A 285683-nucleotide genomic window follows, 5' to 3' on the forward strand; every position below is an offset into this window, starting at 1 on the left:
CAGCTCTGGAGCAGGTTTCAGAGAAGAGTGGCCCCCCACCATCACCATGCCCTCTGACGAAGGGTTTCTGGGTGATGGATAGCGATGCCTGGAAGCTGTCGGTGGCGGTTGGGTGGATGCCGCTCCTCCCACTGTCCCCACGTGGCTGCCTTCCACGCACGTCTATGTCTTAATCTTCCCTCTCCAAAGGACACCTGTCAGCTTGGATTAGGGTCACTCAGGGACTTCACTGAACCTTAATCGCCTCTTTAAAGGCTGTGTGTCCAAGTACAGCCTGTTCTGTGGAGCTGGGGAGCAGGGCCCCAACATGCGAATTTGGGGGGACATATTATTGAAAGGACTGATGCTGAAGCTGAAGCTCCAATACTTTGGAAACCTGATGGGAAGAGCCAACTCATTGGAAAAGACCCTGATTCTGGGGAAGATTGAGGGCAGATGGAGAAGGCAGTGACAGAATGAAATGCATGGCTAGATAGCATCGCCAACTCAATACACATGAATTTGAGGAAATTCTCAGTGAAGTTCAGTTCAGTCTCTCAGTTCAGTTCAGTCGCTCAGTCATGTCCAACTCTGCGACCCCACGAACCGCAGCACACCAGGCCTCCCTGTCCATCACAAACTCCCGGAGGCCATCCAAACCCATGTCCATCAAGCCAGTGATGCCATCCACCTGTCTTATCCTCTGTCGTCCCCTTCTCCTCTGGCCCTCAATCTTTCCCAGCATCAGGGTCTTTTCAAATGAGTCAGCTTTTCACATCAGGTGGACAAAGGATTGGAATTTCAGCTTCAACATCATCCTTTCAATGAACACCCAGGACTGATCTCCTTTAGGATGGACTGGTTGGATCTCCTTGCAGTCCAAGGGACTCTCAAGAGTCTTCTCCAACACAACAGTTCAAATACATCAATTCCTCGGGGCTCAGCTTTCTTTATAGTCCAACTCTCACATCTATACATGACCACTGGAAAAACCATAGCCTTGACTAGACAGACTTTTGTTGACAAAGTAATGTCTCTGGTTTTTAATACGCTGTCTAGGTTGGTCATAACTTTCCTTCCAATGAGTAAGCATCTTTTAATTTCATGGCTGCAGTCACCATCTGCAGTGATTTTGGAGCCCAGAAAAATAAAGTCAGCCACTTTTCCCACTGTTTCCCCATCTATTTCCCATGAAGTGATGGGACCGGATGCCATGATCTTCGTTTTCTGAATGTTGAGCTTTAAGCCAACGTTCTCACTCTCCTCTTTCACTTTCATCAAGAGGCTCGTTAGTTCTTCTTTCTGCCATAAGGGTGGTGTCATCTGCATATCTGAGGTTATTGATATTTCTCCCAGCAATCTTGATTCCAGCTTGTGTTTCTTCCAGCCCAGGGTTTCTCATGATGTACTCTGCATAAAAGTTAAATAAGCAGGGTGACAATATACAGCCTTGACGTACTCCTTTTCCTATTTGGAACAAGTCTGTTGTTCCATGTCCAGTTCTAACTGTTATTTCCTGACCTGCATACAGGTTTCTCAAGAGGCAGGTCAGGTGGTCTGGTATTCCCATCTCTTTCAGAATTTTCCACAGTTTATTGTGATCCACACAGTCAAAGGCTTTGCCATAGTCAATAAAGCAGAAATAGATGTTTTTCTGGAACTCTCTTGCTTTTTTGATGATCCGGTGGATGTTGGCAATTTGATCTCTGGTTTCTCTGCCTGTTCTAAATCCAGCTTGAATATCTGGAAGTTCTCGGCTCAAGTAATGTTGAAGCCTAGCTTGGAGAATTTTGAGCATTACTTTGCTAGCATGTGAGATGAGTGCAATCATGCAGTAGTTGAACATTCTTTGGCATTGCCTTTCTTTGGGATTGGAATGAAAACTGACCTTTTCCAGTCCTGTGGCCACTGCTGAGTTTTCCAAATTTGCTGGCATATTAAGTGCAGCACTTTCACAGCATCATCTTTTAGGATTTGAAATAGCTCAACTGGAATTCCATCACTTCCACTAGCTTTGTTTGTAGTGATGCTTCCTAAGGCTCACTTGACTTCACATTCCAGGATGTCGGCTCTAGGTGAGTGATCACTCCATCCTGATTATCTGGGTCCTGAAGATCTTTTTTGTACAGTTCTATGTATTCTTGCCACCTCTTCTTAATATCTTCTGCTTCTGTTAGGTCCATACCATTTCTGTCCTTTATTGTGCCCATCTTTGCATGAAATATTCCCATAGTGTTTCTAATTTTCTTGAAGAGATCTCTAGTCTTTCCCATTCTATTGTTTTCCTCTATTTCTTTGCCTTGATCACTGAGGAAGGCTTTCTTATCTCTCCTTGCTATTCTTTGGAACTCTGCATTCAGATGCTTATATCTTTCCTTTTCTCTCTTGCCTGTAGCTTCTCTTCTTTTCTCAGCTATTTGTAAGGCCTCCTCAGACAAACATTTTGCCTTTTTGCATTTATTTTTCTTGGTGATAGTCTTGATCACTGCCTCCTGTACAATATCCTGAACCTCTGTCTATAGTTCTTTGGTCACTCTATCAGATCTAATCACTTGAATCTGTTTTTCGCTTCCACTGTATAATCATAAGGGATTTGATTTAGGTCATACCTGAATGGTCTAGTGGTTTTCCCTACTTACTTAATTTAAGCCTGAATTTGGCAATAAGGAGTTCATGATCTGAGCCACAGTCAGCTCTACATCTTATTTTTGCTGACTTCTCTATAGAGCTTCTCCATCTTCAGCTGCAAAGAATATAATCAATCTGATTTCAGTATTGACCATCTGGTGATGCCCATGTATAGAGTCTTCTCTTGTGTTATTGAAAGAGGGTGTTTGCTGTGACCAGTGGATTCTCTTGGCAAAACTCTGTTAGCCTTTGCCCTGGTTCATTTTGTACTCCAAGGTCAAACTTGTCTGTTATTGCAGGTATCTCTTGACTTCCTACTTTTGCATTCCAGTCCCATATGATGAAAAGGACATCTTTTGTGTGTGTGTGTGTTAGTTCTAGGTCTTATAGTTCTTCATAGAACTGTTCAACTTCAGCTTCTTTGGTATTAATGGTTGGGGCATAGCCTTGGATTGCTGTGATGTTGAATGCTTTGCCTTGGAAATGAACAGAGATCATTCTGTTGCTTTTGAGATAGCACTCAAATACTGCATTTCAGATTCTTTGTTTGACTGTGAGGGCTACTCCTTTTCTTCTAAGGAATTCTTGCCCACAGTAGTAGATGTAGTGGTCATCTGAGTTAAATTCACCCATGCTGGTCCTGGAGAAGGAAATGGCAACTCACTCCAGTGTTCTTGCCTGGAGAATCCCAGGGATGGGGGAGCCTGGTGGGCTGCTGTCTATGGGGTCACACAGAGTCGGACACGACTGAAGTGACTTAGCAGCAGCATTCTGGTCCATTTTAGTTCACTGATTCCTAAAACGTCAATGTTCACTCTTGCCATCTCCTGTTTCAGTTTAGTTCAGTCCCTCAGTCATGTCCGACTCTTTGTGACCCCATAAACTGCAGCATGCCAGGCCTCCCTGTCTATCACCAACTCCCAGAGTTTACCCAAACTCATGTCCATTGAGTCGGTGATGCCATCCAACCATCTCATCCTCTGTCTTCCCCTTCTCCTCCTGATCTCAATCTTTCCCAGCATCAGGGTCTTTTCAAATGAGTCAGCTCTTCACATCAGGTGGCCAGAGGATTGGAGTTTCAGCTTCAACATCAGTCCTTCCAATGAACACCCAGGACTAATGTCCTTTAGGATGGACTGGTTGGATCTCCTTGCAGTCCAAGGGACTCTCAAGAGTCTTCTCCAACACCACAGTTCAAAAAAATCAATTCTTCTGCACTCAGCTTTCTTTATAGTCCAACTCTCACATCCATACATGACTACTGGAAAAGCCATAGCCTTGACTAGACGGACCTTTGTTGGTAAGGTAATGTCTCTGCTTTTTAATATGCTGTCTAGGTTGGTCATAACTTTCCTTCCAAGGAGCAAGCGTCTTTTAATTTCATGTCTTCAATCTCCTGTTTGACCACTTCCAATTTACCTTGATTCATGGACCTAACATTCCAGGTTCCTAAACAATATTGTTCTTTACAGCATTGGACTTTACTTCCATCACCAGTCACATCCACAACTGGCTGTTGCTTTCACTTTGGCTCCATCTCTTCATTCTTTCTGGAGCTATTTCTCCACGCTACTCCAGTAGCATACAGGGCAGGTACAGACCTGCGGAGCTCATCTTTCAGTGTCATATCTTTTTGCATTTTCATACTGTTCTTGAGGTTCTCAAGGCAAGAATACTGAAGTGGTTTGCCATACCCTTCTCCAGTGAACCACATTTTGTCAGAACTCTCCACCATGACCCATCCTTCTTGGGTGGCCTTACATGGCATGGATCATAGTTTTATTGAGTAAGACAAGGCTGTGATCCAAGTGATCAGTTTAGTTAGTTTTTTGTAATTGTGGTTTTCATTCTGTCTGTCCTCTGATGGATACGGATAAGAGGCTTGTGGAAGCTTTCTGATGGGAGGGACTGGCTGTGGGGGAATCTGGGTCTTATTCTCATAGGCAGGGCCATGCTCAGTAAATCTTTAATTGAATTTTCTGTTGATGGGTACGGCTGTGTTCCCATCCTGTAGTTTGGCCTGAGGCCAAACTATGTTAGGGTACTGGTGGTAACGGTGACCTCCTTCAAAAGGACTCAGGCCAGCACACCCAGGGGCTCCCAGGACTATTGTATTCAGTGCCCTTGACCTCACAGCAGGCCACTGTCAACCACACCTCCACGGAGACTCCTGGACACTCATAAGCAAGTCTGGCTCAGTCTCTTGTGACATCACTGCTCCTTTCTTCTGGGTCCTGGTGCGCACAAGGTTTTGTTTGTGCCCTGGAATACACAAGTAGAAAGTCAAGAGATACCTGGAGTAACAGGAAAATTTGGCCTTGGAGTACAAAACAAAACAGGTCAAAGGCTAACAGGGTTTTGCCAAGAGAATCCACTGGTCGTAGAAAATATCTCTTCCAATAACACAAGAGAAGACTCTACACATGGACATCACCAGATGGTCAATACCGAAATCAGATTGATTCTATTTTTTGCAGCTGAAGATGGAGAAGCTCTATGGAGAAGTCAGGAAAAACAAGACCGGGAGCTGACTGTGGCTCAGGTCATGAACTCCTTATTGCCAAATTCAGACTTAACTTAAGAAAGTAAGGAAAATCACTAGACCATTCAAGTACGACCTATATCAAATCCCTTAAAATTCTACAGTGGAAGTGACAGATAGATTAAAGGGATTAGATCGATAGAGTTCCTGAAGAACTATGGACAAGGTTCATAACATTGTACAGGATCATGTGATCAAAACCATCACCAAGAAAAATTAATTCAAAAAGGCAAATTGGTTGTCTGCGGAGGCCTTACAAATAGCTGAGAAAAGAAGAGAAGCTACAGGCAAGGGAGAAAAGGAAAGATATACCTATTTGAATGCAGAGTTCCAAAGAATAGCAAGGAGAGGTAAGAAAGCCTTCCTCAGTGGTCAATGCAAAGAAATAGAGGAAAACAATAGAATGGGAAAGACTAGAGATCTCTTCAAGAAAGTTAGAAATACTATGGGAATATTTCATGCAAAGATGGGCACAATAAAGGACGGAAATGGTATGGACCTAACAGAAGCAGAAGATACTAAGAAGAGATGGCAAGAATACACAGAAGAACTATGAAAAAAAAAGATCTCAATGAGCCAGATAACCATGATAGTGTGATCACTCACCTAGAGCCAGACATCTTGGAATGTGAAGTCAAGTGGGCCTTAGGAAGCATCACTATGAACAAAGCTAGTGGAGATGATGGAATTCCAGTTGAGCTATTTGAAATCCTAAAAGAAGATGCCATGAAAGTGCTGCACTCAATATACCAGCAGATTTGGAAAACTCAGCAGTGGCCACAGGACTGGAAAAGGTCAGTTATCATTCCAATCCCAAAGAAAGGCAATGCCAAAGAATGCTCAACTACTGCATGATTGCACTCATCTCACATGCTAGCAAACTAATACTCAAAATTCTCCAAACCAGGCTTCAGCAATATGTGAACCGTGAACTTCCAGATGTTCAAGCTGGATTTAGAAAGGGCAGAGGAACCAGAGATCAAATTGCCCATATCCATTGGATCATTGAAAAAGCAAGAGAGTTCCAGAAAAACATCTACTGCTGCGTCATTGACTATGCTAAAGCCTTTGACTGTGTGGGTCATAACAAACTGTGGAAAATTCTTAAAGAGATGGGAATACCAGACCAGCCGACCTGCCTCCTGAGAAATCTGTATGCAGGTCAGGAAGCAACCATTAGAACTGTTCTATGTTCTAGACATAGAACAACAGACTGTTTCCAAATCGGGAAAGGAGTATATCAAGGGTGCTGTACTGTCACCCTGCTTATTTAACTTCATGCAGAGTACATCATGAAAAATACTGGGCTGGATGAAGCACAAGCTGGAATCAAGATTGCCACAAGAAATATCAATAACCTCAGATATGCAGATGACACCATCTTTATGGCAGAAAGCAAGGAAGAACTAAAGAGCCTCTTGATGAAAGTGAAAGAGGAGAATGAAAAAGTTGGCATAGAGCTCAACATTAAGAAAACTAAGATCATGGCATCCAGTTTCATCACTTCATGACACATAGATGGGAAAACAATGGAAACAGTGAGAGACTTATTTTGGGGGGCTCCAAAATCACTGCAAATGGTGACTGCAGCCATGAAATTAAATGATGCTTGCTCCTTGGAAGAAAAGCTATGACCCACCTAGAAAGAAAGTATAAGTACAACCCCACTGTGCAACCCCATGGACTGTAGCCCGCCAGACTTGTCTCTCCACAGGATTCTCCAGGCCAGAATTCTGGAGTGGGTTGCCATTTCCTTCTCCAGGGGATCTTCCCAACCCAGGGATAGAACCTGGGTCTCCTGCATTGCAGGCAGATTCTTTACTGTCTGAGCCACCAGGGAAGCCCCATGACCAAGCTAGACAGCATATTAAAAAAAGTAATGTCCATCTAGTCAAAGCTATGATTTTTCCAGTAGTCATGTATGGATGTGAGAGTTGGACTATAAGGAAAGCTGAGTGCCAAAGAATGGATGCTTTTGAACTGTGATTTTGGAGAAGACTCTTGAGAGTCCCTTGGACTGCAAGGAGATCAAACCAGTCAATCCTAAAGGAAATCAGTCCTGAATATTCATTGGAAGGACTCATGCTGAAGCTGAAACTCCAATCGTTTGGCCACCTGATGCATAGAACTGAGTCATTGGAAAAGACTCTGATGCTGGGAGGATTGAAGGTGAGAGGAGAAGGGGACAACAGAGGATGAGATGGTTGGATGGCATCACTGACTCAATGGTCATGAGTTTGAGCAAGCTCCAGGAGTTGATGATGGACAGGGAAGCCTGATATGCTGCAGTCCACGGGGTCACTAAGAGTTGGACACAACTGAGCGACTGAACTGAACTACAAGGTTCTGTTTCCCCAGTCCTGTGGAAGTTCTGTAATCAAATCCCACTGGCCTTCACAGTCAGATTCCTCAGGGGTTCTCAGTCCCTTTGCTAGATCCCCAGGTCTGGGAATCTGTTGTGGGCCCTAGAACTTTTGCAACTGTGTGAGAACTTCTTTGATTTAATTGTTCTCCAGTTTGTAGATCGGCTGCTCAGAGCAAACTCTAGTAGATGATGAAGGACAGGAAAGCCTAGCGTGTTGTATCCATGGCATTGCAGAGAGTTGGGCACAACTCAGCGACTGAACACACTACACACATGTAGCCCACGACAGACAGGCAGGGAGGCTTCAACAGGGCAGTTGCAAAAATGGAGTCTTCCGTCGGCTTGAACGTATTGCGTCTTGTTTTAAGTGAAGGGAAAGACACGGCCTGGCTCCTCGGGGCCAAGGCTGCAGTGAATGTCAGAGAAATGTCAGGAGGCTCAATGCCCCCGTCCCTGGATCTAATCCATGTGGGGGGAGCACCCCCCGACCCCTAGCTGCAGGTCCATGCTCACAGCACTTGCAGAGGGGAGCATGGAGCCTGTGCCCCAGGCCCCTCAGGCCTCCACAGGGGACAACTGGTCTCTCTCTGAAAGGCCTGCTCTGGTTCCCGCGAAGCCGCGTCCCTCGGCACAAACGGTGCTGACACAGGCCCTGCCTGGCCGTTCACAGCCGGAGCAGAGCCAGTTCTCCAAATGAGAGACAAATATAGCTGCCACCTCTAACCACCCAGCAGCACCTGTTCGGATGCCCCTTCATCCCCTTCTACTCAGACCCTCCCTCTGAAAAGGAAAACTCCAGTCAGTGCCAGTTCCCAGGTCCCGAGAGTGTGGTGGGACCCAGCATGGCTCCCTGACCCCTGGAGTGTGGTGGGGACCCAGCGTGGCTCCCTGACCCCTGGAGTGTGGTGGGACCCAGCATGGCTCCTTGACCCCTGGAGTGTGGTGGGGACCCAGCGTGGCTCCCTGACCCCTGGAGTGTGGTGGGACCCAGCATGGCTCCCTGACCCCTAGAGTGTGGTGGGGACCCAGCGTGACTCTCTGATCCCCTGGAGTGTGGTGGGGATACAACGTGGTTCTTAGGTCCTGGAGGCAGCTCCTGTCAGCCATGGGGCTTCCTCTACCTGTGTTCCCTCCGCAGCCTCACTGTTGAGTGACAGGGAGGTGCCTGGGGGTGTCCATGCCCAGGCAAGCCCCTCTCAGTTCCCAGGCTCCATGTCAATTCCAAAAGATGTTCTTTCTGCTCTTGGAAAGTCTAAGGGATAAGTCGGTGGAAGACTGCGGGGGCTCGGGGCTGGGGTGGTCAGGCCTGGCAGGAGTCTGAGCAGGTACAGCGTGGCCCCCAGAGGCAGACCTGGGGATCCCAGCCTCCTCCAGATCTCAGCTTACTCCCCAAAGCTGGGTCTGTCTGCATAGTGGTGAGGAGGAGCATCAGCTCCCACGGAGAGGGTCTCGGGCAACACTGGGAGGACACACTTGCTGAGTATCCTAAAAGTTCTTTCCCAGCAGAGTGATGTGCAAACCCAGGGGTTTGCTGTAACTATGCCAGTTTCCCCATCAATCGCCTAGCAGTCAGGGGCTAACCTCAGTCAGGTCCCTCCGACTTGCTGGAAGAAATTCAGTTGACTCTTTCCTTCTGGGCTGCTTCCTACCACCAAGTCTGAAATACGACCAAGGCAAAGCCAGGCCTGGGTTTGGCACAGAACATCCTTTCAGCACGGCCCTTCTGTGCCAGGATGCACAAGCCCAGGGCTGCCAGGCCAGGAACTGGCCCTGGTCAGGACGCAAGGCTTGGGGAGCAGGGTGTGACCCAGGGAAGCTCAGGGGGCTTGGGGCAGTCCTGGCTCAAGGGCTGCCCCTCCTATGGCCTTGGGCTGCTCCTCTGCCTCTGTCCTAGCCAGCCCTGGTCTGGCCTCAATCCAGGCAGATGCCCACGAGCTCTGTCTCCCTGCTCCACGGGCCCCAGACAGCTGGTATTCACTGCTTACTCCCAGCTCTGGACCAAGCACTCCACCCAGTTTTCACCTCCTTCACTCCACAAACCTGAGGGCTCTCGGTGTGAATTCTACTGTACAGATGAGGAAACAGAGGCTCTGAGAGGCCTGGAAGTTGCCTGCAGCTGAGAAGGGGAGGTAAAGCCAGGATTCACACCCGGGGCAGAGTCTGACTGTGGCCCGCATCCCGCTGATGGCTTCCAGGTATCACCGTCCATTCTTCAGAAACCCTCAGTCAGAGGGCACGGTGATGACGGGGGGGGCATTCTTCTCTGAAACCCGCTCCAGAGCTGAAATGCTGTTGGCAGCACCAGAGACAGACTCAGACAAGAGCTGTTGGCTGTTGCTGCCGTCAAGGGTTCTGCCAGGCGGGCCCACTGGGCTCTGGTCTGGGCCCTCCAATGACTGGAAGTGTTGCCCTATATAGTCTCTCCCGCAGCCCAGCTTCCTCACCTGCTGTAAAGTCCCTGGGCCCCTTCCAGCCCTAGCCACTCCAGTCCTGAGCTCTCAGAAGTCCCGGCCCTGCAAGCAGGAGGCAGAGAGGGGCCTGGTGGAGGATATGGGGGGCTGACTGTCAGCCAGGAGGCCAGCAGAATCCATGGGACACAGCCTCAGCTTCTCCCCAGTGGGACCTGAGGCCCCCGAGGTGGGTTTCTCTGTGCCACTCGAGTCCAAGGCAGGTTGGCCAGGAGGCTGAGCCCTCCCATAGCCTCCTGATCAAAGAGGTACCAGGACCCTAAGGGGAGCAGGACCGAGTAGATGGGCCCTCGGTGCCCTCCCATAGCCTCCTGATCAAAGAGGTACCAAGAACCCTAAGGGGAGCAGGACCGAGTAGGTGGGCCCTCGGTGCCATGCAGGGCCCTGGGGACAGGGGTAAAGAACTCCCGAGACATGGAGGCTCAGGATCAGCACGTGGCTTGGAAATGTAACCTGCCCAACCCCCGCGCAAGTGGAGGACTGGCCCTCCCACGACTCCTGTCAAGAAACAAAACTCAACCTAGAGAACTTGAAGATCTAATTGGTTTTATTCAATGATGCTGGGTCCAAGGGCAGCATCCTGTCTGTCTAGTAAACAGAAGGGCTGTTCAAAGTGGAAGGTTTTATAGGCAGAAGGAGAGTGGGACCAGAAGGTATCAATAAAAAAAAAGAAAGGATAGTTTGGGGCAAGGCCCTAGTCTGCCCAAACTTCCCTGGTGGGCTTCCCTGGGGGCTCAGACAGTAAAGAATCTGCCTGCAATGCAGGAGACCCAGGTCCATTCCCTGGAGATCTTGTGGAGAAGGGAGTGGCAACCCACTCCAGCATTCTTGTCTGGAGAGTTCCATGGACAGAGGGGCCTGGCGGGCTACAGTCCATGGAGTCCTGAAGAGTTAGACACAACTGAGCGACTGACACTTTCACTTTCTTTTTCTAGTCTGCCCAAACCATACCAACCAGCCCTCCTCAGCCCGCTGGCCTTGCCTCGCCCGTGCTTTCCACAGGGAACCACAGAACTCCTGCCCACGTTCCCCACCTCTGTCCCCACCCCTGCCTCCTGCCCAGCCCTACTGCTTCCTCACTGGGCCCTCATGGTCTGCCGTCCCCCTGCTCGTGGGACCTATGAGACGAAAGTCTTTCTAATAGCAGTTGGCTCCTGGTGTGTCGGCCTCACTATTTCAGAGAATAATGAAACCAACCATCACATAAAAACATCCCCTGCACAGGCCTGGAGACTTCCTAGGCCAAGGGTGGCCTTCCCCCTTGACCCCAGTGGACAGAGGTGTGAGCTGAGTGACCCCAAAGGCCCTCTAACGGTGGGGATCTGGTGTCTTGCTGGCCCCCTGCCCCCAGGCCCTACTGTGCACCTCCCATCTCACTGGCAGGGAGGCTCAGCCACCCTGCAGCGGCTGAGCGAAGCCAGGGCTGTCAAGGGGCTGCTTGGGGATTCCAGAGAGGAGCTGGTCATGGAGAGAGCTGTTTTTTTTTGACACCCCTTGGGTCTGCACATATCCCTGGAGCCACTGCCTGAGCACCCCAGATACTGCAGAGGAAAGGGGAGCCCCAGTAATGGCCCCTGGACTGAGACCCCTGGACCAGCAAGACTTGGGCAACATCGCTTATGCCAGCCCCTCCTTCACACTCGCGGTCAGAACCTCAGTCTGGGTTGGGGCATTGGTGCCTCTTCATTTCCACCCTCCTCCCAGGGTTCACACTCCACCTCTGCTTCTATTCCAGCACATTCTGCCAGAGTGACTGCCGAAGCCACAGCCAACGCTTCCGTTGTCCAACGCTTCCGTAATCCCTCGGCGTTCCCTTCAGAATATGCCGCCCCTGGACCGTGCGGGCCTGCCAAGCCTGAGCATCCCCACCTGTCAGCCTCCTGCCCCCTCCACCCCCAGCAGCCGGTGACTCAGCACCACTAATCCCCCAGCTCTGTCCCCCAGGAGCCGCTTGGTGCTCTGCCGGTGCTGGAATCCAGCCGCTGTGTCTTCAGATTCCGCGTTGCTGTAACCGCCTCCACCTGCCAGCTGCTTCCCTCTGCCCTGACCTCCAGGGTCCTCGCTGCCTGGCCAGGGGCAGGGAACCCAGGCCTCTGCTTGCCTGAGTGAGGCTGCCCCTGGGGGAGGCGGTTTCAACCCTCAGCTCAGGGCTCCTCGGGGCTGGGCAAGGATGGGATGTCTCCTTTACAGAAAAGCAGACCTGGGATGTCCCTTTCTAAGTGTTTTCCAAAGTCCTCAGGAACAAGGATGGTCCTGCCGTGGAGTGGAGGGCTCAAGCAGGAGGTGGTCAAGATTCTTAGCAAGAGTCACGATGGGCCACGACAGCGTCTGCACTGAATGCCTGACCACAGCAGAGGAGAGGTGATCTGGCTCCAAACAAGACCTGGGTGATGCAAACGGACATCAGAGGGAGCCATGCTGGAAACGGGCTGACATGGACCACACTCTGCCCGGCTGATGCCTCCCCCGATGTCCTGGCAGGACTTGCCTCCCTGGGCTACTCAGGGAATGTCTGGTGGGTTAGGTTTCCATCAGTAGTTCTGACTTCAAAAGGGTGGCAGCTCCCTGTCTGGTCAGAGTCCCTAAGACCAGAAGCCCGGGCCCCGGCAGAGTCGGGAAGCAGATGATCCCAAGCGAGAGCCACACGCCAGCTTCCCGGACCTCTGCCAGGCACCTGTTCTGTGACCCAAGATAGCCAGGCAGGAGGGAGGGCTGCTAATGCCCTTCCTCGAGACTGGACCCCTACAGATATGGGGGGCTCTGGGCAGGGCCAGTCAGGTGGCTTGGCCAGCTCCAGGTTTGACTTTTGATGTGGGCCCTCTTGGGCAGCCAGCCCCTCCTGTCATTTACTGGGAGAGCGTGTCCTGTGCGCCTTCTCATCCTCATTCCCCAAACTTCGAACTTTTTGAGTCCCCTGCAATTCATTCCTTTTCAATCAATACAGACCGACCTGGAGATATTGAGAGCTTGTCTCCAGATAACCACAATAAAGGGCTTCCCTGGTGGCTCAGATGGTAAAGAATCTGCCTGAGATGCAGGAGACTCAGGTTCGATCCCTGGGTCAGAAAGATCCCCTGGAGAAGGAAATGGCAACCCACTCCAGTATTCTCGCCTGGAAAATCCCATGGGCAGAGAAGCCTGGTGAGTTACAGTCCATTAAGTCACAAAGAGTCGGACACGACTGAGCGACTGACACTTTCACTTTCAATCACAATAAAGCCAGTCACACGAATTTGTTTTGTGTTGTGTCTATGTTGTAGTTGATTAAGTGTGAAATAGCATTATGTCTTTTTATTATTTTTTTGCATTATGTCTTTTTAAAAAGTGCATACCTTAATTAAAAATGTCATCGCTAAAAAAAAAATGCTAAACATCATCTGAACCTTCCGCGAATTGTAATCTTTTTGTAATCACACCATCAAGGTTGCTCATCACAGCTCATCATAACAAATATACTAATAGTGAAAAAGTTTGAAATATTGTGAGAATTACCAAAATGTGACCCAGAGACGTAAATGCTGTTGGAAAAATGGTGCTAATAGACTTGCTCAACTCAGCGTTTCCACAAAACTTCCTTTGCAAAAAACAGTATCTATAAAGCACGAGAAGGCAGCAGAAGATTTGCTGTTATTGTGTTTCTAGGATGACGCGTGCTGCTGCACGTAACCATGGGCCATTCTTTTCCAGTGCTGTATACTATTCTATCCGTTCAGCCACTCAGTGGTGTCTGACTCTTTGCGACCCCATGGACTGCAGCACACCAGGCTTCCCTGTCCATCACCATCTCCTGGAGTTTGCTCAAACTCATGTCCATCGAGTCGGTTATGCCATCCAATCATCTCATACTATTTTATAGCAGAACCCCATATCACCTGTGATGAGCAGAGCACCTGTAACATTCTTATATGTGTGTTCCGGTACATGCGTGGCTATGTACCCAACTCAGGACCCTTCTCTCTCTTACTTCTATTATTCGGCCAACTGGGCACAGCTGGGGCCATGGACAAAGAATGGAGTGCAGGGCCTGGCAGAGCACCCCTGGTGACAGGAGGTGTCCAAATCAATGCATGTACGTTTCTCCAGGTTATTGATCAGTTTCTGAATCATCGCACCTGCATTCTCAAGACAAGGGGCCCTTCCAGGTACAACATATCAGCTTTTGCAAAAATCAGTCAAAAGGAATGCCTAGAAAATTGAAATAAAGAAGCCAAGGTATGCAAACCACAAGGCTAGTGTTCCTACTGCTGTGTTCAAAGCCCTGGAGGCACTCATGGGGTGGCTGTCAGCAGCTGAGAGCACCCTCGGTGTGGGTGTCCCACCCCTGGGCAGTGACGAGCGCTTCTCAAGCGGCCTCGGTGGCCACCTTTGCATAGCTGTGCAGCCCGGGTGCAGCTGGGCTTCCACTGCTCAGGGCCCAGCCTCATCTGTGACGAAGGGAGCAAACCGGCACCGGCTCTGGCTTCCAGAACTCCATGGGTTCCCACACCAGTGTGTATGCTGCGGCTCCTTGGAAGTGGAGAACTGGGGAGGGTGTGAGGAGAGGGGCCTGGTGCCCCACACCCAGATATCCCAGACATCAGAAACTGGCTTTGGGGGCTCTATCCAGACCACAGATGGCATGCTGTTTGGGGCATTGGTTTTGATAACTTGATTTTTTAAAACATTTATTTATTTCTGGCTGCACCGAGTTTTCATTTTTATGCATGGGCTTTCTCTAGTTACAGCGAGCAGGGGCTCCTCTGTAGTTGTGGTGCATGGGTTTCTCATTGCAGTGGCTTCTCTTGTTGCAGCACATGGGCTCTAGTGGGTAGGGCTCAGTGGTTGGGACACACGGGCTTAGTTGCTCAGCAGTATGTGGGATCTTCCGGGACCAGGAATCAAACCTGTGTCCCCTGTGTTGGCAGGCGGATTCTTAACCAGTGGACCACCGAGGAAGTATTTGAGTTTTTTAAATCACATACTGTAGTGAGTTGAACGCTGGGTGCCTCAAATTCATGTCGACTCAGAATCTCAGAATGTGGCCTTATGTGGAAATGACGTCTGTGCAAGTGCCGCCAAGCTGAGACAAGGTCACACTCGAGTAGGTGGCCCTTCTTCAGTGACTGTTCTCACAGGAAGAGCGGAATCTGGGCCCAGAGGAGAAGCCTCGTGACCATGCAGGTGGGACTGGAGGGCTGCAGCCAGGAGCAAACGAACCCAGGGAATCACCAGCAACGCTGGAAGCTGGCGGAGGCCGGACGGACCCTCTCTTTAGGGCTTTGGAGACGGCACAGCCCTGCCTACACCTAGATTTAGGATTCTGGCCCCCAGAACTGGGAGAGATTTAAGTGTCTCTTGTTTTAAGCGTCTGGTTTGTGACCTTTGTTCAGTGGCTTCTGGAGACTCGCACAGGAACCCTCAGCTGCGGGGAGGATCCCATCCGCAGCGGGTTCTGCATCTCCCAAGCTTGTCTGAGGCCCTCTTCACACAAGGCCACCTCTCACTGGAGCTGACAGCAGGCAGCTGCCACCTTACTGGGGACACCGCCTTGTCCTCAAAGTCCCCGCCTCAGCACCCAGCCACTCGGGAACTGCTGCTTGCAGGGCACTGGCCCAGGCCTGCCACCTCCTCACGCCTAAGGGTGATCCCTGGGGGGAAATGAGCGGGGCTGCACCAGGCTGGGCTCCTCACTGCTCTGGCCTTCTAGGAACGTCACCCCCAGGCCAGCCGCCAGCACCAAAGGGAGCGCTGGGAAACTCACCACCAAAGTCCTTTTATGACGAGGATGGGTGTTCTGTGATTGCCAAAGAAATGACATTTCTGTGTACCCGCCAGGCAGGCTGACATTTGAAAGGCTGATGATACCATGTGGTGTTACTGGGATTTCTTCAGCCTGCTGGGGTGGAGGTGAACAGACATCCAACTTGGAATTGTTGTTGTTCAGTCGCTAAGTTGTGTCTGACTCTTTGTGACCCCTGGACTGCAGCACACCAGGCTTCCCTGTCTATCACCAGCTCTCAGAGTTTGCTCAAACTCATGTCCGTTGATGATGCCATCCAACCATCTCATCCTCTGTCCTCCTCTTCTCCTCCTGTCTTCAATCTTTCCCAGTATCAGGGTCTTTTCCAGTGAGTCAGCTCTTTGCATCAGGTGGCCAAAGTATTGGAGCTTCAGCTTCAGCATCAGTCCTTCCAATGAATATTCAGGACTGATTTCCTTTAGGATTGACTGATTTGATCTCCTTGCTGTCCCAGGGACTCTCAAGCACCGCAGTTCAAAAGCATCAATTCTTTGACGCTCAGCCTTCTTTATGGTCCAACTCTCACATCTGTACATGACTACTGGAAAAACCGCAGTTTTAACTACACGGAACTTTGTTGGCAAAGTGATGTCTCTGCTTTTTAATATGCTGTTTAGGTTTGTCATAGCTTTCCTTCCAAGGAGCAAGTGTCTTTTAATTCCATGGCTGAGGTCACCATCCATGGTGATTTTGGAGCCCAAGAAAATAAAGCCTGTCATTGTTTCCACTTGTTCCCCTTCTGTTTGCCCTGAAGTGATGCCAGTTGGAATAGGCCCCTTGAGACCCAGTGATCCCACAGCAGATTATACACCCAGTAGAAACGAGAGTGATGTCACGGACAGTGTGATCAAGACCCTTCTGGGTAGTCTTGGTCCTCCAGGCTTATTCAAAACCTGGGACCACCTGAATGTCCCCCAACAACAGAGGGAGAGATGACTGGCAGTCTGGTCACCGGCAATACAGCCCTGTGGGGAAAGAGTTGACCACTGCTGCCTGGGGCCGCACAGAGGGCATGAGCGGTGGTGGTATGTGAAGGGCTGGATGGTGTAAAGGTCAACGTGAGGACAGGCTCTGATGGAGGTCAGAGGTCAGGAGAGTGGATATCCTTGGGAGTGGTGACTGGCAGGGGACTGGAGGGGTTACAAGGGGCCCTCGGTGGGTGCCACTGTCAATGTGACCCCTTTACACGATGGCGGTTACGTGGGTGTAGACATGAAAATGCACAGGCTGAATCCTCAGGATTTGTGTCTCTTATGGTAAGTTACATCTTGATTTCAAAATGCTTTTAAAAAGTTCTCCTTTAGCTAGTCACAACCTACACTGGAGTGGAGCTGGGGAGCAGAGTCTCCAGGGCCCCCCAGGAAACTCACTGGTCTTACCCTGGGGTTCTCTCTGTGGGGCTCAAGTGAGCAAGCTGGCAGGGGCGGGGGGATAGAGTCCTGGCAGCCTCATTTCTGAGCCCCCCACCTCGGCTCTACAGAAGCAGGGGCAGAGCAGGTCTGCCCATGTGACAAGGGTCAGCTGCGTGTGTGTGGTGTGCCAGGGGTGCTGACGGCTCAAGGCTCCAGGGACTGGACAGTAAGCTGTGCCTTAGGGTGCCCACAGCCCCCGATTGGCCAAGGAGGTGGACTCAGGACCGCGGGAGGATCCCAGAGCCCTGGTGACCCTGTGTCTGGGCTGGAGAATGAGGATGTTCTCAGGGTCAGGGGAGAGTTCCCAGGGCAGAGCAGTGGAGGCGTGTGGGGAGCGGGTTCTTCTGAGGGGGAAGCCCTCATGAGATGACCAGAGGCAAGAAAGTCCTGGATGCTCGAGGGACTGTGGGGGAGACGTACCAGGTGTGAAGTACCCCCTCCCACACACCCCTCCCCATGGGGCGCCCAACTCCACCAGAAGCTCTGCTATGCCCCCACCACCCAAGACCCCGCGCAGGTTCTCGAGTCTGAGACTCAGTATCATCAAAGGCAATACTGGAGAAACAGGGGGTGCCTCCTCCAAGTTGTGGTCAAAATTAAATGCTAGGAACATGCCAAGCATTTCCATGGTGCAGAAGGTCAGCAGTGACCTCCTTTTACCAACAGGTGGATGATGTTTGCTGAAGTTCACGATCAAGAGAACTAAATCGGAGGTGATGATGGCAAGGGGGTGTCATGAATGACACGAGACTCACCTGCCCCCTTCCTGGGCAGGCGAAGCTCATCCTCAGCAGGACCACCTCAGGTTCTCTCTGCATGAACAGCCCCAGCATCTATGTCCAGATCACAGACCACTCCCACCCCGGAGCTGGGGCTACATTGTGTGCTGAGTGCCTTCCTTGCAGGAAGACTGGCAGCCTGTTTTAGCTTATCTTACGTGGTGATTTAGTCACTAAGTCACGTCCAACTCTTATGACCCCATGGACTGTAACCTGCCAGGCTCCTCTGTCCATGGGATTCTCCAGGCAAGAATGCTAGAGTGGGTTGCCATTCCCTTCTCCAGGGGATCTTCCCAACCCAGGGATCAAGCAGATTCTTTACCGACTGAGCTAGGAGGGAAGCCCAGCCTCCAATATCTTATCCTACAATCTTACTTTAATATCATTTTCCCTGCAGGTTGGATGCCTTTCTAAATCAGGGCTTTGCAGGCAGCCTGGGGCTCATTGAATGGTCAGTGAGGCCTGGTTACACCAGCCTTGTGCTCAGCTCTGGATTAAGTCACCTGCCGCAGACCACGTTCCCTCTGGAGCCATCTGTGGTGGGGAAGGTCATCCCTACCCAACCCACAGGCACACACGTGAGTCAGCACACATGCCCAATCTGCATGTCCCAAGGAGCCAGGAGAAGCCGCCCCTCTGAGCACTTAGCGCTTGGCCAGCCAGGGCTGCACTTGGCTCCCAGACACACCTGAGCACTGGTGGATCGGACAGCCCTTGTCAGCTTCGGCGACTCATCCAATACCTCTATCCACTTAAAATTCACCTCCACTCCCTGGTCAACATAAGCATTTCTAAAATCAAAGGAGATTCTAGCTGGAAAAGGCAAGTGATGAATCTCAGTGTGCCAAGCAGAACAGACTCAAGTGTCACCAGCCTGAGGGGCAGGTCCTGAGAGTCCCCCACTGCAGCAGGGACTGCACGGCAGGGATGGGGCCATGTCTGCTGGGAGGGGTGAGGCCCAGGGAACTGCGGGCGCCCCTACTCTCAGGCGCCGGTGGTCCTGAGGTCCTCGGCCCCCTCCTCTCTCAGGAGTTCCAGTTTAGGTGATAAAACACAGAACCTGATTGAGGGTGCTGCCCTCTGTGAGCTGGGGGTAAGAAAGGCGGCAAGTAGGTCCTCCTGTGGGGAGGAGGTGATGCCAGGACAGCCTCCTGGCCAGGACTGGCCATCAGGGACCTCCACCCCAGCAGGGAGGTCCACATGTGGCCAGGACACCCTGGGTGTCCAGGGGCTGAAGGGAAATGGAGGCAACCTTCTCCTCCGTAAGCTCACCCATTGGCAGCTGTTTCTCCCAGGGCTTCCCAAGTGCGGGAGAATGCACAGCTCCTAGGGGTCATCCCTTGAGCCCAGGGTCCACTGACCACTAGCCCACATGGAAGCTCCGTCAGGTTCCATGGGAGAAGCACAGAGGCACGTCTGTGGGGCTGAGACTCTGGGGGGCAGATTCCCACCGAGAGTTCAGAACCTGAGTGTGGGGCCCTGGGGACACCCATCTGGCTGTCGGAACTGGGCAGGACCCCAGAAAAGGAGGCTGGGGACAGGCATGGCACGAGAGTCCTGGGGCCGCCACAGCAAAGCGCCTGGACCCAGCAGCTCACACAAGACACCCTCATTGTCTCTCAGTCTGGAGCCCAGAGTCTGAGGTCATGGCGGGCCAGGCTGGCTACATGGGGCTATGATGGAGAACCTGCCCTGGGTGTGCTCTCTCCAGCCTCCAGTGCTGGCTAACCACCTAGGTTCCTTGGTTTTGAGGGGTCTCAGCTAGGCCCTGAGAAGAGGGGATCTTGGGGGGGCTCAGGGGTTCCACAAGATGCTGCCTGGCCAGGGCAGGACCCCCACATGCCCTGAGACCCGCCTCAGTGACCATGGAGCCCCAGCTCTGCAGCCCACAAAATAGAGCTTGAGGATGAGATGTGGCCCCTCCAAGCCAGGAGAGGGGCAGGGGACTGTCGTGACCAGGGAGGACAGGGCCCAAGGAAAGTCACGGCCAGTCAGCCCTCAGGACCGCAGCCTGGAACTCCCGCCCTCATCCTCGTTAGTGGAGTCAGAATCACTCAGAAATCTAGTTGTCGTTCAGTTGCTAAGTCATGTCTGACTCTTTGTGACCCCATGGACTGCAGCACGCCAGGCTTCCCCGTCCTTCACCATCCCCCAGAGTTTGCTCAGACTCATGTCTGTTGAGTCAGTGATGCCATCCAACCATCTCATCCTCTATCGCCCCCTTCTCCTTTTGCCCTCAATCTTTCGCAACATCAGGGTCTTTTCCAGTGAGTCGGCTCTTCACATCAGGTGGCCAAAGGATTGGAGCTTCAGCTTCAGCATCAGTCTTTCCAATGAATGTGTGTTAGTTGCTCAGTTATGTCCAACTCTGTGACCCCATGGACTGTAGCCCACCAGACTCCTCTATCCATGGGCTTCTCCAGGCAAGTGTACTGGAGTGGGTTGCCATTTCCTTCTCCAGGGGATCTTCCCAACCCAGAGACTGAACATGGTCTCCCACATTGCAGGCAGACTCTTCATCATCTGAGCCATCAGAGAAGCCCCCTTCCAATGAATATTCAGGGTTGATTTCCTTTAGGATTGACTGATTTGAATTCCTGTGTCCAAGGGACTCTCAAGAGTCTTCCCAGGAATTCCCTGGTGGTCCAGTGGTTAGATATACTCAACAGAATGCAGAGTTCCAGATAGTAGCAAGGAGAAATAAGAAAGCCTTATTAAGTGAACAATGCAAAGAAGTAGGAAAACAATAGAGTGAGAAAGACTAGAGATCTCTTTAAGAAAATTGGAGATACCATGGGATTATTTCATGCAAAAATAGGCACAATAAAGGACAAAAATGGCAAGGACCTAACAGAAGCAGAAGAGATTTTTAAAAGGTGGCATGAATATACAGAAGAACTGTACAAAACAGCTCCTGATGACCCAGAAAACCACAATGGTGTGGTCAGTCACCTAGAGCCGACATCCTGGAATATGAAGTCAAATGGGCCTTAGGAAGCATTACTATGAACAAGGCTAGTGGTGGTGATAGAATTCCAGCTGAGCTGTTTCAAATCCTAAAAGTTGATGCTGTTAAAGTGCTGCACTCATTATGCCAGCAAATTTGGAAAACTCAGCAGTGGCCACAGGACTGGAAAAGGTCAGTTTTCATTCCAATCCCAAAGAAAGGCAATGTCAAAGAATGTTCAAATTACCTTACAACTGCACTCATTTCACATGTAAGCAAGATTATGCTCAAAATCCTTCAAGCTAGGCTTCAGCAGTATATAAACTGAGAACTTCCTGATGTACAACCTGGATTTAGAGGAACCAGAGATCAAATTGCCAACATATACTGGATCATAGAAAAAGCAAAGGAATTTTAAAAAATCTACTTCTGCTTCATTGACTATGTTAAAGCTTTTGACTGTAGATCATAACAAACTGGAATATTCTTAACGAGATGGTAATATCAGACCACATTACCTGCCTCCTGAGAAAGCTGTATTCAGGACAAGAAGGAACAGTTAGAACTGGACATGGAACAACAGACTGTTTCAAAATTGCGAAAGGAGTATGTCAAGGCTGTATATTGTCACCCTGCTTATTTAACGTATGTGCTACAGTCCCTGGGGTCGCAAAGAGTTGTACACAACCTAGTGACTGAGCAACACCAGTGGTTAGGACTCAGTGCTCTCACTGCCAAGGGTCAAGTTCAATCCCTGGTTGGGGACCTGAGATCCCATCAAAAGAAAGAAAAACAGTCTAGAGGGGGCTGTGAGGGACAAACAGAGGATGGGGACACTGTCTGGGCCACAGAAGATGAGTAGGTCACGTGAGCACAGGTTTCTGAGCTGTGTTTTTCTGCTGCTGCTTCTAGAAGATGCCAAATGGACAGAAGCAGAGTTGGGACTGGTTCGGTGACCACTGTCAGGGGAGCGTGGGGGAAACGGAGGCAGGGCTGTCCAGTCACTGCCTGGGCTCTCTGGGATGGAGGATCTTCTCCCTGGCCTTCTGTTCATCCTCCATGGACAAGGCAGCTGCCGGTAAGGCCTGACCCCCAGGAACTGATGGTGAGACCTCCAGGGAGGGCACTACCCACCCCAGGGAGCCCTAAGACATCTATTCAGGCGTCTTATTTTAGTTTGGATTTCTTTTTTTCCTTTTAAACCAAAGCACCTGCAAGATGTCTTGTCCATCTGCCTGGAGCTGGACCACAAAGGGGACTTGGGAAGCGCCTGTAAGATACAGTGAGTCCAGGAAGCATCGAGAACATCCTGTGCCGTGTCCCCCTAAAAGCCGAGGCCAGTCCCCCGCCTGCCATGGGCAGCCTTGGCCGAATCTCGGATCACCAGTGTCTGACCCCAGCACTTCCTCCCACTGGAATACCTCTGTCCCAGAGCAGGCCTTGTTTACTTAGAATCCACCCAGACCTTATAGTTCCAAGTTTAGACAGCCTGAGAGGCACGAAGCCACGGGAGAATATAACTGAGTGAATCTGAAAGAATCTGAACTCTAACTCTTAAATCTTCTGAGTGTGTCTTAAAAGGGAAAATCCCAAAAGTCCTTTATCAAAGTAAAAAAAAAAAATTAAGTACAAGCTTTTGAGGATTATTTTTACATTTACAAGGTTTTTTAATGGAAATAGCAAATGATTTTTCTGATTCTAAAAGGCACACTTTCCCATGAGCCCCCAAGCACTCAGGGCAGTGATGGGCCGACAAAGACCAGGATGTTCAGGACACAGGGGCCTGAGGGCTTCAGGGTCACGGTGGATGGGCAGTGGCAGGGGGCAGGGAAGGAGGGTCAGCACTCAGCCTCTGCCCTCCTTGTGCGTCTTCATACCTGACCACCAGCTCACAAGGCCTCTGCAATTTCCTTCAGTGGCCAGCTTACCTGTGCCCAGCCCCTCCTGGCCCCTCTCACACCCTCTGTCTGTTATGTGTTGGGTCATAGAAGGCATTCATGGACCCATTTCTCAGATGTGGACACTGAGGTACAGACCAGGCTCTTGTTGGATCCCAGGTCACTTGACAGTTAGGGGCAGAGTGTGGGGGGGTGCTCCTCTCTCATCTACCTCCCACCCCCTCCCCCTGCCCTCCTACACCCCTCCTACCTTCCCACACACCCCCTCCCACACACCCCCTCCCCTCCTACACCCCTCTACCTCCACCTCCCACACCCCTCCCCCTGTCACCCTCCACTGTGGCCCTGGCCCTGCCTCACCGCCCGCTCCATGGCCATCCTCACACCCTCGTGCTCTGCAATGACCTTCTAAGTGAAGGCCACTGTTTAAATATTAAATAATCTTTGGAACGCCTGGTTCCCATCAAGCCCCTGAATCAAAAGAGAAAAAGGAACATTTTAAAGATCACTGAAGTCTGAAAAGCTGAATTATCGATGTTTGTGTTCCAGGGCTGCACCCTCATCTCTATCTCCTTGGCTGTAGGGCGGCTCCGGGGGCCTGGGGTAAGGAGGGGCACTCGCGGGTCCCAGGCGATGGGCTAGCGGTCCTGGTGGACATGGAGAGGTGGACAAGGAGACCCCAGGAGTCCGTCACCACCATGCTGCCTTGGTGGACTGGGGGAGCCCAGGCCGCCTGAAGTGCTGCAGAAGCCATGGGGCCAGCTGTGCAAGCCTCGTGAACAGGGAGTGGGGAGGTTCCCGCTGGGCCTCCTGCCACCCCTCCTGCCACAAACCTCACGCTTTCAGGACAGATGCAACCCTCCTTCGTGGGATCATGGAGGGGAGGGTCCTGTGCCCCCACCCATCCGGGGGCTTTGTCAGCACCTTCTCTCTCCAATGCTGTCCTAGCAAGTCCCCCAGGGTGACAGCCCTGGGGGATGGGCAGGAGGCCTGCAGAGCCCACCCCTGTCCATCTGTGCAGGGGGTGTGAGCTGCCACAGGGCCATGTCTCTGCCACCTGCTGTGACACGTCAGGGCCAAGGACACGAGGCCCAGCCACTGGCTGGGGGGCTTGATGAGCCCAAGAACAGTGCATCCGCGGCCCGCTGGCCACACCGTAGTCATGGCCACCGCGGAGGCCGAGCCTGGAGGGCTCCCTGGATCCTGGGGCCCATCACTTCCAGGCTCACAGTACCCAGTGTCCTGGACACCCCGGGCACATTGCAGCTGGACAGTCTTGGACCCAGAGTGACAGCCCAGTGTCGGTGTTCTGAGACCTCTGCTTCTATCAGCTCGGAGTCCAGGGGCACTCGGCCCGCATCACCGCCTCTAACGTCTAGCCTCATCGCGTCTACTCCCCTTCCACATCTCACAGAGAGCTGCTTTCCCCAAACGTTCCCTCTGGGCTCCTGGTGCCTGCTTGCGGGGCGCCCCACTCCCCTTCCCAGGCACTGGGCTGTCTATCCCGGGGCCTCTGAGCCTTGAGAGGAGGCATCCAGCCAACCCATGGCCTTGGGCAGACACCATCTGTGTATGGGCACCAAGGACACCTCCTTTGGCCCTGACTCCACCATCCACCTCCCCTCCCCCAGCCCGGAGCTGCCCCACGTGAGTCTGGGCTCCTCTGGGTGACAGGGCCAAAGTTCCATGGCAGGGACACGTCCACAGTGACCTGGCCGAACTCCAGCCAGTCCATGTATCCTCTCGCTGATTGAGTACAAGAAGGATGCTCTGCACTCTTCCAGGTTCACACGACTGCCAAGATCCCTGTGTTCCCATGGGAAGGGGTGTGACTTTCCATGGCTTTTCTCTGTGAGGGGCAGCCCAGTGACCCCAGTCCCTGGGGCTAGGAGACTCCCTGCGTGAAGGGCGCTGGGGGCTCTGCAGAATTCCCACCTGGGTCCTAGCATTGCCCTTCATGATCATGGGTGAGCCGGGGGGCTGCAGAACCCCGTGACCTTTCAGCAATTACCCTGCACAATTCTGCCTCTCTGTGTTGTTGTTATTTACTCGCTAACTCGAGTCCTAGCTGTGTGGCCTACAAGTCACCTTGCTTCTGTGTTCTCATCGGCAAAACGGGCAGAGGAAAGCCATCCCAGTGGCTGGTTGGAGAAGCAGCTGTGAAAATGTGTAGCCAAGCAGCTGCCTGAGAAAGTAGCAGATGGACAGACAGATACAGCACAGCTGGACTCCTAGCAGGAGTTCGGGTCCTGCCAGAGGAAGAGTGCGAGGAGCACGGGGTGCCTGACCACAGCTGGGCACGCCGTCCATTCTGAGGGTGCCCGACTCTCTGTGGAACACAGCGCACCTCCCCAGTGCTGGGAGGGCGAGCGAGCTTGCCATCCACCTGCGTGGGGAGCCAGCCTTGCTCGGAGCATCACACGGCTGTCTCACTCCCAAGGGGGCCAGGCCACGCTCCCTCACGCTGACAGATGGGGAACCGAGACACAGAGCATCGCTGACTCCCCACTGGGGACACAACCCATGCAGCGACTGAGCAGCATTTGGACACGGCCGCCTGACCCCCACTAGCCCCGCCGTCCACCGCACCCGGACGTCCAGAGCTCGGGCCGATGATCAGTGACGTTTGCTGTGTATCTTTCCCCTCTCTCCGGGGGCTTCAGGACCTGACTGCGTCCTCAGGGCGCTGCAACCAAATCCCCTTGATTTTCTTGGCCCTCTGCTTCCAGGAGGGGATGCTGACCAGCAGTGCTGGGGGAGGGAGTCTGGCTCCTGCAGCCGGAGCCCTTCCCCAGCACCTGGCCGCTCCACAGGATGAGCCCATAGCCGGACACCCCGAGGCCCCTGGACTGGGGACAGCGAGTCCCTAAACGTCTTCTCAGCACTGCTACCACCACCGCACCTTCACCACCACCATCACCAACACCTCACCGCCATCTCCACCGTCAGCATTAATACCACCATCACAAGACCCTCAGCTCTGCAAGAGAAGCCTGGCACGTAGAAGTGCCCAGTGTTCATTTGTTTGCTCAATAGGGGTTCTCAATTCAACTTGAAAGGCTTCACAGCAAGGACTAGCTCCATTCATGGAGCTCTCAGTGGACCTGGCCCAGAGCCAAGCCCTAAGGGGCTTCAGCCCATGAAGATCTGAATGAAGAAGGAAGGGAGGAAGGGAGCAGAGAGGAAGGAGAGAGCTAGAGGCGAGGGTGGGCAGAGGAAGGAGGGAGGGAGGGAGGAAGTTCAAGGCTGCTTGGCCACCCATCCGTGACCCAGAGTGAGCCTGGGGTTGCTCAGAGCTCAACAGGAGGTCTCTGTAGTTCTGGCCTGTTAGTCCTCTTCGACTCTTTGCAACCGCATGGACTGAAGCCCACCAGATTCCTCTGTCCGTGGGATTCTCCAGGCAAGAATACTGCAGTGGGTTGCCTTGCCCTCCTCCAGGGGATCTTCCCAACCCATGAATTGAATCTGAGTCTCCTGCTTTGCGGGTGGATTCTTTACCATCTGAGCCACCAGGGAAGTCCTGAGGTAAAGAGTTCTGGCCTCTCCTTCCTTTAAAGCCAGGACCCCAGGGTCCCTTTGACCTCTGATCTATTTGAATGACAGAGAGAGACACCAGAGAAGAGAGGCCAGCTCTCCGCTCTCCCCACCTCAGCAGCAGCCTGTGTCCCCCACCACCTGTGCCCACATTGTCTCTGCAGCCCTGGCTGAAGCCACAGGGCCTTGGGCTCAGCGGAGTGGTGGAGGGGGCAGGAGCAGCCTGGGGCCTGCCTGAGGCAGGAACCCACCACTGGTCTCCAAAGAGTGCAGGAAGATGCCTCAGAACCTGGGAAGCGGGGGGCATGGGTACAGGGGTGGTCCTGCTCCACTGAGCTTCTCTGTGATTCCTGTGTCATTAGGGCTCTGCTCACCCTAAGGACCGGCCTGGGAGCCCGGGCAGGTGGGCGTCCGGAGCCTGCGGGTCAGGCTGGGGCAGCTGCCAGGCCTGGGCTGGGGTTCTAGTTTGCTCTGACAGATCACCATTTAGCTTTGTGGTGCCAATGTATGATTCACGAGAGAACAGGCAATGGAGGCTCCCAGAGTGGGGCCTGCAGGAGCACAGAATTCAGGGCATCCTTAGGGAACCGCCCTCAAGGTCATCAGTACCCGACAAGGACCGCTCAGCTGGCCCCCTGGAGCTGGGTGTCCGTGGCCAGCCTGGGGCAGGGCTGAGTCCAAGACCGTGCCCAACATAGCCAGCACCATCTGGCCCACAGCAGCCCTCAGGGCAAAACTCTGCTCTTGACAACAGGAACCCAGTAGGACTGCTTCTTATTTCTTGCCTGAGGCCCCTCTTTCTGGATAAATTCATTTTTCCAAGCACGCACTCCCACACTCCTGAATATTTCTCACCCAAGCATCCCTCTAGCCAGCTTTTTGCAGCTGGAATTCCAGGGAACAGAGGGCTTACAACATGTCCTCTGAGAGGTTGTGTTTTCCCTGCACCCTGGGCGATGGGGAGCCGGCACCTTTCATGATCGGGGGGACAGAGTGACTCAGGGTCTCAGGGTATCGTCTGGCTCCCTCCTGGATCCCCAGGAGAAGGACATCAACACTTCTTTACTACCAGGTCCGTGGTGTCCTTGGACACGCTGGAACAAGCCCAGCCTCCACACACAGGAAGCCTGAGGCCCAAGGAGGTGAAGAACATGACCGCGGTCCTGTTGGCAAGGGCAGCACCTGGCCAAGGGGGTCTGTGTCACCTGCCATCCTCAGAGGGACCTGGTGTCTGCAGCTTCCGGTAATGGAGGGGCCTAATCTCTCTGGTTTACAGGAGACTCGGGGATCAAGGAGCCAGGGCAATGTCACCGCAGGGGAGCAGCCAGGACATCCTGAGCTCAGGAGACTCTACTGGACAAATGAGCAGGCATCTTCAAGCAGTGAGTGATGATTCAGGGGAGGAAGGGGTGGGGGAAGGGAAGGAAACACAGCAGGAGGGGAAAGAAAAAATTCAGAGGGCTTTCCAGGTGGCTCAGTGGTGAAGAATCCACCTGCCAAGCAAGAGACAGAGGCTTGATCCCTGGGTTGGGAAGATCTCCTGGAGAAGGAAATGGCAACCCACTCCAGTATTCTTGTCTGGAGAATCCCACGGACAGAGGAGCCTGTGGGCTACAGTCCATGGGGTCTGTAGACACAACTGAGTGACTGAGACGTGCACACACGCCAGAATCCTGTCAAGCTGTGGACCAGCTCTAAAAGATAGGTATTCTGTAGAGATACCTACTAAAGTCATTCTCTGATGAAATGAGGTCCAGGGGTTGCTTTAAAAGGATCCAGGGAGAGAAAGGAGTGAGTGGATCAGGGGAGGGGATACAGGTCACATAAAATTGGCCGTAACTCTCTTCACTCTAATGCTGTTTGAAAAGATTCATCATAGTTTTAAAAGTACAAGAAGTTGACAACGGCAAAAAGCAATCCTATCCTTCCTGGAGGCTAAACCCTCTACGGCGCTGAGCTCTAAACCAGGGCCAAAACACCCCAGGGAGATGCATGCACCCCAGGCACGTACGAGGAGACTCTGGTGATACCGACATTCCACTGCTCTGCGTCTCATCTTCCTGCAGTGTTTAAGATGCCTATGTTTTATAATGCTCAGCCGCTCAGTCGTGTCCGACTCTTTGTGACCCCCATGATCTGTAGCCTACCAGGCTCCTCTGTCCATGGGATTCTCCAGGCAAGAGTAGTGGAGTGGGTTGCTATTTCCTTCTCTAGGGGATCTTCCTGACCCACAGATTGAACCCATATCTACTGCATTGGCAGGCAGGTCCTTTACAGAGCCACCCGGGAAGCCATAGTTTATAACACCTATACTTTAGTAGCTGGTCCACGTGATGTGTAAAAATAAATGCATCTGCATATATTGGGAGTGTTTGCCCAAATACTCCTTATTGTTAAAAAATGAGATACCAGTGTCTTAGCTCCGGCCGCTGTGATAAAAACGCTGCAGACCCGGGGGTTAAACAATACATTTATGTCTCTCGGCTCTGGAGGCTGAGGGTCCACCCCCAGGGCCCTGCCAGAGCTGGCATCCCTGAGGCCTACATCCTGGCTTGCGGAAGGCTGTCCTCTTGTGTCCTCACCTGGTGGAGAGAGAAGTAAGCTCTCTCTGGAGCCCCTTCCTACAAAGGCAACGATCCCCTTCACGGGGGCTCTACCCCACGACCTCATCCCCTCCCAAACGTCCTGCCTCCCAACACCATCACATTGGGAATTGGGGTTTCAACATAAGACCTGGGGGTCACAAACATTCAGTCCATAGAGATCACAAGAACTTAGAGGCCACCATGCTAAAGAACTCACAGCAGAGCAGAACCATGGACACTGTCTGCGCTGCCCCAAGGCCATCTGAGCCCCAGGTGAGTTCAATCCCTCCGCAGCCTGACACAGATGAGAGTCCTTGGTTCTCAGCCAGCTCTGACCCTCTGCCCACCGCCATCACTCTGGTGTTTCCCCCCAAGTCATAGTCTCTCCTGGAGCTGCTGGTGCCCCTGGGGTCCAGGTGCTGTGTCCCCAGCGAGACAGATGCCACGGTGGCATTTCCAGTTATGTTCCTTAGAAATCACCTGCCAGCAGAGAGCTGGGGACTAAAGCCCCCGACACGGCCCCCAGACAACCCCCCTAGGGAGACCTCGGGGAGATGGAGTGTCTCCAACAAAGTGATTCGGCCACACCCTACTGTCTCCACCCGCGGACAGAGCCCCAACTTGGACCGCATGCAATGTGGGCTTCTGTTAACACAGAGCCTCGGGGGAGGGGCCCGACTGTCACTTCTCCAGCACTGAACACTAAAGTATGTTAGGAATGCCAGGAATCAACCGCAAATTCCACTCCATGAGCACTTCCCTGTCATTTCTGGCCACAAATCATGAAGTCTGTGCCTGTTTAGTCTTTGGAAATGTGCAAACGCTCGAGGAACCCTGATGGGCCGGTTAACCCGAGTGTGGCCTCGGTTCCATAAACCGTCAGCTCTTTGGTGCGGTCGGCATCCGGCTCTGGGTGCAGCCAAGCTGAGGGATGAGGGATGCTGTGGTGTTTATTCACTGCAGGCCGCCTGGGTGTGCCCCCCACCCAGCATAGCAATGCCCGGCGTCCAACTTCCATCAAGTTCCAGGGTCAAGATTTTGTTTCATTCACTTCATTCTAGGCAAGAGCGCAGGGAAACCAGTTAGATAAACCCAGGGAAACCCGTGTTGCTAGGATCCTAGAACCACAGCAAACGCTCAGGACCTCACCTTACAGGGCCTGCGAGAGCTGTCAAGGGGACATCAGGCCAGCTGAGTGAAGGAACGCCACCCTTAGAGGAGGAACACAGCCCTTTTGTTTCAACCCCTGATGAAATCATCCTTAAATCTGCTCATTGTGCTCCCTGGCCTGGGGAGGAAATGGAAGGCCAAGTCAACTCTAGGGGGTCCAGGACATACCAGAGCTCTGGTTTCACTGCTCAGGGCCAGCAGCCATGCTGACCCTCAGGACGGCCCCTTAAAATGGCTACCATTTTTTCCCTAAATCTTTTGCATTAAAAAAAAAATTAAGAGTTCCTGTGCCTGCCCTCTTAGTTCTCAAAACACTTACTTTGGGGCTGAAATCCAGGCATTCAGGCCTGGGGAATCCCCTCGCCTGAACTTGGCAGCAGAGCGAGTAAGCTGACGTCTGTACCTCCATCAGCAGGAGGAGGAAAGGGCTGAACTCCGGGGTGCCCCCACCCCGGGATCGCTCACACATGGGACACATGTACCTCATGCATGCACACCACTGATGCACACACATCACACACAGCCACTCACGTGCACACACTCGCCCACTCACACCCTAGTCTCCCCCGGCTTTCCCAACACCTGCAGCCCCGTCTCCAGGAGCCTGAATCCCTGTGCCCACCACCAGCTCCCAGGGCACAACCCTCAGGTCATGTGGTCTGCACACAATCCACACCCACCTCCCACCCACCCCAACCGCTCACCTTCCCGGCTCCTTCTGAGACAGTTGGGTATCCCCAGCTGGCAGAGCCTCCCTTGGTTCTTGGGGTCCCTGTATCTCCTGCTATAACTGCCCTGGCTCCCCACCTCTGCCTCCTACCTTGGGGTCTCCCCTCTTTCCCTTTCACTGGGACCAGGGCTGGGGGCTTCTTGGCTCCTCATCACTGCACCAGACCACACTCCCTTCATCTTCACAAACCCAAGTGCTAACGCACATCTCTGCAGACCATACCACCTCCCTGGGACTCCCCACGGATCCCAGGGAGCCACTCACCCCTCCTCTGCACCTGCTTCTGTTGCTGTGGCCAACCAGAGCCATCTATAACCTGGGTCACCCCTCCCATGGATCTGACCATCTTTTCCGCCAGTCCCTCCTGGTATGTGTTCTCAACCCCTCCTTTCCCAACAGACATGCGTCAGAAACGCCTTGGAGGCAGACAGAATCCTGAAAGACACAGTGCAGGGGGCACGAGAAAGGGCTGGAGTGTGTGTGTGTGCATAGGTGTTTGTGTATGCACGCATGTCTGTGTATGTGTACGTGCCAGGCGTGTGTGCACACATGCCTTGTGCGGCGTGTGGTGCTCGGGGACACAGGAGCAAAGTGAGCAGTCTGGTCCCTCCTCCCTAATCCAGTGTCGCCTGGCCGTCCAGCCTCCCTGGATGACAGCCACCCTAGAAGAGCAAGATGTGGGTTACTGACCACACGTGGGTCTAGTTTATTAACAGCTGAAACTGGCAGGAGCACAGTGAAGCCAGGGCTCAGTCTGAAAGGACGCAGTGGTTTCCCAGGGCACTATCAGCCACATGAGGCGGGCTGCCCCCATTAGTGGGGGCAGACCACTCCCCAGGAGAGCAGGGCCGCCCCGCAGGCCTGGCAGCCCCAGGTGTGGAGAGGCGTAGGTGGGAGGCCTCCAGCAGCGATGAGACCATGGAGAAAGAGCTGGAGACAGGTGAGGGGGGTTGCTGCTGAGGCCCAAGCCACCCCGGGCCCTCTGCTTGGTCGCTGAGCGGTGACAGTCCTCTGCGGTGGGGTCATCCCACACTGCCCCAGGCACTCGCTCCTGAGTGTCAGCTCCTCTGACCCCTGCTGCCTGGTTCCCAGCTGGAGAGGGGGCTTGGAGGGGGAGCAGTACCCAGAAGATGCTGGGCAGGACAAGATGGGAGGGCCCACCTGGAGCATAGCCCATCAGCAAAGGAAACAGGAGAGAGGGACAGAGGGAGCACCACACCAGGGACAGGGGAACCGAGGGCGCAGGGACATGGGGAGGCCAGCAGGCAGAGCCTGGTCCCCACTCCCTCACAGCCCTTCCCCCACCCCACCGCTCCTCCCTCCACCCCCCAGCTTCCACTGCCTCTGTGAGCCCTTGCTTTTCTTCGTCTGTCTCCCCCAGACCCATGCTCTTCAGGGGCGCCCCTTCCCTTGATTCCATTAAAGCCAGTGTCTGGAGTTCAGGGGCCGCAGAGATAAGTGGAGTTAGAGTGAATCAGCCAATGAGGATGGACGAGAGAATCCAGGATGTGGGGTACGGAAGGCAGAAGGGCTGGCGGGGCGCCCCGGGTCAGGGTGGGATGGGTGTTGCAGGCTTATGGGTTGGGGTGTCCAGCAGACAGGCAGGGCCAGGCAGGGGTGCCCAGCAGACAGTCAGGGTCAGGCAGCGGTGCCCTGATGGTAGGACTCTTTCACTCACAGATGGGGAAACTCGGCTCCAAGGAGCCTAGACAAAAGAGAACTCATGGGCTTAGGTCCCCAGACTGTGAATAAGCATGGCCACCACTGCGGGGACAGCTGGACAGGCCTGTCCATTCAGGAAGGCCACAACAATTTCTCCCGCACCTCCACCCAGCCCTCCCGCCTGCCCAGAGCCCATGATACCCGAGCCCTCCACAGAGCCCAGCTCCGCCAGGACAGCAGGCCCTCCTGATGCTGCACGGAAACCCCGACGGGCCCAGGGGCCTTTAGAGGCGTGGTTTGCACTGGTCTGAATGGAAGGGGGGCTGAGGAGCGTCTACCAGGGGCGTCCACCACCATCACCTGAGCCGGTTCCCCTGAGACAGCCCCTCCGCTCTGGGACGGGGGGACGCGTCCCCTGTCTGAGGATTCCCATCCCAAGTGAGCCTCAGCTTATTGAAGCCAGCTTTATTTACCTGCAAGTGGACTCAGTTACTGCTCTGTGCTCCTCACCTGCAAGGCCGTGGCTGTCAGAGGCCTTGACACAACAGAAGGATCTTCGGACGGGCACCTAGGAGCTACCTGGGACTTGGTCTAACTTGTTCATCTATCACCAAGGTCAAATCACCCTGGGGGCTGTGAAGACTGAGGCCTCTGAATCAGAGGAGATTGTTAGGGAATCCGTCCTGGTCAAGCTCTCTGGGGACCCTGCTGGGTGGCCAGGCCGATCAGTGAGTGGACATTATTTGAAAACCCCTGGACTCCGAGGGAGAGGGCGACCAGGGTGGCCACTGGGCTTGTGCACTTGCTCTGGGCACACACCTGGCACACAGCAGCCTCGACCCCTCAGTGCTCATGCCTGGACCAGAGTGGACAGCGTGTGCCCAAGGCCACAGAATAGGTGTGCGCCCTGAGGACCATGCGGCACGGCGGGTTTTTCAGTTCTCACTTTGGTCTCATGTGGCCACGGTCATCGTCCACCCACGTGGCACAGCTTGTCGGGCATTTGCAAACACCAGCACAAAGTAGGAGAACTCGGTGGCTGCAAAAGCCAGGCAGGAAGGGACAGGAGAAGAGGTAGAGCAGGTGGGCGCAGCAGGGAACCGGAGCCAGGGTCCTGTCCATCCTGGAGCCTCGGTGGCCCCTTGCAGACTGGCTTCCAGGAAAGCTGGGTGTTTAGGTGACAGTCCCTCTTTTTAAACATAGGCAATTCATTTGTAGGGCTTCCCTGGTGGCTCAGATGCTAAAGAATCCACCTGCAATGCAGAAGACATGAGTTTGATCCCTGGGCTGGGAAGATCTCCTGGAAGAGGAAATGGCAACCCACTCCAGTATCCTTGCCTGGGAAATGCCATGTACAGAGGAGCTTGATGGGTTACACTCATTGCTAAGTGTTTAAAACCCTGGCGACCAGCATGTCAGGAGCCATAGCAGCGCCAGCTCTGCTCTCGTCCAGCCCCTTAGCCCTGCAGATGGGAACTGAGGCAGGGAGGCGGGTGCCGTGATCACAGTCACATGGGTGCTTTCCAGCAAAGCTGGGCTGAGACCTGGCTCGAGCCCGCCCAGTTCCACCCGCCCGATGACCCCGGGCACCTGTGGATTCCGGGAGTCAGAACCAAGCGCTCCCTTGCCACGTGTTTCTTCTGAACTTTAGTTTTTTTCCCCTAAGAAAGTAAAGGAAACAGGGTTTCCTCCCATTGTGCTGGCAGTCGGTGTTCCTCCGAGTCTGGCTCTGCCAAGAGGAAAGTTCGAGCTGCGCCCCAGATCAAGGCTCCACAGCCTCAGAGGTTTCTCATGGATACTACATCCTCGCCACCATCTGGAGAATGTGTCTGCTGGTCAGGGGAGGACCCGGGTGGTCCTGCCAGGACTGTGCCAACTTCTGGAGCAGCAACTTGGTCCTGTGGTGACATCCACTGGGCGATGGACACGCCTGGCCTCCCTCCTCCACAGACCCACCTGGCCTCTCCTCCAGAAGCTGAACTGCAGGACCCTCTTCTGCAGCCCCCCAGCCGCACCTGCTGTTAACTGCCCACCTCCCACCTCCCTGCACATGGTGTCAGGCGCTGGCTGGTCTGTCCCGGGGCTTCACAGTGTTTCTCTGTCCACCTCCCCCTCCCACTCAGAATGCTAGCTCTGAAGGTCTGTGTGTTTCCGAGTTACACCCCAGGGTCTGCCTCTTAGCCTATAGGAGCTCAGTCTCTGAAGCCCCATCACCTCCCCCAACATCTGTTTAGTCTCCACAGTGACAGCCACATCCTCAGAGTTCCTGAGAGAACAGCTGGCTGGAGCATGACTCTCAGGGGCCTGGGTCTCAGGGCCAGCCCCCTCTGGACCCCAACGTGCCAGACAGTACACTAAGCCACGTGGACGTGACTCATCTTCCTGAAGCTCCCTTCATATGGGAAGACTCAGGCAGGAATGGACTGTTGCTGTGTAATTTATCCACAAGGTGATTAAAAGTAACACATCCCTCTGCGGCAGTAGAGGAGGAGATGGTTAGATAGCATCACCGACTCAATGAATATGAATCTGAGCAAACCCCGGGAGATAGTAGAGGACAGAGGAGCCTGGCGTGCTGCAGCCCACGGGGTCGCAAAAAGTAGACATGACATAGAGACAGAACAATAACAACAACAACAAAACACACACAATCGAGGGCAGCTGGAACAGGCAGCCAGCTCACGGGATGGCCACCAGCCACGGCACTGCCGCCCACCCACCCACCCCAGTATGAAGCAAATGATGGGCTCGGCCAAACCCCACGACCTTCCAACAGCGCAGGACGGAGCCCACAGCGGGAGGTCGGCAGGAAGGATGGCTGCAGGCCCGGAGCTCCCAGACCACGAGGGGCGTGCAGGGCCAGGTGGACGCACGTGGTCATCTCTGGCCACCCCGCTGCTCTCCATCCCCTGTGGTGCTCTGGGAGGACCAGAGAGACCCCAGACTGTGGTCACCAGGGCAGCTTTGCAACTGAAGTCAAGCCCCTCGGAGCTGCCTCCAGAGCTGGTTGTGGGCACCCTGTCACAGCTGTCTGCAGGCAGCCCAGAAACTCACAAATCACCCACTGACCAATCTCTCTATTGCTGTTTACCAGCAGACAGGGGAAAGAAAACTCTAGATGTAATAATTCAAAGTACAAACGGCAGGAGACTTCCCTGGTGGTCCAGTGGCTAAGACTCCATGCTCTCAATGCAGGGGGCTGGAGTTCCATCCCCAAATGCCACAGCTAAGAGTTCTCACGCTGCAACCAAAGATTCCACGTGTTGCAGCAAAGACTCTGCACAGACAAATAAATACAGAGTGTTTTTAAAAAGAAAGACTAAACCGCTTTAGAAAAATAAAACAATAAAGCACAAAAGACATGGCTTCCTTTAATTTGATTAATGTATTTCTTGCCATCAGTAGGAATGGAGGTTTTCAAATATAGGTGAAACCAGTTCTCTGAAGGATACAGACACAAGTTTTGCACACCTGAATCCAGTGATCTGAAAATATTGCACTGCTTACACCAGTCAAAATGACTTTGTACCATCAAGTGCGGGCTCTGCTCCTGGTGAAGGGAAAGCCTGCTAATCACGACAGCAGAGGCAGCAGCAGCTGCAGCTCTGGGAAGAACGCCATCCTTCTGGACGGAAGAAGCAGAAATGGGGTCCCTGTGGGCTGAAGACTGCAGGAGAAAGTCTGGAGAGGAAAGAGCTGGAGAAGAGGCTTCCTAATTCTATGTACGAAGCTGGTCCCGTCCTGAGCTCCCTGCTGAGCCCCGCTTGGAGATGACCCATGGCCACATAGCAAAGACCTTGACAGCTGAACTGAAATGGAGACCTCAGCCCATAGGAGGTGACATGGAGCCTGTGGTCTTACCCAACTGGACTCACTGCTTGCATTAAAAAAAAAAAAATTTTTCCAGAGAATTTTAATAAGACCCAGAGTCTACACAATGCAATGCAGAAAATGTCCAGGAGGCAATCCAAAATAATGTGACATCGAGGAACCACAAAATTCTCAAGAGAAAGACAATCGTTAGATGCCCCCAAGATGACCCAGAGGCTGGAATTCTCTGACAAAGACTTCAAGCACCTGTTGTAACTCTGCTCCATGTGATAAAGGAAAATACACTTAAGATGAATGGAAAGACAGAAAATCTCATTAGAGAAATAGAAACAGCCAAAAAGAACTGAGTAGAAACTGTCGAGCTGAAAGGTTAACTATCTGAAACTTCGAAAAATCACTGGATGGACTTTGATAAAAGGAAATGTTCATATATGGAGATGCAGGGAGGTGGTTCTGGCTTATCTGTGAGTTAGCTTGAACTTGGTGCTGACTAGAGCAGCCTGCTTGTGGTCTATCAAACATACGCTGTACATCTGCCTTCATTAGTAAAGAAAAAGGCACACTGTGCAGAAGTAGATTGTCCATGGTAAAAATAAAGGACTAAATGCCCCCTTCCTGGAACACCGGTTCTGGTTCTTTGATGGTAAGCCTCCTTCCCACGTGCCAAGGCCAAGCTAACTCACTGTGCACATGCTGGTCTGGTTTTTGAAACTGTGAAGGAAAGTTTCCCTGACTTGTTAGTGTTCTTTGTTCAGAGAAGACACAAACCTGTGCTGAACACTCTGCCTCTGTGGAGCAGCTTCTCAGAATACTCTGGGAAGCGGGCTTTGGGTTAGATCCCCGTTTGGCTCAAATACAGTTATTGATTGTGTATTGATTGTTTTCATCCACAACTTAATAGCAGAATGGCAATGACAGGGAGGCCTGTGAATCTTAGACAGAAGAGTTCCAACCTAAACAACAGAGAGGAAAATAAGACTGAAGAGGAAAATGAACAGAGCCTCTGGGACCTGTGAGACAGTATCTAACATTTGTGTCATTTGAGTCCCAGAGGAGAGGAGGGAAAAATGGTACGGAAAAACATCTGAAGTAATAACAGCATGAAACGTCCCGAATTTGGGGAAAGACGTAAATGCAGTTTCCACCAGCTCAGCAAGTCCCAAAGAGGCCGAAGTCAAAGAACACCGCACCCAGACACATCACAAGCAAACTGATTTACAAAAAAGAAAAGGATAAAGAAAAAGTCTTCAGCTGAAGGAGAAATGATACATGATGTGTGGTGTGTGAAAGACTACACCATGTGTGACTCTAACACTTTGTTCTTATTTGGTTGCTCAACCATGTCCGACTCTTTCTGACCCCATGGACTATATGTCCATGGAATTCTCCAGGCCAGAATACTGCAGTGGGTAGCCTTTCCCTTCTCTAGAGAATCTTCCCAACCCAGGGATCAAACCTAGGTCTCCCACATTCCAGGCAGATTCTTTACCAGCTGAGCCACCAGGGAAGCCCAAGAATACTGGAGTGGATAGCCTATCCCTTCTCCAGGGGATCTTCCTGACCCAGGAATTGAACCAGGGTCTCCTGCATTGAGGGCAGATTCTTTACCAACTGAGCTACCAGGGAAGCCTTGATGTGCAGGCAAACAGCAATTCAAGTGATGGCTGATTTCTCATAGAAAAGCAGAGGCCACAGAAAGACATGGAGGAAGCCTGAATACATATTGCTAAGTGTAAGAAGACCTGAAAAGCCTACCCGACGTGTGATTCTAACACGTTGTTATCTAGTTGCTCAGTCGTATCTGACTCTGCGACCCTGTGAACTGCAGCACGCCAGGCTTCCGTGTCCTTCACTCTCTCCTGGAATTTGCTCAGACTCCTGACCATTGCCTCAGTGATGCCCTCCAACCATCTCATCCTCTGTTGCCCCTTTCTTCTCCTGCCCTCAATATTTGAAAAGCCAAAGGACAGATTTAAATGAACATGGAGAAACATTGAAGTAAGAAAGCAGGAGAAGGGAACAGAGGGACAGAGGCCAGGGGGACAAACAAAGCAAACAGTGGAATGGAGACAAAACCCGGTCGGACTGACGGTCACGGTCAAAGTCAACGGTCTGAACTCCCAACCCAAGGTTCAGGATCACAGCCAGCGATTACTAAACACCATTCCACGGTGAGTCGGCAACCATGTTACCCAGCAAGGCAAGGAGGGAGGAGCAGGGCTGAAGGCAGGCGAGTCCTAGATCAGGGACCAGCGCTGACCCTGGGCTTAACCAGGGACCACGCGTGATGACTGAGCCTCAGCCCGGGGCTAGGACCACCATGGGCTTCCAGGACCTTGAAGACTGGTGGAGCTTCTGTTCAGAGGCCAGCGGGTCTGCTGACCACACTGCCCCGGGGTGCCCCACACCCCCAGGCGGGTTCCCTCATTCCCTGTGGAGGCAACCTCGTGGGGCCCCATGTCCCTCCACTGTGGGGGAACAGGAGTGTGTTCTCACCCACACAGCTGGAAATCCCAGGTGGCCCAGTGAGCTGAGCAGCTCCAGAGCTCCCGTGAGTACCCCCACTCCCCATCCTGGGGTCTTCTGAGTACGTTCCTTGTCTGGCTACTTCCTGAGAAGAAAACATCCAGACTGCTTTCCAGCCTGAAAGGAAGAAGGGCTGCAGACTCCTGTCTGTGGCTGTGGATGGCATCCCTGCCCATCAGCTGGACTGTGTGCTCAAGACCAGGCCTGGGCTCCCCCCACCCCCAGGTGCTGCGCTGGGGCCGCAGGCAGAGCGGCAGCTGGGTGACCTCCCAGGGGCCCCTCCCTGCTCTAAAAAGGGACAGCGTGAGGCCAGCAGGGCAGGTGCTCCACGCCCACAGGGTCCCTAGGGAGGGCAGGAAGGGACACGGCCCCACAGGACAGGCGGCAGTTGAGAGTGGGTGAGGCCGACCAGCCGGGACAGCTGGGCCCGTGTGGACGAGCCACCCCTCTCTGTGTCGTCTGGGGCTTGTCCCGGGAAGCTGAAAGACGGGCTCGGCATCCCAAAAAAGAGGCCTGTGGCTTAGTAAGACGGAGCTATTTTTATGTATCTGCCCTCCAGGGACAGCCACAGAGGGGAGGGCCTGGGGGGCCCGGGAGCGCAGCTCAGGTCAAGGCAGGAAGGCAAAGGCCAGGGCGGCCTCCCTCCCAGCAGAGGAACCGAGAGCAAAACAGCCTCCTCACACCCCCGCCCCCCATCAGACACAGCCTCTCGGCCCCAGGGGGCCAGTGATGGAAGAGATGGGCAGGAAGGCTTTTGTGTCAGAGGCATGGGTGTGGTGGGCAGTGTGCTGCCTGAAAGGGGCCTGGTGGTGCTGGGGAGCTAATGCTGGGGATGGGGACACCCTGGAATAAGGCCTTAGGATTCTGGGGTCACCTTGGTCCCCTCTTCATCTCCTTCTCCCTCTTCTTGTCCTCTCCACTCCATCCTCAGTGCCTCTGAGCCTGAGAACAGGTCTGGGCACCCTGCCTTCCAATCCCGGCTTTGTCCAGAGCAGCTGGGGGACCAGTCAGGGGTCTGGGTGAAGCTCTGCATCCCAGGGAGGGAACCACCTGGGGCTCTCCTGAGATAAGTGGCCCAGGTGAGCTGAGTGAGGGGCAGGGGTGGGCAACCATGATCTAACTCAGCTCAGAGAGGGGTCATCAGTGTGTTTGGGGTTCAGAGGGCAACAAAGATGCTCACAGAGATGGGCCCTGGGCTGCTAGCTCTGTCCCGGACTGGGTTCCCAGGACCCCTCTCTGTGTTCCCAGCAGAGTCAGGAGTCAGGGGACCTTCCGATGTCAACTGGAGTGGGTGGAAGGGGGTCCCCCAAACACGTCTTTGTCCTGACACTTGGAACCGGAGCACATCACCTTACGTGGAAGTAGGGTCTGTGCAGGTGTGACTGAGCTAAGACCCCAGGGTAGGATTATCCTGGGTGACCAGAGTGGACTCTAAATCCAGGCAAGAAGGGAGGGGCTGCCACAGACAAGAGGGGGCCTCCCTGGGGGCCCTGTCATGAGGGCAGGTGCCAGGCCTGCGGCAAGACCCAGGACACATCCAGGCCTGTCATGGGTGAGAGTGACGTCACGGAGGCCAGGGGCTGGAGGCTCGGACTCCGGATGCCACCTGCTCGGCGTGGGCCGCCAGCCTGGGAGTGGGTAGCGGCCTCCGTGCCAGTCTGTCTGTCCACCACTTTCTCCGGCAGGGCTGCTGGCCCAGACTCCCCTTCCTGTGGGACGGGGGCTTTCCAGCCCTTACTCACCACTTCCCTGGCGTTTGTCTGTCGAGGCCCCACCCACTGGCAGTGGTTCTGACTTGCCCGGGGCTTTTCATGTCTCTTCATGCCTGTTATGTAAGGAGCACTTTATGTAACCATGGGGCTCTACCATCCCAGGTCTGCGGGCCACACCAGCTCTCAAGGATACTGGCTCGAGTCCCTAACATTTGGATGGGTCCATGCAGTGGGCACCCAGCCTGCTCGTACCCCAGTGCACCCCTACTTTTGCCTCCACCTTCCTCCTTCCTCTTGTAAGCAGGGAGCAAGCAGTGCTTGGCCAAAGGCAGGCCCACTCCACCCTCTGCCTGGGCAATGAGGCTTCAGGGACCCCAAAAGAGAGACGGGATGAGGCCAGATAGGGTGTTAAGGCAAAAGCAGGGGGTTGGCTAGGGCAGGTCCCCCAGAAGCAGATGTGCAGCCAGGGTTCCAGAACAGTTCACATGGGAGGTGATACCAAGAGGCCAGGAGACGAGCAGGGAAGGAAGGGAGCCACCCTGTTCCTGGGAGGGGGGCTGCCTTGACACGGGAGGGATAGGAAGAGAGGGTGCGACCAAGGGAGGCCGGGTCACACTGCACAGATTGCCAGAGCACCTTGCAGCTAGAGGCAGCGACAGAAAGACACCCCTATGTCCCCACCTCCACCTCGGGGCTCCCGGCAGAGTAACACCAGCCACACAGGATGGCAAGGCAGCGGAGCCCGGGACCCCCATCCTTGGGGGTCAGGTCTGCTCCAAGAGCCGAGCTCAGTGAGGAATCTGGGGGCGCTCAGGCCCAGCACCTCCCAGGACCCAAGAGGCTAGGATGGGAGCTGTCAGAAGGGAGACCGTGGTCAAGGCCGCAGCAGGGGAGCCCCCCATGGACCCTGCGGAGACGAGAGCACTTAAGCCCGTGTAAGATGGTGGGGTCCCGGTTTCTGATAGGTGTGGGTGTCTGCAGGTGGGAGGCCCTGGCCTTGGTATCCAACCTGGTGAAGCTGCGTTGGCCCATATGCCCTCTGCTGCCTTCTGAGGTGTGTCCGGTCTGCTCCTTGCTGGCCATTCCAGAAGCCAGGGCTCTCCACTGTCTGAACACTCAGAGGCCGAGCTCCTTTCTCTTCCCAGGTAGGAAGACTCTGCAACCCTCTGGTCAGTACGTGGGGAGCTGATTTCACTCTGCAGGGATCAACTGGCAAGAAGGTCATCACCCAAATGGACAACATTCAGTTCAGTCGCTCATTCATGTCCGACTCTTTGCGACCCCATGGACTGCTGCACACCAGGCTTTCCTGTCCATCACCAACTCCTGGAGCTTTCTCAAACTCATGTCCATCGAGTCAGTGATACCATCCAACCATCTCATCCTCTGTCATCCCCTTCTCCTCCTGCCTTCCATCTTTCCCAGCATCAGAGTCTTTTCCAATGACTCAGTTCTTCCCATCAGGTGGCCAAAGTATTGGAGTTTCAGCTTCAGCATCAGTCCTTCCAATGAATATTCAGGACTAATCCCTTTTAGGATTGACTGGTTAGATCTCCCTACAGTCCAAGGGACTCTCAAGAGTCTTCTCCAACACCACAGTTCAAAAGCATCAATTCTTCGGCACTCAGCTTTATTTATAGTCCAACTTTCACATCCATACATGACTACTGGAAAAAACCGTAGCTTTGACTAGATGGACTTTTGTTGGCAAAGTAATGTCTCTGCTTTTTAATAAGCTATCTAGCATGGTCATAGCTTTTCTTCCAAGGAGCAATCATCTTTTAATTTCATGTCTGCAGTCACATTCTGCAGGGATTTTGAGGACCCCAAAAATAAAGTCTGTCACTGTTTCCATTATTTCTGTATCTATTTGCCATGAAGTGATGTGATCAGATACCATGATCTCAGTTTTCTGAATGTTGAGTTTTAAGCTAGCTTTTTCACTCTCCTCTTTCACTTTCAAGAGGCTCTTTAGTTTTTCTTCACTTTCTGCCATAGGGATGGTGTCATCTGCATATCTGAGGTTATTGATATTTATCGTGGTAATCTTGATTCCAGCTTGTGCTTCATCCAGCCTAGCATATGCAGGATGTACTCTGCATAGAAGTTAAATAAGCAGGGTGACAATATACAGCCTTGATGCACTCCTTTTCCTATTTGGAACCATGGGAAAAACATATTGTTCCATGTCCAGTTCTAACTGTTGCTTTTTTTTTTTTTTAATTTTTTTATTATTATTATTATTTTTTACTTTACAATATTGTATTGGTTTTGCCATACATCAACATGCATCCGCCATGGGTGTACACATGTTCTCCATCCTGCCTCCCTCCCCTACCATCCCTCTGGGTCATCCCAGTGCACCAGCCCCAAGATTCCTGTATCCTGCATCGAACCTGGACTGGCGATTCGTTTCTTATATGATATTATACATGTTTTATAACTGTTGCTTCTTGACCTGCATACAGATTTCTCAAGAGGCAGGTCAGGTGGTCTGGTATCCCCATCGCTTTAAGGATTTTCCACAGTTTGTTGTGATCCACACAGTCAAAGGCTTTGGCATAGTCAATAAAGCAGAAATAGATGTTTTTCTGGAAATCTCTTGCTTTTTCAATGATCCAGCGGATGTTGACAATTTGATCTCTGGTTTCTCTGCCTTTTCTAAATTCAGCTTGAACATCTGGAAGTTCTCTGTTCACGTACTGTTGAAGCCTGACTTGGAGAATTTTGAATATTACATTGCTGGTGTGTTGGATGGGTGTAATTGTGCGGTAGATTGAACATTCTTTGGCATTACCTTTCTTTGGGATTGGAATGAAAACTGATCTTTTCCAGTCCTGTGGCCACTGCCGAGTTTTCCAAATCTGCTGGCATATTGAGTGCAACACTTTCACAGCATCATCTTTTAGGATTTCAAATAGCTCAACTGGAATTCCATCACCTCCACTAGCTTTGTTCCTAGTGATGCTTTCTAAGGCCCACTTGACTTCACATTCCAGGATGTCTGGCTCTAGATGAGTGATCACACCTTTGTGGTTATCTGGGTCATGAAGATCTTTTTTGTACAGTTCTCCTGTGTATTCTTGCCATCTCTTCTTAATATCTTCTGCCTCTGTTAGGTCCATACCATTTCTGTCCTTTATTGGGCCCATCTTTGCATGAAATGTTCCCTTGGTATCTCTGATTTTCTTGAAGAGATCTCTATCTTTGCCATTCTATTGTTTTCGTCTATTTCTTTGCATTGATCACTGAGGAAGGCTTTCTTATCTCTCCTTGCTATTCTTTGGAACGCTGCATCCAGCTGGGTATATCTTTCCTTTTCTCCTTTGCCTGTAGCTTCTCTTCTTTTCTCAGCTATTTGTAAGGCCTCCTCAGACAACTATTTTGCCTTTTTGTATTTCTTTTTCCTGGGGATGGTCTTGGTCATTGCCTCCTGTACAATGTCACAAACCTCTGTCCATAGTTCTTCGGGCACTCTGTCTATCAGATCTAATCCATTGAATCTACTCATCACTTCCACTGTATAATCATAAGGGATTTGATTTAGATCACACCATTACCAAATTCAGACTTAAATTGAAGAAAGTAGGGAAAACCACTACACCATTCAGGTATGACCTAAATCAAAGCTGTGAAAAGAAGAGAAGCAAAAAGCAAAGGAGAAAAGGAAAGATATAAACATCTGAATGCAGAGTTCCAAAGAATAGCAAGAAGAGATAAGAAAGCCTTCCTCAGTGATCAATGCAAAGAAATAGAGGAAAACAACAGAATGGAAAAGACTAGAGATCTCTTCAAGAAAATTAGAGATACCAAGGGAACATTTCATGCAAAGATGGGCTTGATAAAGGACAGAAATGGTATGGACCTAACAGAAGCAGAAGATATTAAGAAGAGATGGCAAGAATACACAGAAGAACTGTACAAAAAAGATCTTCACGACCCAGATAATCACGATGGTGTGATCACTGACCTAGAGCCAAGACATCCTGGAATGTGAAGTCAAGTGGGCCTTAGAAAGCATCACTATGAACAAAGCTAGGGGAGGTGATGGAATTCCAGTTGAGCTATTTGAAATCCTAAAAGATGATGCTGTGAAAGTGCTGCACTCACTATGCCAGCAAATTTGGAAAACTCAGCAGTGGCCACAGGACTGGAAAAGGTCAGTTATCATTCCAATCCCAAAGAAAGGCAATGCCAAAGAATGCTCAAATTACCGCACAATTGCACTCATCTCACACGCTAGTAAAGTAATGCTCAAAATTCTCCAAGCCAGGCTTCAGCAATATGTGAACCATGAACTTCCTGATGTTCAAGCTGGTTTTAGAAAAGGCAGAGGAACCAGAGATCAAATTGCCAACATCTGCTGGATCTTTGAAAAAGCAAGAGAGTTCCAGAAAAACATCTATTTCTGCTTTATTGACTATGCCAAAGCCTTTGACTGTGTGGGTCACAAGAAACTGTGGAAAATTCTGAAAGAGATGGGAATACCAGACCACCTGACCTGCCTCTTGAGAAATCTGTATGCAGGTCAGGAAGCAACAGTTAGAACTGGACATGGAACAACAGACTGGTTCCAAATAGGAAAAGGAGTATGCCAAGGCTGTATATTATCACCCTGCTTATTTAACTTATATGCAGAGTACATCATGAGAAACACTGGACTGGAAGAAACACAAGCTGGAATCAAGATTGCTGGGAGAAATATCAATAACCTCAGATATGCAGATGACACCACCCTTATGGCAGAAAGTGAAGAGGAACTAAAAAGCCTCTTGATGAAGGTGAAAGAGAAGAGTGAAAAAGCTTCACTTTTTTAAGTGAATGTTAAATGTTCATTGTTAAACTTTAAAATGTTAAAGCTCAACATTCAGAAAATGAAGATCATGGCATCCAGTCCCATCACTTCATGGGAAATAGATGGGGAAACAGTGGAAACAGTGTCAGACTTTATTTTGGGGGGCTCCAAAATCACTGCAGATGGTGACTGCAGCCATGAAATTAAAAGACGCTTACTCCTTGGAAGGAAAGTTATGACCAACCTAGATACCATATTCAAAAGCAGAGACATTACTTTGCCAACAAAGGTCTGTCTAGTCAAGGCCATGGTTTTTCCTGTGGTCATGTATGGATGTGAGAGTTGGACTGTGAAGAAGGCTGAGCGCCGAAGAATTGATGCTTTTGGACTGTGGTGTTGGAGAAGACTCTTGAGAGTCCCTTGGACTGCAAGGAGATCCAACCAGTCCATTCTGAAGGAGATCAGCCCTGGGATTTCTTTGGAAGGAATGATGCTAAAGCTGAAACTCCAGTACTTTGGCCACCTCATGCAAAGAATTGACTCATTGGAAAAGACCCTGATGCTGGGAGGGATTGGGGGCAGGAGGAGAAGGGGACGACAGAGGATGAGATGGCTGGATGGCATCACTGACTCGATGGACGTGAGTCTGAGTGAACTCTGGGAGTTGGTGATGGACAGGGAGGCCTGGAGTGCTGTGATTCATGGGGTTGTGAAGAGTCGGACACGACTGAGCGACTGAACTGAACTGAGAATGGTCTAGTGGTTTTCCCTACTTTCTTAATTTAAGTCTGAATTTGGCAATAAGGTGTTCATGATCTGAGCCACAGTCAGCTCCTGGTCTTGTTTTTGCTGACTCTAAAGAGCTTCTCCATCTTCAGCTACAAAGAATATAAGCAATCTGGTTTCAATATTGACCATCTGGTGGTATCCATGTGTAGACTCTTCTCTTGTGTTATTGGATGAGGGTGTTTGCTATGACCAGTGTGTTCTCTTGGCAAAATTCTTGAAGACCTACAAGACCTTCTAGAACTAACACCCAAAAAAGATGTCCTTTTCATTATAGGGGACTGGAATGCAAAAGTAGAAAGTCAAGAGATACCTGGTGTAACCAGCAAATTTGGCCTTGGAGTTCAAAATGAAGCAAGGCAAATGCTAACAGAATTTTGCCAAGAAATGGATGGTGAGCTGATAAGAAACCAGAGAAAGGCATCCAGCCTCTTCCTGGCAGCCAGAAGGGACAGAGCGTTGGGGTGACAAAAATGGGAGAGTACAAACTGGGCACCCCTTCCTGCAGGGGCCTGTCCTCCTGGCCCCTGAACAAAAACAGAAAAGGCCCCCTCCCCAGATATTCCTGCTTAAAAATACTACAGTTCAATCTAATGTTCCCATGATGGGGAAAGTGTTAGTTGCTCAGTCATATCTGACTCTTTGCGGCCCCGTGGACTGTATCCCTTCAGGCTCCTCTGTCCATGGAATTTCCTGGGGAAGACTATTGGAGTGGGTAGCCATTCCCTTGTCCAGGGTATCTTTCCAACCCAAGGATCGAACCTGGGTCTCCTGCATTCCAGGAAGATTCTTAACTGTCTGAGCCACCAGGAAAGCCCCATGAGAGGGAAAGTGTCCTAAAATGAGAAGTTTTCAGCACATGCATAGTTGCATTATCTTCATTCATCAAAACGTGGAATCCCTCCGTTTGCCCTAAGACATTAGATCTGATAACTTCTCAGTGCTGGGATGAGACTAAGAGAATACTAACATCCGTCTACATTCTGAGAGGCCCTGAAGGCAGCACCGTGACTCTGAGACCATGGCCACTGTCCCTCCCTCTGAATCACGAGTCCCTGTGCAGGAGTGGCCCTGAGTGTCCCCAAGGGTCTGATCGGGGAGGGAAGGGTCCCCACCCTCAGAGAGCCAGGCAGGCTTGTCCACACAGAACAGCATGGCCTGTTGCTCTTGTTACTATTTCTGCAGCCCGCCTCCCTGAGTTCCACTTTCTAACCTGGAGCCTGCTAACCCAGCGCTGTGGGTCCCGGCATCACCCACATCAGGCCCTTCCCTCCAGCACCCAAGGACCTCACTTGGCCCTCGGGACAGCAGCAGTGGACATAGGCACAGCTCTGGCACAGAGTCACGTGGTTGTATAGGAAACACACATGTGCTAGGGGGACACGGTCATCCAGTTGCTGGGCCAAACCCAGGCAGTGTCCGAGCTCGGGGACCGTTTCTCCTCCCCCCCCCACCCCGCCCCACCCTGTCTCCTCCCTCCTCTGTTTCTAAAAGGACCAACAGGAGCTGATGCCGTCTATGCCGCCCGGAAGCCTCTGGCCACAGACCCCCTCTCGGCTCCTGGGGTCTTCATAGAGGAGGGGCAGCTCAGAGACGGGGGTATAGGGGGTGGCAGGCATGAGCGATGGGCCTGGGGTGGGGCTGGCAGGGAGCATGGCGCCAGGGCCAGCGGCTCTGGAGTCCCTCTGGTGCCAGGCCGGCAGGATCTCAAGCATCGCCTGTCATTGCCCACAATGGTCTTGTGATGCAGGCAGGAAGCTGAACTCCGGAGATGCAGGTAATTGACCCCAACCCCGCCTTAGAAAGGACAAAACCAGAGCCCCCTCCCCCGCCCTGGCTCGACTGCCACCGCCTCTGCCAGGAATGCCCAGGGGAGCAGCAGGACAGCCTGGCTCAAGGAGTCCACAGCTTGTCCAGGGCCACACAGTGGTCAGTGGGGACCAGGCCTGAATGCCGCCCCTGACTCCCCTGAGACTCCGCTGTCGGGGGAGGACAGAGGAGAGGCAGCAGCTCCCTGAGTCCGGGCAGTGGGCACGGCCATGGGGGTGACAGAGCTTGGTCGGGGCCACCATCCCAGGTGGAGCTTCCACAGGTGAGCGAGTGAAGGTGGGGCAGGGGACGAGGCAGCTGGAGAGAGGACAAAGGCCTTGGGGCTTGGGGAGGGCACTGTGGCATCCAGGTGAGGGCTCAGAAAGGCTCCTGTCTGGGACGGGGCAGGGCTGAGCTCACCAGCCAGGCCAGGCCAGCGACCCTGTGTGGAGCAACAAGTGTGAGCTCACAGACACTTGTGTCACTGGAGCCTGCTTCCTTGCCTTTTTATTTCTGGGAGAAGCAAACCCCTCCAATCTGGGCATTGGGCAGCACGACTGTCCTGAAGGAGGAGGAGCCTCTAGTGTGTCTCGGGGATCTCAAGCAGCAGCACAGTCCTAGGCAAACTTCCTGCCTTGACCCAATGAATCCCCAGCAGACATCAGAGGCAGGACTCACAGGCCAGCATCCCAGGGGAAGAGACTCAGCATCTGACCAAAGGGAAGGGTTGTTGTATCTGCTTAAAAGCAGGAGCCAGGGAGGGCAGAGACATTACTTTGCCGACAAAGGTCTGTAGAGTCAAAGCTATGGTTTTCCCAGTAGTCATGTATGGGTGTGAGAGTTATGATGGCTTACAGTGAATGATGTCAGACTCATGATCTCCAAAGATTTAGCTTCAGGATCAGGGATCCAGGCTTGATCACTCAGGGCTCTTGTGTGGCATAAGTTTTATTACAGTGAAAAAAGACAGAGGAACCTTCTGAGATCGACATTGGAAGGGGGACAGAGAGTGCCCCCCCTCACTAGTCTTAGCAAGGCCTTATATACTTTACCAGACCCACTCCCACAACATGTGTCTTAAGATAACAAGATTAGTCAGAAGGTTCTTGTTCAGAAGGAGAAACATACCCTTGAGCAAGATACATTGTTGTTATATAATCATTAGTACAGAGCTTAAGGAAAAACATATCCTTGAGCAAGATGAGTTTTGTTGTCTATCGTTAGCTGTGGGCTTAAAGGAAATAATGTCTTATGTGACTAAGACAAAGCAGTGTAGAAAAAATGTTTGTTCTTTTCTCCTCCATGAGGGCCCTGGATTCCTTATTAACCTACCTAAGAATTAACTCTCTCAGTTAGACCATAAAGAAGGCTGAGTGCTAAAGAACTGATGCTTTCAAATTGTAGCACTGGAGAAGACTCTTGAGAGTCCCTTGGACAGCAAGGAGATCAAACCAGTCAATCCTAAAGGAAATCAACCCTGATGCTGAAGCTGGAGCTTCAATACTTTGGCCCGTGAGGTGAAGAGCTGACTCATTGGAGAAGACCCTGAGGCTGAGAAAGATTGAAGGCAGGAGGAGAAGGAGAGGATGAGATGGTTGGATGGCATCACTGGCTTGATGGACCTGAGTCTGAGCAAGCTCTGGGATATAGTGAAGGACAGGGAAGCCTGGCATGCTGCAGTCCATGGGGTGGCAAAGAGTCGGACACAACTTAACAATTGAACAATGACCAGGAGGTCAGAAGAGAGAAGCTGGGGGTGGGAGCACACTCTGCCAGCCTCAGGGGGCCTGGAAGAGAGCTTGGGAGCCCCAGGCTTGAGTGGTGAGTTGGCTGGGTCCGGCCACCCTCCAGACAAGCCTCTCCACCAGGTGATGGATATGCCCGTGACTCCGCATCCCTGGACCAGGGAACAGCTCTCCCTGAACATGGCTAGGAAGCCTATGGGGTCTCTGTGTATGCCCGTTGGGACCACTGATGGGATGTTCCACAGACATCACTTCTCTCTGGCCTCCCCACAAACCCACTAGGGCACCTCAGGGCATCCTGGGAAAGAGTCTGGATCAGGATATGGGAAATCGATTCTCTAAAAGTCAATTAACAAAATGACCTTAATTGACCAGTTTTCTGAAAGTCAATTCTTTAAATGAGCCATTTACCAAAATTTCAGACAGATATTTTAAAACCGGTCTGGGCAGCCGGCCACCGCTGCCCGCCAGCAGGGGTAGGAGTGGGGGCAGAAAATTCTGGCCAGATACCTTAGCCAGGGTCAAGGGCACGTTCAGAAGAAAAGACAGTTGGTCAAGCTGGACCAATGCATGCTGGAAAACATGGCCACTGGAAGGAGAAACTTTTGGCGATGCCCTGGGTTCTTCACAAATAGACCACAGGGTCCGTCTGGCACTGGGCAGGTGGGTTGCAGCGAATGGATCTGGTTCTGAAGACAAGCAGAGGGGAGAAGTCAGGAGTGCGGTAGAGCCCACTGCCACTACAACCTCAGGCTGGTCCCTTGCCCTCTCTGTGCCTTGTTTTCCCCACCTGGCTGGTAGTGTGACAGCAGGGAAAGGGGCAGGGCACAACTTTTGAAAGAATGACGTAGCCCAAGGCCACAACATAAACCAATTAGAATCAAATGGGACCAAGAGGCAGACGAGACTAGAGCTGGATCCTCAATCAGCAAGTGAAATGACACACCCGGAGGTGCCATGACAGTTCCAAGGCGCTGTCAAAAGACCGAGGAGTGCGCGGTGGCCGAAATCCTGGAAATCTCCACCCCTTCCCCAAAATAGTTGGAATGATCTTCCCACTTATTAGCATATGAAATTACCCAGCCTATAAAAACTAACCACACCACATTTCCTGGCCACAGTCGCCCTTTGCAATGGCCCACACTCTGTTAGTGGACTGCGCTTCTCTCTGAATCTGAATAAATCCACTTCTTACCTATCACTTTGTCTCTCACTGAATTCTTTCTGTGAGGAGACATCAAGAACCTGAGCTTCATTAGGCCCTGAAACCAGGAACTGTGGGTTGTGGCTGTGTTTGAGTCCCAGTTTTTCCAGTGGAGTTATGGTTTTTCCAGTGGTCATGTATGGACGTGAGAGTTGGACTATAAAGAATGCTGAGCGCCGAAGAATTGATGCTTTTGAACTGTGGTGTTGGAGAAGACTCTTGAGAGTCCCTTGGACTGCAAGGAGATCCAACCAGTCCATCCTAAAGGAGATCAGTCCTGGACGTTCATTGGAAGGACTGATTTCGAAGCTGAAACTCCAGTACTTTGGCCACCTGATGCGAAGAGCTGACTCATTGGAAAAGACCCTGATGCTGGGAAAGATTGAGGGCTGGAGGAGAAGGGGACGACAGAGGATACGATGGTTGGATGACATCACCAACTCAATGGAAATGGGTTTGGGTGGACTCCAGGAGTTGGTGATGGACAGAGAGGCCTGGGATGCTGTGGTTCATGGGGTCGCAATGAGTCGGACATGACTGAGCAACTGAACTGAACTGAACTGAGTCCCAGCCACGTGGGTTCGAGTCCCAGCCACGTGGTTTCAAGTCCCAAACTGGGTTTTGACTGGGTTCTAGTCCCAGCACATGGGTGCAAGGCACAATCTGTGGTAAAGTGTCAGCAGCAAGGATCCAAGGGACCCCAGAGCCCAGTAAGTGTCTGCAAGGTCACCGTGCACCAGGCTCCCCCTGCCTCTGCCATCAGACACTCAGGGCCACTTTTGGCTTCATTCGCAAGATGGCCCCTCAATGCATCGGGGCCTGCGTTCCAGGAGGAAACGACCTCTGCAGATACTCCCCTGCCTAGCCCTGGAAAAGGGGCAAGTAGAGGGGCTTCTGGATGCCCCCAGAGGTAGGTCTCTCCTTCCCGGCTTCTCCCCCTGCTGTGTGGAGACACAGGGGATATGCTAGCCACCTGTCACTAGCCAGCCACCGCTCCCTCCTGGCCCCCGTCCAGCAGGCCCTCTCTACCTCACATCTTCCTTCCCACCCTCCCTCCCTCCCACCTTCCCTCCCTCCCTCCTCTCTTTTAGCAGATTCTCTGCTGCAGCCTCTCTTTCTGTCATTTCCAGCCCCATCCATGTCACCAAACTGCCCAGTCCACCCTCAGCCACATCCACCCTCCCAAAGCCCATCCAAGCCCTCCTAGCATCTAGTCTGATAATCAGAGAGATGAACCCGAAGAGGGTGGGGCCCTTATTCCTGGGGCAACGTCTTCCCCTGGGGCCTCCTCTGGGCTGGGGTTCCCCTGACGGTGCACATTCCCACTGGAGACACGTGATGCTGGAGTCAAGGTCTCTCTCAGGGGTCCCCACTGTGCAAGCCAGTCATTGGCTGAACTCACAACCCACAGGGCACCCGCCTTTCCTGAGGCTTGATTAACCCCGCTGTGCACCCTTGAGCTGGTCACGAGTGTGGCGGAGCCACTGGAGCCCAGCCTTTCAACGGTGTCTCTGATTTTGACCTCGTCATTATTCCGCTGTTCACTGGCATCTCCATCAGCGCGTCCTGGAGTGTCGTCAGCCTGTTTGCCTCCGCAGGGCTGATGGTCTGTTCCAAAGTCTTCTCTGAGCTCCAGCATGAACCTCCCATCCCCTCTTGATTGGATCCCCAGAGCTGGCCCTCCTTGCTCTATCCGATCGTCCTCAGGCATCCCAGCCACTGCAGGGACGGGAAGGCATTTGGATCCTGGAAGAGGAGCTCAGTTCCAAAGTCCAGCTCAGACTTTGGGTCCCACAGGCCAGTTGGTGCAGTTCGTCAGAACTCAGTGACTCACAGCCAGTGGCAAATGTGCCACCAGTGGCCACCGAACAGCCCCAGCTTCCAGTTCCACCTTCTGTTTCTACACCTCCCCAACCTCGCACACACCTGTGGGTTCTCCCACTTCTGCTGACGGCCCTTCTGTCTCCAACCTTGGGGTGCCCAGCTCAGCTGCCCCTTCCCTGAAGCCAGTGTCACAAGAGGTAAAGCAAACCCACACCAGGTGCCCCCAGAGCTCAGCACCACCTTCCATCTCCTCTCTCCTAGCTCTGCTGGCCTGAAAGCCCCCCTTGCCTCGGAGTCAGCCCGGGCTATCACAACTACTACTCACTTCCTATAGCCCAAGAGGCGCTAAGAGAGTCACACAATGAGTGAACTGGGGCCTCAGAGGAGGCCCCAGGGCAGGAGGTGGGGCAAGAGAGGGGGCAGGTGGCTCATCTACACCCACTGGGAGAAGATGGGAGCCCCTAACGTGGGTGAGCCATGCCTGGCACGTGGACGGGGTCCCTGCATGGTCCTGTGGAAGTGGACACGAGGATTCAGCCCTGAGTCCTGGGGCCTCAGAGCCCAGCAGGGCTGCAGGGGGGCTAAGATTGGGAGATGAGAGCCTTCAGGAGGAAGCCCTGGCAAGCCCTGTGCTCAGACAGCACGACAGTGCTCGGCACTCAGGCTCCGGGAGCCCGAGGTGCCTGCTGGAACGGGGCGGGGGTTGTCTCTGCCTGGTCAGCCAGCACCTGCCCCTTCCTCGTGCCTCCCCGGGCAGGTGGGCCCTACACAGAGACCACCTTCCCATGGGCCCTTTTTCTGCTTCGAGGTCCCCAGGCTGCATTTCCCTTGGTTCTCACCTGTCTGGGAGGAAGCCGAACCGATGGACCCACGCTGCACAGTCCCCAAGCCTCTCTGTGTCCCTGTTTTGGAGCTTTAGACATGGAGAGAGGCCTGAGCTGCCTCTTCGCTGCTGGCAGAGGGGCTGGGGCATGTCTGCTCTGCAGTGGCTCTCAGATGCCTGGAAAGCCCCGGCACAAGGTGGCACTCGGGGTTCTGCCAAGCAGATGCTGGCCCAAGGCTGGTCCCTGCATCTCCCAACATCAGACACACGGCAGAGTTGACCAGCTGCGTTGCGAGTCCTCCAGGCATAGTGCTCAAACTTTACACAGCTGGCCAGTGTCCATCCACCAGTCCTCCTCCTTCACTCATCTTCCTTTGATGCACTTCAGGGTGAGTCTTGGCAACGCTCTTTAAGAGAGAAAACCAAAGTCTAAAAGTCTGTCTATGGGGGAGGGGTATCTGGATACGGAATGCTGTGCCATTTTTTTTTTTTTTTTTTTTGCTTTGCTAATCATATTTATTTATTTTCAAGAGCTCATCAGTTTAAAAAAATTAAACTCATTTATTTCAAATAAGTAATACTTCCATAAGGTTCAGAAAACCAAAACAATATACAAAGGTTTACATTAAAAAGTTTTTTTGCAAAGAGCTCAACTGTATTCTTTGTTCTTATCTTTTCTACCTTATTTTTCTTGTTTTACAGATGCAGTACATTCTCAAACTTCTCTGTGAATACTACTTGGACTTTTATTTAAAACCTCCTTTAGTTCCCTGCATTAGCTCTGCTTGTTCCATTCATCTTGTGATTTCTCCTTATAAATTAGTTCCAGCCTTTCCTCTTGTGTCTAATGCTCCCTTTGCTTCCTGTTCATCTTTCTTTTTTTTCTTCCTGTCCATAAAAGTAATGACGGCACATCTTTAATATTAAGGAAAAAGGCTATAAAAAGTTCAATCTCAGAATTTGTTTTAGTAAAACCTCATTCGTGCTCCTTTGTGGGTGCATCATGAAGTTCCATGGGCTTGTTCACCTGCCAGTATTTCTCACCGACCAATTCCAAAGAGAGAGGGCCATTTAACACATAGAACTGGCCCCTGGCTGTGGCTATGTAAATGGCATATTGCTTCTTACTGGCTATATCAAGGTTCGTCTGGCTTGATTCTCCTTTGCTTCAAAGTTCTTCTAAAGCTAACTTCACAGCCAGGTTGATAAGTGATCAACAGTGGCATTACCTGAGCTCTTCGTGAATCTTGTCTGTGTACGATCATCTTTTTCCAAAAACGTGGGGTGAAGCCTCAGTACTAATTCAGTTTCACTAGCAGGGTCCATTACGGGGTCAGATGTCACTTTTGCATTGCTGTTATCGAGTTCAAGCCCAGAATCATCAGATGTTTTGGTCTGTTACTAGGTGCTGCTTCCAATGGCTGTACGTGGATGTTTTCCTGCAGTGAGAGCTGTCTCCACTGACTTCGGCTCCACTATAATTTTCGATCTGTTTCCCACCTCACTGTCGTCTGCTCACGGCCTGTTATCTCGGTCCTTCCTTGATGCTCTGACCAAGTGCTTGCTGAGGGTTATGCTTGTTGATTCTAGCTAATGCTTTTTTCTCGATGAGCTTCATACTCACCAAGACTTGGTTAAATTTTGCTGATGAGTGCATCAAAGTTTAGGTCTGATCTTAGTGATCTTTTGGAATCTAGCTTTTCCCAACAGCTTGTTGTTGTTCAGTCGCTCAGTCGTGTCCGACTCTTGGTGACCGCATGGACTTGTGCACGCCAGGCTTCCCTATCCATCACCAACTCCCGGAGCTTGCCCAAACTCATGCCCACTGAATCAGTGATGCCATCCAACAATCTCATCCTGTCACCCCGTTCTCCTCCTGTCTTCAATCTTTCCCAACATAAGGGTCTTTTCCCACGAGTCAGTTCTTCTTAAATTTTAAATTCAAAATAATGAGTGTGTCTCGGAGGCGCATTTGGGGCCACCTCTGCTGGACCCCACAATGGGCAGAGAAAGGACCGTCAGTGACCGTCAGTGACCGTCTTGTATGGGGGAGGGTGATGTGGCCAGAAAGGGCTTAGGGTTGGGAGAGGGAGGGAGACCTCACGACCTGTCCTCTGCCCCTGTTCACACCCTTAGCAGCCAGTGGCAGTGGGGCCTCCCTGGATGACACCTGGGGTGAAATGGGTGATGTCATGAGATGTCACCAGAAGGCTCTGGGTCACCCTGACCTGCTTTACATTATCCAAAGGTGGGGTAGAGTTTACAGGTAAGCGAGGGGAGAAGCCGGAGTGACTGGTGGACTTTCAGTTCAGTTCAGTTCAGTCGCTCAGTCGTGTTCAACTCTTTGTGACCCCATGGACTGCAGCACGCCAGGCCTCCCTGTCCATCACCAACTCCCAGAGTTTGCTCAAACTCATGTCCATCAAGTCGGTGATGCCATCCAACCATCTCATCCTCTGTTGTCCCCTTCTCCCCTTGCCTTCAATCTTTCCCAGCATCAGGGTCTTTTCTAATGATTCGGTTCTTCACATCAGTTGGCCAAAGTATTGGAGCTTCAGCTTCAGCATCAGTCCTTCCAATGAATATTCAGGATTGATTCCCTCTAGGATTGACTGATTTGATCTCCTTGCCATCGAAGGGACTCTGAAAAGTCTTCTCCAATACCACAATTCAAAAGAATAAATTCTTCGGTGCTCAGCCTACTTTCTGACAGGTAGTGCATTCTTTATTGCCACCTCTGAGGGCTGTGATAATGCAAACTGCAAAACACACTGATATAAATAGTCTTTTGTGTGGTGTTCTTCAACATATCCAAACAAACTGGGCACATGAATTCACTGTGTAGACTTGAGGTGAAACCACAATTTCTAAGCCATCTGTTATTGCCTCCTGAGGTGTTCACTCTAATTCATATAAGCTGTATTCCTGTGTTTTGCTTAATGGCTGAGTTCCGTTTGTCTGCACAGCCCAAGACGTTGCGGCTCCTGCCCCAGCCCGGGGCTCCACTAGCTGCAGCTGGAGCAAGACTCGGGTACAAGCCTCAGAGGCTGCCGGTGCTGACGCACACTAAGACGAGTCTCAGCTTCTGCAACGAAACTCTCCCGTTCATCTTTTGAAATCAGGCAACAAAGCCTCACTGGGAGCTGCGTGTATGAGCAGACCTCGTCCACGAGCAGATGTTGCTTAAACGGGATGGGAGAGGAGCTGGTTATGAATCTGGTGGAGGGTAGGGGTGGGGGAGAAGGGGCTAAACACCAAACTGCCGAAGGCCTGACTCTGAGGCTGCTGCTGCTGCTAAGTCGCATCAGTCGTGTTCGACTCTGTGCGACCCCATAGACGGCAGCCCACCAGGCTCCCCTGTCCCTGGGATTCTCCAGGCAAGAACAATGGAGTGGGTTGCCATTTCCTTCTCCAGACTCTGAGGCAGTAACACCCAACTAGCTGTCCTCCTCCTGCCTAGATGCTTTGCTCAATTTCTGTAAAGAAGAAACCTTTTGTTTTTAGACTGGCAACTAAACATTTGGCTGCCAGATCATCTCCTTGAAGGAGTCTGGGGTCAACACTTCACCATACGGAGCTTCAGTGGTTAGGCCTGCAAAGGAGGGATGTTGCTAAGAGAGACAGCAATGAGTGAAGACCAGCTCGGAGCAGGGAGCAGACCCCTCCCCTGTCTACACCTGCAGGCGGCAGGGAGAGCAGCTGGCGCTCCCAGCGTCAGCCCTCAGCCAGGGGGTTGGAGTCCTCAGAGAAAAGCCCCAACCTCCCACCCTTCGTCCTTGGAGGGCCTGTGCTTGGAGTGCCGGGCAGGACTGAGCCCCGACACCCTGATGAGCTCCTGCACGTGGCCTTTCCTCACCTGCCCTCTCACACCCCCTGGGCCACCTCCCAGGGGTCCCATCAAGTGACCCACCTGCACCCACGTCTGCCTCCAGCTCTGCTTTCGGGGAACCCCCAGCTAAGACACATCTCATAAAATAGTTGACCAGCCTGGATGGGAAGGGAACTGGGGGGAGAAGGGATACATGTGTATGTTGGTCTGAGTCCCTTTGCTGTTCATCTGAAACTATCACAACATGGTTAATTGGCTATATGCCAATACAAAACAAAAAGTTAAAAAAAAAAAAATTGACAGGCTTGGAAGCTCCCATGCCTGCGGTGATGGTGACAGCCTCGGGAGTTCACAGGGTATCAACTTCACTGCCCACTTTTCCGTCTATTCCTTCTGTTCCTTGCGAACCCTGTGTCCTGGGCATATCTGACCGACTCCAAAAGCACACCTTTAATAACAGAGACTCCTTCGATGTCTACCCAAGAGAGATGAAAACGAAGGTCCACTGAAAGATATGTGTTCACGAATGTTCAGCAGCTTGACTACCAACAGCCAGGAGGCAGAAGTGACCCAAATGCCATCAGCAAGTGAGAGGGGCCAATATGTGTCCACTCACACGACGGAGAACCACTCCACCTTGAGAAGAAGTGAAGTGCTGCCTGCTGTCCTGGATGGTGCTGGAAATGTGTTGGGTGACTGACACACACGCTGGATGGTCTCTGTTACAGTAAATGTCCAGGTGACAAACCCACAGGCAGGAAGCTGCTTCGTGGTTGCTCAGAGCTGAGTGGGAACAGGAATTAGCTAAAAGGGGCAAAAGGGATATTTTGAGGTGATGGAAATATTCTAAAAGTGGGTTACCCAGATGGCTGTGAAAGTGTTAGTTGCTCAGTTGTATCCAACTCTTAGCAACCCCATGGAGGACTCCTCTGTCCATGGAATTCTCCAGTCAAGAATACTGAAGTGGGTAAACATTCCTTTCTCCAGGGGATCTTCCCGACCCAAGGATCAAACCCAGGTCTCCTATATTGCAGGTGGATTCTTTACTGAGCCACCAGGGAAGCCCACTGATGGCTATATAATTGGGTAAATTTACTAAAAATTACCAATTAAACACATTTCAAACAGGTGAAATTTTATGTTTCTTTTTTTATTGAGGCATTAGTGATCTACAATATTATATACTTACAAGTGTGCAATAGTGATTGACATTTTTTTATAATTTTATTTATTTTTGGCTGTGCTGGGTCTTCACTGCTGCACGGGCTCTTCTCTGGCTGTGGTGAGGGGCTGCTCTCTGGGCGTGGTGCGGGGGCTTCTCACTGCAGCGGCTCCTCTTGTTGCAGAGCACAGGCTCGAGGGCGCACAGGTTCCAATAGCTGCAGCACGTGGGCTCGGTAGTTGCGGCTCGTGGTCTCAGTTGCCCCGTGGCAGGTGGTATCTTCCCAGATCAGGAATTGAACCCATGCCTCCTGCATTGGCAGGTAGATTTTTTTTTTTTACCCTGAGCCACCAGGGAAGCCTGTGCTTCACAATTTGTAAAGGTTTTACTCCATATATAGTTACTATAAAATATTTGCTACACTCCTCGTGTTGTACAAGATAGCCTGGCAGCTTATGCATTCCTAATAGTTTGTGCCTCTTACTCCCCTGTCCTTCTGTTGCCCCTCCCCCTGCCCTGTCCCCATGGTAACCACTGGCTTGTTCTTTGTATCTGTGAGACTGCTTCTTTTCTGTTATAGTCACTCTGTTATACTTTGTGATATTTTTTAGAATCCACATACAAGTGTCATCGTAAAGCGTTTGTCTTTCTGACTTATTTTACTTAGCATAATGCCCTCCAAGTCCACCCATGGTCCTGTAAATGGCAGCATTTCATTACTTTTAATGGCTGAGTAGTATTCCATTGTGTATATGCATCACAGCTTCTTTATCTATTTGTTGTCAGTGGGCACTTAGGTTGCTTCCACATCTTGGCTATTGTGAAAAGCACTGCTATGAACATTGGGGTGCATGTGTCTTTTCTAGTTAGTTTTTTTTTTTTAACACAGATCAGATCAGTTGCTCAGTCATGTCTGACTCTTTGCGACCCCATGAATTGCAGTACGCCAGGCCTCCCTGTCCATCACCAACTCCCGGAGTTCACTCAGACTCACGTCCATCGAGTCAGTGATGCCATCCAGCCATCTCATCCTCTGTCGTCCCCTTCTCCTCCTGCCCCCAATCCCTCCCAGCATCAGGGTCTTTTCCAATGAGTCAATTCTTTGCATGAGGTGGCCAAAGTACTGGAGTTTCAGCTTTAGCATCATTCCTTCCAAAGAAATCCCAGGGCTGATCTCCTTCAGAATGGACTGGTTGGATCTCCCTGCAGTCCAAGGGACTCTCAAGAGTCTTCTCCAACACCACAGTCCAAAAGCATCAATTCTTCAGAGCTCAGCCTTCTTCACAGTCCAACTCTCACATCCATACATGACCACAGGAAAAACCATGGCCTTGACTAGACAAACCTTTGTTGGCAAAATAATGTCTCTGCTTTTGAATATGCTATCTAGGTTGGTCATAACTTTCCTTCCAAGGAGTAAGCGTCTTTTAATTTCATGGCTGCAGTCACCATCTGCAGTGATTTTGGAGCCCAGAAAAATAAAGTCTGACACTGTTTTCACTGTTTCCCCATCTATTTCCCATGAAGTGGTGGGACCAGATGCCATGATCTTCGTTTTCTGAATGTTGAGCTTTAAGCCAACTTTTTCACTCTCCACTTTCACTTTCATCAAGAGGCTTTCGAGTTCCTCTTCACTTTCTGCCATAAGGGTGGTGTCATCTGCATATCTGAGGTTATTGATATTTCTCCCAGCAATCTTGATTCCAGCTTGTGTTTCTTCCAGTCCAGGATTTCATATGAGGTACTCTGCATATAAGTTAAATAAACAGGGTGACAATATACAGCCTTGGCATACTCCTTTTCCTATTTGGAACCAGTCTGTTGTTCCATGTCCAGTTCTAACTGTTGCTTCCTGACCTGCATACAGATTTCTCAAGAGGCAGGTCAGGTGGTCTGGTATTCCCATCTCTTTCAGAATTTTCCACAGTTTCTTGTGATCCACACAGTCAAAGGCTTTGGCATAGTCAATAAAGCAGAAATAGATGTTTTTCTGGAACTCTCTTGCTTTTTCAAAGATCCAGCGGATGTTGGCAATTTGATCTCTGGTTCCTCTGCCTTTTCTAAAACCAGCTTGAACATCAGGAAGTTCACGGTTCACATATTGCTGAAGCCTGGCTTGGAGAATTTTGAGCATTACTTTACTAGCGTGTGAGATGAGTGCAATTGTGCGGTAATTTGAGCATTCTTTGGCATTGCCTTTCTTTGGGATTGGAATGATAACTGACCTTTTCCAGTCCTGTGGCCACTGCTGAGTTTTCCAAATTTGCTGGCATAGTGAGTGCAGCACTTTCACAGCATCATCTTTTAGGATTTCAAATAGCTCAACTGGAATTCCATCACCTCCCCTAGCTTTGTTCGTAGTGATGCTTTCTAAGGCCCACTTGACTTCACATTCCAGGATGTCTTGGCTCTAGGTCAGTGATCACACCATCGTGATTATCTGGGTCGTGAAGATCTTTTTTGTACAGTTCTTCTGTGTATTCTTGCCATCTCTTCTTAATATCTTCTGCTTCTGTTAGGTCCATACCATTTCTGTCCTTTATCGAGCTCATCTTTGCATGAAATGTTCCCTTGGTATCTCTGATTTTCTTGAAGAGATCTCTAGTCTTTCCCATTCTGCTGTTTGCCTCTATTTCTTTGCATTGATCACTGAAGAAGGCTTTCTTATCTCTTCTTGCTATTCTTTGGAACTCTGCATTCAGATGTTTATATCTTTCCTTTTCTCCTTTGCTTTTTGCTTCTCTTCTTTTCACAGCTATTTGTAAGGCCTCCCCAGACAGCCATTTTGCTTTTTTGCCTTTCTTTTCTATAGGAATGATCTTGATCCCTGTCTCCTGTACAATGTCACAAACCTCATTCCATAGTTCATCAGGCACTCTATCTATCAGATCTAGGCCCTTAAATCTATTTCTCACTTCCACTGTAAAATCATAAGGGATTTGATTTAGGTCATACCTGAATGGTGTAGTGGTTTTCCCTACTTTCTTCAATTTAAGTCTGAATTTGGCAATAAGGAGTTCATGGTCTGAGCCACAGTCAGCTCCTGGTCTTGTTTTTGCTGACTGTATAGAGCTTCTCCATCTTTGGCTGCAAAGAATATAATCAATCTGATTTCAGTGTTGACCATCTGGTGATGTCCATGTACAGAGTCTTCTCTTGTGTTTTGGAAGAGGGTGTTTGTTATGACCAGTGCATTTTCTTGGCAAAACTCTATTAGCCTTTGCCCTGCTTCATTCTGTATTCCAAGGCCAAATTTGCCTGTCACTCCAGGTGTTTCTTGACTTCCTACTTTTGCATTCCAGTCCCCTATAATGAAAAGGACATCTTTTTTGGGTGTTAGTTCTAAAAGGTCTTGTAGGTCTTCATAGAACCGTTCAACTTCAGCTTCTTCAGCGTTACTGGTTGGGGCATAGACTTGGATTACTATGATATTGAATGGTTTGCCTTGGAAACGAACAGAGATCATTCTGTCATTTTTGAGATTGCATCCAAGTACTGCATTTCGGACTCTTTTGTTGACCATGATGGCCCCTCCATTTCTTCTGAGGGATTCCTGCCTGCAGTAGTAGATATAATGGTGAGTTTTAATTCAGGTGGTGAAGCCACCCGTGGGCGCCCACCTGCTCCCTGGGATGGCAGACGGAGGGGGCAGTGGGGCCTAGTGGGGAGCCCTCGGGGCCACAGTTACGCCCCTGTGCTCGAAGGCAGCTGCTAGGTCGTTGGCTTCCCACTGCCACCTGGGATGTGGCCTCATGGCCATGCTTTCCTCGCTGTCATTTCTGTAACTCAAACAAGAAGAACTTAAACAAGAGAAGGCAGCCTAGAGGGAGCCCCATACAGTGTCCGAGGAAAATTCTGTCTGGAGCTCCTGTGGCTCTCTGTTTGTGCAGGGAGGTGGTGTGACAGCCACACTCACAGCTGGCATCTGTGCCCCACAGGCACCCTGGATGGGCTGTGACCCCAGGGGCATGTCTGCAGAGAGGGGAGAGCAGCCCGGCTGCATTCTGCAGCCTCCCTGTGCCACCTCCTCCAAGGCCTGCAAAGTTCTCCTGCCCACCCCCAAGCCCACCCAGTGTAGGAAGCACCGAGGAGGTAGCCCCCATCCCACCCCCTCCTCAAGGCTGGACCTCTGCCTGCCAGTCACTCCCCACCACCACCACCGCCCATCACCCAGCCCCCACCTGGAGCAACCACCCCAGGGGCCAACGCCCCAACACATGGGAGGGTGGAGACGGTGATGACTGGTCCCAAAAGCACAAGGAAGAAAGAATCGTGAAGCGGGAGCTTGAGCAGCATCCTTCTATCTTCATAATGTTATTTATCCAACTTTATATAAAAATAAAAGGAACTTTGAAAAGCAATTTTTTTTTTTAGCCATTTAAGGCTTGATTCTAAGTGTAAGGAAATTCTCTCAGACTGTTAAAACTGCAATTACTGATTTTGTGTGAATGATTCTTCTAACACTTTAAACTTCTTGCACAGCAAAGCAGACAAAACACACCCAAGTATAATTATCACCAAAATTATGGCTACAGTTGCACAAAAATAGCTTCTAATCCATCGTGTTCACTTTCATTTTTGTATTTATTTCCAGACTTGTTTTTAAACCCTAACTTAGACCCCTGCTTGTTGTAAAGTCTTCCTGGAACATGAGTAATGTTAGGTTGACACGTCCTGGGGTTGTGGAAGTCCTCCAAGACCCAAAGGGAAAGCATTACCTGCTCAATCAATATTGTGATCCTGGGATGAGCCATCCACCCATTGGTTGATTTTTTACTTTTCAAAAAATATTTATTTATGTATCTATTTCTTTGGCTGTGCAGGGTCTTAGTTGCTGCACTTGAGATCAATCTTCATTGAAGCCTGTGGGATCTTTTACTTGTGGCATGCGGGATCTAAGTTTCCTGACCAGGGATCAAACCCGGGCCCCCTTGCATTGGGATCTCGGAGTCTTAGCCATTGGATGACCAGGGAAGTCCCAATTTTTGACTTTTTGTTAGGAAATTGTAAAATATTTATCAACGTTGACAGAAGAGCATAATACACATCCCAACGCCCATCACATTCACGGCCATTGTCAACACTGATCAATGATCCATGCCTCTGTCTACACCTGCCTGTCATGTGCTAAGATCCTGAGGCAGGAGTGGACCTGTGTGCGCCAAGCTTGGCTGCTGTGGGGCTCGGATCCTTGAGGGCCAGGGTGAATGCAGTCAGGACATCCTTCGGGAGGTGCTTTGAGTGTGCTATAAGCCACCAGAAGGCTCTTGGTCACCCTGACCTGCTTTACATTATCCAAAGGTGAGGTAGAGTTTACAGGTAAGCGAGGGGAGAAGCCAGAGTGACTGGTGGACTTTCAGTTCAGTTCAGTCGCTCAGTCGTGTCCGACTCTTTGTGACCCCATGGACTACAGCACGCCGGGCTTCCCTGTCCATCACCAACTCCCAGAGCTTGCTCAGACTCACGTCCATGAAGTTGGTGATGCCATCCATCTCATCCTCTGTTGTCCCTTTCTCCTCCTGCCTTCAATCTTTCCCAGCATCAGGGTCTTTTCTAATGAGTCAGTTCTTCACATCAGGTGGCCAAAGTATTGGAGCTTCAGCTTCAGCATCAGTCCTACCAATGAATATTCAGGACTGATTTCCTGTAAGCAAGGGGGGAGGCCGCAGTGACCCGTAGAGCGTGGATTAGATCAGACACAGGGATGTAAACTCAGATGTGGCTCATGAAGATGCAGGCGGTTACACAGAGAAATGTTCACAGATACGTGTCTGCACACAGGTCAGTGTTTCCTTGCTCAGTCAGCTCAGAGGGCCTAGAAGCAATGACCCCCACCAGCAGTGAGTAGGCTTCTCAGATGAGTCTCCAGTGAAAGGAACCAGGGCTCCTCCTGGAGAAACGGCAGAAGATAAACAAGATGAGCCTGGAGCATTTGCGGTGCCAGAAAGAAGGAACATGCTGAAAACAAACAGCAAAATCCCACACTGATCAAGATATTGGTATTGGCTCATTACTCTCACAAATGGGCCACAGTGATGCATGACATTAACAATAAGTAAGAACAGGGAACTGGCTCAGGACTGAGAAAGGATTACAACAAGGCTCTTTATTGTCACCCTGTTTATTTAACTTACATGTAGAGCACATTGTGAGAAATGCCAGGCTGGATGAGTTCCAAGCTGGAATCAAGATTAGCGGGAAAAATATCAACAACCTCAGATATGCAGATGATACTATTCTAATGGCAGAAAGTGAAGAGGAACTAAAGAATCTTGATGAGGGTGAAAAAGGAGAGTGAAAAAGCCGGCTTAAAAACTAAGATCATGGCATCCGGTACCATCAATTCATGGCAAATAGAAGGGGAAATGGTGGAAGCAGTGACAGATTTCCTCTTCTCGGGCTCTAAAATCACTGCGGATGGTGACTGCAGTCATGAAATTAGAAAACAATTGCTCCTTGGCAGAAAAGCTATAACAATCCTAGACAGCCCGTTAAAAAGCAAAGACATCACTTTGCATTTGTAGACAAATGTCTGTATAGTCAAGGCTATGGTCTTTCCAGTAGTCACGTATGGTTTTGAGAGCTGGACCATAAAGAAGGCAGAGTGCTGAAAAACTGATGCTTTCAAACTGTGGTGTAGGAGAAGACTCTTGAGAATCCCTTGGACGGCCAGGACATCAAACCAGTCAATCCTAAGGGAAATCAGTCCTGAATATTCATTGGAAGGACTGATACTGAAGCCGAAGCTTCAATACTTTGGCCACCTGATGCAAAGAGCTGAGGCATTGGAAAAGCCCCTAATGCTGGAAAAGATGGAAGGCAGGAGAAGAAGGGAATGACAGAGGATAAGATGGTTGGATGGCGTCACAGACTCGATGGACATGAGTTTGAGCAAGCTCTGGGAGTTGGTGATGGACAAGGAAGCCTGGTGTGCTGCACGCAGTCCAGCATGGAGTCTGAAAAGTCAGACATGACTTGGCGACTGAACAACAATAGCAACAACAGGGAAAACCGGCACAGGGCAGACGGGAACCTCTACACCATCTTCACAGCTTTCCTGTAAATTTAAAATGTAAAGTCTATTTAAAACAAACAGCGGTTCTGACAGCTCTGGGCGTCAGATTGGAAACGTGGGGGAGGCGGGACTTCCACGGGCAGAGAAGCCTCAGCACCACCGTCAGGGCCTTCCTCTTGGGGTAGGGGAGGATGCGTAGATCTCGGTCCTGTGCTCCTGCTATCTCTCCCCAGATGTCCCACACCAACAGAGCTGTGTCCCCACGTGTCACCAGAGGAGGCGGTAGTGAGCAGGCCCCTCCCAGCTCTTTGGCCCCAGCCCCAGGTGGGATGTCACGGGGCAGCACCTGGATCCTGGGCTGTCCCGGGGAGGTGGGTGGCCTCAGCTGTCCGCTGATATGACGAAGCATGCAGAGCGGGGTGCGGGGTGACCTGGGGCAGGAGCCCCTGTCACCTGGACCACAGACTGGTGGTCCAGGCTAATGGTGCACTCGAAGTCACTTTCAGGCCAGGCCACTCGGTGCTTCAGCTTTTATTTATTCTCAATGCTGCAACCCAACTTTGGGGTCTCACAGAGAAACACCAAAATATAAAGCATAGTCAAGCCCTTCCCCAGCCCTGAGCCTGCAGGCGACACTCCCCAGGCACCAGAAGTTCTGTCCCTGTCGGATGTCCAGCCACAGGCCCCATCAGCCCTGGGTTCTCAGATGCTGGCAAAGGCTCCAGAACACAGCAGTGGGACATGCCCACCTGCAGGCTGGGCCCCCAGGAGCATCCCAGCTTCTCTCAATCCCTGGGTCCCTGGCAGAGGAAAGCCAGCAGAGGCCCCAGCCAGGACACCTCTCTGCTCCCCAGGGTGCAGCCTCAACCTCGACATCCCAGGAGTGGCTGCTGTTGGGTCATCACCCAGCTCCCAGACTGAAACTTGACAGCCGGGTGGGAATAACCTTCCAGGCAATTGGCTTCTAGGCTTCTATGGGGTGGACTTACATTTGCTGTCACTGAGAGTGTTTGCTGTGCTCTGAGGTACTAGCTCACGAGAACACAGCATAGATGGTATTTATTTATTTGTTGGCTGTGCTGGGTCTTACCTGCGGCACAAGGGATGTTGGCTGCATCATGAGGAATCTTTTCAACGTAGTACACAGACTCTATTTTTGGGGAACGGGCTTAGTTGTTCCACAGCACGTGGGATCTTAGTTCTTCTACTAGGGATTGAACGTGCTTTCCCTGAATTGGAAGGCGGATTCTTTACCACTGGTCCACCAGTTTATGTGGTAAATTACCACACACAGAAGTAATTTAAAGAGAAAACAAATTACTGAGGTGTGCTGATGTCTTATATGGATGATCAAAAGAATTTCGCAGCTTCTGGGCTGGAAGGCAAGTCCCTCAGAGAGGCAGAGTGGGAGTCCAGTACAGCCCCAGAATTGCCAGCTCAAGCTGGGGCAGTGGGCAGGACAGAAGGCCCTTCCTCAAAACATACCCAGGGTCTACAGCCATACCACCCTGAACATGCCCGATCTCGTCTCAAAACAGACCCAGGGAGGGACTTGGGACAGGTGGCCAGCTGGCCACTGAGGGCCTGGAAGGGCAGGCCAAGAGGCCAGAGGAGGCTGCCTTGTGAACACTCAGTGGCGGCGTGCTCCTTGCAGCGAGGCCGCCCCGAGGGCAGCTGTGGACACTCCTGGCTCTCTACATGCCCTTGGAGGTGGAATGCACAGGGCTGAGGGGACACGGATGTCCAAGGTTGTGGGGTGAGGCACCCGGGGTGGGGTCCCTGAAGCAGCCTGTAAGGGCTGTCTCCCATCTCCCCCACCACCCTCATCTTCCTCCTCCCCCCCCGTCTCCCCCCTCCCCCAACACCCCAATCTTCCCTCACCCCCAGCTGCAGCAGGGTCTGCCTGGAGCTGCCTGTGACATGGGGCACGCACGTACAAGTGGCCAGGGCAGGACACTCAGGGCCCCCTGGTCCCCCCCGGCCAGAGCTGCGCCCTCACTGGCAGGAGTCCAAGTTCCAGCCTCTCCCCACCAGGCCCATTTTTTCCGTGGGGCCTGGTTCTGGTGGGAGTTGGGAGGAGGGCTCTATGGGTGTGGGGGGTGGGGGGCTCAGGGCCCAAGTGCTGCTCGTGGAACATGAGGGGCGGCCAGTGTGGCATATGGGTACCACATCACCCAACCCGCTGGCTCACATCCCCACCCCCGGGATATTCCTGGGGCAGGAGAGGGGGAAATAGGCTAATTCCGGAATTTCAGTGAGCGGGACCCTGGTGCCAAGATCCTTTCAAAGAGCAGGAAAGCCTCGGCCAGGGTGGGGCTTTCCTCCTGTTTCCAGGGCCTGGTGCCCGGCCACAGGCCCTACTCGTCTGGATCTTCAAAGGGACCCAGAGCTGCCCGAGTGCTGGGCACCCCATCTGGCTCCTTTGGGTCTCATGGTCTGAGGTCTGAGAGCTGGACCTCTGTTTTCACACCTGGACGACCCCAAGGCCTCCATGGGACAGGAGTCAGCGACTCTGAGCACCGAGTGGCAGTGACCTCTGTAGCCCCACCCGCATCCTGTCTGTGGCCGGCCTTGACCGTCATGCCAGGTCTCCAGACCCAGAAGGTCGTGTGGCTTAAATGCCTCTTGCCCGAACCTGCCAGACTTTCCCATTGTGTTGGCCAAACCCTCCCAGAGCGCCAGCGGCCGCGTGCAAGGTTTCAACTCCATTTCACAGCTGGACCTCCCCCTAAGTGGCTGTTTTATAAGAGTCTGGCTAAACCTCAAGGATGCCACTGAGGACAGGACTCAGGGACCCAACCAGAGGACGGAGGCCAGAGGAGGGTGGTGCAGGGAGACCAGCCCGCATCACAGCAGCTTCTCCCCTGGGGTGGGGGGCGCGCATTCCGATGAAGGACTCATGGCCATCAGGGAGGTTGGTTGGTGGCTGGCTGCCTCATCTTTGGGAAACAGCAGTGTTCTCACTGGAGCAGTTTGAAATCAATGGCATGGATGGCAGTGGCCAGACGTGGTAAACCGGGGCCTTACAAGCAGGCCAGGGGTGCTCTGTCCTTCCTTGCAGACACCGGCCTGAGCAGGGGAGTCTCCCTGCACCTCAATTGCTGCTGGGGCCTCTGAAGCCCCCCTCAACTCCCAGCATGTGTCTCTTGGCCCAGCAGGACTCTGCTCCGTGGGGATGACAAGAAGCTCGGGGTGGAATCCAGCCTCGCTCTGGACAACAGGCTGGGCCACGGCTGGATGGCGGGCAGGGGGCACCCCAAGCTTGTATCTTTCCCGACTGGAGATGTGAGGCCCACCCCTGCCCCAGCACAGCCCTGCACTCTCATGCACACATGAGAGGCGGGCCTCCCACCCCGAAGGGTAGGACTGGGGCCTCTTAAAGGCTGTGGCTGTGGGGTCCCTGCGCCAGCTCCCAGAAGTGAAGAAGGACATCCATGTCTCACAGATGTCATCCACAGAAGCCCTGGGGTGGGGGCGGGGGCGGCAGCTTCCCCTGGGCCTGACCCCTCCCCATCAGCACCCCAGTGGGAGCAGCCCCATACTCAGGAGACCTAGAGAGGCAGAAGGGGTCACCAAGAGCCTCTAACCCACAAGGGGCCCTCTGTGTGTTCAGTCTGCAAACGGTCACGGCAGGCCCCGTATCCAGGAGGGTCCCGCAACCAGGCTGGGGGTCAGGTTCTTTGTGGATGGAGGCAGGTGCTGACCATGTGCAGTCCAGAGGGGACAGGACTAATCAGGAGCCTGGGGTGGCCCTGCAGAAGACCACAGCCTGGACAGCTTGGACAGCAGAGTCATTCTCTCCCTGTCTGGAGGCCTGGAGTCTGAGGTCAGGGTGTGGGCAGGAGTGGTTCCTCCTGAGCCCGAGGCAGGTTCTCCCCTCACTTCTGGGACTTTGCTGACAATCTTTGGGGTCCTTTGGCTTGTGGGAGGATCACCCCAATCTCTGCCTTCATTTCTGCATCATGTCTTCCTGTGTGCCTTATCTGTGCCCAACTTTGTCCTCTTTATAAGGACACGGTCATAATGGACTAGGTCTGTCCAACAGCCTCATCTTAACCTTGATCATCTGTAGAGGCTCTCTTTGCACATCAGGTCATGGACACAGCTGCTGGGGGTCAGGACTTCAGCCTTCTTTGGGGACACAATTCAATCTGTAACAAACAATAAATCTCAATATATATGTAACTTCAAGTTGCAAAGAATGCTTTGGAGGAAAATATGGAATCCCCAAACCAACCTGATTATGTTTCAAAATATTAGCCATGCACTGTGATGAGGACACTGTTCTCTGCTACTCCTCTGTGTTGTCTGCAGCTCACCTGGCTGTTCTGCCTGTTTTGGGGTCTCACGCGGGACTGGGGAGCATGAACACTGGAAGCCAGGCTGACCAGAGAGAGTAGGGGACCGGGGCCGTGACACTGAGCCCATCCTCCCCCCATGAAGAGATATTTGGTGCATTTCGTCTGTACTCAGAGCAATCAAGCAAGATGGCAGCATCGAGGCTGAGGTGGCCATCCTGATTGCTTCCCCTGCCACCTGAGAAAGCCCCTTGGTCCCTCTGACCAGTCAGTGCCATAGCCCCCGCCACCACCCGCCAGCCAGGCCTCGGACACTGGAGACACACGGAGCTACTGCAGAGGGCCTGGCTCCGGGATTCAGGCTCAAATGTGTCCTCCTGGCTACGGGGCCTGCCTGACCGCAGATCGTGCGTGGCCGTGTCCAGCAACTGCCCCCACCCCACCCCCTCCCGCCCTGTCCCTGGAGCTGCTCCAGGAGACCTGTCACCACATCTTCTGAAGAACCGGACCTGTGGGCCAGGAGCAGTAATTCCCAAAGGACGCTGCCAGCTTGAGGCCCCACATCCACTACCCACTAGAGAAAATGTGCTCTGAGGAGCCAGGGGAGGCAGGAGGGTCTGGAAGGGCACATGATCCCTCCCAGCCAGCCTGCAGCCTTTTAAACCAGGACAGGCGAAGAGCCGACTCATTGGAAAAGACTCTGATGCTGGGAAAGATTGAAGATAGGAGGAGAAGGCGGCAACAGATGGTTGGATGGCATCACTGACTCGATGGACATGAGTTTGAGCAAACTCTGGGAGATAGGGAAGGACAGAGAAGCCCAGCGTACTGCAGTCCAAGGGGTCACAAAGAATCAGACACGACTTAGCGAATGAACAACACCAAGGAGAAGCCAGGGCCAAGGGGCCAGGGACCAGCTTCAGCTTGAGCCAGAAGAGGCTTTAAATCCACTTTCTGGTCCCTCGACCCTGAGCTGATTCCTCAGCCCTCGAAGCTGCTGCTGAAGGTGTGTGGCCGGCCCAGGTGACCGGCGGCCAACAGGGCTGAACAGGAACGCCTGCACCCCTGGGGCCCCTCTGTAGACGGGGACATCGCGTCCCTTTGAAACAGCACTGTACACATTTCTGGAAGTTCGGTGAATATTCTGAGAACACTCAGTGGATTCGTCTTACTTGTTAGGGGTTTTGTTGTTTGTTAAGATGCCCTGGAGAAGCAGATGGCAACCCACTCCAGTATTCTTGCCCGGAGAATCCCATGGACACAGCAGCCTAGCAGGGTGCAGTCCATGGGGTCGTGAAGAGTCAGATATGACTGAAGCGACTTAGCACGTACCCACTACATCCTAAACGGCTTTTTTGAGGTACGATTGACACACAGGAACTTGCACATATTCAAAGTGCGCAGTCTGACACGAATGCACATTGTGAACCTCTCACCACAATTGAGAGAATGAGCATCTCGGCGCCCCCACCCCCACCGTCTCCAGGCAACCACAGATCCGATGGCTGTCACTATGATGAGTCTGCATTTTCTGGAAGGTACAAGCGGAGCTGCACAGTACAGGCTCAGTCCTGCCGCATGTCACTTACTGCCTCGAGAGCCATTCACACGGTAGCATCATCCTTCACGAGACGGGTGCCAACAGGCATGTCTCCACCCACCCCCTGGTGGACAGGGGTTCTGTTCCCAGTTTGGGGCCATTACAGACAAAGCTGCACACCACTCGTGTGCACGTCCTTGCATGGATGAAGGCTCTTGTTTCCTTAGGAGTGGAATGGCTGGGTTGAATGAGTGACCGTACGTTTAACTTTTAAAAAAACTTCCAGTCTGTTTTCTAAAGTGGGGGGACCTGTTCATACTCTCACCAGCAAGGACTGAGAGTTCCTGCTCATTCCCATCGCAAGGGCCCTTGGGATGGTCAGTTTTTTAAAGTCTCGGTTTTCTAATTAGGGCACAGTGGTATCTGGTTGTGGTTTTAATTTGCATTTCCCTGATGACTAATGCTGAACTTATTTGCCATTGTGTGTCTTCCTTGGTGAAATGCGTACTCACACTTCGTGCCTGTTTTTTAAATTGGGCTGTTTTCCTACTGGGGGGTATTTCAGGCAGTTCTTGGCTTTGCAAAGTTCTCTCCCAGGCTGCTGCTGGTCTTCCCAACTTGGAAGAGCAAAGCTCCTCATCTCATAAAGTCCAATTTATCCATTTTCTTTTATGGCTCATGTCAGTGTTGTATCTAAGAAATCTTTTCCTAACTCAAGGTTATAAAGATACTCTCCTATGTTCCCTACTAGAAATCTTAGTTTTAGATCATACACATAGGTCTGTGATTTCGAGTTAATGTCAGTACACGGTGAGAGGTTTGGATCCAAGTTCCACTTGTGTGTCCCTGAACACCCACTGTCCTCACACCACTTGTTGAAAAGACTATCTTTTCTCGGTTGAACTGCGTTTGCACTTTGTGGAAAATTGTCCACATTTGTGTGGACCTGTGTGCAGACCATCCATTCGTTTCCATTCATGTGCTTGTCCACTCCCAACGCCAACACCACACTGTCCTAATTGCGGTCACTTTGTAGTAAATCTTGAGATCAGGCTAGGTATGCCCTCCGCATTCATCCTTTGTTACCGGATTTGTGCTATGCTCACTTCACGTTTCCCTGTGAACTTGGGAATCAGCTTCTGCAAAAACTCTGATCGGATTTAGGCTGGGGGTTGCTCTGAAAGACCACGTCGATCCGGGGAGACCTGATGTTTTAACCATACTGCATCGTCTCATCTGTAAACATAATCCATATCTCCATTTATCAAATTCATCTCAATTTCCTCCAGCACTATTTTGTAATGTTCAGTCAGGGTTTGCACATTTCTTTGGTAAAGCTCTCTCCCTAAATATTTCATATTTTGATGTTACTTTTCCTTTCAATTCTGAATCGTTTGTTGCCTGTAAGTAGGATACAACCTATTTCTGCACGATAGTCATGTATTAACCTTAGATTGCCAGAAGAAATATCAATAATCTCAGATGTGCAGATGACACCACCCTTATGGCAGAAAGTGAAGAGGAACTAAAAAGCCTCTTAATGAAAGTGAAAGTGGAGAGTGAAAAAGTTGGCTTAAAGCTCAACATTCAGAAAATGAAGATCATGGCATCTGGTCCCATCACTTCATGGGAAATAGATGGGGAAACAGTGGAAACAGTGTCAGACTTTATTCTGGGGGGGCTCCAAAATCACTGTAGATGGTGATTGCAGTCATGAAAATAAAAGACACTTACTCCTTGGAAGGAAAGTTATGACCAACCTAGATACCATATTGAAAAGCAGAGACATTACTTTGCCAACAAAGGTCCGTCTAGTCAAGGCTATGGTTTTTCCAGTGGTCATGTATGGATGTGAGAGTTGGACTGTGAAGAAAGCTGAGCGCCAAAGAATTGATGCTTTTGAACTGTGGTGTTGGAGAAGACTCTTGAGAGTCCCTTGGACTGCAAGGAGGCCCAACCAGTCCATTCTAAAGGAGATCAGTCCTGGGTGTTCTTTGGAAGGAATGATGCTGAAGCTGAAACTCCAATACTTTGGCCGCTTGATACAAAGAACTGACTCATTGGAAAAGACCCTGATGCTGGGAGGGATTGGGGGCAGGAGAAGAAGGGGACGACAGAGGATGAAATGGCTGAATGGCATCACTGACTCGATGGATGTGAGTCTGAGTGAACTCCGGGAGTTGGTGATGGACAGGGAGGCTGGTGTGCTGCGATTCATGGGGTCGCAAAGAGTCGGACGCGACTGAGCCACTGAACTGAACTGAACTGAACCTTGCTGCCCAGGTGGTTCTCGTGGTAAAGAACCTGCCTGATAATGCAGGAGACATAAGAGACATGGGTTCGATCCCTGGGTCGGGAAGAAGTCCTGGAGGAGGAAATGGCAACCCACTCCAGTATTCTTGCCTGAAGAAATCCATGGACATAGGAGCCGGGCGGGATACAGCCCATGGGGTCACAAAGAGTCGCAACGGCTGAGCAACTAACACTCTCACTTTCAATCCATACCCGGCAGCATGTCTCACCAGGTGTGTCGTTTCGGGGCTGCTCAGCCATAGTGCCCATCTCACCCACTGCAGTCACCGTGTGGATGCTGCAGCACGGCCCTCTCTGCTTGGGTGAGCTCTTCAGCCTCAGGCAGGTCCCTCTCTAGTCCCAGCTACCCAAGGCACAAAGTGCAGGAGGAGGGGACTACAGTCAAAGCTCTTTACGGCAAGAATGCAGCTTCCTCTCCCCGTCTGGATAGGCAAACCCCAGGCCTGATCGATTCCCCAGGCAACGTGTGGGCCACAGAGCGTGGGGCCGCCCTCACCCACCCACAGAGGAGGACATGTCATCGGCTGCAGAGCCCAGGCCTGCTCAGGCAAGCCGCAGCACTGACCATCGAGGAGAACCGCTGTGGGTGGGGAGCGAGCCGGGGCACTCGGGGAGCGCAGGCTTACCAGCAGCGCGAGGAGGAGTCTGAGGAACCTCCCAGGTCTCACCTGCCTGCCCTAGTGGCTCAGGGGCTGACCCCCAAAGTGTTCCCTGCGCCCAGTGTTCCAGAGCCCCGGTGTGGTCCCTCTGCCATGGCCAGGGGCCTCTTCTGCCATGACACTGGTGGGGCCTGGCTGGGGACCTGGGGGGACCCTTAGAACACTGAAAGGCTGCTTCCCAGGCTGCCTGAGATCGCAGCCATTCTCCCCTGCCCAGCCCCCACCCATAAACGTGACCTGAGACCCTGAGTGGTTTGGCTGTAGGCACCCCCAAACTCTCCCTCCTGCTGAGAGCCTCCTGCTGGCTGTGAAAAGTAGCCCGAATCCAGGCTGGGAGAGGGGAGCTGGGACTCCCCGCATCTAACAAGATCACGGGGCCCTGACCCCTGCTACCCGCCAGAAGCTGGCTTCTCCTGCGCCCCCCTCATCCAAACTGAGGGGGCCTGTGGGGGCCCCCGCTCAGCCGAAGAACTTCCTTCCTCCTGAGAGCAGCAGAGAGATAGCATTTCAGCAATCCAGAGATGCCCTTAAAAGGCCGGGGCGTCCAGCCGCCAGCTCCCAGGAGGGCGGGCAGGGGCCATGGGGGCGTCTTGGCGCCAACGGGGATTGCTCTAGGAGCAGGCGCCCTGGTCACCATGGCAACAGCCTCTCCTTCCATTTATAACTCCTGGCCCCACCCCCACCCCCAAGGCAGGGAGTGGAGAGCCTGCCCCACCCTCCCATTCCTGGGAGTCCGGGGGGAGGAAGGCAGATCCATGTGTTCCTGGACTGGTTTCCCAGAAAAAAAGGACATCCACACTGGCCAGTGACCACACTGCTCGGTCACTGCTGCCGATCGGGTCCCCAGGGTGAGGTCACTGGCCTCTGGTCACCCCCCTGGGGGGAGGTCACTGGTCACTGGAGAGGTTACTGACTATCTGCTCACTCGGGGCCCAGGCGGCCGTGCTCCGACCCTGCGCCACTCCAGGCCCCTCCAGCCCCACTGGCTTCCGGGTCTGTCCCCAGGCACCCGGTTCTCTCCCGCTTTGGGGCCTCTAACCTCATTTTGCCCACTTGTTCCACTGGTGTCCTCCCCCCATGGGAGGGGGGGGTTATTATCAAGGATTCATCCACTTGCTGTCTCCGCCCCCTTTGATTCTGCTGTGTCCTGCCTAGCCCCTGGGGTCCACCAGGGTGCCCAGCAGTAAGATGCTGAGTGGATGAGAGGGAGACGGCAGGGGCAGAGGGTCTGGGAAGTGAGGCTTCCGTGGCTCCTGGAGATGCGGCGTCAGGACTCCTGGCGCAGCCACCCTGTGGGAGGCACCCCCATGGGGTCAGTAGCGGCCCTAGTCTGTCCACAGAGCCAAGTGGGGCTCCCCACCTCTGCCTCCCCTCCTGCACAAACTGCCCCGTGTGCTCAGGCCCCCGACTTTCACTTGAGGCTACTTCTCATCTATGAGGCCTCAGGCGGGGGAAACCCTGCCGCTGCCAGAGGCCCCTGCCCTGTCCTGAGGATCCCCCAGACAGTGGGCAGGACCGTGAGGTCTCAATCCCCGCCTGGCTCCACTGGGTGCAGCACTTGGGGCTAGCAGCCCCTACACGGCCCCTCCTGGGGGAAGCCTTGGGGGGCAGCCCCTACAAACCCACAGCCTTGCTGATCCGGGTCCCCTGGAGCCAGAATCTCGGGGCGGGGCTTGGCCTCATCTCACCACGGGCGACAGAGGCCTGCCGGGCTGCAGTCCTGCCCTGGATCCCAGCCAGGGTCCCTGTTCTGCCCCCTCCCAGCCCTTCCTGAGAAAAGACTATTGATCTGAAGCCAGGTCAGAGCCTGAATCTGATACTTCCCTTTTGAAACCAACAGATCAGCACAGGGTTCATGAGCCGGCATCTTCTGGAAGGCCAGTGGTCTGTCCTTGGGAACAGTTGGGCTGAAGCCGCTCAAGCTCTGGCCTGCCTGAGGCCCTGGCCAGAGCCCCATGCTGGGCTGGTTCCAGGAAGTCTGGTCCCTGCAGCTCAGGTCATCCTGGCCTGGAGTGTAGACGGAGCCTGGCCCTGGGCTGGGCTCCTGGGGAAGACGGGGAGGTGAGGGCTGGGCTGGCCTGCTCCCTGCTACCCAACCCCCTTGCTCCGCAGACTGTAGCCCGGCCCCCAGGCTTGTGTCCAGCATCAGATCTGGGCTCCCCGGGGCCTGTGCATTTCCTGAAGAAACTTCCTCAGGAAGCACAGCCTGCTCCCCCATCTCCTGTGTTCCCAGAACCGGCAGGGAGCAAAGAAGGCGGTGGGCCTTCACCGGGCAGGGGGGCGGGGCCATGTGCCTCACAAAGGACAGAGACCCCACACTAGCGCCCCCTCCCACCTCAGGGTTGAGCCAGTTGAGCCCGTTGGCCTTTGGGGACGGGGCTGCGTCAGCACTGATGCTCCCGGCTTCCCAGGTCCCCATGTGTGCTGCAGGCGAGGGGACAGCTCCACACGGAGTCGTGGTGAGGATGGAGGGCAGCCCTTGAAGGCCTCCATCCGCCTGCCTTCTGAAGATGCTCTGGACACCCAGCTACTGCCCCGCCTCGTGGTCCCTGCAGGAAAGCTCGGGCCAGAGCAGGGCGTCTACTGAGCACTCGGCAGGAAGGGAAGGGGTGGATGCTGGTGTCTGCAGGGTGCCCGTGCCCATGAGGGCAGGGGGGTGTTGTGAGAGAGGAAGGGGCCCACGGAGGCTGTGGTGCAGGGGTGGGCTACCCACCCCTCCACCCCCTCACCCCCACCGTCTATCCCATGGAGCCCAAGCCCGGCTTTTCACTGATTTCACAGGGGCAGAGCACTGTGAGCCTCCCCCGACCCCAAACACCACTGAGAGGACCAGGACCCAAAGCTCAGAACCCACCCTCACCCCTCACCCAGGAGCATTCTCACCTCACCCACACTGATGCCCAGCGGTCTACCTGTCTCTGGCTCCTTTGTGCAGCCTTGGAAGGGACCCCACCCTCTGCAGGGCCTCGGACACGCGCCCTGTCCCCTCACCCTGAGCGTATGGCTGTGGAGCTGGCATCCCTCATGCTCACCATGTCCCACCAGCTGCTCCTCCAGTGGCGCTGATGGAGCCCAAGGGTCTTACCTGATGACCTGGAGCTGGGACAGGTCTCCACACGTGAAGGAGACCCTCCCCTCCCACATGTACTGACAGAGGCCTGTGAGATGCCGGCTTGTGTCTGGCACCTGCTTTTCTGTCAGGTTCTTGATTTTTTTCTCACTGGTTCCTGGGTCTTTACACAGCGGCCTTGGCAACTGTACATGCCACAAACACCTCTCCCTCCCCCCGAGTGCCACCCTCCTGGACATTTTCCTAAAGTTGTTTAATACACATATGTTCTTTTTTAACTTTTTATATTGAGGTATAGTTGGTTTAAAAAGTGATTCAGCTACACATATACATATAGCTATTCTTTTGCAGAATCTTTCCTTGTTGGTTATTACACAGTATGGAGCAGAATTCTCTGTGCTATACACCAGGTACTTGTTGGTTCTCTACTTTATATATAATAATGAACCTGTGGTGCTAGAGAAGACTCTTGCGAGTCCCTTGGACTGCAAGGATATCATACCGGTCAGTCCTAAAGGAAATAAACCCTGAATATTCATTGGAAGGACTGATGCTGAAGCTTAACTCCAATACTTTGGCCACCTGATGAGAAGAATAGACTCATTGGAAAAGACCCTGAGCTGGGAAAGATTGAAGGCAGGAGGAAAAGGGGATGACAGAGGATGAGATGGTTGGATGGCATCACCGACTTGATGGACATGATTTGAGCAAGCTCCAGGAGTTGGTGATGGACAGGGAAGCCTGGTGTGCTGCAGTTGATGGGGTCACAAAGAATCTGAGTGACTGAACTGACTGAATTTATCCCTCCCCCATTTTTCCCCTTTGGTAACCATATCTGTTTTTGAGGGCTGAGTCTGCTTCTGTTTTGTAAATACATTCACTTACATCATATTTTGGATTCCACGTCCTCCCTGGCGGCTCAGAGGTTAAAGCATCTGCCTGCAATGCGGGAGACCTGGGTTGGGAAGATCCCCTGGAGAAGGAAATGGCAACCCACTCCAGTATTCTTGCCTGGAGAATCCCATGGACGGAGGAGCCTGGTGGGCTACAGTCCACGGGGTCGCAAAGAGTCGGACACAACTGAGCGACTTCACTCTCACTTTCACTTTAGATTCCACATGTAAGCGATATAATACAACATTTCTCTTTCTCTGATTTATTTCACTTGGTATAAGAATCCCTAGGTCCACCCCTGTTGTTGCAAGTGGCAATATTTCATTCTTTTTCACAGCTGAGTAATATTCCACTGTATATGTACCACATCTTTATCCATTCTTGTTGATGTACATGTAGGTTGGCTGTTTTGAATAGTGCGGCAGTGAACACAGGAGTGCATATTTATTTTCAAATTATGTTTTTCTCCAGATATATGCCCAGGAGTGGGATTGAAAGGTCATATGGTATTTCTATTTTTAGTTTTTTAAGGAGTCTCTGTACTAGACAAACATATGTTCTTAATGGATAAACTTGCTGTTGGGACTACCCATCCCCTGCCCCGTGGTCAGAGTTCTCCGACCCTGTGGATGAATCCCTCTGCTCCAGGTCTGCAAACATTCACCAAGCAAACTTCTCCATGAGGCGACATGCTTGTCTCCTTCTGCTGGCGCAGCAGCTCTTCCTTCAGGTAGAAACTGCTCCAGAGCAGACGAGGGTCCCTGCCTCCTCGAGCTCTAAGGGACCATCCTGCCTGGTAACAACCAGACCCAGGAAAGGACGGCTGCTCGGGGTGTCTCACAAAGGGGGATAGGCCTCGAGGGATACCCCCAAACAAACAAATCAGACTAACATCAGCTCCAGTCCACCAGGGTTTCCTCCTGGCTGAGCTGGGTAGAGACCCAGGAGTGGGGACCAGTGTGCACTGTGGCCTGAGGGTCTACAGGGCAGAGGGGGCATGAGGGTAGGGTCAGAGCTGACCCAGCTAGAAGGCCTTCCAGGCCAGGCTGGCCAACCGAGTCGCTGGTCGTATGGTCGGTGAGATGCGGGTGCAGCTCATGAGGACACAGGCCCTGCACTGGCCACAGAGGTCAGCTGTGCAGAGGCAGGACAGCTCCACTCTATCCTCGCAGGTGTGTGGCCAGAAGGAGCACACAGCCGCAGCGTGAGAGAACTGACCACGGAGGGGGCCCAGGAGCCCAGCCAGCCTCAGTGTGCGAGAGAACTGACCGCGGAGGGGGCCCAGGAGCCCAGCCAGCCCCAGTGCGTGAGAGAACTGACCACGCAGGGGGCCCAGGAGTCCAGCCAGCCCCAGCACGCGAGAGAACTGACCATAGAGGGGGCCCAGGAGCCCAGCCAGTCTCAGTGCGCGGGAGAACTGACTGCGGAAGGGGCCCAGGAGCCCAGCCAGCCCCAGTGCGTGAGAGAACTGACCGCGCAGGGGGCCCAGGAGCCCAGCCAGCCCTGAGCCAGCACAGCCCTGAGACCTGCTCCCGGCGTCCAGCGGGGACAGCACGGCTCAGCAGAGGGACTCAGGGCTGCAGCCTCGGCTGGAGATGGAAAGGCATCAGGGATGGCGAGACGAGGGCAAGCACGGCGCAGCCCTGTTCAGAGTCACGTCCGTCCCAACAGCACAGAGTCACGTCCGTCCCAACAGCACAGGATGCCAGTGAGGAGGGCTCAGAGGTGCTGCCAACAGCAGAGCATGGCTGGACCCTCCACACAAACCTGGAGCATGAACAGAAGGTGCCAGAAGCTGTGGACTGGCACGCAGACGGCCACACTGTCTGGAGGTGGTGACCACGTGACACCTGACTGTGCCTGTGCTCCAGCACTGCTCACTCCCAGGGTCCAGGGTTAGCAGAGACCCTGTGCTCACAAAGCACACCATCGGGGCATCCATGAGTCCTGAGGGAACGTGCCGTCAGGGTACCCGGCCCTTCCCTGTCCCCAGCGTCCTCCACACGAGCCATTTTTTTCAGCATTTTCATGTCGTGCTGTGGCCCAGCGTCCACATCCTCCCCTCTGCTGGACCCGCGTGGTCTGTGGACACGTCTCTTCCTGTCTTTGAGCTTCAGCCTTCCCACCTGGAAATCCAGCTGATATAGCTGCACCTCCAAGAAACGTGAGAGAGAAAAACGGGAAATGGAAACAAGCACAGTGTCCCAGGTAAAGCAGTGCCCGCAGCGCCTAGAAAATGGGAGGGGCTCTGTGCGCCCCCCGATGTGTATGTTGGAGCCCTGGACCCCACACCTCAGGACAGGCCCACGTTTGGAGATGCGGTCTTCACAGAGGTGAAGGAGGGAGAATGAGGTCATGGTGGTGGTGGGGGGCGGTGTCCTGATCCCATAGAACTGGTGCCTGATTAAGAGGAGGCAGAGACCAGGACACTGGCAGGCACAGGAGGACCCCGTGAGGACACGGAGCAGACAAGCATCTATACGCCCAGCAGAGAGGCCTCTGGAGGAACAGCCCCGCCCGTACTCGACCTCGGACTCCAGCATCCAGCTTGGAGACAGTGTCTGTGGCTGACCGTCCCGTCAGTGGTGTTTGTCACAGCTGCCTGAGCCAGCGGAGACCTGGACACATGCACGCACTCTCCTGTGAGGCCGACTGGCAGTGTGGAAACTCCAGCCCACAGCTCCTTGCTTTGAAGCAGGCAGGCCCCCCGAGACATCCCCCTTGGCAGTGTCCTGTTCCTGCTGCTTCGGTGGGGAGGAATCCCCCTGGAGGCCACCAGCCTCTCTCTCCCCGGGCACTTGATGACCACTGTCTCCTCCCCAGCATCCAGCCAGGTGCCACCCCTCACAGCCTGGAGCCACTGGTCCCCATGGAAGTGACAGTGTCAAAGGGGGCTCCTTCCTATGAGTCTGATGTCTGACCAGCAGGGACAGATTGGCATCCACGGCTTGGGGGCCAGTGCACCTCCAAGGAGATGGGGTCAAAGTCATGCACTGGGGTGACCCGCTCAAGCACCTCGCTGCCCTGGCTTCTTCACTGGCAAAGATGGAGCTGAGGATGGCCTCCCTGAAAGGAGGCAGGTGGCATGCATCAGGCATCTCCCTGGGAAGCGGGGAGGCTGGAGGGAGTTCTCAGATCACAGGGGAGGTGTGCCACCCTCTCCCCGCAAAGAGCCCTGGCCTCTCCTCTCCTGCCACCCGCTGCCCGGCTCCCCGAGTGAGACGGTGCGAGGACCCAGGCAGGCGGATTCCACAGCCACTCACCCACCTGCACAAACTGCATGTGCACACGTTCACACGAGTGTCAACATGCACAGCTCCTATTACGCGGGATGCGTGAGACACACTGCACACAGAAAGCCTGGAGGGACTCAGGGATCAAACACCCCGGCCCTCTGCCGGACTGGAGGTGTCCAGGGTTTAATCTGCTGCCCTGGTGCCTCCCACGTGGGGGGAGTGCACGGCCAGCCATATGTCCAGGCAGAGGGGTAGGGGACCCACCAGAGTGGGGCGGAGGCCTGTTAAAGCCTTTCTTCTTTCCCACCCGCACCCCCTCCATGCCCTCTTCTGCCCACTGACCCCCCGCCCCACTGTGCACCAGGTGGAACCCCGCGCAGGCAGCTTTCACAGTCCAGGTTGGCAGGCATGTGCCCTGCTCCAGCACTAGGAAACCTCTCAGGGTGGCGCCGACCTCATTTCCCAGCAAAGCCAAGAACACCCCCTTTCCACCCCCACCAACACCCATCTCCCTGTGTGCTCCCGGGAGACGCTGGAGGAGAGTTCAGTTGGGAGTTTGGACAGAAACCCTACATAAGGCAGGGAGGCTGATGGTGACAGCAGTCTAGGGGGGACAGTCCAAGGGAGGCAGCCCCTGCTCCCCACCCCCCCACCCCCACCCCTTCCACTGGTCAGCTGGAGCCACATTTGCAAAGGGATAGGAGAGAAGGGCTCCATCAAGCTGGATTCAGTCCACACATACATGTCTACACACACGCCCACACGCATGCTCACATACATGCAGGCACGCACAACCCCCACCCCTGCTCAGCCCATGTTCCACCCAGACCCAGAACCAGACACTCTCGGGACCAGGGCCCTCGAGTGTGCAGGGCTCCGCTGTCCACCACTCTCCTCCCCCGCCTTCAGATCTGAACCAGGGACAGTGAGGAGAGGGGCTGGGACGCGGGCCCAGGAGTGTTGCAATAGCCCTTTGTTGCCAACTCAGATATGACGCCAGGACAGAGTAGCGTCCATGCTCTGCCCTCCTCGTGTTTCCCAAGAATGGAAGTCTTGCAGGAAAGATCTGGTAACCAGCTTTCTAGGAAGTGCAGGCCTTGCTGACGTCTGTCTCCGGGAGTGGTGGGGGCCGGTGTTCACAAAAGGCAGAGCCCAGAGAGGCGGGTCCAGGGTGGTGCGATGCTGGAAGCTTCCCCCACCAGGGAGCAGGCCTGCCCCCTCCTGCCCTCGGCACCCACACTCGGATCGGTCCCCCTCCTTCTAGGACACTGCCCTCCATGCCAGCTCTTACTGCCTGCTGGCCCTGAAAGGCCTGTGTCCACACCTGCCAGCCTCCCACACAGGGCCAGGGTTGCACCACGGTCCCTTCTCACCCGTCATAGGGACAGGAAAGGTGTTCATGCCAAGAAGATTTTTGTCAAGAAAGAACACTCCCATAGGGCCCGTTCCCGTCACCCTGCAATGCTGACCCGGTCAGAGCGTGTGGCCCACGGCTTCCAGGCAGCCTGTGATTTCTGGAGAAAGCTCTGGCAGGTGACCTCCCTTCCTGGCCTCCCCGCCGCCCGCCCCCCAGGCACGACTCAGCCATCCTTCTGTGTGTGTCATCCCATGGTGCGACCCTTAGGCCGGGTCCTTATCCCCATAGCCGAGCCTCCACAGAGCAGCTGTGGGCCATCCATTGCACAACCGTCTCAGACATTCCAAACACAAGCCCAGCGTGTGTGTCCTCGTGTCCCGACGCCCCCAGGATGGGCTCCCCCGAGAACCGTCCTTCCAGGCTAGGCGGCCCTCACTTGAATGCAGCACCATTTGCCAGACACAGGGACCCAAGAGGACAGCCTGGTGGGGAGACGAGACACACGAGCTGGGAGGCCACGCTGGCCCTGAAGGCCGTCCACGCCTGGGGACACCCTCAGCCCTCACGTCCCTCCAAGAGGCGCCCCGTCCTCCGAGCCCTTGGCAGAGCCTTGAGCACCCGCAGAGACCGGCTCAGGCAGCGCCTGTGCTCCTTCCGACCCCTAGTTCCTCCGACCACATATGCCAAGGCTCTACCACCTAACTGCCCAATTCAAGTCCCACCCGCTCTTCCTAGAAACATGACCTTGGACGCAACACCTAACCTCTCAAAACCTCAGTTTCCTTGCCTGTGAAAGAATAACTGGCAGTTTAGTCATTGCCTGGAGGGTCTCAGGGAGGTGGCCAGGGCCCGGACTCGGCCCAGGTATTGGGGGATGTGCTGAGCTCAGGGAGTGCATCTGCCTGGGTCTGGGGGAGGCGGCCAGGGCCCGGACTCGGCCCAGGTATTGGGGGATGTGCTGCGCTCAGGGAGTGCGTCTGCCTGGGTCTGGGGAGGCGGCCAGGGCCCGGACGCGGTCCAGGTGTGGGGGGCATGTGCTGAGCTCAGGGAGTGCGTCTGCCTGGGTCTGACCAGCAGGGCTAGCCCAGGGCCAGAGCAGAGGCCCGGTGTGGAGGATGCCCAGCATTTTGGGGGAGTCCTCGGGGAGGAGGGGATGCAGAGATCAGGTCTCAGATGGCCTGCCTGTCTGTGCGCCTGCTGCCGCATCTCACTCCAAGTGTGAGTGCTCAAGGGTTCAGGCACACTCCAGCGCCAGCGGGCAGGACAAGGGCGTCTCCTGGACTCCCTCTGCCCCAGGACAAACAGGGCTCACGAGCAGACCCGGAATGTTTCTGAAGAAGGCTGAGGAGGGGGGCCGGGGACCAGAGGGCAGCAGCCGCACGTGCATCCCCATGGGTCATTTCTACCAGCCACTGACTGGTTCCCATGGCGGGCGGCTCACACGACAGACACTCACTCCTCACAGCTTGGGACACTGGACATCCAAGATGTGGGTTCTGGTGAGGACCTTGTCCTGGCCCAGAGATGGCCGCTTCCTTCTTGCTGTGTTCTCACCAGGGAGAAAGAGGTCATCTCTCTCTCCAAGGACACTGTCCCGTCACAAGGCAAAGGTCCCACCTCCTGATGCCATTATTTTGGGGGTCAACATGTGAATTCAGGGAGACCCAAACATTCAGACCATAGCAGCGACTAAAGCTCTGGGGCCCCCAAGGAGCTGGGGAGAACGTAACCCAGCACCATCGACCACCCCAGCCGGCAGCAGGCAGGGCACACTCAACCCTGGAGTGCTGGCCAGGCAGCCCCAGGGGCCTGTCAAGGAGCCTGGGGAGAGGGCAAAGGGCTGGCAATGGGGGCACCGCCAGCCACACCTGTGCACGGCAGTGGGAATGAAGATGAGCCAGGGTCCAGGGTTCAGAGCCGCACCCCATGACAGAGCTGCTCAGGGCCACGCAGAGGAAATCCCTGCGCTGAGAGGCTCGGATGCCAAGCTGGAAATCACCAGACCCCCAGGAGCCTGTCCCTTTGGGAGACACGAGGGCCGACAGCAGAGACACCGGACGGGCGGGCCTCTGAGGAACTGGGCAGAAGTGAGGAGTCGAGTGAATCTCAGACAAGACTCTCCACATGGCCGCGCACAGGCCGGGAGCCAGCAACGCGGCAGGGGCGTGGGTGGGCCACCCTGCTGGTCAGGCTGTGGGGTCAGGGCGTCTGTCCAGTGTCCTTGGGGTCACTGCCTGAGGACAGGCTCGCCCTGCAGGCAGCATCAGCTGCCTCTGACTGCTCGTGTGCTTGGGGCGTTCTAGAGAAACGCAGACAGGCTGCAGCAGGAGCCCAGACAAAATGCACTGGGGAGAAATGGAAGCTAGACCAAAGACACGTTCCAAATGCAAAAGTGAAAGCTGACTTGGACGCGACCCGAAGCAGCAGCGTGGCTCCAGGGCCCCACCCTTTCTGTTGTTGCTCAGTCAGAGTCCTGTCCGGCTCTTTTCGACCCCGTGGCCTACAGCACACCAGGCTTCCCGCTCCTGCACCGTTTCCCAGAGCCTGCTTAAGTTCATGCCCGTTGAGTCGGTGATGCCGCCCAACCACCTCATCCTCTGCCACCCCCTTCTCCTTTTGCTTTCAATCCCCATGGAAAACCCCATGGACAGTGTGGAAAAGCCCCTTTCTGTTAAATGGCCCCATTTGAGGGATTTTCTAAGAATGAAAAACTGTCACCTGAGGTCAAGTTTGCACTTCCCTGACCTGGTGGGCGGAGATCAGGGGGTGGAGTCGGAAGCAGAGTCCTGTGGGAGGCACTCTCTCCTCCCACACCCCCCTCCACCCCGGGTGGGGACCAGCCCAGTGCCCCTCTCCCCCCTTGTCTGCGTCTGGGCCCTAGGGGGCTGGCCACCCACTGGGAGCCTGGGTGCCGTGGGCGGGAGCCACGTGAACCAGCCGCGGGCATCATCCAGCTCTTTCAGAGGCCACGGTCTCAGGGGATTCCACGGACGCCCTCACGAAAGAGCAGGACCCAGTGGAACTTCTGCCTGTTTGCCTTCCTGTTGAGCACACTTCTCAAGCCCCAGGAACCCAGAGCAGGGCAAGTCCCTTCACCTGCCGGGGGCTTGGGCTGCCCCCCAGCCCCCCCAGCCCAGCCTCTCTGGCTGGGGACATGGGAGCAGTGGCTCTGCCCGCTGCAATGAAGGCTGCCCCTCCCAAACAGGGCAGAGCTTGGCCCAGGCCAAAATGTTCCGGGAGGGCTTGGAAGAGGAAGTGCGTGCCCAGTGGGGCAAGGGTGGCAGGTTCCCGGGAAAACAGAAGCTATCCTGCCCTCAAGGGCTGATTGTGCAAGCCCAAGGCGGGGCACTGGGGATTAACAGGCCAAGACAGCGCGTCCTGGTCACAGTCGCTGTGACTAACTGCAGGACAAACAGGAAGGCGCTCCACCTGCCAGAGCCCAGCCAGCGCTTCCTACATGACCACAGCATCAGGGGCCCTGTGTTCCTGGGCGCTGAGTCTCTCAAGCTGTGATGTCAGAAGTCAGTGGGGTGACGGTGGCATCCGACCCCAGGCAGGAGGGGCCGGCAGGCAGGCAGCTGGGCCTCAAGGCGGACCCTCGCCCCAGAGCGTTTGTCTGCCTCCAGCGGCGGGACCTGGTCTGCTTGTTTCCTGTCACTCCCACCCCTGACGACACATCAGGGCTTTTCTCCGGGCAACTTCCAGGAGCGGGATTTTTCCAGCACAGGTGGGAAGCCCAGGTTAAGAAAGGGGCTTGAGGTCTCAGGACCGAGGGGAGCAGAACAAGGAGCAGATGGGCTTCTGCCTCAGGCCGGCCTCCAGCCCTGCATACTGCTCACTCTGCTGGGTTCAAGGGGAAGTGCACACCTGACCGCAGAGAGTTTGTCCTGCAGGCTCAGGGGCCTGTCATCTGTCACCGTCGCCACCCCCTGAAGCCTGTCCCAGGGTCAGAGCATGGTACACTTGGTCCACAGCCAGAAACAGCTAACCAGGTATATACAGCCCCAGAGACACAGGTGGTCTTCACTTGCCTGGAGACCTGCAGCCACAGCCCTTCCATAAACACACAAACCCTAGGCCCCACCCAACCTGGGGTCACAGAGCAAGGGGGCAGGAGAGCAAGTGTCCAACCTGAACCCTAGTCCAGCCCCTTCGGCAGAGGCCCTGGCTCACGATGGGCATCCTGGGCTCGGCGCTGGAAGCTCCTGACTGCAACGTCAGACAGAAAATAACAATCCCTCAGTGACAGGTCCATGCAGACAAAACATGGGTGATGGTCAGCCCCGTGAGCAGTCCCCAACCAGTCTGTGCCACTGACTTGAGGCTGAGGCCATTCCCTGGAGGACAATCTCCAGGGACGCAGTCCCCAACCACTCTGTGCCACTGACTTGAGGCTGAGGCCATTCCCTGGAGGACAATCTCCAGGGACACTGCTGCTTCTGGATTTCTACCCTTTTACATGCATCCCTCCCACTCCTGGAAAGAAATCTACACCTTGAGGTTTGGGTTTTCTTAATTTGTGGCCAAATTCCTGCCAGATTTCATGGGCTTGGAAACCAGGTGTAACAGGGTAATCAGGGCCAGGCCACCTGCTCAGCATCGCAGAAAGGAATGACAAACCCCACTCAGATACACACATGCACACATACGTATAGATCGCACACCTGGATCCACACGCACAAAGATACACACGCTCCCAGACAAGAACTGTGGCTGCAACCACTCATGGTCATGCCAGGGCCATCGTTACTGAACTTGACCTGTATCCACATGTGGTCCAGGCAGGAAGTGCCAGGGGGACAGGGGCACGAGGAGACTCCAAACTGGTATGCATATCGGGGGAGCGGGCCGGGGGAGCACAGCAGCTCAGCAGCAAGAGTAGAGGCCACAGAAAAGTGGGCATCGTGGCTTCAGCTGCAGCGTCCCACCGTCTGATGCACATGTGCCCCAGAGGAGGATAAAATCCAGGGCAAGAGGACATCTGCAGCCCAGGCCTCGCCACAGAGGCCTTCAAAGGGCTGGCTATTCCTCCCCACCTGGGGAGCCAGGTGAGAACCAAGATGGCAGAAAAGCAAGGGCTGTGGCCCAGCCAGTGGTGGGTGGGGCGCAGTACAGGGGCGTCAGGCACGGCCTGGGTGTGGGCGGTGCAGGCAGGGGCTCTGCTGCTCCCCAGAGCACCTTCCTGCAGACCAGGGGGTCTGGAGGGAGAAGCCCATGGTTATGGGCCCATGTGGCAAGTGTAGAACCAAGATGCCAAACTTGCTCCCTGGCTGGCGAGGGCCTTGATCCCTCAAGAAGAGTTAATGTGCCAGGTACAATATCCAAAGGCAGCAGGTTTGGGATGTGTTGTTTATATAAGAATGTCAGGGTGACGGGTCACCTCGAAAAACAGCACTGCTGCTGAAGAGGTGAGCGCCAGGGCCACAAAAAATGCGCTTGTCATGTATTTCGTGCCAGCCCGAGGGGCTTGCTCTCTGACCCTTAAGTGATCTTCCAAGCGTCAGCTACCCTTTATTTCTCCTCTGTTGGCATTTGGTTAAAGAACAAAAAGAAAAAGCCCTAGTGCTTCCTGCCAGGGGTCACCTCTCCCTGGGCCTGCAGCCTTGCCCCTACAGCAGGAGGCAGGAAGCTAACGATCTCGACTTGGGGCATCTGGAGCTGGCTTTCTGGCCGAGAGCAGGTGGGAGGTTCTGTCTGCTCCTGGCCTCCCCTGCCTTAGCTCTATGGATCTCAAAGAATGTTAAAGACAAGAATGTTAATCCTGCAAATCGACCTGCAAACACTGAACAGAATGTTTTTAAAATCAACACTTTTAACACTGATGATTCATTTGCGTCTCTCCCTACCTTTCTAAACGGTACCATGTGATCAGACAGCCACAGGAGCCTGTGGCATGCCAGCATGTGCTGTCTGAAAATCACATGGGGGTGGGCTGAGGGGTGACTGGTGGGTGTCTGGCCACTGTCCCCTGCCTCCCTTCTTTCCCTCCCTCTACCACCCTGTGGGCCTGCCGGTGGCACCCAGAGCATGGTGGCCAAAAAGGATGCCAGAGGGACCAAAAATGCTGGTTGCCAGAATGGTGAAGGCCGGAGAGCAGGACAAGACTCTGATCTGGAGCACAAACGACCAGACAAGGGTGGACACACGCCCTGGGAGGGGAAGTGACTGCACTGTGATTAAGGGCTACTGAAGAGGGAGGCAGGCTTGAATCGTGGCTGGACCACGTGGGCAGGCAGCACAGCCTCTCTGGGCTCGTCCCCTCACCTGCAGAAAGTGGCTGTGAGCACCGGGCTGGTACAGACACAGGCCCTGATGGCCACCAGGAAACTAAATGCTCTCAAAAATGGAATGGATCTTTTTTACATTTTCAATGAAAATCAGATGTTGCTCCTGCTCCCAGGTCCCCAACAATCTGCTATCACACAAAGCGAACCCTGAAGTCATCCCGGGGGCCCGGCCTGCACTGGGTCTTCACTGTGTTGCAGGCTCTTCTTTGCAGCACATGGGCTTGCTCCAGCTGCAGTTAGTGGGGGCTTCTACTGTTGCAGAGCATGGGCCCTAGAGCACATGGGTTCAATAGTTGCAGTGCATGGGTTTAGCTGCCCTGTGGCATGCGGGACTTTAGTTTCCCAACCAGGGATGGAACCCGTGTCCCCTGCATTAGAAGGGTGAATACTTAACCACTGGATCACCAGGGAAGTCTCTCAATGCTGTCCTCAACCAGTCCCAAAACAAGTGTCCTGCCACCTGGACTCTCCTTACAGGTATTCAAGAGCAACAGTCTGCATTAAGTAATTTATTCTGAAAAGCTGGGCTGCAAATATGACTTCAATTAAAAAAACATAATAAACTAAGGCTGAGAGTCATTTTTTGAACAATTACTTTGTATGTTCTAAGACACAGACAAGTTGATTTACCTGATAAAGAATTCAAAGTAATATTAATAAAAATGCTCACTTAACACAAAAGAATGGATGAATACAGAGAACTTGGACAACTAGATAGAAAACTATAAGAAAGTAGCCAATAGAAGTCTCAAAGTTAAAGAGTAGAGTGACTGAAATGAAAAATATACTAGAGGGACCCAACAGCAGGCTAGATGAACAGAAGAAATATCAGTGGTTTAGACAGGGCAGAGGAACTCATACAAACACAGCAGCAAAAAAGACAAAAGAACTTCTAAAAGTGAAGAGGACTTAAGGCACCCATGGGACAACCTTAAGTAGAATAACAGTCACATTATAAGGGTCCAAGAAGGAAGGGAAAGAGAGAGAAAGGGGCAGAAATCTTATTTGAAGAAATATTGGCTGAAAGATTCCCCAACCTGGGAAATAAAGCAGACATCAGATTCAGGAATCCCAGAAAGACCCAAACAAGATGAACCCAAAGAGACCCACACCAAGACACACTGTAATTAAAATGTCAAAAGTTAGAGAATCTTAACAATAGCAAGAGAAAAACAACTTCCTGTATATTATTGTTGTTGTTTAGGTCACAAAATCATGTCTGACTCTTGTGACCTCTGTCTATAGGATTCGCCAGGCAAGAATACTAGACTGGGTTGCCATTTCCTCCTCCAGGGGATCTTCCCAACCCAGGGATCGAACCCACATCTCCTGCATTGGCAGGCAGATTCTTTGCCACTGAGCCACCTGGAAAGCTGTTTCATATTGGTTTGGCAAAAAAAAAAAAAATGGGGTTTTTCCATAAGATGTTATAAGGGAGCCACCACAAGACTTTGAGACGATTTCCTAGCAGAAACACTGCAGGCCAGAGGGACTAAAATGAAAAAAAAAAAAAAACGTCCATCCAAGAACACGACCCAGCAAGGTTATCATTCAGAATCAAAGAAGAACCATTTCCCAGACAAGCAAAAGCTAAAAACATTTCATCATCACTAAACTGGCCCTACAAGAAAAATCAAATGGATTTCTTCAAGCTGAAAAGAAAGGGCACCAATTAGTAGCAAGAAAACATATAAAAGTAAAAATCTTATTAGGAAAGGTTAACAGGTGCTGGGAAAGACTCTTGAAAATCCCTTGGACAGCAAGGATATCATACCAGTCAATCCTAAAGGAAATCAGTCCTGAATATTCATTGGAAGGACTGATGCTGAAGCTCCAATGCTTTGGCCACCTGATGCAAAGAACCAGCTCACTGGAAAAGACCCTGAAGATGGTAAAGTTTGAAGGAAAAAGGAGAAGGGGGCAGCAGAGAATGAGATGATTAGTTAGCATCATGGACTCAATAGACATGAATGAGCAAACTCTGAGAGAGTGAAAGAGAGGGGAGCCTAGCATGCTATAGTCTGTGGGGTTGCAAAGAGTCAGATATGACTTAGCGACCAAACAACTAAAAGGTTAAGTATATAATAAAGTAGATTATCACTTATAAATCTAGTACAAAGGGTAAAAGGCAAAAGTTGTAAAAAAAAAAACCAAAAAAAAACCAAAAAAAAACCCTATAACTACATTTAATTAAGGGGTACACAAAATACAAAGGTATAAAATGTGACATCAAAAACCTAAAGCATGGGCTGGAGAGTGAAAATACAGAATTTTATTTTTAAATTTTTAAAATATTTACTTATTTGGCTGTGCCAGGATCTTCAGTCTGTGTTGCAGCATGCAGGATCTTTAGTTGCAGCACGAAACTCTTAGTTGTGGCATGTGGGATCTAGTTCCCCAACTAGGAATAGAACCTGGGCCCCCTGCACTGGGAGCGTGGAGTCTTAGTCACCGGAGCACCAGGGAAGTCCCCAGAGTTTTAGAATGTGTTCAAACTTAACTTGTTATTAACTTGTTATTAACTTATTAACTTATATATATTTAAGCTGTTTACATGTGAGCCTCATGGTAACCACAAGGCAAAACCTATATAGTTCAGTTCAGTTCAGTCACTCAACCATGTCCGACTCTTTGTGACCCCATGAACTGCAGCACGCCAGGCCTCCCGGTCCATCACCAACTCCCGGAGTTGACCCAAACTCATGTCCATTGAGTCGGTGATGCCATCCAACCATCTCATCCTCTGTCGTCCCCTTCTCCTCCTGCCCTCAATCTTTCCCAGCATCAGGGTCTTTTCAAATGAGTCAGCTCTTCACATGAGGTGGCCAGATTCATTGGAGTTTAAGCTTCAACATCAGTCCTTCCAATGAACACCCAGGACTGATCTCCTTTAGGATGGACTGGTTGGATCTCGTTGCAGTCCAAGGGACTCTCAAGAGTCTTCTCCAACACCACAGTTCAAAAGCATCAATTCTTTAGCGCTCAGCTTTCTTTATAGTCCATCTCTCACATCCATACATGACCACAGGAAAAACCATAGCCTTGACTAGATGGACCTTTGTTGGCAAAGTAATGTCTCTGCTTTTGAATATGCTGTCTAGATTCGTCATAACTTTCCTTCCAAGGCACAAGCGTCTTTTAATTTCATGGCTGCAGTCACCATCTGCAGTGATTTTGGAGCCCCCAAAAACTAAAGTCAGCCACTGTTTCTGCTGTTTCCCCATCTATTTCCCATGAAGTGATGGGACCGGATGCCATGATCTTAGTTTTCTGAATGTTGAGCTCTAAGCCAACTTTCTCACTCTCCTCTTTCACTTTCATCAAGAGGCTCTTTAGTTCTTCTTCACTTTCTGCCATAAGGGTGGTGTTATCTGCATATCTGAGGTTATTGATATTTTTCCTGGCAATCTTGATTCCAGCTTGTGCTTCCTCCAGGCCAGGATTTCATATGAGGTACTCTGCATATAAGTTAAATAAACAGGATGACAATATACAGCCTTGACGTAATCCTCTTCCTATTTGGAACCAGTCTGTTGTTCCGTGTCCAGTTCTAACTGTTGCTTCCTGACCTGCATACAGATTTCTCAAGAGGCAGATCAGGTGGTCTGGTATTCCCATCTCTTTCAGAATTTTCCAGTTTATTGTGATCCACACAGTCAAAGGCTTTGGCATTGTCAATAAAGCAGAAATAGATGTTTCTCTGGAACTCTCTTGCTTTTTTGATGATCCAGCAGATGTTGGCAATTTGATCTCTGGTTCCTCTGCCTTTTCTAAATCCAGCTTGAACATCTGGAAGTTCACGGTTCACGTATTGCTGAAGCCTGGCTTGGAGAATTTTGAGCATTACTTTACTAGTGTGTGAGATGAGTGCAATTGTGCAGCAGTTTGAGCATTCTTTGGCATTGCCTGTCTTTGGGACTGGAATGAAAACTGATGTTTTCCAGTCCTGTAGCCACTGCTGAGTTTTCCAAATTTGCTGGCATAGTGAGTGCAGCACCTTCACAGCATCATCTTTTAGGATTTGAAATAGCTCAACTGGAATTCCATCACTTCCACTAGCTTTGTTCGTAGTGATGCTTCCTAAGGCCAACTTGACTTCACATTCCAGGATGTCTGGCTCTAGGTGAGTGATCACACCATCGTGATTATCTGGGTCGTGAAGCTCTTTTTTGTACAGTTCTTCTGTGTATTCTTACCACCTCTTCTTAGTATCTTCTGCTTCTGTTAGGTCCATACCATTTCTGTCCTTTATTGAGCCCATCTTTGCATGAAAAGTTCCCTTGGTATCTCCAATCTTCTTGAAGAGATCTCTAGTCTTTCCCATTCTATTGTTTTCCTCTATTTCTTTGCACTGATCACCGAGGAAGGCTTTCTTATCTCTCCTTGCTATTCTTTGGAATTCTGCATTCAAATGGGAATGCAGAGTTCTGTATTCTGTATATCTTTCCTTTTCTCCTTTGCTTTTTTTGCTTCTCTTCTTTTCACAGCTATTTGTAAGGCCTCCTCAGACAGCCATTTTCCTTTTTTGCATTTCTTTTTCTTGGGTATGGTCTTGCTCCCTGTCTCCTGTAAATGTCACAAACCTCCGTCCATAGTTCTTCAGGCATTCTATCTATCAGATCTAGTCCCTTAAATCTATTTCTTACTTCCATCAAATAAGGGATTTGATTTAGGTCATACCTGAATGGTCTAGTGGTTTTCCCCACTTTCTTCAATTTAAGTCTGAATTTGGCAATAAGGAGTTCATCATCTGAACCACAGTCAGCTCCCAGTCTTATAGTAGACACACCAAAAACAATGAGAAAGAAATCTAAGTATAACACTACAGAAATCATAAGGGAAGAAAGCAAGTGAAGAAAAAATTGCAGAGGAACTGCAAGACAGTTGAAAACGATGAACACAATGGCAGTAAGTACGTATCTATGAATAATTATATTAAATGTAAATGGACTAGATGCTTTGATCATAAGACAGAGTGGCTGAATGGATTAAAAAAAACCACTCATATCTATATGCTGCATATAAGAGACTCACCTCAGACATAAAAACACACACAAGACTGAAAGTGAAGGGATGGAAAAAAATTTTTCATGCAAATGGAAACCAAAAGAAAGTTGGGATAGCTAACTCCATCAGACAAAATGGACTTTAAAGCAAAGACTAATAAAAGACAAAATTGAGCATTAAATAATGATAAAGAGGTTGATCTAACCAAGAAGACATAACATTTGTAAACATTCATGCACCCAACATAGGTACTTAACAGACCCAAAGAGAGAAACTGATAGCAATACAAAAATAATAGAACTTTAACACCTCAATTATATCAGTAGACTGATCATCCAGACAGAACATTTATAAGCAAATTTTGGCCTTAAATGACACACTACACCATAAGGACTTAGTATATATAGAATTTTCCATTCAAAAGCAGCAGCACATTCTTCTCAAGGGCACAGGGAACATTCTCCAGGATATATCACATGCTAGGCCACCAAAAAGCCTTGGTAAATTTAAGGAGACTGAAGACATATCAAGCATCTTTTCTGACCACAATGGTATGAAGCTAGAAATCAATTACATGAAGAAAACTGAAAAAATTACAAATATGTGGTGATTAAACAACATACTCCTGGACAACCAATGAGTCAACAAATAAATCAAAGGAGAAATTAAAAAAAAAAAAATACCCTGAGACAAATGAAAATGGAAACACAACCTACCAAAATCTCTGGAATATGCTAAAAGCAGTTCTAAGAAGTAAGTTCATAGTGATACAGCCCAACCTCAAGACACAATAAATACCTCAAACAATCTAACTTCACACCTGAAGGAACCAGAACAAGAACAAACAAAATCCAGAGTTAATAGAAGGAAGGAAACTGTAAAGTTCAGAATAGAAATCAATGAAATAGAGACTAAAACAGAGAAACTAAGAGCTGTTTCTGTGAAAAGATAAAATTGACAAACCTTTAGATAAGCTCACTAAGAAAAAAAGAGAGAAGGCCCAAATAAATTCAGATATGAAAAGAGAGAAATTGCAACTGATACCAAAGTAATACAAAGGATCATAAGACTATCGATGATTATATGCCAACAAATTGGACGTTAGGATTGGCCCAATTTAAAAGAAATGGATAAATTCCTAGAAACATACAATCTTCCAAGGCAGAATTATAAAGAAACAGAAAACCTGAATAGACTGATTACTAGTACAGACACTGAAGAGTAATCAGAAAAACTCCCAATGAACAAAAGTCTGGTACCAGACAGCTTCACTGGTGAATTATGCCAAACACTCAAAGAAAATCTGATACCAATCCTTCTCAAACTCTTCCAAAATCGGGGATTCCTAAAATCGGGGAATGTTCTCAAACTTATTTTACAAGGTAAGTATTACCCTGGTATCAAAACCAGACAAGGGAACGACAACAACAAAAAGAAATTACTGGCCAATATACTGAGATAGTTAGATGGCATCACCAACTCAATGCACGTGAATCTGAACAAACTCCAGGAGATAGTAGAGGACAGGGAAGCTCGGCATGCTGCAGTCCATGGGGACGCAAAGAGTCAGACATGACTTAGCAACTGAGCAACAACATTCAGCAGCCATGAAATTAAAAGACACTTGCTCCTTGGAAGGAAAGCTATGAAAAACCTAGAGAGTGTATTAAAATGCAGAGACATCACTCTGCCAACAAAGATCCATATAGTCAAAGCTATGGTTTTCCAGTAGTCATGTACAGATGTGAGAGTTGAACCATAAAGAAGGCTGAGGGCCAAACAACTGATGCTTCTGAACCGTAATGCTGGAGAAGATTTTTGAGAGTTCCTTGGACAGCAAGGAAATAAAACCAGTCAATCCCAAGGGAAATGAATCCCTGAATATTCATTGGCAGGACTGATGCTAAAGCTGAGGCTACAATACTTTGGCCATCTGATACGAAAAGCCAACTCATTGGAAAAGAAGATCCTGATGCTGGGTAAGATTGAAGGCGGGGTGGCAGAACATGAGATGATTAGATAGCATCTCCTCAATGGACATAAATTTGAGCAAGCTCTGAGAGACAGTGGAAGACAGAGGAGACTGGAGTGCTACAGTCCATGGGGTCCCAAAGAGCCAGACGCAACTTAGCTACTGAACAACAATCCCTGAACACAGATGCAAAAACCCTCAACAAAACGTCAGCAAACCAAATTCAACAAGAATAAAAAGATCATACACCATGATCAAGTGAGATTTATTCTAATATGCCAAGGACAGTTCAAAATCTATGAATCAGTCAATGTGATATAAAGGGAAGTCACTCAGTCGTGTCCGACTCTTTGCAACCCCATGGACTGTAGCCCACCAGGCTCCTCCATCCATGGGATTCTCCAGGCAACAGTACTGGAGTGGGTTGCCATTTCCTTCTCCACAATGTGATATACCACATTATCAAATGGAAGAATATAAATCATATGATCATCTCAATAGGTGCATAAAAAGTATCTGAAAACAATCCAACATTTATCATAAAAACTCTCAACAAAGTGGGCCTGGACGGAACATTTGTTATTGTTTAGTCCTTAAGTCGTGTCTGACTATTTTGCAACCCCACCAACTATAGCCTGCCAAGCTTCTCTCCTCTGTCCATGGGATTTCGCAGCAAGAATACAGAAATGGGTTACCTTTTCTTTCTCTAGAGATCTTCCTGACCCAGGGATCAAACCCACATCTCCTATGTTGAAGGCAGATTCTTCACCTCTGAGCCACAGGGTACTTCAACACTATAAAGGCCACAAGCCCAGTTACCATCATACTTGACGGCAAAAAAATTAAAACCTTTCCCCTTAATATTAGGAAGAAGGCTCCCACTCTTGCCACTCTTATCAACAGAGTATTGAAAGTCCTAGCCAGAGCAATCAGGTGGAAAAAGAAATAAAAGGCATCCTAATTGGAAAGGAAAAAATAAAACTATCATTATTTGCAGACAACATGATGTTATATAGAGAGAAAACCCTAGACCATATGATACAACCATTTCAATTTACGTACACACCCAAAAGATTTGAAAGCAGGAACTCAAACAGATACATGTACACCAACATTCATTGCATCATTCACTACAGCCAAAGGTTAAAACAAGTGTCCATCAACAGACAAATGGGTAAACAAAACGTGTGACAAAGACATAGCGGAATATTAGGCATGATGGAAAGGAATGCAGTCCTGACACAGGCTAGAACATGGATGAACACTGCACTGCTAAGTGAAATAAGCCAGACCCAGAAGGACAGATATTTGATTCCATTTATGCAAGGTCGGAGAAGGCAGTGGCACCCCACTCCAGTACTTTTGCCTGGAAAATCTCATGGACGGAGGAGCCTTGTAGGCTGCAGTCCATGGGGTCGCTAGAGTCGGATAGACTGAGCGACTTCACTTTCACTTTTCACTTTCATGCATTGGAGAAGGAAATGGCAACCCACTCCAGTGTTCTTGCCTGGAGAATCCCAGGGTCGGGGGAGCCTGGTGGGCTGCTATCTTTGGGGTCGCACAGAGTCAGACACAACTGAAGCAACTTAGCAATAGTGATAGCAAGCGATACAAGGTACTTGAGAAGTCAAACTCAGAGAGACAGAAGTAGAACAGAGGATAGATACTGGGGCTGGGAGCAGGGGAGATGGAAGATGATAACTTACTATTCAATGGGTACAGAGTTCCTGTCTGAGTCAATAAAAAGTTCTGGCAATAGACAGTGGAGATGGTTACATAACACTGTGAATATATTTAATACTACTGAATTCTACACTTAGAAATGGGTTAAATGGTAAATTTTATGTTCATCATCTACATTTCTGTGGTGAATTTTACAACAATTCAAAAAAACTTGAAGGACTACAAATAACAACAAAAAAGACAGTAACAGTCTTCACTGCGTAACATGCACTAGCACATTCGTTCTACATCTGGAGACAAGTTTGAATGCGCACGTTCTCAGAGCAGAGAGAGCTATGGGCCGTAAGGATAGGCCTTTCCTCCTCACCGAAGTCTGGACTTAAGAAGTATCCGGAGACTTTTCAGTGGGTCATGCACCGCACCTTCTGAGGCTGCCCTGTCCCCACAGAATGCTGCATCCTATCCCGTGTCATACACTGTCCCAGGGTCTAGGTCAGAGACCCTACGTTGGTTAGAAGCCCTTGGGAAGCTGTCTAAGCATCTACTTCTTGGAAGAAGAGCAAAACAGTGCAAACTTCAACTTCGGAACTTCTCAGAAAATCAGTACGCCTACAAAAGTACTGATCAGCCTTTCCACTTGTATTAATATCATGGCAGTACAGATACAGTGTAATGGCCACATTTACAACTTTCGTTAAAAACCCTCCTTGCTTGTGGTCTGACTACAGGCCTTGGCCGATTTCCTTCAAGTCCCAGACTTGTGATGCTATGTTTAATACTCTAATTAATTTTAAAGGCCTCTGGAACAAGTGAAAGACACGGGGCTGTAAGAGGATCTGGGATGAGACTAACTCAATATACCATTATGCTCCTCCCAATTCGTGCCACACACAGACACACTGACCTGTATCCTAACAGGATGGGCTCCTTTCTAACCTCTGAGAACACAGAGTAGACTGGATGGCAAGAGGCCTTCCAGGCTCACCGGCTGGGGGGTGGGGGAGAGACTGGAGAGGGAGTGAGGTCTGCCTGTGGGCCTGGCAGGTTTCACGCCTTTACACACTGACAGCACCAAGGAGAAGAAGTTCCTTGACGTAATAAATAGAAAAGGAATTATTTAAAGCTTAAATTTAAAAAACAGATACCATTCTACTGCTGTTGTTTCTGATTTTAAAATTCACAAGCAACCTCAGACACTGCCACGTATATACTTCAGTTACTTTTTAAAATGAGTTTTCTTTATATTGCAAAGTAAAAAAAAAAATAAAGAAAAAAATAAGAATAAAATAAAATGAGTTTTCTTTAGATCTTCAGATGCAAAAAAAAAAAAAAAATGAAGATTCCATGTTTTCCCCTTGACCTTCATAAGAAAAGTAGAAATATTAGAAAGGCTAGTCACTCCTTAAAATTGGCCTTAAGTACTTTTCCTGTGATATACATTCAAAATATGTATTTGACACGTTTCTTTCTGAAGGAGTTTTCGTAAGAACCCTTGCTATCTTTAGCACTTTAAAATTAGGAGGAAAAAAAAAGTATCCTTCTTAATCACATTCATCTACTAATTAGCTAAACTACACGACAGTCACGGGCCTGGCCCAGTTCCATTTTTCTCTATATGCCACCGATCCCATTTTTGGCAGGAAAAAGACCCTGCATTTCTAGAGACAGCACAACTAATTACAACTAGTTTATCTCCCATTACCTTATCAAGCAAATAACCAAAATGAAAATGATACTATGCTAGAAAAAGAACAAAAACACAACGTCCTCAATTTTATTTGCCAGTCATCAGGGCCCACAGCACCACACAGCACAGATGGACCAATGTCTGCCTCCGTGAATTTTAAATTGCCTTTTACAACTTTTCTCTGCTTTTGATGAGCCAGGTTCCACAATATGTCAGCTTGTGAAATTCAAGCAACTGTGTATATATATAAGCTCCTTCATTCAGACTCAGCCATAAACTGCACAAAGCCTGTAAAATCTGCTTAAAAGGAAAATAAAGTTATTCCAAACTGCCACGCACACAGAACAGCATACACACGTGCTTGGGGCTGCCGCGGGACAGGACACTAGCCTGTGCTTTTGCAGATGCAGGGCTCCCAGAGCCCACGGGCCTGCAGCATCATCCTGATGGACACGCCACACGCTGCCGTGCTCTTAAGAGTGACAGAGGGGACTCTGCCCACATATCGCAGCACCCACGAGAAACAGACAGCACCCTCCTCTGTTCTCTGCCACAGGACCAGATGCAGTTGAGAAGGACACACACCTGTGCACATCATTTAAAGAACTTCAAGCAACTGTGTGAAGGCCTGTTCCATGATAATGTTATATGAAAAACTGGATCCCTGAGTTTATAGCCAAAGGGCCCAGAACAGTGCAAGGAGAGGTTTTCTCCAGCCACATATATGCATTGTAATATGCAACTTCCTAATACCAAGTTTATAATACTTCAGAAAACAATGGTTATAGCACATCAATGACTCTGCTGGCTTTATTTATTCAAAAACAAAAGAGGCAAAAAAATACAGAACTAAAATGTCCAATGTCATCTGAAATAATAGGTTCACCAAAAGGTTGAAAGATAAACGTGAACTGGGGGGATTAACTGTAATCATTAGAATGAATTGTTTTTCAAAAAATGTATCTTAGGAAAATGCTGACCAATGGGGTAGGTGGTTATTTAACCTCTCGCTTTCAGAGGGAGCCAAGAGGTTTCAGAGTCTCCTGGGCAGCAGGAGCCGCTCTAAGAAGGCCCTCTTCCGGCTGCAGCTGACATGGGCCTTTCTGGAAGGACAGATCCTTCCTCAGGCTCCCCTTCTGGCAAGGTTAACCAACCACCCACAAGAATTTTTACTTCCAAGAGGAAGTCCTGTAGATACATATCAATTCACACCCATCGCTAGTCATCACATCCGCATGTGTAACATGGCACACGGCTGGTGACTCTGGAGGACAAAGTGGGGACCCGGGGAGAAGATGGTGCGTGAGCACCCCTACACATCACGCTCCAGAGCACGCAGGTCCTCCAGGAGCTCCTGGGCCACAGTCTGCAGGTGGGGGTTGCGGCTCTTGGCCATAGCCAGGATGCGCTGCAGGGGCAAGGAGCTCCGGAACTCAGAGGCTGACCTGGAGAAGACTTCTGGCTCCAGCACCACAGACTGGACGAGGCGCAGCACGTGGAGACACACCTCTGCGTCGGGATCTGGGAAAGAGGCAACGGTCCAGTTAGAATAAAACCTTCCAAGGGGACCCTGGGCAGAAGCCACCCTCAGGGCCTCCTGGTCTTTGGGAACGATGGATTGGACAGTTTACTGAACTATGAACTGACCCAAAAAGGTCTCACTTCTTGACGTAAAAGCTGAGCTCATGAAAGGCACATAAAAACAACATCTTCTACTTAGTAATGTTCTACCTTTGACTATTACTCACAAGCATGTAATTTTAAAATGCTGAACTAAAAATACGAGGGCTTTTCATGTAGTCTGCTGTAATCCTGTTCACTTATATGAGCACTTTCACTCCAAGTTCAGCAAACCCGAGAGACCACATACTGACGAGGCATCGCTCAGGCCACTGAGCTCCGCAAAGTCACGGCTGCAACACTCCAGCTGCCTTCTGTTTTCCACAGGAGGCTCCCTGGAGTTACAGAGCTGGCAGCCACGGACCACAGCAGGCACGCAGAAGCAGCTGGACCGAAACAAGAGCCCCAAGCAAGCTGTAACCCTGACCACCACGGATCCCCTTCTCCTTACCATGGCTCTCCAATGGGAACGTTAAACATGCCACAGATTCATTTCTTCATTAGACTGTGTAATAGGAACCAGACTCAAAATCTGTACCTCTTTCCTAGCACTACACTTTAAAAACCTTTAAGTTGTAAGTGGATTGAAGAGAGTAGACTAAACAAGCGTTCAGTGGGCACGGCCATGGAACACACACACACACACACACACACACACACACACCCCTGCCCTGAGCCCTTCTTTACTGAACAAAAGCACCGAGACACATTAAGACTGCTGTGCTGGGAGGCAGAAACCCCCCGGGGTCCAGACCATGAAATCCTTCTGTCTGGGGGGACGGGAAGGAAACTCTCTGGCACAGAAACAACCAAAGACACAATCAGAGCGGCTGCCACGGGAAGGAGGACAGGATCTCTGTGGAGGCGCCCACTCGGATGCAGGCACAAGAGGGAGCTCCCCCCACTCACCCCATGACCTGCAGTGGCCCAGCAGCCAAGGAGAGCAGTCTACAGCAGGGAGCAAAAGCACGGAAGGGGATCCCTCTGGGACACAGACCAAAGGGAAGGCCCTCAGCTGAGGGTGGAGACTGCTCTGGCCACTCAGTCCGCACCGTCAGCACAGGAAGGAGATGTTCTGAAAGCAGCAGTGCAGAGGTAACCACAGCAACAAACCCCAAGCCCAGCCCAGCCCCGACACCGCCACCCCAGCAGAATAGGACCTGTGAACACTTTACCTCATTCTCTCCTGCAGAGGCTGGCATGGAGGCCAAAGTCAGCCCATGTTTCCACACAGGCTGTGAGTTAAGGGTGGCTGTTACCTTTTTAAACGGTTATTTTAAAAGAAAACAAACAGAAGAATAATACACAACAGAAACCACACGTGATTCTCAAAGTTCAAAATAGTTACCAGCTGGCTCATTACAGGAAAAGCCTGCTGACCTCCACTCTACTGCCCTATACACAAGGCACACCATTCAATCAGAAATTACAGTGACAAAGCAAGGGGATTAAAACTCCACTGAAGTAATAATCAACAGAACCAGACTCACAGATAACCTAGATGTACAAACAATTAGAAAAGGAATTTGAAATAAATATGATCAATAGATGGGAAAACACTGTTTTAGGGTTCTTGCAATATACTTGAAGCAGTACATTATTATTTAAAGATTTTAAATGCTTTAATTTAAAATCAACTCTGATTAATTAATACAATTAATAATAATTCAAGTCAATTTAGTTCAGTCACTCAGTCATGTTTGACTCTTTGGAACGCCATTGAGTCGGTGATGCCATCCAACCGTCTCATCCTCTGTCCTCCCCTTCTCCTCCTGCCCTCAGTCTTTTCTTTCCCAGCATCAGGGTCTTTTCCAATGAGTCAGTTCTTCTCCTCAGGTGGCCAAACTATTGGAGCTTCAGCTTGAACATCAGTCCTTCCAATAAATATTCAAGACTGATTTCCTTTAGGATTGACTGGTTTGATCTCCTTGCAGTCCAAGAGACTCTCTCAAGAGCCTTCTCCAACATCACAGTTCAAAAGCAGCAATTTTTTGGCGTTCAGCCTTCTTTATGTTTCAACTCTCATATTCATACATGACTACTGGAAAAACCATAGCTTTGACTATACAGACCTTTGTCAGCAAAGTAATGTCTCTGCTTTTTAATATGCTGTCTAGCTTGGTCATAGCTTTTCGTCCAAGGAGTAAGCATCTTTTAATTTCATGGCCGCAGTCACCATCTGCAGTGGTTTTGGAGCCCAAGAAAAGAAAGTCTGTCACTGTTTCCATTGTTTCCCCATCTATTTGCCATGAAGTAGGATCATGAAATAGGATCAATGCCATGATCTTCATTTTTTGAATGTTGAGTTTTAAGCCAGGTTTTTCACTCTCCTCTTTCACTTCCATCAAGAGGATCTTTAGTTCCTCTTTGCTTTCTGCCATAAGGGTGGTGTCATCTACATATCTGAAGTTATTGATATTTCTCCCAGCAATCTTGATTCCAGCTTGTGCTTCATTGAGCCTGGCATTTCGCATGATGTAATCTCAATTAAAGATTGTATTATAAACCCTAGGGCAAATACTAAAAAAAAAAAAACTTTTAAAATGTAAATGATAAGTGAACAGTGCAGATAGAATAGTAAATACTCAATGCAACAGCAGACAAAAAAGAGGGAAAAGAAACAACTACAAGCATTTCTGTATTTCTATATAAATTAGCTGAAAACTGTATAAATACATTGATTAAAAGACAGAAAATACACAGGATGAATTAGGAGATTGGGACTGACATATTTTGTTGTTGTTCAGTCGCTCAATCATCTCTGACTCTGTATAAAACCAATAACTAATGAGAACCTATAGCACAGGGAACTCTACTTAGTGCTCTGTGGTGACCTAAATGGAAAGGAAATCTAAAAAAGGTAGATATATGCAGATGAATAAATGATTTACTATGCTGCACAGCAGAAACTAAACATTGTAAAGCACCTATACTCCAATAAAAAATTTTTAAGATATAAAATGCATAAAACATCAAGACTCAATTATACATTGTCTACAAGGCACCTAAAATAAAGACACAGGTTAAAAATGAAAGAATATTAAAAAAACATGCCAGGCAAACACTAATTAAAAGAAATCTGCAAAGCCTGTATATCAGACAATGTAGACTTCAGAACAAAAAATATTACCATGTGCTTAGAAGGGTCATTGTATAATTATAAAGAGGTCAGTGGATCAAAAAGACACAGCAGACTTAATTAGATATGTACCTAACAACAGAGTTTCAAGAGAAACAAAGCAAAATATGATAGATGCTGTTGCTGTTATTCAGTTGCTAAGTTGTATCTGACTCTTCGCCACCCCATGAACCATTGCACGCCAGGCCTCTCTGTCCTTCACCATCTCCCTGAGTTTGCTCAAACTCATGTTCATTGAGTCAGAGATGCCATCAAACCATCTCATCTTCTGTTGTCCCCTTCTCCTCCTGCCCTCAGTCTTTCCCAGCATCAGGATATTTTCTAATAAGCCAGCTCTTCACATCAGGTGGCCAAAGTATTGGAGCTTCAGCATCAGTCCATCCAATGAATATTCAGGACTGATTTCCTTTAGGATTGACTGGTTTGATCTCCTTGCAGTCCAAGAGACTCTCAAGAGTCTTCTCCAGCACCATTGTTTGAAAGCATCAATTCTTTGGTGCTCAGCCTTCTTTATGGTCCAACTCTCACATCCATACATGACTACCGGAAAAACCATAGCTTTGACTATATGGACCTTTGCCGGCCAAGTGATATCTCTGCTTTTGAATACACTGTCCAGGTTTGTCATAGCTTTTCTTCCAAGCAGCAAGCGCCTTTTAATGTCATGGCTGCAATCACCATCTGCAGTGATTTTGGAGCCCAAGAAAATAAAGGGCTGTTCATTTTCACTGTTTCCCTATCTATTTGCCATGAACCAGACCACTTGATCTGCCTCTTGAGAAATTTGTATGCAGGTCAGGAAGCAACAGTTAGAACTGGACATGGAACAACAGACTGGTTCCAAATACGAAAAGGCTGTATATTGTCACCCTGTTTATTTAACTTAGATGCAGAGTACATCATGAGAAATGCTGGGCTGGAAGAAGCACAAGCTGGAATCAAGATTGCCGGGAGAAATGTCAATAACCTCAGATATGCAGATGACACCACCCTTATGGCAGAAAGTGAAGAGGAACTAAAAAGCCTCTTGATGAAGGTGAAAGTGGAGAGTGAAAAAGCTGGCTTAAAGCTCAACATTCAGAAAACGAAGATCATGGCATCCAGTCCCATCACTTCATGGGAAATAGATGGGGAAACAGTGGAAACAGTGTCAGACTTTATTTTTCTGGGCTCCAAAATCACTGCAGATGGTGACTGCAGCCATGAAATTAAAAGACGCTTACTCCTTGGAAGGAAACTTATGACCAACCTAGATAGCATATTCAAAAGCAGAGACATTACTTTGCCAACAAAGGTTCGTCTAGTCAAGGCTATGGTTTTTCCTGTGGTCATGTATGGATTTGAGAGTTGGACTGTGAAGAAGGCTGAGCACCGAAGAATTGATGCTTTTGAACTGTGGTGTTGGAGAAGACTCTTGAGAGTCCCTTGGACTGCAAGAAGATCCAACCAGTACATTCTGAAGGAGATCAGCCCTGGGATTTCTTTGGAAGAAATGATGCTAAAGCTGAAACTCCAGTACTTTGGCCACCTCATGTGAAGAGTTGGCTCATTGGAAAAGACTCTGATGCTGGGAGGGATTGGGGGCAAGAGGAGAAGGGGACGACAGAGGATGAGATGGCTGGATGGCATCACTGACTCGATGGACGTGAGTCTGAGTGAACTCCGGGAGTTGGTGATGGACAGGGAGGCCTGGCGTGCTGTAATTCATGGGGTTGCAAAGAGTTGGACATGATTGAGCTACTGATCTGATCTGATCTGATCTGATGGGATGAGATGCCATGATCTTTGCTTTTTGAATGCTAAGTTTTAAGCTGGTTTTTTTCACTCTCATCTTTATCAAGAGGCTCTTCAGTTCCTCTTCCCTTTCTGCCATTAAAGTGGCATATTAGATATGATAGATAACTAATTATAAATTAATTCACAATAAGAGTTGGAAATTTAATCCTTTTATTTCCATTACTGATTTTAAAAAAGGAAGAAAGAAAATCAGTGAAGATACAGAATCCCTGAACAACAGTATCAACCAATTTGACCAAATACACATTCAAAAGAATTCAAAATATGTTCTGTGATCACAAAAAATTAAGTTAGAAATACAGAAATACATAATAAATAACAGAAAATATGTGAAAAAAAATCTCCAAACATTATTCAGAATTTTTTTCTAAATAATCTGTGGATCAAGAAGTCATAAGGAAAACTAGGAATTACTGTGATTGAAATGAAAATAAAACACATTATCATAATTTGTAGACAAGAGTTAAATCACTGTTTATCAGGGGAAATTATAGCACTGAATGCTTGTGTTGGACGAGAACAAAAGTCTCAAATTAATTTCCTTACCTTTCACCTTAAAAAAAAGGCGGGGGGGCGGGGGGGAACTTCCCTGGTGGTCCTGTGGTTAAGAATCTGCCTGCCAGCGCAGGGAACATAGACAGGTTCAGTCTCTGCTCTGGGAAGAATCCACACGCCACGGGGCAACTAAGCCTGTGCATTGCGACTACTGAGCCCGCAGGCTGCCAGCTAACAGAGCCTAAGCTCTAGAGCCCGTGCTGCCCAATGAGAGAAGCCACACAGTGAAGCCCATGAACCGCAGGACAGAGCAGCCCCTGCTCACTGCAGCTAGAGAAAGCCCACGTGCACCAACAAAGACCCAGAGCAGCCAAAAATAAATACATTTTTAAATAGAAAAGTAAAAAAATCAAACCAAAAACAAGCCAAGGGAAAGTAAAAATAAAGAACAGAAATCAAGACAAACGAGGACAAACAAAAAACTAGGGGAAAAAAAAATTAACCCCAAAGCTGACCCTGCTAAAAAGATATCTACAAAACTGAAAAAATTCTAGCCAGGCCAAACAAGGAAAGGAGGGGGAAGAAGAGACAGACACAGATTACAAGCGCTGGGAATGAAAGAGACTTCACTACAGAACCTACAGATACTAAAGAAATAATAAGGGAATATGGGCTTCCCTGGTGGCTCAGACAGTAAAGAATCTGCCTGCAATGCAGGAGACCCAGGTTCAACCCCTGGGTTGAGAAGATTCCCCTGGAGAAAAGAATGGCTATCCTCTCCAGTATTCCTGCTTGGAGAATTCCATAAGAAGAGCCTGGTGGGCTACCATTCATGGGGTCGCAAAGAGTCGGACACGACTGAAGTGACTTAGGAGCAGCAGGAGCAAGAGGTCTGACCACAGAATCCTGTTAAATCACAAGAATGGTTAAAATACGACTTGATTGTTAATCGCTCTCCATGACACTCTAATCTGCTGAATGAAACAAAACCAACAGAAGGAAACCGGTGCCTCCATCAGTGTGGCTGCATGCAGCACGCGAGGGCGGGGGCCAGCAGCTGTCGGAGGGAACTGCCAGCTCTCCCTCCAGGGCAGGCCTGGCCGCACGGCCAGCCCAGGGCGTCTCCAGAGCATGCAGAGCAGGAGAGGGGCCGTTCTGCCGAGCTCCAGAGCTCTCACACCAGAGGCTGCTCTCCACCGAGCGGTCACCTGTGAGGGCCACCGTGCCAGCAGACACACCACCGCTGCTCAGCAGCATCCAGAACGCCTCCTGCAGCTGCCTTCAGAGCCAGTCCGGAAGCCATTCCCAAACACCAGGGTCACTGCCTGAGACACAGCAGGATGCTGACACCTGGCGTGTACCGAGTCGGGCCGCAGGCTCCCCTCCAAGCCCCTTAGCCAGGCCTTCTCCCCTCCCGGCTGGCAGGCTCTCCGACTGCTGCTCAGCTTACTCACAGTGTCTGGCTACTCGGTCTTCACAGGAGCTGGAGGACACCGCAATCTCCGGGTTCTCCTCCCCTTCGTCCTGCCTCATCATGGTCCCCCTCTCTCCCTGCTTCCCCCTCCTCCTTTTCCTCCTGCACTGAAAACGCTGGTGCGGCCCAGGCCCAGCCTCAGACCCTCTCACTCACTGTATGGTGTCCATGGCTGCAGCCACACAGGCGTCCTCCACCATGACGGCTCACAGGGCGGCCTCCAGCCCCGGCCTCTGCGTGACTCAGCTCACAAATCCAACTGTGCCCTTCACGTCTCCCTTTGAACATGGAACAGGCCTCCCGAATTTAACATGAGAAGAATTACTGTTTCTCTCAAGTCCCCCCAACAGCACCACCAGGGACAAGATTGTTGTTTGGTCACTCGGTCATGTCTGACTCTTTGTGACCCCATGGACTGTTGAGTCCGACTATCTGTGACTCCATGGACTGTAGCCTATCAGGCTCCTCTGTCCATGGGATTTCCCAGGCAAGAATACTGGAATGGGTTGCCATTTCTTTCTCCAGGGAATCTTCCCAACCCAGGGATCAAACCCACATTTCCTGCATTGCAGGTGGCTTCTTTACCACTGAGCCACCAGGGAAGCCCAGGGACCAACTACTCAGCCTCAAACCTAAGCATCAACCTGGTTTCCCCTCCCTCATATTCCCATCCCTTCAAAATGGATCTTGAATCCAGTCATGCCAATCACCGTTACCACTCCTGCCATCCCCAGACTACCACAACCTTCTCACCCACACCCCACACCTGCCCCGTCCCCCTCGCAGCACCCAGATGGAGCCTGGAGACGGCCCTTCAGCCCAGGGCCACCCCTGCTCTGCCTGCACAGGCCACTCCAGCCCAACGGGTTCCCTGACCTCCTCTCCTGACACTCCCCCACGCCTCTCTACCACACTGGCTGCTTCACCTCCACATCCTCACAGCTCAGGGCCACTGCACAGCCTTCCCGCACCACCCCTCATCACAGAGCTCTGATGGCTCTTCCTCCGCCTCACTCAGGTCTCCACTGCCCACAGAGAAGAACCACTTGGCCCCGGGAGCCCTCTCACCACCCAGTCTTTACTAGAAGATTTCCACCACTCTGCTGGTCATCAGGTCTCCCGAACTGAACGTAAGCTCCACGAGGGAAGAGCTTGGCCTGGTCACTTCTGAACCTCCAGTTCCCAGGACAGGACTGGCGCTCAGGGACACCTGTAAGACAGGCGCTGCTCGAGCACTCCTGGCTGTAGCGCACCTGCCCATGGTGTCTGCCACCCTGGGGGCAGAGGAAGCCCCTCCCAACTCAGCAGTGAAGTCTGCAGAGGAGATGCCAAGCGCAGCAGTGTACTTTGTGGGAGACAAAATAAATACAGCCTCTAGTCTCTACTCTCTTACCTAGTTAGAGATTTTTTTTCCAGTAAAGTAGTTGCAGGCCATTAACAAGTAACAGATGAGAAAGTACAAACACAAGTCTGTTGGTAATATTCGTCATGACACCCTAAGGAAGTCTGGGGGGTGGGACATCTGGAAAGGTTCCCTAGAGAATGCTTTCAAGTTGGATTTTGAAGATCTGGGAACATAAAGCATCTAATCATTTATCCTATTTCTCATTTTTTCTTCCCAAAATCCAAAAACATGTTATAATGTCAACCTTTACCAATTACAGGATGTGAGGATCTTGGCTCCTTCCATCAGCTCATCTGTTTCTGGATTGCCCTCCAGCACAGACTCCGCACTGCCCTCTTTCCAAATCACTTCTCAACTTTCTCCATATTCTTAACACAATACTTAAGACAACAAATCACACACAGAGGGAAGTGGGAAAAGGTCACCTGGCCCAGCTAGGAACCTGCTCCTTTTCTAAAACACACTTGCACAGCAGATGGGTCAGCTCTGACACACACGCAGAGCCTGACTCACACCCAAATTAGTCCCACTTCAACACTCGTCAAAACACATTAAAATAAGCAGATGTCAGTAACCATAACAGAAGTATGGCCGGAAAACACAGAATTCTCAGAATGGTGTATCATCTCTTAAATGAAGGTAACACACAATTTTCACATCTCAAATTAAATGTAGGTTTAAACGATAATGACAGCATGGCCCAGGAGAGAACACACAGGCTCAGGAGGGGAGTGTGGAGTCAGAGGGCCAGGATGTGACCAACACACAGAGTACCTTTCTAACTGTCCAGCCTTGGCCAGGAAGGACTTCTCACTCTCTCTGAGTCTTGGCCCCAGGACACACGCCCATCTCAGAGGGTTTGAGAGGCATGTGAGATAACACATATAATAAGCCCATGCTGGGTGGAGCAGGAGCCCCATAAGCGTGGCTGCTAGACTCTGACTGGCTGCCGTGCTGCCTCCAGCTGTGACGATTATACACAACTATGGCCTGTCAGGATTCAGGCCTCTTACCTAAAGGAGCTTCCAAGGGTTACCTTTCGGGTTATTTTTCTGGGAAGTTTAGCTTATGGATGGTCGATCTGAAGCAAGAGGGTTTGTGCCAGCAGCGGTGTCTGTTTCCGGAGATGATGCAGCGTCGGGGGAAGCAGTGGCGGGGAAGAGAAGACGAGGCTGGGGGCTGGACGCACAGATGGCCTGCTCCCAAATGCTTCCTGAGGAGGAGCACAGCCACACCACACACCAAGGGAAATACAAAGCTACCAAATTCACTCCTGCTGTCATTTTCTTTGTTGAAATTGTGCCCTCACACAAAGAAGAAAAAATACTAAAAGAGAAAAAAAAAAAAGCAAAGGGCAGCAGTGACCCGTAGGATAACACCAAACTTGTTGTTAAGAGTCCTGGAAGGAGAGGGGTTGGAAGACATGAACACACTGTGAAGATACAACAGCCCCAAACATCCAAATGTGAGGTAAACCACAAACCTAGAGAGCTGCACCAAGGCTTGTCTTGTCTGATGCACCACGATGTCTGAACACCAGTGACAAAGAGAGACTCACAGAAGGGAAAAGAGGAAAAACCACGTGAGGCGGAGGAAAGGTCAAAAGGACAGCAGACTCCTGGTGAGAACACGTGAGGGCCAGAGGGCAGGGGCAATGTCTTTAAAGTAATGAAACTTGGAAGCCCACACCCAACAAAGTATCCTCTGAAAATCGTGGCAAATAAACACTATGTAAGACAAACAGAAATGGAGAGAATTCTACCCCAGGCAAGCCTGCACCCCAAGAAATGGCAGAAGTCCTTTAGGCAGGAGAATGCTACAGGTGGAAACCAGGATCCATACAAAGGAATGGGAGCACCAGCAGTGGGAATCACGCACGCTTTTCTTCCTATCTTTTCAATCTCTTTACAAGGGAGTTGATTAAATCAAAAATAATAAAAATGTATTTCTAGGTTTTCAACACACATATGACAATTTTAAGAGAATGGAAGGGGGAAAAGAAGTATACTGTTAATACTACACGTGAGCAGTTGGAAGGTGGACTGTGATAAGTATATATCTTATGCACCAGAGTAACCACTATAAGAAATACTTTTTAAAAAGAAAAGTAGCTAATAAACCATTAACGGAGATAAAATGGAATCAAACAAAACTACTAAATTCATCAAAAAAAAAAGGGTGAAAACGAACAAAGAACAGATATGACAAGTAGAAAGCAAACAGCAAAATGACACTTAGTCCCAAAGAAATTAATAAATCAAATTATCTAAACATTACAATTAAAAAGCAGAGATTTTTCTAATTAATTAAAAAAATTCAAGGCCCAACTATAGGCTGTTTACAAGAAATCCACATTAAATATAAAGAAACAGGCAGGTAAAAGAATGGAAATACATTTTTTTAACATTTTATATACATACAAGTGTATTTTATACATGTATGTTTTGCATATGTATTAAAATATACTAATACTAATCCTTGATGGCTCAGACAGTAAAGAACCCACCTGCAATGCAGGAGACCCAGGTTTGATCCCCGAGTTGGGAAGAGTCCCCAGAGAAGGGCATGGCAATCCACTCCAGTATTCCTGCTTGGAGAATTCCATAGACAGACCATGGGGTCTCCAAGAGTCGGATACGACTGAACGACTCTCCGTCAGTTAATACTAATCAAAAGAAAGATGCAGGGGCTGTAATAACCTCAAGTAAAGTAGCATTCAGAGGAAGGACTATTACCAGGGATAAGGAAGGACATTTTGAAATAATTAAAACTCTATCTATTAACAGGACATAACCATCACAAATGTTTACATACTGAATAAGAGAGCTTCAAAACACATGAAGTGAAAATGGACAGAACGGAAAGGAAAAATAAATCCACAGTGATGGTCAAAGATTTCAATATTCTTCTCTTGATAACTGATAGAAAAATTAAAAATCAGTATGGATATAGAAGACTAAACAACATATCAACCAACCTGAAAGTTGCTGCTGTTGTTACTAACGTTTATAGAACACACCACCCAAAAACAATAATATACGCAATCTTTTTCAAGTATGGTGGAACATTCACAAGACAGACCACACCTGGCACTAAAAGACGAGTCTCAATAAATAAAAAAGGACTGGGATCAGACATGTGTGTTCTCTTACCACAGCAGAATTAAATTGCAAATCTATACCAGAAACACATATAAAAATCCCCAAATATTTGGAAATGTCAACTTAGCTTAGAACAGGCACCATACAGCACACACACTGAACAGTGTCATGTGGCGTCACAACCCCAGAGTCAGACACACCTGCCCTGCTACACCTCATCCTGCGCTCTGTCAGTCAGGCCGAACAGACTTCTGTGTATATTCAAAACTACAGGTGCCTTAGCATTCTCTTCACTGCAGATTACCCAGGGTCCTCAAGAGGCCACCAGACAGCACTAGTAGACCCCAGAAGGCCCAAGAGGTCCCGCAGGCCACACCCCTTCCCTTCACTGCCTCTCCCTCCCATGGGCTCCCCGCTCCCACCCCGCCCCCACAGCTCCCAGGGTGCACCCTCCACCTCCACCCCAGTCCTCCCACACAGCTTCGTCCCACAGCTCTCCAGGTCTGCCTTCCCAAGGAGTCCAGGACATCTGGACGCTGGTCTAATGGCCTACTCAGAGTCTGAAAAGACCCCTGGCGCAGCTCTCCTGCCCCCTCTAGGGCAAGTCTCCTGGCTACTGCCCAGCAGAGAAAGCACAGGTCAGGGCTCAGCCCTCCCCACCTCACCTCCCGGGCCAGCAGCCCGCCTAGTAATCAGCAGGTGCTCAACAGCGTCTAGAGGATGGATGAGTGAATTTGCAAATGAGAGATTATGGGGGTGAATGTGCTCTCCAAGCAGGCACCTGCCACACGCCGCATGGGGAAGCAAAGCAGGTTCTGACCGGGGTTCCCCTCCTTGCAAGCAGTGACTCCAGAAAAAAAACACTTTCTGGTGACACATTTGTGCCCAAGGTGACAGATGGAGCAAACACAACCCGCTCTACACATGGCTGTGAGAGTCAGTCCCATGTGCGGTGGGCTCGTGGCTCTGTAAACCGGCCACGTGGTGCACAGCCCAGAGGACATGGGTTCCGCAAGGACTAGTCTATAACGCTCCCCTCTCGAGTGAGGGAAATGAGGGAAACCCACACACTGAGAACAGACAGACTAGGAACCTCAGCAAAAACATGAACAGAGAGCCAGGGACCTTGCAGTAACCTCCAGAGACCAGACCCACGTCCCTCCTGTGCCGGACAAGAGCTGACGGAGCTCTGGTCAGGCTGCAGATGATGGCCGAGCACCATGTGGGGCACAGACCGTGTGCCTGTAATGGCAGGCACCCTGGCAGACTGGCGGGGGGAAAGGGGCTGGCCAGGTTCCAGCAAAGAGGCAGGGTAAGTAGAGTCTTCACACAGGACGCGGGACACACACAGGAGCCGAGTACCACTGAGGGACGGGTGACTCCAGGCTTCCTGGCTCGCCTGCCTCTACGCTCCACACATCCTTCCCCTGCTCTCATGCCCACGGTTTCAGGGCAGCTCTGAGGAGGGCAGCTGGGCTTGCGAGGTACTCAGCAATTAGGAAGAAGGTGCTCTGGACGCGGACAAAGGCATCCCACAATGGCCGCCCTGAGGTCAAATACTCCCCAAGCCCCTGCTCTGTAAGCTGCTTGGGCCCAGCTGGTCTCTGAGCAGACTGCCTCTAGCCAGCCTGCCCTGGAAAACATCACAGTCACCTCACTGTGCCCCTTTAGCCGATGAATCTATGTAGCACTTTAATTCGATAAAAACCAGTCCACCGTCCTCTTATCTGGAGAAGGAAATGGCAACCCACTCCGGTGTTCTTGCCCGGAGAATTCCATGGACAAAAGAGCTTAGTGGGCTCAGTCCATGGGGTCACAAAGAGTCAGATACGCCTGAGAGACTGACATACCCTCTTATCAGTCAGTCGGCTGCCCCATACCTCCCGACTCTTCCCAAGACACCAGCAAGTCGACAAGTTGGGTGTTTATCTTTGGAGCAACAGTTCTTATCATCTTTTTTAAAATTAAAGAAACCTTCTTCAAATTCTGATAGAAACTGTGAATTAATCTTCTCCAACACCCTCCCACACACACACAACCCCCCAACACACACACCCACACACACCCCCTACACGCTCACACCCCCCACACACATCCCACCATACACACACACACCCCCACACCCCACACACACACACCCTTGAAGACCCCAGAGTGCGAGACTCTCCTCTGCCTCCAGGAGGAAAGCTGGCAATCTGCTGGATGGATCCTGGTTTCCCTGCTAGGAGACAAGAGGCCCCCTTGGGAAGGCCAGGAACAGGCCACGCCAGAGCTGCCCAGACTCCCTTCTCTCAGGGAGCGGCTAAGGGGCTAGCCTCTTCCACAAGCCTCTTATCCTCATCCATCAGAAGGCAAACAAAATGAAAACCACAATCACAGAAAACTAACCAAACTGATCACTTGTTCCATAGCCTTGTCTAACTCAATGAAACTATGAGCCATGCTGTGCAAGGCCACCCAAGACAGACGGGTCGTGGTGGAAAGTTCTGAAAAATGTGGTCCACTGGAGAAGGGAATGGCAAACCACTTCAGCATTCTTGCCTTCAGAACCCCATGAACAGTATGAAAAGGCAAAAAGATATGACACTGAAAGATGAACTCCCCAGGTTGGGAGACTCCCAATATACTACTGGAGAAGAGTGGAGAAATAACTCCAGAAAGAATGAAGCAGCTGAGCCAAAGCGGAAACACCCAGCTGGGGATGTGTCTGGTGGTGAAAGTAAAGTCCAATGCTGTAAAGAACAATATTGCATAGGAACCTGGAATGTTAGGTCCATGAATCAAGGTAAATCGGATGTGGTCAAGCGAGAGGTGGCAAGAGTGAACATCAACATTTTAGCGATCAGTGAACTGTAAAATGAATGAAATTTTAGTTCACTAAAATGAATGGGAGAATTTAATTCAGATGACCGTTATATCTACTACTGTGGGCAAGAATCCCTTAGAAGAAATGGAATAGTTCTCATAGTCAACCAAAGAGTACAAAATGCAGTACTTGGGTACAGCCTCAAAAATGACAGAATGATCTCTGTTCATTTCCAAGGAAAACCATTCAATATCATGGTAATCCAAGTCTATGCCCCAACCACTAATGCTGAAGAAGCTGAAGTTGAATGGTTCTATGAAGACCTATAAGACCTTCTAGAACTAACATCCCTCAAAAGATGTCCTTTTAATTATAGGAGACTGGAATGCAAAGTAGGAAGTCATGAGATACCTGGAATAACAGGCAAGTTTGCCCTTTGAGTACAAAATGAAGCAGGGCAAAGGCAAACGGAGTTTTGCCAAGAGAATGCACTGGTCATAGCAAACAACCTCTTCCAACAACACATGAGATGACTCTACACATGGACATCATCAGACAGTCAACACCAAAATCAGACTGATTATATTCTTGGCAGCCAAAGACGTAGACGCTCTATGCTATGCTATGCTAAGTCGCTTCAGTCGTGTCTGACTCTGTGTGACCCCATAGACGGCAGCCAACAGCCTCCCCTGTCCCTGGGATTCTCCAGGCAAGAACACTGGAGTGGGTTCCGGTGCATGAAAGTGAAAAGTGAAAGCGAAGTCGCTCAGTCGTGTCCGACTCTTATCGACCCCATGGACTGCAGCCTACTGGGCTCCTCCATCCATGGGATTTTCCAGGCAAGAGTACTGGAGTAGGGTGCCACTGCCTTCTCCGAGACGCTCTATACAGTCAGCAAAAACAAGACTGGAAGCTGACTATGGCTCAGATCATGAACTCCTTATTGCAAAATTCAGACTTAAATTGAAGAAAATACGGAAAACCACTAGGCTATTCAGGTGTGTTTGTGTGTGTGTGTGTGTGTGTGTGTTAGTCGCTCAGTTGTGTCCACCTCTTTGTGACCCCAGGGACTATAACCCGCCAGGCTCCTCTGTCCATGAAATTCTCCAGGCAAGAATACTAGAGTGGGTTGACATTTTCTTTTCCAGGGGACCTTCCCGACTCAGGGATCGAACCTGGGCTTCCCATACTGCAGACAAACTCTTTATAGTCTAAGCCACCAGGGAAGCCCATTCAGGTATGACCTAAATCAAATACCTTACAATTATACAGTGGAAGTGACAAATAGAGTCAAGGGATTAGATCTGATAGACAGACTGCCTAAAGAACTATGGATGGAAATTCATAACATTATACAGGACGCAGTGATCAAAAACATCCCCAAGTAAAAGAAATCCAAAGAGGCAAAATGGTTGTCTCAGGAGGGCTTACAAATAGCTGAGAAAAGAAGAGAGGCTAAAGGCAAAGGAGATAAGGAAAGATACACCCATCTGAATCTAGAGTTCCACAGAACAGCAAGGAGAGACAGGAAAGCCTTCCTAAGTGAACAGTGTAAAGAACTAGAGGAGAACAACAGAATGGGAAAGACTAGAGACTTTTCAAGAAAATTAGAGACACCAAGGGAACATTTCATGCAGAGATGGGCATGATAAAAGACAGAAGCAGTATGGACCTAACAGAAGCAGAAGATATTAAGAAGAGGTGGCAAGAATACACAGAAGAACTATACAAAAAAGATCTTCATGACCCAGACTGGTCACCTGTAGCCAGACATCCTGGAATGCGAAGTCAGGTGGGCCTTAGGAAGCATCACTATGAAAAAAACTAGTGGAAGTGATGAAATTACAGTGCAGCTATTTCAAATCTTAAAAGATGATGCCGTTAACGTGCTGCACTCCATATACAAGAAAATTTGGAAAACTCAGCAGTGGCCACAGGACTGGAAAAGATCAGTTTTTATTCCAATCCCAAAGAAGGGCAATGCCAAAGAATGCTCAAACTGCTGCACAGCTGTACTCATTTCACATGCTAGCAAGGTAATGCTCAGAATCCTTCAAGCTAGGCTTCAGCAGTACGTGAACCAAGAACTTCCAGATGTACAAGTTGGATTTAGAAAAGGTAGAGGAACCAGTGGAGAAGGCAATGGCACCCTACTCCAGTACTCTTGCCTGGAAAATCCCATGGACAGAGGAGCCTGGTAGGCTGCAGTCCATGAAGTCGCTAAGAGCCGGACGTGACTGAGCGACTTCACTTTCACGCATTGGAGAAGGAAATGGCAACCCACTCCAGTGCTCTTGCCTGGAGAATCCCAGGGACAGGGGAGCCTGGTGGGCTGCTGTCTATGGGGTCACACAGAGTCGGACACGACTGAAGTGACTTAGCAGCAGCAGCAGCAGAGGAACCAGAGATCAAATTGCCAACATCTTTTGGATCATAGAAAAAGCAAGAGAATTCCAGAAAAACATCTACTTCTGCTTCATTGATTACACTGGAGCCTTTGATTGTATGGATCACAACAAACTGTGGAAAATTCTTCAAGAGATGGGAATACCAAACCACCTTACATGCCTCCTGAAAAATCGGTATGCAGATCAAGAAGCAACAGTCATAATCAGACATGGAACAACAGACTGGTTCCAAACTGGGAGAGGACTCCGTCAAGACTATATATTGTCACTCTGCTTATTTACCGTATATGCAGAGTACAACATGTGAGTACAAATGCAGAGTACAAATGCCAGGATGGATGAAGCACCAGCTGGAATCAAGACTGCCGGAAGAAATATCAATAACCTCGGATATGCAGATGAGGCCACCCTTATCGCAGAAAGCAAAGAGGAACTAAAGAGCCTCCTGATGAAGGTGAAAGAGGAGAGTGAAAAAGCTGGCTTAAAATTCAACATTCAAAAAACTTAGATTATGGCATCTAGTCCCATCAGTTGAGTTCAGTTCAGTTCAGTCGCTCAGTCATGTCCGACTCTTTGCAACCCCATGAATCGCAGCACGCCAGGCCTCCCTGTCCATCACCAACTCCCGGAGTCCACTCAGACTCACGTCCATCGAGTCAGTGATGCCATCCAGCCATCTCATCCTCTGTCGTCCCCTTCTCCTCCTGCCCCCAACCCCTCCCAGCATCAGAGTCTTTTCCAATGAGTCAATTCTTTGCATGAGGTGGCCAAAGTACTGGAGTTTCAGCTTTAGCATCATTCCTTCCAAAGAAATCCCAGGGCTGATCTCCTTCAGAATGGACTGGTTGGATCTCCTTGCAGTCCAAGAGACTCTCAAGAGTCTTCTCCAACACCACAGTCCAAAAGCATCAATTCTTCGGCGCTCAGCCTTCTTCACAGTCCAACTCTCACATCTATTAATGACCACAGGAAAAACCATAGCCTTGACTAGATGGACCTTTGTTGGCAAAGAAACCTCTCTGCTTTTGAATATGCTATCTAGGTTGGTCATAACTTTCCTTCCAAGAAGTAAGCATCTTTTAATTTCATGGCTGCAGTCACCATCTGCAGTGATTTTGGAGCCCAGAAAAATAAAGTCTGACACTGTTTCCACTGTTTCCCCATCTATTTCCCATGAAGTGATGGGACCAGATGCCATGATCTTCGTTTTCTGAATGTTGAGCTTTAAGCTAACTTTCTCACTCTCTTCTTTCACTTTCATCAAGAGGCTCTTTAGTTCCTCTGCACTTTCTGCCATAAGGGTGGTGTCACCTGCATATCTGAGGTTACTGATATTTCTCCCAGCAATCTTGATTCCAGCTTGTGCTTCTTCCAGTCCAGCATTTCTCATGATGTACTCTGCATATAAGTTAAATAAGCAGGGTGACAATATACAGCCTTGACGTACTCCTTTTCGTATTTGGAACCAGTCTGTTGTTCCATGTCCAGTTCTAACTGTTGCTTCCTGACCTGCATATAGGTTTCTCAAGAGGCAGGTCAGGTGGTCTGGTATTCCCATCTCTTTCAGAATTTTCCACAGTTTACTGTGATCCACACAGTCAAAGGCTTTGGCATAGTCAAAAATAGATGTTTTTCTGGAACTCTTTTGCTTTTTCAAAGATCCAGCGGATATTGGCAATTTGATCTCTGGTTCCTCTGCCTTTTCTAAAACCAGCTTGAACATCAGGAAGTTCATGGTTCACGTTTTGCTGAAGCCTGGCTTGGAGAATTTTGAGCATTACTTTACTAGCATGTGAGATGAGTGCAATTGTGCAGTAGTTTGAACATTCTTTGGCACTGCCTTTCTTTGGGATTGGAATGATAACTGACATTTTCCAGTCCTGTGGCCACTGCTGAGTTTTCCAAATTTGCAGGCATATTGAGTGTAGCACTTTCACAGCATCATCTTTTAGGATTTGAAATAGCTCAACTGGAATTCCATCACCTCCCCTAGCTTTGTTCGTAGTGATGCTTCCTAAGGCCCACTTGACTTCACATTCCAGGATGTCTGGCTCTAGGTCAGTGATCACATCATCATGATTATCTGGGTCATGAAGATCTTTTTTTGTACAGTTCTTCTGTGTATTCTTGCCACCTCTTCTTAATATCTTCTGCTTCTGTTAGGTCCATACCATTTCTGTCCTCTATCGAGCCCATCTTTGCATGAAATGTTCCCTTGGTATCTCTAATTTTCTTGAAGAGATCTCTAGTCTTTCCCATTCTGTTGTTTGCCTCTATTTCTTTGCATTTATCACTGAGGAAGGCTTTCTTATCTCTTCTTGCTATTCTTTGGAACTCTGCATTCAGATGCTTATATCTTTCCTTTTCTCCTTTGCTTTTTGCTTCTCTTCTTTTCACAGCTATTTGTAAGGCTTCCCCAGACAGCCATTTTGCTTTTTTGCATTTCTTTTCCATGGGGATGGTCTTGATCCCTGTCTCCTGTACAATGTCATGAACCTCATTCCATAGTTCGTCAGGCACTCTATCTATCAGATCTAGTCCTTTAAATCTATTTCTCACTTCCAGTGTAAAACCATAAGGGATTGGATTTAGGTCATACCTGAATGGTCTAGTGGTTTTCCCTACTTTCTTCAATTTCAGTCTGAATTTGGTAATAAGGAGTTCATGATCTGAGCCACAGTCAGCTCTCAGTCTTGTTTTTGTTGACTGTATAGAGCTTCTCCATCTTTGGCTGCAAAGAACATAATCAATCTGATTTCAGTGTTGACCATCTGGGGATGTCCATGTATAGTCTTTTCTTGTGTTGTTGGAAGACGGTGTTTGCTATGACCAGTGCATTTTCTTGGCAAAACTCTATTAGTCTTTGCCCTGCTTCATACCGTATTCCAAGGCCAAATTTTCCTATTACTCCAGGTGTTTCTTGACTTCCTACTTTTGCATTCCAGTCCCCTATAATGAAAAGGACATCTTATTTGGGTGTTAATGTGATATTGAATGGTTTGCCTTGGAAACGAACAGAGATCATTCTGTCTTTTTTGAGATTGCATCCAAGTACTGCATTTTGGACTCTTTCGTTGACCATGATGGCTACTGCATTTCTTCTGAGGGATTCCTGCCTGCAGTAGTAGATATAATGGTCATCTGAGTTAAATTCACCCATTCCAGTCCATTTGAGTCCCATCACTTCATGGCAAATAGATGAGGAAAATGTGGAAACAGTGTCAGATTTCATTTTCTTGGGCTCCAAAATCCCTGCAGATGGTGACTGCAGCCATGAAATTAAAAGACGCTTGCTCCTTGGAAGAATAGCTATGACAAACCTAGACAGCGTATTAAAAAGCAGAGACATTACTTTGACGGCAAAGGCCATCAAAGCTATGGTCTTCCTAGCAGTCATGTATGCATGTGAGAGTTGGACCATAAAGAAGGCTGAACGCCGAAGAATTGATGCTTTTGAACTGTGGTGTTGGTGAAGACTCTTGAGAGTCCCCTGGACTACAAGGAGATCAAACCAGTCAATCCTAAAGGAAATCAACCCTGAATATTCATTGGAAGAACTAATGCTGAAGCTGAAGCGCCAGTACTTTGGCCACCTGATGAGAAGAGCTGACTCATTAGAAAAGACCCTAATTCTGGGAAAGACTGAGGGCAGGAGGAGAAGAGGACAACAGAGGATGAGATGGCTGGATGGCATCACTGACTCAATGAATATGAGTTTCAGCAAACTCCAGGAGATGGTAAAGGATGAAGGACAGGGAAGTCTGATGTGCTGCAATCCATGGGGTCACAAAGAGTCAGATATGACTGAGCAACTGAAGAACAGAATAAGGGTCTGGGAGGACCAGCCAGAGACATACAGGATCTGGGTGTCCCGCTCTGCACTCTTCTAGGACTGAGGAGCCCTGTGCACCGGGTGGTCCAAGCGCAGGAGCCACAAGAGGGCTTCCCGCCCCTTCCTCACTTCTAATGAAGTTCTCACCATGCTTTTAAAACAGCCTGTTATTTTCTTTCTGACCTAAGAATCAGACTCAAAATGTTTGGACCTCTGGGGTTTAGCAGTTTTCAAATGCTACAGTGTTTATATCACAGTCCTAGTAGTAGGCGGTCAGCTACTGACAGAGGTCAGAGCATATGAAAACACAGTGCTTTCTCAGACCCATGAGGACCTCATCATTCAGGGTTGTGGAACCCTCCCTGTACCCTGAGAATCAGAGCAGCTTCTTTCAGAGTCTGCATTTCCATAGAGAAGCCGTGACCTTCTGTGAGGATGCCATGTTTCACCTGGGCTCTCAGACCAGCTTCAGGAATGAAGAAAACGTTGATCTCTCCAGTCGTGAGATGGGAGGAACAGAAATCCAGCTGCCATGGGACTACATGTAGAACTGACCACCTACTGCAGGTCTGACCCTTTCCAGAAGGAATCATGATAAAAATAACTCACATCTGACGAGCAATTCACCACATACAAAGTGTCTTGACATACGTTACTGCCTTTTTTACTTTAAGGAAAATCTCCTTAGGCCAAAGGGAAACCAACACTCTGCTGTGAAGCAACGTGGTGACTCATAGGTAAAGAATCTGCCTGCCAATGCAGGAGACACAGGAGACTCGGGTTCCATCCTTGTATCGGGAAGATCCCCTGGAGGAGGAAATGGCAATGTGCTCCAGTATTCTTGCCTGGAGAATCTCATGGACAGAGGACCCTGGCAGGCTACAGTCCATGGGGTCACAAAAAGTTGGACATGACTGAGTGAGCACACGCGCACGAGCGTGCACACACAACCTGAAGAGGGAAGGGGTGCTTCTTCCCTGGCTCAGAGGAGGTGTGGGCTGTAAGGATCACGCTGCAGAGGAAGAGAACTCCTCAAAGAGCTTTCCTCCTCCTGGAGGGAGAAGAGCGGCTGAGATGAGGGCCATCTGAAGACAGGGGCCAACCCCAGTGAAAGTCAGAGGGTGTTCAAATCCTAACTCAAAAGCCCCCTCCAGAGTCCCACATGAAATCATGTGAGGAGACCAACCTCAGAAAGAGCCCCTGCCCCCCTGGGCCCAGAGCTCAGCAGCTTAAATTTCTAAGTGCAGAAGCAGGGAAGCTTTTCTATGCCTCTGTGGCCATCCCCAGCACTAAACTCGCATGGAATCAATTCCGCGAAAACACCACAGCCCTAGCTGTGCAGCCTCAGAGCAACCCAGGCTTCCACGAGCCTCAGCACCTTTGTGTATAAATGTCCCTCTTTGAAGAATACACACAGCACAGTCAGCACAGGCCTCAGTCCAGGGGCTGTCACGTAGTGAGCGTGCGGAGAACAAGCTGCACGCACGTGTGCTCTCCACTCTGTTCACCATGGAAGCACCGTGAGTGTGGGCTACCAGATTAAAAATAAGCCAGTCACATATATTCGACAAAATAGTACACAGAAGGCAATCTCCCACTACCATGTCTCACAGATGAAAACCCTGCCTTGGCGATGCTGAACCTTTAAAGAATGAAATCATTAAAGTCTGTCTTCCTGAGATTTAAGCACTCTGCATGGCCTTGAAAATTAAACGTGTAAGTTACTTCTTTGGCCGAGGTTTTAAATCACGCGAAGGAGAACACAGCTAACTCCATGAAACACACACACAACTTTCCCTGAACACTATTTGAAGCCAAAATAATGCTTTTAGCCATCCTGATGACATGTTCAGTTCCCAGTTTTCACTTATTCTTAATAATAATAGCTACCATTATTAAATGAGTTTGAGCAGGCTCCAGGAGTTGGTGATGGACAGGGAAGCCTAGCGTGCTGCAGTCCATGGGGTCACAAAGAGTCAGACATGACTGAGCAAGTGAACTAAACTGACTGACCATTATGAAAAATGTGTTCAGCAGAACCATATGAAATTGCTATTTCTATATGTCCAAAATGGACAGATTTCAACAATTCTATGTGACCCAGTCCACCCCCAGGCCCAGGCACTGTGCTGGGCGCCCTGTGTCCATGGACGGACTAACTGAAGTCTTGTAGTCACTCCGAAGCAAGTGTCAGTGTCACCATTTTACAGACCAAGAGTGGACACAGAGGCTGGTCAACAAACTCACTCAGGGTCAACAGCTAACAGGTAGGATTTGCACCCCTAATCTATAACCTGTACTTCTCCACCACACACAGGGGGCTCTTCTAAATCTTCACATTTTATAAAGGAGAGAAAAGCAGGCACATTGATGCTGGCAGGATACACTTTCAAGCCAGTGCAGATGTCACCTCCCACTATCACACCTTCTTTATATGCCTTCATTCTGCACGTCCAGAAACTTGGAACTGATTTAGGAAATGTTATTGTATTCACTACACAAACGGTGAGTCAGAACACTTCAGCTAAAAATACAATACTACTACTCAAACTGGCGTAAGCTACTAATCACACTTATGACATCTTATCAAGTCCAGACTAGAGCTGGATTCACTGGCTCAGGTACATTGTCAAAGACCTCGGTCCGCTCTTCGCCCCACCCTGCCCTCCACTGCCTCACTGTAAGGCAAATGCACTCGCTCATGCTTCAGGGCTCCATGCCTCCTTGTTCACATCCAACAAGGGGAAAGCCTCTCCACCCTCCATGGGTCTAGCCCGGCCTCATTAGCTCATGCGTCCACTTCCAAACCAGTGACTGAGGGCCATGCACTGAGTGGACTAAGCCCTGAATCCAAAACCAATCACTGACACAAGGCCAGGACTGCCATGCCTGCCTCAGACCACTAATCCCAACCCTGTCCTACACAGTACAGTCCCCCGGAAGGTGTGAAACCTCGACACCCAGGCCCACTCCCAACCAGTTACATCACAGCTTCCACAGATAGGGACCCAAAGCTGACTATCAGTGACAGGTAGGGTGCACTGAAATTAAAAGACGTTTGCTCCTTGGAAGAATAGCTATGACCAAACGACAGCATATTAAATTTAGAGCAGAGACATTACTTTGTCAACAAAGGTCCATCTAGTCAAAGCTGTGGTTTTTCCAGTAGTCACGTATGGATGTGAGAGTTGGATATGTGTCTGTGTTCTCTTTAGTTAGCAGTTCAGTCACTCAGTCGTGTCTGGCTCTTTGCGACCCCACAGACTGCAGCACGCCAGGTTTCTCTGTCCATCACCAACTCCCAGAGCTTGCTCAAACTCATGTCCATCAAGTCGGTGATGCCATTCAACCATCTCATCCTTTGTTGTCCCCTTCTCCTCCTGCCTTCAATCTTTCCCAGCATCAGGGTCTCTTCCAAGGAGTCAGTTCTTTGCATCAGATGGCCAAAGTAAGAGTTTCAGCTTCAGCATCAATTCTTCCAATGAATATTAAGGACTGATTTCCTTTAGGATTGACTGGTTTGACCTCCTTGCAGTCCAAGGGACTCTCGAGAGTCTTCTCCAACACCACAGTTCAAAAGCATCAATTCTTCGGTGCTCAGCTTTCTCTATAGTCCAACTCTCACATCCATATGTGACTACTGGAAAAACCATAGCTTTGACTAGATGGACCTTTGTTGGCAAAGTAATGTCTCTGCTTTTTAATATGCTGTCTAGGTTGGTCATAGCTATTCTTCCAAGGAGCAAGCGTCTTTTAATTTCATGGCTGCAGTCACTATCGGCAGTTGGAGCCCAAGAAAATAAAGTCTGTCACTGTTTCCATTGTTTCCCCATCTATTTGCCATGAAGTGATGGGACCAGATGACATGATCTTAGTTTTCTGAATGCTGAGTTTTAAGCCAACTTTTTCACTCTCCTCTTTCACTTTCATCAAGAAGCTTTTTAGTTCTTTGCTTTCTGCCATGAAGTTATTGATATTTCTTCTGGCAGTCTTGATTCAGCTTGTGCTTTATCCAGCCTGCGTTTCACATGATATATTCTACATATAAGTTAAATAAGCAAGGTGATAATATACAACCTGACGTACCCCTTTCCCGATTTGGAACAGTCTGTTGTTCCATGTCCAGTTCTAACTGTTACTTCTTGACCTGCATACATATTTCTCAGGAGGCAGGTAAGGTGGTCTGGTATTCCTGTTTCTTGAAGAATGTTCCAGTTTGCTGTGATCCACACAGTCAAAGGCTCTGGCGTAGTCAATAAAGCAAAAGTAGATGTTTTTCTGGAATTCTCTTGCTTTTTCTATGATCCAAAGGATGTTGGCAATTTGATCTCTGGTTTCTCTGCCTTTTCTAAATCCAGCTTGAACATTTGGAGTTCTTTTCTTCCCCACAAAAGCCCCTGCTGGAGTTTAGGATCTCTTTCCTGATGTCATACGGTCCACAGAAGGGACATGACCTAGGGTGCTGCGTAAGTCATGCACAGTGTCCAGAATGCACAGACATGACCAGATACATCACGAGAGAGAGGAGGTGGCTCCTAACCCGGCAGGTGCCTCCTAACCCAGCAGCTGCAGCTCAGGAACTGAGCCGCCTCAGTATTGTCTGAAGCACAGTCGAATGTCCTATAAAACAGGGATGACAATCTTCAAAGGCTGTGATCTGACCCAACTGGAAGCCATGATTCTGAAGAATCCTGTATCCCTCATGGAACAGAAGCAGAGCTCTAAGGGCGCCTTCCCAGGATAACCAGTTGAGGAGCCGTGCCTTCCATGCTGTCTCTGAGTTGCAGTCATGGTGGCTCCTGGTACTCAGGCCTTTCCCCCAGCCCTGAGAGCCAGCTCTGCTATATGACAGTCTCCACACCCCAGGCCTCTGCTTCATCATCACTCCTCTAAGAACGACTCCCACACCTATGCCTCTGGCCCATTATGTGAACCCCAAGCTTCTCATCTCCAACGATCTCTTGAATAGGTTCCTTCAGACTGTACTTTTACTGTTACTTCAAACTGAGCATACCCCACACCAAACTCATACATATATACATATACATATATACATATATATATATATATATATAAAATTTTATTTATTTATTTTTGGCTGTGCTGGTCTTTGTTGCTGCACAGGCCTTCTCTAATTCGGCAAGCAGAGGGCTATTCTCTAGTTGCGCTGTGCAGGCTTCTCACTGCAGAGGCTTCTCTTATTGCACCGCATGGGCTCTAGGGCACGCAGGCTTCCACAGTTGCAGCTCCTGGACTCTTAGAGCACAGGTTCAATAACTGCAGTGCGTGGGATTAGTTGCTTCGTGGCATGTGGGATCTCCCCAGATCAGGGATCGAATCCATGTCTCCTGCATTGGCAGGTGGATTCTTTACCACTGAGCCACCAGGAAAGTCCCCAAAGCTAATCTTTCTATATCAACTATCTCCCCTTTCTAAATTGTGACCGTGAATTCATTATACTTACACTTTGATCACAGACTACAGTAATTTTCAACTGTTCTCAGCTTGCTGGATTTGACCCAGGTAAGCCAAATGTTTTCTGACATCCTTCAAGATATAAAGTAGTCATCTGACCACTCAATTCCATCAACAACTGAAAATCAAACATTTAAACTATGTTTCCTATTAAAATCGTTGTGTAAGGTCTGATTAATCAAAGAGAACAGACTCCCTGATCTCCTGTGGAAAGGTTGACTTATTTGTCCTACTGGACCTTCTGAAGGCCAAGTGTCAAGTCAATAACGTTTGAGAGATTTTTAATGCTTTTTTTTTTTTTTAAAGATAAATACCACATCCATTGCACTAACAGTTTAAACACTGTGTTAATGCAAAGCATTAGGAGAAATATTAGGAGAAAGCACTGGCGAAGGAAATGGCAACCCACTCCAGTGTTCTTGCCTGGAGCATGCCAGGGACGGGGGAGCCTGATGGGCTGCCGTCTATGGGGTCGCACAGAGTCGGACACGACTGAAGCGACTTAGCAGTAGCAGGAGAAATATTTAACCAACATAATAAAACACTTTTATAGAAAATCTTTGTAAATAAAGACCTTAAATATTTTGCTTCTTGATCACGTGTTATCATCACAGTTCATGTAATAAAGATGTAGCTTACTAGAATCATGACTCTTGCAAGGCCACCTATTGGGCTGATAGGAATGTTGAAAACATGTAACTTAATTTTCACCAGCACCCAAACCTCTCAGACTTTCTCTGTGCATATAACCCAAATATATATTCCCAAATGTCAAGTATTCTCTATGATATAACCAAATTACAGACAGAGCTTTGCATCTTTGTGAGATGACGGACTGCTGCACACTAGCTGAAGGGCTTCCTTCATTGGCTGGAGATGTATCTTTGAGCACGTCCTGTGGATTACAGGTGCCTGGGGTTACCAGTGAGCCAAACAGGACTGCTGCCCTCTTGGAACTCTCATTCCCGTGTGGCAGACGAACAGTCAACAACAAGCGGACCAACCAGGGGACTACAAAGAATATCAGAAAGTGGATGGTGCCTCCGCAAAGGAGAACATGAAACCACAGCGAGGAGACATGCAGAACGAAGGTATGCTGCTCTCACTGAGGGAAAACGATGCTTAAACTAACTCCAGAAAAACAAGAGACGCTCCTCACAGAAGACGTTGGAGTAGCTCAAAATCTGAGAACAAGCTAAAGAGCCAAGACTTGGGAAGGGCAGAGTGAAGCCAACTTCAAACTGGAGGACTCCCTTCTGTATCCCTGTGTCAGCACTCTGAGCTGGCTGCCATGACCGACAAGTGGCCAGGCAGGTAGCCACAGGGCAGCCCTGGGTCACACCTAATAGTTCCAGGGCCCAGACTGGGAAAAATACTCTTCTTCAGCAGCTCCAGCTAGAACACACCTAGAAGATGACTTTGGTCTGGTTCAGGTTGCATGCCCATCACTACAATCATCACTGAGGCACTGCTAGGCCCCACACTAACCAGAAAGTGAAAGTAAAAGTCACCCAGTCAGGTTCAACTCTTTGCAACCCCATGGACTATACAGTCCATGGAATTCTCCAGGCCAGAATACTGGAGTGGGTAGCATTTCCCTTCCCAACCCAGGGATCGAACCCGGGTCTCCCACATTGCAGGCAGATTCTTTACCAGCTGAGCCACAAGGGAAGTCCAAGAATACTGGAGTGGGTAGCCTATCCCTTCTCCAGCAGATCTTCCCAACCCAGGAATTGAACCAGGGTCTCCTGCATTTCAGGCAGATTCTTTACCAACTTACACTAATCAGGGGTCCAGGTAAAAGGCCCACTCCAGGGAAGAAGGCAGGAGGACCATGCTGAGCAGACCCAAGCAACAGCCCCACAGACACTGAGTCAAGGCTAGCACTTCTAGCCCAAGCATGCCACAAGCTTCACTGAACTATGGTCCAAGAAGATATCCCATACAGTTCTGACCATATGAAATTGAGATCTGCTTCAAAACCCAGAAAATGATCACCTTCATAAATTTCCCACATGTGTCTGAAACAAGCCAACAGCTGGAGTCTTCTATGCATTTGGGGTGGGGGAGGGGGCAGACTGACTGTGCTTTTCAAACCATTCACATCCTTACTGGGTGTTCGTGCTTTTCCAGTTATAAAGCATGGAGTGGAGTGGGATAAAATGCCCCTGACCGTGGGTTTGTGAATCCCTTCTCATGAGTACCTCTGGGAGCCCCGCCAGGCTCCTCACTGACGGTGGGAATGGGCTCTGCTTCCTGTCCCCAGGCTCCGGGAGGACACAGGAACTAAAGGTCATCTGGATAGATGCCCTCAGAGTTAGCTCGGGTCCCCAGTAGCCTCTCCACCATCAGCTTTCACTCAGCTTTTGTGCTCTGGGTATAATTACTATTTTTCTAGCTCAGAGCAGGAGTTTAAAATGTTTTTGTTTTAACATCTCACTCGACATTTTGACTGTTTTCAGTGAGGAGAGTTGTCCAGGACCTATTCCATCACCCCCCTGCCTTCTAATCCATGGCCTGCGAGGATGGACTGTGGGGAGATCTGCAGGAGGTGACTGAAGGCCTCTAAACAAAAGACAGTGGAGGCTCACAACCACGTGGGAGTGGTGGACTGTGGTCAGCCTATGGACGTACTGTGAAGGCAGGGCCACCAGATTTCCTAACAGACTGCATGTGGGTGTCAGAGAAAAAGGAGACAAAAACCACTCCACGTCTTTACAGGCTGGAGAAACTGCAAAGAGTCAACTAAAGCCGGGAAGGCCATGGTAGAGGTTGGTGGGGAAAGGTTGGGGACTTAGTTAGCTAAGTGTGAATGGAGATGTCAAACAGTTGGATAAGTGAGCCTGGTGTCGGGGAAAGAGTCTGGACTAAAGATACAAACTGGGCAGAACTATCAATATTTACTATCACTTAGATAAACCAAATACATGCAGGACAGGAGGCCTACATGCCTTTTCAACACTGTCAACAAGAGCAGAAAAAGCAGCACGGAAAGCTAAAGGTGAGGCCTTCACGCCAGTGCACATTAACAGTTACAGAACATACGCCCATCAGCCCCACTCGCTCTGTCCCATCAACTAAGTGCTAGGGTCCAAGCCAGCTCTGCGGCTTAAGAGGAATGTGAAGAATCTGCAGAAAGCCTGGGAAAAAGCCAGCCACATAGTTGAATAAAGGGAAGGAAAGTGCAACCCAGCAAAGGTTAAAGGAAATGAGATTATTTAGTCAGGGATGATAAATAGCAACTGTCCTGCACCCTGGATCAAAGAAGTCGGGAAACTTGAAAGCAACTTGCTACCTTTAGGTCAAACAAACTGAAAGGAAGTGTGCTTTCACCACGGCATAAAAGATTTAGATTATAAGTAAAAAGGGAAACACCTATTTAACACCTACCATACCAAGTGTTGGCCCGGGCCCTACTGTGTTTTAATACACACTGAGACCCTTGAGGTAGAAATTCCCATTTTGCAGATCGGAAAAGGGAGATCCTAAAAGGTAAGTTCCCAAGTAAAAGAGCTGTCATTTCCCCAGGTTTAAAGAATCCCAAAATCCATGTTCCTTAAAACATATCAAATTTCCTAACATGAAAACTGATAAATGTAGGAACTAATTACTGGAAGAAGTAATTAAATCTTTTTCTTTTACAAATTAGGAGAGATTCTTATTTTCTAGTACAATATCATACAGCAGATCTACCTAAAAGCAAAGGGGCAGAAAAAAACAGTTTTAAAATTCTTAGTCCTGAGCAGTTATGACAGTCTAGAGTTATGAAAACAGCCACACCACCACGACCAACAGTGAGAAGGACATACTGCTTCTCAGAGGATATTTCTGTTTTCTCATTCTGTAATAAAATATATATTCATCTTCCTAAAATACACACCAAATTCTGTAACAAATTTCAACTTTTAAGTTAAAGCAATTTTCAACATAATTCAGAGGACAAACATCCTGGGCCTTGTTTTTAATCTGCCTGCGGTAACAAATAACTCTAAGGACATCAAGAAGATGACCTTTCAGAAGTCTGATTAGGCTTGGGCTGTACTCACTGTGTCAAAAGAACCATCACTGTCATCATGAAAAGGAAGCCTGCCGGCGGAGACAAGAGAGACTTTAAGGCGTCTTCGCCCCATCCCCCACTGCACGGGACCCGCAGTTCAAGCAGGAACAAACCACCCTGGTCAAAGAACACCACCTCTGGTGAGTGTCTGGAACTGACAGACACTGATGGGTTGTTGGCTACCTGCTGCTGCTGCTACCTAGAGCAGCCTAAATGAAAACAAAACTCAGAAGGACTTTCACTTGGCCCTGGAACATTCCTGGAGCACCACAGGTAGAAAAGACCTTCTTTTTATAGAACAACTAGCAGAAGGTGCTGGAAGATCACTGGCTGCAAGCGAGCTTAAACAGAGACGGTGTGTGGTTTCAGGACATCACCTCTAAGGCCGAGCCACGCCAGATCTGGAGACAAGGGAAGGCGACAGGTCACTCGGAACTAAGTGTCCATCTTAGGGGCACTTCCTGCAGGGCAGAGGTCAGCAGAGTGGCTGAGAGACGGGACCTGGAGCTCAGCTGCCCAGACTCCCACCCAGGTACGACCTTGAGGAAGTCACTTCACCCCTGCATGCTTCACTTTTCCTATATACAAAACATAAATGATCATATTTACTTAATATGAGTACTTAGAGAACTAGATCTGTGAACACACATAAAGCACTTAAGCAGTAACTGGCACTCAAAGAGTACAAGGAACTCATTTAATTATCCTCTCCCTTTTCCCACCCCACCTCCAGCTGGGACCCTCTGCCTGCATGTGGCCCACACCAACCAGCCTCGACAGTGACACCCCTTCCCCTCCAAGTCCAAGGCTGACCTCTGAGTCTATGGGTTCCTTGGTTCACATTCTCAAGAGGAAAAAAGCTGTTTGGTCAGGTTTCCAGCCCTTGTGGGCAGGAGTCATCCTGCACTATAAACACGGTCCCCGCCCCCGGCCACCTCCTTCCAGCTCTGGAAGGTGTGGGGCTTCACCTGACTGGCAAGTTTATGAGCCAGCATACTGCAGTCTACCAGACGCTGGTAGGAGACACAGACACCAGTGTCCAAGACCAAGAACAGTGCTCCTCCACAGCAACAGCCACATCCAGGGGGTCGGCACAGGCCAGGGAGACCCAGCTCCACAGGGCCAGCCGCACACCATGGGCTGCGGGCTCAGGGAAGCCACATCCTTTACAGGAGGAGTAGCCCTGCCAGAGCTCTCCCCTAGAGGGAAGCATGACCCGTCCCGCATGAGAGTCAACAAGCCCACCCTTCCTTCTGTTCTCATGGTGCTCACGGCACATGCAGCCAGAAAAAAGGAGGTCAGATCCTCTACTCTCCCAGAGATATCTAAATAGATGGATGTGTATATACTATTTCACTGACTGCAAGACTCAGTATTGCTAAAATGCCAAGTCTCCCCAAGATGAACTGTCGATTCAACACAATCCTAACAAAAATACCAACAAGATTTTTTTTTTTAGAAAGTGACAAGCTGATCCTCAAACTCGTATGGAAATGCAAAGGACTTTAGAAACAGTCAAGACAACTTTGAGAAAGAAGAAGAAAGTTGGAGGATTTATATTACCTGACTTAGAGATTTCTTCTAAAGTATGGTACTGGCATCATGATACAAAAATAGGTCCACAAAACAGAATAATAGAGCCCGAAACTACACGCTCTCATAGAAGGTCATCAGATTTTCAGCAAAGGTCCAAACACAGCCCTGCTGAGCAGGGAAAATCTTCCAGACAAATGGAGATGGATCAGCTAGGTGGTGGCTTCATGCAAAATAGAACACACACAACTTGGAGTCCTAGCTCTCAACACATACTAACTCAAACTTATCACAGACCTAAATGTGAAATGGAGAAATGCAAAAAGATAGAAGAAAACATTTTAAAAATCCATGTGACCTTCAGTTAGGCAAAAATTTCTATACCAAGAGCATGATTCACAGAAGAAAAAGAATAATAAATTAAACATCACCAAAATTAATAACTTCTGTTCTTTAAAGATGCTATTAAGAAAATGAAAAGGCAAGCAACAGACTGGGAGAAATTATCTGCAAAGTAGATATGTGACAAAGGATCTGTATGCAAAATACGCAAAGAATCAACGTTCAATTGAAACAACTTTATTTTCTTTTAATGGGCAAAAAGTGTGAACAGACATTTAATCAGAGAAGATATCAGGATGGGTGAATAAACATAGGAAGAGACGCTCAACATCATTAGTCATAACATAAATGCAAATTAGTAATGACTAAATACAAATTAGTAATAACATAAATGTAGTGATCTACAGTCATGAAATTAAAAGACGCTTGCTCCTTGGAAGAAAAGCTATGACCAACCTAGTCAGCATATTAAAAAGCAGAGACGTTACTTTGCCGACAAAGGTCTGTATAGTCAAAGCTATGGTTTTTTCAGCAGTCACATATGGATGTGAGAGGTGAACCATAAAGAAGGCTGAGTGCTGAAGAATTGATGCTTTTGAACTGTGGTGTTGGAAAAGACTCTTGAGAGTCCCTTGGACTTCAAGGAGATCAAACCAATCAATCCTAAAGAAAATCAGTCCTGAATATTCATTGGAAGGACTGATGCTGAAGCTGAAACTCCAATATTTTGGCCACCTGATGCAAAGAACTGACTCCCTGGAAAAGACCTTGATGCTGGGGAAGACTGAAGCCAGGAGGAGAAGGGGACAACAGAGGATGATGGTTAGATGGCATCACCGACTCAATGGACATGAGTTGAGCAAGCTCTGGGAGTTGGTGATGGACAGGGAAGCCTGGCATGCTGCAGTCCACAGGGTGGCAAAGAGTCGGACATGACTGAGCGACTGAACTGAGACTGAGTGAGGTCTGTCACCCACCACTTCCCCACCCCCGGAACATCTACAATTAAGCAGAACGAGCACAGAGAGCACTGACAAAGACGCACAGCCAGCGCTAAGCCTCTGCTGGGGCAGGGGAGGGGTGCGGGGAGCATGTGCAGAACAGTGCCACTGGTGTGCCGTGTGTGATAGCTGGGCAACTTCATCAAAACGGGCGTGCACCTACTACACAAGCCAGACACTGTACTCCTAGGTATGTACCCGGGAGAAATGGAAGCCTATGTCCACACAGTGACACACAAGGTGCTCACGGCAGCTTTACTTATCATAAGTCCAACCTGGGGACAATCCACGTGAACGTGAAGTCGCTCAGTCGTATCCAACTCTTTGCGACCCCATGGACTCTAGCCTACCAGGCTCCTCTGTCCATGGGATTTTCCAAGCAATAGGACTGGAGTGGATTGCCATTTCCTTCTCCAAGGGATCTTCCCAACCCAGGGATTGAACCCGGGTCTCCCGCATCGTAGACAGATGCTTTACCGTCTGAGCCACCGGGGAAGTCCTGTGGGACAACCCACACCTGAATAAATAAAGCAACTGCAGTTTATCCACATAACAGGATACTTATTATTTAGCAATAAAAAGGAATCAACTACTAATACACAAAACATAGATGGCTTTCTCAAAATAATTATGCTGAGTGAAAAAGAGGCAAAAAAGAACGCAAAATGCATGGTTCCATTTATATAAACCTGGAGAAATGAAAACTAACCTGTAACACAGAGAGAAGGTGAGTGATTTTAAGAAGAGGAACACAGGGGTGGGAAAGAGAGCTCCAAGGGGCAAGGGCACCTTTCAGGAGTGACAGTGATGCTCGTTATCTTGACTGTGATGATGCTTTCACCATGTACGCTGCTGCTGCTACTGCTAAGTCGCTTTAGTCGTGTAAACTTACCAACTGTTTGCCTTAAACGTGTATAGTTTATTGCATGTCAATTATACCTCAAAAAGTGTTACCAAAAAAATAAGCAGTTACTACCAACTGAAGCTCAAAAATAGAGACTGATCTGAATTACAAAAAAAAAGGGAAGTTAACTATTTTGCACACTTGAATGAAATACGTTTCTACTAAAAACATTAAAAATTATGATGAACGGATGGGGGCAAAATTTTAGGTTCAATTGGAGGTAAGGGAGAAGAGGAGAAAGAGTAAAGAAATTTTTTATTCCAAAGAAAATGAAAAACATTACATATACACATATATATTGATATGTATGTATACGTATGTGTGTATATATACACACATATATTGATATGCATGTGTATATACATACATGTACATACAGATATGCGTGTGTGTGTTTGTGTGTGTGTACATGGACTTCCAGCGCTGCAGTCTCTCAGACTTCTTTCCCCCCAACTGCTGCTTAATGACGGGATTTCTCTACACCTGGTGTTCAGAGCCACAGACAACATACATGGTGCTGTATCATTCACAAAGAAAGCAACAGGTTACTGCCACTTACTAGCTGTTTTATTAGGTAATTTTTCTCTGTGTCACAGAATCACAACTAAATTGAAAGCAACACTTCAGAATCAGAACTAGAAATAACTGAGCACACCAGGGAGTTTTCTGTAATCTAAAATCTGTTTTTTAAAAAACTGGTAACATCTTGGGATAATCCACTCTCACTGCTACTACTTTACCACTCCCTCCAGCCACAGAGGAACAGGTACACCAGCTGCACGAGGAACCTAAAGGTAGACCCCCTCCTTACCACTCAGAAGCCACCACAGCAAAGGGATGAATCCTGGGCTCTCACTAATGTACTTCAAGCCTTTCAGATTGATGCTCACGTTGTACAGGGACATCAGCATTAACCTGAAATATAAAAGAGAATGGTGTTGAAATGCTGGCCCCCCAACAGAGTTTCACCCTCAATGTATCTCCTGGTTCACAGGACCCTAACACATTTAGGGGAGCCCTTACACTTGAGATACCCAATTCTACTATCTGGAAGACAGGCATAGTAAGTAGAAGGTATGCAAAATAATACTTGTCTCTGTGAGGCTTCATGAAAGGGAGGAACAACAGTGCCACGTAATCCCACCTTTTATGAACTTCCATAATCAAGAGACACAAATGAGGGCACAGGAAACCTCAAAGCTGTACTTACCTTTTATGAACCTTTTATTACCAATCCTGCATTTACATACCGGCAACCCTCAATTCCTAAGTATACTGTACTCTAAAGGTTCAATTCACTGTTTAAAATTTAATCCTACCTTTCAGTCAATGAATGTTACCCATGAAGTCTGGGTGGCCGCGTCAGGCCATTCAACCCTGTTTAATCTACCATTTAGGGATGAAGAAAGACACAATCCAACCATCGCTAACAACCGACAATCCTACTGACCTGGAGTTAAACAGGGTTTTACAAGTGGTCTTGGGAACGGACCACAACTAGTAATACAGAGCCAAATAAAAACTGGAAAGCTATAGGATTGACTTCTGACAGTATTGCAGAATAGAGAGAACCCCAAAACTTCATACTGCAAAGTAGCAGAAAAGGCTATACAAATATTTTGCAAACTCTTGAAAACGAATGGGCTTGCAAGAAATGAAGGGAAACCATCTCTTACCAGGAACTGAATGAGAGCTCAAATTCAGGAAGGCCTAAAGATGGCTGATTCCAGAGACACGGAGCATCGGTGTCAGTGCCTTTGTGCAAAGGGACAGAAAGAAGAGCCTCTGACCAACACGAGACAGGGCTTCAGAGCATAGGCCGCTTCAGGAAGCCAGAAGAATGTGAACTGCCAAGTTTGGCATGAATGCATACTTTCTGTATGGCCTGAAAATCCACAAGTTGATAAGAAAGTAGACCTGGGACAGGAGCTGTTCCAGCCTCTTAAAGCAAAGGGCCCTCGACTGGGTCGCCAAAGAGTTTCCACAAACACACTGCTAACAACTGTAAGTTCCCAAAAAAAGTCACAAAAAACGTGAACAATAAGTCCTTAAAGTAACAGCACAAAGAACCAATGACAGCCAGAATTAAAAAAAAAAAAATTCTCAGACACTACACCTATTAATTGCCAAATAGAAAACAGCTGTGTTTAACAGGTTTAAATAATTCAAAAAGAAATTTAAAACGAGATCAAGGAGTTACTGGGGATTATAAACAACAAAGGCAGCTCTAAAGAGAACCAAGCAGAATATAGAAGAAAACTTTAATAATCAAACTGTAAAACTCAAGGGTAACTGACACCTGGGAAAGGAAAAATACTGAACAGAAAAGAAAGCTAAAGAAATGACAGCAAACAGAACGAAGCTGGGAAAGAGGAAGTCGAGAAAGGCAGGTTCCAGGACAAGGGGAGCACTAAGGCTCAAGTGCAGATCTGCCCAGGCTACGGCCAGCTCTGAACCGTCCACTGCACAAGGCAGACAGTAAGGAGCCCGGTGGAGAAGAAGAAGAAAACCACAGATGGAGGCACAGATCTGGCTGCTGACTGCCTATGGGGAGCCAGAGTGGAGAAGTCAGGTGGAGTTAACTAGGTAGTTAGGACAAACATTGGTTCTCTTCAGAAAAAGGAATCAGAGCCCACAGCCTGCTCCCGAAGTGTCTGGAGTGTGTACAACTGAACATTTAACCCACAGACCAGCGGGCGAAGAGCGAGGCGTGTGTTCTGGATGCAAATTTATGGGGTGCCAAAAAAGCTTACTAATCAAAGTTTTTAAAATATATTGTAATGCAGCTTTTACAAGTCAAAACTATTGCAAAAATTCCATAATAAGCAATGTATCAAAATTTAATATCAAGATGAGATCAGTGACAGTACTGTGCCAAGATCTAATGGAGCCTGAGGCAAAAGGAGAATCAGGGATTGCGATCGGCCCATTAAGGGATTAATTACATAAATTATGGCATATGCATACATGATGCCATGGAAATGTGTATTACAGTTTCCTGTTAAAATAGCTGGCTTCCCCACTCAACTTGGCTTGTCGAAAGCAAGCTTCATGGCTGATGGGTCTTTATAGATACACAGGCTGGTGCAGTTCCTGGGACATGACAAGCACTTGGAAAGTTCCATATGGAAACTGAACAAGCTCCACACGATCGAGAGCCTAGCAGGGCAGCACGCAAGACAGTCTGTCCTCTCCTCCTTCAGAATAGCAATGCCCAGTTCTCAAATTACCATCTTCTGCCACCTCGCAGGCCACACAATGAGCCAAAATTACAAATCTTTGCAAGTTTTCCTGACAACTTTTACACATATCCAAAATCTATACACTGGTAACTCATTTAATGAGTTATTAAGAGATGTTCAAATAATGTATTCATGAGGAAGATTGATTCAACACAGTATTTAGAATTTTCTGAGCTCTCTAATCCAGAATCTCAAGAAGAGAAATGTTCAGGTCACCAGCACAGACGGCTGGAACTCCTCAGACTCCAGTGTGTTTCCCACATTGCTTTCCGGCTAGAGCAGCAGGCTGAGTCACTGCAATGGAGATCCTATGGCCCACAGGGCCTAAAACTTTTCTATCTGGCCCTTTGGGGAAAGCTTGCCAAGCAGTGCTTTAGAGCCTAAAAAGAAAACAAGCCACTCTTTCTTCTCTAGATTTTAAAAGGCTATTAATATCTGGGTGGTGACTGAAGTGTGGGGCAAACCCCAGATAATATGTCTAGTTGAAATTCTTCCACTGACTCCGTTTAAAGTGACAAAAACACAAACTGACAACTATCTCTAAAATTTCACACTTGGTCATCATCAGCTCCATGCCAAAGAAGCTAGAATGGAGCAAACGTAACAGCCACAGCACCACGTGACCTCCTGCTACTGCCAGGCTACCTCACTGAAGACCAGACCGCTCCCAGGTCACAGCACCACTTAGTAAACAACAAACTCTGAACCACTCACTAGTTCTCATGTAAATGCTTTCTGTTCCAACGTTTCTACTCCAACCAAAAGTACTGTAAATAATCTATCAAATTTCCAACAATCAGGTCAAAAGAGACTTTCCGTTCAATTCACTCCTCTGGTTGGTATTGTTCAGCCGCTCAGTCGTGTCCGACTCTTTGCGACCCCATGGATACCAGGCCTCCCTGTCCTTCACTATCTCCTGGAATTTGCTCAAACTCACGTCCACTGAGTCAATGATACCATCTAACCATCTCGTCCTCTGTCACCCTCTTCCTTCTCTTCCCACCCTCAATCTTTCCCAGCATCAGAGTCTTTTTCAATGAGTCAGCTCTTCACATCAGGTGGCCAAAGTATTGGAGCTTCAGCTTCAGCATCAGTCCTTCCAGTGAATATTCAGGGTTGATTTCCTTTAAGATTGGCCAGTTTGATCTCCTTCCAGTCCAGGGGACTTTCAAGAGTCTTCTCCAACACCACAGTTCAAAAGCATCAGTTCTCCAGTGCTCAGCATTCTTTATGGTCCAACTCTCACATCCACACATGACTACTGGAAAAACCATAGCTTTGACTATACAGACTTTTGCTAGCAAAGTGATGTCTCTGCTTTTTAATACACTGTCTAGACTTATCATAGCTTTTCTTCCAAGGAGCAAGGGTCTTTTAATTTCATGGCTGCAGTCGCCATCCACAAGGATTTTGGAGCCCCAGAAAACAAAGTCTCTTATTGTTTCCACTGTTTTCCCATCTATTTGCCATGAAGAGATGCAACCGGATGCCATGATCTTACTCTTCTGGTACTTCAGTATTAAAAGGAAATGTAGTTTCCGAAAGTACTGCAATACTGGGAGTCATTTTTCTTCCAATGACAAAAAAAATAGGCAAATTCTGTTTTTTCCCATGAACCTAAGCAGAAGATAGGTTACAAATTTCCTTGTCTCCAAAGTCTCGAGACTGAGACACATCCTCCATTGACGGCGAAAGGACTGAAGCAAGGCTGAGATAAAGGATGAGTAACCTGCACACTACAAGAGTAACTCTTCTGCAGTGAAAAGGCCCTCTCTCCATCTGAAGCAGAAGGCTCTCCCAGGAAGAGGCCCGAGAGCCCTCCAGACAGTCTGCCGTCCAAAGCTGAGTCACCAGAAGTCAAGTGATGCAACTAACTACCTTATTCTTCATTGTAAAAGAAATGGTAACCTGTAACCTGGAAGCAACGAAGAACACACCCAGGATTTCCAAAGAAACCAGCCATAAAAACAAACCAGAGGCATGACACATCAGTCACCCAAAACTGACTAAAATCTAAAGTAGCCAAATTAGCACAATCAAATAATTCTAAGGATCAAAGAGCAATAAACTTCTTAGAAAAGGCTGCATATGTTGTGTGAGAAAGAAGTAACTGGCAGAGCAATACAGACACTTCAGACTGAATGACAGATAGAAACTCACAGTTGGAGGCCCATCAGTTTTTAAAGAGGAACACAGTGACTGATTAGTTAAATGCTGGTTTGACTTGCCCTGCTTCACTCAGGTTGAGCCTAAAAATCTTGTTGCTCAGTAGCTCAGTCACGTCTGACTTTGTGACCCCACAGTCTGCAGCACGCTGGGCTTCCCTGTCCTTCACATCTCCGAGTTTGCTCAAACTCATGTCAGTGATGCCATCCAACCATCTCTTCCTCTGTTGCCCCCTTCTTCTGCCCTCAATCTTTCTCAGCATCAGGGTCTTTTCCAGTGAGTCAGCTCTTCCCATCAGGCAGCCAAAGTACTAGAGCTTCAGTTTCAGCATCAGTGTGGATTTCCTTTAGGTATTTTTTTACTCAAGTACCTGCAGAGTACATCATGAGAAACGCTGGGCTGGAGGAAGCACAAGCTGGAATCAAGATTGCCGGGAGAAATATCAATAACATCAGATATGCAGATGACACCACCTTATGGCAGAAAGTGAAGAAGAACTAAAAAGCCTCTTGATGAAAGTGAAAGAGGAGAGTGAAATAGTTGGCTTAAAGCTCAACATTCAGAAAACGAAGATCATGGCATCCGGTCCCATCACTTCATGGCAAATAGATGGGGAAACAGTAGAAACAGTGTCAGACTTTATTTTTCTGGGCTCCAAAATCACTGCAGATGGTGATTGCAGCCATGAAATTAAAATTACTCCTTGGAAGGAAAGTTATGACCAACCTAGATAGCTTATTAAAAAGCAGAGACATTACTTTGCCAACAAAGGTCTGTCTAGTCAAGGCTATGGTTTTTCCAGTAGTCATTTATGGATGTGAGAGTTGAACTACAAAGAAAGCTGAGTCCCGAAGAATTGATGCTTTTGAACTGTGGTGTTGGAGAAGACTCTTGAGAGTCCCTTGGACTGCAAGGAGATCCAGCCAGTCCATTCTGAAGGAGATCAGTCCTGGGTGTTCATTGGTGGGACTGATTTCGAAGCTGAAATTCCAATACTTTGGCCACCTGGTGCGAAGAGCTGACTCATTTGAAAAGACCCTGATGCTGGGAGGGATTGGGGGCAGGAGGAGAAGGGGACGACAGAGGATGAGATGGTTGGATGGCATCACCGACTCAAGGGAAATGGGTTTGGGTGGACTCTGGGAGTTGGTGATGGACAGGGAGGCCTGGCGTGCTGCGGTTCATGCGGTCACAAAGAGTCGGACACGACTGAGCGACTGAACTGAACTGAACTATGTAACATAGAAGCCACACAAAAAGAACAACATCCACCTCCCTGGTTAAAAAAGCAAATCCCCTTAGTGAACTCCATCTGAACTCGGACTTCGTAGAGGTGGGACCACTATCCTCACCTGATGTGGGAGTAAGGTGTGAATCTCCACAGACCTTGACATACACGTGGACCCCACCAATCCTGCTCTCTGCATGTGCACCAGCAGCAGTTGACTGCTCTGATGGTCCCCACCACCACGAGAAGTTTGGCTGGGTTGATCTGAAAGGCTCAAATGCATTTTCACTGCTGTGTCCCCGCATACTGTCACAATCTGTTTATCTATTCTCCAGCTGACAGAGGTTTCATTACTTTGCTGCTGTGTGCTGTGACGTTTCTACACACCTGTCATGGGGTTTATGGGCAGCACCTTCCCTGGAGTAGGTATGCAGAAGTGGATCATCCGTCCCAGGCACATACAGCTAACAGATTCAGCCCCGCCGTTTCATCTCCCTCCCACCCACAGAGCAGACAGGACTCATGTCCTCTCCAAAGCCCAGAATTCAGACTCAAGACTGTTTTCACTGAGATGGAATGAAATGGCATCTCGTCATGGTTATGATTTGCTCTGAGGCTGACGTCAAGGATCTGCTCCACATTCATGAAGTTCAGCACGTCTTCTGTGAGGAACTGACCACCTCCTCTACCCCAAAGTGCACTGTTATTTACCTTTTTCTTACTGAGAAAGCCAAATACAGGCTTGTTTTTTTTTTTTTTTTTAATTGACTATGCCAAAGCCTTTGACTGTGTGGATCACAATAAACTGTGGAAAATTCTGAAAGAGATGGGAATACCTGACTGTGTGGATCACAATAAACTGTGGAAAATTCTGAAAGAGATGGGAATACCAGACCACCTGATCTGCCTCTTGAGAAATCTGTATGCAGGTCAGGAAGCAACAATTAGAACTGGACATGGAACAACAGACTGGTTCCAAATAGGAAAAGGAGTTCGTTGAGGCTGTATATTGTCACCCTGTTTATTTAACTTATATGCAGAGTACATCATGAGAAATACTGGGCTGGAAGAAATGCAAACTGGAATCAAGATTGCCGGGAGAAATATCAATAACATCAGATATGCAGATGACACCACCCTTACGGCAGAAAGTGAAGAGGAACTCAAAAGCCTCTTGATGAAAGTGAAAGTGGAGAGTGAAAAAGTTAGCTTAAAGCTCAACATTCAGAAAACGAAGATCATGGCATCCGGTCCCATCACTTCATGGGAAATAGATGGGGAAACAGTGGAAACAGTGTCAGACTTTATTTTTCTGGGCTCCAAAATCACTGCAGATGGTGACTGCAGCCATGAAATTAAAAGACGCTTACTCCTTGGAAGGCAAGTTATGACCAACCTAGATAGCATATTCAAAAGCAGAGACATTACTTTGCCAACAAAGGTTCGTCTAGTCAAGGCTATGGTTTTTTCTGTGGTCACGTATGAATGTGAGAGTTGGACTGTGAAGAACGCTGAGCGCTGAAGAATTGATGCTTTTGAACTGTGGTGTTGGAGAAGACTCTTGAGAGTCCCTTGGACTGCAAGAAGATCCAACCAGTCCATTGTGAAGGAGATCAGCCCTGGGATTTCTTTGGAAGGAATGATGCTAAAGCTGAAACTCCAGTACTTTGGCCACCTCATGCGAAGAGTTGACTCATTGGAAAAGACTCTGATGCTGGGAAGGATTGGGAGCAGGAGGAGAAGGGGACGACAGAGGATGAGATGGCTGGATGGCATCACTGACTTGATGGACGTGAGTCTCAGTGAACTCCGGGAGTTGGTGATGGACAGGGAGGCCTGGCGTGGTGCAATTCATGGGGTCGCAAAGAGTCAGACACGATTGAGCGACTGATCTGATCTTTTTTTTTTAGTATTTATTTATTTTTGGCTCTGATGGGTCTTCATTACTGCACGGACTTTCCTCTAGTTGCAATGACTGGAGGCTGTTCTCTAGTTGTGGTGTGCAGGCTTCTCCATGTGGTAGCGTCTGTTGCAGGGCACAGGCTCTAGGGCACACAGGCTTCAGCAGCTGCAGCTCACGGGCTCAGTAGCTGTGGCTCCTGGGCCCTCACGGGCTCAGCTATGGCGCACAGGTTTAGTTGCTCTGGGGCATGCAGGATCTTCCCTGATCGGGATCCAACCCAAGTGTCCTGAATTGGCAAGCAAATTCTTTACCACTGAGCCACCAGGGAAGCCCTGCTTGTTTCTTTAATATACATAGAATGATCAAACTTGATAGGCTAAAACCCTAAAAATGCCTTTCAAAAGAACTGAGGTTATACTCAGCATTGGTTACCAGGCTCTAATGTAGTCTCAACAAATGGTAAACATTTTGTGGCTGAAAGCTCTGCTGCCTAGAAAATAATATATATTAGTTCCAGACCCGAAATGTTGGACATAAACTTTTCAGAAGTTGGTTAACCTTTTTAATATCTGGAAATGCTGATAACGCCAAATTAAGGAGTTTGAATATATTTAAGTTTTGTCTTTAAAACATACCTTTCTTTTCAAAACATTTAACTGTTAACCAACATCATGATCAATTATTTATAATGTCCTTAATGATAACTTTTCTACCATCCCATATTACTAAAGTTTTGACTAGAAAACCATTTAGAAACCTGATCATGTTTGAAGATTTCTTTTCAATTGGCATCAAGCCACTCCTAAGTGAAGAGGTGTCAGGCCACCCGAATGCACAGTAACACATTGTATAACTTCTAACAACAAACAAGTATGACCATAACCCAGAAAGTGAGTATTTGCCCCTCATTTGCTCATTCAGCAACATTCACTGAGCACCTCTGTGTACCAGGCCTTGAGGACACAGCCTGTGCTGTCTAGAAGCTTACAGTGAACGGAAGACGATGACAAAGCACTGAACACACCCTGATGTGTGTGCTCAGAGCTCCCTCTCTAAGCTCAGTGCCCTAAACTCAGTTCTAAAATATCTCTACTGTTTTAAGACGTTTTATGGAAAAGCCTCCAGAATCACCTTCCAAGAAGTACAGTCTGCATTCTGATTATCCCAGGTCAGTTCTTTCCCATTTGGAGGCTGGGTGTCTACAGGCAAAGTCAGCCCTTCAGTCCTGACAGTGAATCGTCACTCGCTGAGGCTCCGATCTGCAGGGCTGACACAGCCACTTGGAGCTGCCCCTACTCGACAAGCAGTAGGACTGATCTGGTCACACAGCAGGGACGGGTCTTCCTGCGGTGCTCACGAGCTGGTTCTGCACCACAGGACCTGACAGACGTCCTAAGCGGGGCTTCTACCTCACTAAACTGTTGGTAACAACTGGGCAGCCCACAGCTGGGGGTATAAACCAACAGTAACTGCAAGCAGGGGGAGCAAGCACCCCATCCCCAGAGGAATTTCTCAAGCCCACTCTGCAGAGCCGCTGCCCACATGCTGTGCGCTCAGGGGCCCCTGCATGGTGAAGCATGCCGTATCAGTGACCAGTGCTGCTACAGATTAAACCTACTGCATGGAGCCGAACCCCAGGTCCGGTGGGGGGGGGCGGGGAGGGTGTGCATACCTTATGGAGAACTAAGCAGTGGCTGAAGAATTATGGAGAACCCCTCTCTGCCACTGCCCTCCAGCTCACCCCCCAGGACTTCCCTCTCTCCATCTTCCTGCTCATCCCCCAGTGGCCCCCTCTCTCCAGCAGGGACTTTACCCAACCCATTCAATGACACTCTCAGCAGGTCTGGCTCCCACACTGACCCTAAGAAGCAAAGACAACAAGAGCTCAGAAAGCTTCCTATGGCTTGTGTCAACAGGACTGGTAAAATCATAATGAAGGTTGGGCAATGACAGTTGTGTATAAAAGACTCCGGGGACAGTTTAAAAGGCTGGAAGTAACCCTAATTCCTGAAATCCAGATCTCCAATGTGAAACACAAAACAAGTTTTTCCAGCTCTTACTGAGCGTCAAGGAGAGTGGCAGCACCAGTGTCAGGTGACTCCAGTGGGCAAACAAGACACAACCAGGAGTCTCGGAGGGTCCACCTGCCAGACCCAGGGCCGGCACGACGCCTGGGGGCCCCCAGCAATCCCAAGATGAGGGCACAGACTCTGCCTGTGCTGAGCACTCTGCGTGCCAGGCTGATGCCCCATGGCTGGAGATGGAAGGGTAAGGTCTGATGCTGTGAGGATGGGGAAATTCCAGACACTTCACACCCTGAGGGCTGGCTGCATGAGGAAGAGGTGGGCAGGATCCGCCCCCAACCCAGTGGCTCATCACCACCTGCCAGAACTCACTTCCCCAGCCTTGACAGACAGAGCCTGGCCTCGGGCAGGCCTGGGGCTGCCCACAGTCCTATCAACTGGCCACATGGTGCAGACGCCAAAGAGGCTGATGAGGATGTAAAAATTATCAACAGAGAACACAGTCCTGGTTGGTGTAGCAAGAAGGTGTACCCTTGGAGGTACAGATGCCGAGGCTTAAACGATACAGCCAACAGCAACCCCGCCACCCTGCCATCAACACAAGCACCTTGAAAAGCCCCAGGGCCCACTGGTGTCCAACCACCAGATGTCGTCAGAAGTTTCTAGACTTGGAGAGTTTAACAAGGGTCTTCTAAAAAAAGGCAGATAAACTGGAGCTAGTAAGAAATTAAACGGCCTGAGAGGACATAACATTGAAAGAACTCACGGAGGCCAAGTCACAACAACGTCCCATTTGCCAGCGAAGAGGGGCCCCTGGGGAGAGTCAAGTCTGTTATATGGCCACTGACCCCCAGGGTCCATGGGGACTTCAAGAGAAGCAAAAGGAACACGGTGCCATGAACCAGCCCTTCATCCCAGGAAGATGCGCCATGTCGTGGAAAAGTCAAAGCCACCCAGGTCCTAGCAGAGCTGGCCAATACGAACCCCAGGGTCCTATGGACAGTGGTCAGAGCACAGCTGGGAGAACACAGGCTGAGAAGGAGCCAGTGGGGAGGATAACTCAAAGATGCCAAAGCAAGAGACGACACCTAACTGAGCAAAGTCCCAGAGAGCAACTAAGCAAAAGGGCAGCTAGTGAAAGCCCCCCAACCCCACAAGGCCACGTGAGAGACTGCTGGTGAGGCGGGTGAAGAGTGAGGCAGTGAGGCAGATGAGCGCAGGCCACGCCCCTCAGGTTTCCCTGGGGAGCAGGCAGGAAGGCACCTGCTGGGACCCCCACACCTATGCTGCAGGGAAATAAAGGACAGATGAGGGCTGCAGAGGGCTCAGGACCAGGGGAGGGTGAACCAGCATGACTGTGCATCTGGAAACCTCCTCCAGCACCACGGCAACCAGGAAGGGAGCAGCTGACAGCTGGTCCAAGGTCAGCACTCAGGAGATGGTGGGGAGGGGCCTGGGGCCGCTGACAGAGGAAAGGAAACCCCAACACGCCTCACCAGCGGATCCAAGTGAGCTGGGCGGCCAATGGAGTGACTGGAGGAGAGAAAAGCAGTGCGGAGCGGGAGTCTCAGCAAGGTTTGGAGGCAAAGGGAGGAAGGAGCTGAACAGGACAGCAGTACGTGTCTGAGGACTGAGACGGAGCTGCCCACCTCATAGGCTGACAATGCACACGAGGACCAAGTCCAGGACCCTCTGCACGCTGTTATAACAGTGAACGTGGGTCATGACATATCTGCCCAAATCCACACATGGACCACAGCTGGAGCGAACGCACACGCATATGCTATGGTCTCTGGGCAATTACGATGCATCAAAGCAGGTTCAGCCTTGGTAAAAAAAAATTCTCATGAGTCATGTTGATAATTGGGAGAGCCGTGATGAGAAGGCGATGGCACCCCACTCCAGTACTTTTGAATCCCATGGACGGAGGAGCCTGGTGGGCTGCAGTCCATGGGGTCGTGAAGAGTCGGACGCAACTTCACTTTCACTTTCACTTTTCACTTTCATGCATTGGAGAAGGAAATGACAACCCACTCCAGTGTTCTTGCCTGGAGAATCCCAGGGACGGAGGAGTCTGGTGGGCTGCCATCTATGGGGTCACACAGAGTCAGACACGCCTGAAGCGACTTAGCAGCAGCAGCAGCAGCAGCATGTGGAGCAGGGGCAGAGGTTTATGGGGAAGTTTTGTATATTCCTCTCAATCTTGTTGTGAAACTAAAAACTTGCTCTAAATAAAATTTTTTTTTAATCCCCATCTCTGGCTCTAAGGTACCCAAGCTGCTGAAAAGGAGCAGCCTTTGATCACGAAGGTGGAAAGGAAAGTAAAATCCCCAAGAAAAAGGCAAGATGCAGTCAAGTCGAGGAGAGGTCAAAAAGCAAAGGAAGTGCTTGCAGAACGAGAGGTCCTAGTTCAGAGCACTTGGGGCCGGACTTCAACAGCGATGCAGGATGTGGGTGACAGTGTGCGTATCAGGAGGCAGCTGGAGAGAACCAAGCGGGGGACCTGCTTCAGTGACCCCAAGAGGGCTCGAGGCTGACAGCTGCTCACGCTGTGCTCAGGAGTCAGAAGGAAGCCTGTCAAGTAAGCAAGCAAACGTCTCTGCAGGCAGTCCTCCCACCTCCCGCTGCAGTGGACAGGAGCCCATCAGGACGAAGAGGCAGAGGGTTCCATGCACCAGATCCAGAGAGGCAAGAAGAGACCCAGGCCCCACACCATGCCACAGAAACTGGAGGAGGGGCTTGGCTGGCCCTGCAAACACTGACCGTGTACAGACACAGAAGCAGGAGACAACAGAATGATAACAAATCATTAAGAAAAAGACAACCCAACAGAAAATGGGCAACAGGCATTCATGGAAAAAAAACTCATGCTATGAACATGTGAAGAGAGTCACACCCTCACTGGTAAGTTAAACCTAAAGACAGAAACAGAGATAACATGAGTGTTCTTTACAAGAACAGAACCATGAAGAACTGACGAGGGAGTGGGAAGACAGAGCTCTGTGCAGTGTGTGTGCAACTGTGCACTCTGGTGACCCATGGGGCAGCACTTCATAAAACTGAATGTGCGTGTCCTTTATCTCAAACACTGCACTTCTGGGAAAACTCTTCAAAGAACTCTCACACAAGTTAGCAAGGACATGTTTGCCAAAGATTTTCACTTTAACATTACATTGTAGAGTAAAACATGAAAATAAGATACATGTCCATCCATAGTGAGAACATAATTCAAACGTTACATTGTCTTTGATGCAAAATACTTACAAGGGTAAGAAGATCCACATACAACTTGTAAACATACACACACCACTAGGTAAGTTACATGTCACGTTGTACTACATGTACTGCTCATGTACACACACACTTAGGTGGACCGGAGAGCTTTGCTCCAGAGAAGACCGAGTCAACACACCCGCCCTCTTGCTGTCTCTGATGCAGCTATAAACTCTGGACAGAATACAAGGAGCAGCTAGGTTAGGCCCCAGAAAAGGAAACAGAAGCAGGTGGATTGTGAAGAAGACCATAACTGTAAGAACCACCAAACCAGCAGTTCACCACTCAGCCCCCAAGCCCAAGGTGGCCCTGACCCACACAGAGCATGCCAGTAGAAGCCCAGGGCTCAGGCTTGAGGAGATGAGGGGGAGCACTGACCAGGCTGGCGGTGGGAGCCCTCGGGTAACGCAGACTCTGTGGGAAGGGAATCATCCTCACCACCCAAAGGAACTGGGATCCTCTTCACTCCAGCACTTGCCCTGGGTGTGGGCACAGTGCAGGAATGTGACACCTCAGGACACAGAGAACCAGCCTTCCAGGGGAAGGACTAAAGAGGGCTCCTGAGAACAAACAAGCACCAAGACATCATGGAGAGTTAGGAGCTCAGGAATGTGACCCCACGAGGTCGCCTATAGACTCCAGGCCTCACCCCAGCTATGCATGTGTGGATCTGATCATAAGCAGCATGTACTAGACTCTGAGAACTAAAACATCACATCATCCAGGTCTTGGACAGGGACACATGAGAGGGGCAGACCCAAGAGCACTGCCAAGGCCTCTTAAAAGTGGAACTGACGGGAGTGGTTAGGATTTGGTGGTCAGGATTCAGCACTTTCACTGCCATGGCCCAGGTTCAATCCCTGGTCAGGGAACTGTGATCCTGCAAGCCACGTTAATGTGGCTAAAACCAAAACAACAACAAAAAATGGAACTGACATGGAAGTCATAAACAGAGAAGGCTGGTCAGAACTTGTGACCTGACCCCAACCAGGCTGACTGCCTGCTGCAACAAAACATCAACATTTCCCATAAGATTTAAGCAAGACTCAGGACCTCAAAGCATAATATTCAAATGTCCAGGATACAATCCAAAAATTACTCAGCCTATAAAGAAACAGGAAAAATCCCAACTCATGTGGAACAAGAGAATCAAAACATACCAAAGCCAAGATGACACAGATATAAGAAGTATCTGACAAAGACTTAAAGAAGCTATTAAATAAAGAGCTCCAAGAAGTAAAAGCAAACACCCAAAATAAATGGTGCAGTAGCAGAATCTGAAAATGGATCAAGGCTTCCTATCCTAATCTCTGCGGCCAACACGTAACACCCTGGTCATGTTAAGCTGGGCTTCCCTGTGTCACAACAGTAAAGAACCTGCCTGTCAGTGCAGGAGACGTGGGTTCAATCCCTGGGTTGTGAAGATTCCCTGGAAAAAGAAATGGCAACCCACTCCAGTATTCTTGCCTGGGAAATCCCAAGGACAGAGGAGCCTGGCAGACTCCAAAAGAGTCAGACATGACTTAGCAACTAAACCACAACAACATCGTGTTAAGTCACCTGGTCCAGGCAGTGAGACTCAGCAGATACAACTAAGGTCACTAATCAGCTGGCTCTGAGTTAATCAAAAAGGAGTTTATTCAGCTATGCCAAATGTAAACCTATGACCCCATCGAAAGCATAGTGTTTTCTCCAGCTGGTAGGAGAAGAAGAAATAGAAGAAGTTTCAAAGTGAAGTAAGATTCAGGGAGTTGCTTTGATCTGAAGATGGGGTGGGGGTCAGGTGATAAGGAATTCAATCACCCCTGGAAGCTAAACATGGCCCCACCTGACAGCCAGCAAGGATACAGGGACCAGACTCCTATAAACACAAGGAGTTGGGTTCCTCCAGCAACCTGAATGCACGTGGAAGCAGACTCTGACCCAGAACCTCTGGAAAGAGACCCAACTGGACCATCCTTGATTGGGGCCTCGTGAGGCCCTGTTGGGATACCAAGCAAGCGCACTCAAACCTCTGACCTGCAGACCCTGAAGCAGGTGTTGTTTCAACCACTCCGTGCGTAGTAACTGGTCACACACAGGTGAAAGTGAGGCCAGGTTCTGGTCCCTGGAAGTGGGGTGCTGCCACAGCCATCACCTAGTCTAAAGTTCACCCACGACAGCATCTGGGACTCAATGATTGCCCTGAGATAGGAAGATTCCTTTTGCTTGTATTATTTTCCTAAAATAGTATCAAATAGAGAGTGCATCCCTTAACTCTCCAGGAAATTTGTTTCTTCTATTTTTTAGACCTATAGCTAAATTAACTGTGTTTGCTTGAAAAAGAGGCCCAATCAGCAAATTCTAACTCATATGTAAATAAACGTGAACTTTTCAATACTAGCCACCGTACACTTTGAGTCTGGTACACTGTCCGGGCTTCAGGTCCCCTAGAAGCTGCAGTATGGTGTCCAGGAGCACCCGACTCGAGTTAACCAGGAATTCACGGCCACTGGCTATGGCGGCTACATCTGCAACAGAAAGAGGACACAGAGCATCAAAATCATTGCTACTTCAAAACCTAGAGAAGTCTGTCCAAGACAGAGGAGTGTTGCTGTCTTTCTTCTAACATACCTAATGAACGCAGAATAGTTAGCCACAGAGCCAACAGCCAGAATAGGGTAACTGAGAAGCAGAGCAGTCGTAAGAAGGTGAGCAATGTCCACTGTGATTAGCAAAGGGCTGGGTGGTGGAACAGAGCGCTGGGTCTAAATACAGGTGCAGTCTGGCCACAGCACAGCAAGTGGACACCAGGCTCCGGAATACTGGATAAACAGCTATGAGCGGTCAGGGTCCAAACAGAAGGTCGGGGCTGGGGACTTTATCTGGGACCAAGGACACTAAAATACACCTTCAACCCTAGGAGTGAAATCCTGAGGACTTTAAACTAGAATACCAAACTGAAATCATGAGGTCAAAAGAGACCAGGACAAAAACTGATTACAAGAAAAGTTTTTTTATAAATTGTACACACCACTGTGGGTTAGCGAGTGTCACCTTTCTTCATGCTTGAGGTCCCACAGAACCAACAAGGAAACCAGACCAAGTCATCACCCTGCCTCCCCAGGGACACTGTGGAGCTAACACTGGCTCCGTCACACTCCCAGATACCTACAAGGACACGTCAGTAATCCAGAATATTTATTTATGTGCCGGTATGATTTTTCCTTGGCTAGGTCTAACAATAAAGCATGATTCAGAGTGACTGAAATTCCTAACCCACATGAGCCGGTCTGGCTGGAGGAGACACAGGGCAGCGGCACCCGGAGGCCTCTGGCCTCACCAGATGCACTTCCAGTTAAGTGTGGTGTTCACGGGACGGTTCTGGCAAGATCCTCTACAAGTTTAAGAAACTGTTCTATTTTTCGTTTGCTAGTAACTATCAAGAATGGAGGATAAATTCTATCACTGACTTGCTCTGTCTTTGATTAACTGTTATCTAATAGCAGAATATAAATTTCATCTATGCTACCAGGCCAACCCTATGGAACCAGACACTGGACATTCCTGATCAAACGAGAATATTAAAGTCTCCTAAACCTAACAGATTTGTTCCCATTTTTGCTTGGTATTCCAGCAATTTTTGCCTCATAATTGCCTCATGCTATTTAATTTGGAATATCATTTCATGACAGCGATAACTTTACTGAAGACAGGACCCTTCACTGACAAATGTGATGTTATTTGTTCAATAAATTTGAACCTGATGCCTATATTTTCTATCACAAGAAACACTCTAGTTTTACTATAGAAATACCTTGGGGGAAATGAAGCATTGGGCATCATAAACTCAAAGTCATTCTAAGGAAGTTTTTGGAGATGACATTCTTCATATTAAGAAAGGAAACACACGTTCTAGCTACATACTTCAGTAGTTTCCAGAGATGACTTGCCAACAAACCATGCCTCTGGTCTGCAGGCCTTGTGTTGTTCCTGACTTGGGTATGAGCAGCAGAACGCAACCCACCTGCTGCACAACTCTCAAGGCAAGACAGAAGGAACCTGGCAGCTTCCACCTCTGTCCCTTGCCAGCTGCTCTGGGAGCCCTGGTTGCTAGGAAAGAAATCTAACTCTTGCTGAGATGCAACTACATTCAAGTATACCATGGAGAGGCCCGAGACGCCACAAGGAGAGGAGGAGTCCTGCTCACCCCCGCTGTGCTACCCACAGCAATGTGAGTCAGCCCAGCTGAGGTCCCAGTCAGAGCAGAGCAGCAGCAGATCCTGCCTGCCAAGTCCAGAGCAAACTGCAAGTTCTTGAGAGAAATAAATGACTGGTAGTGTTTAATGACAAGATTTGGGGGCAGTCTGTTACATAGCAACAGATAACAGAAACATCACTAACATGTCACTCAAGAAAAAAGTTAGAGCAAAACGTACATTGTACCAGAGCAAGCAACACCACCCGACAAGACGCAGCAACTTTACTGGCGCGTGAGGTCCCTTCCCACGTATCCAGTATTGTAAGGGTGAAGGCCAATCCTCCCTTTCACTAAGCACAGGTGAAGGAGCAACTATGAAGTAAAATAAATGTCAACAAAGTTCTACACTGACAGCTCCGGGAATTATCAGTCTATCTGCGATACGTGAGTTAGCCCTAGGACTGTGAAGGATTGCTGGTTTACTTTTCTGTTAAACTGCACGTTTTTTTCTCCTCTAGGTTCATTTTTCTTCAAAGTTTATAGGTACTTCTAGAAGTTACCATAGTAATTATATAATTTAAGAAATGAAACTAGTGTGAATTACATATGCTGATAAAAAATATAAAAAGTTGAGGGGTATTATGTATGATACTTTTGCTTTACCTTGTAATTATTTTGTCTTATTTTTTATACTAGGAATCATAATAAGGTACAGACATAATAATAGTAACACAGATCAATGGTAGAAGTGAGAGTCCAGAAATAAACACTCAAATTTATGATTAACTGATTTTCAAGAGTTGGGATCAAGACAATTGAATGGAGACAGGATAAAAGAATTATCTTTTCAACAAATGGTGCTGGGACAACTAGATAGCCACATGCAAAGAAAAAAGACTGAACCCCTACCTTATACCATACATAAAAATTAACCCAAAATGGATCAAAGAGACAAATGTGTGAGCTAAAACTATAAAACTCTTAGAAGAAAACACGGGGTAAATCTTCATATTCTTGAATTAAACCAATGACTTCTTATATATGACAACAAAAAAGCAAGTAACTAAAGAAAAAAATACACTGTTGCTGCTGCTGCTAAGTCACTTCAGTCGTGTCCGACTCTGTGGACCCCATATATGGCAGCCCACCAGGCTCCCCGTCCCTGGGATTCTCCAGGCAAGAACACTGGAGTGGGGTGCCATAAATACACTGTATATCATCAAAAAGGTACCACTTTTGTGCTTCAAAGGACACTACCAAGAAGCGAAAAGACAACTACAGAATGACAGAAAAGTTTTGTAAATAATATACCTGATAAGGGGCTGGTATCTAGAATATACAAAGAACTCTAACAATTCAATAATAAAAAAACAAATGACTTAATTTTGAAATGTGCAAAGGACTTAAATAGACATTTCTCCAAAGAAGAGACACAAATGGCCAACGAATACATGAAAAGATGCTCAACCTACTGCACTGGGTTAGATAAATTTCCACCATGGAAGAGTGTGTGTTCAGACTGTTAGGGCACCCAGTCAAAGAAAAATCAAGGGCCAGGCCTATGCTGGCAGAGCTCCGCTGCCAGCCAGGTGCTATCACCTGTTGACCCATCATGAATTAAAGAGCTCCAAGCAGATCCCCCGACTTTCCAACAGCCCATCTACAAGTGTAATTCCTTTCTTTCTATTTGTTCAGATTCCTTCCCTTAACACTCAATTGCACTCTCAGGAAAGACAGACTCCAAGCACCTTCCGTTTCTCCCAATCTCTAACTGTCATTCTGGGACCATCATCACCCCTGCTCTCTGGACACAGCTCCTGCAAAGTTTAACAGATAGGCGTTTATTTTGTAAATGAAATGGATAGGCACTACAGAAGGAAAATTTTTAGAGTCCTAGAAAACTCTCCTACACACAAATTACAACCAATCTGAATATTATTTGCCCATACTATGTATGATTCAAGAAACAACCACAAAATTAACTATAATCCCAGAGCCCCTATCAGTGAAAGGTTCTATTGTTGTGTCCAACTCTTTGCAGCATACTAGGCGCTTCCCTGTCCTTTACCATCTCCCGGGTTTGCTCAAACTCATGTCCATTGAGTTGATGCCACCATCCAACCATCTCATCCTCTGTTGTCTCCTTTTCCTCCCGTCCTCAATCTCACAGTCCTCCTCTTACATTCCATCAATCTGGAAAACTCTAAGACTGACTGTGCCTAAGTGAAAGAGGACAGTGAAAAAGCTGGCTTAAAGCTCAACATTCAGAAAATGAAGATCATGGCATCTGGTCCCATCAAATCATGGCAAATAGATGGGGAAACAGTGGAAAGAGTGGCTGATTTTATTTTTTTGGACTCCAAAATCAATGCAGATGGTGACTGCAGCCATGAAATTAAAAGATGCTTACTCCTTGGAAGGACAGTTATGACCAACCTAGATAGCATATTAAAAAGCAAAGACGTTACTTTGTCAACAAAGGTCTGTCTAGTCAAGGCTATAAGTAGTCATGTATGGATGTGAGACTTGGACTATAAAGAAAGCTGAGCATCGAAGAATTGATGCTTTGAACTGCAGTGTTGAAGACTCTTGAGAGTCCCCTGGACTGCAAGGAGATACAACCAGTCCACCCTAAAGGAGATCAGTCCTGGGTGTTCATTGGAAGGACTGATGTTGAAGCTGAAACTACAATCCTTTGGCCACCTGATGCAAAGATCTGACTCATTTGAAAAGACACTGATGCTGGGAAAGATTGAGGGCAGGAGGAAAAGAGGACAACAGAGGATGAGATGGTTGGATGGTGTCACTGATTCAATGGACATGAGTTTGGGTCAACTCCAGGAGTTGGTGATGGATAGGGAAGCCTGGTGTGCTGTGGTTCATGGGGTCCCAAAAGAGTCAGACATGACTGAGCAACTGAACTGAACTGTCTGTGCTTATCTTTTAACTGAGCCAGCTACAAAAGGGACATGAGTTTCAAGGAAACACTCCAATTCCACAAAACAACAGCTCCTTATCTTGGTCACACTCTGTCAACTGAAGGAAGGGCATTATCTAAGGAGAGATTACAAAGTATCCCCAATTATCCAAGACAAACCACTGAAAGACGACTAAGACAATGTCTGTGATTAACTGGATATTGTAGATAACAGGTATCAAATTCTCCTGAATTAGCAAGACCTCTATATAGATAGATGACATCAAACATGTCAGATTCACGCCCAGGGGACACAGAAACCAAAACAGTTTTCAGCATGTCAAAACAGCTCTCTGCATTTACCTCTAACATCCCAGATTATCATAAACTTTCTGTGTATAAGACAGGTTAAGGCCATGATACAGGGCAGTGGTTCTCCAAGTGGCAAGGGAGCACAATTTTGCCACCAAGAGACACCTGGCAACCACTGGAGACACTCTTGGCTGTCACCCCAGGGGCTGCTCCTGGACTCTCAGGGCAGAGTGCAGGGATGTTCCTAAACCCCACAATGCAAAGAACACCCCCAAACAGAGAATTTCCTGCTGAAGCTGAGAAACATGCTCTAGGGACAGTTACTCAAGGACATGGCACACAGCAAAGGCTAACTGGCCTCAGAGGCCACCACCTGATCCCAGAGGCAAGGCCCACAGCCTCCTTTCTCAGAGCACCCGCAGTCCAGGGCTGGGGCAGACCTTCATCCTCATCTGGGGGCCTAAGCCTCTCTTTTCAGAAGACGAAGCTGGGGGTCACAGTGTAAAGAGCACAGGGCTGGTCAGCGGTGGAAGAGGAACTGGACTCTGCTCCCCTGTGTCAGTGCAAGCGCGTGAGGGCGGGAATCAGGAGGCAGAAGCACAGAGGGGCCTGGAGCAGCGCTGGTCACTGACACAAGGGCGCGCTGCTATAAGCTCTGTGCAACTATTACGTCCATGACAGATGAGCTGGATCCAGTCCTGCCACAAATTATCAACAACCAAAAAAGTAACTTGGGGGAGTTCTCTGACAGTCTAATAGTTAGGATTCGGCACTCTCACTGCTGGGCCCGGGTCCTCCCTGGTTGGGGATCTAAGATGCCACAAGCTATGAGGCATGGCAAAAAAAGGAAATTTTGATTCGTTAATCATTACCTAAGGGCTTCCCTGGTGGCTCAGTGGTAAAGAATCCACCTGCCAGTGCAGAAGACATGATTTCGATCCCTGGGTCAGGAAGATCCCCTGGAGAAGAAACTGGCAACCCACTCCAATATTCTTGCCTGGGAAACCCCATGGACAGAGGAGCCTGGTGGGCTACAGTCTATAGGGTCACAAAAGAGTTGGACACGACTTTGAGACTAAACAACAATCATTACCTAACACTGTTTGAATGAATAAACCCAGAATTTAGAGACAAGGAGTGCAATTATAACTTCCAAATAGTCAAAAAGTAGAAAAGGTAGTCAGAAAAATAAGTTTTCCATTTGTAAGCTAAGCAAGTTAACCTTCACAGGGTTGCGATAACAATTTGCCATCTCCTTTTAAGTTCTATATGTGTCCACTTATAAAATTGTAGAAAACCACCGCACACCCTTTGTTAAACAAGACCTTGGGTTACAATATGTTGCCACTTACCCAAAGCTCAGTAACATGCACAACACTGTGTGAGGTACTGAGCAGGCATTATAAAAATAAAGAGGAAATAAAGTCCAGAGAACTGACATCCCAGGAAGTGGACTAGCTGGGCCTAAAAATCCATACTTTGTGTTACTATTAACCTATTATGAACAACAGTGACTATGGATAAGAAAAATTCACTAATTTCACAGTTTAAACCAATCTCTGACAGCCAGCTTTTGCTTAGGACACAGTAAACTGAAAAGAGCGACACCTCCATTCTTTAAAAAGAGGCAGGTAGATAATTGAAAAATCACAACTTATCCTGAACACATCAGAGTTGAGGTTGCAGAATCAACCGACTGACAGGAAAAAATAGGAAAAGGCAGGCGCTGCAAGGAGAAATGGGAGGCCAGCACCTGCTCCCCTAGGGTGGACACTGGACACCAGACAGGCCAGCCAGGAAAATTCAGCTAAAAGGTGCAGCAAACTGCCAGACGAGCAGCTGCGTGGTGCTGATGGTGGGCGGAGGGGTGGGCTGCAAAAGGAACGGGGAGGAAGCGGGGGGACAAGAGGGAGGAAATGGAACCTTTCCATGTCTTCACTGTGGTGGTAACGTGACTGCATGCATTTGTCAAAACTTGCAGGACTGCAACAAGGTGAAAAAAAAAGCTGTAATGGGAGCATTTCCCACAGGTAAGTTTAAAAGACAGAGGATCTATCTGACAGCTAACCAAGGCATCTGCTGTCCTGCCTACTCCCCGTGGAACAGTCTTGGGATCTGAGACACGGAAGGCCCCGAGGCCTCAGGAGAGCAGCAGTAAACGCCAACACAAGCGCGTAAGCACTGCATCACGGTCATCAGCCTGTAAGGGAACGCAATGCAGACACGCCCGCTTCTGACTCTTCATGAGGGCTCCTAAGTGAGCCGCTCCAGGCAGGGAAAAACAAAGCCAAGTTGAGCCTGGCTGCTGAGCAACAGGCTGGCCTTGCCCACTGGCCCACGACCTCACCACTGCACACCAGCTGGCAATTGAAGCAATTCAAAATCACAATTCAGCAGAATGGAAAGTCACATACATCACAGACTTTTGGAGTCACTTGCACACAGCAGAAAATCTAATCATCAAATTTGCAAGTATTAAACATTCTGCTAAAAAAGAGACCCCAGGGATCCCTGGTGGTCCAGTGGCTAAGACTCCACACTCCCAATGCGGATGATCTAAGTTCCACCCATGATCAGGGAACTAAATCCCGCACACGGCAACTAAAGATCCCACGTGCCACCAAATAACTAAACTAAGACCTCGGGCAGCCAAATACCTAAGTATTTATTTAAAAAAGAAAAGAAGAAAAGATATCTTACAGCAATTTTAGAAGGTGGAGCAGTGCAAGCCTCAACCAGCTGAAGAGGCTATGATGAAAGTGCATGAGGCAGTCCTCCAGCAGACAAAGGCCAAATCAGGACTGGACAACACCCGGGTCTCAACATCTGCCCGTGAAGAATATCACCGGCTCTTAAGGGCTTATGAAGAAATTGTCTACATGAGATCCACTGCATTAGGATTTCAGTAGATGAGGAAAAATAACATTTCCCCTCTATTTAAGAGCAGAGAATCACCCTAAGAGGAGCATAGCATACAGCAGATGAAAGAACAATGTAAAAAAGTAAGTCATAGCACTATAACTATTTCACTGACTTCAGAACAAAGAGCCTTAATACTCACTAGTATATACCATGTTCCACTATATTAGCATTAATTATTTAGTCCTTTGGCTTTATCCTTTGCAGCAGTTTTGCCATTAGAATTCTATCTAATCGTAACTATAATCTTTGGGGAAAACTCACTAAAGAGACAATTTAGATTTTTTGGAATTCTTTAATTACAATAGCACATTGATGGATGTGAGTCTGAGTGAACTCTGGGAGTTGGTGATGGACAGGGAGGCCTGGCATGCTGCAATTCATGGGGTCGCAAAGAGTCGGACACGAGTGAGCGACTGAACTGAACTGAATTACAACAGCAAAACAAGAGCAAGAGCCTACCTGAAGCTCTGCTTAAGGCTTTTACTTTAGGTAGATATAAGTAAATGACGATGACGCCAAACAACAAGTAGCTAAACATACAGTTTTGACTTCTGTCAACGGACAGAACTGAGCAGAACATGCAGCGCCGTCCTGTTTCCTAAGGTGAGCTGCTCATACTCACTGATGCTTACTTATCAGAATCACTGGGTGATGCTCCACAACACACACCCAGTCCCTACCCCGTCCACTGAGTCAGCGCCTCCAGGGCAGGAGCCTATCTGAACCAGAGGTATTCATGCGCACACACCCTAACTGTGATCACTGCTCTGGAATATATCCCGGAAAGTCACTACATTCACAGGGAATTACTCACTTGTTACGATTCCGGCCAAAGCAAAAACAAATTGATTTTCATCAGAATCCAGCTCCTTAACATCCCCATCCAGCGACTTCACAAAACTCTCCATTGTTTGACCAGTGATGTTGAAAAACTTCAAAGCTTTATCCTGAAAGTTTAGAAATGAGAACGTCACAACCTTTCAGGGCTACCAGCAGGAAAACACTTTCAAAGTGAAGGACACAGAAGACTCCAGTTTTAATTACAGAAGCAGAATTTTAAAATCTGTTCCCTCGTTAAAACTTCCTGTTGAAAAGATCAAGAAAAAAAGAGGTTTGGGGCATGTAGAAAAATTACCTTGAAGACTGATATAGTAGTAGTAGTAGTTAAGTCGCTAAGTTGTATCCAACTCTTGCGACCCCATGGACTGCAGCCTGCCAGGCTCCTCTGTCCATGGGATTCTCCAAGCAAGAATACTGGAGCGGGTTGCTATTTCCTTCTCCAGGGGATCTTCCCGACCCAGGAATCAAAACCGGGTCTCCTGTATTGCAGGCCAGTTTTTTACCGACTGAGCTATAAGGGAAGCCCATACATATGGGAAACAGTTCAAATTTATACAGTGACAGAAGTACTTGGACAATTCACCCAAAAATATACTAGAAATAAACCAGAAAAATAGGTTATCTATTCTAGGCATGAAACCAGAGGTTTTCAAACCTTTGGCAGAAATTATTTTTCAAATAAAATCTTAAATGAAACCTCAACACATAAAAGACAGCAAACAGGCTCATCTGGCATTTAAGACTCTTTGTGACCCCATGGACTGTAGCCCACCAGGCTCTTCTGTCCATGGGATTTCCCAGGTCAGAAGACTGGAATGGGTTGCCATTTCCCTTCCAGGGGATCTTCCTGACCCAGCAATCAAATGAGGATCTCGTGCATGGAAGCCCATTTACGTCTCCATTCCTCAGCAAAAAGAGTTTCCAAGTTCACAGAGCCTTGAAAGCAGTTCCTTGGGGGAAGGAGGAAGAGGAGGCAGGGTTCTAAGAAACGGTCTGAAAACCAGAGCCTGTACAATGGCACAAGAGAACTACATGAGGTGATATAAACATCCTTACTAGATTGTGGAGATATTACCCACCTCCAAAAATTAGCTGAAGAACACTAAGTTGTACACCTACAATAAATGAATTTTATGATACATAAGTTATACCTTAAGAAAGCTCAATAAACTTTAAAATACACTTAGTCCCTCCACCATTTCTATCTCTACAACTGACGAGTAAGTACTACATTGGCCCTCCCACCAACCATGCACCCTGGGTGTTTATTTCCATTCAGGAGCACACGATCCCCCAGAGTCAGAGCACAGTCTTCCTAGGCCGTCATCCTCTCGGCTGGGGAGGCCATCCTGTCACCAGTCACGCTTAGACCACACAGCTCCCCCACTTCCCATCCCCCTATTCTATCACTTGGGGGGACGGGGAAGGGGCGGCTCCGATGTCTTCCTGGCCAGTCTCCACATCCGCAGCCTCACCCGCCTCCATCCTCATTCACTGTCAGGTTGAGCTGCCCAAATTCTCTTGTCACTTTTCCATTCAAACAGCCTTAAGGAATCTTGTCCCAGAGGCCTTAAGGAATCTGTCCTGGACTGCTCCATCAACACACTAACCCCTACCCTGTGTCAGGAGACTCACACACCCTCCCTGCGTTTCACTCCAGGCCTGAGTACCCTTCCCTCCTCCTGAGCCACCCTCCTCACTTCCTGTTACTGCTGCTGTGCCAGTGAATCAAGGTTCATTTCAAATCTCTCTTCCTCTGTGAAGTTCCTTGACTTGTGTATGCACATGCTATTAACATCTATTTTATATATACATATATGATAAATAACACAAGGGCTTCCCTGGTGGTGCAATGGTAAAGCATCCGCCTGCCAATGCAAGAGACGCGGGTTCGATCCCTGGGTCAGGAAGATCCCCTGGAGAAGGAAATGACAACCCACGCCAGTATTCTTGCCTGGGAAATCCCATGGGCAGGGGAGCCTGGTGGGCTACAGTTCATGGGATTGCAAAAGAGTTGGACTCGACTCAGCAACTAAACAACAAAATAATATATAACATTCAGGCAATGAAATATTGTATTACCCCTGGAAATAAGGTATGTAAAAGCACTTAAAAGTCTGTTATACGTTCACAGATGTCAAGTAACGATCCTGACGTAGAGCTACCTCCACAACACCATACTGACTCTGGGACAGAAGGGAGCTCACTCCCTTCATCTGACACACCCCTGGATCCAGGTTACCTCAGGCTCTACACAGCTGGGATTCCAAAAGTACCTGACGAGCACAGCAAAAGGGTCTAGTCTGGAGGCACCCAAACAGAGGCGCTGTGCCTTCACGTTACACAAGCACAAGTCAAGCGTCCAGCCAGCCCGGGGCGTGCTCACCCCGCCCAGGATGGCCTTGACCACCTCCTCGCTGCTGGAGACACCCCACAGGATGGTGCAGGCCGCGGCGCCCAGCTCCGTGCAGTACTCGGCCTGCTGCAGCAGCTGCTGCTTCGCCTCGTTCAGCTGCTGGCGGAGAGCCAGTTTCTCCTGAAACCAAAACAGGATAAAATCAGAGAAATGGACAGCATTCAGCCTCAAAGCACCTGTACTGTGTTCCCCCTTTTGAAGACACTCTTAAAGAAATGAACACAGGATATAATAAACAGCAAGCGAATGAAAACTAGCCCAGGGTGAGGCACAACTCATATTTTTTTAAAATTGCAGGGGCAAAAAGAACACTCAAAAAACATGCCACTGCACTGGAGTTTATAAATACTGCCAAAGACATGAATTCAACTTCTTCTAAGTCAGATGGGAAACGCAGCATCTCAGGTCCCAGGGGCTATACCCAGGACAGCACTGCCTAGCGCACTGCTTGTTGAGAGTAGCAAGCCAACACAGCAGTTCTCTCATAGAGAAGTGTTTCTATACTTCTGTGTAGAAGTATTCTATACTTCTAAATTTCTATAAAAATGCCAGGTGACACAGTCAAGACCAGGCAGGAAAGATGGGAGCAGGAGGAGGAGAGGAGAGAGGAGGAAGGGCCTCCTGGGCATGCTCTGACCCAGCAAGCCAAGCCCAGAGTCACAGAAAGATGGAGTCCAGCTTTCTCAATCTCCCACAGCCCCTGAAGGAACAGCTGACGAGTCAGCCAGGGTTCTTACCAAGGCAGCCGTCCCCCTGACGTCGCCTCTGTCCACACAGGCATTCCTAAAGGTTCACCTTCGGGTGAATCTTGGCTGCTGTGGGCCTTCCCGCCACCCCCACCCCCCCAACCATTAATGCCAGAGTCACTCTTCCATGTTTCCTGAGGTTTCCTGACTTAATAAGTGTTAGTCACTCAGTTGTGTCCAACTCTTTGAGACCCCATGGACTGTAGCCCACACCAGGCTCCTCTGTCCTAGGATTCTCCAGGCAAGAATGCTGGAGTGGGTTGCCAGGCCCTCTTCCAGGGGGTCTTCCCAACCCAGGGATGGAATCCAGGTCTCCCACACTGCAGGTGGATTCTTTACCAGCTGAGCCACCACATAGTCATATTTACATGAGAAAAATGGTCCCTGAGCCTAGGACACTTGCTAAAACTGCTTTATGTGATTTATTAACTCTGGGTCTTTAATATCTGCCTTCATCAGGACAGAAGCCTGGTTCCTAAATGTGCACTTCAGCCACTCAAGCTGTGGTGACATATGCAAACACTGATTCACAGCCTTTCCTTCAGAATTCCAGCTTTTCTCACAACTGAAGCAGGATGCACTGTGATTAGTCTGGTTATCTTGGCTCTTCTGTAAGATCAACAAGAACTGTTGGGAATGACCATCAGAACTGTCTTCTGTGGTCACATCTGGCGGTTGCAGGCAGATATGCCCTGACACAGGGCTGTACAAGCTGTACAATGATATCAAGAACTCAAAGAAAATAATTCCATTCACAGTAACACTCTCCTTTCATCTAGAATATATCGAGAGCACTTTATCTTTTAATTAATTTATTTTTAATCAGAGGATAACAGCTTTACAACATTGTGTTGGTTTCTGCCAGACATCACCATGAATCAGCCGTAGGCACACGTGTGCCCTTCCTCCTGAGCCTCCTTCCCACCTCCCACTCTACCCCATCCCTCTAGGTTGTCACAGCACCGGGCTGAGCTCCCTGAGTCACACAGCACATTCCCACTGGCTGTCCATTCTACATGTAGCGATGTATATGTGTCCACACTGCTCTCTCCATTTGTCCCACCCTCTCCTTCCCCAACTGTGTCCAAAAGTCTGTTCTCTATGCCTGGCTCTCCACTGCTGCCCTGAAAACAGGCTCATCAGTATCATCTTTCTAGATTCCACATATATGTGTTAATATACAATATTTGTATTGTATACAATACTTTCTCTTCTCTGTATACAATACTTCTCTCTGTATAACAGGCTCTACGTTCCTCCACCTCTTTAGGACTGACTCAAATGTGTTCTTTTTTATAGCTGAGTAATATTCCACTGTATATATGTACCATAATCTCCGTATCCATTCATCTTGATGGGCATCTGGATCACTCCATGTTCTAACTGCTGTAAGTAGTGCTGCAATGAACACTGGGGTACGTGTGCTTTTTTCAATCATGGTTTCTTCAGGGTATATGCCCAGTAGTGGAATTGTTGGCTCATATGGTAGTTTTATTCCTATTTTTTAAGGCATCTCCATACTGCTCTCCATAATGGCTGTATCAGTTTACATTCCCACCAACAATGCAAGAGGGTTCCCTTTTCTCCATACCCTCTCTCCAGCATTCATTGTTTGTAGATTTTTTTGGTGATGGCCATCCTGAGGTGACATCTCATTGTAGTTTCGGTTTGCATTTCTCTAATAATGGACAATGTTGAGATGAAAACACATCTTTTCATGTGCTTATTAGCCATCTAGATATCTTCTTTGGATAAGTCTTTTTAGGTCTTCTGCCCAATTTTTGATTGGGTTGTTTGTTTTTCTAGTATTGAGCTCCATGAGCTGCTTATATATTTTGGAGATTAATCTTGTCAGTTGTTTCACTTGCTATTATTTTCTTCCATTCTGAGGGTTGTCTATTCATCTTGTTTATAGTTTCCTTTGCCATGCAAAAGCTTTAAGTTTAATTAGGTCCCCTTTGTTTATTTCTGTTCTTATTTCCACTATTCTAGGAGATGGGTCATAGAGAATATTAGTATATATCAAGAACGCATCAAATTTAACAGTTAAAAAAAAATCCAACTAGAAAATGGGCAAAAGACACAAACAGATATTGTATGGGAAAGAATATATAGACAACAAATAAGCACATGAAGATGTTCAGCATTATTAGCCAACAGGGAAATGCAAATTAAAACTACAACACATCTATCAGAACAGCTAGAATAAAAAACAGTGAGAACACCAAATGCTAATCAGGATGTGGAGGAAGTGAATCACTCAGCACTGCTGGTGATGAAACGGTATGACCACTCTGAAAAACAGCTGGGTAATTTCTTACAAAATTGAACATGTACCTACCACGCAGCCCAGTAATTGCACTCTTGGGCATTTAGCCCAGAGAAATGGAGACATACATTCACACGAAAACCTACATACAGATGTTCATAATACCTTTATTCATAATACCCCCCAAAAATAGAAATAACCGAAATGTCCTTAAATGGGAGAATATTTAAACTGTGATATTTGTGAGGTTCATTTCTGATTGTAACTGAACTATATTATCAGTTAATTTTTGTTTAAAAATTTTCCTGAAATAATATACAATGTTTGCAACAACTTCCCGTTTATTATCGGAAAAGTAGTGACTCTTTCCTAACGGGTTAAAAACTAAATATAGATAACCAAAACTATATTTCATGACTGCAGCCATGAAAGACACTTGCTCGTTAGAAGAAAAGCTATGACAAGCCTAGACAGCATATTACAAAGCAGAGATATTACTTTGCCTACAAAGATCCATATAGTCAAAGCTATGGTTTTTCCAGCAGTCATGTACGGGTATGAGAGTTGGACAATAAAAAAAGGCTGAGCATCGAAGAATTGATGCCTTCAAACTGGTGTTAGAGAAGACCCGAGAGTCCCTTGGACTGCAAGGAGATCTAACCAGTCAATCCTAAAGGAAGTCAGGCCTGAATATTCATTGGAAGGACCAATGCTGAGGCTGAAACTCTAATACTTTAGCCACCTGATGCAAAAAAACTGACTCACTGGAAAAGACTGGTGCTGGGGAAGATTGAAGGAAGGAGGAGAAGAGGACAACAGAGGATGGGATGGTTGGATGGCATCACCAACTCGATGCCCATGAGTTTGAGCAAGCTCCGGGAGTTGGTGACGGGCAGGGAAGCCTAGCGTGCTGCAGTCCACGGGGTCACAAAGAGTCGGACACAACTGAGCTACTGAACAACAAACCAAAACTAGCAGTCTGAATTTAAGTTAATTTAGTATGAAAAGATGCCAGCCTAAGAAAACACACCGAGAATGAAGCCATAAGTAAGCCACAAACACGCAGCTCCTTGGTGGGAACACGGGGACTCCGCCCATTGTCTGTGCCAGTCCACACACACGGGGAAGCAGGGTCAGGCACTAAAATCTCAGCCAGCAGAGACATGGCGGGAAGCCACAGCTGGCTTTATAACAACAGCACAAGCCTTCCAAAGTCATTCAGAGAGATATCCCCCAACAATTCACTGGCTCTTTCTTCTTTCAAGTTCAAAGGCTGCCACTGCCAGAACTCTCCCAGCCCGCCTCCTAGATCACATCAAGACCCATTGAGGCTCCTCCATTGACTCCACTGAGGAAACACCTCAACTCGGGGCAGGAGCCAACCTGTGCTGGTCCCTGGGACTGAGTTCTGGGGTCAGCGCACGTCTTTAGAATTCTGAGTCCACACTCTGACTTCTGGTCTTTCCTTACATGCTGGTTTGAGTGCCATCTGCATTCTCCCCATGACTTTTCCCCAGACTGAAGTCTTACTAGCAACGCTCTAATTCAGGATCCAGTCCTGCATTCTTTCCTGGTTCCTCAACTCTAAAATAAGCCTGCAGAGTCTAGCCACACGATCTGTTCAGCCCTGGGCAGAAAAGGCAGCGGCCAGCTCCCTACAGCAGGAAGAGACAAGCCCTGTCACAGAACACTCACAGGGCCTCCCACCCATGTTAAACAGGAGGGACTATTAAACAGGAAGCTTAACTGGAAATAGTTTAACCTAAAATATGCCCACATTTTAACTAAGGTCAAAGTGTCTGGGCAGAACCATGCTGTGACCTGACACTACTTCACTGCAGCCATTTGTCCTTTATTCTGGCACTTTCCCAGGGTGGCTTATTTTTAGCGTAACATCTAAAATGCCAGCAAAACATGAATTTTTTCCTATGCTTATTAATTTAAGAAACAAGAAATCTAAGATTCTGCCCAATTTAAGCTTCAGCCTTAGCAAAGATGTCCCGGCATTTCAAGGAGTACTGAATCAGTGGATTGCATTGTTCACATTTATCCAATTCCTTCTTGCCTGCAGGTCAACTTCTTTTAGACAATGAAACTTTTAGGTCCAGACAAATTAATCATGTACCCATCTTAGTCTATCATGATCTAAACCAAGTATGACTGAGCCAAAATGTCAGCTTTCGCTAAGTGACACACGACCTAACAGTTCTGAGACTGAAACTCTTTCCCTGATCCTCCCTACTTGCTTGATATTAAACTCTATCAGTCTGGAAGGATGTCATCATTGAGCAATCAAGGAGAAAAGCTACCAGGGCTCCCAGTTCTTTGACGAAAACTTCAGACGCATGGTCCTCTGGCCAAGCATCTTCGATCTCACATTGCTGGAGCACTCACTGTACCCCTGGGAGTTGCAGCTTTCTGTAAGCTTGCTTAGGCTGAATCACAAAAGAAGGCACATGCAGAAATTTCTACAGACAATCCATAAAAGAGTTTGCAGCAACGAGGAAGGCTGCAGTCTTTCAGAGTGCAATGTGATTCTGGAATGTAAGCAATGTCTCCGGGTTGAGTTCCACGCAAGTTTGTCACTTACCTGTATTCCTTAACTATGAAATCATGAATATCTGGGCTAAGGAACAGTTATTCTTGATAAATAAGCAATTAAGCGCTGTGGGGAAAAAATGAAGTCTATACAAAATCCACCAGTTTGGGGAACCCTCCACTTTGGCCACAAACACTCAGAACTCGTCCACACAAGGAGGAGGTGTGAAACAGAGCTGAGCACACGGGCGGTGGGATCTAGCCAGGCTCCAAGCATCTCTCCAGGTTCACAGCACTTGCTGACCCAGCTGTGCTGCAGAAACCAGTGAGCGGCGCGGCAGTCACAGCACCTCCCGGCACACAGGTAACACGGGCAGCAGCAGGCCCTGGACACTGCCACGAGTCTCTACCGTGCTGTCCAAAAGTAAAAACACAGTCAAGCCCCAAATTTCAGCAGAAGTGCCCAACAGCTCTAGCTTTATAGAAGAGGAAATAACTTATTCCATGAAAAGAATATGCATAGCTTTTAAGAAATATTATGTCTCCCCAAATATTGAAATGAAATGCAATTGGTTATTTCCAAAATATCAGAAGTGACCTCCTAATTACAGATGTTTCTATTTATAAATCTAACTCTAATTACAAATCATTACCTCATGATTTTTTCAGGATTATTATATTATGAATTGTAATGACATGCATTGGTCTTTTAACACAGAAATTAACAGTAATTGACTATCAACAGGCACCAAGTAAACAGCCTCCATGTTAAATCATTGTCAAATCCAAATGATCAACTGTTTTCCAAACCATTCAGAATAAATACATTTAAAAATACAGTGTCTTGAGGCATAAGGGCTAGACTGTGGCCACAAGCATGGCGCGGGCGCTTCCCGTGGCCTGGTGAGCATTGTACCTTCTTCTCCCTCACGCTGTCCGCTTGCACGGACTCCAGGCGGGCTCTGAAGTGCTCACAGTCCATCCTCAGTTGCTCTAACTCCTGCTCCTTCCTCTCCAGATCTACAAGAGACACAAGAATACTCAGTATTTCAAGTCACTGATCTCTCCTGACCATGCATTTTGCTTAATTTTCTCTTAGGAAAGCCTGATTTCTTAGGTAGGATTACTCACATAACCAGTGCTGGGATAACCAACATTCTAACGTCCGGCTTTTTGAGTTTTTGTCACCTTTTTGCCCATAGCAGAAACCACCTTTGTTTTCTGCTTTTTTTAAAGACTTCGTTTCACCACCAGACTTGCACTCAAGGTTCTAGGAAAGTGTGTTGTTTAAAGGAGTACAGGCAGGGCTGGGCAGCCCGACTGTCTCGTGGCACACACTCCTATGTGCTCCATAAAAAGCAGAAGGCGGTTCAGCAAGGAGATGGTGCCAGCCGGGCTGATTCACACGCTCGTCTCACCCGCTGGCAGACTGGCTCCCCGACAACAGCTGCCGCCGTTGTCAATGGAGCAGTGAGGCAACAGCCACAGAGACGAGAAGAGAAAAGGCCACAGTGAGAGGCGAGGAGGAGGGCACGCTTCCTCGCCACCACACTCGCCCAGACAATGAGTCACATGGCCAACAAAATTCCCAAAAGACGTCCATGTTCATGAATCTGAATTCATGAATTCATGAATTATCAACCAGATAATCACGTTTAAATAAAAAATAGTATGCTACAGAAACACTGACATTCTGAAAGCCAAGAAAAAAGGTAACTCCAAGTTCTAAGTGCCTCCGGTGAACAATCACTGATCTCTGTTTGCCAGGGCCCAGAGCTCAGGGTGGGGGGTCTCGCCTCACTGGCACACAGCAGAGTGCTCATGGCATGCTCACTGACATCTGTGCATAGCCGCGGTCGTCAGTACGAGGCTGCATTTGGGGTTCACCTTTCTTGAATACTGGTTTTAAGTACAGAAATTTAAATGGCTCATTAGTCTGCTAATTGGTTGCCTATGAAAACAGTCTATTATTAAAGCGTTTACCATTTAAAAAACAAAAAAAGCTTTAAGTGCCTTGATCCCAAAGACTAAGATATCACGTTTCAAAGCTAACATATACCAAGACCTGAGTGGACGTGTGCTCAGAGCTACTGGTGTTAACTCACTGAAGTAGGAACACTTCGGGACATTGATTCTCAGACTTTACAGCACATCAGAATTCCCTGGGAGTGGAAATTGCTCAGTTCTGTCTGACTCTTTGCGACCCCATGGACTGCAGCCCACCAGGCTCCTCTGTCCATGGAATTTTCCAAGTAAGAATACTGGAGTAGGTTGCCATTTCCAGTCACAGAGTCATGGGGTCACAGAGTCAGACACGACTGAGCAACTGACACTTTCATTATGTTTTACAGAGATCCTTTGCCAGAGCAGGAGATTGAGACCTAAAGCTAGATATTCAGTTAATGATTGTGAAGCCGCTGGCAAAGCTTCTCTTAAAATGAGTTTCTTAGAAACGGGTGAAGCAGCGTGGGACCCCTTCTTCTCCTTCACATCAGGTCTCTCTTCTGCCATTTCAGGATGTACCATGCGCAATATGACTTGCACTGGAAATCTTTATTTTGTCCCACTAGTCCCGGCCACCCAAGAAACCAACTATACTGAACAAGTGCTATGTTTTGAAAACTACATATCTGCGTTCTGTAACGATGTTAAACAAAAACATAAATAATTATGAATGAAATGTGAACTGCAAATGGTCGCAGACAAAAAAAATTAAAAAAAACTGAGACAAAATTATTAATAGCATAAAACTTTTTCTTTGCAGTTAACTTTTAATGTTTTCTTCTATTACTAAACTGTATATTTCTCAAACACTGTAAAGAAAATAGGAAATCACACTCCTACAAGTCTTCCGTGTAAAACTATGGAGGAATTAAGACCACCCAGAAGACTCTTTACAATAACGTCATAATCTCTCACTCCACATAACTGCTAATGACCTTACTGTAGGTTAACACAACAAAAGGATGAGGTTAAACCGTCCCATTCCACCCCACAGTATTCAAAGGCTGTGTCAGGGCTGCCACCCACTCCCAGCTCTCAGGAGGAGGCTGCCACCTGGTGGCCAGACTGGAGCACTGCCGCCACCTCCTGACAAAACTCGCTTGTTCAGTTTGGCCCCTAAAGCAGGTGGGCATGCATCCTCCTGTGTGCTGATAATCCCACATACTTAGAACATGTGCGACATGCCTAGGACATGGCACCTAGTGGCACTTTATAAATATTTGTCACGTAAATGAACTTTACTTCTTTACATGAAAGTGAAGTCACTCAGTCATGCCCGACTCTGCGACCCAATGGGTAGTAGCCTGCACCAAGCTCCTCTGTCCATGGGATTTTTCAAGGCAAGAGTACTGGGGTGGGTTGCCATTTCCTTCCCCAGGGAATCTTCCCAACCCAGGGATCAAAACCAGGTCTCTGACATTGTAGACAGACACTTTACCGTCTAAGCCACCAGAGTCTTCTGCTAATCCTTGAATAGAGAAAAAGCTTGGCTATTTTATGTCTCATTCTCCTACAGTTTTTTTTTTTTTTTTAAATCAAAGACAGAAATAATACACTAATACATACAGTGCATTATATGGTCTTCCCTGGTGGCTCAGTGGTTAAGAATTTGCCTGCCAATGCAGGAGACGAGGGTTCAAACCCTCATTTGAACCAATATTCTTGCCTGGGAAACCCCATGGACAGAGGAGCCTGGCAGGCTACAGTCCATGGGGTTGCAAAGAGTTGGACATGACTTAGAGACTAAACAACAGTACGTTATGGTCAAGACATTACCTTACCCAGTCTCAGTATTAGAACACGAAAGAGGCTGCCACCCAGCTTAGATTGGATTTCAACTGCTAAGCTTTAGCATGCAAAATGAAGGAATAAAAACCTGCTAACCCTTAACTGAGTAAAAGGATGGCCAAGACAACTGACATAGAAACAACCTAACTCACGGGCCAGTTCAATATCTATTTATCTTCAGAAACTCAGAATTCTTCTTTGATAGCTTTAATAACATGAGAATGACTATCAACTTATCCACAGGAAAGATACAAACAGGCTACAGTCCATGGGGTTGCAAAGAGTCAGACACCATGTTGTCTCATAGTAAGAATCCATCCTTACATGAGCCAAGATCTGGATGGTGTATTAGTTCCCTAGACCTACCCTAACAAAGCCCACAGACTGGGTGGCTTAGACCAGAAATGCATCCTCACGTTGTTCTGCAGGCTGCAGCTCAGAACTGAGGTGTCAGCAGGGACACACTTGCTCTGAAACTTGTGGAGAAAGGACCCTTCCCCGCCCCTCCCACCTGCTGGTGGTCCAGGCAGCCCTGGGTTGTGGCAGCAGAATCCCGCCTGCCTCCCCATCTCTTCACTCCACCTTCCCTCCGTGTACGCCGACCTCGGTGTCCAGCTTTCCTCTTTTAATAAGGATACCAGTCACACTGGGCTAGGACTTATTCTAAAGACCTCATTTTAACCTAATCAGCCTGTCAAAATATTTAAGTTGAAAAAGTGAAAAAATGAGAATATACTAGGATTCATTTAAAAAAAAAAAACCCTCAGTTAAAGATTTTAAATGCATTTCTAGCCAAACAACACTTTAATTAGCTGTCCAATTTTTTAAACAAACCAAAAGGAGTAGGGGAGGAGAGCTGGAACAAGAATATGGAAGTAGCATTTTTTTTCTTCCTGCACTGCCAAAAATCTGCTGCTTTTTCTAACGTAAAGGCCACTGGAGCACTGTTTCCTAAGAAGAAGACGTGACTAATACAACTCTCTCCTGGGCTGGTGCCGCCACCGTACTTGGCGCTATCTTTTCACATCTCCACGCAGGAGCTCCTCAGTCTACCTGTGAATTTACCAAGGGACAGGATCTGACTTTATCCTGTGTATATCCCCAGGTCACCTAGCAGAGCTTAACAAATACCCAGCATACAATGAATACCTACCTGATTGAATATCAACTTAATTCTATCACCGAAAAACTAAGATCAATCTTGTTGAACTCACATGAATTCTAATAAAGTACTTCCCTAAGCAAAGAAGTAGGGACTTTTGCTTTTCATTTATTAGCATAAAGTATGTTAACAACTGGGTAGTCAGGAGTGGTTTGAAAGCAGAGAGGAACTAAAGAGCCTCTTGATGAAGGTGAAAGAGGAGAGTGAAAAAAAGCCAGCTTAAAACTCAACATTCAAAAAACTAAGACCATGGCATCCATCACTTCATGGCAAGTAGATGGGGGAAAAGTGGAAACAGTGACAGATTTTATTTTCTTGGGCTCCAAAATCACTGCAGACAGTAACTGCAGCCATGAAATTAAAAGATGCTTGCTCCTTGGAAGAAAAGCTATGACAAACTTAGACGGAATATTAAAAAGCAGAGACATCATTTTGCCAGCAAAGGTCTGTGTAGTCAAAGCTACAAGAAAGACGGTAGGTGTTGCCAGAGGGCATCAGAGGGCAGACACACTGAAACCATAATCACAGAAAACTAGCCAATCTGATCACACGGACCACAGCCTTGTCTAACTCAATGAAACTAAGCCATGCCGTGTGGGGCCACCCAAGATGGCGGGTCATGGTGGAGAGTTCTGACAAAATGTGGTCCACTGGAGAAGGGAATGGCAAACCACTTCAGTATTCTTACCTTGAGAACCCCATGAACAGTATGAAAACGCAAAATGATAGGATACTGAAAGAGGAACTCCCTGGGTCGGCAGGTGCCCAATATGCTACTGGAGATCAGTGGAGAAATAACTCCAGAAAGAATGAAGGGATGGAGCCAAAGCAAAAACAATACTCAGTTGTGGATGTGACTGGTGACAGAAGCAAGGTCCGATGCTGTAAAGAGCAATATTGCATAGGAACCTGGAATGTTAGGTCCATGAATCCAGGCAAATTGGAAGTGGTCAAACAGGAGTTCGACATTCTAGGAATCAGTGAACTAAAATGGACTGGAATGGGTGAATTTAACTCAGATGACCATTATATCTACTACTGCGGGCAGGAATCCCTCAGAAGAAATGGAGTGGCCATCATGGTCAACAAGGGAGTCCAAAATGCAGTACTTGGATGCAATCTCAAAAACGACAGAATGATCTCTGTTCGTTTCCAAGGCAAACCATTCAATATCACAGTAATCCAAGTCCATGCCCCAACCAGTAACGCTGAAGAAGCTGAAGTTGAACGGTTCTATGAAGACCTACAAGACCTTTTAGAACTAACACCCAAAAAGATGTCCTTTTCATTATAGGGGACTGGAATGCAAAAGTAGGAAGTCAAGAAACACCTCTAGTAACAGGCAAATTTGGCCTTGGAGTGCAGAATGAAGCAGGGCAAAGTCTAATAGAGTTTTGTCAAGAGAAAGCACTAGTCATAACAAACACTCCTTCCAACAACACAAGAGAAAACTCTACACATGGACATCAACAGATAGTCAACATCAAAATCAGACTGATTATATTCTTTGCAGCCAAAGATGGAGAAGCTCTATACAGTCAGCAAAAACAAGACCAGGAGCTGACTGTGGCTCAGATCATGAACTCCTTATTGCCAAATTCAGACTTAAATTGAAGTGGAGAAAACCACTAGACCATTCAGGTATGACCTAAATCAAATCCCTTATGGTTATACAGTGGAAGTGAGAAATAGATTTAAGGGCCTAGATCTGATAGATAGAGTGCCTGATGAACTATGGAATGAGGTTCATGACACTGTACAGGAGACTGAGATCAAGACCATCCCCACGGAAAACAAATGCAAAACAGCAAAATGGCTGTCTGAGGAGGCCTTACAAATAGCTGTGAAAAGAAGAGAAGGGAAAAACAAAAGAGAAAAGGAAAGATATAAGCATCTGAATGCAGAGTTCCAAAGAATAGCAAGGAGAGATAAGAAAGCCTTTCTCAGCGATCAATGCAAAGAAATAGAGGAAAACAACAGAATGGGAAAGACTAGGGATCTCTTCAAGAAAATCAGAGATACCAAGGGAACATTTCATGCAAAAATGGGCTCAATAAAGGACAGAAATGGTATGGACCTAACAGAAGCAGAAGATATTAAGAAGAGGTGGCAAGAATACACAAAAGAACTGTACAAAAAAGAGCTTCACGACCCAGATAATCATGATGGTGTGATCACTGACCTAGAGCCAGACATCCTGGAATGTGAAGTCAAGTGGGCCTTAGAAAGCATCACTACGAACAAAGCTAGGGGAGGTGATGGAATTCCAGTTGAGCTATTTCAAATCCCAAAAGGTGATGCTGTGAAAGTGCTGCACTCAATATGTCAGCAAATTTGGAAAACTCAGCAGTGGCCACAGGACTGGAAAAGGTCAGTTTTCATTCCAATCCCAAAGAAAGGCAATGCCAAAGAATGCTCAAACTACTGCACAATTGCACTCATCTCACACGCTAGTAAAGTAATGCTCAAAATTCTCCAAGCCAGGCTTCAGCAATACGTGAACCGTGAACTTCCAGATGTTCAAGCTGGTTTTAAAGTAGAGGAACCAGAGATCAAATTGCCAACATCTGCTGGATCATCGAAAAAGGAAGAGATTTCCAGAAAAACATCTATTTCTGCTTTACTGACTATGCCAAAGTCTCTGACTGTGTGGATCACAATAAACTGTGGAAAATTCTGAAAGAGATGGGAATACCAGACTACCTGACCTGCCTCTTGAGAAATCTGTATGCAGGTCAGGAAGCAACAGTTAGAACTGGACATGGAACAATAGACTGGTTTCAAATAGGAAAAGGAGTACACCAAGGCTGTATATTGTCACCCTGCTTATTTAACTTATATGCAGAGTACATCATGAGAAACGCTGGACTGGAAGAAGCACAAGCTGGAATCAAGATTGCCAGGAGAAATATCAGTAACCTCAGATATGCAGATGACACCACCCTTATGGCAGAAAGTGAAGAGGAACTAAAAAGCCTCTTGATGAAAGTGAAAGAGGAGAGTGAAAAAGTTGGCTTAAAGCTCAACATTCAGAAAACTAAGATCATGGCATCCAGTCCCATCACTTTATGGCAAATAGATGGGGAAACAGTGGAAACAGTGTCAGACTTTATTTTTGGGGGCTCCAAAATCACTGCAGGTGGTGACTGCAGCCATGAAATTAAAAGATGCTTACTCCTTGGAAGGAAAGTTATGACCAACCTAGATAGTATATTGAAAAGCAGAGATATTACTTTGCCAACAAAGGTTCGTCTAGTCAAGGCTATGGTTTTTCCAGTGGTCATGTATGGATGTGAGAGTTGGACTGTGAAGAAAGCTGAGTGTCAAAGAATTGATGCTTTTGAACTGTGGTGTTGGAGAAGACTCTTGAGAGTCCCTTGGACTGCAAGGAGATACAACCAGTCCATCCTAAAGGAGATCAGTCCTGGGTGTTCATTGGAAGGACTGATGCTGAAGCTGAAACTCCAATACTTTGGCCACCTCATGTGAAGAGTTGACTCATTGGAAAAGACCCTGATGCTGGGAGGGATTGGGGGCAGGAGGAGAAGGGGACGACAGAGGACGACATGGCTGGATGGCATCACCGACTCGATGGACATGAGTTTGAGTGAACTCTGGGAGTTGGTGATGGACAGGGAGGCTGGCGTGCTGCAGTTCATGGGGTCGCAAAGAGTCGGACACGACTGAGCGACTGAACTGAACTGATGGTTTCTCCAGTAGTCACATACAGATGTGACAACTGGACCATAAATAAGACTGATCGCTGAAGAATTAATACTTTCAAATTGTGTGGTAGAGAAGACTCTTGAGAGTCCCTTGGACTGCAAGGAGATCAAATCAGTCAACCCTAAAGGAAATCAACCCTGAATATTCCTTGGAAGGACTGACGCAGAGACTCCAATACTTTGCCACCTGATGAGAAGAGCTGACTCATTGGAAAAGACCCTGATGCTGGGAAAGACTGAGGGCAGGAGGAGAAAGGGGCAACAGAGGATGAGATGGTTGGATGGCATCACCAACTCAATGGACAAGAATCTGAGCAAGCTCTGGGAGATAGTGGAGGACAAGGGGGCCTGGCATGCTGCCGTCTATGGGGTTGCAGAGTCAGACACAACTGAGCAACTGAACAACTACATGTCTCTACCGCTTCCACCTTGGCTAGCTGTCTCCTCCTCAGCCCATAAGCCCCGAACGGTCAATTTTCTCCTTTCCCATTCCGTGTATTCTGGACAGTCCCCATGTGCCCTTCAGATCTCTCCAACCTGCTCTGGCCCAACAGGTAAGAGGCTTGAAGTCAACATCCATAGCAACCAGCCTCCCTTGCTTATGGATTCCTATTGAATTTGGAAAGTGGGCCTCCCCCAGGAAACAAAAACAGGAGGCAGGTTGGGACATCTGCTTCCCCACCACATGGCCCCTGCCAGGTTCAAGCAGCTGAGACTGTGGCCATGCCAAGCACCCACCATCCTGCCAACCTGCCCGCTCTCTGGGAGGCCACAGAGCCCCACTCCTCCAGGTCCTGGGCCTTTGCCTCCCAACTCCTGGTGCCCCAAACCTGGCCACCTTGGTCTGTCCTCACGATACTCTGTTTACATCTTCTGTTTCCTGCCAGGACTTGGACTTGATACATTCTGCTAATACTTCATCTGGACCACAATAAAGGAAAGTGTTAGTCACTCAGTTGTGTCTGACTCTTTACGACCCCATGGACTGTAGTTCACCAGGTTCCTCTGTCTATGGGATTCTCCAGCCAAGAATACTGGAGTGGGTTGCCATTCCCTTCTCCAGAGGATCTTCTCAACCCAGGGATTGAACCCAAGACTCCCACACTGCAGGCAGATTCTTTACCAGCTGAGCCATCAGGGAAGCGAATAATAAACTTCTGATCAAATTAAATCTCTTTTGGGGTGATTCCCGTACTGGTCCAGTGGTTAAGAGTCTGCCTTCCAATGCAACAGACTTGGGTTTGATCTCAGGTCAGGGAACGAGGATCCCACATGCTGTGGGGCAACTACTGAGCCTTGCACTGGAGCCCCCAGGACACAACGAGAGAAGCCAGCGCACTGCAACTGGAGAACCCCACGTGCCACAGTGAAGACCCAGCACAGCCAAAACAGAAAGTGGTGATGTATCATCCTGCTTTAAAAAGACATCTCTTCTTGGCACTCACTCACTAATGATTAGACTGTGCTCTAATGATTCTCTCTCTAGTTCATATTTCTCTGAGCCAGAATAATTCTACTCTGAACAGAAACAAAGGTCCCTCCTCTTATTCATATCAAGCTCCTGGGAAATTAATCTCAAAACAACCCCACAAATGCTTTAGAAATCATGGAGTGCAGTGCTTTCCAAACCCCACGGCTAAGAACCCAAGCACCTCAGGAATGCTTACGGTTCTGTAAACATTTAATTAGTATTTCCATTTTATAATATGTTTTTTCAATGTTTTATTTGGAAATAATTTCAAACTTACAAAATGTTGCATGGATTAAAATAATACAAAGAATATCCATGTACCCATTACACAGACTTACCTACAGTTAACATTTCACCACATTCACTCATCATTTGAACCATACACAAGCACATACACACTGTATTTTTCAGCCAGTTAAGGGTAAGTTACATTAGCACGATTCTTTACTTCTGAATACTTCAGGGAATATTTTCCAATAGGGATACTGTCTTAGGCACCCAGTATAAACAGTTGTCAACTTCAGACAAATTAATACCTTTATCTAATCTACCATGGACATTAGAATTTTGTCATTTGACCTAAGAGTGCCCTTTAGAGCATTTTTTCCTTCAAGGTACAGCATCGAGTCTAGCTTCAGGTATTGCATTTAATTGTCATGTATCTTTAGAATGTCTCCATAGCCTGTATTTTCTGTATGACATCCCGAAGTATTTGTAACAATTTAAAAATCATAACAACATACATGGAAGAACTTCCATTTCCAGCTAGCACAGTGACTGAACAGATCAATCTTCCTCCAAGAACAAGTAGGAAGTAGAATCTGAACAAACCACAAAAAGCTGTTTCAAAGTGTCTGAGTCACCACACTACACAGGCCTTGAGAGCCAGGACCCTCCAGAGGAGAGGGAGCGCACTGAAGGAGCAAGCCCAGCCTTCCAGCCCCTCTTCCCCAGGCACCTGCACACTCAAAAGCAGCACAGGCAGAACCAGCAAGGTCAGGAGGAGCTTCTCACCAGGCAGAGGGAATCGAGCACAGAGCTATGAAACAGCTGAGACCCCACAGGCACTCAGTAGCATGTAAGGGTAAAGCGGCTACAGAGGAAGGCAGTGGGGGTGGGGGGTGGGGGTGGGAGGAGATGGGGGGTGCGGTGGAGAGAGCCCAGGAGGCCACACAGAGCTACCAGCAGTCTTATGGCACTGGAGAGATCAGAACTGAAGGTCAGGGCCTCCTGGACAGAAGGACTCTGAGAAATGACTCAAGCGCTCAGTTACATCCCCTAGAAGAACCAAAACCCTAAGAAGGAGAAAGAACTAGAAACAGGCCAGCTCAAACCAGCCGTGAACCAGCTCAATCCGACTGGGTTACAGTGATCTACTCGGACTCCATCCTGAGAGAAGCTGGGGGGAAAATCCTTGCTGGAGAAAAATATCACTTTCCAGAGGCTCAACACACTCCATTTTTAAAAACTCCATTAATCAATAATAATTAAAAAAAAAAAAATTACCAGGACCACCAAGAGGAAAAATAGACAATATAAGCAGATCAACAGGTGATCCAGAGAGTAGATTTATCAGACTCAAACTCTGAAATAACTGTGATCAGTATGTTCCAGAAGCAAGTAATGAGAGTTTCATCAGGGAGCTAGAGTAAAAACATTACCAAGTAGAAAATCAACACAAAAACTAATAAATAGTAATATCTAAAAATAATTTTAAAATAAATCATAAAACTAAGAAAGAACTGAGACTCAGACCCGTACATAAATAGCCACCATGACAAAAGACACTAGCACAGGAGGGAAAAACTGTCTTTCCGATAAAAGGCACTGGGTCAGTTTGGCACAGGCGGCTGGCAGCTATTTGTAACACAGACACAGACAGCATAGATGATACAGCACCGCCCCCACCACAGCAAGTGCTACTGCGCTGTGCTCAGAGGCAAGGTGCTGCTGTACAGATTTTAAATCATACAAAATTATTTTTTCCACTGCTAAAAAACTAGTCAAATAACTCTTCAGTATATCATGGCTGCACTCCTTTGTAGTCACTGCTGAGAGTCAATGTACAAAACAAGTTGGCTCACGGTGCTGGCATTTAAACATACTTATTTAAACAAGGAAGTTCATAAAGTTAAAACTAATGCTGCAAATTTTAAAATGTCAGCAGTGAGACTGCAGTTTACACCTGGTGTCCACATGTAAAATTAAATACTTCGGATGACTCTGACAGACCACCACTGAGGTGGCAAGCTGTCCTCAAAGCCTACTGTTTAGCATCTCAAGTGCAACAGAATGCATCTGGAGAGTGTTTTCTATAAGACAATGAAAGTTTAAACAGGCTGAGTGGCCTTTCCATCATCTCTCTCCAAAATGAACACCAGTCAACTAGGAAAGACAAGAAATTAGACTTTGTGACTTAATTGAGAAACATCTGATTCCAAGCTTCAAGATCAGTTTAATTGAAAACCATCCTGATGTTGCAAAGTGAGCTGTTTAAAAGCCTTCTCATTTGCAACTCACCTCTGGGATTTGTCTTTTTCTTGCTACTTAACAACCAAAATTAAAAGTGAAACTGGAGAGAATTTCCTGGCAGTCTGGTGGCAAGGACTCTGAGCTTTCACTCATCAGGAACCACAATCCGACAAGCTGCACAGTGTGATCAAAAATAAAAAACAGCAGCATGAAAATAGAAATAGGACACTGTCTTCCAAAATCTCTAGTAGTACACTTGTTTTCATCAAAACACCTTCACTGTACCCACTGGTTTTAAAAATAAGTGTTACGAAACTGAATTTTTCAAATAATTATGCATAAAATACAACCTCCATTTATTTTACAGGTTGAACAACCACATACTACATAAACTTTAATTTAAAAAAAGCAGGGCTCTCCCAGTTTAAAACAAATTGTTGACACCCATTGATGTGGTAGTAACTCCTTCACTTCGGGAAGAATAAGCCTGGGAGGGATGGGAGAGAAGGGGCGAGCTCACTTCCTCTGTGCACAGCAGACCCTGAGCCACAAGGGAGCCAGAAGGGCTGACCCCACCCTACCGGAGCTCGACTCTGCAGCCAGCCGCCACACCCACATCGAGGACTGTGCAGCTCCACAGTCATCAGGTGGACAGCCAGGGCCCCCTCCACCTGAGGGAGGGCGTCCCAGGCACACCTAGGTCAAGCACGTGCCAAAGAGGACGGCACTTTCAACCCCGACGCCTGCAGCGAGGTGAGCGCTGCCACCCCCGCTGTAGACGTTCATGAGCAGCAGCTTGCAGAGGACTCCTTCCTCAGATTCCTCCTGCTGCGCTTGGCCCCCAGTTACTCTCAACCAACCACTTCCCCTCACATTCTATCACAAGGCAGAGTCCATACCCTCACATAAAGTTGAGACCTTCCTTGACGAGCAGTCTACATTAATTCTCCATCTGCCAACCAAGTCCTCAACATGTCCTACACTCAGATACAAAATCATTCCCCTGAAAATGTGCTTTTGATCACTATTTAGATATCATTTCCATGTACTCATTTCCATCTGCCTCTCCTTTCAAACGTAAAATAATCCATCATTATTTTGTCTTCTATAAACTGCTCACATTTTCTGACATCTGCACTACCCCAACCTCTATTCCACCTGTCAAGCAGGAAAATGAGCTTAACTCTCACCCAACCCTGCTCACACCCATTTGTGACTTTCATACATGCTGCATCCTAGCCTAAAAAGTCTTCCCCTTTTCCTTCTAATGTTGCCTCTGCCCTCGATACTCATCTGTTCCCTAAAGATTCTCAGGCAATACCCTTGCCGAAGTATTCCAGCCTCTACCACCTACTTGCCTAGTCTCCCACAGGAAACTAAGTTCCTACGCGAAAGGCAGACCTGACACCCATCACGCCATCCTGAGTTCCCTGGCTGGCCTGTGCAGCCTGAGCCCATCCCAAGCATCCAAAACCCACACCTGTTCTCCAAAGAAACCTGCCCTAAAGTCAGGTGTGTGGCTTCTCCCTCCTTCTTCCCTGCCGGCACCCATTCCTATCTTCACATTGCCCTTGTCACTGGTTAAGATGGGAGGCACACAAAGCCAGGAGCTCCCCTGGACCACAGGCCAGGGAGATGGGGGATAAACACATGCTACACAGCTCCTGCTGCTGCCCTGCGATCCTTGGACAGGCTCTGAGGGACCTGTTCCTCAGAGCTCCAGCTCATGTGATTCCTCAAGGAATCAGCCAGGCTCAGAGAATATACCAACTTACACTGGAAGAGGGGGCTAAAACCATACTGTCTGATGGAAAAGTACAGCATATTGTGAGAGCATCTAACAGGAAGACAGATAACAGTTAGGCGGTTAGATAAGAAGTGAGTCTGTGTAGGAGGTTAAGTCCAATAACACAAAGCCTTTCAAGCTGTGGTACAGTGTTAAGGTTTAAGCTGGGAGAGGTTTTGGGTGGGGGTTTGATTTTTTTGGTCTTTATCTGAAGAGTAAGGAGAAACCATGATAACTGATGTAAGCAGGGGAATGACAAAATTGAACTGAATTGTCAAAAACCAATCAGGCTACAGTATTCAGAGTGGACTGGCGAGTGGCAGCGAGTGACAGCTGTTGGGAAGCAGGGATTCAGGCAAAAGGTCATGGGTGGTGGCAGTGACAGTGGAGGCAGCTGAGGAACTCTTGATGCATCCACGAGGAAAAAAGTACAAGACTCCCTGGGAGACAGGTAGGGGGTGGAAGGGGAGTGGAGAGTGAGAGGAGAGGCGGGCAGCAAGGAAGATCCTAGGTCTCTGGATGGCAGTGCCCTGGGGAGGCTGCCAAAGTCCAGTGTCCGGGGGGTGGGGGAGGGACAGCACGCGTCAGATGTGAGAAAGTAACACTGCCTCCCTCTGAGAACGTGAAAATCTGTCCTGCAATCTGCTGGGCTTGGAGAACAGACACAGAAAGCTGGCTGCCAAGTTAACAGGAAACAATATTTCTACCAAGGACACACTGCAAGAGGAAACTGTCATGATGACCCCTCCTTCAGTGGCGGCTGGTTTGTTTTATCCTGTAAAACCCCGGACTACCAGAACTTCTGCTGTTTGGACTTATACTGGTGAGAAGGAGGAAACACACGCACTCGCCTGTGGGATGGCAGTTGCTGTGACAGGGAGCCCAGCCTGAACAGCCAGCTGGCTGCAGGGCTTCAAATAAAAGGTTCCTAGACCTCATGTTCTTCTATCTACATTTTGTAGTTTCCAAGCAAACAGGACCTGGGGCCACTGCGGTGAGACCCGGTGCTGACCCCTTCACACACAGCCTTACTCCACGTGGAGCCCATGAGAACACAGCCTCGCCGCATGCCACCTACACTCCGCCCCGCTCCAAATCCTAGAGCAACACTTGTCTCTTCCTCTGGTGGCAAGAGGCCCACGGTTCCTCTGCTGCAGTGAGTGGTCCCCCTCACCTCAACCAGCCAGTAACCTGACCTCGTCAGAACACAGGTCCTTCCTGAGGGCTGCAGGCCGATCACACTAGAATCTGAAGTGAATGTGAAACAAGTAAGAAGAAATGCCAAGTATGAGTTAGAAACAGGCCCCGACCCTGGAGAAGAGGTGAGGCTAGAGGAAAGCCTAGGAGCCACGGGCATCAAGATGGCAGCTGAAGCCACCAGTGTGCAGACTGCCCTCGGAGAGGCCATGCGGTGAGGGCAGAAGAGCCTGAGCGCCTCCACTAGCTGGACAGCTGCTGCAGAGGAGGACGACCCTGCAGAGCAGACTGAGAAGACGGACGGGAAAGGAGGTGACGACACAGGGGGGAGGCCGAGGGCCGTGAGGCAAGACCTCCTGGAGTCTGCCTGTGATCGCGTCACCACGGATGCAGTTACGGACCTCGCTTTTGTAACCACTAGTTTGATTCTGACAGAGAATTAATCTCCAAAAATTGACTTGTGCTAACCAGCTCATGAGAAGTTCCTGTGTTTTTCAGAATGCCAGTGTGTTAATCTGCAGTGAGGAGTATACCTACCCAGCAGGCTAACATCCTCAGCTGCTCGTCAGCACTCTCCTCCCTAAAGACACAGGCACACAAGATGACTGACTGCTCTTCTGAGGCTGCTGAACGCACGTGCGGTCGACAGCGACCTGGAGCTACGGTAACCAGTGATGGGGGGCATACCTGGCAACATCCCAGGCGGAAACAAAGAACCCCTGCTGTGGACTTTATGGAAAGGACTACCTACAAAGGGCAGAGCAGGGGCCAGAGACCCGACAAGGATGGTAAGGCAGCTGGGACTGACAGCAGGCCTCCAGCTGAAAGGAGGAGAGGGGACAGTGTTCCTACAGCCTGGTGAGAGCTGGGAATGTGGAGGAGGCCCCTGGCCAAGGGTCACGGCTATGGAGGGAGCAGGAGGAAACACCCCCAACTCCTCCTGCCCATGGCTTCCTTCTCTCAGTGAGTCTTCACTGGCAACCAGCAAGGAAGTAAGAGGCACGCAATCTGCAGGAGCCCGCCTCGCGGAGCACACCACGGGCCAGGGAGGGTGCATCTGAGGACTCCTAAGGCAGAATAAACAGGCAGGGTCCCATGGGAACATAGTACTCTCGCTTCTAACTGGATGCCAGCCCCTTGACCGGATGCTCTTCCACAAACCAGAGACATGTACTGTTGAGTCCAGACAGCTTCTTGTCTGGACTAGAGCTAACGATATGATGTGGCCCCCAGACACACCTCTTCTAGAGGCTAGGTAGTGATAGCAAATGGTCAGTGTAACGGTAAGTTAGCCTTAACCACTGACAGCTGATTTAACAGTAACTCAGCCTCTGTCAGGAAAGTAACTGAATCAATCCAAAACACCCCCAAGAACTCCAACAGAGGCTTCTAGACCAATACCTGACGCAATGGCTGAGCTCAAATCTCAGAACCTGAACTGACAAGTTCTAGCAACTTAAATCGGTGCTAGAACTGAGCGGTTCCTCCACCGAGAGAGACCATACCTCTAAACACGCCTGAATCCATGCAAGGTTGCTAAATGGCAAGATCCTTTTACAAAGAAGGATCCTTGCATAAGAGGATCTTGTATAAGATTGTATGTATGTATACAAGAAAGGACTTAATTTTTAGAACAGAGCTTTTAAATAATAAAAGTATAAAACCCTTCTGCCAAAGATAAAAGGTAAAGAGCTAGGAACAGACACTAGAAAGTTGGCAACCCTTCCTCCAACAGGAACCTACACAAGGCCAAGTTACTCATTTGTGGGCCCCTCCCCTTCTTATGGAGCTTCCCTGGTGGCTCAGATGGTAAAGCATCTGCCTGCAGTGCGGGAAACTCGGGTTCGATCCCTGGGTTGGGAAGATCTCCTGGAGAAGGAAATGGCAACCCACTCCAGTACTCTTGCCTGGAGAATCCCTCGGACGGAGGAGCCTGGTAGGCTATACAGTCCATGGGGTCGCAAAGAGTCGGACACGACTGAGCGAGTGCTTTGCCTTTTGCCCCTTCTTATAAGTCTTATCTGACTCTCCCAAAGGTAATTACAAAGACTGTAACAGTATCTTAAAGTTTATTTACAATCACTTCCCAGTTTCCCAGTTATTTACATAAGGTAAACCTGCTGAAACACACTGCTGTGACCATCAGTGACTACTGAAGATGAAATATGACTCACTTTTTTCTACAATCTTTAATTTCTGGAAGGTTTCCAGTACTTCCCCATTTAGTATTCTGGGTAAGAAGTCCCGTATTTGCATCACTTCAGTTGTCAGTCGTTCAAGGTCCTTCTTTCTGACTTTAACAAATTCTTCTTTAGTTCCCATGTGCTAGAAAAACAAGCAGATCTCAAGATTACAGGTCTCCTCAGATGACTAAAACCAGCAGCCCAACTCAGCTTGCTTCCTTTTCTTTAAGGCCTCGTGTGCTCAAAATAGTTTCAAAGCACGTCTTTACCTAATGTACTGTTTTCTATGTATATTACATCCAGAGAGCTCAAGCCCCAGCTTTCACACTATGAGCCAGTTTTTTTTAAAGTGCCAACAAGGCCCTATTCCAGAACGCCAAAGAAAACGCGGGCAACTTTTTCTTAATGCTCCGGCAGCAAGCTATCAGGCGAGAAAGGCATCGGGATGGATGTGTACTGGGTGCGCCAGGCCCTTTATGGGCCGCCCTGCTTCGTACCGACCACAACCCTGGGAAACGGGGAAACAGGGAAGCCAGGTGACTCTCAAGAACCCCAGGACCGCGGACACAACCTGGATCTGAACTCGACAGCTGGGCACCAAAGGCTGACAAGTCCAACACGGCCAGGGCCTCGCGGGCGGCCAGGCCCGGCCTGGCCCAGGGGATCACAGGAGCACGCCCACCGCCCCCTGTGCGGCCCCCTGGACCCGCACACCCGAGGATTGGGACAATTTTCCAAGGCAGGGGTTGCCATCCCCTACCCAAGGCACGCTGTCTGCGGACGACGCCCAGGGCCCTCCCGAGCACACTGGACGGCACCCAGGAGCGGTGTGGGGGAGCGGGAGAGCCCACAGGCCGAGACCTGGATGCCCGCACTAACCCGACAGGTCTCCTCAGCGCCGCCAGCCTCGTTCATGATTGCCGCGGCCTCCGCTCTAGCGCCTGTGCGGCGGCGCGCCCTCTGACCCTCACGCCAGAAAGCGCGGGAACGCGTCCACGCCGAAAGTCAGGTACGGAGAGCCGCGAGGCTCAGGCCCCGCAGGTTTCGAAGCATTCTCGGCTGAAAGACCCAGAGTGGGTCCGCGGGATCCCGCCTTGGCTCTTCTGGCTTAACCAGACTCGTAAACTTTGTTAACTGCAAAGTACAAGGACAGTGAGACCCTCGCGTAAGTGTCCGGTGAAATAAATCGAATAGGGCCTTTCCCGTTCGGCGAGGGATGTCAGACCAAGGGGTGACAGGTTCAAGGGAACCAGCAGCCGGCCGCCTGGTTCCCGCACTCAGCTCCCAGCTCCATGAGCATAGGCCAAAGCTTTCTGACAACAGACTGCTTGGGAGGTCTGCCCTCGATCAGATCAGATCAGATCAGTCGCTCAGTCGTGTCCGACTCTTTGCGACCCCACTTAGTCCAGTCCGCTGGTACGTAACTGAAACGGCTACCGTAAGCTGGGACACATCGCCCAGTCCATTCAGCTGCCCCTCCACGTCCACTGAGTTCGCACAGTGCCCATGCGTTCAAAGGTACCAGTTACTGTACCACTAGGACTTCGTCTGTCTGAAGCCGGCCGCGAGCTGACACGGCCAAGTGCCCAGCGTGCGTGCCCTGCAGGCCCGCGGGCGGACCTCAAGATCACGCCCCCAATCCTCGCGGCCGGGACCTGGGCACTGGGGGTCGCCTGTCGCTGAGACCAGAGCGGCCCTCGAGGGGGGCTGCCCACAACATCCCGCCAAAATTCCCAAGGGCAGCCTCTCTCCCCAGCCTCCACCCCGCCCTGGCGGCCGAGGAGTCCAAAGCGATTCAAGACTCGGTGCCGCGTCTCCCGGGAAAGAGCTGCCAATCGGACCAGGATTTAGTGGAGTGGGCGCAAAGATTCTAGACCACATAAAACTGGCTATCGGACTCTTCCCGGCCAACACGCAACGCCGGCTAACCTCGCCGTCAACGGCCACGAGCTTTGGCTACCGAGAGACGGCAGAGGCGGAGAGGCGCGCAGCTAACCAGGGATGCGCGGCTCAGCCGGCTGCCTAGGCAGCCGCGCTAGCTCCCAGAACGCGCTGCGAGCGGCGGCCGGCGCCTTTGTTACGCCATCAGCCCGCGCGCCGCTGCACACGCCATAGCCTTCTGCGCAGTCGCGACCGGGGCGGCGAGGCGGCGGGCGTTCTGTGGCGGCGGGCTGCGGCGGGGGATGCTCCAACGGACACGATGGCCCCCGCCATGCAGCCGGCCGAGATCCAGTTCGCTCAGCGGCTGGCGTCCCACGAGAAGGGTATCCGGGACCGGGCGGTGAAGAAGCTGCGCCAGTACATCAGCGTGAAGACGCAGAAGGAGACAGGTGGGCGCCGGCGGTCCTCCGCGCACATGGCGGCCGGGCGTGGGAGCCCGGGGTGGGCCGTACTGGGGGGGGGGGGGGGGCGGGAAGGGGCCCGGTCGGAGGTGCGTCACAGGGGACGGGCCTGGGGAGTCGCGGGCGGAGCGGGGAGAGCGTGTGGCACCGTGTCGCACTCCCGCGTGTGCTTTTGTGTCCGCTTTCTGCTGGGTCTCGTCCAGTTCTGAGGTTGAGGGGCTGCGGCCAACAAGGTCGGGTGGTCTGTTGAAAGTCACAGTGGGTGGTGAAGCTTAGGATAGACCCGTTCTGTCCACCCCCGAGCCTGGACGCTGGATCATTATGCTCACCTGATAGATTCTGGTGCGCTCTTCTTTGAGTCACGCCTTCACTTGACTAACACGTTTAGGAGCTGGGACTGCAAAAGAGAAGTCAGAATCCCTACCCTGGAGGGAGTTGTCCCGGGAAGTCTAGGGAGGAATTTATAACTGAAACAGAGCTCCTTTAAGCAAAGTAAAGGAAACGAAAACCAAGGAAAGAAAGCCATCCTCTACATGGGCCGTTGACGTTCAGCAGGTCGGAGAGGAGGCGGGCTAGCAGTGCCAGAAGGTTAGTAAGTAAAGGAGGGTGAGGGAAGGTGAAGTTGAACAAGTAGGCAGTGGCCAAGTCACACTGGGCTTTGTGATTTGGGTTTAAACAGCAGTGGGTACCGTTGAAGGATTTCATTAACTGATCTGTAAACTCCTGAAAGAATGAGCTACAGTGTGCAGTGGAGGTTTGTATGGCACTGAGATAAGTCTGGGCTTCCCTGGTGGCTCAGACGTTAAAGAATCCGCCTACAATGTGGGGGACCTGGGTTCGATCCCTGGGTCAGGAAGACCCTCCTGGAGAAAGGCATTGCAACCCACTGAAGTATTCTTGCCTGGAGAATCCCATGGACAGAGGAGCCTGGTGGGCTACAGCCCATGGAATCCCAAAGTCTCAGACGCGACTGAGCACACAAGATAAGTCTGATTTTTTTTATTGCTAGTTCTGGTACATAGAGCCTCTTTCAAAAAATTGATGTTATCTCTCCTTGTGCTGACTTCCTTAGTTAATGTTTTATTTTAAGGAGAAACCACAAAAGACTACCCAGGGGAGAGAAAGTACCGTTTCATGGGAAGTCTGCTAGAAAGACTTTGACTGTTCAGTGTCTCCCCAGCAGATGTAATTTACTCATCCCATATATGCTGGAGGTTTCTAACCCTGGTCTTCTAACCCAGACCTTTGCTGCTTTCAGCTCAGATATGCCCTTCTCACCTGGCAGTGTCCACCTGTGTGTCCTCAGACCAGAATGTCCAAAAGTGATTCATTTTTCTTCCCACCCCCCAACCACCAAACCTCTTCTGCTGCCCCTGCTCTTTCATTTTGGATGCTAGTTCCCCTCCCCACCCAGACTCTAGCTGGCCTCCTCTCCCCGACCCTGCATCCAGTGTCCTCTGGTCTCTACTCTCCCCTGTCTGAAGCCCCACTCCCACCCCCGCCTCGTCTCATCTAGACTTCTGTGGTTGTTTGCTTCCTCGCTCATCTAAACTCCAGTTGCCCCAAGTGAACCCCTGCTCTGGAACCAGCCTGGCTCATCTTCTTAAAACAGCTGGACAGGTCAGAATCCCAGGTCTGCGGATCATGGTCTGTTCTGCCTTTCTCTCCACACCTCAGCCCCTCTTCCCCATGTGACTGCTCCACACTGGTTCCTGGTGTTCAGTACACTAATTCTCACCTCTGCCTTCACATCTCCCGTTCTCTGAAAAGATCCCCACACTTCTCCAACTCTCAGCACTCAGTTCAGCATCACTCGCTCCAAAAGGCCTTCTGTCTCACCTCACCCTGCCCCACAAGGATCCCGGGATACCCTGTGTGTCTCTGTTGTGGCACTTAGCTGCCCTGCTTCCTAATTATCAGTCAGTGTATCACTGTCTCCCCAAAACACTGTAAACTTCCATCTGTTTTCCTAGCTGGAAGTGGGCGCGCATCCAGACACGCAAGGGCCGGCCTGTGTACAGAACAGAAGAAGGACCAGATGCAGCGCCTACGGGTTGAGGCGACCAGACAGAGCCTGGTGTTCAAACCCCTTTGGTGAACAGGCTCGGGGTCTGAAATGTTGGGGTGGTCCCAGGGCAGGATGCCCAGGGGGCGTGCAGTGCCCAGGGTGGTCTGAGTTACTTGTCCTATGCTCCTCACAATGCAGGGAGTGTAGCAGGCCTTCAGAAAAGCGACAGTAAAGTGCACGTCTAGACAAGGGTGATGGGACAGAACGGACATAGTCCCTGCCACAGCTGTGCCTGTCGGAAGAGAAACACACTTTCGGAAATAACTTGGCCTGACGGTGGAACCTCACTGATCCAGTCAATTGTGTCTCGTCCAGGCATAAAAAAGAGAGTCTGAGGTGTCACTCTACTGTCCATTAGTAACTTGGTTTGAAAACAAATTGAAAATCTTTGTAGAGCTTAAAGCAACTGAGTGTTGCTGTACCTGCTTTAAGTGTTGATCATTCACAGCCGTGAATAACCGCAGTTTTGCTCACAAGGGCTCACTTGTCCCTATTCACTCACTCGTGTGTGTTTCGCACACCCGTGGGGTGCCCACTGCAGGTGTGCTGTTGCCGTTTGGGTCACAGCTTTTGGTGCTGGGAATGCAGCTGTGAACAGAATAAATATCTCTGCCTCTTTTTATCTGCAACTCTCAGCCTTTAGCGCTTCCCTGTGGCTCAGCTGGTGAAGAATCCACTTGCAATGCAGGAAACCTGAGTTCGATCCCTGGGTTGGAAGATCCCCTGGAGAAGGGAAAGGCTACCCACTCCAGTATTCTGGCCTGGAGAATTCCATGGACTGTATAGTCCATGGGGTCACAAAGAGTCGGACTCGACTGAGCGACTTTCACTTTCACTCGGATACGTTTTAAAATCAACGTGTGGTAGTTTGGTTGCATTTCTGCTTTCTCTTCTGCACGTAAAATAACAGTGCATTTGTGGCTCCTGGTGTCTTAGAGTCAGTGCAGTGGTGAGGGAGTGAGCACATCTTCACACTGGCAGGGTTGGGGTCTCTCGACCCAGAACTTAATAGAATGGCTGGAGCTGAGGTTATTTCCACACAGACGTGGGGTCGAGTGTTATTGACTGGAGCTGAGGCTGTTCCCACACGGATGTGGGTGGAGTGTTAGGGGCTCAGCAGGCTCCTGGGCTGATCTCCCCATGAGAGGAGCTGTTGGATTTTCTGTGTCCAAGTCTCACTTTGATGTTCATCTTATTCATTATAAAGTAAATAAACCTGTATTGTTGTTAGAAACGTAGTTGCATTACGTTTAAGAAGCTCAACCCCCAGAAGAGAGGAATCCAGAAGCAGCTGTGGGATGAGTCTGCTTTTAAAATCAATGTTGTGACAGTTTGTGTGTGGGTGACGTACAAACGTCACACCTCGTGTGACGAGGGTACGTTGTCCTTCACCTGCAGAGCACTAAGACACATCAGATGGTGAGCATTCTGTTTGGCTTTAAGTACTTCAAAGATTGGTGCCTTGTTTTTCCCAGTTAAGTTCCTGAGTGAAGACGAAGGACTTCTATACCTGTACTGAGAACAGGTGTTTTAAAGGGAGCTGTACCTACTGGAAGAGAAGGCAATGGCACCACACTCCAGTACTGTTGCCTGGAAAATCCCATGGACAGAGGAGCCTGGTAGGCTGCAGTCTATGGGGTTGCTAAGAGTCAGACACGACTGAGGGACTTCACTTTCACTTTTCACTTTCATACATTGGAGAAGGAAATGGCAACCCACTCCAGTGTTCTTGCCTGGAGAATCCCATGAACGGAGAAGCCTGGTGGGCTGCAGTCCATGGGGTCGCACAAAATTGGATACGACTGAAGCAACTTAGCAGCAGCAGCAGTACCTACTGGACTGTGGTGGAGGATGTGGGACAGTGATGTGTGACTGCCACACGCCTCTCACTTGTGCACTCAGTCTTGACCCCGAGTGTGAGCCTCACCTGTGTCACAGGCCTTTCCAGGAGGGCCCAGCCGGTAAGGAGCGGCCCGGGGCCTGACCAGTGCTTTGTCTCCCTGTCCTTGGTCACTTCACATAGGATGAAAGTCAGAACCTGTTTTCACTCCCAGCTCCCTTTCCTGCCCACGTTCCAGGATCTGCTCTCCCGGGTCGTTCTGTGGATATCTCTTGTTTTCCCTCGCTAAGGTCTCTAGCGCATCCTCGCCAGCACAGGTGGGTTGCCTAGAGGTGCTAGCTGCCCGCCATGATCTCTGAGCAGCGGTCCACACACTGCTGTCCTGGAGAAAGCACCCGGAGAGGAATGCGCATTGTGCCCTTTTTAAGTGAACCGGCTTCTGAGCCTCGTGCACACGCAGCAGTGTGTTTCTGCGTCACACATGAGTGTTGCAAAACCGTGCACAAGAAAGATGCCCCCAGACCTGGAGCAGGGGCCCTCTGGGAAGGGACCGGCTTCAGGAGGCAGTGAATAAGGACTCTCTAGTGTATGCTTTGATTGGAGAAGGCGATGGCACCCCACTCCAGTACTCGTGCCTGGAAAATCCCAGGGACGGAGGAGCCTAGTGGGCTGCAGTCCATGGGGTCACTAAGAGTCGGACACAACTGAGCGACTTCACTTTCACTTTTCACTTTTATGCACTGGAAAAGGAAATGGCAACCCTCTCCAGTGTTCTTGTCTGGAGAATCCCAGGGACGGGGGAGCCTGGTGGGCTGACGTCTATGGGGTCTACAGGGTCGAACATGACTGAAGCAAGTTAGCAGCTGCAGTGTATGGTTTGATAGCGTGTCTGATTTTTCTTGCAGTAGAAATGTGTTCTTAATGCTTAGGGTTCTTTTTCAGTAGAAACCTGACAGAATGTCCAGGCCCCACCAGTTTTCAGGGAAGAAACCAAATCTCAGCTTTGTGCTGAGGCTCCGCTGGTGTTGCCAGAGCCCTGCTCCTCCCCAGATGGCTTTGCCCCCAGGTTCTCCCATCCTAGACAGGCTCCTGGGCATGTGGCCGGCTCCAAACTTCCGTCTTCTCTTCAGATCTCCCGGGAGAGAAGAGAGTGCTTCCTGAGACCCGCGAGAGAGGATCTTCTTTCCATTCTCACACCAGCACCCTGCCCCCGGGACTCCTGCCTTCCTCCCAGGCCCTGCCTTGAGAGGGGGCAGCTCTGGAGGGGGGCAGACAGTGAAGCTGCTGAGCGGAAACAAGGATGCCCAGTCCCAAGCTTTGTGCAGGAACTGGTGTCGTTTAAGTCCTATTTCGTCAGTGTTCTTGCCTTTCAAGTTTCATTATGATGAGTTTTCTAAACAGTTTAAAAAAAAAAAGAGGAAAGAAAACAGCCCATGATAACATTTTCATGTTGATACTCTCATGCAGTTCTTTTTTTCCCTTTTCTTTAAGGAATATTTCAAATGTGTCATTTCAAATACAAGTACTTTGCTTCAGTATTTATTAATTACCTGGCCAGGTCATTTGATGGGCCCACTTCCTCCTTCCCATGAGATTCTTGGGAAGCAAACCCCTGGTGTCTCATTGCACCTCCTGATACCTAAGTATGTACCTCTGAGATAAGGACCCTGCTAACGTAACCACATTGTCACACCTTTAGGAAATTTTTCCTTAATATGAAGTATCAATCTTGTGCATTCCCATCATTTCATACACTCTTAATGACAAATCAGAATCCACATGAGACCCACCGATTGTGTTTGGTTGTCACGTCTATAGTGACTCTTAAATTCTAACAGTTCTTATCCGGCTTTTCTTTTCCTTGCACTTATTTGTTGGAAGAACTGGGTCATTTGTCCTATGGAGACCCCCCCACCATTTGGGGTTTTGCTGACTGCATCCCATGGTCTCATTTAATCTGTTTTTCTGTCTCCTATAGTTCCTGCAAACTGGTATTAAAAGTTAACATTTGAAGCAGTGTAGGTTCAGTTTTTTGTTTTTGTGAGAATACTTACCAAGCAGTTCTGTGTTCTTCCTGCTGCGTCACGTGGGGCATCCAGTGGGCTTGGTGGTGTTGGTCTGATGCATGCACTGTGAAACCCGTCACTAGCCTTTCATCTGCTGTTTCAACGCCATTGATGACCCTGCTCAGATAGATCCATGATTCATTAGTCTGAACATGGTTGGATGTAAACACAGGAGCCCACGCCAGAGGTACTGCAGTCGTGACTAAGTCAGTGTGCTCTGGTGGAACCCACCACTCACGTGTAGCTGTGTCCTCAGTGGGAAGAGCCCCAGGTATGTCTTATTTGTAACAGGCAGGTGAAGGAAAACCAGTTTGCTTAACCCCTAAACAAAAGGCACTTTAATAAGCCAGTTTCACTATCAGTTCAGTCTCTCAGTCGTGTCCAACTCTTTGCAACCCCATGAATCACAGCACACCAGGCCTCCCTGTCCATCACCATCTCCCGGAGTTCACTCAGACTCACGTCCATCGAGTCGGTGATGCCATCCAGCCATCTCATCCTCTGTCGTCCCCTTCTCCTCCTGCCCCCAATCCCTCCCAGCATCAGGGTCTTTTCCAATGAGTCAGCTCTTTGCATGAGGTGGCCAAAGTACTGGAGTTTCAGCTTTAGCATTATTCCTTCCAAAGAACACCCAGGACTGATCTCCTTTAGAATGGACTGGTTGGATCTCCTTGCAGTCCAAGGGACCCTCAAGAGTCTTCTCCAACACCACAGTTCAAAAGCATCAATTCTTCAGCGCTCAGCTTTCTTTACAGTCCAACTCTCGCATCCATACATGACCACTGGAAAAACCATAGCCTTGACTAGACGGACCTTTGTTGGCAAAGTAATATCTCTGCTTTTCAATATGCTCTCTAGGTTGGTCATAACGTTTCTTCCAAGGAGTAAGCGTCTTTTAATTTCACTATAGTTTCTGGCAAATAAGAGCCTATCACAAAGAATCAAAATACACTGTGATGAAATTGTTGGCATGGGAAAGGTCTTTAGTAACTTGGAGATCAGTACCTTATACAGCTCTTCAGCTTCCTCCAAATGAAATAAGTAAAGCTCATTCTGTCAGAAGGGACCTCTTCATCACTCTGAACTAATCCTGTAGGGTCCTGAGATCACATTGATTCTAAATACATACTTGTTTATATTCACCGCATCTGTCCTTCTTCCCAGGACCTTCTAGTGAAGGATTATAAAGATCGCTGTAATGGGCATCAGGTTTGAGGGTTCTGTCTGTCCTCTGCAGGCTTGGAGACTGCAGGAATGTGCACTTACCTGATCTCATGAGTCCTTAGGTTACTCCACAGTCGTTTGGTGATGCCTAGGGTCGACCCACTCCAGTGTTCTTGCCTGAAGAATCCCAGGGACGGGGGAGCCTGGTGGGCTGCCATCTATGGGGTCGCACAGAGTCGGACACGATGAAAGTGACTTAGCAGCAGCAGCAGGGTTGACCCAGGAGGCGGGAGTCTGTGTACAACTTGTGGCTTGGCTGTAGGGGGTTCAGGCAGAAAGGCAGGCTGGAATAATAAGAACAAGGCTGACCTGGATGATGCCACTTAAAACTGCACATACCTGGTAGGTGAAAACCGTAACTGGGAAAGAAGAGGTCAAGGTCCAGCCCAGCCAAGGTCCCAAAAAAGTCATCTTTGCAGAAATATCCCAAAGCCTGGCCTGTTCCCCTGGGCCGGTTGTAAGGACTTGGGCAGACCATCTGCAGGATTTTCGGTCTAACTTGGCCAGACCAGTGACAATGGTGGTGTTGCAGGGGTGGAGGGGGTTGCTAATTTCAGGCAGAGGACCACTTGAGGGAACTCCTAAATGACTCGTGAACTAAATTAATTCTGTATGTGGATGACGTTTGCTTTCCTATGCTAGTCAGATCGTGAGAACACTCTACCGCCACCGCCCTGCCCCATAGCTGACAAAACTAAAGCATTTATGTCTTTGTTTTGTAACAGCAAGAAAATGTGTGCTTCAAATAAAAAAGACATTTGCAAGTAAAAGAGTGAAAATGTGCTCAGTATTATTCTCACTGCTTCTGTGGCAGCTGTAAACTTAAGGAGGAAACGTGCAGACTCTGAAATAAGACTTTTCTGGTCTTTTGCCTTCTAGGAGGTTTCAGCCAAGAAGAACTTCTAAAAATCTGGAAAGGGCTGTTCTATTGCATGTGGGTGCAGGATGAACCGCTTCTGCAGGTAACCTACAGTTCCCTGTGTCACGTTGCTGGACTCGGGGCACCAGTGAACGAGAGACCTGCCCGCTTTATGCTGTATCCACCCCTGATGTACGGAAACAGATGGATAACCATTGCTTCAAAGGTTCACTTTGCCACCACTTGTCCATAGAGAAAGGGATGCAAGCATTGAGGTGAAATCTTTTCAAAGACAAACGAAGACACATAAATTAGATTTATTATTTCTCTGTCACAGTTTCATAGGTTCCATGGTAGGTTTTACATTATAAAGTTTCTGTTTCCTCCTTTATTATTCATGGTCAAAAATAGCATGACACTAGTCTAAGATCCTGTGAGCTACCCGGCTCTGGGCCTAGCTCTGCCGCAGTTACGTGGGGTAGAGTCTTGTGCCAGGGGCAGAGTCTTTGCAGAATGAGCAGTGGTCCTGGAGCTGATGGTCTCATCACAAAGGCAGTGGAGACCTGCCCAGGTGTGTGCACTCACCTGGACCCCTGTCTGCTGAGCACACCAAGCCCTGCCTCCAGAACCATCAAAGAAAGTGGTTTAGGCTCTTGAAGAGCTCTTTCCTGATGTGTGAAAGCAGGCCTGTCTTTGTAGCAGGAGAGGGTCAGCTTTGGGGGCACTGTTTGAAGCCCCTTGATGTACAAAATGCAAGGGTAGGTTTTTACTTGTCTGGCTTTTACCTGCAGCTATTCTGCTTCCCCTGAGCCCTGTAGTGACTCACTTTGATTTCCTGCCTTTACTCCACTGAACATGTTTTGAGTAGGACAGCAGAGCAAAATATTTTTAAGTTACATTCAAAGTGACAACCAACAGCTTTAGTGGAGGAAGGAAACAGATGAATGGGAACATCACTTTCAAGTCCGGGGTTCATTTAACATGGGTGAGAAAGACTTGAGTCTAGGTGAAGGCCCCATGATAGCAGTGAGGATTATTCTTCTGTGGACACTCCCAGAGGCAGGTTTCTTCATAGACCCAGAGCCCGAGTTCTCCCCCAGACAAACTTGTGCACCTCAGTAGGATGGCTCTTCCGCTTTCTGCCGCCTTGCCCCCGCAGCCTGTCTGCCAGCAAGCCAGCAGGAGCCACATGGAGTGACAGTCCCGGTATCTCACTGCCAGTGACGCCCCCTCGTCGCAGTTGGCATCTGCGTTTCCATTATTTGGGGGGATTCGGATGGAATCTCAACCCGAGTTATATGTTGAAAGCCAGGAGTTGAGAGCTGATGTTTCTTGTGTGGGTCAGTTGAACTCACCCCAGGGATAGCGTGTGTGAGCACACAGCCTGGTTCTGAAGGCACATTGCATTGGCACAGTAGTCCGTTGAAACTGGGGGTTTCATGTGTGATGCAATCCAGGTGTTCAGATACACTCTTGTTAGTGGAGGTAACAGTGAGAATGGAGGGGATGACCCCCTCCCACAGGCCGTGATGCGGTCCTCTCATGGTTCCACGTAATAACCCCGCTGTTTTTCCCCAACCCCACTTTGCAGGAGGAGCTAGCGAACACTATTTCCCAACTCATCCATGTTGTTAACAACTCAGAGGCTCGTAAGTCCTGATATTTTCGTGACTTTCAAAACCTGCTCATCAGATTTGGTAACTTGCCTAAGAAACCTACTCAATGTCGTTTCTTCTCCTTCCTTCAAAGTTTCCATTTTCCGGGGGGCTGGCGTCACATGAGCCTGGGCACCTGGAGTGCGAATGTCGGGTGACAGACCGCCCCACGGGGAACCTGTGTCAGGCTTAGATACTGACAAGCGGGAGGGTGAACAAAGGCGGTGTCCTGGGGGACGTCACAGTCGGCGTCTCAGAGGTTTCAGAAGAGTCTTTAAAAAAATAGCAGTCCTCCAGGGTTTCCACGTTCTGAGTTACTTTAACGCTCTCAGAAGCTGCGTGTGACTGCTGGTGACCGCGGTGACCTCTGGATGCTGGTTGTCCTCCCTGGGACTAGAGCCATTTCAGGTCATCACTGGTAACAAACTGTAAAGTAACCCCTCTTGACCAAAAACGAATAAACAAAGGGAGAAATTAATTATTAATGTTTCTGAGACATTCAGCTTTGATTACTTACAGAAGCAGAGAAGGCAGAATTCACTGCTTTTGCCCAGCCCTCCTCAGAACAGAACCACCCAATGGCTTTATTAACTCTCAGTGATTCTCTGGATTTTAGCTGGCTCCCAGCTGACTCGTAAGGATCAAAATTCTAAACATGGAATATACTGTAGCTTTTCGTATATCAAGAGAGAATTGTGCAAAAGGAAGTAAAGCAAAAAACAAACCATTTTGGGATAAAAAAAGTGCTGGTTTCATGGCTCAGAAGAGAAAACCAGTGTTTTGTTAAAGTTCACTCAGCTGACACTGAGCATGAAAACAGAAGGCTGGCTCTCTGCGTGGGTCCCCCAGGTGTCTATCAGGTGGATGGCTTAGGGCTGATTGTTAAGTGTATTTGGACAAGAAGGGCCAGTATCTGGCTCAGGACGTCTTTTGATTTTTAACAGAATCATGGCTTTACAATGGATAATGAAACACGCTCCAGAGAGCTTTCTAGTCAAACATTAAGATATTACCACTTCTTGTTAAAATAAGCTTTTATTGAAATATAAAAAATTATCAACCATACTTAGTTACCAACCAGATTTTCTAGCTGCCCAAGAATCCTTGAGAGATCCTAGTCTGTCTCCCTCTGTGAACTTTCTTGTTCTGTGGTGACACGGCACCTTGCGAATGGAGCATTCAGAGCCTCTTATTCCTTGCAGAGCACCTGTTCATCCAAACCTTCTGGCAGACCGTGAATCGCGAGTGGCCGGGCATCGAAGGGCTCCGTCTGGACAAATACCACATGGTGAGGGTGGGGCCGCAGCCCCTTCCCTGGAGCTTGGGGGCAGGGAGGCGGCTGTGCGGTGCATTGTAAGGTGACTGGCAGGGGGCGCTAGAGGACGTGTTCAGAGGCGTCGGTTTTATCTCTTCACCTGTCAGAGTGAGTCTGGGGCTCCTTAGTTAACTGTTTGATCTAGAAGCTGACTGTTATTGTAGGAACTTTTCACTTAGAGGATCCAGGCTGTAGCTGTTGTTCTGCTAAGCTGATGGATGTTTGTCACTTTCCCTTTTGTAACAAAAGTTATCTGTCTCTAGCTGATTCGTCTGGTCCTGAGGCAGTCCTTTGAAGTTCTGAAGCGAAATGGCTGGGAAGAAAGGTTGGTGAACCCTCTGGATTAGCATTTGGGGGCCTTAAAATTTTTAAGGCAATGGCGTGGTTTTCTAAGTGATTCAGTTAACAAGTCTGAGTCACCTGATCCATGCCTTCCACTCTGAGTACCAAGAGCCCAGCATCCTCATGCCTGAAGAACTTCAAATCCCGCAGAACTGAGCACACACAACAACACTATACTCATTTCAGTGATTGTTGAACTTCCTCCATCGTGCATTGCTTGTTTAGCAGGTGGGCACAAGAGTGTCACGTTCTCTCTGGGGATGGAGAGGATGTTGGCAGCAGGGGTTGTATAGCTGTGTGTGTTTTTCCTTTAGCCGCATCAAGCTTTTCCTCAACGTCTTGATGAAGGCGGTCCTGCATCCTGAGAGTCGGTCTCCAAATGGAGTGAAGTTACTCTTCGTCAACATTTACCTGGACGAGCTGTCCAAGGTGGGCGGGAAGGAGGTAAGAAGGGCAGGCCCCCTGCCACAGTGCGTGGGGCCAAGGTGCCCCTGAACTGGCAGGGCCTGGGCCCTGCTCTGAGTGCTCCACGGGCTGGAGGTAAAATGCTGTTGGCAGAGCCCAGGGTTACATCGGCTGCAGCAGCATGAATGGGTCAGCCTGTCCTTTGACATAGTTCTTCCTCGTCTAGAAGTGTGTCCTAAACAGGCAGTGGATCGTGTGGGCAGATTTGTGCGCTAACAGTGTACATGGAAGTCTGATACCCGAGTCAAAAACAACTTCCATAGTCCACTGAAGAATTCTGTAACACAAGGAGGTATTCATGAGGTTGTTTTTAAAAGTCAAGGGACTTCGCTGACAGTCCCGTGGTTAGAAGTTCCGCCGCAGCAGGCACTAGTTCACTTCCTGGTTGGGGAACTAAATTCCCAAAAGCTGCATTGTGTGAGATGGATAGATAGATAGCAGTACGGAGGAACTTCCCTGACTGACTGTCCAGTGGTTAGGACAGCTTCCACCTCAGGGAACGTGGGTTTAATCCCTGGTCAGGGGACTGAGATCCCGCATGCTGTGTGGCGTGGCCCAGAAAAAAGTGGGGGGAAAAGAGGTAGACAAAGCTGCACAAACGGTATGGCCTGTTCAAGATGCAGGTCTAGAGAGGAAATAACACAGTTTTTAGCAAGCCAGTGATTATCTGAATTGGGGATGAGGAGCAGTGATTTACTCTTTTCTTTCACAAGTGTCTGCAGTGAACATGTGTTTGTTTTTTGTTTCATAATTAAAGTGTATGTTGTTTTTTAATTCCTTCACCTTGGTGTCTGGGAGTGTCCTGTCTCCGTGGAGGACGGAGTCTCTGTCGGGAATGTAGGATGGAACAGTGCCGGGTGGGGTGGGCTGTCCTCTCTGGCCACTGCGCCAATAAGATGCTTGGATGATTGGACCGTGGCCATGACTTTTAGCAGAGTGCATTTTGGGCATTGTGAGAGATGTGTGGGTCTGATTCAACCTGTCTGAAAAACACCAGTGGTTCCTTTTTCAAAGGCACATCTGAAAGGCTCTTTTTTTTCCCCTCATTTTTTTTTCCTTTGTTACAGCTTTTGGCAGATCAAAATCTCAAGTTTATTGATCCATTCTGCAAGATCGCTGCCAAGACTAGGGAGTAAGTGATTCATGTGTTTCTTCTACCACTTCAGTTGGTACTTGTTTATGGGGGCTGGTGGTAAAATTGTAGGTGAAATATGATGCACGGGTCAGCCAGCACTCAGAAGCACCAAATTCTAACGCCTGTCAGCTCTTGAGTCCTGGCTGGGCTCTCCCAGCTGTGTTCCCCAGGGGCTCCATGACTCCCCCTCCCCGCACCCCTCCTGCGCCCACGTTCCTTCTGTCCCGGGTCCCACCACTCCATCACACAGCGCTTAGCAAATGGCCCCTCATGGCTGCAGTGCGTCAGCACAGGGTATGGCTAGAAATGCAGCTCTGGTCCATGGGTCCCTGGTGGGCTGGACTGGGCGAGCAGTGGCGTGCTCTGCCTCTCGCCCACTGCGCTCCTTGAGGGAACAGAGTCCAGGCCATCCGCTAACACGCTCTCTCTGCTGTGCTTCCGCCCTCAGCCAGACTTTGGTACAGACTATAGCTAGGGGTGTTTTTGAAGTCATTGTAGATCAGTCTCCTTTTGTACCTGAAGAGACAGCCAAGGAACAGAAGACACAAATGGGTGGCGGCGGCCTCTCAGAGGAAGAGGCGTCTGGAAACGAGATGACCTGGAGAAAAGCGGCCAGGAAAAAGAAAGCAGGTGAGAAATTTACTTGAAGGGTCTTTCTTAGGTAAAATTCACGTCACAGGAACAGTTTTCAGTGCATTCGTTGGCAGCTCACTGACCACCACCTGGAGCTCATCACCTTGAGCATCACCCACGGAGGGGAGCACAGCTTTGTTAAGACACCTGCACAGTCCGGAGCCTGGTCCCCCTGCACATACACATACACACTTTCTGCATCTCCCAGGTCACGAGGCTTTCTTCCAGGGTTTCATCATTTCCATTGCTGCTGTTTTGGAGCCTGGTTCCCCTGCACATACACATACACACTTTCTGCGTCTCCCAGGTCACGAGGCTTTCTTCCACGGTTTCATCATTTCCATTGCTGCTGTTTTGGGTTTCTGTGTGTTTTTTGATGTTGCAGCTTTTAAAAAAAAATCCTAATCTGGCCTCATGCCTGTTGAAGGGTCCCTGATCGGAGACCCGATTTACAGATGTGTTGGGAATGCAGTCTTGTGTCTGTAGCTCTCTTCTCTGTCTCCTCCTTCCTCCAGGATTCTTTTCCTTAGGGTGTGTAAGCACCCACCATGCATGCACCTCGCTCTCAGCACTGTTTAATGTCCATGGGACTCACATGGGGCATTTAAATTGCAGCCTCATCAGAATTTCCTGTGGTTGATAGCATCTCAGTGCCTTAAGCAGTAGGTGAAGGGCTAGTTCAGGGTGTACCCATGCCTTTGAAATGTCCTGGAGTCGTTAAAAAGGAAAGCTTTCAAAAATTAACGGCCAGGGAAAGATTTTTATAGCAAGACATAAAAACTTACAGACAACATTTTTAAAAAGCAGAGGTGTCACTTGGCTTACAGAAGTCCATATAGTCAAAGCTGCAGTTTTTCCAACCCTCATGTACGGATGGGAGAGGAGAGCCATAAAGGCTGAGCACTGGAGAACTGCTGCCTTCAAGTGGTGCTGGGGAAGACTCTTCAGAGTCTCCTGTACTGCCGAGGAGATCAAAGCAGTCAATCCCAAAGGAAATCAACCCTGAGTATTCATGGGAAGGACTGATGCTGAATCACCAATACTTTGGCCACCTGATGCAAAGAGTTGACTCACTTGGAAAAGACCCTGATGCTGGGAATGATTGAATGCACGAGGAGAAGCGGAGAGCAGCAGAGGAGGAGATGGTTGGGTGGCATCACCGACTCAATGGACATGAATTTGAGCAAACTCTCGGAGATAGTGAAGGATAGGGAAGCCTGGCGTGCTGCAGTCCAGAGGGTCGCCAAGAGTTGGACACAGCTTAGTGACTGAACAATAACAAGAACCCTGTGTGGGAAGTGCCTGGTTTTTATGTTTAGACATAGACATATATAAACACGTATGTGTGTATCTGGAAGAGTGTATAAGGTGGTAGGAACTAGCCTGCATAGCAAAATTGTGCGTGATCTCTTATTTTCCTCTGTGCTTTTGTCTGTTTTTCTAAGTCTTGTACAATGATGTTATTTTATTATTTCGTAAGGAAAGAAATCTTTAAGAAAGAAAAGACAAGATATTCTCATTTTAAATTCACCGCGGGCGACAGCATTAGCTGAACAGCCTTGAGCGCTTTTGTGTCGTCTCTGGACCCTCCTGCGCCACGTTTCTGTCTGAACCAGAGCGCCCACTTTCCCCAAGCGCCTTCCAAGATTTCCTCCCAGGTTTTCCATCAAATGCTTGGGGGACCTGCCCAGGCTTTTGCCTGAGGCCACACCACTCAGGAGCTGAGAGTGTGCCAGAGACAGGACACTTGTGAGCGCTCGTGAGATCTCCGTAGCAATGTGCATCTGCTTCTCCATGGCTGTGATGCTCAGTTATTTAGTACATGGCGAAAGTCACGTTAGCTGTACTTGTTGGTTATCCATTTTGTTTTGTTTTTTAGTAATTTATTTTTTGGCTGTGCTGGGTCTTCATTGCTGCTCAGGCTTTTCTCTAGGTGGGGCAACTGGGGGCTTCTCTCTAGTTCCGGTGACGGGCTTCTCGTTGCTGTGGCTTCTCTTGGTGCGGAGCATGGGCTCTAGGCCCAGGCTTCGGCAGGTGTGGCGCGTGGGCCTAGTTGCAGCTTCCAGGCTGGAGAGCGCAGGCTCGGTGTCAGTAGTGGTAGTGCACAGGCTTCGTTGCTCCCTGGGATATGGGATCTTCCCAGGCCAGGGATCAGACCTGTGTCTCCTGCATTGGCAGGCAGATTCTTTACCACTGAACCACCAGGGAAGCCCTATCCGTTTTAAATACAGCGGTGTGTACATGTTGATCCCGAACTCCTAACTATCCCTTCCCCCCATTCTTCTCCCTGGCAGTTATGAGTTTTCCAAGTCTGTGAGTCTGTTTCTGATTTGTAGGCTTATCTGTGTCATTTCTTTTTAGAGCCTGCATAGAAGGGATGTTATGACATTTCTCCTCCTTTCTCTGACTGACTCACTCTGTGACAGTCTCGAAGTCCATCCGTGTTGCTACAGTTGGTATTGTTGCATTTTTAGTGGCTCAGTAATATTCCACTGTGTATATATACCGTCGTCTTTAACAGTTCCTCTCTTGAGGGACACTTAGGGAAGAACAATGGAAGGAAGGAAGGAAGGACTTACTACACAGCACCAGGAACTCTGCTCAATGTTACGTGGCCACCTGGATGGGAGGGGACTTTGGGGAAGCATGGATATATGTGTATGTGTGGCTGAGTCCCTTTGCTGTCCACCTGAAACTGTCACAACATTGTCAACTGGCTGTATCCAATATAAAATAAAAACTTTTAAAAAGTCGTGTTAGCATTAGGTCATTGTGTTTCCTGAGGTGGCCCCTGGGGGTCAGTGTCCTGCTGTGGAGAGTTCACCACTGCCCCAGCTTTCCTGAAACGGGACAGACTGTCCACTCCTCCCTCTGGCTCGAGCCCTTGGCCCACAAGTTTGCTGTCCTCCTCCACTGCAGTTCATGGTGGGAGTTTTGTCTGTGAGGTAATTAAAAGGCAAAATGTATGAGGTTTGTTTTTCGTTTTTTAGTGTCTGGAGGTTGAAAATACCGAAAGACACCTAACTGGACAGTGGCTCCTTTGGGGGAGCCGTGGTCATGTATCTGAGTTGTGTCTATGGATGTGTCTCTTGATAGCACTAGGCAAATGTCACCCCGGAAAAGAGGAGGGCAGCCAGCAAGGTGGACAGGACGGCAGCGGAAGTGTGGAGGACACCGGGCCGCTTCTCCAGGTTGGTAGCAGTTGTCTCTCTCTGTAGAGAGCTGCCTGACTAAAGGGGAATTAAACCACAGAGACGATTAAACCACAGGCCTAATGCATAAGGTTCTTTGTAATCTCTGGGTCACTGGTGTCACTTTTCTTATAACAAGCTTATTGGAGACAGGTTTAAATACTACGGCATTTTGAAAGATGTCAGTCTTTGTTTTGGCTTGAATAACTGAGATTTGTTGTCTTCTATTTAAGCCAGCCCGATGGTACTTTTTCAATAAACGGAATTTACTATGTTACCCATTACAAATTGAACATCTAGATTAAATTTAGAGAACAACACAGCCCCCTAAATTTTCATGAAGAAATGAAACAAACAATAGCTTCCCCCAAGAATAAGTGGAAGAAAGTTTTCGAAGGCAGTGGCTATCAGGCTCCTGGTGGGCAAGCCTTAGACACACTGTGGACGTCCTGCGGGGAGCGCTCTGGGCTGCGGGTCTCCAGTTGGCATGATTCCGGGTCAGGCGGGGCTGTACTTCCGGCAGACGTGTAGTATTTCTTCTCACCTAGTTTGACTACAAGGCGGTTGCTGACCGACTCCTGGAAATGACCAACAGGAAAAACGTCCCTCCCTTCAACAGGAAACGTCTCTCCGAGCTCATCAAGAAGTAAGTGACGGGGGAGGAAGGTTTCACCTATCCATCCTCCACGTTCAAGCCCCGCCCTTCTGTTTCACTCCGAGCAGGAGCTCTCAGCCACTCACCTCAAATGCTTCTGCCCTTCACCTTGCACACACGTTCACTGGAAGGCTCCACGGAGAGGTTCTTGCCTCTCCATTTCCCCTCTGCCCATGCAGCTACACTCACCCCCTAGCTATGTGGTAGAGATGGAGGAGGAGGTCTGTAGGTCAAGACGTGGCAGCAAGGGTCAAAGAGCAACTCAGTTACCTCCTCTCCACCTCCCCGGGAGTGTGCCGGAAGCATGGTTCTGTCACCTGTGTGACCACGAAGCCCTGCGGCTCGTTGGAACTGACGACAGGTAACAGCTGAGCCCGACTGCGCTCTGTGAGCCGCCCTGTCCCGAGCACTTACACAGAGTATTTCACACTCAGGAGAGCCCACAAGGCAGCTTCTCGGATTGCCCCATCTGACAGATGAGGTAGCGGGGTACAAGGATCGCCTGGGGCTGCAGCTGCCAGACCTGGGGCTGGGCTCGGCCTTTCTGCTCCCCGGCGCTGCCCCCTCCCGGCACACGCCTCCACGCTTGCTTTTGTTCTAACTTAGCACAGTCGTGTAGAACAAAACACAGCTGGCCATCTCTGCTCGCTAACAAAGAGGACTGGAATGTAAGGAGAGGTGGAAACTTTTCCATCTCCAGTCTCACTGGGATGTGCCAGGACAAAGCCTTAGATCTTCATGTCTTGCGTGTGATACTTGAGGGCAGTTTCGTCCTTGGTTTTGCTTCACACCTCCGTCCTTCTCCACCACCCTTTCTGGAGAAGAAGGAAAGTGACTTCACAGACTCCAAGTGTCACTTACACATTAATTTCTTACATAGCGAGTGGAAAACGACGAGGTCCTAACGTATAGCACAGAGGACTGTGTCCAATATCCTGCGGATATTCTCTCCACAATGGAGGAGAATTTGAAAAATAACTTTATGTGTATAATTGAATCACTGTGCCATCCAACAGAAATTAGCATTGTAAGTCTATACTTCAATAAAAATACATTGAAAATTGGAAAAGAAAAAACATATATATTGATAATAGAACATTCAATTGTACACTTTAAATGGGTGAATTGTTTGGTATGTGAATTATATATCTCAATAAAGATCTTAAGGGAAAACATCTTACATCGTAAAAGGTTAGTGCATGTGTTTATGGGGGGCAGGAAGACGCAGTTTCTTTAGGAGCCTTTGTTGTTTTCTTTTTCAGATTCCGAGGCCTCTCTGCAGGTGAGGAAAGTCAGAAGATCGTAATTGGTGATGTTCTCAGTGAACATGGGCAACGTGGAGCCGGGCGCGTTCTTCCTGTGGGGTGGGGGTGGGGGCGGGGGGTTCACAGGCCGCTTCCAGCTCAGCCTTCCTGAAGGAGAAGCATCAGTCTCAGAGTCCCTCTCACTGGGATCAGTCGGCCTCCATCCCTCCCCTCCTCCCTCCCCTCCAGGCCCCCCGGGGTCGGGGAAGGGAACTGCTCCTTGGAAGCTGGGTTACATTTGAGCAGGTGGATGTGTATGCTACCCCTGCCTCTTGTGCATTTGGGGTGCGTCGAATTGGGGGGCCCCACAGACCTTGAGATGTGGAGATGGCACAGCCGAATCCTTGGGGGGTGAGCTCTAGAGGCTGTCACCCTGGGTCTACAGTCCCTGACCTCGCCTCAGCTGAGAAACTCACAGAGCGTAGTGTATAATTCCTGCATCAGCAACTTTTCAGGTTGGGGGTGGAGAAGCAATAAGGGACTCAGCAGGAATCAGGGTTAAAATTACCCACATGGTGGGCAGGGCCGTGCTTGTCTCAGAAAGCTGACCAGACGTCTTTGGTGTCCAGCACGCAGTCTCTCTCGCCTCAGTTTTGCTGAGGACACCACTGCTGACGAAGATGACCAGACCCACAGTCAAGGAACACACAGGAAGAAAGGGAATAAACTTTTGGAGAAGACAGACATGGCAGGAGAGAAAGGTGAGCTGCAGAGCTCTCGGTCAGCACACGGTGGGCCAGCACGGCCCAGGGAGCGCCTTTCATGTCCACACGGGTCACTGCAGAGTGAAGCCGTCACTCTGAAGAGCTGAGATGTATAGAGAGCGTCTGTCCAGCTGTTGTTTTCTGGGGGACCATGCTCCAGCCTCGCTGAAGCGGAAGCATAGCTGACTCCTGATGCAGGAAGAGGGTGGGGATGTGGATGTCCTAGGTGGACATTGCCCTTTGGGGCACTTGTTTTATTACCAGATATGGGCCTGAAAGTTAGTAGGGATCTGAATACTGTTTCAGATCCATTTACATCAAAATAGGCCTCAGAAAGGTTTCCAGGCATGGTTGGGGAGGGGAAGAGATGGGCAAGTGAGAAAGCTTGTTGAGTTCGAGGACACAGAGAAGGACCTGGCGGGGACTGGCGACTTGCTGTGGGTACCCCCAACCTTGGCAGGTCCCCTGGGCACCGGGCACTTGTTGACTGACTTGTGTCTCTAGGAACCACGTTCTCCCCTGCCAAGGAAGAGGAGAGCAAAGGTGGCATTCCAAAGAAAAAGAGGAAAAAGAAGAAGAAGAAGCAACTCCAGGCTGAATGCACAGGGCCCAGTGGGGAAGCCACGCGCCCAGAGCAGAATGGGAGCCAGGAGCCGGAGGCCAGTCCCAAAAGAGCCCCGGAGGCGGGTGGGGCTGACCTGGGAATTTTGGCCATGCCCTGCACCCAGGAGCAGAGCAGCTTGGAGCGGCCCTCCTTGCACAACAGGAGGAAGCGGCCCAGGAAGAGAAGCCCAAGGATCCAGGTGGAGGGCCTGGAGCCGACAGCGTCACCTCTGGAGGGGGTGGCCCCTCAAGCGGCCCCAGCCAGCGGTGCCCCGGTCTTGAAGAGGAGGCGGGAGCTAGGAGCTCTGCTGGTCAACGGCAGTGGCCCGCCTGTGCTGGCCTGGCCCCTGCCCCAGAGGGAAGGGCCCCCAGCCAACCCAGCAGACAGAAGGGACTGCCCTTCCTCCCTGCCCCTGGGCGGGAAACTGAAGAAGAAGAGTGGGGGGCCCAGCGGCCTTGACCTCTATGACTCGTGTGCTCAGAAAGCTGCCATTTTGAAAAAGAGGAAGAAAATGAAGGAGATGTCAAACTTGGTGGAGCCCAGAGGATTGAAGCTCGTCCCGGCCCTGGTAAGGCACAGGGGGGCTCCCAAGCAGGAGTGTCAGGGCCCCGCCCCCTCGGCCCCAGGGCAGGGGGCAGTCAGACCCTGGACCAGGAGCCGTCATGGCTCCTAACACCCTCTACCAAGGAGTAAATAGTGACCTGTCTTGGGGGCATCCAGTGCCTCCCCTCCCACCCCCACCCCCAGTGATCAGAGGTGTGACGGGCCCAGCATCAGGCTGGGGGATTGCCCCAGTGGCCCATGGGGCGCTCCACCTCCATGGAGTGAACAGGCAGGGTGCCCCCATCACGTGTGGAGCTCATGTTCCTCCAGCTCCTGGCCAGTCCTGGGCTCCATTGGCAAGAGAAAAAGCCCCAGACTCTTACTCCTGTTCTTTTTCACTAGAAGCTTTTCTCCCCTTGGATCTCTGGAGCAGATAGAAGCAGGAGCCGACTCTGGGTGTGCAGCTCTCACCCTCCTCCCTGTGCATGCGTGTGGCTGTGCCCATGCAGGGCAGCCATTGTCTCCCTGGGCTGCTTCCACTCCTTGCACAGGCGGTCCTCACGGCCTGCAGGGCTGGATGCATGACCCCCCAGGCCTCCCAGAGCCAGCTCGCTGCCCTGCCTAGCATGCGTGCCCACGGCTCCTGCTTTTTGCAGCACTTCTGACCCGAGGGCCTTGTTTAGGGAGCCTGCAAGGACATGGGCACAACTGGTACCAGGCCTCACAGTGCAGGACCCCCGAGGGGTCAGTGGGAGGTCTGAGGGTGGGGGAAACATTTCAGCTGGGATCCAGGAAGTCCACTCCCACCTCAGACCTTCCCTGACACCGGAGCACCTGTGCCACCTCCCGGGCTCTGCAGCCTCTGCCCATCACCCACTGGTCATTGCTGCTCATCTTCCTTAACTGATGAGAGATTTTCTTCTTTCCCTGGCAGCCCCTCTCAGAGACGATTGGAGGGTCTGGGGAGGTCTTCCTCCACAAGGGGCAGGGTTCTGGCCCAGGTCTGCAGCTCCAGGTTCCCTCCAGGGGAAGGTGGCAAACTTCTGAGCCAGGAACACCAGGGACTTGTGCAAACCACTGTGCGGCAGGGGCCGCCTTGGGCTTCCCTGACCCCTGAGGCTCTGGGACAGGAGCGGGTTCTGCTGTGGCCAGGTGTCAGTGTAAAGTCCCAGGGAAGGTTCTGTGCCTGCCCGTCCCAGGCCCACGGAACCTGACAGCTTCACACCTGCCCTCAGTGCAGACTCTCTGTGGGCAGTGGGATCTGTTCAGAAGTGAGACAACGAGCTACAGCTTAGCACACGGTCTCTGAAAGCCAGAAACCCTCCAACATGGGCACAGGTTTGTAGATGGGTAAAAGTAGGTTCTTGTGGCCGAGAAGACAGGAGACCCCTGGCTGTGGACACGGAGCCAGCACAGGGAGACGGGGGTTTCTGCAACGTCTGCTCCAGAAGCAAGCTGTTGAGGGGCCTGGGGTGAGCCTGTGGGTGGGTCCTCTGTTTTGTCTGCTCCCTTCCCACGCGCATGGGTGGGAGTGACCCCATCTCATCCCCCTCACACAGGGCAGTGGTGGGGCGCATGGCCCTTTGAAGAAGAAGCTGAGGACGGAGAAGGACTTCATGGCGTTCGACACTGCGTCCTCCCCGAAGCCGCTGTTCTTCAGAAAGGCCAGGGGCAGCACCGCTCCCTCACTGGGCCCCACCCTGCAGGTACTTGCCCCACACCGTTACCCCCACACAGGCTCAGCTGGAGCCCCACTGCTGCACCCTGACCCCGCCGTCTGCAGCCAGCCTCTAGCCTCTGCTGCTGTCCATGGCCTACAGGCCCCCGTTCAGGGAGTCAGGCTGGCCTGAGGCAGACCAGGGGCTTGGCCAGGGAACTTGAGGTGCTGTTGTTGTACATCAGCAGGACATGGGGGTCATCCTCGAATTCATGAGTATAGGCAGTGAGAGGGAAAGTCGGAAACGCGGGAGAGCCTGGGTCTGTCGGTCTGCCCAGGACATGAGGGGAGGGTGGGAGGGGTCCCATTGGTGGCAGGGGGACGGGGCTGTTCTCAGGTCAGGAAAGCAGGGCTGGCTCTGCCGAGTGCTCCTCAGAGTGAGCAAGTCCAGGCCAGGCTGCTGGGCTGCGTCCAGTCTGCCTCCAGAAGACACGGGTCCTGGTGGAGCCATCAAGGTGGGCGTGCGTGCTTGGCTGGCCCTGCCAGGGCACCCACAGCAAGTGGACATTTAAATAGCACCCACTCGGAGACTTCCCTGGTGACCCTGTGGTTACGACTCTCGCTCTCAGTGCATGGGGCACACGTTTGATCCCTGGAGAGGGAACTAAGATCCTGCATGCCCCATGGTATATAGCCAGAAAAATTAACAAGCACCCACTTGAACCAGCAGAGTGACTACTATCTGTGTTAGTATTTATGTGTTCTTTTAAGATGGTTTGAGGATATTAGTTCAGTGACTCAAGACTTGTGCAAGCCAAGTTTCTGTCCTAAGATGTTGGTGATGTTAAAGCAAAAGTGGACAGGACTGTGGCGTTCTAAGCAGGAGCTTGTCAGGTGCTTCAGAATGCAGGACAGGTCCCCTTCGGAGGCCTGTCACAGGACGTTGGGACGCGCATGTCCGTCACCCACAGGAGCTAGGTTCTCTTGCAGGGCGCCCAGTACTCCACTCACGAGGTGAGCTGTGGGGTCTGGACAGGTGTTCCCCGGAGGTGTCAGCCGTCCTCGCTCTGCTCTCTCTCCCCGGGACCCCGTGACGGGCGGTCCTTGCAGAGCGGGGCTGGCCTGCCAGTGCCATGCCTGGAGGCACCGTGGGTTCTGGGGACGGCTTAGCCATTGTCTTTTCAGGCTTAGCCATTGTCTTTTCACTCCTTGCCCTGCCATTTTTTCCTGTAGCCACACACAACCCCGTCCAGCTCCAAGAAGGTGACCTTTGGGTTGAACAGGAACATGACTGCAGGTGAGCCTGGGTTAGGGTTAGGTCTGTCTGTGGGTCTCTCTGTCACCGTGGCTGCCTCGGTCCAGGCACCCAGTCCAGGGTCAGGGAGGGTTGGGGGGGATTGTCTGACTGCTTTTAATACAGGTGTGATTGTTTTGTTTCTTCAAAGGAGGAAACCAAGCATTTTAGGAGTACATAGTGAGTTTAGGTCCTGGCTGTGTTTAGGGACCACAAGGAAGGGTGTGTGTGCGCAGAGGGGAGGGACTATCTGGAAGGGACCTGAGAAACTCTGGTTTTTAGACCTAGAGAAGACAGGAGGAATCAATTGCCATGAAGGAAAGGCTCCTCCTGAAACTTTAAAACTTGGGGTTCACCAAGCATCCATGTTCCATAACTACCCCATGGCCCACCAGTGCCCCGTCCAGGTAGCCTCGGGGCATTTTCCATGGAGGAGGAGAGGCATCTGAGGGCAGGAGCCTCGCTGACGGCCCCTCCTCCCGGGCTGAGGGCCCGTAGGAGCCTGCGGAGGGTGGGGCAGCACCAGTGGGGCCAGTGGGCAGATAAGAGGAGTCGTGCCCTGTTAACTGTGGCCTGGCTTTCATCCGAGGCAGAGTTCAAGAAGACAGACAAGAGCATCTTGGTCAGTCCCACGGGCCCCTCCCGAGTGGCCTTCAACCCTGAGCAGAGGCCCCTCCATGGGGTGCTGAAGACCCCCACCAGCTCGCCGGCCAGCACCCCTCTGGGCCCCAAGAAGCCGCTGACCGTCACACCAAAGAGAAGGCCAACGGCTATGGACTTCTTCTAAGATAGTCAGAGTTCTTTTAAAGACTGTTTTTGTATAGAATGTTCTATAAATTATAACGTTTAAAAGGCAGGGGCCTTTGTATTGTTTTTATAAATTCCCATGAATTGTGCGTATGGGGCTCTGGGTGAGCCTCGGCTCTGCTCCCCGGCCCTGTCTGCAGGGCTGCAGGCAGTGTTCACACGTGAGCCGTCCACTCTCCACCGCCCTGGCTGCGGGCGCTAGGCCATGCGGCTGGGGGCTTGCTGCCAGCGACCCAGCACTGCTGCTGTGCCTGGTGGTGTCCGGGGCTCAGGTTGCCTCCAGCCCCTGCGTGTGCAGCTGCTAGCGAGGCTGGTTTTCTGATGGTTTGTAGTCTTAAGAGTCTTTGTTTTTCGAAGCACGATTCCCACATTGTGTGGGTATTCAGCAGTCCTAGGTAGATGACATAGCTGCATCAGCAATGCTGTGCTTTCTCTCCACACACTCAGCGGGGTGACCCTGCGAGTAGGGCATGGGGGGCGGGAGAGGAGAGCCTCTGCCCTCAGGGCCGGCTGTTTCCTCCCTCCCTCTGCCTTGGCCTGGTCTCCTCCCTGGTTTCCTACCTCTAAGCCAGCCTAGGGGGTCCTCCCAGGCACCGCACACCCGCCCGCGTCCAGGTCCTCGTGCCAGCTCTGCGCCTTGACCCCCGCAGCTGGCAGCCCTCGGCAGCACCCCCATCCTTGACCCCCACGGCTGGCGGCCCTCAGCAGCACCCCCATCCTGAGTCCTGGCTCCTTCCTTCAGAAGCGCAGCCGCCATGGCTGGTGTGGCTTCCTGCCGGAAGGCCAAAGAAGCAGCCTTTAAGAATTGTCTGTGCTTATTTATTTGTTTGTAGCTACCTTTTTTCAGATGTTGAAGCTTGCACTTACAGATTTTTATAAAGTTCTAATTTTAGTTAATTACAGCATTCGGGGTGGAAGACACTGAGAATTCAGTCGGAAAAACAGGAACACAGCTTAGAGCAGTGCTGGCCAGGTGGTTGCTCAAGCCCTGGGAAACGGTGTCTGCCCCTTGGGCCTGGGTGATGGACGGGACGCTGATCTGAAACCTTGGAAAGCCCCTGGGCACCCCCTTCCCGGCCCCGTCATGAGCTGACAGTTCTCAGGAGGGGGCAGAATCTGGGGAAGACGTACTTTGAGGTCTCAGCTCAGGGCATCTCCACCCTCCCCAGCAGAGAACCTCGGTAGTCCCAGCCGCGACCTGGGGTGACGGGGACCCACTGGGGCTGCAGGGCTGGTGTGACTTCAGTTTCCTTGATCACGTGATCAGTATGGGCCTCTGCCAAGACCCGGGTCTGGTCAGGGGGCCCTGGTGAGGAGGAGGGACTTTGTGCTCGACTGCTGTCTAATAAAGCTGTGTCACGTCAGGCCACAAGGAAGAAGTCATCGCTGCTGTGCTGTTAAATAGTCAATGTAACGCGAGGTCTCACGCACCAGGTCACCTTGTGGTTGCATGGTTTTTTGTGTGCTGCCTTTGATATAATCTTATCGAAACCAAAACTGATCGTATGAAAAGGTTAGATTTGAACAGGCAGATATTTTTAAGTTTTTATTTAGAAAAAAAAGTCTCATTATCCTTGGTCAAATTATTTTTCTAACAGTTCTTATTTCAGCGTTAAAGATGGGTCGTGTAGCCAAATGGGCCGTCTGATCCTGCGATGCTAAGACTGGTCTTAGCGAGGCATCCGGTGGCGAGAATGGCTCGTGTGTCCTCCAGTCGAGGGCAGGAGCTTTTCTCCTTCCGTGTGGTGTGTCAGCTGTCTGTCCTGAGGCCCCAGCAGAGTGTCCTGGGGGCGGGGCCCAGGCGTGACAGTGTGTCTTGGGTTCCACCTGTCTTTCTCTGAACCTGTTCTGACTCACTCCATTTTGTGGGTAAACTCGGTAGGTTTACTGCAGCTTATATTTAATGCATAAATTTGGGCTACAGTTTTTAGAAATTCTCATTCCATACATTTAACAAGAATGTATCCATAATGAAAATGTCTTCTGAATGCCAGTTTTCTATTGGGTGCATGTCATTTTCCTCGGTAAATTGCCAGGGAGACTTGAACATCCAGAAAAGGAAATTACTTAAATCAGTGCTGGTGATCTTTCAGTATTTTGTAAAACGATCATCTTCCCTTGAACCCCACAGGATTGATCGATTTTGTACAGTTTGGTATCTCACTTTGCAAACATGTTACCTTTCGTAACTTTTACTAAAGCGAAAGCACAAAGAGAAGCATAAAAGCGGAAAGCCCTCACAGTGTGGGAAAGAACGTGAACCTGACTTTGTGTCTCAACTTGTGTGTGTGTTTTCTCTGACTTTCCTGACTCTGCTGGCAAGGCTTGTTTGTTTACAATCGTTTTGTATTCGTGTCTGCAGGGTTTGTCAGTACTCATCAAAGCCAAATCCAATTAAAAAAAAAAAAAGTGTTCTCTGCCCTCAAATTTATACTTGATCTTGACTGTCAGCCTATGTACAAATACACATCTTTGGGGACTCATATAATGCGACCGGGGTTAGCTGATGGGGTGAGGGGTAAGCGTTTGAAAACAAGTGTCTTTGGGCACCTGTCCTTCCTTCCTTTTGTGCATCCACTGCTCAGGGCCAGTGAGGGGGCAACTGCTTACAGATGCCCTTGGTGCCAGGCTTGAAGCGTCCGCTCCTCGGGCCTCGACCTGTGAGGATGGCCGGGGGTACCCCCACCAAGCTCCACCCAGAGAAATGCCTGCCACTGTCTGTTTTCCCCACACGGGCCCTCTTCTGGGGATCAGCATGGCCCACCCTGGACAAGCAGAACACATGTTCTCCAAACAGACTCCTCACTTGTGGTTTGGACCCCAGACATGTCCACAGAGGGTCACTCAACCCATAAAATAACACCTAAACAGCAGTGAGGCCCCCCCGCCCCTCACGCGTGCTCCTGACTGGGCTCAGCAGCCAGACCTCAGGGAGCTCTGTCACGAGATGCCTGTATCCGTCCATTCCTCCAGCAACCGGGGTTTGGAGTCAGGCTCTTGCTGTTGTACATGGAGCTCAGACCTCGGCTGAGGTTTCCAGGCTGCGCTTGATGATACAGTCAGGGCTCCTACCCTGCACCCTTGAGGTGAATGCAGGGTCTGAGTCCTCAGGACACCCGTGCCCGACTGTCCACCTCTGCCCACATTTTGTTCCCATCCCTTCACCCAAGTGTGGGGCACAGGGCCTGGCCTTGGCCCACACACCCCCAAGATGCTGCAGGCACCAGGGAGCAGGCCCATTCCTGAAGGTGCAGGGTTCTGTGACTCGGCCACCACAACCTAAAGGCATGCTTAAAACAGCAGTTCTCAGTGGGATTTCTGGGGTTCTTAGCATCTCTTCGCCTATAGCTCTGAGCTTGGAGCTGCCAGCCCATGCCAGTGCCCTCACTCGAAGGTTTATCAGTTTAGCTCCTTCCAGTCCCCTGGGTGCTCAGCACCCCCTCTCCCCTCTCCTGTGTGGCAGACAACAGGGCTGCACGGACCACCCTCCTTAGAAGACAGACCAGGAGTTGCCTGGTGGCCCAGTGGTAGGATTCCATAGCTGGTCGGGGAACCAGGATCCTGCAAGCTGCCGTATGGCATGGCCAAAAAAAAAAACCAAGACTGCAAAATGGGTATTTTTCCCTCCAGTACTGACTGTGTTCTCCATAGCAATCACTGGTTCAGCAGATGCCGAGTACCTTCTCGGGGCCAGGCCCTGCTCTGCTGCAGCAGCAGTGAGTGAACAGACAGATAAGATGCACACCTGTGAGCTGGGCACAAGAGCTCCGTGTGGGAAAAATAAAGCCAGGAGTGGATGTATTGGGAAGATCCCCTGGAGGAGGGCATGGCAACCTACTCCATTATTCTTGCCTGGAGAATCTCTGTGGACAGAGGAGGTTGGGGGGCTACAGTCCATGGGATCACAAAGTCCGACATGACTGAGCGACTTCAGAAGATTGCTCTCCAAATTCTCAGAAGGTCTCAAAAAGTAGACCTTTTGCGTGTCTACTGAACTTGAAACGCAAAGAAATGAAAAGACAGTCTACATGCGGTTGATTATTACCTGTTGCGAAGGTTGAGTTGAAACCGAGTTTTAATTTTTAATGTTTTTCTTCATTAACCTGACTGCTAGCAAGAAGGTAACATTTGAACAGGGACAAAAGAGAGAAGCATGTGAAACCATGGTTGGTGAAGAAAGTGTGACCAACAGAAAGAACAGCAGGTACAAAGGCCTCGGTTTCCCTGAGCTCCTAGCTCTCTGAATTCAGAGAGAGCTCTGAATCCCTGCCTCCTCCAGAGTATCTTCACAACCCAGGAATCGAACCCAGGTTTCCCGTATTGCAGGCAGTCTTTACCATCTCAACTACCAGGGAAGCCCAAAAGGTAACACATTTATGAATTTGGAGAGCAGTCTTCCAAAGTTGGCCAGACTGAATTCAGAGAGCTAGGAGCTCAGGGAAGCCACTCTCAGGACAGACCTGAGAAGCCAGTCACAATCAGCCAAGAGCTATGCAGAGTCCCTGGATATTGAGCAAAGGGCTCCGGACAAACTGAGAAGTGTTTGTTCCATACTACATACAGAACCTTGGTGAGAACAGAGACTTGGTGTTAGAGCTAGGGCGCCACCCCCACCCCACCCCCACGCCTCGAGGGCTGGCTTCATTAGGTCAGCAGTAGCCCTGCATGTCCCAGTGGTAGCCCATGTGACTTAGAGGTAAATGATCCGCCTGCTAATGCAGAAGATGCAGGAGACACAGATTTGATCCCTAGAACAGGAAGATCCCCTGCAGAAGGAAATGGCAACCCACTCCAATATTCTTGCCTAGGTAATCCCATGGACAGAGGAGCCTCGCAGGCTGCATGCAGTCAGTGGGGTTGCAAAGAGGCAGACACACCCCACTGGCTGGGAGTGGAGGAGCTTTTCCTCTTAGATTCTGCAGTAACGTTTACCTTACCTTCCTGCTTCCACAGCTCCAGGGAGCAGGGGGAGGGTCAGGGCTGGTGTAGGTGCTCCGGGGGGGTCACACCTTCTAAAACTCAGATAGAGGGGGCTCTGCCACTCGGTGTAAAAGCCTTGGTCTCCCTCCAGCTCCAGGAGGCGTAGGAGCTACTCTGTGGAGGCTCTCTCTCCTAGCAGGCTCTGGTCCTCAGCTTCCTGGCAGGTCAACCATGATGAGTCCCCATCAGAGACAAGGAAGCGGGGCCTGGAGACGCACGTGCAGAGCAGGGGTCTCCTCCCAGTTCACTCGTCTGAAGAGCTGTGGTTCCATCCAGTCCCCCACACCACCGAGCCCCCACAGCGTAGACCCCAGCCCCACTGAGTCAGCACCAGTGAGTTCAAGCTCACCGGGAGGCACTAAAAGAGCAGCATCAGCCCCGGGCCCTCGAAGCAGATCAACAAACACACTGACCTGAGTCGACCCTGGCTGCAAACCTACAAAAGCAAAGCGGTTTTCCTCAGCTCTGCATCCACCAGGTCCAGGCTGGAGAAATCCCGCCAGCGTCCTCGGCCTTCCTTTCAGCCTTTTAAGTTTCTGAGCTGCATGAGATAAAGGTCCTTTGACTGTGGCTGCCTAAGTCAGGCACTGGAGTGCTAAGTCACTTCAGTCATGTCCGACTTGTGAACCCGTGCGCTGCAGCCCCGGAGAAGGAAATGGCAACTCACTCCAGTTTTCTTGCCTGGAGAATCCCAGGAACAGAGGAGCCTAGTGGGCTGCTGTCTATGGGGTCTCACAGAGTCGGACACGACTGAAGCGACTTAGCAGCAGAGCTGCAGCCCACGGGCTCCTCTGTCCATGGCATTCTCCAGGCAAGGATACTGGAGGGGGTTCCCATGTCCTCTTCCAGGGGAGCTTCCCGACCCAGGGATGGAACCCATGTCTCTTACGTCTCCTGCATTGGCAGGCGGGTTCCTTACCACTAGCACCGCCTGGGAGTTACACTAGAGCAGAACAAACAGCCCTACAGACATCCCGAGATCTGCTGTCTGGACTGAACTGACAATGACATTGGCTTCGGGTTTATGTTCTTTTGGACAGAATCCTCTCAGGTGATGGACAACATGACATCTTAGCCAAAGTCTCCAGCTGCTGTGCCAGAGACTGACACTGTCTGCGAGCACATCGCTGCGGTCCCCCGACCGAGGGAGATCTCCAGCATTCTCTCACACAAATCCATGACCAGGCTCCCCCTAGTTGCCCCCACACGTGCTGTTTCTAGCCAGGAAATCAGTGACCACACACGGCCTTCGCTTATTGTGTCATAAACGTTCTTACACTGCAGCATCTCCTTCCTTTTCTCTCATCACATTGCATTTGGGAAGAGTGCCTAACCTTGACCTGCAAGCCCCCGGGGGGGACTGTGATTACCCTGGGGTTGGCCTAGCAGGGGTTGTGACCTTTCTGCTTGGTCTCAGGACCCCAAGGCGGGAAGACTCGCAGTCTGACACCCCTGACATTGCTGGCCAGATGAAGCCTCGAATGGATGGGCTAGCTGCTGTGACCTCCACTGTCGCCTTCCAGCTGATACAGTGCTAAGTCGCTTCAGTCGTATCCAACTCTGTGACACTATGGACTGCAGCCCCCCAGACTCCTCTGTCCGTGGGATTCTCTAGGCAAGAATACTGAAGTGGGTTGCCATGCCCTCCTCCGGGGAGCTTCCCGACCCAGGGATTAAACCCATGTCTCTTGCATTTCCTGCATTAGCAGGCTGGTTCTCTACCACTGGGTCACCTGGGAAGCCAGCTGATACAGAGAGGTACCTTATTTTTTAACTCCAGGAAAGAGTGAGTCCCCCAACTGTGCCCAGAGCACAGACTTGTTTTCTCTGAGACCTGGGCCCCAGAGCAGCCCAGTGCGGGCACACAGTCTGGCCTGGTCCTGTCTCTCTGGGGAAATAATCCAAGGAGTCTAGTTCTCACCTGGCCAGGTGCTGAGCCAGGCACCCAGGGGACATGGCAGACATCAACAGGGCATTATCTCCCCAAGAGGTCGTGCCTCTCACACACAGATCATCATCTGATTTGCATCTCTAAGCTGTGGACATACCTAGGACCTCAGAGGTCCGTGAATCCTGGTTTAGCACAGAGGGCGGCAGGCCTGGCCGTGGCTGGGTTGTGTAAGGAGTCGACAGAACCCTAGAATAAATTTGATTATGTTACCAACACCCCGACTGAATATCACTTTTCTGTAAATGAAACATAACCCAAGTCAAGTTTTTGTTTAAAAACACAGTGGGGGAATTCCCTGGTGGTCTAGTGGTTAGGACTCCACGTGTTCACTTCTGAGGGTCCAGGTTCAATCCCTGGTCAGGGAACTAAGATCCTATAAGCCACACAGCATGGCCAAAAAAGAGAAAAGAAGAAACAGAAATACATATAGATGCAGAGAAGTGATGAGACTTAGCTGTGTTTTCTGAACCTTCAGAGCTTGGTCTGCACACCGTGGTATAAGCCTTCTGTAGTGACCCTGCCGGGGGATCAGGCAGGTGAGAGAAGGCCACCACTCCCCCAGGCAGTGCTCTCTCGCTAGAGAAAGGGCCCTGCAGAAGATGGCAAAGGGGTGGACCCTCTGTCTCCACTGGGAACACCTTTCCCTTCCTTCTCAGAGGACTAGGAGCCCGGTGGCAGGCAGTCCTGTCCTTACATGACTTACAAAATGGATTGGCCTTTCAACTGGGCACCATCGGCTCCCAATCTGGCTGAGGAGCTGACCCAAGGTCACCCTGGGAGCTTTTGTGGGATAAAAATCCATGTTTTATGGCAAGACAAGAAAAATTTAAACATAAAAGTTCTTCTCTGCCCTCTGGCCTCCTCCATCCCCCACACTGTGCTTCCTGTTTTAGGCATCGACCAAATCTCCCCATTGGCAGGAACACCTGCTCAGCCAGGAAGAGCAACGTTCTCGAACCATCCACAGAACAGTCCTTAAAGATCGCATCCCTTCTGGATCTGCTCAGGGGTCACGGGACCCACCGCGATGCCACTCAGACCTGAATTTTTAATCTGTCAATGATACATCCCTTGATGTGCAGCCTCTGTCTCAAAAACTGTATCTGCCTGTGCCTTGACTTCTGGCTGGTGCAGCAGTCTTTAGAGATTCCTCATGTTGACTTAAAAAGATGCACAACGTGAGAGTTTGAGTTCACTTGTATTTGGGGCAAAAGAAGGGGACTGCAGCCCGGGAAACAGGGCCTCAGATAGCTCTGAGAGACTGCTCCAAAGAGGCAGGGGCGGCTAGGGTGGGGGGAGGTCAGTATATATGTGATTCTGGTGAAGAGGGAATACATGCAACCCAGCACACATCTTTCCAGAAGGTTTCTGCTAGTCACGAGGAACAGTCGTCACCATGAAGGATTTTAGAGCTCTCCTAGATATGAGGAGATCAAAGAATTGGGCTTATAAAATTGGCTCCTAAAAATATCTATCTGAGCTCTGTCCTGCCAGAGCACAGAGGGCCTCACTTCTGCTCCCCACCCTGAACTCCTCTCAGGTGATATTGAAAGTCGGCATCTGCAGCACCACGTGGTTTAATCCTTGTAGATGGCAAGTGCAATGTGTAGTTGACACCGAGATGCTCTTCCCAGGTTACAGCCCTCACATCTGGCTTGAGTAAAATTTCCCATTTCTTTCTCAGATCAGCTGATTGATTTTTTCTTAACAGGCTAGAGGAGAAGTGACAGGCAAGGGGCCTCCAGAGCGGGAGTCCCCTTCAGGGACACAAGTTTACGCACCATGGTGCCCTCTGACCCCCTCTGGGAACAGCCACCTGGAGAGGGATATCCCCATGCTGCCCACTCGGACGGGCCTGGCTGCCTGGGGGCTGGTGGGGACCGGCCCTTGCAGGGAAGTGGAGGAGCGGCTTGCTCCAGGTGGGGCCTGTGGTGGGGGGTGGACTCTGGCTGACTCAGCCCCGCCCCCTCTGCAGTTCTGACTACCTTGTCCCTTTTAGGAAGCCGCTCTCGCTGAGGCCCGAGCTCAGCCCGTGGATGTGAGAGACACAGGGGCCTACGTTCTGAATCAGCTCAGCCTCGTGTTTGTCAGACGCCCGAACAGCCCTTTGTTCCCAGGACCCACGGCCTCTGCAATCGGTCCTGGCTTTAGTCACAGCCGGCTGACTAAGGCTTCAGACCGCCCATCTGGAATTCCTATCAGTACTTCCTGAGCTCAGTTTTAAGAAGAAATGTTGAAACGGACAGCTCCTGGGCTGCCGGCCTGTTTTACGGGCACCTTCCTTCTGCGCCGCTGATGCTTCCACTGCACCCAAGTCCTGCACCGAGGCTCGCCCTGACCGTGACGCTGAAAAGGCAGTAGATTCTAGCTCAGACTTACTCCAGTAACTGACTTCCTGTTCATGAGAGGAGACACTGGAGCAATTCTGGAAATGCAGTTTGTTTTTAACACAGTAGAGCCGGCAATGGTTATCTTAAATGATGGGTGGGTGAAGACGTGCTGAAATCTGCCAATAAAATTGTGGCAGAGAATGGAGGTGAGACCCGACAGGACTCGGGTGTTGTGCGCGAGTTTTTCCCAAGGTGCTGGACAGACTCCCCTTCTTTGCCTTCAGAGCTGCTGACCTCCCCACCTTCTATCACAGCCCTACCTACCCTATTCTAACCACACAGCTTCCCTTCTGTTCCCCAAACATGCTCTGCTCTGTACCCACCTGGTTTATGGGGAGCCCTTGGCTAGAAAGCCTTCCCGCCCTTCCTGGCCAGTTCTGAATCCCAGGACCACATGGGAATGCACGGTGAGCTACCTGGGCACCTCCCAGCTGAGTATCCTGTGAACTGTCCAGATAGATGCATCTCAGATGACATTTGTGAGCCCCGAGAGCCCGTGGAGTTAACCTGGACGTGTGTCCAGCATTCGGATCTTCCATTTCATCCCCTGTATTATTAACCCTATGTTGTACATTGAATTGTGTCCCCAAAATGAGGCTGAAGTCCTGACCCCAGCACCCATGTATGTGACCTGATGTGGAAACAAGGTCTTTGCCAACAATCAAGGTAAGATGAAGTTGTTAGAGTGGACCCTGCTGTATCATGGCTATGTCCTTATAAAGGGGGGACATTTGGACCCAGACAAGGCACGTGCGGAGATACCACGTGCCGTGCAAAACGAAGGCAGTGATCAGAGTGATGCTTCTAGAAGCCAAAGAACTCCTGCAGGTTGCCCGCACAACACCAGAAGCCTGGAACAAATTCTCCCTGAGTCCTCGGAAGGAACCAGCCCTGCCCTCACCTTGAACCTGGACATCTAGCCCCCAGACTACGAGAGAAAAAATCTCTGCTGTCAGCCACCCGGCTTGTAGCACTTCGTCATAACAGCCTGCAAAACTACAGGCCTCACTTTTACAAATGAGGAGACTGAGGCAGAGGAGGTGATAGAAGCTATTAGGTGGTGTGGCTGGTTTTGAACCCAGACTATGGCATAACTGTCTATTGGCTTTCCGTCTTAGTGGAGATTTGCTGAAATGTATCAGAACAAATTGCATTGCATTTGGGATGGAGCCAAATTCAGGAGGTGAGCTTCTTAGGATCTTGTGTCTGATGGGTAGTTATTTCTGAATAAAATATCTCCCTCATCAGACCAAGGCCTCCTTATGACAAAACCTGAACACCTCCCTCCAGAAACGAACCTGCAACGTTCACATATTTTTATGCCCTGACTATAATATAAAGGAGAAATACATTTATAATTAGATCAACTTCTTTCAACACATGCACGCCTGAGTGAGGGCCAGGCGTGGGCTGACACAAAGAGCCATGAAAACAAATGATTATATGGGGCTTCCCTGGTGGTCTCGTGGTTAAGAAGCCACTTTGCAATGCAAGGAACACCAGTTCATCCCTGATCCCGGAAGACCCCACATGCCTCGGAGCAAGTGAGCTCATACACCACAACTACTGAGCCTGTGCTCTAGAGCCCAGGAGCTAGAATTACTGAGGCCCGTGTACGCAGAGCCCACGCTCCCCCACAAGAGAAGCCACCGCAATGAGAATCTCGTGTACTGAAACAAAGAGTAGCCCCTGCTTGCCGCAAGTAGAGAAAGCCTGCGTGCAGCAACAAAGACTCAGCACAACCAAAACATAAAGACGAAGAATAATGATTACAAAACCCAGAGACATGGATGCACAGAATCGGCCACACAAGTCCCATCTGATGTTGCCATTGGAAACAGGATTTTATGAAATGGTGAGCAACTCTAGGTAAAGGTCAGAACAAAGCAAAGTGTAATCTTCTGTCAATTGGCATGGCATTTGCACTCCTGGAAAATAATGTTAACACCATGCCAAAATGTCTCCATGTTTATATTGGTCAGCTTGGGAAGCCAGAACAGAATACCACAAACAGGGTGTCTATAAACCACAAAGGCTTACATCTCACAGTTCTGGAGGCTGGATGTCTAGGGTCAGGATGCCACCACATACAGGCTCTGGGCGAGCCCCTCCTCCTGGCTTGTGGATAGTCATCCTCTCCTGGTAGAGGGAGCGGGGACAAGAGCACTAATGCCATAGGATCAGGGGCCCCGCCCTTATGATCTCACTTAATCTTACTGTCTCAGTCCAAATACAGAACACTGGGGTTTCAGCACCTCCACATATGGATCTGAGGGACACCGTTCCGTCCACAGCTGTGCTTAGGTATAAAACACATTTAGGATCTAGGCTGTGCGTACATGTGTGTGTGCTAAGTCACTTCAGCTGTGTCCAACTCTTTGCGATCCTATGGGCTGTAGCCCACCAGGCTCCTCTGTCCATGGGATTCTCCAGGCAAGAGTACTGGAGTGGGTTGCCATTTCCTTCTCCAGGGGATCTTCCTGACCCAGAGATTGAACCCAGGTCTCCCACATTGCAGGCAGATTCTTTACCAACTGAGCCACAAGGGAAGCCCAAGAATACTGGAGGGGGTAGTCTATCCCTCCTCCAGCAGATCTTCCTAACCCAGGAATCGAGTTGGGGTCTCCCTCATTGCAGGGGGATTCTTTACCGGCTAAGGCACCAGGGAAGTCCCAGGATCTAGGTTATGGTCAAAATTAAAAGTTATTTGCAGACTTGAAAGCGTGCCAGGGTCTTCTGTGTGTGTGAGACTTCCCTTCATTTTACTAGGTGGAAGCCCCCAAGATGGGGCTGAGCACCACTGTCCACAGGAAGTCAAAGAAGACCCTCTGTTGGGGTGGCTGGGATGGGGAGGATTTTTCTAGGGGGGACCTAGGGATAGTTCCTATTTGTCCTGCCTGGGGATCACTGTGTTTCTTCACTTGATCAGTTGTTGTCTTTTGGAAGCGTCTCAGCTGTTCCCTCCTCTCCAAGTGGGACTCTTAACTCATGCGCTAGGCTTATTACTTTCCACATGCCATTTAACCTCCTCCTTTTTAAAAGCTCTATTTTCTCTGTATGCTTGGCTTGGACGTTTCTTGCTAATCTGTCCTTCAGTTCATTCATCCTACCCATGTCTAATCCCCCGACAAACCCATTGCTGAATTCATTTCAGATGTTGCCTTTTTCACATGATTATCAGACATAGCTGGTGGGCATTTCCTTGACACACATTTATACAAGTGTGGTATGGCAATATCCATCCAGAATCTCAGATATATGCATGCCCTCTAACCCCAAAATCTTACTGCCAGAAATTTGACATCAGATAATACTTAGGAGTATGTGCAAAGCTGTGCAGTTTGCACTCCTGGAGCTGTTCTCGTGTAGGGGCTGAGTCTACAGTTGCCATGCTGGTGAAACTTGGGTGAAGCCAGAATTGGCCTGGGAGCTCCATGAAGGCTGTCCATCCAGTGTTGTGGATGGGGGCATTAGTGCTCTGGTTGATGGCCAGAGAAATGTCTGACTTGTGTTTCCAGGTCATATTGCTCAGAAAAATTGTCTGTGGTTGTGAGAGACTGGCTGTTCATCTGTACTCCCCTTGGGCAAATGGCGGAAAGGAGAGGAGCTGAGGATCGGGGGGTGGCACCAAGCCCCACCCCAGACCACCAGCCACACCCACACCCACTGCCTTTACTATTTTTTTTTAAACTGAGGTATAGTTGATTTATAATGTTAATTTCTGCTGTACAACAAAGTGATTAATACATATTCACACATTAAAAGTGAATTAGTTCTGTGTGAAAGTGAAAGTTGCTCAGTCGTGTCTGACTCTTTGTGACCCCATAGCCTATACAGTCCATGGAATTCTCCAGGCCAGAATACTGGAGTGGGTAGCTTTTCCCTTCTCCAGGGGATCTTCCCAACCCAGGGATCGAACCCAGGTCTCCTGAATTACAGGCGGATTCTTTACCAGCTGAGCCACAAGGGAAGCCCACTTGGTTTTATATATATATATATATATATATATATATAACTTCTTCTTTATGGTTTATTCCAGGATATTGAATGTAGTTCTCTTGCGATACAGTAGGACCTTGTTTATCCACCCTATGTATACTAGTGTGCATCTACTAATGCCAAACTCCAAGTCCATCCCTCCCTCACCCCCTCCCACTTGGCAACCACAAATCTGTTCTCTATGTCTGTGATTCTGTTGCTGCTTCATAGATGTGTTCATTTACACCATATTTTAGATTCTACATATAAGTGATATCATGTGGTATTTGTTTTTCTCTTATTTCACTTAATATGATAATCTCTAGGTCCATCCATGTTGCTGCAAATGGTATTATTATTTTTTTTTTTATGGCTGAGTAGAACCCCCCTTTGGAGAAGGCAATGGCACCCTACTCCAGTACTCTTGCCTGGAGAATCCCATGGACGGAGGAGCCTGGTGGGCTGCAGTCCATGGGGTGGCTAGGAGTCGGATACGACTAAGTGACTTCACTTTCACTTTTCACTTTCATGCATTAGAGAAGGAAATGACAACCCACTCCAGTGTTCTTGCCTGGAGAATCCCAGGGACGGGGAAGCCTGGTGGGCTGCCGTCTATGGGGTCGCACAGAGTCGGACACAACTGAAATGACTTAGCAGTACCCCTCTTCAGAGAAGGCAATGGCACCCCACTCCAGTCCTCTTGCCTGAAGAATTCCATGGACGGAGGAGCCTGGTGGGCTGCAGTCCATGGGGTGGCTAGGAGTCGGATACGACTAAGTGACTTCCCTTTCACTTTTCACTTTCATGCATTGGAGAAGGAAATGGCAACTCACTCCAGTGTTCTTGCCTGGAGAATCCCAGGGACGGGGGAGCCTGGTAGGCTGCTGTCTATGGGGCCGCACAGAGTCAGACACGACTGAAGCGACTTAGAAGCAGCAGCAGCAGCACAGCACAGCATATTCCACTGGGCTTCCCTGGTGGCTCAGTGGTAGAGAACCCACCTGCCAGTGCAGGAGATGTGGGTTCAATCCCTGCTCCAGGAAGATCACCTGGGGTAGGAAATGGAAACCCACTCCAATATTCTTACCTGGAGAACCCCATGGACAGAGGAACCTGGTGGGCTACACAGTCCATGGGATCACAGAGTTGGATACAACTTAGTGACTGAACAGCAAACATTCCATTATATTTTGTGCCACATTTCCTTTACCCACTCATCTGTCAATGGACATTTAGGCTGTTTCCATGTGTTGCCTTTCCTTTTGTTAATGGGTGCTTTCACTCTCTTTTCTTTAGCTGAGCACTTGTAGTTGAACTCATGTAGCTTAAACAAAACTATTCTTGTGAAACAGTAGCAACTTAAACTTGTGAAACAGTAACAACTTAAACACCCATTAACTGAAACTAGGATGTGCTGAAGAAAAAAACTAAATATTCATCCATTCAAGTAAAATATAGTCATAAGAAATGATGATATAAAATAATTATTGATATGGAAAGATGCACACCACCAGACATGAGTTTGAGCAGGGTCCGGGAGTTGGTGATGGACAAGAAAGCCTGGCATGCAGCAGTCCATGGGGTCGCAAAGAGTTGAACATGACTGAGTGACTGAACTGAACTCATACATCAGTGAAAATGGCAGGGTATAAAATAGCAGGAGACGGACTTCCCTGGTGGTCCAGTGGCTAAGAAAATTCTGCACTCCCAGTGCTAGAGGCCCAGGTTGGATCCCTGGTCAGGGAACTGGATCCCACATGCTATAGCTAAGGGTTCACATGCAGCAGCTAAATATGCCACATGCCACAACTAAGACCCGGCACAGCCAAAAATAAAGAGTAAATATTTTAAAAATAGCACAAGAGATCTGACTCTTCCACCCTCTTTTTTTTTTTTTTTTTTTGCCACACCTCAAGGCACTTGGGATTTCAGTCCCTGACCAGGGATTGAACCCAGGCCCCTGGCAGTGGGAGAGCAGAGTCCTAACCACTAGTCCACCAGGGAATCCTCCGACTTCTACTCTTAAAAAAAAGGAAAAAACCCATAAAAAATCTAGATTTACATCAAAATATTATCAATGCGTCATAGAATTGCACACAATTTTTATTTGTAAGCTTGTGTTATTTTAATTCATAGAGCTTGTTTGCTTAGAATAGTTCTGACAGTAGAGAGAATTTCTCCATACTCCCTTGCACATACAGTTCAGTTCAGTTTCTCATTCGTGTCCGACTCTTTGCGACCCCATGAATCGCAGTACGCCAGGCCTCCCTGTCCATCACCAACTCCCGGAGTTCACCCAAACTCACGTGCATCGAGTTGGTGATGCCATCCAGCCATCTCATCCTCTGTCGTCTCCTTCTCCTCCTGCCCCCGATCCCTTCCAGCATCAGGGGCTTTTCCAATGAGTTAACTCTTCGAATCAGGTGGCCAAAGTATTGGAGTTTCAGCTTCAGCATCAGTGCTTCCAATGAACACCCAGGACTGGTCTCTTTAGGATGGACTGGTTGGATCTCCTTGCAGTCCAAGGGACCCTCAAGAGTCTTCTCTAGCACCACGTTCAAAAGCATCAATTCTTCGGCGCTCAGCTTTCTTCACAGTCCAACTCTCACATCCATACATGACCACTGGAAAAACCAAGGGTTCCCCCATTATTACCCTCTGGAATTAGTGTAGCACTTTGTTAATTAATGAACCAGGGTTATAACATTGTTATTAACTAAGTTCTTGGTTTACAATAGGGTTCACTCTTGGTGTTGGACATTCTGTGGACTGCAACACATTTGTGATGATACAGTACTGATAGTCTCTTACAGGGTAGTTTCTCTGCCCTAAAACTGCCCTGTGTTCTGCCTATTCATCCCTCCCCCTTCCCACCCTTGGCCGACTTTTTCTTACTACCCTGTAGTTTTACCGTTGCCAGAACATCATTTAGTTAGAATCGTACAGTTTGTAGATTTTCAGATTGGCTCTTCCACTTAGCAACGTGCATTTAAGTTTCCTCTGTGTTTTTTTGTTTAACTTCTGAATAACAGCCCATTCTATGGACTGACCTCACTTTGTTTACCCATTCATCTACTGTGGGTGTCTTGGTTGTTCCCATTGCTGACAACTGGAATAATAATTGGAATAAAGCTGTTATGAATGTCTGTGTACAAGTTTTTGTGTGAATATAAGTTTTCCACTTCCTAGGTAAGTATCAAGGAATGCGATTACTACATTATATGGTAAAACTATGTGTAGTTTTATTAAGCTTTATTAGCCAAACTGTGTTCCAAAGTGACTATACCGTTTTAATTCCCACCAGCAATGAATGAGCTCCTATTGCTCCACACCCTCATCAGCATTTGGTATTGTCAAGGTTCCAGGCTTTAGCTGTCTTAATAGGTGATATTGTTTTCATTTGTGGCCCCTGATGATGTACAATGTTGAGAAATTTTCACATGCTTATCTGCATATCTTCTTTGGTGAGGTGTCTGTTCAGATCTTTGCTGCTGCTGCTAAGTCGTTTCAGTCGTGTCCGACTCTGTGCGACCCCAGAGACAGCAGCCCACCAGGCTCCCCCGTCCTGGAATTCTCCAGGCAAGAACACTGGAGTGGGTTGCCATTTCCTTCTCCAATGCATGAAAGTGAAAAGAGAAAGTGAAGTCGCTCAGTCGTCTCTGACTCTTAGCGACCCCATGGACTGCAGCCCGCCAGGCTCCTCCGTCCACTTTGATCCATTTTTAATTGAAGTGTTTATTTTCTTATTGAGTTTCAAAACTTCTTTGTGTATTTTGGACGCTGGTTCTTTATCAATGTTTCATAAGATGTGAAGATGTTATTTGGTGGTGGACACAACACGATGACACACACACAAATGAAAGGCAGGGCTCTGTTGCTCAGAGCTGCACACAAGAGGCAGCTGCCCTGCAGGGCCACACAGACAATGCGCCTGAGACCTCAGTAGGCTGATGTGACCGAGGAGGGACTCGACAAACTTGAAGATATGTCAGTAGAGACCAACTCAAATGCATAGAGAAAAAGGAATGAAAGACACTGGACAGAAGAGCCAAGACCTGTAGGACGACTGTGTACATACTGTGGAAACTGTTGGTTTAGTCGTGTCCAACTCTTGCGGCCCCATGGACTGTAGTCTGCCAGGCTCCTCTGTCTATGGGATTCTCCAGAAAAGAATACTGGAGTGGGCTGCCATTTCCTCCTCTAGGGGATCATCCTGACCCAGAAATTGAATCCAGGTCTCCTGCATTGCAGGCAGATTCTTTATGGACTGAGCTATGAGGAAAGCCCATATATGGAAACCCCAGGAGACGAAAGAAACAGATGAAATGACTGAAATAACGGTGGCTGGTAACTTTCTAAAATCAACAACAGACATCAAACCATAGATCCAAGAAGCTAAGGGAACACCAAACAGGATAAATGCCAAAAAACCTCTATACCCAGCATATCATATTCAAACTGCAGGAGATCAAAGACAGAGAAAACCTTAAAGAGGACAGAGGAAGAAACCACCTTACCTATGGAGGCACACAAACCGGGATTACATCTGCGTGTCCTCAGAAACCACGGGAACATGGGGGGTGGAATGAAATAGTCACTGTGCTCAAAGAAAAACCACCAAAGAGATCCATATCCGGTGAAATAAACAAAACCTGGGGGCATTTGTTGCCGGTAGACCTGCCTTGCAAGAAATGTTATTTATTTATGCATGTATTTCTTTTTGGCTGTGCTGGGTCTTCCTTGCTGTGAGAGCTTTTCCCTAGTTGCAATGAGCCAGGAGCTACTCTCTGGTTGTGGTGCATCAGCTTCTCGTTGCGGTGGCTTCTCTCTGGCACACAGGCTCTAAAGCACAGGCTCAGCAGTCGTGATCCATCGGCTTAGTTGCACCTCAGTATGTGGGATCTTCCCAGATCAAGGATCAAACCCATGTCTCCTGCGCTGGCAGGTGGATTCTTTACCACTGAGCCACCAGGGAAGCCCAAGAAATGTTAAGGGAAGGCCCTGGGTATCAGCTCAGAAGCATTTCTGGATCTTTTCTTCCTCTTCTCACCTGAGTCAGCAAGCTGGGGGGCTGCCCTCCCTGTCAGTCAGGCAGGCACAGGAAAATAAAAGAGAAAGAAAACATTGTTTTAAAAGAATGACCTCCCCTGTGTATCTATTTTCTTCTGTATTTCTCTTTGAAGCATTCAGTTTTCTTCTTTTTGTTTTGCTTTGAATGTCATTTTCTTAAAATTTTTAAAAACCAACTTTATTCAGATTTTAAAAAATTTTATTTATTTATTTGGCTGCTGTGGGTCTTAGCTGTGGCATGCAGGATCTTCTCAGTTGCAGCATGTGGGATCTAGTTCCTTGATCAAGGATTGAACCCAGGCCCCTTGCACTGGGAGCGCAGAGTCTTAGCCATTGAACCACTGGTAAAGTCTCTAAAAACAATTATTGAAATATTCACATGATAGAGTTCACCCGTTTAAAATGCACATTTTGATAATTTTTAGTACATTCATAGAACCATGCAATCTTAGAATAACCCAATTTTAGAAATTTTTGGCATAACCCTCTGAAATCCTGTCCTTATTTGTCATCACTCCCATTCTCTGCCCGAACCCCAGCCATGAGCAACCACTCATCTGCTTGGGGTCTCTAAGGACCCGTGGATTTGCCCATTCTGGGTGTTTCATAGGACTGCAGTCCCGTAGTGACAGGCATCGGTGTTGTCTGGGGAACAAAACCATCTGCTTCCTGCCTGCTCAGTCTGCTCTGAGGGGCAGCACCTGGCTGGCCCAGCTCTGTCTTGGCATGATCCTCACCCAGAGGCATGGTGGCTTGCACACAGCTGCTGAGCTCCTGGTTCCTCCTGGACGGTGCCCAGCCAAGCCTGAGAGTCCTGCTCACAGACATGTGGGTCACAGGAGCACCACCAGGTGCTGCATGCTAATGAGGACAGCCTGCCCGGGAAGCTGTGAGGGTGCCCTGGAGAGCCAGACAGCAGGAGAGTCAGCAGAGGTCAGGGGAGGAAGGTGGAAGGCCAGCGGAGGCCAGGCTGAAGCATCCTCTGAGAGAGGCGGGAAGAGGGTGGGGAAGCCGAAGGGAGGGAGGTTGGGGATGCAGCTCCCATGATAACATCTGGGTGCCCCTCTGTCCTGGGGCCTCACAGGAGAGAGACCCTCTGGGGACTGGCTGCCCAAGAGGAGCAGGCATGACTTTGCCTGGTCCAAGCACCAGGCCACCCCAACTGGGAGCTTCTGGTTGGCATGGTGTCCTGGCCCCACTCCACCTGTCCAGCACCTAGACAAACCAGAACCCTGTTCTTAGTGAACATTATGTTTTACTACCCTTGGCTTGTCACTGTGTTTGTTTCACTAAAATCTGATGTATCAGCTCCTAGAGTAGGGAATTTGCCTTCATGCTGTTTGATAATGCATTGAGCTTGCTTGCCCATTTTTTCCTATGGTAAAATATACAAAATATGAGTTTGTCACTTGTAAGTGTCCAACTCAGTGGTATTAAATACAGTCATAATGCTGTGCAGACATCACCACGGTTCCTCTCCCTACCTCTTTTCATCTTTTGTTTTTCAGCGTTTAATTTTTGGCTGCAGAGTCTCATTTGCAGCATGTGGGATCTCTTCGTTGAGGTGGGAGGGCTTTGCTCTAGGTGTGGCACACTGGCCTAGTTGCTCTAAGGCATGTGGGATCTTGGTTCCCCAACCAAGGATCAAACCCAGGTCCTCTGCACTGGAAGGCAGATTCTTAATCAAGGGGCCACTAGGGAAGTCCCAATTCTTTTCACTTTGCAAACTGGAAACTCTATACCCATTAAATACTAACTCTCCATTCCCATCCACTTAGGTCCTGGCACCCACTGATCTGCTTTCTGTCTCTATGATTTTGACTAATCTCAGTACCTCATGTAAGTGGACTCATATAGCATTTGTCCTTTTGTGGCTGGTTTTTATCACTGAGCATAATGTTCTCAAGGTTCATCCATGTTGTACATATCAGGATTTCCTTCCTTCTTAAGGCTGAATAACATTGCATTCCATGTATACACCACATTTAGTTTATACAGTCATGCTTTCATGGATGTTTCCACTCTTTTGTTTTTGTTTAGACACTAAGTCCTGTCTGATTCTTCACAACCCATGGACTGCAGCACACCAGGCTTCCCTGTCCATCACCATCCCCCAGAGTTTGCTCAAACTCATGGCCATAGAGTCAGTGATGCCATCCAACCTTTTCATCCTCTATTGCCCTCTTCTCCTCCTGCTCTCAATCTTTTCCAGCATCAGGGTCTTTTCTAATAAGTTGGCTCTTCACATCAGGTGGCCAAAGTATTGGAGCTTCAGCTTCAGCATCAGTCCTTCCAATGAATATTCAGGGTTGATTTCCTATAGGGTGAGCTTCGCTGGTGGCTCAGCTGGGAAAGAATCTGCCTGCAATGCAGGAGACCTAGGTTTGATCCCTGGGTTGGGAAGATTCCCTGGAGAAGAGAATGGCTACCCATTCCAGTAATCTGGCCTGGAGAATTCCATGGACTATTCATGGTGTTGCAAACAGTCAGACATGACTGAGCGACTTTCACTTTCTTTTCCTTTAGGATCGACTAGTTTGATCTCCTTGCAGTCCAAGGGACTCTCAAGAGTCTTCTCCAGCATCAGTTCTTTGGCGCTCATCCTTCTTTATGGTCCAACTCTCACATCTGTACACGACTACTGGAAAAACCATAGCTTTGGCAATATGGACCTTTGTCGGACCTTTTCCACTTTTGGCTATTGTAAATAGTGCCGGCATGGAATATAAGTGTGCAAATACCTGTTTGAGTCTCTGCTTTTAGTTCTTTGGGGCATGTACCCAGACATGGATTTGCTGGTCATCTGGTAATCCTATGTTTAATTTTTTGAGACTTGCATTTGTTATTACCAGCTGATTGATTTACCCACCCTTCCCTCCATCTAACACCTGACTACTGCTGGCCAGGCACAGTACGGATGCCAGGGTATAGGATAGCACTGGCCTCAGCCCTAATGGAGTTACAGTCTAGTGGGAAGAGCTGATTTTACTAACCAGCAGCATTTATTTGCCCCACATGTATAATCTCATGTGCTTGCATGTATGCTAAGTCACTTCAGTCATGTCCAACTCTATGCGACCCCATGGACTGTAGCCCGCCAGGCTCCTCTGTCCATATGATTCTCCAGGCAAGAATACTGGAGTGGGTTGCCATTCCTTTCTCTAGAAGATCATCCCAACCCAGGGATTGAACCCGAGTCTCTTACGTCTCCTGTTGTATTGGCAGGCAGGCGGGTTCTTTACCTCTAGTGCCACCTGGGAAGCCAGTCAATATGTTGTGTTAGTTGCTTCAGTGGTGTCCCACTCTTTGTGACCCCATGGACTGTATCTCACCAGCCTCCTGTCCATGGGATTCTCCAGGCAAGAATACTGGAGTGAGTAGCTGTTCCCTTCCTCAGGGGATCTTCCAGACCCAGGGATCGAACCCAGGTCTCCTGCAATGCAGGCAGATTGTTTACTGTCTGAGATACCAGGGAAGCTCCGGCGAACGTGATTCCCCTGGAAATATGCCCTCGGGATGCTGTTATTACCCATGTTTTCCAGATGAGGCGCTGCTGAGCTGAGGGTGCATCTTGGCCAGCACAGTCCTTAATAAGCGCCCTTAAGTGTGTGCACCAGTAGCTCTCGTGGTCTCTCCTGCTGCATGACCAGGTCTGGGTGAGCCCTGGGCTGAGGAGCACTGGCTGGTTTAGTGTGATTATCAGAAGCACCCAGAAGACCAATACATCTTTTTTTTTAATTAATTAAATTTTATACATTCAGTTTTGGGTGTGCCCTAGCTTTCTCTACTTGCGGCGAGCAGAGGCCACTCTCTAGTTGTGGGCCACCAGCTTCTGACTTTCATGGCTTCTCTGGTCATGGAGCAGGCCTCCAGGGCACTCGCGCTCAGTAGCTGTAGCACACAGGCTTAGTTGCCCTTCAGCGTGTGGAATCTTCCCAGACCAGGGATTGAACCCACGTCCTCTGCATTGGCAGGCAGACCAGTGGTTACTGGACCACCAGGGAAGTCGCCTTATACCTGTTGATGACACATTCAAAATCATTCAAAAGCCTAAATGGGGTAACTTGGTTCAGGCATGCAGGATGGAGCCGGGTGGCCATGGTGGGTGTGGTTTCAGACACATTCCTGCATCACCAAGAACCTGTATTTTCTGAACAGGGTCAGACTTGGGGACACTGCAAACCATTTCCAAAACAGCATTTCCCAGCAGCTGCCAATGGCAACCTTGGGGTGTCAAACTTCCGCCCCCGCTTCTCAACTATATAATCCTTTCGAACCCCAACCAGTTCTTATTTAACAAGCACCCTTAGTTTCACCAGCTCCAGTCCCAGTTCTTGGCAAACAATTTTTGTACTCTTGCATTTTTTTTTTTTTTGACTTTTCTAAGTCTCCCATTGTATGGTCAGTCCCGCAGGACACAATTCAAGTGCTTCTTGAGTCTGTGTCTCCCAGGCTGCAGTCCCAACACACCCAAAGAAACACCTCCTTATTTCAACCACGCGTCCATTCTTGGAATACTTGGTTAGCACTCTAAAAATTCAGCTTCTACAATTAGATCAATTCCTTTTAGTTGCATATATAGCTTCTATAAAACTCACCTTACACAAGTTCTTATCTAAAAATGTCTCCTGCTGGAATTCCCTGGTGGTCCAGTGGTTAGGATTCCAGGTTTCCATTGCAGGGGGCATAGATTTGGTCCCTGACCGGGGAACTAAGATCCTGCATGCCATGCAATGCACCCAGATAAAAATCTGTTTTTTTGTTTTCCAGTCTTCAAGCATCCTTTAAAAAGATACTTAGTCCTGATAAGTCTGTGCTAAAAATATTAGTCACTAACAGGAGTGCCAATCACACTTTCCTAGAGTATAATTTGGCAAATATGTTAGGAATCTAATATAAACTATCTTTTTATCTGCCATTCCACTTCGAAGAATCTATGATAAGAAAGTAATCAGACAACAAGTTTCTACTGTAGAGCACAGGTGCCTATATTCAATACTCTGACAAACTATAATGGAAAATAATATGAGAAAGAATATATATACAGGTAAAGCGGGCTCTTAATTTTAGTTAAAAGATCCTGCTCTTGGGAAGGAAACCTATGACAAACCTAGACAGCATTTTAAAAAGCAGAGACATTACTTTGCTAACAGTCAAAGCTATGGTTTTTTCAGTAGTTATGTATGGATGTGAGAGTTGGACCATAAAGAAAGCTGAGCACCGAAGAATCAATGCTTTCAAACTGTGCTACTGGAGAAGACTCCCGAAAGTCCCTTGGACTGCAAGGAAGTCAAACCAGTCTATCCTAAAGGAAATCAATCCTGCATATTCATTGGAAGGACTGATGCTGAAGCTGAAGCTCCAATACTTTGGCCACCTGATGCGAAGAACTGACTCACTGGAAAAGACCCTGATGCTGGGAAAGATTGAAGGCAGGAGGGGAAGGGGACGACAGAGAATGAGACGGTTGGATGGCATCACCAACTAGATGGACTTGAGTTTGAGCAAGTTCCAGGAGATGAAGGACAAGGAAGACTGGCATGCTGCAGTCTATGGGGTAGCAAGGAGTTGGACATGACTTGGCAACTGCACAAGGACAAAAACAAGTCCAGTGAAATATTTTCAACACTGAGAAGCTGGAGACAGACTGACTATCAAATAATAGATGATTAAACAAATTCTTGTAACTCCATGTGATGAAAATAATGTTGTCATGAAATACCACGGAGAAATACTGGAGACAACCTTGAATGTATGAAAATACAATATAGTACATTAAATCCCAATGTTTAATGTGTCAAACATTAGTACATTTCGTGAGCGCTGGCCACGTATCAGATACTTTCCAGGTATGGTGTAAAACCAGACAGATGGGCATAGAGTAAAGAAAGCCACACACTCTCGAGACACTGGGACTCTGACCAGTTTCTGTTTTCTTCTTAATGTTTGTAACCTCCCCCAGCTTTCCACAGCACTTGCTTCTCTTACAACTAGAGACTCGGTGAATGATGTTTAAGAACCTCTGTGGGGCGCAGGGCAGGGAAAGAAAAGCAGTCTACAGTGAAGTCAAACTGCTGAGGACAGCAAGCCTTGCTTCCAGTTAGATGACAGGATGATCCAAATGCCCCACAAAAGATGAATTCAGTGAACGAGAATTCCCTCACACTCTCTCTTCTCTTTAGTGAATCATTTGCCCCAAGAGCCCCCTTGAGGGTCTAAAATTCTTGGCTGTTGGCCCAGATTGTGAATCTGTTCTTCATCAGAGTATCACTGGAGAGAGAGGGAACGCTGGAGTGCAGGTGGGCTGGGAACAGAGGGTGAGGCTCGAGGTTATTTCTGTGGGTGGGGACGCCAAGCGGTGATGGCCCCTCAGGGACATGCACTGGAAGTCAGCACACACGTCCATGAATGCTTGGCTGAAAACTCTCTGTGGCCTGCAGCTGTTTTGAGTGGAGCCTCAGAGGCCATCACAAGGATCAGCTCAGTGACCCAAAGACAGCAAGGTGAGTTTCAAACCAGACAAGCGTGTTTGAGGATTAAAATGTCAATGGACACTGACAGCCCAGGAAAGAATCTAGGGCATTTTCTGGTGGCCCAAAGAGTTTATCTATTTATTTCCTTTTTTTTTTTGGCTGAACTGGATCTTTCTTGTGGCATGTGGGTTTTCTCTAGTTACTGCACACTGGATTAGTTGCCCCACAGCAAATGGGATCTTAGTTCCCAGAGCAGGGATCAAACCCATGTTTCCTTCATTATAACACAAACTGTTTACCACTGGACCACCAGAGAGGACCCCCAAAGTATTTTTAAGGTTCAGAAAATCTTGGCTGTTCCAAAGATTAGGGCTTCCCAGGTGGCACGCTGGTAAAGAATCCACCTGCCAATGCAGGAGACACAGGAGACTCAGGTTCAATCCTCTGGAGGAGGAAATAGCAACCCACTTCAGTATTCTTGCCTGGGAAATCCCATGGACAGAAGAGACTGGTGGGCTATAGCCCAGGGCGGGTGCAAAGACTCGGACATGACTGAGTGACTGAGCACACACACATTTCCAAGATAAAGCAAAAATAAATAACCTACTTAATTTAAAAAACAAAACAAAACTAGTAATCCAAGTTTCAGGTTTGGCTGTTGTCTCTTAAGAAAGACATTCTGGAACTGGAAACATCCCAAGCCTGTTCCTCAACAATGGAGCAACTTCTTAAGCATGGAAGGATTGCAAACTAGATTCTTCATCCATAAAAATGGCACCCGGAGTCCAGTAGTCACGAGAAAAGAGGAATTTTCCACCAACCTCTGTTTCAGCAGGGCAGGGGGACTGGGATTAGTGTCAGAGAAGAGGAAACTCATACTGAACACTCACTCATGCCAGGGGATGTCTTCAGCTGGTGACGCAGGTCAATTCGTTTGCCCTTAAACATTGTTTGAATGTCGATACTATGATTACATCTCTGCCTGAGGAAATGGGGACACTGAGTCCAAGGGTTGATCTGACTTGAAGGAGAAATGCTGTAGCCATCGGAGAAGCTGGAATCCAAACCAGACTGTGTGGCTCTGAAACCACACAATCCAGATTGGGGCTTGAACCCACTGTCCTGGGATTGGATTCACCTGGGGTTAGGATTTAACAAAGTTCAGGTTCTTTATGTCACGTCCCAGAAAGAATTCAGGGAGAGACAAAGTGAGAGGTAAGAAGTGGTTTAGTTAGAGAGATACATATTCCATACATAGCCCATCTCAAAAAGCAAGAAAGACCTTGGGAGAAAGGTCTGTGGAGTGTGAGCCATTCCAGAAGGTGAGCAGCCATGAAATATGGGTGGTTAGTTCTTCAGTACATTTCAATTCAGTCGCTTAGTCATGTCTGACTCTTTTTGACCCCATGGACTGCAGCACACCAGGCTTCCCTGTCCATCACCAACTCCCAGAGCTTGCTCAAACTCATGTCCATCGAGTCAGTGATGCCATCCAACCATCTCATCCTCTATGGTCCCCTTCTCCTCCCGCCTTCCATCTTTCCCAGCATCAGGGTCTTTTCCAATGAGTCAGTTCTTTGCATCAGGTGGCCAAAGCATTGGAGTTTCAGCTTCAGCCTCAGTCCTTCCAATGAATATTCAGCACTGTTTTCCTTTAGGATGGACTGGTTTGATCTTGCAGTCCAAGGAACTCTCAAGAGTCTTCTCCAACACCACAGTTCAAAAGCATCTTCAATGCTCAGCTTTCTTTACACTCCAACTCTCACATCCATACATGACTACTGGAAAAACCATAGCTTTGACTAGATGGACCTTTGTTGGCAAAATAATGTCTCTGCTTTTTAATATGCTGTCTAAATTGGTCATAGCTTCTCTTCCAAGGAGCAAGCATCTTTTAATTTCAGGGCTGGAGGCACCATCTGCAGTGACTTTGGAGCTCAAAAAAGTAAAGTCTCTCACTATTTCCACTGTTTCCCTATCTATTTGTCATGAAGTGATGGGACCAGATGTCATGATATTAGTTTTCCGAATGTTGAGTTTTAGGCCAGCTTTTTCACTCTCTTCTTTTACTTTCATCAAGAGGCTCTTTAGTTCCTCTTCATTTTCTGCCATAAGGGTGGTGTCATCTGCATATCTGAGATTATTGCTATTTCTCCCAGCAATCTTGATTCCAGCTTGTCATTTCGCTTGATGTACTCTTCATATAAGTTAAATAAGCAGGGTGACAATCTTTGTGCTTCGGTGCGTGGGGTCACAAAGAGTCGGACCCGAATGAATAACTGAGCTGGATTCTGTGGCGACTGAACCCTGTGCTGCTGCAGCTGCTGACCTCCCACACGCTCTGAGGGAGGTCAGGGTGGAGAGAGGGTCTCTGTGCTCCAGAGAACCTGGTGGGACAGGCCTTTAGATAGGTGGATATTTTCAGGAACAGATTTTGTGATCCCATACCTTGCATCTCCTCATATCTAGAAAGAACCGAATCCCTTCATGGTGACAGCAGCTCCTCCTGATTAGTGGAAAACTCTTGTAAAGTAAGCACTTAATTGTATTGAACTCCTTCACCAAAATCTTATACACTGACCTCCCCCACTGCCTCTATGGAGCAGTCTCTCAGAGCTATCTGAGGTGCTGTCTCCTGGGCTGCTGTCCTCATTTTGTCCCAAATAAAACTTCACTCACAACTCTCAAGTTGTGCATCTTTTTTAGTCAAAAAAACCATGGAGGAGTTGAGGGTTTTGGTTACCAGAAATGGCAACCCTCTCCAGTATTCTTGCCTGGAGAATCCCATGAATAGAGGAACTTGGCAGGCTATAGTCCATGGGGTTGCAAGAGTCAGACAGGACTTAGCAATTAAACCACGGCCACCACTCTGTTCTCCTGACTCCGCCCAGTAGTAAACCTTCCTCTGCCCCAAACTACGATAGGTTTGTTTGACCTCCCTGTGCCTGGCACACATGATCTTACTTGCCTTGGGTAACAGACTAGGCCCCCACCACATGGGTTTGCCCCTGCCAATAGGTTCTAACAGAGGACACTGCCCAGGGTCGGTGGGGTGGGCACTGGCCACGTGTCTCGGCCCAGCACACCCTGAGGAGAAGGCCAGTCATGTGTCCAAGGTGGGGGAACTGGGCCCTTGGGTCCCCAAAGTTCTCATGGTGATGGAGGCGTCCGCCCCCCAGGCCTCTGCAGGGTAACTTGGCTGTGGATCAGGCGTGCATGCCCTAGGTAGGGGCGCCTGGTTAGCAAGGTGGGCCTGGATCCTTGGTGCTGCCAGAGGGTCGCAGGGCCCATGCGTCCTGGCGCCGGTACGCTCGGTGGCCGCAGGGGCGGTGGACCGCATACGAGTTCCGGGCCTTGCAGGGCATGGAATTGGGGCCAGGCACTGCGCTCCACTGGGCCCTGGGGAAGGTGGTCCCGGTAACTCCCAGCCCAGTAGCCCACTTGCAGACATCCCTGTCCGTGCCCACTTCCAGGGCGCCTCGCCAGTGCCCTTCCTCCGCGGGGGCCCTTGTTTGTCGGGCTCGTGGTCCTGCCGTGCCGGCAGTGTGCGGCCCCGGGGTTAGAGGCGTGGTGCAGGCCAGGGGGCGGACCTGTGTGGAGTGAATGAAGGACTCGAGGAACCGATGAATGAAGGCAGGCCGGCGCAGCCTGCTGCGCCCCACAGGGTAAAACTGAAAGTGCAAGCCGGCGTTTTGGAGGGTGGCCGCCCACGTGCCGGTAGCGCAGAGATGTGGGTGGGTTGCCCGGGCCTGGGTTGCGGTAGATGATTTGCCCGGGAGGGGCGGGAGTGGGCGGGGACAGGAGGATGCCCCGCCCCCGGCCCGCCCCGGCGCAGCGCGGGACCCGCGGGTTCCTAGCAGCGCTGAGGTCAGAGGGAGGCGGCCTGTCGTCCGAGCCGAGCGCCTGCGCCGATCCGGGCCGCGGCGGAGCGGAGCCCGAGCGTGGCCGAAGCCGAGCTGAGCGCGCGGCGGAGACGCTGACCCCCCGGCCCCGCGCCGCCGCGGCAGGCCCGGCATGGAGGAGGAGTGCCGGGTGCTCTCCATTCAGAGCCACGTCGTCCGCGGCTACGTGGGCAACCGGGCGGCCACGTTCCCGCTGCAGGTACGCTTACGTAACCCGGAGGTGTCCCCGCGTCCGGCCGTGCGGGCCAGCGAAGGGGTGGCCGCCGCCGGGCCGCGTGACCTTGGCCCGGCAGCCCGGAGGATCTGGAGCGCGGGGTTCCAGACGCGGGCGGGGTAGGCGGGCACTTTGCAGGGGCGGAGGCGGGGCCGCACTTGGACCCAGGAGGGTGGAATGGGGACGGGGTGGGGACGCTATGTTAGAATGAAGACCCCGGGCGCGTGCTGTGAGCACCCGCCAGCCCCCACCCTTTCCCACCGGCCCGACCCTGGAAAAGGGAAAATGCGGAGCAGCGGCCGGAGACCCAGCGAAGGTGGGCGCTGGGCAAGCAGGTCTCTGCACTGCTTACCGGGTGGGCGACTCGTCCCCATCCGGTCCCCGCCCCCTGCGGATCGGGAGGCTCGCCGTGAGGCCCTGGGCGGCCAGGGTGGGCTCCACCCTGCGACTGCCTGTTGAGGGGCGGTCGCCGGGAGGGGATGGGACGGAGGGGGCCTACCTGCAGGTGTTGGCACCGGAGAAGTAAAGCCCAGAGGGCATTTCAGGCCGTGCAGGGTCTGGCTGTAGATGCAGCTTCCTACATGTGTCAGCCTTTCCCTACTAGGGTGCCCACGGGCTTCCTCCTGCTTCCCCCACCTGTGCTCCGTGAGGGGCTCACGGTCTCTCTCTGGGTTATCAGTGAGCACCACTGCTTCCTGTCTCAGCCCCAAGGTTGTGGTTGGGTAGCCCTTGGAGGGTCGGGATGAGGCCTGGGTGCAGTGGGGTGTCAGCGTTGGGGTCACCGTCACTTCCTTGCCCTGTGGGCTAAGCAGGGGGCTGTGCGTCCGGGCTGGTGGCTCTCTTGGACCGTGCACCTCTGGCCCATTGTCCTTGGGTCCTATCCTTGAACAAGGAGCTAGTGTCTGGCCCCTGTTGTGCATGCTGTACGTGAGGGCCCTGTGCTGGACCCTCAAGATCACAAAGGGCCACCCAGTCACAATGGCCTGTAGGTGCCAGCTGGCTGGAGGGGCCGTGGGAAGGGTTGGAACCCTTCAGTAGAGCTTGAGGGCCGACCTGAGGCTGGCCTGCCCATCTTCCGGGGAGGAGGCAGTGGAACAAAGACTTGAAGGTGGCATGGTACAAGGGTTCAAGTCCAACTGACCCACCTGGCCAGCTCCCTATGATCTTTGAGCACCCGTGGAGATAAGGTGAGGCCCTTGGCCCTCCCATTCCCACCAGCGGGGGTGCAGACCATGGGGGCAGCCAGGGTGCACTCCAGGACTGGTCCCAAGGCCCCAGCTCTTGGTCACTGATTGCTTGGGCAGGGCCTCTATGGTGGGGCAGTGCTGGGGTTGAAAGTGCAGGATCCCTGCAGCAGGGGCAGCCGCAGAAGGTGGAACCAGGAAGTTCCCTACCAGATAGTGGTCCGCCTGCACCCTGCCTAGAGGGAGCTGCCCTTGGCAGAAGTGTGCAGAGGTGTGTAGACTCTGCTGCTTCCCTGGGCCTCTGTCTCTCCCTGTGGCTGCTCCTTTATCTTTCCTTGGGCAAGTTGTTCCTCTGATCATCTATTCCTTGATTTCTAGGCACTGACCCTAAACTTGCAGACCAACATGTCCTTTGCCAATTACTTGATGGGATGCTCCTCCAGACCACCCCCCTTGGGAAGGGCCTCTGAAGGACTGAACCTTGGTTCTCACCTGAGGTCTCCTCTCTATCCAGCATCCTTACCTGTGGTCTTGAGGGACAGACGTCGGGGGTGCTATCCCCCTTCTGTATCTCCAGGGTGGGGGTAGCACCTGTCTCTGACTTAATCCATCCCTGCACTTCCTCTTGTCTGCTTAAAGAAAAACGCACAGCAAGGGAGTTGGAGTTTTAGTCATGGACTTACAGAGGACTGTAAGGGGGACAGTCTCTCAGGGCACTGCTCCAGAGAGGTCAGGGAGAGGCCAGTTTGTACATGAGGTTTTGGGAGCTGGGAAATACTTGCATTCAAGCTTACTTCTGGGTAAAAGATTACTGCTAATCACGAAGAACAGATATCTTAAGTTATTGATTTTAGTGGTATTCTAAGTATGGAAAGATGCAGGAATTTGAAATTCTTTCTGAGATACGCATCTAACATCTGTTTATCCAAAGCACTGAGTACCTGCTCCTGTTTTTTATATCCTGAATTCCTCAGATGGGCTGCTGTGGCTTAGACTTAACCCTTGTAAAATTGGAAGTGAGCCAGGCTCTTTTGTTATTTATTCACACTCCCCTGGAGGCTCATTCTTAAGCTGGGGACTTGAAGAGGCTGCCTTCCACCTTGAGCTCTCTAGTGCTCAGTTGCCTCATCTGTGGAATGGGCATAGAGCCTGACTCCAAGGACACAATAAGGGTGACCATCCCTGGGAAGTGCCTCAGAGGTTCTGGCTGCTGAGTGAGGTGGCCGCAGTGCCCAGGGTGCTTTTCTTAGTCCTCTCTGCAGAAAGACCAGACAGGGAGGTAGGGCCAGTGGGCAGCCAAGTGTGCCTGGGGCATCTAAGGGAGGCCAGGGCCTCCATCAGGCCTGGATCACATCCTTACCTGTGTCCTTTTCCCTAATCATTTCCTCCTCCTAACGTAGCCTTGGGCGGGTGGAAAAAGCTGAGGAGGGGAAGAAAGCAGAGAGGGTGGCTCTCAAAACATGCTCCACCAAACCAAGCCCACCTTGATGGTGTGAACTATGAGAGAATTGAAAGGTTGTTGCTGAACCACGAAAGACGCCGGGATTCTTGGCCTCCGGAGGAGAAGAATTCAACCCAGGGCCAGAGACGAGGCTTGATCGCTCAGAGCTTTTTAAAGTTTTATTAAAGTATAAAAGAGAGAGGAAAAGACATAGACATCAGAAGGGGGCAGAAAGAGTGCCCCTCACTAGTGCCAGCAATGGAGTTATATACTTCTAATTAGTTATTGGGCTTCCCTGGTGGCTCAGAGGTTAAAGCGTCTGCCTGCAACTCGGGAGACCTGGGTTCGATCCCTGGGTCGGGAAGATCCCCTGGAGAAGGAAATGGCAACCCACTCCAGTGTTCTTGCCTTAATTAGTTATTACAGTGAATCCAAAGAATGTCTGGAGGTTGTAAAGACCTTACTAGACCCACTCCCATAATTTACATTTTAAAATAACAGGATTAGCCAGAAAGGGTGGGGGGAGTTCCCAGAAACTGTCCTCAAGCAGGATACATTATTGTTATGCAATCCTAAGGAATGTAGAGGGAAAAAAAAGTTTGTCCTTTCCTCTTCCTTGAGAATTTCAGACCCCTCTCTCCTTGGGGACCTCCAGACTTCTTTTCAGCCTGCCTAGGAATTGACTCTCTCAGAATAATAAACTTTGTTTCAGCCACGTGAGCACTCACAGGGTCCTCGTTTGAGGTCCCACTTGGGACACACAGTTAGCCCATATGAGAACAATTTCCAGAGATTTTCCGTAGCTCACTGTACACTTTCTCCCATGGCCACTTAGTGCTTCCTTGTCCAGAGTCCAGATTCCCCACAAGTTTACTCACGCTTGCTTTGGCTAGGCTGCCGAGCTCTTGTAAGGGCTACAGGAGGCTCCGTGGGGTCTTCTGTAGGCATTTTGCTCCCCACTCAACATGTGAGCACTGCAGGAGCACAGAGGGGCAGGGCATGGTGCAGGATGGGCTGCGAGTGAACAGAGCCTGGAAGTGGCCGTGCCTTGCACGATTCCAGCAGGTGTCCCCTGACTACAGAGCTGTGCCAAGTTCTGAAAATGTTCTGAATTTTGATGGATGCTGTACAGCTGGAGACGCCACAGGTGGGGTTACCCACACAGCTGACTGTGGGAAGAGAGCTTGGAAATGGCAGGAGAAGGTGGGGTCTGGCCGGGCCCCACAAATGTGGGGAGGCAAAATATGCACTTGTGCGGGGTGGAGAGGCTGCCGGTGGAGGGGTGCTGACCCGGTGCCCGCGTCTTGGAGAAATGGCTCAGGGGCCGCCCGTGCCCCCCAGACATTCTCAGCCTCATATGCACAGTGAGAACAGTCCTGTTAGTGATGACATGGTGCCAAGCTCCCAGGTTCTGCTTGTGGTGGGGTGCAGTGTGGATCCCTGCCCAGGGACCTCTCACCATTCCCAGAGTTGTCCTGGCTAGACGTCTGCAAGCTAGATGTCTGGGCTTCAGGGCTCTGGTTCTCAAACTGCTTTTTGCCAGGTCCCCACAGGCTTCCCTGGCGGCTCAGATGGTATAGAATTTGCCTGCAATGCAGGAGACCCGGATTTGATCCCTGGGTGGGAAAGATCTCCTGAAGAAGGAAATGGCACCCCCTCCAGTATTCTTGCTCGGAGAATCCCATGAACAGAGGAGTCTAGAGAGCTACAGTCCATGGAGTCGCAAAGAGTTGTACACGATTGAGCGACTATCACTCACAGGCTACAGTCCAAAGGGTCAAAAAGTGTCAGATGCAAGTGAGCGATCAACACTTAATACCACAGCACGCTGGTGGCGGTCTCAGGTGGGTAGCCTGCAGGCAGCTGCCTTCCCTGGGCAGAGAAAAATGGTAACACAGAAGAGAAAGGACCAGAACCTTGACTGTGGTTTTGGATTTGTTTCTGGGCTCGAGTTCATAGTCCGTTTTAGTGGCTGAGGGGCACATGCTGCTGTGACCAGCAACAGCAGGTAGAGCTGTGGGCAGGGTGATCCTCATCGGCAGTGAGTGAGGGAAGTGAGAGGGTGGGCTCGTGCCTTCCTGTCCTGTCTCTGGAGGTGGGGACTGCAGGGCAAGGGCGTCATGCCTATGATGCTTCCAGGGCCCCTTCCCCGGGCAGACCCTGGGACCTCTCGCTGTTCTGACCTTGCTTCTAGGGAGAGAAAAGGGAAGGGGTGGATGGACCCAGTGTGGCCTCCTCCCAGCCTGGACTCTGTGGGCTGCTTTCCTCTTGGAAGTGGAAAACCTCATGTTCTTCCTGGCTGGAAGTGTACTTCTGAGCCCCCTCTGTGTAAGGGAAGACAGGCTTGTTGATCCAGCAGCTCCTCCTGTGTTTTCATAGGTCCCACCCATCCTCTTGTGGCTCAGACAGTAAAGAATCTGAAGATCCTGTGGAGAAGGGAATGGCTACCCTCCCCAGTATTCTTGCCTGGAGAATTCCATGGACAGAGGAACCTGGTGGGCTACAGTCCATGGGGTCGCAAAGAGTTGGACACGACTAAGCGACTAACACTTCCACCTCACTCCCATTGTCTAGCAGCCCCACAACCCCACTCCTGCCCTACTGCTTCCCGGTTGTTTTGGTGAAAACACAGCAGGGGTCTTCCCTGGTTGTCTAGTGCTTAAGACTCTGGGCCCCCAATGTAGGAAGCCTGGGTTTGATCCTGGTCTGGGAAGTAAGATCCTGCATGCCACGTGGTACAGTCGAAAGAGAGAAGCAAAAATACAGCAGGTACACGCAGCCTTAGGCTCTGTATGAGTTTCTGGGGGGCGGCCATAGCAGAGTACCACAAAGAGGGGCTTAGAATCGTGGATTTATTCTCCCGCAGTTCTAGAGGCCAAGAGTCTGAAGTTAGGATGTTGACTGGGCCGTGATCCCTCCCCCAGACGCTGAGGGGAGGGTCCTTCCTGCCTCTTGCAGCTTCTAGGGGGCTCCAGGTATCCTTGGCTTGTGGCCACATCACTCCAGTCCGTGCATCTGTTGCATGGCCTGCCCCTGTGTGTCTCAAATAAGCACCTTTGTCATTGGCTGTGGGGTCTACTGACACAATCCAGGGCCATCTTGGCTTGAGATGCTTAGCTTGATTGTATCTTGCCAGACCCAGTTTCCAGTTCAGTATGTGCATGAATCCTCAGCCAGAATGTATTTCAGGGGCTGCTGTTCAATTCACTGTGAGTTAAAAGGAGCCTGTTCAGAGAGATTTAAAAGCGACCCAAATTGGGTGTTTAATTAAAGCCCCAGCATCCAAAAGCTGTCTTCTGGGAAGAATAGCACAGGCGGGAGTTGAACTGCTGCCTCAGCCGCGACTCTTGTGTCTCCCTCCAGCCGCTAGGCACTTCTCCTGCCAGGGCGGCCAGCACTTGCGATGCCAACAGGCACTCTGCTGGGCAGATGAGTCTTTCTGAGGGTGTCCAGGCAGGTGGTAGCTGGCCTCGTGCCGGATGTGTGGTGCGCGCTTCCTTCTGAGGCCGTGTTTGGATTGGCACGGTAGCCTCGGGCACGCAGGACCTCTGCTGGGGTCACTGGAGGCCCAGGGTGCCACCTTGAAGGACCATGCTGGGGGTGGGGGGCACATAAATAATTCTGTGACCTTGAGAATCTGATTTGGGACCTTAGCTCAGAACCCACTTCAGTACTGTGTTGCCGAGACTACAGGCAGCCCTGAAGGTGGGTCAGGGGTTGTCTCATTTGGGGGCCTATATAGAAACCCACCTCGTTCTCTGACTCTTCTGGCCCCTCGGTGCAGAAGCAGAGCCGAGACATCCAGCAGGGCTGGAGATGGTTTCTTGTGCAGGGACCTCAAAGCCAGGCCTGTTTGCCAGTGGACTGGCTTGGACACCCGGCAGGAAGGGGTAGGCTGGGGGGCAGCCGGCTGTGCAGAGAGGCCCTGGACTGGAAACCTAGGTTCACACCCTCCCTGCCTAGTGATGGGGCCACAGGAGCTGAGCAGAGGCCGCAGAGCTGCCCAGCAAGCAAGTGTGGACGGCTCACCCCGGCCTCTCCTAGAGGCTTGTGACTGGTGGTAGTGGGGACGCTTCCGGCCATAAGCAGCTTATTTTCCACCTCTCCCCTTTAAGAACCGCCTGAGCTGTAAAGTGGCCCTGTTCAGAGGCTCTCTTGATTCATCTTAAAACACTTGGTCCTTGGAAAATCTTTACGCTTTTTCCTTAGAATTCCTTGGATAAAAAGGACCTTTTCTGTCAGGACTGAGTTTGAAAGATGCTGGAAGGATGTCACCTGCCCTTTAAAAGACGTAGTGTTTGCCATTAAGGTTTTCGTGGTGGCACATGCATTGGCAGACAGTGCCAGGGAGTCAGTGCCCAAAAGCACACCTTCTTCCTGCCTCGCCTCGGGCCCCCTGCCGCTTCCCAGAGGAGCGCACCAGGGCTGGAACCCCGTGACCTGGGACGCTGTGCTCTGCTTGCTTCCCTCCGGAAGTCCCTGTCTCGCCCAGTGTGTCCCAACCCTGGAATTTAGGTGTTGCTTCAGCATTTCTCCTGCCTTTTGTATTTTCCCAAGAATCTCCAGAATTGCTCAATATCTTGATTTTGTAACCCTTTCTTAGTTTGGGGCTGAAATTTGTGTCATTCCTCTTTGCCTGTCATGTAGAAAAGCAAGAACTTAATGGCCTGTTGGGGGGGGCGTATACCCATGTGTGCGAGTGTGTTGTGTGTGTGTGTGTGCTCAGCTGTGGGTGTGTACATGTGGGCGCGCGTGTGCAGTTGTGTGGTGTGACGTCTGCCTCATGCTGGCATGACCACCCCTCACAGGGACCTCTCTGTAAGGTCTGTGCTGAGAGGCCCCTGGCCTGGAAACCTGAGCAGGTGTCCGTGAGCAGGGCTGTGACCGCACACAGAGGGGCCCCCCTGGCGGTGTGGCTCATGGGCCTGGATGTCCCTGGAGCTCACCCACATGGAGCTTTTGAAATAAGAGCGGCCAGCTCTGCTCAGAGTGCTCCGGGAGAGTGCCGCCAAGGGTAGAGTAGGTGGAGTTTGTCCAGGAGAGAGGAATGTGTGGAGCCACGGCCTTGGGACAGAATCGTGGGCTCAGCCGAGGAGGGACAGCCCCTCCCGTCCCCTGACCAGAGCTGCAGCCCTGTCCCCCGTCTGTAGCTGGTGCTGCTGGGAGCTTGGGCCAAGACCGCCTCTCTCAGGGTGGTGCCCAGCTGAACCTGACCAGCGAGTGTGCGGGGCCTGGTGGCCGGGGTGGGTGCACTGCGCTGGGAGCAGGGCTGGGGCCAGGGTGAGGGGGTCCGGGGCCGGCCGCCCAGGAGACGAGGGAGCATGTGGGGCAAAGGTGGCCTTGGGACTTAAGGCGAGCCGGGTGGGGGTGAGGGGGCTGCAGCACTGTTCAAGGGACACAGGGCTGTTCCCTGTTGGAGCTCCCGTGGGAGATGAGGGGCGGGTGGTTTCGAGTTGGGCTGAGTGGTCAGGCTGACCAGGGGCGGGTAGAGAAAGGGACCCTGGAGTACCCAAGGCTGATCAGTCGGACCACAGGCACATGGCTTTCCTGTGTCCTCTCTTTGCTAATTCTGATTTCCTAGGCGAGTGACTGAAAAGGTCTTGCAAAACAGGCCTCGGTGAAGGTTTTGAAGATGGTGAAGTGAGTCCTCTCGCTGCCCAGCCCCTGACCCTCCCGTGGAGGAAGCTGCGTGGCCTGGGCTTCCCGGCTGTGTGTTCTGCGTGCTCTCGCTGTCTGTGCCTGGCTGTCAGCAGTGGTTGATGACTCAGCATCCAGGCGGAAGTAGGGATGTGGCTTTAGGCCCCCAGCACATGTAGCTGCCCTCAGGAGGGATGCTGTGCCTAACGGGTGGACTGAGGTCCACGTTGCTGGGACATGGGGGGACTGTGTGGACGTTGTCTTTGATGTCACTGTTCTTTGTGGCGGACGCCCCTGGAGCTTCTGAATGTGCTCTTCTAGGTGGGCGTGCACGCCAGCCATTGGGGTCTCCCCTGCCCTGGGGGAGAGGTGGGAAGCTGGAGCGTGGGGTTGAGGAATGGGCCCTGTCTGATGCCCGAAGGGCCTCTGTTTTGCCTGTGCATCTTGTTGGTCATCTCTGGTCTGAGACTGTGTCCCCAGCATTAGACATGCTCACGTGGTCCCGTGGAGCCATGTTTCCTCAGCAGCTGAGTGAGCTTGAACTGGCACGACCTTGGTGGGCAGCAGACCAGCTGGACATGGAGCCTCTTGGCTGAGACTCTAGTTCTTTCTGAAGCGGAGCCCGAAGCACGGCTTTGGCCCCCAGCCTTCATTCAGAGGCCCACAGGGCGATGGACTCATCCCAGAGGGTCACAGTGGCAGGGAGCGCAAACTCCCAAACCCCCCTACAAAGCCTGGGTGCTCTAGTGGAGGCTGAGAAGACAAGGTTTCCAACAAGGTCTTGGAGCCAAGAGTCCCTGTTTCAGACTCAGGGGAGCTCACAGAGGCCCAGAGGCAGAAGGGACTTTGGGGTTTCAGAGAGTGTGTGGAATTCAGTTGGTGGGACGCACAGCCTGGGGTTTGGGCCTCATTCCACGGGTAACCCCCGAAGGTTGGTGTCTGCGGGGTGCTTTGGGGAGCAGGGGAAGGACAGCACAGAGGCTCCCTGGATGGGAGCTAGGACTTGAAACAGGCCCGCTTGAGAATTCCAGCAGCACCTGCCCCTGGCTGCACTGGGCTGGGGACAGTGGGGGAGGGAGGGTTAGGCCCGAGATGGTGCTCTCCCTGATCTCTGAAGGCCTCCCCTCCCCTCCCCTTCCCGTGCTGAACTAGCCAATTCTTCCTCTTTTTTCTTAAAATGAGTCTTGTTGCTGGTAAATGGTGAAAAGCTGGCAGGGGTGGGGCAGGGCCGATTTCCCTGGTGTAATTCTGCCAGCTGACCAGCTGCCAGCCTGGGTTGGGAGACAGGCTGAGTGGCCGCTGGAGCCAAGGATGTGGCCGCAGCTGATCGGGGTGGGAGCTGGGGCAGGTAGCAGACTTACTGGTGTACAGGTCACTGGAGCCAGGTGAGCTAGCTTTGTGGCTGCACGGTGGCCTTGCTCCCCACGCAGCCTGCGTGCTCAGGGCCAGCAGAGCGCTGAGAACTCTCCTTCAGGACACGTGGACATCCTCTTCCGCCTGTCAGAGAACTTTGCTTGGCTTGTTTTCAAGTGGAAATGTAGTTGATTTACGATGCTGTGCTAATTTCAGGAGTATAGCACGGTGACCCAGTTAATACGTGTGTGTTCTTTTCCATGATAGTTTATTATAAGACACTGAATATAATTCCTATGTTATAGAGTAAATCCTTGCTGTTTATCTTCTAGATGTAGTGACATGTCCGGATATTCTTAACTGATCGCTTGCCCTGCTTCCTTTCCCCATAAGTTTGTTTTCTGTGTCTGTGAGTGTGTTTCTGGTTTTGTATTATTTTTTAGTATCCATATATATGTGATATCATATAATATTTGTCTTTCTTTGTCTGACTTCACTTAGTATATAATCTCTACATCCATCCATGTTGCTGCAAATAGCATTATTTCATTCCCTGCTTATGGCTGAGTACTATTTCATTAGTATCACCAACTCTATGAACATGAATTTGAGCAAACTCTAGGAGATGGTGAAGGACAGGGAAGCCTGGCGTGCTGCAGACCACGGGGTCGCAAAGGGTCAGACAGGACTCAGTGACTGAACACCACGTCTTCCACTTGTTGGTCACGTTGTTTGCACGTATTCTCCCAGCTCATAGATTGTCTTTTTGGTTTGTTTATGGTTTGCTGTGGAGAAGCATTCAAGTTCGATTACGTCCCATTTGTTTGTTTTTGCCTTTATTTCTCTTAGGAAAAGAGAACTCTGCTCCTAAGGGTGCATGTGAATAGACTGGACTCCCTGGTGGCTCCACCCACACTCAGTGGGGTTGTGTAAGGGCAAGCACGGGGAGAGGGGTGAGTGCGGGGAAGTGGAGCCGGGGCTCTTTACATCTGACTGGTTTCCTTTGCTGTTATTCCTCATGCTCAGTAACTGTTTGCCCTGCATTCTTTTGTTCTCTGAAGATCATTAGTTACCGAGACCTGTTCAAGGGCAAGCGCTGTGACCAGGCCCGGGTCACAACATGGCTTAGACCAAACGTTTAGACTAGCCATGCCTGGGTCTTTCTCCAGGGCCCGCCTCCCCTGTCTGCTTACAGTCGGGACTTAAAGCTCAGGGAGACGGGATGTTTACGGCTATGCGATGGGGGTGCTGGGAGCCATGGAGAGATCACAGAGTGGATTCAGCTGCTTCCGGGGGCCCCTCCTCGTGGGTAAAGAAAACCGGGGCTGGGGAAGGTGACCAGCAGGGGCAGGACCCTCCACCTCTGGTCTCCCTCCACCCCTCCCGACCCCCGTGTCCCGTCAGAAGCCCCTAGCTGAGCACAGATGTGCCATCCAGGGTCCCAGCCCCAGATCCCAGAGCTGAGCACAGAAGCAGAGGTTTGAGTTGGAAGACGAGGTGTTAACAACAGGCACCTCCTTTCTCTGGGGTCCCCCGTTTCCCATCAGGGAGCCGGGCCCTGTGTCTTGGCTTTTTGCTGCACCTGCCCAACCCTGCACGAGGCTTTGACAGGGCCCCTCACACGAGCCTATCATGCCAACAAATAAGCTGCTGGTGTGTGAAATGGAGATGTCAGCCCGGCGCTTAGCGCTATCGTTTAAAAACAGAAAATAGCTGCTTCGCGTGTGCTGGCTCTGAAGGACTAATTATCTACGCTTCCAGAAGCAATGGAGCGAGGTATTCTGGCAGGATTTGCAGGATTTGTGTCATCGTTGCTTCAAATCTGTTTCTTTGGAGTTGATTAGAATTTAGGGATCTGAAATACCGTGAGCTCTGTCTGTCTAGGAGGCCCTGAAATCTGGCAAGAAAATTCGCAAATTGCCAGTTTTAACTTTCTAGGTTAGACTGTGGAATTTTTCCTTGATTTAAGTCCTCATAATACTGGCTTTTTAGAAAGACTTCATAAGTGTACAGCTCAATGAATTCACAAAAGGAGCATGCCTGGTAACCACAGCCCCCATGAAGAGCTGGGGTGTGGCCCACATCCACACCTGGGGACCCTCAGTCCTGCTCTGACACCCGCAGAGACAGACACTCTTGTGGCCAGAGAGCTTTGCTTGTTTGGGGACATTGAGGTGACACCCAGAAGTTGTTGGTGTTCAGGTGAAGTCAAGGGGGGAGGGTTTGGTAAGTTCCTGGTGGACAGGAAGTGGGGGACAGCCAGGGACTGTCTGTCCACTGGACCAGTTATGGCAAAGGGCCTTTGTTCTCATCTTCAGTGGAGGGAGCATGCCCGAAGGTCAGGGGCCACGTCTAATGGGGGTCCCGGCAGTGGGTCCTGAGGCTCAGTCTCCGCACCCTAGCCTCATCTTCCCGCCCCCCGGTCAGCGGTGGCACCTCCACCCCCATCAGCAGTGGAGCTCAGGGACAAACACCTGACTCCCGGGGCCCCTCACACTGTCTGCCACACTCCCCACCCTGCAGGGCGCCGTCTTCTCACTTCCCTCAGTGTGGCTTCTTTGCTGGGGTTGCTGGTGGAAGTGAACCTCCCAGCTGAGACCTGGCTGGGCATAGGGAGGGAACTGGGGACCGGGGCCAGGGTGCAGAGTGAGGGGCTCGTGAGAGTGTCATGAGTGGTGTGTCTGGTGAACACGTGACTCCTCATCAGACCCTGCTTTGTGCTGCCAGCCCCAGAGCACGGGGTCTCGACTGCGTGTAGAAGAGGGGTAGGGAGAGAGGGCATAGAGAGGGGTCAGGTGAGCCCAGGAGAGGAGGAGGGAGCACGGGATCTCGACCTCCTGTAAAAAGTGGGGAGCATAGATGAGGGTCAGGCGAGTCCGGGAGAGGAGGGACCTTCCGGGCAGACAGGTGGCCCCTGCAGCCTTGTGCGGGCAGGTGCCAGGCACCAGAACCCACCCTCGCCTCCCTTACCCGCTGTGCCCCCAGAGCTCTGGAGAGGCTGCTGACGCAGATGGGCGTCCAAGCCCCAGCAATGGCTGGGTGACCTGAGCTGGGGCCAGTGAGGCTGGCCCAGTGGGGTGGAGTCCCTGTTGTCTGGGGGCGGGTCTGTGGCTGCAGTTGTCTCTGGATCTTGGGCCCCAGCTGGGCGCCTTTCTCCCCAGCTGACCTGGGAGAATGCAGGGGCTACAAGCCTGGCTCCCAGGGAGGGAGTGGGAGCCCTTGGCCTCATCCCCCGATCCGATCCATGTGGGGGCCTCAGCAGAGAGGGCCTGACTGCCCTCTTAGTGTTTGAACAGATGGATCCCGTGCTGGTCTCTGAGCATTTTCATTTGGTGGCAGTTCCAGCAGGTGGGCCATGCATGGCCCCTGAGCCTTGGCCTTTGGGGCTGGCTGCTCCCCACACTCCCCATCACCTCCATGCTCATCCCTGCAGTTGTGGGTGCCGAGGCTGCGCTGGAGAGACCCTCCTCCTGTTCTCCAGGTCGGAGACCCTCCTGCCTGCCCCAGGCCGTGTCAGGCACCTGCCATGTGTCAGTGCAGGCCCGCCAGCTCTCTTACGCCCGTTCCTTCTCTGTCCATCTTGCAGGTTTTGGGGTTTGAGGTCGATGCGGTGAACTCTGTCCAGTTTTCAAACCACACAGGTAAGGTGTTGGTCTCAGCCATCCTGGCAGAGCTGGGTGTGGGCATGGGAAGTGGTCCCTTAGATTCGGAGAGCTGCCCCCCTCATCTTACAGACAATAGAGCATGTGGGGGGTGAGTTTGCCAGCTCCACGTTTAACTCAGCTCAGCTGCTTTGGTGGCTGGACGACCCAGGTGGGTGACGTGACGTCTGGTCCCCAGTTTCCTCCTTGAGCTGAGGTTGGTGATCCAAGCACCTGCTCAGGGGGCCCCCCACCTGGGTGACACCGTGGGCTGGAGCACTGCCACAAGCTCTTGCTTCTCTGAACATCGGTGCCAAATCGAATCTCAGAGATAGTTCTGAGTGAAGTAGAAAGGGAGAGCTTTATTGCTTTGCCAGGCAAAGGGGGACACAGTGGGCTCATACCCTCAAAACCCAGTGTCCCAACTTGGGGAAGACAGTGACAAGTTTTATGGTAAAAGAGGGAGCGATCAGATCGACATTGTTCTGAGGGGTGGGTGGTGAGGTAAGTAAGAGTCAACATCAGCAACCTTCAGGTCCAGCTGGTCAGGGGTCTGCATGCTTGTGGGCAGCATACCAAGGTTAATCGTTAACTTTTCCCACCTGGAGTGGCTTTCGGTATCTGCAAAAACAGCTCGGAGACATTGTTGTGTGTACTCTGGCGATGGAGAAACAGGACCTTGCCCAAGGCTGCTCTTGACTGTTTGTTTCTCCCTGGTCTCGCATCCCCTCCCTTCCCTAATGTGAACAACTGCTTGAATCCACCCACTGGAACTCGGAAGGTCATGGAGGCCGAGTGAAGGCTGTTTTCTATAATCAAAGAGATGAGGGCACCGAAAGGCCTTGTGCCGAGGAACCCCACCGGGCCCTGATGGTATTAGGAGGAGAGAAGGTTCTGGCTTTCTCTATTAAGACCCCGAGCCTCGGGGACCCCGTGTGAGTGTGTCTCTGTGTACGGGGACCCAAGGGCAGCCCGTGGGATTGCTGGCTCGGATTCATGAGGTCTCGGCCCTTGGAAAGCCCCTGAAACACCAGGCAAGGGCCCTGTGGCCTCGGATCCGCCCTGCCCTGAGTTAATGGCATCAGGGGGACAAAGCCTCTCAGTTCTTAGAAATGTCACCACGTCCCTTCTTTGAAGTTACTATGAACCCAGACGGAATCTCGGAGCACAGAACGTCCCAGAAGCTCTGGCAGGTGGCCCAGCATCAGATATGCGGAAAGGTGCCTGGTTCTTGGCGGGAGTGGGGAACAGACATCAATGGAGGAGGAACTATGCTGGGTTCAGATGGAGAACATACCGCTCTCAGTAAACAGCCTTTCCTGCCATTGCTCCCCCCAGTGTACTGGGCACAATGACATTTGGACGCGTCCCCAGAAGTTGTCAGTCCAGCGAACCTCCCCAGAGCTTATAGGTTTTACCGCCCTCTTTTTTGCTTTTTTCTTTTTGTTTTTAAAGTAAAAGAGCCAATTTGGCTTAGACTTTAAGCCTCCCCTCCAGGGCAGCCCCTGCCTGCGGCCAGCATTCTCCAGTTGCTCCTTCAGCAGGGCTTTCCTGTTACGGGCTATCCCAGCCCTTGGGCAGTGGCTGGGAGGAGCTGGACGGGGCTGGAGGTCGGTGGGTGAGGCAGGCCAGCCGTCCAGCAGGTAGAGTTCAGAGTGTGACTGTGGTTGTAATCCACTGCCAGCCTGGTGGTGTCCCCCCCTGGGGGGCGGGATCAGGTGCACAGGAAGGAGCTGGGACCCTTGGGGTCAGCCTCCGCGGTTTCTTTCATTTGTAAATTGTAAGTTGAGCGGCATGGATGGAGGACCCCAGTGCCCATCTTTCAGAAGGGTCTCCTGAGTTAGGAGAGGAGAGATAGGGCTGTGGCGGGAATTGGAGGGGTGGTGCGGAGGGCGGGCAGGGATGTGCTCTGAACATTGTGAGCCTGAACCTTCTCATCTCGTTAGGAAGTTGGCCTCCTGGGTGGGAGTGGGGGGTGTTTGAGACCCCGCAGGGGCTGACTTGCGTGTTACGGACTGCAGTGTGTCCCCTCGATTCACCTGTCAAGGTCCTGACTCCTGGAACCTCAAATGTGACTGTTTAGAGATGAGGCCTTTAAAGAGGTAGTTAAAGGTAAGTGGGGTCACTGGGGTGGCCCTGCTCCCATCTGACTGGTGTCCTTAGAGGAGATCAGGACACAGACACACACATGGATGACCACGTGAGGACGGAGGAGGAGCCGGCCCTGCGACACCTCGATCCTGGACTCTGGCCTCGAGGACCACAGAGGCCTGTGGTTCTCGATCATAGCAGTCCTCGGACAAGAACGCGGTACACATGCGGTGGGGTCAAGCCCCACGATGTCGGGAATTCCCTGGTGGTCCACTGGTTAGGATTTGGTGCTTTCACCGCCAGGTGTCCAGGTTCAGTCCCTGGTTTGGGAACTGAGATCCCACAAGATCTGCACGACGAGAACCACAACAAACAACCCACCCTGTCTGGAAGGATGTTCGGAAAACCACGGGTCAGGAGTGACTCTGGTTCCTCCCACCTGGACCATGGGATTCCGTGGTAGCAACACTTGTGGGGATCCAGCCAGGGCTGCCGGCTCTGAGCAGAACCAGAACCTGTGGGGACACCCTGCTGAGGGGTGGTCACCTTGCCTCAGGACCCTCCCTGCTCCTGCCCCTCCTGGCCCGTGAATGGGGATCCACCAGAGGCCATGCTTTCCTGGAGAATAGCTGATGGGTTGTTGGGCGTTGGCCCCGTGTGCTTTTTCAGAGGCTGCTCTGCGGCGGCCAGGCCCTCACCCCATGCGCACATGGAGAGCCCTGCAGCCCCTTCGCCAGGCCCACAGCCGGTCCTGTACTTGTGGTCGGTACTCAACTCTGTTGTTGCAGAAATCAGGCCTTCCGAGGCTCTACCTTATGTCTTTAGAAACCCATCCATTCATGGGGTACCTCTTGGCATTAGGGCCGCCAGGGACAAACTTGCCATGAGTGGACTTCGGGGTGTCCTTGGTGGGTGACTAGGTGAGGGCCCACTGCCTGCCTGGGTAGGGGCTTCACCTGGGTGCCTGTTGGGCCAAGAACCCAGGCTGCAGCCTCTTTCCAGTTCATGTCTGGCTCTCAGTCGGGATTTGGCCTGAGACTTGGATAGGTTTCAGCTCACCTTGGATGGGAGCGGGGCTGCGAGAAGCTCCTACCTGCCAGGGTGCCCAGGTGACTGTTCAAGCCACTTGGCCTGGATACGGGACGCACACAGCTGAGTCTGGCAAAGCTGGGGACCGTGACGTGTGGGGCCACCCCCAGGTGCCCCACTGAAGGATGGGCAGAAATCACGCAGTCCTGCGAACCATCTGTCAGTGCAACGCAGGCAGCACAGGTGTCGTTAGGGGCTGCCGAGTGGGCCTCACTGCACTGGAAGGGCAGGGGGTCCCCGACTCAGTGATAACAACCCCAGGATGTGCTTTGAGGGGCACCCGCCGAGTCTCTGTGCCCAGGTGACGTCATGCAGCATCAGGGCCTCACGTGGTCTGCTCTGCCCCCCACCCCACCCCCACCAGGCTACTCACACTGGAAGGGCCAAGTGCTGAACTCAGACGAGCTCCAGGAGCTGTACGACGGGCTGAAGCTGAACAGCGTGAATCAGTATGACTATGTGCTCACAGGTGAGCCCAGTGGTGTGGACGGGAAACCAGGCCTGCCTCCTGCCCAGGTGGGCTGGTGGGGAGACCCAGAGCACCCCAACCCGGCTGCTCCCTCTCCTGCCACCCGCGAGGAGGGACGGTCGCGCCTCCAGGAGGAGCTCAGTGGGGCCCTCGTGACTGCCACGTCCGGGTAGTGACCTTGGGGGTCCTGGCTGTGCCGCATCTCCACACCGGGGTCCCCGTGCCCATGGCTGGGGACAGGTACAGTGTTGGGAAGAGGTCAGGGATGAAAACACTCCTGTGAGCGACGTGCTGGCCTGTGGTGTGTAATCCCACGTAGTTGCGTTTATTTATACGTGTGGTGAGATGTGAACATGCTTACTCTGTAAAGTGGAGGGGAGGAAGGAAAATGCTGCCCACTCACCCATGGTGTCCCCTGGGTGCCTGCAGTTGGGACGCTTGTCTTGGCGGCGGATCTGGGCTCTGCCAACCACTCTCCAGGCAGGTAGCTGTGGTGGCGCTGTGTCTCCTCTGCCGTGGTTGGGTGACAAGAGTCTCTGTCCCTCCCTAAGGCTACACACGAGACAAGTCCTTCCTGGCCATGGTGGTGGACATCGTGCAGGAGCTGAAGCAGCAGAACCCCAGGCTCGTGTATGGTAGGTGCTGGGGTGCTCTTCCTTCTGGGTGCCCCAACTCCATGTTCTGCCCCTCCCGGCACTTGGGCTCTATAGCAGCTGGGCCTCCAGGGACGAGAGCCTGAAAGGCATCTTCACCGTGAATCTGGTGTCGGTCTGGGGTGCGTGAGAGAGGCTGTGATCAGTGTCAGGTTGGGTGTGTATGTGAGACCACCCTGTCCCTGGAGGGTTAGGATGAGAGACTCCCCAGGTGGGGCCCCGACAGAAAATGTAAAATGCCAGGTAAGGAGGAAAATGAGGATGGGGGTGCTGTGTTTTCCCGTTTTATTTTTTTAAACACGTATTTATCTTTGGCAGTGCCAGGCTGGCATTGCGCCTAGGCTCTCTCGCTGCAGCACGTGGGGGCTGCTGTCGGTTGTGCTGCTCAGGCTTCTCACTGCGGTGGGCTTTCGTTGTTGTGGAGCACGGGCTGTAAGGCACTGGGGCTTCGGTAGCTGCGGTACGTGGGCTCCCGGGCTCTGGAGCACGGGCTCTGTAGTTGTGGTGCAGAGGCTTGGTTGCTCCACAGCACGTGGGATCTTCCTGGACCAGGGATTGACCATGTCTCCTGCACTGGCAGGCAGATTCTTAACCACTGGGCCTCCAGGGAAGTGCACTTTGCCTGTTGTAGCTGCGTGTGTGGAACTTTACCAGACAAGCCTGGGGGCCCCTCTGGACAGCCACAGGTTTGCTGACGAGGTGCACTTTGTATCCACAGTGTGCGACCCCGTGATGGGAGACCAGCGCGACGGAGAAGGCGCCATGGTTAGTGCGTCCCCGCGTGTTCAGGGGAGGTCAGCGGGGCTGGGCACTCTTGCCCTCTAGGTGTACTGCCTGGGCGAGATGCTGCTTGCAGACCTGAAGGCTGCCCTGTCAGGAAGGAGCAGCAGGGCTGGCAGAGGGGGTTCTGTGGAGGCCCGAGAGCAGGGGTTTTAGGGCCGTGCGTCCTTGTTGTAGCTCAAGCAGCTGCAGATAATCTGCAAAAGGATGAACCTGGCTGTTTTCTAATCAGATTTTAGGTGTGGGCACTTGAGCTTAAATTTGCTCGTTTTCACGTGTCACAAAATGTTGTTCAGTCGCTAAGTTGTGTCCGACTCTTTGCGACCCCATGGACTGCAGCACGCCAGGCTTCCCTGTCCGTCACCATCTCCTTGAGTTTGCTCAAACTCGTGTCCATTGAGTCAGTAACGCTGTCTAATTGTCTCACCCTGTGCTGCCCCCTTCTTTTGCCTTCAGTCACAAAGTACTGGTTTCCTTTCGACTCCCCCCCCCCACCCCCCACGACCATTTAAAACCATAGAAGTCACTCTTAGCCCACCAATGACACACCAGCTGGCAGTGGGCCTGGGCTCCGGCCCCTGACCAGGGGTAGAGTGGATGGTGTCCTCATGGAGAGGGGGTGGAGAGCTGCTGGTGGGGACCTGACCTGGATCATCAGGATGGAAGGGCTCTCCCAGCCCTGCCTTGGGGTCCCTGCAGCACGAGCCCCGCTAAGTTGTCCTGCCCCCACCCCCATGGGTCAGCCTGCCCCTCCCCCTAGGTCCCACCCCTGCTCCCACGGGTCAGCCTGCCCCCTTCCCCTAGGTCCCACCCCCGCCCCCGTGGGTCAGCCTGCCCCCTTCCCCCTAGGTCCCACCCCCGCCCCCGTGGGTCAGCCTGCCCCCTCCCCCCTAGGTCCCACCCCCACCCCCGTGGGTCAGCCTGCCCCCTTCCCCCTAGGTCCCACCCCCGCCCCCGTGGGTCAGCCTGCCCCCTTCCCCCTAGGTCCGACCCCCGCCCCCACGGGTCAGCCTGCCCCCTTCCCCCTAGGTCCCACCCCCGCCCCCGTGGGTCAGCCTGCCCCCTTCCCCCTAGGTCCCACCCCCGCCCCCGTGGGTCAGCCTGCCCCCTCCCCCCTAGGTCCCACCCCTGCTCCCACGGGTCAGCCTGCTCCCTCTTCTCCCCACAGTACGTCCCCGATGACCTCCTCCCCGTTTACAGAGAGAAGGTGGTACCCGTCGCAGACATCATCACCCCAAACCAGTTCGAGGCTGAGTAAGTCCCCTGAACCAACCTGGGGCTGTCAGGCCCCTACCCCTTGGGGAGAGTGACAGGGACCGAACCGGAGCGGCCCCAGTGTGTGGGGCAGGTCCTCCCATGTCGGGGAGCCGCCAGGCCCACCTGAGTGCCAGGGCAGGTGCTGGTCATCAGCCGCAGTGGTTAGTCTTCTCACCCCGACTCCCTGAGGTCATGCTGTCCCCCAGCCGTGTTCCCGAACAGTTCCTGACCCCGAACCTCTTGGGGTCAGGAAGGGACAGAGGTGCCCTGAGGAGCCAAGGACACACCTGGCTGACAACAGCCTACGGGATGGAGAGCCCACAGCAGCTGATGCAGGCCGCCCCTGGAGCTTTGAAGCCCATGTCCTAAATCTCCACATGAGGTTGAAAGGACTGTGCCGACCCCTCTGCCCAGTGTCCTTGTCCAGTGGTCTTCCTTGGATGCCCAGCCCCACCACCCCCTGATGACTGGGGGAGCCAGGTGTCCAGGGAGTGACAAGTAGGCTCCCGGGCCGTGGGGCTGGCTAAGCGCTGCAGTCGGTGGGTTCCCATAGCATCCGGCTCTGTTGGACTGTCAGCCACAGCCCCCCGGGCTCCGAGACCGCCCCTTAAAGTAGGGACGGGGCTCCTGGATTCTTGGGGACTGGGGTTCCCTGACCTGGACCAGCCGATCCTGAGGGATGGCGGCTCGCCCAGCTATCCCTGGTGGTTGGTGGCTTGTGCAAACATGGCCAACCAAGGTTACAGATGTTTGACTGTGGACGCCAGCCGCCCTCATGGGCACTCTGCTGTGACCATGCCTGGCCACCCTTCCTCATTGTTAACATGCAAACATCAACCATAATCTGGGATTTCACCACCCGCTATGACTTGTGAGTCCCTTTTAAAGCTGACTCAGAAATATGAGTCAAACCCCAGACATGGTATCCTCCTGGTCCATGATGGCTGGCAGATGCCAAGTCAGTTCCCAGTGGGCATGAGGGGTCGCCAGTGCGCCAGAGCCCCGGACTCTTACAGTGGGCTCCGGGGAAGCAGTGGCTCACCTGTGCCTGTCTGTCTTCCAGGTTGCTGACTGGGAGAAAGATCCACACCCAGGAAGAAGCCTTAGAGGTAAGGAGACCTTCCAGAACCTGGCATGGACAGATAGCCCTGCTTGTGGTGGGGTGGACAGCCACGTGCCCTCAGGCATGGGAGATGGGTGCCCTCGTGGCCAGCATCCAGCTTCCCATCAGCCAGCCAGGGACACGTTGTAAATGCTGTTTCAGCCACTTGTTGGTCATGGACAGCCTAGTGCCTGCTGGGTCTGGATGCATGCACTGCTCATCACAGCTGTCCCCACAGGAGGGTCCAGGGCAGCCGTCCCAAAGGGCTGCAGACAGGGTGCCTAGAACAACAGAAGTTTGCTCTGAGGGTCCCTGAGGCCAGAGCGGTGGGCTGGCCGTGTTCTGTCTGTCCTGCAGGAGAATCCCTTCCGGCCTGTCCCCCACCCTCTGGAGGTGACTGGCAGTCCTCGCGTTCCCGGGCTTGTGGGCATCACCCCAGTCTCTGTGTGTATCTACAGGGTGTGTCCCATCCGTGTGCACATGTGAGAGTGCGTGGGGGTGTGTGCACACAATGAGGGTGAAGATTTTTTGCACAGGATGGATTTGTCCCTCGGGGGCTGGCTGGCTGGGGTTTCTGGAGTCCATACAGGAAGGAGGGGCTGGGCCTCCCTGCAGCCCTGGGTGAGATTTCATCAGAGTTCTTTTCAGCCTTCCCTCGGGACTTGCTCAGGTCCATAGGCCTCTTGCCAGGATTCCGCCTTAGGTGGGGTTACCACCCCTGGGCTGAGTGTGCAGAGCACCAGGGCCTCCAGGGCCTCATACCTTTCATGTCTGGGCCTCTTCAGAGGCTGTGCTTACTTCACAGCCCAGGAAACACACTCAAAGGATCCAGGGCCCTGGGTCAGAGCTGGTGACGGCCAGTTGTGGTCACACCTGGACCCGTGGCGCTGTGTGTGTGTTTCCCCAATAGGCAGAGGGCTCGCTGGGACAGAAGAGTGGGGTGGGAGGAGCCCCTTCGCTGCTTTGAGGGTCTTGCTCTGAGTGGCCAGGGGTGTCAGGATGACCCCATCTCACTGGCCCGCCTTGGGAACTAGAGGACATTTCTGGTACCCGGTGCAGGGGTGCTGTGTTGACGGCATGCCCCCTTGTGGTGCTGTGATCCTGTGCGTGCCTTCAGGCTGTGTACGTGTAGTGTATGGGGAGAGTATGCGTACATTTGGGGTATGTGCATGTGTTGTGTGTCTGCGAGTATGCAGACAGGTGCATGCAGATGGATGTGCATGGGTGTGCTCTGGGTGCACACGTGTGTGTGTGTGTGGCAGAGGACTCGTCTCCCAGAGTCTGCTTGGCCAGGCCCCCACCCGCGGGCTAACCCGCGCTGCTCTGAGGCATTAGCATGGGGAAGACAGGGTGTCCATTCCTCATTAGGACACGACCCTCTGGCTGGCGGCCTCCCCTGCCGCAGGCCCTGGCTCAGTAGTTGTCGCCTCCTCCCACCTGGCACGAGCCCCGCCCACTCCCCTCCATCCACTCTGGCTTAGCGGCACTTTGCCACACGGTGCCCCCAGTGCGTGTGCTTCTGGGGAGGGAGGGGGTGTGTGTCTGTTGAATGAATAAAAGATGAGTTCGAAGCTTCCCAGGATGGACGGGGTGGAATCTACTGTTGCTTGGGGGTTGCCGGGCGTGGCTCCTGCCACCCCAGAGCCCTGGTGAGGGAAGACGGGAGGACCATGGCCTGGTGGGTTGGCTCACTCCTCCAGGGTTTGGGCACAGGTGGCGTGCAGGGTGGGGGCCAACAGGCTTGCACCCTTGGACTTGAAGTTCAGGGTGGGGGTGGGGAACTGGGATACCGCTATAACCTGGCCAAGCGGTCAGTGCTGGGCGACGGGGAGGGCATTGGGCGAGGCCAGGGTGTGGCTCACACATTCTCAGCCTCTGCCTCCCTCCCATCCAGACTCTAAGAGTCTGAAGGGTATGAGGGGGCAGTGGGGGGCAGCTCCCTGGCTGTGGCAGAGGCGTGGCTAATGCGCTCCCTGTGTCCGGCAGGTGATGGATATGCTGCACTCCATGGGCCCGGACACAGTGGTCATCACCAGTTCGGACCTGCTGTCCCCGAGGGGCAGTGACTACCTGATGGCTCTGGGGAGCCAGAGGACACGTAGGTCCCCACCCGGCGCTGTGCTCCCTCCTGCTGCAGGTCCCTTGAGGCTTCCGAGGCTGGGTTCAGTGGAAAGAAAATCCTGCCTGACTTGGCAGTGGCCAGCTTTCTTTTCCCAACACCTTTCTTCTCCCAAGACCAGATTGGAAACAGAATCAGGAGAGGTTTCTGTGAATTGGGATCCAGTGAGCGTGGGGTGCTGACCACTCTCCCAGGGTCACCACTCAGTGCTCCGTGTCCATTGCCAAGCTGGTAGCACAGTATCGGATAGCGTCCCCTCTTAGAGACTCCAGAGTCACGGGGACCAGCCAGCTGGAGCCCAGCTGCTAGGGAAACCAGGCGTCTCCCCACCCTCACCCCACCTGACCTCGGAGCTGGTCCTGGTGTTGACATCACTGGGAGTTCATCTCACACTCTGCCGTGTCAGTATTTTAATTATGCGGCTGCCACAGCGTAAAACGACAGAAGCCTGGGGTCACCTCACTGGCCCAGAGAGCAGTCCCACATGCGTGGCTTTCTGTCTGTGCAAAAGGACACTTATAGATACTCATGCACACAGGCCTGCACACGCGCCCCCACTTCAGCCAGTTCACGTGGTCCCTACAACTCTAGATCTCCTGCGGCTCCTGCTGCACCAGCCTGGCATGTGCTGGCCCCTCGTCTTCAGGCTGTGCACTGTCCCCCCACAGGCCGCTCTGACTGTGTAGCCCTCTGGGGCCCCAGTCCCTCACTTTCTCACTTGGGATGGGCGGTCACTGGGGAGCATGGGGATCCAGGCTGGCCGAGCCCCCGACACTGTGCAGGGGAGGGCTGGCCAGTTCCCAGGCCACACTGCAGGGCCTCTGCCGGCCGAGGATCTGGGGCCCCAGATGCTGGACTCTTCCCCCCAGGGGCTCCCGACGGCTCTATGGTGACACAGCGCATCCGCATGGAGATGCACAAGGTGGACGCGGTCTTTGTGGGCACCGGGGACCTCTTCGCTGCCATGCTCTTGGCGTGGACACACAAGCACCCCAACAACCTCAAGGTCAGTGGGGTGTAAAGGGGACAGCACGTTAAGATGCTGGAGTTGGCCGGGCCAACTCACGGGAGGTCCTGAACCCAGTGAAATCTCGGGCTTCGTGGAGACACGGGAGCTGCGGCCTCAGCAACTCAAGGTCCAAAAGCATCCCGGGAGGGAAATCCAGGGGCAGGGCATCCCAGAACGCAGTCCCTGCGGTCAGACCTGCTGGAGACCCATCTCTTCCTACGGAATGTCCCCTGTCTGTCCCTCCCCCAACTTAGTGTGTGAATGTCCGCAGTGCCCCTGTGTGCTGGCCAGGCGAGCGGTTGCAAGACTGGGTTGGTAACCTGGGGAATGGCGCCCTTGCTGCATGCTGCGTGGTCAGGCGGAGGCGACACAACTGTGTCTTTTGACCTCCCTCTGCACTGCCCTCCTTCACTGGGGGCCTGTGTGCACCCTCCTCGGTGGTCAGCATGGCTGGGTGACCCGCTTGGTGTTGCGAAATGCAGGGTGGGACAGGGCCCTTCCCATCACCCGCAAGGCTTGGGTGAGTGCTGTGACTCCAAGCCAACATTCTTCCATTTCTCTTCCTCCTTCCTCCCTGGAGGGCAGAGGGTGAGCTCAGACCTGCTTCACGGTCCACTGGAAGCCCGATACCTAGACCGAGGCCTCTTGGGGCTGCCCTCTGCCGAGCCTGAGTTCAGCTCAGCCCAGATCCCGCTGTCGGGGAGGGAGTCCACTTGCCTACCCGGCATTGCTGAACCCTGTCTTTAACTTGGCAAGGCCAGCACACAGGGACTCTGGCCAGCCTGGGGGCAGGAGCTCTTTCCTGTGTACGTTCTCTGTAACAGATGGATTCCTGAAATGCTTATTAGGCACCTACCACGTGCCAGGCAGTCCTGACGGTTGCCTGTGGTCTGTTCAGCACACAGTCCCCTCTGCTCGGCTCTCCTGGTTGGGGGAGTGTGTGATCGTGGAGCCAGCGCCCTGTTGGTGGGCTGTGTCCATTCGGGCAACATGGGGGTTGGGGGCAGAGCGCCCCGTGTGGGCGGGACTCAGTGTCCTCCCCTCCCTGCAGGTAGCCTGTGAGAAGACCGTGTCAGCCATGCACCATGTTCTGCAGCGGACCATCAAGTGTGCAAAAGGTAGACCTGGCAGGCGGGCGGGCGGCAAAGGTGTGGGGCGGCGTCATGCAGGCCGAGGCTCCCGCTGTCCCCCTGGCCGAGGCCGTCAGGGCTGGGGAGGAGCAGCACGGTGGAGCAGCATGTCTATCCCTGCAGAGATGGACACTCAGGGATGAGCGCTGGGGCTCACCCCAAAGGCAAAGGGAAGGAAGAGAGAAATTCGGAATGACTCTCCCCCCCGGCCCCGGCCCTGTCGTCAATGCTCTGCTTGTCCTGCAGCCAAGTCTGGGGAAGGAGTGAAACCCAGCCCTGCCCAGCTGGAGTTGAGGATGGTGCAGAGCAAGAAGGACATCGAGAGCCCCGAAATCGTCGTCCAGGCCACGGTGCTGTGAGAGCCGCGCGGACCCGCCTCCGTCACGCCCAGTGTTAGGTGTCTCCGTTTCCGACCTTGTGAAAAATGTCTGCCTTAGAGGTGTGACTGAAACTTGGTATTTGTTTTCTTTCGTGAGTGTCCAGCATCCACTGGTCTTAATTGTGAAAATGTGCCAGTCGTGCTTTTTAAAAATAACAAAATGATCACAGAGATTTGTAATTTGGGACCCCCAGCTCCCCTCCCCCAAGGTTCCTGGAAAACCAGCTCCGTGTTCAGGTCTCTGGGCCCTGGGCTGGCTTGGGGCACATGGCGTGTCCCCTTCCTGAGCGCGGGGCCCAGGGAGACCACAGTGTCCGCCTCTCGCAGCGAGTCGGGGTTAGTGTTCATGTCCAAAAAGTGATGTAAATGTCTTTATCCTTGCTCTGAGCTCTCCTTCTGTGTTCCCCGTTCAGAATGTTTTGCCTCTTGCTTTGCTGCAGGGCAGCCCCTGGGGGTTTCAGGGTCTCCGCTTCTGTTCTTGGTATGAACGAGTTCCTGAAGCTCGGACGCACAAACGCTGCACAGTCACTTTGGCGGGGACCTTCCCAAGACCCCGGAAATCTACACATCTCTCGTGTTTCAGGGAGGGGGCCAGCCGTGTAACTCAGCGTCCCTAGGCACCCCCACGGGACAGAGGCTGGTGTGTGGCTGAGGGCGCCTGTGGGTCTTCAGGTTCCTTACGGTCGAGCCAGTCGGTCACATGCTGTGTACTTGCCGCCCACTGCTGGTGACAGATGTGTCCAGAAGGCGAAGGTGGGCTCCTGCCCCGCCCCCCACTAGTGTGTGCAACCCCACCCCCAGTTCTCTTGTCCCCCTGCCCCGGCTCCCCTGCTGCTCTGTCCCGTGCCCGCCAGGTGCCAGGAAGCAAGGCGCAGCTCCGCTCCTCCCCACCGTGGGTGGGGCCCAAGCCCTGACACCAGTCCTGTCGTCCGCTGCTTGGGTGACCTCCCCGGCTCCCGCCCAGAACTTTGAGGACCCTCCCCGGGCGTGGATCCTGGCAGGGTGTCCCCATGCTCAGAGCCCACCCCCAATTCCGGGACCTGCGGGGTTTGCATCTCTCGGAAGCCCACAGCCTGGAGGAAAGCAGGGAGACTACAGGATGTCGGGGCCCAGATGGGCATCCCTGGGGAAGCAGGCTCTCCTAGGGCAGCCCCGGCCCCACAGGCAGGAACCCTCCTGAGGCTGGGCCTGTGTCTCCAGGATGCTCACCGCCTCAGGACTGCCTTCTTCCCTGTGTTGAAGATGCCCCCGGATGAAGGCAGGCTGGTCTCCCCTGGACTCTGTGCACCCCTTCTCGTCTTTCTCCCCCACTCCGCTCATGTTCTGAATGTTGTAACTCGGGCATTAGTTCTGTGTACAGGGTCAGGGTTCTCAGCTCACTGCAGTGACCAGTGGGTCAGTGGGTCAGGGCATGTGTCCTTGTCCTGGTTCCTGGTCCCTGCAAGGCCTGCTGGCCTAGGAGGAGCAGGAAGACCTGGCGGGGGACAGCCCCCGAGTAGGGCAGCCAGGGACCCAGCATAGTCCCACAGGGCTCTGGCCTTCACGAAGCCTTTCATGGAAAAGACGGTCAATGCCAACTAGAGCTCAGAGATGGCCGCACCGCCAGCCTGTGGGAAATCTTTTTTTTTTTCTTTCTTTCTGTTTCCTGTTTTAAAAAAAAAAAACTTAGGGAGAGCACGTGTAAGATGACTTACACTTGTAAGCAAAACTTGATTATCTCAACGAGATGGTAAAAACCCGCCCTGAAAACATGGTATTGGGGATAGCAGCTTGTTTTGTGCACACCGTGAAGTTAAAGAAAAATGCACTTGGCAAACAGTGCGCTTCTTGGTCCTGGCCCCCACTGTGGGTTTAGCTCTTAATTCTCAGTATCATACACAGAACAATCAGAACCGTTCCACCGGTAAAACCGTGAGCTCTTCTGTCTCCTTGAACCATGAAGCCACAGCTGTGAGGAAAGGCTGGGGCACTAGGAGAAGGAAACTGGGGCTCCTGGGAGTGTCTGGGGTGCTCGGGACCCACAGAGAGACCCTGACCTTCTGTGAGAACCACCTCCGACCTCCCCACGCAAGCAAAGTGCACTCTTTGTCTGTTGTGATGTTGCTGAACCTGTGTATCGCAGGCTCCTTTCCCTAGGGACCTAGTCCATCTGTCGTGACGACAGCAGAGGTCCTGGCTGTCTCTTCGGAATTTCCCATCCAGAACTTACCCGTGCCCAGCAGCAGTGGGTTCTCATACAGTTTGGGTCCAAGTTAGAATAAACCTTTTTATTTTTTTTACTTTCTATATAGTTGAGTAACAAAAAATAGTAATTTAAGATGAGAGCTATATTGGCCCTGAATGGCTTGCTTATTCCCAGGGTGTAGATTTCAAACCTTCTCCTGGAGACCTTAGAGACAGATTACAAAACATGGTCCTTCTTCTTCAGCCAGCCTTGAATCAGTGCCATGTCCTGCAGAGGTAGCCAGGCTAGCCTGTGCTGTTTTTGTGAGAAGTGTCGGCGATTGTGGAAAACAATGCTCTGTTATCCTTAAATTTGTCAGACCCAGTCTTCAGAGTGTGTTTAATTTCGCAGTGGCTGAGCCTGTCTTGGGGCTCCTGACCTTCTCATTGCTCGGACCTCCTGTTCGCTTGTCAGTTCACACCAGAGAGGAGAGGACACTGTTCTGTCTGGAGGCCCCTGGACCGCACTGTGCACACGCCCTCTCGGGACCACCTGCCTGAGGCAGCGGGGCCCATATCTGTGAATCACAGTGCCTGTGACCACAGAACTGGGCTGTGCTCCATGCCAGAATAACCCGCCCTGGCTGCCCGCCTGGTCTCAGGTCTCCCTCTGAGGTGGGGAGGGGTCTGCTCAGGACCCCTCAGCACCTGCCTGGGCCAGAAGGAGGGGAGTGTGTTGAGGAGCAGAGTGGTATCTGCCCACAGGGCCGCTGCCACATGGTCCTGGCTTTCTGAGTCTGGGTGGCAGCCATGTGGCCCTCAGACTCAGTTCTGAGATCCCAGGCCCACCCATTTCGGGTCCACACCACCTCCCGCTGCCCAGCTGGTGGGGGCTTCCCTTCTCATCACCCCAAGTAGCTGTCTGCATCCTGACTCCCTGGAGAGCTGACTCCTGTGTCTACTGAGGGAGGCGGCAGGTGGATGTGTCAGGGGGCACTCAGGGACCCCTGGCCCTCGGGAAGGCGGGCCTTCTCCGTCTGGGAGCCCAGGTCTATGGCTCGAGGCCAGGAAGCCTTGAACTTGGGCCTGCTTGGTCAGGAAGCATGTCTTCTCCCCAGAAGGGTCCGCCCCCCTCCTGCAGTGTTCTCCAGATCTGCCCATGAGAGCCGTCAGGCTGGTCCCCCACCAAGCAGGGATCGAGTGCTGCACACGTGTGGCCTTGCAGCCTTGTGCAGAGCTGCCGTGCCTGAGTCTGTGTCTGCTTCTGCAGCCATGAGCATCCTGAGCAGGAGCCTGCTTTTGTAGACAGCTCTGTTGTTTTTGGAGGGCTTCCCAGGTGGCACTAGTGGTAAAAAGCCCGCCTGCCAGTGCAGGAGATGTAAGAGACACAGGTTCGATCCCTGGGTTGGGAAGATCCCCTGGAGAAGGGCTTGGCAACTCACTCCAGTGTTCTTGCCTGGAGAATCCCATGGAGAGAGGAGCCTGGTGGGTTACAGTCCATGGGGTCGCACAGAGTCACTACTAAAGTGACTTCACACTGGTTTGAGGCCTACCTTGCTTCTGGTCTCTGCCAGCAGGGGGCAGTGAGGGCACAGATCCTGCAGCTCACCGACCATCCCACTCCCCCTCCCCCTACCCCACCCTGCCACAAGCCCCCCCACCCCATGATGCAACACAGCTGCCACCTTTCTAGGGATGTTTCTTCAGGGGCTCTCCTGTCTGGCTATCGGAACCAGAACCGGGGTTTGTAGTCTGTTCGCTGCATGGGGAGGGGGCCCTGAGTGAGTCTGCCACATGGCCCAGGGTCCCAGTTCCTAAAACCTTGAGCTCTCCTTAGCTCCTGTCTTCCGCTGGACTCCTGCAGTTCATTCTTGGTGCAAGACGTCTTGTTCTTAATGTGCAAAGACACCGATCAAGAAACATTGTCTTACAAGCTACATTCCTGCCTTTTACTAGAGGTCTTTGCTCACAACAGGGTGTGTTCGTTTGGTCATTTGGCAAGTGATTTTAGGTCTGGCTTAGAGAATATTTTAAAACTTTATATGAATGGAAAGTTCTTTTAAGAATTTTCTTTTTAACTCCTGGCAGAGTAAACAGGCGTTTTTAAAGCTCACCACTGTCAGAGCCGAGCAGAGCCCTGTGCTCAGGGAGGGGCCCCAAGCTCCAGGGTTGCAGTGAAGGACACTCCTGGCCCCTCAGCAGCCCAATTTTCTGCAGCAGGAAACACGCTTGGAAGGACATGCCATGGGCCACTCAGTCTGGCCGGGGGCAGCGCAGTCCTGCGAGAGCTGCCCTCCGCCCAAACAGAGGGGGCACACCGCCCTCGCGCCCTTTGCTCGGGAGCCCCCCAGACAGGGGTCTTGGTCCTCATGCAGCCAAGGATACAGAGCTGGGTCAGCGGGTTCGGGACTACTGTTGCTTTCTCACACAGCCCCCAGCTTCTGGCACAAGGAAGGTGAGTGTGGGTCATGACCAGGATGGAGGAGGGACAGACGAAGGGAATGGGTGAGCCTGGCAGCAGTGCCCCCAGTGTGCCCCAAAGAGTGAAGAGGGGATAGAGGCAATTTGTGCGTTTCTGCATAATACCTGGGACCATTGTCTTGGTAATGGGAGGCGTCAGTGTTGAGGCTGGGGAGGTGGAAGTGAATTCTTCACGCAGCCCCTGAAGGATAAGGTGTGTGGGTGGCGTGTTGAATGTTTTTGGCTTCAGAGCTGCATACTTGTAGAATTTCACTTGGGATTTCCCATAACGGTTACAAACCTGGACCCGCAGGAGGACTGAGGCTCTGACTCAGGCCAGTTGGTGCCGACCCTGTCCTTCCAGAAGCTGGGGGAAATGATACAACCTTGGGACCAGAGGGGCTCCCTGCGGTTCCGGCGACGGCTTCACTAGCCCTGTGCTCTACTTGCCAGCCCCACCTACTGTGCGCCTGTGGATGTGTTTTAAACATAAACCCCTTGCAGCGCTGTCGAGGCTGTGTCTGTTTGTTCTGGTCTTACTGACTTATGATTATCACAAATAAATATTTTCATGGTGATGCTGTTGAAGTGTGGTTTCTTTTTCCCAGAGGAGCTTCGTTCCCCTGTGGCCAGAGGTCCTATCCATCTAACCCTCTCTGTTTTTTTTTTTTTTTTTTAGCCCTCTCTGTTTTCTCTCTGTTTTCTGCCCGGGAAGTGGGGGCAGGGCTTGTTTGGATGCTCCAGGCAGTGGGCTCCAGGCCCTTGGGCTTCCCCCAGGATTGGGCTGAGGATCAGAGACTGCAGGTCTCTTTCCTGACCCCTCCTGCCTGATTCTGAGGAGCAGCTCTGGTCACTGGCCAAGCCTCACGCTCCTTCCTGCTTCCTTCAGGTCTTGTTGGTAACAGCACTGGTCCTGTGAGCCCGGCCAGTACCTGCTCTCCCTGCCATCTACTGACACCTATGTAAATAAGTCCGAGGGTCATTTCCAGGCAGCACCAGGCTCCATCGGACGGGCAGGAAGAAGGTGGGCAAGGATACGGGGTCTTGTCTGAAGCACTTCTGACTCCACCTCTCAAATCCCCTTCTACCAGCCCTGTGTGGCCCTTGAGGCTGGGACACCGATCCCGTGGCTGCTGTAACACATTTCTACCAATCGAGGGGCTTGCAGTAACGCAGATTTATCCTTTCACAGCCTGGATGTCAGATGTCTGAAAATGGGTGGGCGGCTCTGGTTCCTTCTTGGGGATCCAGAGAGAATCTCTAACTTGCCTTTTCCATCTTTCTAGAGGGACCTGCACCCTTTTGCTCACGGCTCCTTCTCCACCTTCAGAGCCAGCAGCATAGCCTCTTCAGTCTCCCTCACACTAACTTTCCTGCCTCCCTCTCATGGAGACCCTGTGATGACGCTGGGCCCACCTGGCTACTCCAAGACCAACTCCTCATTTTAAGACGCATCTGCAAAGTCCCTTTTGCTGTGTAGGGTACATCCATAGGATTCGGGCACTAGGGCGTGCATTGCAGGGAGCTTTCCCAGGGCTTCTGGGATCATAGCCACACAGTCTCATCCTGTCTGAAATTCTGCCTAAATTACAGCATTGAATAAATTCCCCATGAGGTGCAGACTCAGGCTGGCCCCTGCAGCAGGGTCTTAGCCAGCACAAGGCTGGCCCCAGCCCCTTCTGTCTTGTTGCTCTGCTTTCCCTGGGGTGTGGCACTTGTGTGTGACCTTGGAGTGGGGGGAGAGGGAGGAGAGGGAGAGGAGAGAAGGCACTTTTCCCTCCCTCCATCCATCCCTCGCCCCCTTTCCTAAAAGTTTCACGGAGATCAATTCACATTTCAGTTTGCCCTCTTTGAATGAAAATTCAGGGTCTTGTTATGAAGGTAGCAACCCTGAAGAGGATGTTTAAGTTTAGCTTTGACAGCTGTCTCCCCCAGATCAATGGTGTCCTCCAAAAAGGTCCGCCAGAACCTCAGAGTGTGACATTTGGAAACACGGTCTTTGCAGATGTACTAGTTAAGATGAGGTCACACTGCAGCAGAGTGGGGCTCAATCTGGTACCTGGTGTTCTGACGAGATGCTGAGGGAAGCAGACGCATGAGGAGGCAGGCGAGTGATGCGCCTGGCAGCCCTGGAAACGGAGACTGTGGGTTGCATGGGAAGTCGATTGTTGGATAGCGTGGAAAGTTGATTGTTGTTAAGTCGCTCAGTCATGTCTGACTCTTTGCAACCCCATGGACTGTAGCCCACCAGGCTCCTCTGTCCATGGGATTCTCCAGGCAAGAATACTGGAGTGGGTTGTTGTTTCCTTTGCCAGGGGATCTTCCTGACCCAGGAACTGAATCTGCATCTCCCACATATCCTGCATTGGCAGGCAGGTTCTTTACCACTGAGCCACCTGGGAAACCCAGTGCATTGAAAGTAGGGTCCTCACAGGGGAGGAGAGGGCCTCAAAGCCTGGGATAGGGATGCCTGAAGGATGCACCTGGGGTCTTGAGCCCAACGCCTAATTCATCCGGATGCCCCATGCTGCAGCAGACCACTACCCTTCCTTTGCGCCTTTGCGGAAACTCAGCTCCCTCATCTGGAGAGCAAGCAACAGCCACACACCTGAGGCGGGTGCTGACGCTGGTTCCTTTCGGGTGGGCCTCCACTGCCTCCTTTGCTCCAGGCCCATCACCAGGCAGGTTTCAACCAAGTGGAGAAGGAAGCACAGCCTGGGCTGCTAGGAAGGCCCTACATGCCCTGGGAGCACAGGACCAGCTCCTGGGTGCCAGCAGACATGGGGAGCACCAGGTGGGTGGGAGTCTTAGGATGGGAGACAGGGCTGGGTGCAGTACGTTAGCTACAACAGAAGAACATCTGCTGATGTGGGCCATCTGTGACTTCAGTTGTGGGTTGAATTGTGTCCCCAGAGTGTCTATCCTAACTGCTGCCCCCCGCCCCAGCCCCCTGCCCTGGCTGTGAATGCAGCCTTATTTGGAAATAGGGTCTTTGCAGATACAGTTCAGTTAAATGAGATCACCCTGGGATGGGGGCCCTAAGACCTCAGACTGAGGAAAGAAGCCCATGAGAAGACACAGGTGGGAACTGGAGAGCTGCCTCTATAAACCAAGGTCCCAGCTCTGCTGAGAGGCTCCCTGAAACACAGATTGGCCACTGGCCCAAAGCAAAGGGGTCAGGGCTGCAGCCCAGCCTCCCCACCTCACGGCCAGGTATGCGGCTCCAACCTGACCGCATCCTCCAGGGCCCCCAGGGCTAGCCCTGCCAGGTCTCCGCCCCTCTGCCCTTCAGGTCTCAGGCTTACCCCAACCCACACAATCGGCTGAGTTCCCCTCTTCCCTCCCACAACACTCCAGTCCGGTTAGAAGCTGTGCCTCAAAAAAAAAAAAGTAAAAAAAAAAGAAGAAGCTGTGCCTCTCCACCCAGGGAGGAGGCCAGACTGCTCATTCCCCAAGCTTCACCCCCTTAAATCTCTGGCTGCCCCCCACCCACCCACCCATCCAAACAAAGACCTTCTGGGGCAAACACTGCCCGGGACTGCTGAGCTGGCTGCTGGTGGGTCACCCAGCAGTGCCCTGGCCTGGTCTGGGCTCCTGGGGGCATATGTTGTGTCTGAGCCCCTGGCCTGCTTCCTCTGGAAAAGCCCATCATGCCCTCACCACAGAGACCCTGTCAGGCATACCTGCTCGATGGCCAGGAGGCCACCATATCCACAGACAGCTGTGTACTGGGCGGGGCTGTAATTCGTCCTCCTCCTCTGAGTGCTCAGGGCCACGTGCAGCCTGAGGGCCTGGCCAGGCCAGCCACCAGGCAGCCCTTCCTGTGTGTGCTCCTTGATGATTTATCCTTAAAGGCGGCAAAGGGGGGCATCCCCACGGGGAAGAGTGAGGAGAAGGAGGGCAGACGTGGTCAGGTTCCACCAAAGGGGCCCAGCAATTCCGCTCCTCTCCACCCGCCTCGCCAGGGCAGGCACCAGACTCCTGAGGAGCCGTGTCCTCTAGTTGGCCCTCAGGACCTCCCCCTACGCCAGTGGACCTACATGCCGGTCCCTGTGGTCACAGAGAGCTTCCTGGGAGAGGAGTTCTGGGAAACCACGCCAGCTGCTGCAGACTCTGGCCCTGTGGCAGCCCCTTGATCAGGCTGTGCCTGAGTCCCACCTGCTGGGACTCACCAGTTGTGACCACGCCTGCTGCAAAGGAGTCTGGGAAGTGTGGGTTTTCATGCGTCCCAATTATACAGTCCTCGTTTCCTCAGGGCAGGTGGGGAGGTCGGATCTAGGTGGGAAGCCATCAGTGTCTGGTCACCCACAACATCATAAGCTCCCTTACAGAGGGGTCCCGATTGCCCTGCTGTCCACTCTTGCCCCTGCCAGTAGGGGGTCTGGCACACAAACACTCAGCTCGGCAGAGTCCATCAAGACTGTGCCCAGACAAGACTCCTGACCAGGTTGTGCTGTGGGGGCGGTTAAGAAGCAGGAAGCTCTGAAGCCCTGGAGCCCCTCGCTTAGGGCCCCCTGGACACTCCAGCTGGATGAGACAGATGGCCACGGCCACAGCTGTCTGCAGGGCACAAGCCCCACCTGCTGGACCTCATCTGTCAGCAGAGACCCTGAGTTCCCAGGGCACTCAGAGAGCTTGTGCCTGAGGGCTGCTCTCTCTGAGCTGAGCCTGGACGGTCCCACACTCCCCTCCACCTACCCCCAGCAGGGACACAGCCTCCACATCACACAGGGGCCGGCCACTCAGCAGTCTGGGGACTCGGGCGGCAGAACCTCCAAGCATTGCCCCAAAGTTCTGGGCACAGGGGAGGAAGAAGCCCCCAAGGGCTGCTAAGAGAGGATGGGGAAGGGGGGTGAGGGGAAGGTGCCTGCCCACACAGAGGGGCTCCTCCCTGTCTGGAGAGCTTGAGGACTGGGGTGGGACGAGGGGAAGGTGCCTGCCCACCCAGAGGGGCTCCCCCCTGTCTGGAGAGCTTGAGGACTGGGGTGCCGGCTGGTGGGGGTGGGGAGGGCCACCGTGTCTGTGTCTCCCCAGGGCACAAGCCTCAGTCTGGTCCGGGAAACAGAGGCTACTCAGGGTGGGTGCAAAGGAGGGGCCCTTTGCACGTGTGCAGAGAGGGACCGGGCAGATTCTCTTCCCGGTGGGGGACCGTGAGGGGCTGGGGCTGAGTGAGAGACTGGCTGGAGAGGATATCCTTGGATCAGGCAGGGCCCAGGTGTCCCTGGGGGTCCCTGAAGCAGGTGCAGGGGGCCAGAGAGCAGGGGTGTCCACTAGGTCAGCACCTACGGCTGGTGGGGACACTGGGTCTGGGGGCAATGAGAGAGCACCCCCCAGCAGTCCCTGAAACCCTCTGCCACCCTGCCCAGACTGCCTCTGGTGTCCTGTTGGCATTTTTGTCAATTTCTTACCGAGGTGTGATTCACACAACATACACTTTTATTTCTCACACAACATACACTTTACCATTGTATTTATTCTTTTTATTTTATTTATTTTTTAAAGTAGCTTCCCTCTTTCTAAAAAAATTTTAATTGACTTAGTTTTGGCAGCCCTGCGTGACATGTGGGAACTTAGTTTCCTGACCAGGGATCAAACCTGTGGTCCCTACAGTATAAGTGTGGAGTCTGAGCCGGTGGACTGGCAGCAAAGTCTGTTTACCATTTGACAGTGTACACTTCAGTGTGTTTAGTGCATTCACAATGGTTTGCAACCACCACCTCTTCTAGTGTCAAAACCTTGTCACCCCCAGCACACACCTGGGGGACCCTCTGAACCCAGTGGTCACACCTGCCTCCGTCCCTGTGCTCCGTGCTCCCTGCTATGAGGTGTGGGCTGTCGGTCCCGTCCAGGCACCTACATAGCATCCCCCATCCGCCCCCCTTCACTGGAAGTTTCCAGGTGGAAATATAGCTGATCTTCAAGTCGATGTAAATATGCTCGCTGGCTTCTATTTTCCCAGACCAAGAGCTGGAGATGCAAGTTTTCTGTCCTAGAGCTCAGGATAGGGCAGGACACACACAGCTCCTGACTGAGTCTCCTCCTGCTCTCACAGGTCTGTTTGCTCCCCAAGGACTGTTTACCTGCTCTGCATTCAGCCCTCATGACCTGCACCTCCGATCCATCAGCAGCAGGCCTGACACAGAATACCACCTGCCCCAGAGACGAAGTGGAGACAGGAAGGGGGCAGACTCTGCCCTCAGGAACAGGCTGTCCACCTGGACCCTGAGCCACACAGAACTGTCCCCAGCATTTAGTCTTACAATGCAGGGTGCGCTTTTCTATTCTACTGCACACGAACACACACACACGGCAAACACACCACTGGATTGACTTCACTAACGGTAGTAACCGGCTGCTGAAACCAGGAAGCCTTGAGACAGACCCAGCGCATACCCCGGGCAGTCAGTGGGTAGTTGGGGCCGGACTCGCAGGACATGGCACTCAGCGGGCCCTGCGGGTCACAGCCTCCCTGCACACATCTGTGCATCTCTACCCGAACAGAAATGCGTGAATGTATCTGAGTCCATCTAGAACTAATGCTCTAGGGTCAGATTTTCTCACCCCCTCTTACTGTACACGATGGGGTGGGGGGTTCTGAGACCTGGAGACACGACACAGAGTCACCAGGACAGCCTGTGGAGCTGTGGTTAGAGCACACGTTCCCAGAACCCTGGGTGTACCACCTGCCCACTGGCACCTGGGCCACACTCTCCCCCTCCTCGGCTCCTCAGGGAAGGGGGCTCAGGCGGTAGGAGGCCCAGCGGGGGCTCCACCCAGGACACCTCTCACCTGCTGACACTTCTCTACTGTGATTATAGCTTCAGATGAAGAAAAAAACCCCAACAGAGACAATTTGTGAAAACAGAAAACACATGTTTATTTAAAGATAACTCAAGCTCCCCTCGAAGGAAATTTAGTTAAAATCATGGATTGAGAGAAAAAAATGAACACAGTGAAAGCAGGGAACAGAGACACCACCCCACCCCGAGGGGCACCGCGTCTGGTCCCAGACAGGTCTGCAGAGGAGAGACCCACGTGGGTGATGGACTCTGAAAATCAGGCCTAGAAGTAGGTCAGCTCGTCATGCCTGCTTTTGTTGGTCTGGTAGCTGGTCAAGGCCACGGGCTTGTTCTCGTGTGGGAGGCTTTCAAACACTCGGATGTGCACGAAGTCATCCTCGTCCACTTGAACCTGAAAGGAGAGTCCAGTGAGGGGCAGGTGGGGCCTCTGACCCCAAGTCCCCCTGCTCCACTGGACTTGGCTGGATGGTAGGAGGGTCCTGGATGCCTGGAGGCTGCGTCCCTTCATGTCCCCAGAGACTGGGCTGAGGACATTCTCACCCTCCTCCTTCAAGTGCAGGGGACACCCTAGGTGCCCAGCCAGCACCCCTCCCCCACACTCATTCCAGCAGAGCCCTTGGTCACCCGAGAGGCTAGGTCCTCTTCTCCAAGGAGGCCGCAGCACACACGTGCACACACGCACATGCACACACACATGCTTGCACACGCATGCTCATTTTGGACAGCCACCAAACCCCTGAAGCTGAGGGCTGCCGCAGGACCCTGCTGAGCACTCCTGCCCTGGGCACCTGCGAGCTCCCACTTCAGCCAGACTCTCCCAAGAGGCTGACACCCCACCTTGATCAAGTAGTTCATCCCAGCAACCACCTGGCTCCTGAATTTCACAGCCTTGAACACTGGGAACTTCTTGTTCTCCTTCTCCTCCAGCTGGGACTTCACCTGCGGAAGGGGAGAAGGGAGAGACAGGTGAGCTCACCTGTATTAGATGTCACCCCTGAACTCTCATGCCTGGGCACTGCACACTTTCTACACCTCATCTGCCCTTTACAGCTGAGCAGACACACTCAACTGTCGACTCTGATGATAAAGGACAGAAAAATGTTCTCTGTATCATTTCTCTTTTCTTTTTCAAGGATGGGAATTTTATATTTTCACCATCAAGACAATGTGTATAAGTTCACACCCTGTTTTTCTTTTTACTTAGTTCTTTTGAAAGAGTACATACATACCATTTTTCAGTTACTCTTTTAAAAGTGAAAATTAAAATATTCTAAAGAATTAAACTAAATTGAATGTTAAAGATAATTTTCCAGGGACTTCCTCAGTGGTCTAGTGGGTAAGACTCAGTGACAGCAATGCAAGGGGCCCGGGTTCGATTCCTGGTTGGTGAACTGTATCCTACACGCTGCAAAGAAGAGCTACTTGCTGCAAGTAACTACGTGGCACAGCCAAAGTAAAATAAATAAATATTTATTAAAAATTCAGTCTTCCATCTTCTGTTGTTAATGTTCAATTGCTAAGTCATGTCTGACTCTTTGTGACCCCAAGGATTGTGGCACGCCAGGCTCCTCTGTTCTCCAGTCTCCCAGAGTTTGCTCAAATTCATCTCCATTGAGTCAGTGATGCTATCTAATGATCTCATACTCTGCTGACGCCTTCTCCTCCTGCCCTCGATTTTTCCCAGCATCAGGGTCTTTTCTATGAGTCAGCTCTTCCTGGCAGGTGGCCAAAGGACTGGAGCTTCAGCTCCATCATCAGTCCTTCCAGTGAATATTTAGGGTTGATTTCCTTTAGGATTGACTGGTTTGATCTTATAGAGGTGCCTTAATTCTCTTGGGAAAAAAAAAAGTGAAAGTGACAATGTTAATCACTCAGTGGTGTCCGACTCCTTGCGACCCCATGGAGCCTGCGTGGCTCCTCTGTTCATGGAATTCTCCAGGCAAGAATACTGGAATGGGTTGTCATTTCCTTTTCCAGGGTTCTCTTAAGAATCTCAGTTTCTTCTGCAGACAGTTTTAAAAAAATGCTTTTCTACTTTAAATTTTTATTTATTTTTAGTTTTTAGTTTTTAAACGTGTCATAACTCTGGGTTTTCCATTGTTAACTTTTAGTTACTTATTCTTTTTTTTTTTTTTGGCTGCCTTAGGTCTTTGAGGCTGCATGCCAGCTTTCTCCAGTTCCTTTTTTTTTTTCCTCCAGTTTCAAAGAGTGGGGGCTTCTGTTGAGAGCACAGGCTCTAGGCATGGGGGCTTCAGTAGTCTTGGCTCCCTGGCTCTAGAGCTCGGGCTCGAGAATTGTGGCACTTGGGCTTACTTGCTTATCCCTATGTGGTATCATCCCGGACCAGGGATGGATCCCAGGTCCCCTGCACTGGCCTGTGGATTCTTCTCCCCTGGGCCACCAGGGTGGTCCTTTGCTGCCTTTTTAGACGGTCTCCCTAGGACTGAACTGAACTGAACTGAACTAGGATGCAGGGCCTTTGGGCAGAGGCTGTTTCTGATCTTTGGTGTCAGATGTTAATGATGCCCTTGGATCAGTCAGGTTTTCTAGGGTCTTGGCCTTTAGGGAACTGAGCTTTGTTATGGAGGAAGGGAGAGCAGGTTGCTTTGTCTTGACTTTAAGATCTAATCTGGTTTCTGAGTGCTCAGCAGCCACAGGCGCTCACTGCCCTGAAGTCCCCAGACCAGTTCTGGGTGTCAGAGGAGCTTGGTGAAGCCCAAGCGCCTGCTGCTTGGGGAGCCAAGGGCATCACCATTATGCATGCCAGTGAGTCACCTGGCAAGGGCCTGCAGGGAGGGGCACTCTGGTGATTGGGTCGGGGAAAGGACAGGAGGAGGGAGGGTCAGGTAGTGAGAAGGTGGGCCACCTGCTCTTCCATGAGGCTGCCACGGCTCTCAGGGTGGTCAGTGTGGGTGTGTCCCCCTGGGCCAGTGCCCACCCTTGTCTCAACACTCAGCTGTGCAGCCCTTCTTCACGGATCTGTATGGAACTGACCCTCAGACCGTTTACCCAGCCTGGGGGTGAGTGATGCCCACAAACCCTCCCGGGGGCCTGGGATGAAATCATCTCTCTGTCTGTCTCAGGAGTGGAAGCAGGAGAGCCCTGCTCTGTGCAAGGATGGCTGGATGTGGTGGATACAGGTCTGTCTCTGGCCTCACTTCTCCTTATCTATTCAGGAAAACTTCAGTACAAAAGGCCCCCAGATGGTGCCCCTGCCCCTCACAGAGCCCACCCAGCACACAGGTGGCCACCTCGCTCCCAGGGCAGTGAGGACGGTGCACTGACAGGTGACTCTCAAGGGATGGACCCCAAGTGCAGCCCCTAAGACAGAAACCCTTGTCTCCCGAGGCGGCTCACCCTCACTCAAAGCTCATGTGGCCAGCGGGGATTCTCAGGCCTGGAGGCCCAGGAAGAGGAAGGGAGGGCTGGGCTGAGTGGCCATGGAGGGGGAGAACAGGGAACACCCTTCTGCCTGGCTCTCACTGGCTGTCCCCCAGATCCCTCAGTGTCTAAGGTCTCACAAGACTGACTCACCCCTTCCACGACTGCTGTCAGATGATCCCAAAGGTAGGATCCAGGACGCAGCAGAGCGCATGCCCTGGGATGTAGGAGGCAGCAGTGGAGCGGGGAGGGGGGCGGCGGTGGGCAAGAAAGATAAGGGACCTAGGTTTCCTCTTCTCATCAGAACTCGAATACCCGCCCCAGACCCTGAACTTGTCTCCCTTGTGAGGAGGGGGGGACAGGCCCCAACCCCACATGACCCTTGGGTGCAAGAGTTTTCCTGGAAAAGGGGCTGGACTGCTGCCCAGGGTCTGATCCATGCTCTGCCTACTTGACCCAGCTACTTTCAGTTGCCAAATGTTTCACTGGAGAGCGTTTCAAACCTACACGAAAGTGCTAAAATAACAGCCTGAGGCTCGGCGGCCTGGGCCCCTGACTCACTCATGATGACCTCACCCCATGCTGTGCCCTTTGCTCTCCGTGTGCTTTTCCCCAACTGTCACCTTGCCTCCCCTCCAACTCCTCTGCCCTCTCTCTCTTCTCAAGAGAGAATGGGATGTGCTAGGGTGCAGTGCCTCTGTCCCAGAGGTGATGACTGCTGACCACCGTGGTCCCGGGACCCCTTCTGCCCGCAGCAGCCCTACCTGGTCAGCGATGGCCTGGATCTCGGCTGTGGCATCCTGAGTATCTGAGAACCCACCAAGATTTGGTCCCCACATGTCAGCAGTCGGCAGGCTGGGCGGGTGAGCTGTAGGAGCTGCTGACACTCCCAGGACGGGTGAGCTAATGGGAAACTGCCAGACTTGGAGGGATGGTCCTGTGATGCGTGGGTGGAGCCAGGAGAGGTGCCTAGGTTGAGGGACAGGGAACAGGGAGGGGAAGTCCTGGTCCCATTCAGGAACATGCTCTGACTCGGCGGGGGCGGGACTTCGGTATCTTCCTCTGGGTGGCAGAGTCACAAGGCAGGGGTGGGAGCTCCCTGCAGGATGGGTGTGGTAGTGGGGGGCAGCACCGACAGAATCTCCAGAGAGAAAGGGGTCCACTCGGGTGGGAGGATGATGGGAGTCACCTGTCCTTCGGGTTCCACAGGAGCCTGGAGACACGGGAGCAGCAGACCTGAGAGCTGCCAAGGGCGGAGAGGAGAAGCTCCCGCCAGCTCAGAACCTGGAGGAGCTGGAGGAGAGGCGCAGGGGCCGCCTGGGCCTCAGTGCGACCTGCCCGTGCCCCCTGGAGCCCCTCATCCCCCAGCCAGGCCCAGCGCCCCACCCGTTCTGGCCTGTCCTGTGGGCTGCTGTGCACATCATGGACATGTGACTGGTGACACAGGAAGGGCTGACGTGGGTGGACAGAAGAGCCACAGAGGATTCAGAGGCAGGGAGGCAATGACTCCAGGGCCTCAGATGGCATGGGGGTCAGACGGATGGTGTTACTTACTAGGACTTGATTCTGATGGGTATGGGATTAGAGTAGGTTCAGCTATTCCCCAGGCTGGGGCGGGGGCACCCTTCTGGGGTCCAAGCCTGGGCTCTTGTGTAACCCTGGGGAACCGATGATCTGAGGAGACACATGAGTGAGACACAAGGCCGAGGCCTTGGTGGGGAAGGGGCCCGGGAGGCGGGCAGCAGAGTCAGGGGAGCCCAGGAGACCCGCTCCGCCCTGTGGTCAGCCCAGTCTCGGGTTGGGTATTGGTGGGCTTAGCTTTCCAGGTCATCTTCAGTCAGTCATCTTTCTTGTGCCCAGGTGTGGTCTGAGGCCCTTCCTGGTGGCGCACACATCTCTCAGGCAAGATGGTTTCCAGCGGGAGTGTTTCTGGGAGGTTGGCAGAACATAGTATAGGCTGGCCTCACCCACCTCCTTCTGGCCCCCCAGAAGTCTCCAGTTAGATTTTGGCAGTAGCTTCTCAGTAATGCACACCTTACAGGGAACTCCTATTTTGAGACAACTCAGGCAAGTGCTTATTACTGTGTTTTTACCAGCGGGGCGTAGGTGGGGGGAAGGTTTCAGGCAATGTTTCTCTAAAAATTCTGTCCCCTCCTCCTGCCCTGAGACACTTCAGACTCGAGATAATTCTTGCGTAATCAGAGTAGAAATCAGATTGATTATATTCTTTGCAGCCAAAGATGGAGAAGCCCTATACAGTCAGCAAAAACAATTCCGGGAGCTGACTGTGACTCAGATCATGAACTCCTTATTGCAAAATTCAGACTTAAATTGAAGAAAGGAGGGACACCTCTAAACCATTCTGGTATGACCTTAATCAAATCCCTTATGATTATACAGTAGAAGTGACAAATAGATTCAAGGGATTAGATCTGAAAGACAGAGTTCCTGAAGAACAATGGATGAGGTCTGTCACATTGTACAGGATGCTGTGATCAAAACCATCCCCAAGAAAAAGAAATGCAAAAAGGCAAAACTGTTGTCTGAGGAGGCCTTACAAATAGCCGATAAAAGAAGAGAAGTGAATGACAAAGGAGAAAAGAAAGATATATCCATCTGAACGCAGAATTCCAAAGAATAGCAGGGACAGATAAGAAAGCATTCCTAAGTGATTAGTGCAAAGAAATAGAGGAAAACAATAGAATGAGAAAGACGAGATCTCTTCAAGAAAATCAGAGATACCAAGGGAACGTTTCATGCAAAGATGGGCTCAATGAAAGACAGAAATGGTATGGACCATACAGAAGCAGAAGACATTAAGAAGAGGTGGCAAGAATACCACAGGAGAAGTATACAAAAAAGATCTTAATGACCCAGATAACCACAATGATGTGATCACCTAAAGCCAGACATCCAAGAGTGTGAAGCCAAGTGGGCCTCCGGAAGCATCATGACAAATAAAGCTAGTGGAGGTGATGGAATTCCAGTTGACTTATTTCAAATCCTCAAAGATGAGGCTGTGAACGTGCTGCACTCAGTTCAGTTCAGTCTCTCGGTTGTGTCCAACTCTTTGTGACCCCATGAATCACAGCACGCCAGGCCTTCCTGTCCATCACCAACTCCCGGAGTTCACTCAAACTCACGTCCATCGAGTCAGTGATGCCATCCAGCCATCTCATCCTCTGTCGTCCCCTTCTCCTCCTGCCCCCAATCCCTCCCAGCATCAGTCTTTTCCAATGAGTCAACTCTTCTCATGAGGTAGCCAAAGTACTGGAGCTTCAGCTTCAGCATCATTCCCTCCAAAGAACACCCAGGGCTGATCTCCTTCAGAATGGACTAGTTGGATCTCCTTGTACTCAATATGCCAGCAAATTTGGAAAACTTAGCAGTGGTCACAGGACTGGAAAAGATCAGGTTTTATTCCAATCCCAAAGAAAGGCAATGCTAAAGAATGATCAAACTACTGCAGAGTTGCATTCATCTCACATGCTAGCAAAGCAATGCTCAAAATTCTCCAAGCTAGGCTTCAACAGTACATGAACCAAGAACTCCCAGATGTTCAAGCTGGATTTAGAAAAGGCAGAGGAGCCGGAGATCAAATTGACAACATCCATTGGATCATAGAAAAAGCAAGAGAATTCCTGAAAAACATCTACTTCTGCTTCATTGACTACACTAAAGTCTTTGACTGTGTGGATCAGAACAAACTGTGGAAAACTCTTCAAGAGGTGGGAATACCAGACCACTTTACCTGCTTTCTGAGAAATCTGTATGCAGATCAAGAAGCAACAGTTCAAACCAGACATGGAACAATGGACTGGTTCCAAACGTCAAGGCTGTATATTGTCACCCTGCTTATTTAACTTATATGCAGAGTACATCATGTGAAATGCTGGGCTGGAAGAAGCACAAGCTGGAATCAAGATTGCTGGGAGAAATATCAATAACCTCAGCTATGATAATGGCACCACCCTTACGGCAGAAAGCAAAGAGGAACTAAAGGAGAGTGAAAAATCTGCCTTAAAAGTCAGCATTCAGAAAACAAAGATCATGGCATATGGTTCCATCACTTCATGGCAAATAGATGGGGAAACAATGGAAACAGTGACAGACTTTCTTTCCCTGGTCTCCAAAATCACTGCAGATGGTGACTGCAGCCATGAAATTAAAAGACACTTGCCCCTTGGAA

The 285683-nt window shown here is 50.5% G+C and overlaps 4 protein-coding genes and 1 pseudogene across 16 annotated transcripts; 2 read left to right on the forward strand and 3 right to left on the reverse strand.

Moving 5' to 3' along the window:
• Nucleotides 1-54171: 54171 nt before the first annotated feature.
• LOC112448268 (E3 ubiquitin-protein ligase RING2-like) lies at nucleotides 54172-55254 on the reverse strand (annotated as a pseudogene).
• Nucleotides 55255-100324: 45070 nt separating this feature from the next.
• Nucleotides 100325-187739, reverse strand: HSF2BP (heat shock transcription factor 2 binding protein). Of its 5 annotated transcripts, none has more exons than XM_059886755.1 (10): nucleotides 187625-187739; nucleotides 186575-186829; nucleotides 185687-185837; nucleotides 168824-168927; nucleotides 162325-162474; nucleotides 159913-160045; nucleotides 151160-151277; nucleotides 135743-135846; nucleotides 111979-112137; nucleotides 100325-101063 (listed from the first exon to the last, which is right to left on the reverse strand). In XM_059886755.1, the coding sequence occupies exons 2-10, from the start codon at nucleotides 186608-186610 to the stop codon at nucleotides 100855-100857; spliced, it is 1164 nt and encodes a 387-aa protein (XP_059742738.1). In that variant the 5' UTR covers nucleotides 186611-186829; nucleotides 187625-187739; the 3' UTR covers nucleotides 100325-100854. The 5 variants fall into 5 exon arrangements, 4 of the variants coding, with proteins under 4 accessions (XP_059742738.1, XP_059742742.1, NP_001030570.1 ...); XR_009494429.1 differs by lacking the exon at nucleotides 111979-112137 and adding an exon at nucleotides 102338-103682 and having other exon boundaries at nucleotides 100983-101063; NM_001035493.3 differs by lacking the exon at nucleotides 111979-112137 and having other exon boundaries at nucleotides 100339-101063; nucleotides 187625-187719.
• A 79-nt stretch (nucleotides 187740-187818) lies between these two features.
• On the forward strand, nucleotides 187819-212447 carry RRP1B (ribosomal RNA processing 1B). 7 transcript variants are annotated; one of them, XM_059889402.1, is made up of 17 exons: nucleotides 188632-190131; nucleotides 190244-190441; nucleotides 196115-196197; nucleotides 197686-197743; nucleotides 198952-199037; nucleotides 199328-199389; nucleotides 199721-199850; nucleotides 200939-201003; nucleotides 201455-201636; nucleotides 204736-204830; nucleotides 205379-205476; nucleotides 206748-206767; nucleotides 207359-207490; nucleotides 207998-208665; nucleotides 210200-210346; nucleotides 211531-211594; nucleotides 212185-212447. In XM_059889402.1, exons 3-17 carry the CDS (start codon nucleotides 196168-196170, stop codon nucleotides 212376-212378), a joined length of 2031 nt encoding a protein of 676 aa, XP_059745385.1. In that variant the 5' UTR covers nucleotides 188632-190131; nucleotides 190244-190441; nucleotides 196115-196167; the 3' UTR covers nucleotides 212379-212447. The 7 variants fall into 7 exon arrangements, with proteins under 7 accessions (XP_059745366.1, XP_002685189.2, XP_059745385.1 ...); XM_059889408.1 differs by having other exon boundaries at nucleotides 188632-189657; nucleotides 190011-190441; XM_059889383.1 differs by lacking the exons at nucleotides 188632-190131; nucleotides 190244-190441 and adding an exon at nucleotides 187819-188025 and having other exon boundaries at nucleotides 196115-196320.
• Nucleotides 212448-241078: 28631 nt separating this feature from the next.
• PDXK (pyridoxal kinase) lies at nucleotides 241079-271891 on the forward strand. 3 transcript variants are annotated; one of them, NM_001075651.2, is made up of 11 exons: nucleotides 241079-241341; nucleotides 254558-254612; nucleotides 258157-258261; nucleotides 258813-258896; nucleotides 259633-259679; nucleotides 260863-260948; nucleotides 262015-262060; nucleotides 264040-264151; nucleotides 265042-265178; nucleotides 266233-266299; nucleotides 266558-267047. In NM_001075651.2, the coding sequence occupies exons 1-11, from the start codon at nucleotides 241255-241257 to the stop codon at nucleotides 266668-266670; spliced, it is 939 nt and encodes a 312-aa protein (NP_001069119.1). In that variant the 5' UTR covers nucleotides 241079-241254; the 3' UTR covers nucleotides 266671-267047. The 3 variants fall into 3 exon arrangements, with proteins under 3 accessions (NP_001069119.1, XP_059737108.1, XP_024840164.1); XM_059881125.1 differs by having other exon boundaries at nucleotides 241111-241341; nucleotides 266435-271891; XM_024984396.2 differs by lacking the exon at nucleotides 241079-241341 and adding an exon at nucleotides 251981-252280 and having other exon boundaries at nucleotides 266558-271891.
• Nucleotides 271892-278165: 6274 nt separating this feature from the next.
• LOC514170 (cystatin B (stefin B)) lies at nucleotides 278166-282403 on the reverse strand. Its single transcript, NM_001100362.2, has 3 exons — nucleotides 282259-282403; nucleotides 278951-279052; nucleotides 278166-278504 (listed from the first exon to the last, which is right to left on the reverse strand). Exons 1-3 carry the CDS (start codon nucleotides 282331-282333, stop codon nucleotides 278376-278378), a joined length of 306 nt encoding a protein of 101 aa, NP_001093832.1. The 5' UTR covers nucleotides 282334-282403; the 3' UTR covers nucleotides 278166-278375.
• Between the last annotated feature and the right edge of the window lie 3280 nt (nucleotides 282404-285683).

Source organism: Bos taurus, chromosome 1 (assembly GCF_002263795.3).
Source record: "Bos taurus isolate L1 Dominette 01449 registration number 42190680 breed Hereford chromosome 1, ARS-UCD2.0, whole genome shotgun sequence".
Taxonomy (NCBI): Eukaryota; Metazoa; Chordata; class Mammalia; order Artiodactyla; family Bovidae; genus Bos; species Bos taurus.

Excerpts from the sequence above, each read along its gene's own strand:
- HSF2BP (XM_059886755.1), bottom strand. The coding sequence starts at position 186,610 with ATGAACGAGGCTGGCGGCGCTGAGGAGACCTGTCGG. Across the intron at positions 185,838-186,574 it reads GCGCTGAGGAGACCTGTCGG|CACATGGGAACTAAAGAAGA; the intron begins GTTAGTGCGGGC and ends TTGTTTTTCTAG. Across the intron at positions 112,138-135,742 it reads GCTGTGGTGGCTTCTGAGTG|TATTAACTGACGGAGAGTCG; the intron begins GTAAGGAGGGGG and ends TCTTTTGATTAG.
- RRP1B (XM_059889383.1), top strand. The coding sequence starts at position 187,896 with ATGGCCCCCGCCATGCAGCCGGCCGAGATCCAGTTCGCTCAGCGGCTG. Across the intron at positions 205,477-206,747 it reads CTCTCCGAGCTCATCAAGAA|ATTCCGAGGCCTCTCTGCAG; the intron begins GTAAGTGACGGG and ends TTTCTTTTTCAG. Across the intron at positions 211,595-212,184 it reads GAACAGGAACATGACTGCAG|AGTTCAAGAAGACAGACAAG; the intron begins GTGAGCCTGGGT and ends CATCCGAGGCAG.
- PDXK (NM_001075651.2), top strand. The coding sequence starts at position 241,255 with ATGGAGGAGGAGTGCCGGGTGCTCTCCATTCAGAGCCACGTCGTCCGC. Across the intron at positions 262,061-264,039 it reads CCCAGGAAGAAGCCTTAGAG|GTGATGGATATGCTGCACTC; the intron begins GTAAGGAGACCT and ends TGTGTCCGGCAG. Across the intron at positions 265,179-266,232 it reads AGCACCCCAACAACCTCAAG|GTAGCCTGTGAGAAGACCGT; the intron begins GTCAGTGGGGTG and ends CCCTCCCTGCAG.
- LOC514170 (NM_001100362.2), bottom strand. The coding sequence starts at position 282,333 with ATGTGGGGACCAAATCTTGGTGGGTTCTCAGATACTCAGGATGCCACA. Across the intron at positions 279,053-282,258 it reads TCCAGGCCATCGCTGACCAG|GTGAAGTCCCAGCTGGAGGA; the intron begins GTAGGGCTGCTG and ends CCCCTTCCGCAG. Across the intron at positions 278,505-278,950 it reads GGATGAACTACTTGATCAAG|GTTCAAGTGGACGAGGATGA; the intron begins GTGGGGTGTCAG and ends CTCTCCTTTCAG.